A 288,358-nucleotide genomic window follows, 5' to 3' on the forward strand; every position below is an offset into this window, starting at 1 on the left:
ATATATATCCTATATTTTGTTAATGTTTTGGGCCTAAAAGCTTAGAAGAATCAGTTAAATTTATTTGAGGTTTTATTATAAATCCACTTTATGTACAAATAGGTTAGTCATGGTGGACCTAGAGTTTAATGTTGAATTATAACACTACGTGCCTCCATCGAACACAGGACCCCTTGCTTACAAGGCACCGAGATTGCCACCATCGGGGTGGCCCTACAGACATACTGTCTGGCTACCTTAGCTGAGACCATGGACGAAAGTGCGCATTCGTCAACTGGAAGTGTTCATTGGCAAAATAGAGGCACTTTGTTCATGAAGCGGGTTTCGTGAAAATCGTCAGCTGTTGAAAAAACAACGAAGTTTCAAACGTAGTAACATCGCCTCCAAAATACCTATAGATGTTTACGAATTATGTAAGGGTACAGAATGAAAAAAAAAAATAACCATCCATATACTATATAAGCAAACGGAACATATCAGGAAAGTATTAGTAGATAAACTTGTTTGAGCCCGAACCTGTGGCCGAGTGGTTAGCATATCGCGCTGCAACGCCAAGGGTCCCGGGTTCGAATCCCGGTCGGGCTTGGTTGTTTGTGAATGTCCATTCATCAATTTCGTCATTTCATCTCTCATCCCCATCTTCGCAAATTAGCCAAGAGGCACAAAACGCGAAGTAAAATAAACTAAATCAAATCAAATCAAACTTGTTTGTAAACATGGAACATTATTTTCGGTCATTCAATTTAATTGATATACTTATTAAATCGTATAATTAGCACAAATGTACACAGCAGTAATCAGAATAGTATTCAACAGTATTATTATGCAAACTATTATAAATACAGTAAAGAAAATGTAGTAACTGAATGGTTTGTGGTTTGTATTATATCAAGGGTGTTTTGTAGAGTGTGCAACAGGGACCAATACGTCTTTGTTTTCTTTGTTCCACTTCGAAACGGTTTGTTACGAATTGTAAGAGACATCACAAACACAACACGGAAAGCAGTAATAAACACAGCAAGCGAACCCTACAGAGCGACCACAAGGAAAAAAAACCTTGGACGAAAAGTCCCAGCGAAGCTTTCCCTTCTTCCGTTCAGCTCGTGCCATAAGGAAGCCTGGTCCACTCTCCCCCTTCCCTCCTCGCAGGAGTACGGTGCACAGGCTCTGCGGGTCTGCGCATGTTTTTTTGCCTGTGCTTTACTATAACAGGCAAGAGCCACAGGGTGGTGTTCTACCTGCTTCCCCTCTCGCGTTTGGAATCGTACTTTCCAGCTAGTTTCGTTTCCCTTGGCCGAACTGTACCAGTCAAATTATAATTTAGAACTCCAAGTTACTTGGTGACAAAAAAACTACACTAACCCCCACAAAAAATATCTGACTTCACAGAATATAATACTTTAACACGGAATTATCATTACCCGCAAACTATATGAGTGTTTCCAAAGATCTGCTGCATATACCCTTTCCCTCATAACAAAGATCAACTAAAAATTAAAATAAAGCAAGCGTTTCTCTATTTGCAGTCCGTCTTTGTTTACGTGTAACGCGAAAGGTTAAAGTTTTAGTGTTTGAAACCCAGAAAAGCATGTTTTTGCACTTGTCCTTTCTTGCATCATGATAAGATGTACAAATGCCTCAGCTCGATATAATTCAACTTCAGAGCTCTTCTGCTGCTTGCAGGAGTGGATGTTATCTGCTTCAGTAATCTACACTCCCTTGTTCCACCTGCCAGGCTGCTAGAGTAGTGCTTTCAATTATTTTGACTGGTATGTAATTTTCGCTGCTGGCTGCAAGCAATGTGTAACAAAATTATACCTCATGTGATATAACATGGCGATTATTATTATTATTATTATTATTAAAGATTAATTAGTGAAATAGTTTTCTCTTTCGCTAAAATTAACATAAAGAAGATAGCAAAGACTGAACTATGAATCAACAAAATTAATAACAGCGTTTGATTTTCTTTGACGATTTAGTTAGGAAACAGACCTGTGATCCAATATTTCGTTATTATATATTATATTATTCTTCTTTAAATCTTGCATCTACAAGGAAAATCAAACAAAGAAACATAAGGACGTCTTATTTGAAATTCGTAACCCCGTACCGTGAAACGAAAGGTTGGAGGTACTTCTAAATGCAACAGTTAACTTTAGTACTTGGTTCTTGGAGAGAACGTGCGTAATATAAATTTAGCGAATGGTTTGTCCAATGAATGATTAATAATTGCGACAGACAGGCGGAGCAAGGGGCGAAAATCCCGTGGATAGAACAAAATTACTATTTACATTGGGAAGCATCAATCGTGATATAGTTACCTAACAAGCACTGCATACCCAACCCAAATCTCGACAAATTAAAAGTAAAAGCGAGCAAATGTAGAAATATTATGCAACAGATATTGGTCCATCATTTCCAGCTGAATTGTATCCTTAAACATCTCTCACAAGTGACTTATCGAAAGTTTCATCTGCACATGATTTTGCCAAACACTACATCTCCAATTCTACCTCCCTCTACAGAGGTATACCATGTTAGATAACCGGTGGAGGCACATAGTGGTTCGGATGTCATTTTAAAGCTATAGGTCCTGTCCCATTTAACCGATCTGTGCAAAAAAGTGAACTTAAAACTATACATTAAAAAAACTCCAGAGATATTCCGATCTCCGCACGGACTGCTTAGCACAGAGTTTACGAAGCCAATGGTTACGGTTCGCATCTCCCCTTGGACGTGGGTGTGTTTTGTAAGTGTTTCTGCATCAATTTCCTAATTTCATCCTATCATCATTCATCCTCATTGTCGCGATTAGCCAAAGTGGTATAAAAGCGATGCTAAATAACAAAATCAAATCTTTGCAGACACACGCAAACAACATACATAAATAGAAGAAACTGAACAGGAGGAAATGTTTTGTCATTTCCTTTCACAAGTGTGTTTGTTTTACATTCAAGGGAACTTAAATAATGCTTTGCGATGGGCCAAAAATATGTAGATTCGTCACTGACAGTCATTTGTTTTCTCCTCTCTACTTCGCTTTTAGCCGAGTGCCGCCTTGTTGCCAGTTTCCTTCAGTGCTTCGTTGTCAAAAGCTTCAAAAACGATAAATATTACATCTCTACTTTCGATGTTTGAGTTACATGACAATACAAATGCTTAGCACTGAATAAAGGCGACGACCAACTGTTCAAGAATGCTGAACATTTTGACGACGCAGGGGCAGGATTACATTGTAAAGAGCTGCTTGCGTCACCCACGCTCCGACCGCTCCCTTACTATTGGGCTTATGCACGTTGTGGTTCGGATACCACGTTTAATTATAGGTCAGCACCGATTAGCCCATCTTTGCATAAAGTAGACTCAGAACTCAAGTTAGCGTGATCACAGGTTCCATTACCGAACATTTCGGTTTCTTGAAGGCAATTGGGGAGCTACGTGAAATAGAGGATAAAGATAACAGCGGCAAAGGGATTCGATGTGCTGACCACGTGTCAACTTATAAGAAAGCCACTTAACAGGCCTTTGTTATTCAAGGCCGTTTCGCCACGGAGTTTTTTCATCGTAACTGTTATGGAGATGATTAATTTTATATAAGATTGGCGAGAAAATATTAACAAACATGCTATTATCGTGTTTCACGCTAATCGGAGGTGAATTCTGTTACTGGGTGATAGATGGGTGTTATGATATGTCAGCTGTAAAGTTAAGAACAGTGGCGTATTTAGAAGGAGTTTTAGAGCTAAGTAGTCTTATTTTTGCTCAACTTTCCTTAAAATAAAATAAAAATAAAATTTAGGAAAATATGGCATGATCTAGGAGTGGTAAGGAATATCTGATAACCCCTTATGATTTGATTTGATTTGATTTGTTGTTTGAAGTCCACTTTATGCACAGTAAGGCTAATCGGTACTGGACCTACAGTTTAAAGTGGAATCCGAACCACTTGTGCTTCCACCGGGATTCGAACCCGGGACTCCTTTATAACCCCCTTATGTTCACATCCCTTTACTGCATTTGTGAGTACGCCACTGAAAGCGTGGGGAATACTGTTCGCAAATAAAATGGAGAGGGTTCCTTAGATAACGATAACAGAAGCGGGGTGTAATGCATGGCTTTCCTGCAAGATCCTAAATGTAAACCTCTCTTCCACGTCCTGGACTCAGGGAGGAAGGGGGGTTGCCATTAGGCTATCCTAGGCTATAACCAAGGGCCAGACAAAAATGCGATCCTGAAGGGGCACAAGTGAAAACCATGGCAAATTGAAACATGCCAAAACCTTTTACTTACTTATTTCTAGCAATTAAATAAGTTCTTTCACCATGGCCTATTTTCACCTAGATCATACAAACAGTACGTACATCTCTATTGTTCGAATATAAGTAATTGTTCCTCGAAAAAACAAATGTAAACATTTTGAATGCCAACAAATGAAAGTCAATTGGGGGGATATTTGTGACCAAAATCAACATCATTGTTTACCGGTTTACCGGTTCGCGTGCAGTGTGGCTACCATAATGTAGTGTTGATTCGTTTTCCTTTAGTGCGTGTGCGGTATTTGTGTTGTCTGGCGAAATATATATTGAAAGTGGCTGTTTCAAAGGAAAACGAAGTTTAATGAGTAATTTTTAATCAGATGTATCAATGTTTTGAACTTTACAAGTGTTATTAGTACAAAGCACGATGCAGTTAGTAAAAATGAAGTACCATGAGAACAAATTATTAATAAAAATGTCTACAGTTCCCAAATTAGAGGATAGTCCAAATTCTATATATCCCGCTCTGGATGGGCTACATTTTGCAGACAATCGGTGCTTTCGCGTCTAGACTCAGATTCACTCTGTTTGTTGCGTACTGCCCATACATTCTTGTTATTGCCCTCACATCAATTCCATCGTAATCTTAGCGATTGACCAAAAGAGACAAAAGCGAGAAGTAATATTAGTCGAATTAATCTCTATATAACAGCAGCAAATGGCTGTGTCTTCCTCAAATTGAGGATTCCTCTCGCAGGTATCCCATATAACATGAAGGTTAGGATGACTGATGAAACAGATTGTTGGAACAAAAAGAATTTCATGAACAGGTTTTCCAGGGTGCGAACCTAGGACACCGAGTATTGTTGCACGCTACGCTAACCATTCAGCCACAGAGCCGACCTGAAATACTTTGTGCTTGCGGGAGTAATTCTCGAGACGCACACGATATACGTAAGTGGCAAGATGAATAAGACTTGCATTGGCGCCTTCAGGTCTGCGCCGAGCATTCAATCATATCGGTATCAATACCTCAACTTGATGTGGTTTCAAGGTGAATAGTATGTATGCCCCCTATACTTTCGGTTGTTGTATTTCTGCCACCCAACTTACAGATATGTATGTGTAACACAGTGTTAATGACCAGGGACATATGAAAAATGGGATAACCGTTAAAATAAAATAAATTATAATTGCATGATTGTGGATTAAAGGTGTTGCTTTGTTAACTGACTTATGCAGTTATAACTATCGAAAATTAAATATTTGTGGTTAAACTCGCGTAAATCAATTGGTAAATAGTTTTACATTTTCCTACAAATGTCAAGTTAATGTACTTGAAGCTAATATATATTTTAAGTTTCAGACATCACAGAGGGCGAAGGGGTGGTTGTTGAAAGACTGCTGAATTCGCCGCATTGTTGCTTCAAGGGAAGGGGGGAAACTCGTTCAAAACGTAAATACTCTCATCTAAAACTAGAAATGCTAGTGGCAACAAAGAAAGAGAGGAGAATTGTTTTCAGCACTCTGTCCTCAATATTTCGCATGCATGTACTATATGAGAAGCAGCAACTTGGAACTTTCCTAAAGGATAAATGAAAAATATGTTGCTACCAGGGGCTTTAGTTTCTACACTAACTCCGTGCTATTAATTCGAGGAGACGGTTGTTTTCACATATTGACTCACATGCTAGTCATTTATGAAAATCCGCGCTTTTGGTAGATCATTCCCAATCAGTGACATGAATAGATATTGATACTTTTTAACATTAAAATTCAAGAAGAAATTTTTTAATGAATAATTTCCTCTTTTGTTGCAAATAATTGCAAAATTATCATCATAATAAATAGGGAACGAATTATTTCACGAGTGTTACGCACGTCATATATTATCATTCTCTAAACCTCAAGATAATATGTCAATATTGAATCTATGCTTTTTCTTGTTCACATCACAGCACCTCCAAATTAGCCGCGATTGAAACGTGTGTGAGGCCCTACACATCGTTTTATCTAGTCTAATAGATAGTCTTGTCATTGTTAAAAGACTAAACAAAATGCAGGACTACATTTAGAATATAATCATTATATTTGCACCTTCAATCACTGCCACAATCACTGTAGGTGCAATGTCAATAAAATGTTTGCAACACGCTCCGAAACGTTTGCCGTAATCATTGCAATGGGTGTGATTTCGCAATTGTCGGGGAAGTTGTTGGCTGAATATCATCCAATAGAAACAGCCGCTTAGGTTCTAATGGTGATCAAACGCCGAACCGCACCATTAAATGTGATACCGTTACCACTACGCCATTGGGGACAATTGCGATAGCAGAAAACATTCACACTTTTTCGCCATCTTTATTTGCAGTTGAAGTTAATAATTCAGCGAACTTGAATCATATTGGGACTACTGTATTCCCAACTAATTTCCCCTTGCACACGCCACTGTTGCTTGTGTATATAAGCGTTCACTCACTTACAAGCGAAACCGAAACTCGAGCTCTCAGCGAGACAATTCCAGGCGCCGTGAAACAGATAACGGTTAAGCCACTGACGTTCGTTGGAACATGCATTTCTACCGTCGTGACCTTTGAGCCACTGCTTTGGTTGCGATGAAGTATTTTGGCAGGTGTCCTATTTCGCTGCAGGATACATGCAAGGCTTAACAGAATAATGTTAATGATATGCATATGATATAAAATGGTGACTATTATTCGGAAATTAACACATGATTTCTCTTCTGTAGAATGTAAGAATTTTTTCTTCCGATAAAATTATCAACAATGAAATAAAATAGTAAAAAAACTTATTTAACCAGAAATCAACAAAGTGAATAACAACGTTTGCTTTGCTTTTGATATATTACCAAAGCAATTACCGACCTTTTTTTAATACTGCCGATTCTGTGCGTAAATGCAGTCAGTACCCCTTCCCCCAAAATGATATGTTTACTGTCTCTTTATATATCTATGGCTCTAATTGATTATTTATTTACCACGTAAGACAGATGAAACTGACGTAGGAATTCGAACCAAGAATTTATTGTGCTAATATAATGAGTTGACCGACATTTAACAATCGTGGCGTCCTTTAACTTTTCCAGGCAGTCATAGCCGAGATATATAAAACAACGTTTCGATTATAATTTTGTTGATTAAAGTTCGATAATTTTTCTTAATTAACGAAAACTCCTTGCTCATTTCCGAATAGCACCTTTCAGTAAACAAATTGATAGATTGATCGAGTTCGTGTTTTAAGTCCACTATACGTACAGTATGGTTAATCGGGACTAGACGTACAGTTTAAACTGGGATCCGAACCATTTTATGTCTCAAATGGTTATCGAACACGGGACTCCTTGATTACAAGGCGACGACGTTTACTACTACGCCAACAGGGAGTCCCAGTAACCAATATATATATACTTTTTTTGTCTATAAAACACCGGATATTAACACACTTTCAAACAACATCTTGTACATATGAAGGAAATTAAAATTGATATGTGAGGGCATAGGAGTGCGCACGGTGGTTGCCAGTGGTGCATAAACACCTCAAAATGCGTCCTCAAAAAATTAAGAATGTAGAAAGAACCATTATAATAATGAAAATAATGTCTCCCCTACTGTCTCGAGATTTGAATTTTAATGGTCGGATCTTTCTAAAGTTAAAGCCAGAAGAGTAAACGACTTTCAGCCAAAGCTGGAATCCGCCTAGAAAGATGACCCTTCGTTCGGGATTCACCAGTGATAAGAGGAAATCCTTGATTGCTTAACGAGTATCAAGCAAACTATTTTGCTAACTAATAATACAATGCCAACAATACCCACAATAATTTGCAAAATGATCTACGTAGTAGTTATGTTCCCGGATATGGGTCGATAAATCAATTGATTGGAAAAGATCGATGAAAGATCAATTGATGATAAAGGGCAGTGGACAAGCAAGCATTGTTTGTATTTTGGATGGAGGCCAGAAATGGGCGGGGTTTGAGATATGTGGATGTGTTTTGATTGGGTTTTGGGGTATGGGGAGATGGTGGCGTGGGATGGTGAGTGAGAGTGTTGTTTGATAAAGGTGAAAGGTTACAGATGAGCGGTTGGAATGACGAAATCAGGATGTGAGTGTGGGACTGTTGGGTGATATGGAAGTGGGGTAGAACAAAGGAGGTATTGTGGACGGTGTAAAGGTTGGAGATAAAGTTCGTTGTATGTTTCCGGGAGATGTTTTTGCGTGTTTATCGATAGTGGCGTCATTGTATGTGTGGTCGGTATAGGGTAACGACCGTATAGGGTAACGACCGATGGAGGGAGAAGTGAAAAAGGAAAAAGTTGTGGAGAAACAGGGAGTAAATAAAGTAAATAGAAAAAAAGTACAATTTGCGGAAGGGGTTAGTGTGTATAGTATTCCGGGGTGGGAAGAGGATAGGAGGGGTACGTGGGCGTTGGACGCTTTGCGCGAGAGGATGCGCAGAGAAAATAGGTGCGTGATAAGCAAGGAGGATGAGGTATATAAGGACGATTGATCTGTTTATGTTTACATCACAGTGAGCACCCTGTGTGACCATCGTCTTCTTCCAGAGATCCAGAGACTACCTTTCAGAGTCGATTTCGAAGTGATTTACCAGGTATATAACGGTATCCGGAGGTAAGTATAAAAATGGGTATAGTATCGTGGATGATGAAATTTATTGGAGGAATGATCGGGATGACTTCATCTCCTGATCGATCAGAGAAACCGGTAACTAGACAGAGTTCTCGTCCGTTACCGACTCCTCCACAATCACCACGATCATCGATACGGTCAGGAATGTTGTCGAAAAAAGAGACATATGTGAATGTCCCTAAATATTTTACGGAGAATGAATTTCGAAAGTTGTGGGAAGAAAAGAACGCTGCCCCACACGGGTATGAAAAAATTAGACGTTATAGAAAGAACAGTATCGATGATGCTGGTGAATTGTCGAGGAAGAGAAAACGTGATATGTATAATGTAAAGTGTAATCCTATGTATGGGTATACAGAGTGTTCTCCCGAAAAGACTGTGTATCAGACATATCCTGTAACAGTTAATAGATCAAAGAAATTTAAAAGTTGTAAATCGGAAATATTTGGACATCAGAATACAAAATTGATTATTTTTGACGCCCCTGTAAGGTTCAGAGAATCCTTTTTAATTACCGTCTACAATCAAAATTTAGTGTCTGAAACGTTTTTGGAAGTTGAAAATAACGGTTTTCCGATCAGTATGCGTTTTATTAATAATCGCAGAGCAGGTTTATGTGAGACACACTACCTGTTCGAAAGAGCACCTGTATACGGGCATTTGTCGTACGGTATATGGACGAGTCGTGTAGCTAGTGAAATAGCGACACACGGATACAATGCAGGACCTTTTATTTTAGTATCAGGGCTTTCCTCATTGGATTGTATCTGTATAGAAACAGAATCGGAATTAAATTCGGAGTATTTAGATACATCTGAGTTACATGCTCCTCCACGTTGCCGGGCAACAAAATATATCATGATGGCGAATGAAAGACTGAATTGCGCCCGTACCGATGTCGAATTGACACGGTACGAAAATTTGGAAAATCTGCTGAATAACGAAATTCCTCAATTATATAGGGTTGGCTGCCACGGTAAGTATATGATGGTAGATCATTGTGATGTTGCAACGTTAATGCAGATATTTCGGAGAGAGTACCGAGAATCTGTATTAACACTGGGGGAGATATTCCGGTGGTTTCGATACAGTGTGTCCCCTGAGGACCTGATAGGTGAAATATTAGGAGTAAAAGGCCCTACATTGGATCTGGAAGAATTATCGGATTATTGTTACAATCCATTACGACGAGATGATGTAAGAAATAAATATTTTTTTATTTCTAGCCTTCACAAAGTAGAAGAAAAATTCAACAGAACTTTGACCCCACCTCACCGTGAATTCCCTAACATCATCGAGGAGACCGATACATCAGAAGTGGAAGACGTGTAAAAATAAAAGGTGAGAAAAAATATTACCTATATTTATTGATAGATTATAAGTCGCCGTCCTCTTCATCCGTGATATCTATAATTGAAGGCGTAATAGGAGGAGACGGTGACGCCGCAGCAGGAGAAGGTGGCGTAACAGCAGGGGACGGTGGCGTAGCAACACGAGGGACCGGCACAACGGCGGGAGGAACAGGCACAGCAGGAGGGGGTGGCACAGCAGCAGGAGGAGGAGGTGGTGCAACAGCACCATTCCGGACGAGTTCCAGGAGAGGCTCCGGTACCAACCCGAAGAACTGAACGGCTCGTTCTTCGTGGATACGACGGAGCCTGAAAAAAAGAAGGGAGTTAGAATAATAATATTTCATATTCACACATAAATCGGAAATTGTATAGATAGGGGTGATGATGTAATAGATATAATTGAAAAAATATATTACCTTTCCTGGATCTCGCCGATCTCTGCCTCCAACTCTCTCCTAAACTCTTCCCGCCTGGCTATGAATCCGTTGTTCGCGGTAACGGCACGTTGGAGTGTTTCCACCAAACGGTGTCCGATACCCTCTAATTCAGCGCCTAAACGGTCACCAGTTGTCTGCGCCTCCATATCGACTCCTGCCACTCTATCGGTGTACCGGCGAAATGCCCTCTGCATGTTTTGGAGTTCTTCCTGCACATCGGCGTTAGCCATATACAGAAGGAAGGCCTCTAAAAGAGCCAACCCCCGATTGTTCTAAAACAAAAATGTATAACTGTAATCAAGGTGTACGTGCGATATATATCTAACATATTTTCTTTATATTTTCAGATATGGCATCCCTACCATTTGAATTCAATGTATTGCATGGGAATCTTAAAGATGCAGAACATTCCGGGGAACGAAGGAATCTGTGGAGCAAGGTCCAAGCTCGCCAAGTGGAGAGACAGATCGCATGCTACATAGATTTCTGCGAGGAGAACGGGTTAGCAGAGAACCTGATGAAAAACCTGGAGGAGGTCTGCCGTGATATGGAAGTCCAAATCGACACGCTCACTAAAATGTTTAGTTACATATCAGAAAAAAAGAACACGTCCCCAGTATTTGGGGATTTTTTGGAAAATGTAAAACAGGCACAGTATGTGCCATCTCATTTATCCCTTCGTGTATGTTTCGAAATGATGGAGGTTTTCAAAAATATTAGAAAACAAAAAACTGAGGAGACAAAAAAGAACGATGAAAAGGAGATGGAGAGTAAAATGTCAGAACTTCTAAAGAAAAGAAAATTGGACAAATAAATACTAACACCACTAATACACTAACACTTTTGTCCGATTTTCGTTTGTCTATACCCGAAAAATTAAATGAGAAAGTGTGTAGGTGATTTAGTAAATAAAATGTATATATTTTAAAATATAACTAGATGGATATGAAATGTTTGTAATAAAATATAATCAGAAAATATGTTATTTTTATATTAATATGAAATACCTGTATGTTAATTACGTTTTTCTCATAATACATTGGTGACATAGCTGTTTTATAATCAGAGTTCCGGATCTGCTATTCCATAAAAATGGTTCGAATCCGATTTTACTATGGTGACATGTCTCATAATTAAGGTCCCGGGTTCGACACCTGGTAAAAATACACAGTAATTCGAACTCTTGATTTTGATTGGTTGTTTAAAGTCCACTTTATGCACATTAAGGCTAATCGGAACTAGACCTACTGTTTAAAGTGGAATCCGAAATGTGTTTCCACCGGGAATCGAATCCGGGACCCTTAATTACAAAACAATGATGTTACCACTGTGTCATCAGAGAGGTCTAGCAATTCGAACCCCGGTGTAAACTGGAGGTCTAGTTGTGATTAGTCTCTTTACATAAAATAAGTTAGAAACAGACAAACATGCAAATTACTTACCAAGTTTCCGTTCTCCATTTCTGTTCTGCTACAGACGATAAATGTGAAGAAAGACTGCTATAAATATTCCATATATTGACGGTATAGTTTGATCCAAATTTTGTAACATCCTCCGTGTATCATTTAAAGGTTAGCGGTCAAATTATAATCGGGAATCAAGAAACATATTTTACAAGTTGTTTTGACATTCTAAAGGTTATAGAGGTCACGTAGCAATTAGTGGGAAACATATTTTACAAGCTGCTTTGACGTTCTCTGAAAGTATCTCTATGTATCATTCTAAAGGTTAGAGGTTACGTAGCAATTAACAGTCTCGAGAAGAATTTCACAGTGATTCTCTGTTACATTTGAGAGTATTGAGAAATAATGAAGGAGTCGATAAACTCTCGAGTCTTTTTCATTCCCCAGGTGTTTATAAATTCTGTGTTTCAATATCTCGGTAGACGTAATGTATAAAAGTTAAGGATGAAATTGTAATCAACAGTTTTGAGATGAGGTTAAAGGTTTACAAGAAGAATAAACCCTAAGGAGGTTATTTGCGGTCGATCTTTTACGAAACTACACAGAACAGACACTTTAAAAATATGGAACCGGGTTTTCTGTCAAATAATATTTATTGAAAACCTGGGCCGGCCCGGGGCCCTTAAAAATGATGAACAAGGTCTGGTAAAGTTATCACTGCATGTTAAAACCAGGGCCGGTCCGGACCTTTGGGAAATGGTGAATAGCCATCGTAACGTTATTTTTGTATGTATATCGAAAACCAGGACCGGTCCGGGCCCCCTAGGAAATGATGAATAACGATTGCTGAAAGTTATCACTGCATGTTAAACCAGGGCCGGTCCGGACCCTTGGGAAATGGTGAATAACCATCGTAACGTTATTTTTGTATGTATATCGAAAACCAGGGCCGGCCCGGGCCCCCTAGGAAATGATGAATAACGATTGCTGAAAGTTATCACTGCATGTTAAACCAGGGCCGGTCCGGACCCTTGGTAAATGGTGAATAACCATCGTAACGTTATTTCTGTATGTATATCGAAAACCAGGGCCGGCCCGGGCCCTAGGAAATGATGAATAACGATTGTTGAAGTTATCACTGCATGTTAAAACCAGGGCCGGTCCGGACCTTTGGGAAATGGTGAATAGCCATCGTAACGTTATTTTTGTATGTATATCGAAAACCAGGGCCGGCCCGGGCCCCCTAGGAAATGATGAATAACGATTGCTGAAAGTTATCACTGCATGTTAAACCAGGGCCTGTCCGGACCCTTGGGAAATGGTGAATAACCATCGTAACGTTATTTTTGTATGTATATCGAAAACCAGGGCCGGCCCGGGCCCCCTAGAAAATGATGAATAACGATTGCTGAAAGTTATCACTGCATGTTAAACCAGGGCCGGCCCGGGCCCTTTGGAAAATGGTGAATGACCTTTGACCCCGACCTTCATTTTTTTTTTGAACTTTTTTTTTTTTTTTTTTTTCCTTCCTTGAATTTTTGGCAAATTTCCCAATCGTTATATCTCCGTGCCTAATTGAGATAGAAGGATGATCGATAGGTCGTTGAACTCGGAATGAAATCCTCTTTCTATTGGAAAGGATTTCATCATTCTAGGATCAACAGTTTCCTATTTCCTTTATTACCAATCGAAGACTCCCCTTCCGACCACTCTACTAAAAGGTCTCGATGTGCAGTTTCCGAATCTGTAACGGTTTTCAGGCTAACTCAATCAGCAACACGACTATGTCCCTTTGAAATGTTTAGGTTTTCTGAAATTTTGCAAAGTTTTAGGTTATCAGGCAATTTGACCTCTACAATTGTTGTTCTATTTTATTAGAAATATCTTTTCATTATCGAAGACTTTAACCTTGTTTATAGATAAGAACCAGGAAACCGTTACACATTTCTAGAAAGTTTACAATACAACCAGGAAACCGTTAGATAAATCATTAAAACAAAAGGGGTCGTAGATACCGGAAAGATTGTTACTTATTTCCTGGAAACCTATAAATCAGACAGTAAAACCGTTAGAATCAGTATTGTGATGCTGAGGTATATAACATAGACACCCTCTTTCGTGAGTAGTTTCTGGAATACTATTATCCTCCTATTATGGACTTACAGTTATCTGCTGACGAATTGTTAGTGTTATATCGTAACGGGTATTACAAAACAGCTGACCAGTTACGAAAACTACTGGCGTACATTGCACAAAGGATAATTGAAGGAGAGACTGTCTCTTTAGTTGAAGAGTATGATCAATTACTACGGGCAGTAACAACAACAACAGCAACACCCGAACTTTTCGGAAAGGGAGTATCATCGCCACCGAATATTCACACATCCGATACTGCATCATCTCAAGGAACTTCAAGGAATGCCGTATCCAGACCAGACCCGGAACCTCTACCTGGACCGTCTTGGAGAGAGGACCCCTTACTGACAGTTGAACAGTCACCTCAGAATATTTCTGAATCACATAGAAGAGGTAAGAAAAGAAAACGTGATACAATACCTCGTGAACACATAGGAAATATATTGTTACACAATATTCAGGAACGTGAATACCCTAAATTTCGTTCCAAGGGACAACGTGTGGAATTCAGTTTCTCACATCCTCCAGAAAATGTTGACCCTCACAGTTGGATTCGTCAAGGTGTTGAAAACCTTCTCACCTATGTGAAAAAGAATGCTAAGGACGGAGATAAAATAGGTTTAACTCTATCTAACATATCCGACCCAAATGTAAAAGATATTTATATCGGATGGCATAGAAGTGATCAGTTACATAGTGATATGGTATGGACTGTTATGCATAAAATACTACAAAGTGCAAAAACATTTTCAAGTACAGACCGTCTAATTTTACGGGCTGACCGTGTTGATATACCTGTCGGAGGAGGAGGAGACGGTAAGCGTGCCTATTGTTTACCAAATTATATCCTAAGTACACTGAAGAGAAGTGTTGTCAGTGTACCAAATAGAAAAAAACCTCTTTGTTTAGCTGAAGCTCTGGTTATAGGGAAAGCCCATGTAGATAAAGATCCATCGTATACACAATATAAAAGAAATAGAAATCTTCTTAGACCTGTTTTTGAACTAATGCGAAAGGCAGGTGTAAATCTAACAGACAATACGTGTGTCGGAAGTGGAATTCCTGAACTCAAAAAAATTCAACAAGTTCTTACAGAATATAAAATCACTGTGTACAATAACCTTCGTGATGTTAAAGATATTCTTTTTGAAGGAGAGGTTGAGAATGTCTCCAAATACATATATCTTCTATACGACAGTACTCGGCAGCATTACGATGTTATTGTGAACCGTGTTGGAGCTTTTGCAGCAAAACAGGAATGCCAGGGATGTAACGAACTTATATTTTGTAAACCACATATTCATCAGTGCAAACAAATGTGTTCCATGTGCCGCGCAATCCCTCCATGCGTACCTGAAACAGGAGTTTATAAAACATGTCAAACATGTCACAGAATTTTCAAAAATGAGAAATGTTTTACAAATCATGTTTCTACACTATTTCGAAACGGTACAGTATGTAGTGAAATCCAACAGTGTCCTCGATGTTTTAGAATTGTTCTCACAAATAATTCGTATGAGAAAGTACATAGGTGTAACATGAAATACTGTACTGTCTGTAACTGTGTGAAACCTATAAATCATATGTGTTACATGTCCATTCCAAAAGCTAAACAGAATTCGAAATTTCTATTTGTGTTTTATGATTTCGAATGTTATACTGATATTCCGTACTGCGATAAAGAAAAAACTTTTCTTCATGTTCCGAATCTAATCGTGGTACAAACAGCCTGCCATGCGTGTCATAACGAAGAGGATTTAACAGTTTCGTATTCTGTCTGTGGTACAAGACAGTTTATATTCTGGGATGATCCTGTAGAAACATTTCTCTCCTATCTCGAACTGCAACATAAGTTTTCCAATATAACTATTTGTGCACACAATGCACGAGGTTATGATTGCACGTTTATATTGAGAAAAATGTTGGAAAAAGGGATGAAACCTCGTATAATCTTGGATGGAACCAAAATCATCAGTATGACGTACCAAAATCTCTACTTTATCGACAGTCTTAATTATGTTCAAACGAATCTTGCAGGGTTTTCAAAACTGTTCGGTCTTCCAGTGCAGAAAGGATATTATCCGCATTTGTGGAACACATACAAAAATCGAAATTACATAGGACCTACACCTCCTCCTTCTGCATACGGATATGAATATATGAAAACAATTGAAGATCAGACAAATTTCATGTCTTGGTATGATACTGAATGCAAAAAAAAATATGTCTTTCAACAACAAAACAGAACTACTCCAATATTGTATTAAAGATGTTACTTTGTTAAGACAAGGATGTCTGAAACTGAGACAGAATTTTCTGGATATATGTAAAATAGATATTTTTAGGAATTGTATCACTATAGCATCAGCGTGTTCATTAATTTACAGACAAATTTATGCCCGCTAACACTATAGGAATAATTCCTAAAGGAGGTTACCATCATGCAGATAAAATGTCAAAATTTGCGTTGAAATGGTTGACCTATGTTGAAGAACAAAATCACATAATACTTCTCCACGGCGGACGTACTCGTGAAAAATATGTTTTAGGAGGACGTTATAAAGTAGATGGATATCACGAGGAGACAAATACAGTGTACGAAGCGCTTGGTTGCTTCTGGCACGGCTGCAGACGATGCATATCAACAAACAGGGATATGTATCCTAAAGATATCACGGAAGATGAAAACACCCAGGAAAATGACGGTCAAACCAATAGTGACATGCTAAACACTGCAGCTTTTAGATACGAAACAACATGTCGTAAACTTGCAGCTTTACGTTCTGAAGGTTACCATGTTGTCACAATGTGGGAATGCGATTTTGAAAGAATATTAAAAACTGATCCTGAACTCGATAGACATCTATCTACACACCCTATTGTCTGCTGTATTCCTTTAAATCCGAGAGATGCCTTATATGGCGGAAGAGTTGAAACAGTCAGAACTTATTACAGAATCAAGGAAAATGAGAAATTACAATACAACGATTTTACAAGTTTGTACCCTTATGTGAACAAATATTGTACCTATCCTGTAAGCCATCCTACCATATTTTTAGGAAATTCTATTCCTCCAGTCGATGAAGTTTTAAACATGGAAGGACTTGTTAAATGTACAATTCTACCCCCTACAACCCTTCTCCACCCTGTTTTACCCTCCAAAATAAATGGAAAACTGATGTTTGTATTATGTAAAGAATGTGCTATCACACTAAAATGTGAAGGTATTTGTGAACATTCAGATAAACAGCGTGCACTTTCAGGAACTTGGGTTATCGCAGAAGTACGTAAAGCTTGCAGTTTAGGTTACAGGATATTGGAGATGTCGGAAGTGTGGAAATATGAAACATCTATGTACAATCCTGTTACACAAACTGGAGGACTGTTTGCTGAGTATGTCAACACATTTTTTAAAATAAAACAGGAAGCCAGTGGGTGGCCTACTTGGTGTCAAAACAGAATGGATAAAGAAAAATACCTACAGGACTATTTTGATAAAGAGGGGATTCTATTGGAGGAAGACAATATTGAGATCAATCCTGGAAAACGTACTTTGGCTAAACTTTGTCTTAATTCTTTATGGGGCAAATTTTGTCAACGAGATAACCTTTCCCAAACATCTATTATCAAGGAATCGAAAGATTTCCTCGATAAAATGACCGATCCTAATATAATTATCGGAGGAGTTATATTTATCAATCAGGATACTGTTATAGTAAACTGGAAATATGTTGAAGAGGCAATCACCCTGAACAGAAAAGTAAACGTTCCTATTGCAGCTTTTACGACATGTCATGCTCGTTTGAAACTGTTTGAACTTCTTGAAAAATTGGATGACAGGGTATGTTATTGTGACACAGATTCGGTGATTTACATAGATAGTCCTGAAATGGAATATCATCCCCGAACAGGTGATAAATTAGGGGATCTCACCGATGAATTAAGTGATTTCGGTCCCGATGCAATTTGTGAAGAGTTTGTCTCAACAGGACCAAAAAGTTACAGTATGAAAATTAAAAAACCTCTTTCTGAACCCCAATATATCTGTAAAGTTAAAGGGATCACTTTAAACACTTCCACATCAAAATTGGTCAACTTTGATACTATGTGTGATATGATGAACAATGAAAAATCTGACGTTACAGTAGAAAATATCTTTAGAATTAGAAGAACAAAACAGTTTCAAGTTATTAGTACAAATGAAAATAAATTGTTTCAGCCAGTATTAATGAAACGTTTTTTTGACCACCAACATTTATCATTTCCTTTCGGATACCGTACAGACTAGGTTATAAATATGTCTATAATCCTAATTTGTAATAGATATTGTAATAGGTTTTAACCTATAGGTCCAAAGTTTAAGTTTTTGTTTTAGTGTATTTAACATTGTATATTTGTATTATATAATGTTGTACAAAATAAATATAAAATGTAGTAATAGTCTGGTAAACTGTCATTTTCTTTCAAGTTCCTGGATACAAATCTGTAAAATTTTTGCTTAACATAAAATGTTTCCTAAACTTATCCATCCTTTTACGATGATGGTTTGTGGAGCATCAGGAAGTGGAAAAACCACTTTTGTAACAAAACTTGTTAATTCCATTTTTTCTTTTGTCGAAACACCTGTTAAAAAAATAGTATGGTGTTACGATCAGGAAAATAGTATCCCAAAAAATATCGGTAATGTGGAATATCATAAAGGAATTGTTAATTGGCAATCATGGAACGGAAAAACTTCCACACTTATAGTGCTAGATGATCTTATGATGGTTGCTGAAGGAGAAAAAGTTGCAGACCTTTTTACAAAAGGTAGTCACCACAAAAATATTTCAGTTGTTTTTATAACACAAAATCTTTTTCACCAAGGAAAAAATTGTAGAGATATTTCTTTGAACGTAAAACATTTTGTTATATTTAAAAATCCACGAGATATGAACCAATTTACTGTTTTTGCACGACAGCTTCAACCTCATCGCATGAAGGAACTTGAAAAAGTATATATAGATGCAACAATAGAACCTCACAGTTATTTGTATATTGATCTTTCCCAGTCAACACCGGATCCTTTACGTTATCAAACAGATATTTTTAATACAGATCATTCAACCATATATCTTCCTCAGGAATGCCTGAAACCTCGAGATGAAGAAAACGAGGAAGAGACGTACCAACTTACGTTCTAAACAGAATATTTCTTTTAAAACACATTCACCTTTTTTGCACATATTGAAAAATTCCCCAACAAAAGTTCGTAAAACATTATTGAAAAGTGCTCCAAAAAAAACAATCCGTTTTATCAGTGAATGTTGTCTGAATGTTTTAAAAGGTAATATAAAACTTCGACCGTCTGTAAAACATCGTCTAACACCTTACAAAACTGTTTTACGTAGACTTGTAAAACCTAAAGTAGATATCGAAAAACGAAGAAAAATTCTTGTTCAAAGAGGAGGGTTTCTACCCCTACTTTTAGGATCTCTACTATCTGGTCTTCTCGGAACTCTCATTCCACATTAATAATGACACCTGTTTACAAAAAAATGATTGTTCTTTCACCAGAACAATTGACACGTATTCGCGGTTCCGAACAGTCTATAAATCAAAAATTATCTGTTCTGGATAAAAAAATGAACGAAATTTTTAAAATGAAAAATATACCAGATGACCAAAAATGGCGTCTTTATAGAAAAGAATTGGATGAGTATTTATGGTTGAGTCGAAAATCGAAAGAACCATTAGAGATTCCTATTATCCAGGATAATGGTGATTCTAGTATTTCACCAGGATCAACATATTTTCCTCCAAACCTGGTAGAAACATTACCACGTAATACAAGACAGCAGTTAGAAAATATTATTGATGAGTATCAATCTACAGCCCAACGTCTAATCGAAAAAGATCAGGAAAAAACGCTTCCGGAACCGAGATCTTTAAATTTTTCATCGTCATCATCACCAACGGGGGTTCCTGGTCCGTCTCGTAAACGAAAACCTGCGAAAAAAAAGAAGAAAAATGTTGTCTTACGTGTTTCCAGAAAAACTTCACCATTTTTGAGAACACCTGATGCATACAAACTCGTTCCTTTAAGAAAAAGTCGTAGACAGAGAGACCAATCATGGGAATCCCTAAAGTAAAACATGATAAAATTCTTGCTAGAATATATTACGATCCTCAACACAGAGCCTCATTTTCATCTGTGGATCGTTTATGGAAAGCTGTACGAGATAGGAATATATCTCGTGATACAGTAAAAAATTGGTTAATGCACCAGGAAACATACACTCTCCACAAAAGTGCACGAAAAAGGTTTCCTCGAAACCATTACAATGTATGGAACATAGATATGCTCTGGGAAGCCGATCTTAACGATATGACATCGATACAAAAACATAACGACGGATTTAAATATCTCCTAACAGTGATCGATGTATTTTCAAAATATGCTTATGCATTACCCCTAAAAAATAAAACAAGTAATTCTGTAACCGAAGCTTTCAGAACCATTTTTGAACAAAGCAAAAGAAAACCTGCCACATTACAGACAGTTCAAGGAACAGAATTTACGAATTCTGTGTTCCAGAATTTTCTGAAAAATGAACAAGTAGACTTTTCGATCGCAATTAACCACCCTGTAAAAGCAAGTATAGTGGAACGTTTTAACCGAACGTTAAAAGAACAAATGTGGAAATATTTTACAGCAAAACAGACAAGACGTTACATAGATATTTTACCTCAACTTCTTGAAGGTTACAATACTGCGATCCATCGTTCCATAGGAATGGCACCTCAAGATGTAAACGAAACTAATGTTTACACAGTGTGGAAACATCTTAATAGACACAACAACCGTATCTCACACACAATTTCAGATCTGAAAGTTGGGGACATTGTGCGAATTTCTGTTGTTAAAGGACATTTCGAAAAAGGATACGAACAATCGTGGTCACGAGAACTTTTTAAGATTCATTCCGTCGTTCAACGGCAGCCGGTACCTGTTTACATATTGGACGACTTAAATGGTGAACCTGTAAAAGGAACATTTTACAAACAGGAGGTTCAGAAAGTATATTCGAATCCTGACGAAGAGTATAAAATTGATAAAATTTTAAAAACACGAGGTAAAGGTAAAAATTTAGAATACCTTGTTCGTTGGCTGGGTTATCCCTCCAGTTTTGATTCATGGATCAAGGCATCATCGCTAAAACCGATAGCAAACAACTAAACCTCAATATATATCGAAATATATCACCATTTCGAATCAGTGAGTTCTTCTTGTTCAGTCAGAATGGATGATAATTTCTATATCTACCTCCCATCGTCTTCATCAGAAAAATATTTTTCAAACAACACATTAACTCATTTTACTGTAAAATTGGCAAAACGTATCGATCTGCCTCCAGATTTGTGGGAAGTCGGTTTAGCAGAATTATGTCATTCAACTCTTTATGATAACGTTCTGGAAACAGATTCAGGACAACTAACATTTCCTGTTCGAACATATACAAATGTTGACGACTTGATTTCGTCGATCGTAACTTCCCTTCCCGATAATCGAGAAATACGAAAATCTGTGCTTTACAAATTCTGGCATCTTCTGGCTGACCCGCAATGGAGTTCATTCGAGTCATCTGTTTCTACAGATAACACACTATATATTAACGATCAACCGTTTTATTTTCCTGCAACTACTTATACAATAGATGATCTTATTTTTTTCCTGAAAACCAACCCTGCAAATGTAGCTATTCCTACTCATCTTCGATTCTATTTTAAAGCTGCCGTATATAAACACTTGTCCGAAACAGGAATGCTCGACCCTGAACCCGATGCCTCTGTAGACAATACAATAACACCGATAGATTTAACAGACGACTATGCTAAATTTCGATATGATATATTAAAATCTATCTACTCTTCGCACGTAATATCTAATAACGTTGTCGATAAAAATCCTTACATATTTGTATATTCAGATATTGTAAAACAACAGTTGGTTGGTGAAGAAATGATACGTCTTTTACGTCTTACTCGAAAACAATGTTCAGAAGTAGATACCACATGTACGATACCTGTAGCTCATCACACATTCAATCCGATTCACTATGTTTCTCTGGATAAAAGTTCTTTTGAAACAATAGAAATTACTTTGAACGATCAAAAAGGAAACTTTTTACGTTTAAGAAACGGTTCCGTTCCTACTATCGCTGTTTTACATTTTCGTAAAAAAACAAAATCCTTTTAAAAAACCGACATAACACTATTTTCTCAGTCTATATTGGTAAACGAATGAGTCATCATGAATTCGCAAGCAGAATATTACACAACCCAAATACATGGAGGAATCGGACCCATTTTTCGTTCTAACAGAATTCAGAAAGGAAGAGGATTAGGTTCTCTTTTTGCTGGACTTTTCAGAATGGTGAAACCTCTTCTCTGGAGTGGTGCAAGAGCTATCGGAAAAGAAGCTTTAAAAACTGGTGCTAATATTGTTACAGATATTGCAACAAGTCAGCAAACCCCGAAAACTATTGTTCGTCAGCGAATACGTGAAGCTGGTCAGAATCTTAAAACTAGAGCACAACAAAAAATCGATTCTCTGACAGGTTCGGGTATAAGAAGAAGAATTGCAAGAAAAAATACCCATTCGGTGTTAAAACGTTCAGGTACCCGTGCTAGAACCTCGAGAATCAAGAAAAAACGTACATCCGTAAAACGTCGAAAAACATCATCGAAATCTAGGAAAACACGTAAAAGAAAAATCAGACAAAATATCAAAGTCAGAGATATTTTTACATCATGATACAGAACAGCACCTGGGTAATTTCACAGTTCGACCTTTTTCAGAAAAAACATACTATTCCGTACAAACCTATTGCTTTCTTCGATAACCAGAATGTAACTTCGTTTCTCGAACCTGTCTATCTTCGCTTACAGCTGAAGATGATTAAACAAGATGGAAGTCGTATGAGAACTCTACCGTCCGATAAAAAATCGATTCTCTGACAGGTTCGGGTATAAGAAGAAGAATTACAAGAAAAAATACTCATTCGATGTTAAAACATTCAGGTACCCGTGTTAGAACCTCGAGGATCAGAAAAATCAAACAGACTATCAAAGTCAAAAATATTTTTACACAATGATGCAGGACAACACGTGTATGATTTCACAGTTCGATCTTTTTCGGAAAAAACCTATTCAACAAAATGTCGAAAAAACCTACACTGTTACCTACAAACCTATTGCATCCATCGATAACCAGAACGTGATACCATTTCTCATACCTGCAACAGCAACAGATTTTCTGGATCTTGCATCTGTTTATCTTCGTTTACAGGTGGAGATGGTCAAACAAGATGGGAGTCGTATGAGTGCTTTGCCGACCGATAATGCAACCACAAAAAATTGTGGGGTAGTAAATTATCTCCTCAATACTATATTTTCACAATGTAACGTTGCTATCAACGGTATATCTGTAACAAATGCTGACAACAATTATGCATACAAATCGATTTTTGAGGTACTTCTCAATTACGGTACTGATGCTGCAAATACACATCTTACTAATGCTTTATGGTACCTGGACACGCCTGGAAACCAAGATAAAATCACAACCAATAACGAAGGTTTCACCACCCGAAAAAATTTTTTCCAATACGTTCCGTCATCAGGAAATCCTATGGAAGTAACAGCCGATATGGAACTTATGGGAAAACTCCACATAGATTTTTTCAATCAGCCTAAATATCTACTCAATGGTGTGGAAGTACGTATCGAACTTATCAAGTCACGTGATGCTTTTTATATCTGGGGAGATCAAGATTCACCTAGCGTACAAATAAAAATTTTAAAAGCTGCTCTCGAAATAAATCACGTCATTCCTACTCCTAGCACTAGTTTGGCTATAGACAGAGCACTTTCTTACGCTCCTGCACATTATCCGTTCACAAGAAGTATTATCAAGGCATACTCTTACGTTGCAGGAACGCAGCAGATTTCTATCGACAATGCTTTTCAAGGTCCTTTTGCGAATGTTATTCTTTTTACTATGGTATCCACCGCCAGCTTTCTCGGAGACAGTAAAAAAAATCCGTTCGACTTTAGAAGTTTTAACCTATCTTCTTTCCATCTTGTAAAAAATGGAGAGCTCACACCTTCTGAACCTTTACGAATCAGTACAGGAGGAAATAGCGGTTTAGTAACACGTGCCTACCAAACTCTCTTTTCCGGCACAGGTATCCATCACAATAATTATGGACATCAGATAACAAGGAAGATGTTTGAAAACGGATCATTTTTTCTAATTTACGACATTACACCAGATTTTTCAGGAAACGATACACACATCAGTCTACAGGAACAAGGTACCTTAGGAGTAGAAATGCAGTTTTCTCCACAACTGTCGGAAAATGTTACCTGTCTTCTCTATGCTGAATTCGAAGTGGCCTTGGATGTGACAAAAGACAGAGGTGCTATCCTTCACTAATAAACCTAACAATTTTACTCTATAAATTTGGTGTATTCCTGTTTTCTGCCACAGAAACCTACCTGTATCGTAATAGAAAAAGACTATCGTGTTTGTGTACTTTATTATAAACGTATCCGACATGAACACATCACAGATCAGACATATTTTATCTCACAACTGTTCCACCAAAACAATTTTTTGTGGTGTTTACCCGAGAGATCTTCTGCCTCGAACGTTCTCCACCCCTGCTTTGATAATCGCAAACACGGATACTTCCGATTCCGAAGGAACACACTGGGTTGCTTTCTATTTCGACAAAAACAATAAGGCAGAATATTTTGATTCATACGGTTTCCACCCCTATTACCCAGAATTCATAACATTCTTGAACCGTCATTCCTCTATTTGGACTCACAATAATACCCCCTTACAAGGAATATTTGCTACAACTTGCGGACATTACTGTTGTGTATATGCTTATTATAAAGCACATCACGTCACAACCAGGGATTTCATCCGGATATTCCCACCAGGTGTCAGTAAAGATGAATATATTTTACACCGTTTTCGTCAGATCTTCAAATGTTTACCGCATTCAAAGTGTCCTAAAGGAGCACAAGTGTGTCGTTCCATCAAACCTGTTCGGGAGTGTATAAGGTGATTTCTATATAAAATATGTATGATGATTCTGCTCACTCTCAGTATCATCTTGACACCTTTAGTGAAAACATCATGGAACCGGTCAAAAATTCTACAATGGAAAAACATGATCAGCTTCTAGACCGTATTACTCATAAGGATGGTGTTTCTAGATGTAGAAAACGTAGACGTCTGCCCCCTACCAAAATTGAGATTCCTGTTATAAAAACTGAACCGATCGAGAGTGAACCGGATGTGACAAAGGATTGTGATTTCATGAAAATACGTCAAGAAAACAGTTCTTCCCAAAATAAAACCGAATGTTCGGAACTGCACAACATAGATGTCTGTTTGGATCTTTATCTTGCAAATATATACTTTCTGAACACAGAAAAAACCAAATATGTAGCAGTAGGATTCGAAAAACAGACACCTTTCAATCTGGTATGGGAGTTTTCGCAACAAGGAAGATTACCCGTACGAATTAATTCTTCACAGATTAGAGAATTGTGTGTTTTGAAATCTGATGTACTTAATTACATCGAAACAGGTCGACGATTTAATTATCTCGTCACAGGGAATGTTACTCTCAGTGCTGTAATTTTTTTCGGAAAACGTTGTATTTCCATGTATCAACATTCCTCACCGGATGCTTTTATTTTTACACCCCCGGAACTACATTTATTTTTTTGTGAACTTTTCACACCCTTAAGAAAATTAACGAACGAACGTTATCATAAATTACAGCCACATATACAGACTTTTGTGCATTGTATCGAAAAGAATATGTTTTCAGAAAGAAAAGAAGTACCGGAAAACCTGATAAGCCATTTTCACGTTCTCTGGTACAACGAATTGATGATTGAAATATATCTTCAACACAATGTTGGACATTCATTGATATTATAAATAATTTTATTATCCATTATGTATTTTTACTGTAAATGTATATCTTTATATGTATATTATTAAATTGTAAATAAAACATTTGAAAAAAGGTTAAACATTTTTTTATTTTTCTCTATTACAGTAGAAATGGTACATTTTCCAAACATTTTCAACTGCACAGGTTTTGTTCACATTTTTTGATTCACTATGTTCTCTACATTTCTTTTTCTCTACCGAAAGTTTCACACTCTCCAATTTTGGACACCCAAATTCTTCAATATTATCTACGGTTAACGTACTCATACGTTTTTCTCCGATACATTTTTCCAACCATTTAGTTTTTTCAGTACCTTTAACATACACATTTTCATTTACAAGTACAGAATATAAAAGATCTCCTAACTTCTCATACGGTACCCAACCATTTTCCCAGGAGAGTCCGTGTTTGTTTGCTCGGAGCCAATAATTCACACGACGATATTTTTCACTTAACAAATGTAGACCGTATGGAGGTTTTACTAAATAATCAAATGTACATTCAAAAGGAGACTTCAATATTCCGACTTCTTTCCACACAAATTCACCGTCTTTTCCTCGTAAACCTTGAACGTCCAAAAAACATACATCCATTGTTCAACAGGTAAAAACTGTCAATGTATTTTTAATAGATCCACGACATATAGCACACTTATCGAGTTGTGAGGCACAGGATCGACAACTGACAAAATGTCTGCACGGGAGAAACACTATATCGCAAACATTCAAAAAACAGATTTTACAAATCATTACAGAATCTGCATTTTTTTCAATAACTTTTTTGCAGAGTTTTCTCTATTAGCACAATATTTACATTCGACCTTATAATGTAGTAATGCAACACTTTGTATAAAACTACAATGGGGCACTGCTGCCAGATGTCTTATAACAGGACAATCTTCCGGTGTCCAATCACAAAATCCATAAAAACAATATGAACACAGTACTCTATCACCGTGGCCTGAATAGTAACATCCTGCAGTCACTAACTCTTCAGGTGTCTGTTGTAATCCTACAGGCCACTTTTCGTAAGTTTTGTATCGAGAATCGACTGATAGGTAGTTATTACAATGCCCCGAAAATCGGTAGCAGGGGTAACTGAACACTTTCATAAATCAGCCAAAGAAAAACAATCTGATACAGTAGGTGATGGGGTTCCAGGTATTGGTGATAACGGTACCGGCACAGTATCTTCTACATCACTATCGAACAGGGCTCTGGAAAAACCAAGACGATTCGAAGATACCACTGGAAAACAGGGATGTCCTTCTAATTTACGTAGTAGAGAACGGTTGCAGGTAGTACACCACAAAATAGTTTTGTTCACTAACACGGCAAGCCACTCTTTCACTCTTTGTTTTAAAGCTTCAGCAATCTCATCTTCATCCTTCCTCTGAATGAGTTCACACGAACATTTGTGACTGGGAAATCCTGTTCTCTCATCCGTAAACTTTTTTCTTTCCACTATCTCCTTCAACGTCTCGCAGGAATAATGGACTGCTTCTCCCGATCTATTGAACAGGTAACATCCGCACCATGGAGCTTCACGTAGTGCTACGTACATAAACGGGAACTGTTTCAACACTCGCTGTACAGCCTCACGATCGGTATCGATATCGCCGCAGGATTCTATGACTTCCCAAAACTCTTCGTAACTTATCTCGTAGAAATTCAAAGCTTTCTCCGGAAACGTTATGTAATACTCTGCCATTGTGACACACTCTCGTTCTTTTTATACCGTCTACATATATATACCCTTCTTCCTATTACGTCATTTTCCTTAAACATGTCCAAATAACAACGATCTTTGAATCAAATGAGTCAGCAACATTTTCCCGGCTTCTCAAAGACAGGTTGTTGACCTCTATAATGAATGCGTCATTAAATTCGAAAACCTAAATCAACCTCTGTACCGAAAAACAAACATAATAAAATAAAAAAAACAACAGTAAAACATTCCCCATCCGTTATCTATAATCTTTTAACCTCTATCTCAAACTCCACACATTTCTGGAACCCTGCCAAATAATAACAATGCCTGTTTGTTCACTCGAAAATGAACCCGAGCAAGAAATTTCCGGTCACGTGACTTTCACGTGATTTTGGCGGGAAATTCTCAGAATCGACCCGAATCAACAATTTCCTATCACGTGATTTTCACGTGATTCACACAACATTTTCTAAACCTCAACCTCTTATCTATAACCTTTCACCTTTCTCAGACAACATTTTAATCATCATTCATCCGGGGTCAAAAAACTCTTCAACCAATCAAAACTCAAAACACCTATGACGTCATCATCTCCTCATCCAAACAACCAATCAAATCTCTCACCCATATCTCAAACCCCGCCCATTTCTGGCCTCCATCCAAAATACAAACAATGCTTGCTTGTCCACTGCCCTTTATCATCAATTGATCTTTCATCGATCTTTTCCAATCAATTGATTTATCGACCCATATCCGGGAACATAACTACTTACGTAATCAGTGCGATGTTTGTAGTGGTGCAACACTCTACGTTAGAGAAAACAGGGTTTGAAGTAGAGTTCGATTGGTTTGAATTTTTTAACGTCGCATTTCTTCTACTTTTGGCTAATCACGAAGATGAACTTGAATGATAATAAGATCGGATGGATGAAGCAGTATCCGAATGAAGGGAGTGAACCGGGGATTCCCCCCTCTATTTTCCCCATGCCCTGCTCTACATTTACATTTTCATTCCCAACCATGGGAAGAAAATTTTCCCTTCTCAACGTGTACTTTGAATGGAATGACAGTCATTCACTGCTTGAGTCATAATTTCGAGCTTGCTCTTCAAGATGTTTTTAAGAAAGATAGCCATTGCACCCTAAATATTTTATGGATGCACTTTATTTTATGTTCAGTCAAAACAGAAAAAAATAAAGGATCTGTTCTAGAGTGGTCAAGCAGTAGAAACAACAATGATGGAAATTAACGAAATGTTTGACATTTCTTGGGTGCCATCAAATCAATCAGTTTGGGTAATAATAAATACTTATCTGGTTCTTGTACATTTCTCTTCGAATCGTGAACTCAGTGCAGCTATCAGTTGAAAGGAAATAGAAAGAGCCAAAGAATGCTGAAGAAAGTACCAACTTAGTTATTTGTAGTACAATTTTGACTTTCCCCTGTTTTATTAGATTTCCTCAAACAGTTTCCATTGCCTCTTCAGAGAAGAAGTGCACGTCAGGAACTGGCTTTGGCAATAACTTACTTTAGCGAAGTACAAACTTTTCAACCTCACAACAATTATAGTACTACAAGCAGTGGCGTGCCCAGGAGTTTACAAAAGGAGGGGTTACGTATACTTTGTCTTGGCAGTCTGCCCTCATTTTGTCATATTTTCCTACCTTTGACATTTTTCTTTTAGGAATGCTGGGCCAAACGGGGGGTTATAACCGCCACTAACCCCCCCTTGGGCACGCCACTGACTGCAAGTTTAATTTGTGGAAGCAAACGTTATATTTCTCCTTCCTTGATTCCTACTCTTCGCCGACCCTTCTCCAGACTTCCAGGAGCCATACACTGACACAGCTTTCAGAAGCATTCTTCCCAAACTTGTTTCTGTCCGACTCAAATGCTAAGGGGAACAAGGCATTGGATCGCATCGTTTCTCAACCTATGGGGCCCGACTCACAGCTGGGACCCGAGGGGGTGTTTGGTGGGTTGCGAAGTCGGACTTGAGAATTTATTTACTGTTTTACAAAACTATTACGTTTAAAATACTAATATATATTATTTCAATATTTTAACCCGTGTTGTACGTAGTGTAAGCTATACATTTCTGTTCATCGTAACCTAACCTCTGGAATTCAAGGCGCCTTGCTGTTGGACGCGCTCTTCTTTTCTCAGTTTATTGTTTCCTGCCCTTGCGCACAATTTGATGATGGAAATGGACAATTCCGTCTTTCATACAATACTGGTAAAATACCTTTAACCCAAATAACGTAGTTCAGTACACCATATTATTTGTTTATTTACCTAGTACCTACAGTACTGTGCGCCCATTTTACACCGATTACAAAAACGAAAACAAAGGAAGTTTGGCACAAAATATTTACACGTACATTGTTCTTTTACAAACACAGACGAAGCATAAGGTGAGGTCAGGGCTCGAAATGGACCGTAGCCGACCGGAACGGCTTCCGGTTCGTGATTATCTGGAACCGTTCAGTTCCGTCTCGTCAGTTCAGTTTCTTAGATATTTAGACATGGCTACTCTTTAAGCATTGAAAGCAAGTGATTCACCTTGAAGGACGATAATTTCGGAGTTAAGGATAACCATGTTCCAAAGCATTTTCTTCTTTGGTGAATAATATGAATAGCTGGTTTAAAGACTCAGGTATATTTTCGCATACAGTCCCATAAAACGCAAATACATGGTATTTAGATAATTGTGAAGGTGTGTGAGATGTCAGGCGAAAGGATGTGTGCGTCAGTAGTTAAAAATCTTCGCACCTACAAAGAAACTCCACAACACATTGCCACGTCACTCAAAGTTTATGTGAATTATATCAAAATTGTTCCAATATCTACAACTGCATGTGAACGCTGGTTTAGAGATGATATCTTTTCTTGGATCATAGAATAAGCTACATCGCTGTAAGTCAATTTCGATAATGTCCCCTTTTTTTTATCAGATATGAGCTCCAAATACGATTTTAAACCTTCGTTTTAAAAGTTATTCAAAGACAACAATGGTTATCGGGGATTATTTTAATGGAGGGTTTCCCGACTTTTCTGCTTTCATTTGTTTATTTTATAAAAATATCGGGGTTGTAGCCCATTTATGCCCCCTTCTTGAGGGTACGCCAGTGGCCTGAAGTGACTACACCAAACAACGGAAAAGCTTAGTCAGGCTGCAGCAGATCGGACCTTATCAAACTATCTCTCGAACACGAACTCGTTAAGCCTCTTGCAACGGTTATTCGATTCGGACAAGACGTCGCCACGGAATCACGATGCGTAGCTTACAGTGTTCTCTGTTCCACCCTTCTTTCTCCCTCTTCTATCTGTCCTTATATTTTTCCCCATGTGTTATATTATAGAATTAATAAATAGATGTGTAATTCCCATACATTTACAGCGTAATTGCTCTTACAATTTTGAGAAATCTTTACGTGATTCTGGGATTAGTCTTTCTGATTAGCCAAATTGGTTTCAAATTCACTTTATTCTCAAATGTCGGATTCAAATCACGGTTCAATGTGTCTCTCCAGGAATCGTACCTGGTACTCATTTTTAACAAGGCGTCGCGTCCTTCCCGACTGGAATTAAGTTATACTGTAATAATACATAACAACCTTTTTAACAGACCATCTATTCGTATCTCTGTCTAGTTGAAAGGATTTTGTAACGTAAAGGTAACTTCCCCGTGCATACTGCACCGTGCCTCATTCAGGGGAACTGGGTTAGGGTTCCACACATTCTCGATCTCGGCCATTTTGGAGGTGGTGTGATCAGCACCAGCGCCGCCTTTAACCTGTAGGTTTGCCTCCAGGTAGACACTGATTTGAAGCTGGATAGCCCCAGAGCCGCTTAATTCGGTGACGAGGCCGGAAAATAATCCTACTTTAGATCCCCCACACCGGGAATAAAACTCTTGTATCCCGTGTGGCAGTCAGACGCCAAACCGATTAGAGCCACTAATCGGGGTTAATTGGGACTTGATATAGAGTTGAAAATGGGTCCGAATCACTGTACCATAGACATTCAGGGCTCAGCATAAATCGTTTAACTTGGATACGATTTCAGATAGCATGGACGGAATCATTAGTGACTGGGAAGGATGTCACTTCAGTTTACCTTTCTACGTATTTCTTTAGGCCATGTTTGAGGCAACAGCCAACTGGTTCCATCAGCACTATGAGGTAGAGGTAAGGGACTCGAAAAAGCCTCTGACCAGTGGCGTCGATTAGGGGTGTAGTTGCCCCCACCCACTTTTTCCAACTTTTGTCCCCGCACTATGCTAAATCTTATGTACCAAGGGAAAGTAAATTGTTCTTGCCCGCACCCCTACTTTTTACACCTTGTCCCCTAATTTTGGAACCCAATCGCCGCCAATAGGCAGTCGCTTCGGTTGGTTGAGTGGTCGACTCGCGATTTCGAAATTGTAATTTAAATTGATTGATTGATTGATTGATTTAGTTTATTTTATTCCGCGTTTTGTGCCTCTTGGCTAATTTGCGAAGATGGGGATGAGTGATGAAATGATGAAATTGATGAATAGACATTCACAAACAACCAAGCCCGAATGGGATTCGAACCCGGAACCCTTGGCGTCGTAGCGCGATGTGCTAACCACTCGGCCACAGGGTCGGGCGAAATTGTAGTTTAAAGGTTCGAGTCTTGATCAGGACATGTTGGTTCATTTGTGAATGAACTTCATATAAAAATCATGCATCATTATCGATACATTTTATTTTTAATAGGTAGGAAATAAAAAAAATAGAAAATAATATTAAATATATAACACAACATTAATAGGGTGAAACCGTTAATTGAATTTGATATTCAAAAGTACGTAATAACCTACTCCTGCTGACGTCACACTTCAAATCGCCGAAACAAGTATAATGGACCCACCTGTATATTACTACCTAACGACGCGCTGGATTGAAAACAAAAGAACAGCGAGGGATCCACAACAACACGGCAACCGAAAAGGGAGTCCAAGTACAGATTGTATTTGCGTTTTTCTATTTTGGCGACACGTGAAAGTACGGAGGATTGGACATTCACAAATATCCATACCCAGGCCGGGATTCAAGCCCGGGTCCCCTGCCGTCGTAGCACGATGTTCTAACCACTCCGCCACGGGCGAGGTGGGGCTGCAACAAAATGAATATTACACGAAAGAAGTTTCAAATGTAAGTTGCAACGGCATATTATATAGGAAATATTTTGTAAAGTTTGAAGAATGCACAAAGTATGTTTCTAGTAAGCTAGGAAGAATAAAGGAATATGTGATATATTTTATTGTACACGAGTTACAACTGTCTGTCAGAACAAATACACTCGTATTTTACAATGACATGTTGACGGGAAGAGATTCCAAAGAAAAATGTAACTGAATCAACACAGAGACGCAGAGGACACATTGCTGCAATGTTACTACCTCATAACGTCACTCGAAGTTTCATAATCTTGTATATGAAAGGCTGAGAAGAGGTTGGTCTCAACCTTGCCTGCGCCGGCTCCGTGGCGGAGTGGTTAGCACATCACGCTACAACGCCAGGGTTCCCGGGTTCGAATCCTGGCCTGGGCATAGATATTTGTGAGTGTCCATTCATCAATTTCATCATATCATCACTCATCCCCATCTTCGCAAATTAGTCATAAGTGGCACAGGAAGCGAAGTAAAATAAATCAAATCATTCATTCATTCAACCTTGCCTGCTCCCTGCTGTTGCCTATCGCAAGGATGAAGTGTTTCGAGGCAACAAGGTGGTAAAAAGGGTTCTTTATTGTATCCCGCGTTTGAGACAGGGTATCGACATCCACACACGATATTTAAACGTGACTGTATGCTTGCTTTTGGCGCAGGTGGAACTAGTATTTCTTGTGCTTCACTGCAGGGAGAAATCCCGAAATAAGAAAGGAGCGGAGTCCGGTAAAAAAAAAAAAAAAAAAAAAATATATATATTCGCAAAAACGAAAGGCTAATTGTCTATGAACTTGGACGAAAAGAAGCACCAGCAGATTTCTTGGATGACGTGGTAGTAGAGGTCAGGTGACCAACAGTTATCGTGATTGGGTGGTTACAAAGGATGAGATTTAGAAAACGTTTTCTTCTTCGCTCCGCTCGCGAAACAAACATTTCTGTAAACTTCACATCAAGTTCATACTCTCTACTTCCAATTAAATATTTATTCAATTATGCACTATTCAATTAATATTGAATTTGTTTGAGATGAAAGATTCTATTGAAATTTCCATTAAGAGACACGATTTTATTCTTGTAAATTTACTGTACTGGATCTCTGAGAAATTAACACTATCAAAAGGTAAAGTGCTACCCTGTGCTTAACACCACGCCATGAAGGCGTATAGGGGGTGTGGGGGTAACGCCCCACACTTTCTTGATCCGGTCGTGAGTGGGGGTGATGTGATCAGCATCATGCCTCTGTCCCCTGTCATTCGACGCTGGGTGAACGCCGGGGCCGCTTCCAACGTTTATTTATTTATTTATTTCGTCTTCTTTTGCATGGCGAAGTTAAGGCTGTGGAGCCTTTTCTTCCACTTGACCATGTTTACAAAAAAATTGAATATGAAATAATTAAAATTTTGAAAAAAAAGGAAGAAAAAAAATATATAAAAAATTACAGAGAAATAGAAAATACAAAGAGAAATTACATATAAGAAAGGTAATCTAACCTATAGATACGGACACACACACTCACACACACACATACATATATATCTTTGCCCTTACACATTTACAAGCAAATACATAACACTACACTTACTTAAGCACAGTTCAATATTACACATACTTAAAACACAGTCCAATACGGTATACTTTGATGATAATTCATGTTAACTATTACTCTAATTCATTTTAGTGCCTTACGTCCTTCTATCATTCTCTGCACCCGCCATATTAATAGGGAAATCAAACATTTAATTTTCATTGTATAATATGTGTAACTTTAACAATTGTTTGAACGTCACAATTGAGGAAGAGACATGAATTTCAGGTGGCAACTTGTTCCAAAGGCCTGCTGAGGTAACAGTAAAAGAATTTGCATAAAAGTTGGATTTGTGGAGTGGAATGGACAGCAGAGACCTTTCGCGCGATCTGGTGTTGTGGCTGTGAAAGTCGGAAAGATGTTGAAATCGGTTATAGAGATATTGCGGGTCTTTTATTTGAAGGATTTTGTACAGTAAAATTAACTTATGAAAATTACGTTTATCGCTTAAGTTAAGCCACTCGACCTTCGCAAAGTACGATGTCAAATAGTCAATATTTTAGGTCGAAAACGAAACGAATGCAGGCATTTTGAATTCGCTGCAGTCGTTTAGCTTGCTCGTGATTGACATCCAAGAAAGCAATGTCGCAATAGACAACAATGGGAAATACAAGAGACTGGACCAGTTTAATTTTTATGCGTTCAGGGAGGAAGTTTTTGAGCCGATAGAGTGAATGCAATGCACCGAAAGCTCTTCTAGATACAGAGTTAACTTGCTCTGACCAGGTGAGATGTTGGTTGAGTATCACACCCAGATTCTTAACAGTAGTGGAGAAGGGCAGATGAATGTCATTTATGTTGAGTCTAGGGAGGCTAGATTTATCTATTTTGCTCAAAATTCTTGGGGAACCTACAAGAATACACTGGGTTTTAGTCGGGTTTAGATGTAAGCCATGGTGTGCAGACCAAGTACTTATTTGTTTAAGGTCATTGTTCACAATTTCTATTGCATGCAGTAATTCTTGCGGGGGGAAAGAGAAATATAACTGAAAATCGTCGGCATAGATATGATATATACAGCCGTTAAGCACAGTCGGGAGGTCGTTTATATACAGAGCAAATAAGAGGGGGCCGAGTACAGTGCCTTGAGGGACACCACATGGAATGTTTTTCCACGACGATTTTCCATATAGGTCAACGACACATTGTCGACGTTCTTGTAGATAGGAGCAGAACCAATTAACCGCGGAGTCGGAAAAATTGAAAATCGATGATAATTTAGCGAGTAGAATTTCATGATCAATTGTCTGAAAAGCTTTTCTAAAGTCTAGAAGTACCAGAATCGTAAGTGGTTTTTGTCCATGGCTGGCCTCATGTCATCGGTTACGTTGACAAGAGCCGTGTAAGTGCTGTGGTTACTTCGAAAGCCAGACTGAAGAGGATCTATTAAATTATTCCGCGTTAGAAAGTCCCGGGTTTGATCGCTGACGAGATGCTGTAGGGCTTTAGACAAGGCTGGGAGGATGCTGATTGGTCGGTAATCGTTGACGTTTATTATGTTGTTTGTTTTAGGTATAGGGCGTACCAGGGCGAGTTTCCAAGACGAGGGAAATGCGCCGGTAATTAAAGAAAAATTAAAAATATGAGTGATAGGAGCAAGTACGTGGTAGAGAATTTTTTTAATCATGAGGATAGAAATTTCATCTACTCCTACGGCCGATGACTTTATCTTCTGTAACGATTTTCTGACCTGTTCCGGCGAAAAATAAGAAAAACAAAATTTTGGAGCAGTTGTGGAGCGTGTTTCAATGTTACGAATCGTTTCGTGTTTCACATTATCATCGACGATCGGAAGATCACAAAAGTGATCGTTCAATACTTCCGGTGGAAATTTATTCACGGATTCGTGGATAGTTAGAAAAGTTCCCGGATTTGAACCGGCCGGGGATCGAACCCGCGACCTTGAGCGTGGTAGGCAGACGCGTTACCGACTGTGCCACCGCGGCCTTCTAAAATTAACATTATCGTCATTTTAAAAAGGAATGAAATAAGTGACCTTTTCCTTCGCTCTCTTTGTTGAAATATAGTATATTCGCAAAAGCCACGTGACGCGACCTCCTCCTCCCCCAAGCAAATAATTCCAACAGAGGTAAAATTTTAGTGAAGTGGGAAAGTGGTTTTCACATTGCGCTGCGATGCCAAGGATCCAGGGTTGGAATCCCACTCGGGCTTGGTTGTTTGTGAATGCCCATTCATCAATTTCATCATATCGTCACTCATCTCCATCTTCGCAAATTATCCAAGAGGCACAAAACGCGTAGTAAAATAAACTAAATCAATCAATCAATCAATCACATCGCGCTACGACGCCGGGGGTCCCGGGTTCTAATCCCGGCCTGGGCATTATGTTTGTGAATGTCCATTCATTAATTTCATCATGTCATCACTCATCTCCATCTTCGTAAAGTAGTCAAAAGTGGTACAAAAAACGAAGTAAAATAAAGCAAATCAGTCAATCAATCTATTGTAGTTGATTGAAGGATATCCTAAATCTGATCACGCCCAGGGCGCAAGGATCTTAACAGCTGTATTGTGACTGACATTTCAGAACGTTGAAAAAGGTGAAAACTTAGATTCAGCAATATTTTTTTAGGGTCGCTTCAGTAGATTATAGTGCACACTGAGAGAGTGTGCATGTATGTAGTCAGTGGCTTTGCAAAAGTTCTGCGGATACCGCCTTTGCGTAAGCATTTTCTTCCTTTCCTTAGGTGAAGACAATGCAATAATAGCTTAATGTAGCTTCGAGAGGAAAGAAACACGCGATAAGACAAGCTGCCTGTGTCGCTTGTCGCTCGCGTATTGCTCGAATTGGGCTTTTATAGTCCTGTAGTCTCAGTCCGTTGTTCGCAGTGAATGTTTAGCTTTAGAGAGATTTCACATTTTGTGACAAACGACAGACGACAAGCGACACGAGTCGCTTGGAAGCGAACCCCCAGTAATCAAGTGAACCTTTCCAACAGAAGCGACAGAACAAACTGCACGTGCCGCTTGAAGCTTGTGTGTCGCTCAAACTGGCCCGTTTTCTCAATACCGTCCATGGTGTCGCTTGTTGCTTACAGCTTCTGTGTGAATTCTCCGTATCACTTGTCGCCTGTCGCTTCCAGCTTCTCGCTTTGTAAGGGAAATTTCACACTGAAGCGACAAACGACACGTAACAGGCGACAAGCGATTAACCACTTTTGGTTAATCGCGGCGATGAGTGATGATCACATGAAATTGATGAAAGGGCAGTCACAAAGAATATCCATGCCACGACATTAGATTCTATCCTTTTACAATTTCTAGAAGACATATTTCATTTTTTCAAAAATAAAATATATCTGAGTTTCGGTTTTCTAAACACAAATCACTTCAGGTAGAATATTTCTGCAGTTTTCCCATAGTTTGTGGACAGTGAATTACGTGGGAAATGTTGATTTGAACAGAGTGTCCACACTCATCTTGCCTACGGTCCCATCAAATTTATCATTTCATCATTCATTTTTAATGTTGCGGTTACCATAAAGACGTAGAAAGCGACGTCAAATATCAACAGCTGCATCTTACATATACTAGACATATATAAGTTATTATGAACACGCCATTATAAATAACAAACATCTGTGGAAATTTGAACGTATGAAGGATAATAAGTGTTGATGGCGTAGCGAAATATTTCGTACGTAAAATTGCATTTATTTTCCCACAAGCAACTTTAGATTTCAATGTAGCGTGATTACTTTTTGATATTTGATACTTGATGATAGTCATGATTATTTTTGCTTGATTTGTATAACGCAATTTATTGTTATTACGTGCTGTAAACTTCTTCATATTATTGCCTAGGTCTTATTCCTTGCTTTTTGCCTAATTCCCTACTGTAAATGGTTGATAGAACCAAGATATGTACGATTAAAACTTAATACATTTCCCGTAAGTTTGCCTTGCTACGCGAGACCTGCACGCTTAACATAGCTCTTGGTCACGTCAGAGCTTGTAGCGGCTCCTGGCCAATGGGAGACCGCTGTGTATCGGAATGCTCTTTCTATAATACTCTATAATCCTTGGTCACAGTATTCCAGATCCATCTGGCAAGGCCGCGCCCAAAACTCGTTGTCTTTTGCCGAACTTTCTGTTTAAATGTGTGCATTCAAAGTAAAAATATAAAGAAACAACATACAAATACTTAAGCAGGGATATTAGCATTGATACTCGTATATGCGTATAATACATTTTCCTATATACAAGACAACAGAGAGAACAATGAATGTACCTTTGGTAATGGTCCCCACCAGGAAACTTTGGGGAAGGAAAAAACCTTGAGCTGAAGATAGCGATTTCTTTCCTTCATGACAGTGGCATAGCAGCCGCCCCCGCGATGGTGGTCTCTAAGCTCCTGAAATTTTATACAGTGTCGGTTGTTTTTTTTTTAAAAAAATACGAAATAGACAAAATGCACGTCAACAATGACAAAATTTGAACTCGAAATTCACTGATGTGGGCACTAAATAGACCCGATCAATGTTTCTCTTGTCGGTGAACGCCGCTCGGGATCAAGTGATGATAAAATTTGCTGACTGTACCAAACTTAACACTCCTAAGTAAATAGCAGGTATATATTTTTTACAATTATAATTCTAATACTGCCTACGTTGTTAGGTTAGGAGGGCAGGTTTAAGGCTCTTAGGCCTTAGCAGCCAATTTTCGCGACGTGTGCACGTTGCGTTACATTATCTTCTCCCATCTCTCTTATCACTACTGTGTGCCTGTTATTTGACATTCTGATATTGTGTTCGGTTTTCTTAGAGCTTTTCTTTCAATCCTCGTTTTTTGTTGCATACAACAATGTGCATAATATTCACAATGATGGACAACTTGCCTACTGCTGCATTTGGAAACTGGAAGTAACAAAATTAAAGTAATTGAATAAATCTAATTTTGTGTTGGTATAATTGTTAGTTATTTTCGCTTGTTGATCCCTAATCTTCGCGGAGTCTTGTCCAGCCTTCGAGGTGCCAAGCGTTCTTCTCATGCCTGCTTCCCTCTGAAGCTCAAATGCTATGGAAGAATAAAGCTTTGAATTCAAAGCATTTAGAAGGAAAACTTTTAATGTTAATTTTGCATTTAATTCTAATGATGTTAATACAAATAAATAAACTACATAAACATGTGTAGAATTATTTCAGATCAACAACTTACTGCTCAGGTAAAGAGCTAAATATTTGTTGCAAGTCCGCTTTTTAAACAGATAAACTAATCGGGACTGGATGGGATCCGGACTATGTGCCTCCACCTGACATCCAATACGGGACCACTTGCTTACAAAGCTTGATTATAAAGTGACAGCGTTCTTTGTCCACTATTAATATATGTACAGAAAAATGTCAGCACTGGGAAAAATACTATATTACTGGATTGTAAGAAGAAGTGTAAAATAATTGTAAAATTTAAGAGAAAAAGAAGTTACGAGGATTTACGAATAATACAGCTGTCCTAAATGTTGTTAATGTTTTGTGCTTAATAGGTTAGATGAATCAGGTGAGTTAAATTGATTTGAGCTTTATTTCAAACCCACTTTATATATAAATAGGCTAGTCATTGTGGACCTACAATTTAAAGTTAAATCATAACACTATGTGTCTCCATCGAACACAGGACCCTTGATTACAAAGTAAGGACGTTCCTCCTACACCATCGGTGAGGCCCTACAGATATAACAGCCAAATTATAATTCATAACTCCAAGTTACTTAGGGACAAAAAAATACTACACTAACACGAAAAATTACCTTACTTCACAGAATTTAATACTAGCATGTTCCTTTCTTTAACACGGAATTAGCATTAGTCGCAGCCAAAGATCTGCTGCTTATACGCTCTCCTCATAACAAACTTCAACAAAAAATTAAAACAGGAATGTTTCTCTTCGTCAAATACTGGACAGTCTGAAAAACAAAAATGCTAGATCTAGATTTTACTTCTAGTCCGTCTTTGTTTATGTGTAGAACGCAAGGGTAACGTTTCAGGGTTCGAATCCCAGAAAAGGATGCATTTGTACTTGTCTTTTTTTGCATCATGACAAGTCACTAACAGTTCTGGGTCGTAACGATTTCATTGACTTTCAGTTGGATAATTACAACCCACAAGAGCCAGTGACTGTACAAATGGCCCAGTTCGATATTTCAACGGCAGAGTGCTTCTACTGCTTGCACAAGTGAGTGTTATCTGCTGCAGTAATCGTCAAGTCTTTCCCCTTCTTCCACTCATCCGGCTGCCAGAGTAGTGCGTAAGAATTATTTTGACCGGTATCTAATTTTCGCTCCAGGCTACAAGCAAGGTCTAACAAAATAATTAGTCATGCGATATAACATGACGATTATTATTAGAGATTATTTATGAATTGCTCTTTTGCAAAGTGAAATAGTTTTCCCTTTCGCTAAAGTTAACAACAATGAGATAGCAAAGCAAAGAACTATGAATCAAAACAAAGACAATAGCTAACAGACAGCGTTTGCCTTTCTTTGACGCTTTACTTATGAAACTGGCCTGTGATCGAACATTTCGTTCCTAGTTTTTTTTTAAATTTATTATTATTTTCCAAATATTTTTATAAATGTTGTATTTATAAGGACAAGCAAACAAACAAATGTAAGAATGTCTTATTTGAAATTGTTAACCGCCTGAGCAAAAGGTTGAGGGAGTTTGAAATGCAAAAGTTAACTTTCGTACTTGGTTATTGGAGAGAACGTGCATAGTATTAATATAACGAATGGTTTGTCCAATGAATGTATAATACTTGTAATTGTGACAGACAGGCGGAGCAAAGGACGAAAATCCCGTGGATACAACAAAACCAGAACTGCATACCCAGCCCAAAACTTGACAAATTGAAATTAAAAGTGCGCAAATGTAGAAATATTATGAACCAGTTTTTGGTCCATCATTTCCAGCTGAATTGTATATTTAAACATCTGTCGTAAGTGACTTATGGAAAGTTTCATCTGCACATTATTTTGTAAAACTCCACCTTTACAATTCTACTTTCCTCTCGATAGGTATATACCATGTTCGATATCCGGTAAAGGGACATAGTGGTTCGGATTGTATTTTAAAACTGTAGGTCCAGTCCCGTTTAACCTATCTGTGCATAAAAGTGGACTTAAAAACTATACGTATACAGATATGCCTACCTCCGTACGGAGTGGTTAGGATAGTTTACGACTCCAATGGTAACGACATCTGTTTTCTTTGTGAGTGTTCCTGCATCAATTTCGTAATTTCATCCTATCATCACTCATCTTCATCGTTGCGATTAGCCTAAAGTGATAGCAAAGCGATGCAAAATAACAAAATCAAATCACACACAAACAACATACATACACTGAAGAAACTTAGTAGCAGTAAAAGTTTTGCATTTCAGTTCACAATTACGTGTGTTTTACATTGAAGGCACATTTAGTAATTTTTTGCGATGGATCCAAAATATGTCTGTTACTGACAGTCAATTGTTTTTTTCCTCCCTTCCGTATAGCCTTCACCCGAGTATCGAGACGTCGCCAGTTTCCATCAATGTTTCGTACACAAAGGCTTCAACAACGATAAATATCACATCTCTACTTTCGATGCGTAAGCTTCATGATTATACTGTTTAATACTGAATAAAGGTGACGACCATCTGTTGAAAAATGCTGAACATTTTGGCAACGCAGAGGCAGGATTACATGGTAAAGAGCTCATTGCGTCAAGCAGGCTCTGGCAATTCCCTTACAGTTGACAATTTTGCAACAGCGCCAGTGAATTTCTCATCTTGCTCAAACTCTAACATCAAAATCAAAATCATTATATCTACTTCTTTTAGGTGGAGTTCGACGTCTAATCATACATCGGATAATTCACTTCCTTTGCTGCTGATACGTTTTTGCCTTTCAAATAAATGCAGGATTGATTGATTTGGTGTTTTAAGTACACTTTATGCACAGTAAGGCAAATCGGGACTGGACCTAAAGTTTAAACCCGAAATACTGTGTGTCTCCATCCGATATCGAACTCGGGGCCCCTTGATTACAAGACGACCACTCTACCACTTCCCCATCTTAGAGACCCAAGTATATGCAGGAAAATCAGGCCTTCTGTAAGAAGCTAAGAGGATTAAAAACGTTTCTGTCCCTCGCCCTCCTGCAAGATATCGATAAGAAGTGCTTGCTTCTTTTTTTTCTTTTCGCCGAACTACATTGAGTTAAACATGTCAAATGCAGTACAAGAAGACCTGTGACCGGTGGTTGACTGCGGACGGAGTAGATAGTCAAAATGTTACAAATGGAACATTGGACCTATATTTCTACATTGAACTACATTACTCTTTCAATAAATATACTTTAATTTCTAACTTATCCAATTTATCTTCCAGCTGGACGCTCATTTCTTTCATGGTTCGTTTACTTTCCTCCACATTCTGATAGAACATGTCAAATTTTTTATTCTCCTCTTGCCTATCCTCTTCTCTAAATTTAAGCTGATCTTGCATATCCTCTTTTCTACTCTGCTTCATAAATAACAAAAGTGTCGTGACGCTAACGCTCTCTTTATTTTCGTCAGTTAATTTTTGAACAACCTGACATTTTCCTTTTCTGACAGTGCGCAGCATATCTTGCAAGAAAACATTCTATATGCAACTCAAATTTCGTAAATTCTTCTTCGCTCATTCCCGCGCAAGATTTATGGTACCACATAAAAAAAAACTACATTCTATTGCTCCCTCATAAGAAAGTCCATTACAGCAGCACTCAAGTATTTTATTCCAGCCTATTTCTGCTGCTTCGTACTGAGAAGGAGAGATCGACGTTGGAACCATGTTTGTACCACTGACCTACTTATCGCTAGCTCGCTAATCCCTTAATCCCGTACAGCTGCAACGAAAGAGCCTGCTCACCCGATCAAACTATACAGCTTTTTCTCTTCACTTTCTTACGTCGAACACAAATATTTTACACACAAATAATTCTATCTCAACTTATTATTAACATATATTCATATTTTCAGTAACTGATTGACGCATAATCGTAACGTAATTTCCTGAGAAATATGGTGCGAAAGGATGAATTCCCCCATTTATAAAAATTCGACTCTGTTGTTGAGTGCGTTGGGTGATCGTACACTCCGGGTTCGAGTCCCGTCAGCCTGGACGAAGCTGTTTGGCGAGTGTCGCTTCATCCATTTAACATAATCAAGATTCATCGTCGTGAATTGCCAAAAATGGAAGAAAAGCGACGTAAAATAAATAATAAATATCAAATACAAATGACTTCTAAAAACAGTGGCCTGGCCAACCACAAGGCTTCGTACTGTCCATAACTGCACAAATTAACCTAACAGTCCATAAACCCCCCCCCCCCCCAAGTCCCTTTTGAACAGGGAATCATTTCGTCGGCTTATACGTAACTGAACAAAATATAAGACATAAAAAATAACAAAGTAGGTTTCAGGGATGACCAGTGGCATAGCAGCAGCTCCCTCAATGCAGGGAAGGGGTAAGCTAGGGACCTGTCTATGCAGTAAAGTACAGCTCTTCCCTGTGCATTGCGCCATCACTGAATATCACGGTAGTGTGGACTGTGGAGTTATAGGGCATAATATGATAAGATGACCTGATTACTGCAACAATTCTATGCTGTCTCTCATCGCCCGAAAAATATACGCAGTGTTAGTGGTATACGTGACTTCGCACACACCGCACTGCGGGAGAAGGGGGCCCAAGCCTCAAGACTGCGTTCCGAGATCGGAAAGTGAAAGAAAGAAAATAATTATGATGATAAATTGAATTCAAGTTTCTCCGATTTGAAACACAATTTATTAAATACTTTTTAATTTTGCGTACGTGTTATGTGCCCATATTTCTATTATTCATTTAAATTATTAAACTAATTAATATGTTAATATCTGCTATTTATATATCAAGTTAAAACATCATGACACTTTTCTGAATGAGTTGAAAGGCGCTAAGACTTAGAATGTGCTAAGGTGACAGAGAACAGGCGATTGCTTTACAAGCCGTTAACATGTACTGTTCCCGAACAGCGATATCTCATTATATCTAATCATCACGATCTCTTGCACAAAAACTGCGTCATAAATGAAACAATAAAGAAAGATTCCGCCGAACTACCGTCCAATTAAAAATTATGGCTACTCGAGTTTGCTCTCGAATTAAAAATTAACCAGTTAACTTATTGAATTGTGAGTTAAGCTATAATAACTATTTTTTTAATTATGCCTTCAATTTCTTATCCTCGTGAGAACCAAATAAAATGACGCTTTTTTTTGGTGTTTTTCAAACTACGCTCTCTTTAAGATTCTGTAATTAAAAAACTTGTGGTCCAATCGTGAAGAAATTTAAATACGTAGCTCTACTGGTTAATTTTTTGATTGGAGCTCAAACTCGAGTCTCCATAGTGTTTAATCCGACTGTAGACAATAATTCGCTTTCAGGTCAATTGCCCTCAAGTAGTACCAACACAGAGAAAACAGGAATGGCATAGTCTCCCTCCTTTCCGTACATTCAAGCGACAACCCTGGAATCAGCCAAAAACTGCGTCACCCACTCCCTCCCCTTCTTTGACGTCCCCTAGCCCACAAGCAAGAAAAAACAGTGTCGGAGATCCAATTGCGTACATGGGCCAATGTTGAGGGTCTCAAAGAGTTACCAAAATTCTGGTTTGAAAGATTGCGTTAATACATGTTATACAAAGTTTAGCTAAATCTAAAGAATAGACTCGATAATATGGAGTCATGGACATCGTAATTCTACCTTCAAAATTTTATCATTCCACATCATTGTCTGGATTCATCCACGAAATAGATCGGTGACGTAAAATAAAAGAAAATAGAAATAGCTATATAGGAAACATTTCAATTGAATAGGTCGCAAATTCTTTCAAAATAATGTGACGTGTAGAAATGTTTATATTACAATCGAAGCAAGCAAGAAATATTTTTTTGCAAAATTTAGGGTAAAGCAGGCAATTTTGACCAAATATTTAGTCTAAAATTGCATACTACAGTAAAATGTTGTTAACCGTAAGAGGCTGCTGGTAGATCAGAATGCAATCTTGATTTATTTGGGGGAGGCAAATGGTATATCGCCAAATGCCGTGACGATATATCGCTGACACGATATATGTTCTAAAATATCGTGACTATATATTGCCCAACACTAATAAGAACTAATAACCTGGAAGTAAAATTGAAAGTTTAATTCAAATATCAACGAAAGAAGGCAAGGAGAGGAGATTTAAAATTGTAAACAGATTTAATAAAGGATTCAAAGGTTCGTAGGTAAGCGAAGATATGTGGCCCCCGAGAAAAGTGAGTTTACACTGGATATAAAGCAAAGCAAACAGCCCGACTATTTATTAAAGTTCTTGAAAGAAATGGGCCAGAGGAAAAAGGCCATCCCTTTGACTGGTCGCAAATCCGAGTTAACCAATTTTCAGGACCAAACTTGAAACCAAAGCTGAAGAAAAGAAAACAGACAGTTTCTGGATCAGCGCTTCTTTCAAATATTCATTGCCGGTAATTGCGAAGATGAGGGCGGATGGAAATACGATCAGATTGATGAAGTGACAATCAGAAACCTATATGGACGACACAACCCAGGCACCAGAGACTCGTTAGTCTGATAAATGCAGTTCAGGGTCAGACTCCAAGACACACATTTTGGCAAAGTACAAGATAATTTCGACTATATTCCTCTTATTCAATTTATTCGACATAGCATGCAGTTTTTCTTGCATAACAATTGTATTACTGAATTCTAATTAGATTTATTTATGTGTAAATATTAAGCGTACTACAAACTGCACGAGAAATTACGCTACTGGTTTTATATATAGCCTCATTAATCAGTTCCTCAGCGAGGGGGGGGGGTGCAAAACTGATATAGCAGTCACCGTAATCAAGATGTCTCGGACTCGATTTTCAGTGGCGGCACATATAAATAGTATAAATACCGTCACAATAATAGCAAAACCTGTGCTAAGGTGATTATGCATACCCATAAACCATAAGGTAAAATTTTTTCTGTGAAAGGGGGAAATGAACGTATGACAATTAAGGTAACATTGTCCAGATAGGCTACTGAAACACCCCTTAACACTCCCAAATAAATTAGTCTGCGCTTGCATATGTGTGTGAGGGGAAGGGATAGGAGAGCGTATAATTTTGAATTCTATTACCCACGTGTTTAAGTGACATTTCAGAAGCTGAATATCTTTTCCCCGGCATCATGAAACATGACCTTGACACTGCTTATCGTATCGTTAAATAAATAACGGAGAAAAGGATGGTAATTGGACATTATTGATTGTTCACTTTTCTTTTCTGTCACTCGTGACTAATCGCGAATATGAGGATGAGCTCTGTATTTCTCCCTATATTGAAGTCGCAATTAGTCATCATGCACAGTTTTTTGCTCCACAACTACGTAAGTTTGAATAGAAAAGAATAGTTACAAGGAACACAGACATTTGCTAGTAAAAAAAGCGTGATCTCGGCGCTTTACAAAAGTACGAAAAACATTTTTTCTTTGTAATTAACAAATCACCCAAATTTTTAACCGCTACGGCCACTAGGCCTAACTACAGTACAACAAAGCGTCTCAGGTTCAAATACAGTTTTTGCCTCGATCAATACTCTCATCACGGGAATTTTAATGTCCTTTCTACAACGATTCTTTTCTCAAAAACCACGACAGTGCAGTTATGCAACGTGCGTGTATAAATTTTAGCCACAGAAGATTCTACATGTGTAGGGGTTCGAGGAATAAAGAGTGTCTGCCAAATCGCAACCGTTACGGAGAAAGGGGGACGGGATGGATAAAGGCGCGTTTACACCGAATGTTACCTGCAAACGTTATCAACCTTTTGTTACCAACACGGTTAACAACAGATGTTGTCAAAATGTTGGTAACCATATCACTACTTTCACTTTACTTTTGTTAATAACTTTTGTTAACATTTTGGTTGCAAGATGCCGACCGTGGAGGACGTTGTACTCTCTGTGGCAGCATGTGTCATTTTGTCGAAACAGAGAAGACCGAAGATTCCGGGTGAGACCTTCACTGCGGACAGGAGCTAATTGTAGGGGAAGTGCCCTTTGATCTGTACCGACTTCTAGTGGATAACCACATTTCTGTTTCCAACACGGGAAATCTGTTGAGAACATGAGATGTTGATAAGAAATTCACAATCGTTTTTCGAAATATTAACGACATTTGCTGGTAACATGTGTGAGCAACCCCGGTGTAAACGCGGCTTAAGAGCATGGATAAATCCTGGAAAGTTTCGATACAAAGTTTGTTTTCCAACAGTTTTGTTATCCTGAATTGGTATTGAACTCCAGCTAGGATCGTAGCAGTTAGTTAACAAACTATTCCGTTCATCTTTTGAAACTTTTCAGGTACTACAAATCGACAAAAACACTCGAAATAGTCGATTACGTTACATTTACATGTAAATGTAATGTAATTGTTTGAGCAATATTAATTTGTTCGAGCAATAAAATATAAATAAGAATTAAAGAACTAAGAAGTATTCACAGTATTTATAACCTGACCAAAACAAATAATGGGCAGACTGAAATTCAAGATTACTCATTCTAAAATATCTCCATAATTGATTGATTGATTTTGTTTATTTTAATTCGCTTTTCTGCCACCTTTGGCTAATCGCGAAGATGAGGATGATATGATGAAATAACAAATGACACCAATGTCTAAACCAGGATTTAAACCCGAGACACCTGGCGCCGAAGCGAGCTGTGCTAACCACATCACCAAGGAGTGTTTCTTATATCATGCAATATCAACAATTTCAAGGGACACGTGATATAAGGGAAATCCACGAACGAACAAATGTAAGCATGATGTGTTTGCTGCCTCGTTTCAAACACGTAGACTGTAATGTTATTACAATTTATTTATTAGAAATAAAGTGAAATAGCGCTATTGCAAATCGAGTTCGTTATAAAAAGCAGGCTGAAAAGAAACAAAAATCTCCGGCAGATGGATATTCTTGAACCATTTCGGTTACTGAGTACGTTTAGTGATCAACACATGATCCCTCTCTACCGAATGTTCCGGACACGAGTTTCGACCTGGACAAAAATGTCACTGAAACTTATGTCCTCGTATTTACTATTTGCCCGAAAGTGTAGGAAAGTTACGTACAATGAGAATAATATAAATTCACACGAATTATTCCGGAAATTCATCTAGATGTCAGAATCTCGCTCGTTTGCTACAAAACGTTGTTTCCAGGGTGAACTAAAAGTTGACATTTTGTTGCCTTCCGAAAATATTACTCTTACATTTCAATGTTGATATCAAGTTGCTACAATGAATGATAAATATGTACAATTTATGACGTGTACTCAATGGTTTCCTTTTGTTTATTTTTTTCACGTTCCATGATAAGAATGCTAAGCAAAGACACAAAATGAGAAAACTAATTCGCACACATGAAAAGAGTGTAAATTACGATGATTTCTCCTGATGTACCAATATGAAACGATATCGTGAAGTGCAGAACAAACTAGTACAGGCAGTAAGTATGCACCGAACTCAATGTGATTCCTTTCAGTGAAATATTAATTTCTTCCTACAACTTCTTTAATAGAGCATTCAAGATTAACCAGTTTGAGTGGGGAGAAAGAGAGAGATAGAGAGAGAGAGAGAGAAAGAGAGAGAGAGGAGGGGGAGAGAAAGTTTTTAATTCGCATGTTCCTAGTATTGCAAATAATCCTTGGAATTTTCTTGATACCAATTTTTGAAACACATAATTTTTCTTACATGCATATCAGTTGTCGTTAAAATTTATAGGTTGCCACTGTTTTCTAAAATAAGCTAGGGGTCTTGGGTTCGAATACCGGCTTGGACATGTATGTTTGTGATTGTACATTCATCAATTTAATCATATCATCACTCATCACCATCTTCGTATATTAGCCAAAAGTGGCACAAACAGCTAAGTAAAATAAAGCAAATCAATCAAGCAATGAATCAATCAATCATTAAATGAAAAGAGCCTCGCAATTATTTTCTTATGAGACAAACACGATTAGCAATAACGCTATTACAGATAGGAATAATTTTCAAATAAATTGTAATAACCCGGGTTCGAGTCCTGGTCGAGCCTGCATTTTTCGCTGAAAATTTCTACATTTCAGTCTGCGTGTTCGAAACGAGGCAGCAAACACATCATGCTTACATTTGTTCGTTCGTGGATTTCCCCTATATCACGTGTCCCTTGCAATTGTTGATATTGCATGATGTACGAAACACTCCGTGGTGATGTGGTTAGCACAGCTCGCTACGCCGCCAGGTGTCTCGGGTTTAAATCCTGGTCTAGACATTGGTGTCATTTGTTATTTCATCATACCATCCTCATCTTCGCGATTAGCCAAAGGTGGCAGAAAAGCGAATTAAATAAACCAAATAAATCAATCAATTATGAAGATATTACAGAATGAGGAATCTTGAATTTCAGTCTGCCCATTATTTGTTTTGGTCAGTTTATAAATACTGTGAATCCTTCTTACAACATCGCAAGTATCATTAATGTTTTCGATTTTGCTCAGGCAAGACTCCCAAGTTGTTGTTTTTAAGTCGTCTCTCTTAACGAGGAACGCTAGTGGCAACCCTGCCACGCGCCCCTGCTAGTTATGTCAGAACAAGCGTTTGCTGTGTTGGGTTGCATACGTACAGGATAGACTTTAAGCGCTTATAGCACAGAAACTAAGCGCTTTCGAGGTAAACTTTATAGGGAAAAGTAACTTGTTTTTATGATATCTACCAGCTTCCAAGCGTTGATAAAATAGTTTTCGACACCCTGTATAGTAAACGTTCATGCAACTTCCCACTCTTTAAAATTATGCACTTTTTGCATGAGGTCCGCCATCATAAATTAGGAGGTAGGAAAAGAAACGGATGACACGCTCACTCAACAAGAGGCCTTGCATCAGTGGTGCTTTCAAATCTGGGCCGATTAACAATTACAAAAGTCGGAACGAGTTTACGCCATAGATTGAGCTGATGCACTCGTATCCGGACTGAGATTTTCTGTGTCTTCTACAGATGACTGCAGGCATAGCAGCTTCGTCGACGGACAATATTTTCCAAATAACTGCCCTAAATCAAGAAATGTTCCAAAATAGTGGGACATTAAGTGAGATATAATATGTGGCCCCTTACAACTACATCCATGCAACGCTGTAATGCACTTTACTTTACCCTTGCATGTTTTACATTCATATTATTTATTAGTATTTTTTGTGTTAAGAACTCTACACCTTTCCAACGACATTAAAGTCTAAAGTCTTAAAATACCACCATAAGATAGAGATTGTTCATTTTGTGCTCGTAGGCTTGTTTTGTTGCACTAAGTCGCTGTGTATTAGTAGCGACATGTTTTGTGCTGCCATTGGTTGGAAATGTTCCGTGTATACGTCGATCCAAACTGTTTCTTTCAAGGTTAGTTGGTAAAACTACACACAATAATAAAACTAGACCGTATGATCGCAATAATCGAGACAGTTAGCTTCTTGTGCTTTTGTAGTCAGGTCAGTTCGTTCTGCGAAGACGACACCATATACTTTTTATAAGTAGTGAATTGAAAATATTTCTTGTGACTAAGAAATGTCTCCCTCTGTTGCTAATATCGGACTCTTGAGATAACAGTGCAGAATAATGGCGTGTTCGCCTCTACCTCAGTTTGGTGAAGCCACTTGTTTTATTGCGACATGTTATGAGAGTTTCTTATTCGACATACCAACAAAATGTGACGCAACATCAGTTTAGGGTTGTACAGAAACGCTTCTGGGTAGTAATGATTCCATTGAAAGTCAATAGTGTTGCTACAACACAGAAGTGTCCGTGACTACAATATCATTATTTACCATAATATACTTCTCCCAACTCGGCCTCGAGAACATTGGTTCATTTCTTTTTCTTAATCGTGTTTTTTTTTTATCCTGCGTTTGAGACTGGGTAACGACATGAAGACATACGATATTTAAACTTCTTGACTGTATGCTTGCTTTTGGTGCAAGTGGAACTCGTTTGTTTGAGTTGGTGCTTTAAGTCCGCTTTATGCACAGTAAGGCTAATCGGGACTGGACCTACAGTTTAAAGTGGAATCCAAACCACGAAATGCCTCCACCAGGTATCGAACCCGGGACCCCTTGATTACAAGGCGACGAAGCAACCACTACGTCATTTTTTAAGGAATACCCCTAACCGGAAGTATCCCCCGTTTTTCAGTATATTTTCAAGATTTTCATTTCTTGGTTATTCTCTATTTTCTGTTTTTCTCATTTGGACAAACACAAATACCCGTGCCTTACCCGGGACTCGAACCCGGAACCCCTGGTGTCGTAGCGCGCCTTGCTAACCAGTCCGCCACGGAGGTCGACATGGCCATCGTGGAGGCCTTAGGTGGAACTCGTACCCCTCCTACTTGACTGCGAGAAGAACTACCGAAGTAAGAAAGGACCGGGCGTCCGGTAAAAAAGGCGCGAAAACGAAATGCTTGTGCTAGGACGCAAAGGAACACCTGCAGACTTCATGGGAGACGTGGAAGTAGAGGTCAGGGGATGAACAGTTACTGTGAATGGGTGGTTCCAGGGAATGAGATTTATAAAACGTTTTATTGTTCGCTCCATTCGCGAAACAAACATTTCTGTACGCTTCACATCAAGTTTATACGTCAATCATTCATTACGAGTATTACAATTATGCCCTATCTCAGGGGATCCCAAAGTTTGTAGTTTTCAAATTTTTCCGAGGCGCCCAAGTCAGAATGTAGGCATAGGCCTATCTAAAACTTGCAACGCTAAGTTAGTGTTGTTAGGTTGCTTGCCTTAAGTTAAAAAATAAGCACATATTTCAGAAACATTGTTTATGTAAAAAGCACTAAATAAGCAAATGTTTGGAATAATCATATCTAAAACCATCTGTAGACTAACAAGTAAGTGACATTTCAGTGAAAATATCGCACCCCTGGGCGCTGCGGAGCACACTTTGGGAATCACTGCCCTATTCAATATTGAATCAGTTTGTGAAGAAAGGTTTAATTAAAATGTCGATTAAGACTCACACCATTATATACTTAGATAGTTTTACTGTACTGGACTTCTGGTAAATTAAAACTTAATTCATTTTACAAAGAAATGAAATAAGTGACTTTTTCCTTTGCTCGTTTTGTTCAAATGTACAGTCTACATGGAACAGCCATCTGAAGCACCACCCTCCTCCACAAACTTAATAACTCCAACAGAAGTAATTTTTTTTCGACTATAGTCTCCAAATTCTGTTCTCACGCAGAGAGACAAAATCGTAACAATTCTATTGCGAGTGACCCTTCACAACGATGAAGAAAGTGAGATCCTAGTTCCAGCAAATAAATTGTTAGGGCCGCTTCGGTAGATTATAGTGCACGCTGAGTGTGCACAGAAAATAGAGTTTCATATATAATGAGTGGCTTCGCAAATGATCTGCGGAGACTGTATTTGTATAAGCATTCTCTTCCTTCCCTGAGGAGAATTGAATAAAACAATGGCTTGGTGTAGCTTTCAGAGGCGAGAGGCACGTGACACGCTTAACTTGCAAACCAGCATTCAGAAAGCGACAGGACAAGTTGCATGTGTCACTCTGATTCCGCAATTTTCTCAATACCGTGCTCTTGTTAGCTCATGTTGAATGTTTGAATTTAAACTAACTGTGGGAGTGTCGCTTGCCGCTTGTAGCTTCTGTGTGAATTCTCCGTGTCGCTTGTCGCCTGTCACTTGTCGTCTGTCGTTTGCAGCTTTTTTGCTTTGTAAGGGAGATTTCACACGAAAGCGACAACCAACACCTGTCCCTTGGAAGCGAACCAGCAGTAATGAATTGAACTTTTAGAACAGAAGCGACACGACAAGATGCAGGTGTCGCTTGTAGCTTGCGTGTCGCTCTGATTTGCCAGTTATGTTAATACTGTGCATCATGTCGCTTCGTACTTTTGTTCTCGCATGCACGGTGAATGTTTTGCCTTATATTGAATTTTCTAATGTCGCTTGTTGCTTTGGTATAAAATCTCCATGTCGCCAGTCGCCTGCCGTTTAAGCAGATTCCAGACCGAAGCGTAACGCGACAAGCGACAAGCCTCGGTAATCAATACTACGTTTCGAACTGATACAGCACGGTAAGCTGCAAATATTGCATGTCGCTTGGTTGTGTCACTCAAACTTGCTTTTTTATCAATGTTGTGCATCGTAACGCCTCCGCTTGTTGTCGTGCACGGGCGGTGAATGTTTTAGTCTACAAGACAAAAGGGACCCGTGTCTCTTATCGATGTGGAAGCACACTGTCGCTTGTCGCCTCCGTCAGAATTCTTCCCCTGACCCATTCAAGGAGACTTCAGATCGAAGCGACAAGTGGCAGGCGACAACCGACAGGCAACACTGGCATGGACGTCAGCAGATTTTTTCCAGGGAAGGGCAAGGAAGGTATTTTTTCCTGGGGGGGCAAATAAGCCACATTTTCTCCAATGTTCCCTCAAAAAACATTGCTTACATTTGAATTTATCATGTTCGTGCATTAATAAACACTTATTATTGTGGCTTAAATGAAATTATATGTGTGAAATATATAATTTGTTTGACTTTCATTTTCCAGGGGGGCACGGCCCCCCTTGCCCCTTTCCGGACACCCACGAACACTGGCGACTTCAATCTAAAGCAACAAATTCACCGCTCATGCTCAAAAAACCTAATGCATCGACCCGCAAGCGACATGTGTATCTTGCCCTGTCGCATCAATGCGAAAGGTCGAATTGATTATTGAGGGTTCAATTCCAAGCGATACGTATCTCTTGTCGCTTGTTACCTATTGTGTTTCGCTTGGTAGCGTTCCAATAAAGAGCTTCGTTTCACACCGTTGCCGCATGATAGGCCGCACAAGCCTTCTATGATTTCTGAAATCATCAAACAACACATAAAAGTATGGAAAGTAAAAATTAAGATTCAGCGATTAGGGTAAATGTGATTATTTTCTCAATTCCACAGTGGGGCAAAAACTCCTTAAGTACGGCACTGACTGCGCCGCAGTTAATCCCTTCCTAACTCCGCCGCTAGAGGAACTCTGCTTTCTCCCCTCCCCCTTTCTAATGCACTGCGACGAGACAGATACTTGCAAACTACGCGCTCTCAATTGACGCCGTAAAGCGCGTTTCACAACTATTGCCCAATTCGGTATGGTACGTAGCTGCTTACACACAGGAAGAAATCATGTGACCTACAAGAATTGTGATTGGTTGGACGGGTTTTGCAATATTGAATGGTACCCACAACGGATGCAATTGCATTAAAATTACAACACGTAAATCAGACAGGTGATATTGGTACCAGGTTCCAACAAGAATAGTAACCATTTTTTCGTCAGGAAAACTGAATAAATGATAATTTTCAAAAACCACGGTGGTATTTGTAGTCACATGCATGGTCTCGACATTTTAAAATGAATTTGATTATGCTAATTTATCAAATTATAGTGGTTCCAACAACATATGTACACTCACTCGGGCCTTATAAGCCCACGTTTACACGTATGTGTGTGTGTGTGTGTTTGTTTGTGTTTGTGTTTGTTTATATTTCGTAGTAGTTGTGGTGTGTGTGTTTTTATATTGTGTTATAGTTGTGATGTGTTTGTGTGTCTTGTGTAGTAGTTATGCTGTCTGATGTGTTTGTGTTCGTCTTGTGTAGTAATTGTGCTGTCTAATATGTTTGTGTTTGTCTTGTGTAGTAGTTCCTCCATTTATATAGGGGGTTAGGCGTAGAGTTGACAACTCTGCACTGTAAAATGACATGTCAAGAAACAGAAATATAAGGCCATGGATGTTCGCAAGGTAAAATATTCCGGAGGTAAAATAGTCCCCCGTTCGGATCTCCGGGTGGGGACTACTTTGGGAGGTCCCTGGACTAAGGATAAGATCTTCATTAGAAATAAGGATATTAAATTAGGCACCTGGAATGTTCTGAGCCTTTACCGGCCTGGGGCATTTCAGTGTACAGTTAATGAGATAGTGAAGTATAAATTAGATGTAGTAGCTGTCCAGGAAGTTAGGTGGTCAGGAGAAGGGAATTGTAAAACTAAAAATTATACTTGTTTCTATGGTGGTACTGAAAATCATAATTTTGGAACAGGCTTTTTCATAAATAATAGAATTATCTCGGCTCTTAAAACAGTAGAATTTATTAATGATAGGATATCATATGCTGTTTTACAGGGTAGGTGGTGTAAAATTATTTTAATAAACATACATGCACCAACGGAAGATAAAGATGATAATACTAAAGATGATTTTTATACAGAGTTAGAACAGGTCTTTGATAAATTTTCTCAGTATGATATGAAAATTGCGTTAGGTAACTGTAATGCACAGATTGGCAAAGAAGATACATTTAAACCAACGATTGGTAAAGAAAGTCTTCATGAATTAAGTAATGATAATGGTATAAGATTGATTACTTTTGCAACCTCAAAGAATTTAATTGTGAAAAGTACCACTTTTAAACCTAAAGATATCCATAAATATACCTGGTCTTCACCAGATGGTAAAACTCATAATCAGATAGATCATATTCTCATTGATAAGAGAAGGCATACTAGTATAATTGACGTTCGTACACATAGAGGTGCTGACTGTGCCAGTGACCATTATTTAGTAATTGTTAAATTAAGAGAAAGACTCTCAGCAACAAAATCTGAAAGTTATAAAATTTGATACAGGAAAGTTTGTTGATGAAAGAATTAAGAAAGATTACCAAATTAAACTGTCAAATAGATTTGATGTTTTGCAGGATTTTAATGATGATGAAAATATAAATGAAACAGACGTAAATAAGAATTGGGAGCACATACGTAATGCAATAGAATCAGCAGCTAAAGAAAGTATAGGATACCATAAACCAAGAAAAAGTAAGCCATGGTTTGATAATGAATGTCATAATCTAATAGAAATAAGAAATCAGGCTAGACTTAGGTGCTTAAATAACTCGGATGATACAAATCTAAGCAATTATAATAGAATAAAGCGAGAAGTTAACCGCACGTTTAGAAGTAAAAAAGAGATTACTTGAAAAGCAAAATTAAGGAAATTGAAACAAACAGCAAAAATAAAAATATCAGAGATTTATATAAAGGTGAAAATGAATTTAGAAAGGGGTGGCAACCTAAAGTAAACTTGATAAAAGATAAAGACGGTGATTTTCTAGCTGACCCAAGCGATATTCTAAATAGATGGAAGAACTACTTTAATGACCTTTTAAATGTCCATGTAGGAGATAAATCAGAAGTAAATGAAGTCCACACAGCAGAACCTTTTGTTCCAGAACCTAACTTGACGGAAGTTAAAGATGCTCTTAAAAGGCTAAAGAATAACAAATTACCTGGTATTAATTTAATACCAGCTGAGTTAACTAAATATGGTGGAAATTCATTAATATTTCAAATTCATAAATTAATTTGTTTAATATAGAATAAAGAAGAAATCCCTCAACAGTGGAAAGAATCCATAATTGTTCCTGTGTTTAAAAAAGTGATAAAATGAACTGCAGTAATTACCGTGGAATTTCTCTACTCTCAACAACATATAAAATATTGTCTAACATTCTTTTAACAAGACTAACCCCATATGCTAATGAAATTATAGGTGATTATCAATGTGGATTTAAACGTAACAGATCAACTACAGATCAAATTTTTCACATCAGACAGACACTTGAAAAAAAAGTGGGAATATAATCAAAATGTCCATCAGCTATTTATTGATTTCAAGAAAGCATATGATTCGGTCAAAAGAGATAAATTATATAATATATTAGTAGAGTTTGGAATACCTAAGAAGCTTGTTAGTATGATAAAAATATGCACCAGTGAAACAGAAAGTAAAATTCGTGTGGGTAATAATATGTCTGAGAAATGTACAATTCATGATGGGTTAAAACAAGGAGATGCATTATCTCCACTGGTCTTTAATTTTGCCTTAGAATATGCTGTAAGGAAGGTAAAAGAAACTAAAGAAGGACTAAAATTAAATGGTGTGACTCAGTTGCTAGCATATGCAGATGATGTAGACTTACTGGGGGATAATGTGAATACAATTAAGAATAATGCTAAAATATTTTTCAAAACTACTAAAGAGATAGGTTTGGAAGTTAACAAAGAGAAAACTAAATATATTGTTGTACGCCCGTTTTACCTGGGCTCTGAGAGGTCACAGGGAAGTTTCATTTAAACATTTAGGTAGAGCTTAATAATATCTGATGGCTGAACCTGCTCCGTTAGGAGGGTAGAGATATGGAAAGTTGGTGTAAAGGTTATTCACGCTTGTTCATACCTGGTAGATGTGTGTGATGTCTTGTCGTAATGCTTCTCGCAGACCGAATCGTGACAGTTCCAAGGTTCTATCCAGCGACCCTCAGTTCACCAAGCCAAGCGATTCCTTGCGCCTTGTAGCATGCTAGGCAGCGGTAACTCCGTGTTCCATCGTCGTAGTTAGCAGTGTAACGTGTTGTAAAGTAATCGGACTAGCTATCCATGTAGCGTCGATGAGTGTCAGAATCAAAAGCCAGCTAGCTCCGGGTAGGAGCTTGCTTTTATCATTCTAAACCTTTCAAACGCGGTAGATCCTGCTTAGATCCACGCGTTTGCCTTTCCAGTTCCTTGTTTTACGGAAGTTACAAGTTAGCGCATTCTTGGGATCACTCGCTGGTCGGACAAGTTGAGGAAATAAACAAGTGTGAATATTAACATGACGAGGTTTTCTCGGTTTAATATTCTCCATATCTCTACATTCCCCTTGTTGAAATAATCGAACCACTCTGTGATGGTCGACTACCTCGTCCGGAGTAGGTTATATTTAAAAATTATGATTTATTAACAAATCAAACTCGTAGATACCAATACAGTAAATCACTAGAAGAATCGCATCACCATAAAAAAAAATTGAAATCACCAGAATAGTCATATCATCAAAAATAATGTGGCACCAAACACCGTTGAGAAAAATATAAAAACACGTAGAGAAAAAAAATTAAATTGTAGGTCATAGCCTCATATATACTCAAAAAGTACGAGCACAAATAAGTAAGTCTTGAGGCATGGATAAAATTAATTACATAAGTGTGACACTGAACTAGTTTTGATTAAGTGATGACAGCACAATAATAAGAAAAAAAACACATGTCAGCATAGTGTGAAGAAACGCCGGGAACCGCACGCGGTTGTATTCATTGTTTGCTGAGTTCAAAGTACACTCGGCATAACATACACGATGCTGGGCGGAGCCTTGAAGTATGTTACCTAGGCAACGCTGTAAACTGCATGCCGCCATAGGCTGAACGTTTTGTGCAGCTGACGATAAAAAAAACACAAAAGAAAGAGACGTATCTCTAATCCAGTATGGGTAGCACCCATGGGCACAAACTTTGGCACTGTAATGGACATGCGTGTGCCTTACTTTTAGCCGATGGGAAATAACACATGCATCATATGACGTCAGGAAACAAGAGCAGAATGCAGTCAATGGGAGGAGCCTTGGCGATGTAGATCGCCGTGACGTCATGGGAGGGCAGTCGGGAAGTCAATTTTGCGATGGCGCTTCGGGGCAAGAAACGTCCTGGGTAAAGCGCTCTACATCTGGGTCGCGGCGCGGGAGATGGAAAAATCAGCCATGGGGTCCAGACGGGAACGGGTCCTTGTTGGTGCTGGAACTCCACAAGATCGTCGTCGGTCTCTGCGATGAGCCTAGGTCTGTCGCTCGATGGTACAAGCCGGTGGTCGTCATGGGTCCGGTAACATCCGTGGCGATGAGAAAATGAAACAAGCGCAAAACGGAAAAATTAGGAAAAAGCAAAAGGTAGTGGAGCAGAGTTACAATAAATGATGACGGGTTATAAAATCAATTGAAAAAGGACTTTCAGTTAAAACTGGTGAATTATTTTGGGGGGGAGGGGAGGTAATATCAAATTTGAATGATGGCGAAGGGGCGTTATTACTTATATGATGTAGAGTTTCTAAAGGGGAATAATTCCATGTTGTAAGGAAAGTTCGCCGGGTCGCAACGGGGGGGGGGGGGGGAGTTAGAATATTCGGCTTAGCCGGAATGAAATGAGAAAAGAAAGGAGAATTCAGCGATAATAGAACGAACTAAGTGATTACGAGACATTTCCTTCTGTAATATGTGTAGATGTCGTTTATGAAAACAATTGCAAGAATTTTACGTGTCTTGTGGACAAAGGTTTAAGCGCCTTCGATTCGCTGCTAATAAAAAAAAAATTGAAAAAGAAGTGAGAAAGAGTAAGTAATATATTTGTGTAATAGTTCATTGAAAAATAGAGTAGGTTTTAATTTCATGGGATATGAGCTATACCATGTTGTATGCTATCAATATCTGAACTATAAAATTAAAGGAGAGAGTGGGAACATTTGCCTATATTTATTATATGCTTTATTAACATATTTAGTGCATTGCAGCTTTCAAAGAAGCAGTTCGCGTTACACCTAAGCGTAAATAAAAAAAATTGCTATGGCCAAAAAGCCAATTGTTCAAGCAAGTTCTACGCAGTTCATTTGTTCTTTAAATCATTGATCTTGTTCTAACTTAGTTCATTCGTTCTTTATTTCTTTGTACTTTTTCTTCATTTGAGCGTATATGTACCAGCAAATGGGGAAAAAAAATATTTGCTAGTTAGAATCATAAACACACTAAGTACTTATTAGTCAAATCAGCTAAGTGATATGTTCTGACTATTACTATGCGTTGAATCGCAAATTATAAAATAACATTAAAATATCTGTAAAAAAAAAATAATTATTAGGCAAGAGATGTATTATAAATGTTCCGACGATTGAGATAGCATTCTGTAATCCTGATCTTGTTAAAAATAAAAATGAGTTCGTTCTAACGAAGAAATGCAGTGCGAGCACTGGAAGTGGAAAGAGGGGGGAGGGGAGTCGATGAGCGTGAAAAAATGCTGGATCAGGGGATGCTAGCATGTGCAATGTACGCAACGAGGAGCGAGGAGGCTAAAGCGAGTGACAACGGAGTGGCGTGTTAATGAATGTTAGTGGGGTTATCATGGTACTAGTCGTAGCGGGCTTTGAGTCTAGAAATAGTAATAGTGTCAGTCTTTTGTTTATTCCTGCCGGCGATGTAAGTTACTTCGTAGGAATTCTCATTAACTTTGCGAAGAATAGTTCCTTTATACTTATAAGAGGACGCAAAAGCTTTTGACACGCCTGGAGTTGGAGTGGCATCTAGAATCCATACATGTTGTCCTGGTGAGTACTGTATTTGCCTAGCAGTGCTGTCTGCGTACTTTTTCTGCTGTTCGTAACGCTTATGCAGGTTGTCATGTGCTGTCTTACGTATGGAGGTCAGGAGTTCAAGTCTCTGTGCGTTCGTGTGGGAAACATTGTCGGGGTTCGAAGGAAGGACAGCGTCAGCTAAGATCCTTGGGTTGTAGCCAAATAAAGTAAAATACGGGCTCTGGAAGGATCCAGAATGGATTTTAACGTTGTGGCTGAACGCTGCGCTAGCTAAATAGTCACACCATGAAGCTTTTTTCTCTAATACAAAAACTCTCATAACTTTCTTTAAGTAACTAAATGAACTTTCAACTAATCCATTCGTGAAATGGGCACAAGTATCTACATATTTTAGTTGTACGCCTGTAATATTAGCTAATTCTCGTAAGAGTAAACTTGAATTGGGTGTTGAACGATCTAAATAGATCGTTTCCGGGATGCCATGAACTAAAAAGACTTTCTCAACTAAAGCTGTTGCTATGTTTTGTGCATCGTGATTAGCCAAAGGAGCTGTAATTACATACCTTGTACAACTATCGACTACTGATAGGAAATATTTGTATTTGTGCGTTTTTGAAGAGACTAAAGGACCACATACGTCAATATGAATTCGTTGGAAAGGTATTTGGGCTGGTTGAAATGTTTGCAGCGTATGCGGTTTAGAACCTTGTGGTTTCTTTGAGATCTGACAAGGGATGCAATGTCGAACCTTATCGTACACAAATTTCTTCATATTGGGGAAAAAGTAACGCATAAGCATTAAATTATATGTCTTTTGTGCACCTTGGTGACTTCCATTCATTTTGTGTGCATGAATAAGGTCGAAAACTTGATTTCTTAATGCATGAGGAATACAAAGTCTATCCCTATTACCAGTTTTGATTTTATTAGTCCTGTATAAGACTCCATTTTTGAGTACATAAGAATACGAAAGCTTTTCTAGTTTAGGGTCACTAGCTTTGTCTTTGTTTTCTAATAAGTCAATAATGTATCTGAAATAGGGGTCTTTACGTTGTTCTGAACTAATATCAAAATCTGCTGCTTGTGCATGAAATACTTGATGAAAGAATAAGTCATCATCATCATCATCATCTTTCTTGTCAAGCGGTAAACTTGCACGGGAAAGTGCATCCGCAAGTTCATTTTTACTAGCGCTGACATGCCTTATTTCGAAATCAAAATTCTGAAAATAAAGGGCTCTTCTTCCTAAAATAGAACTATGGTGTTTAGTTGAACGAAGATAGGATAAGGCTTTGTTGTCTGTGAGAACCACAAAATGTTGATTCATAAGAAAAAATTTGAAAGTTTTCAATACATAATATGCACCTGCAATTTCGAGTGAAAATGTGTCAGCTCTTTTCTCTGTTTCTGTTAAGGCTCGTGAACAATAGGCACATGGTTGTAAATTTCCTTCGTCATCAGGCTGTAACAACGATCCTCCAACTCCTTCTCCGCTCGCATCAATGTATACATATGAGGGGCGTTTAGGGTCATAAGGGCGGAGGATAGGGGCGGACGTAATTATTTCTTTCAGTGTTTCGAAGCTCTTCTGGTGTTCATCAGTCCATTGAAACTTAACATTCTTTTTAAGAAGCTTGAATAAACATTCTGTTGGTCCTGCAAAACCTTGCACAAATCGTCGAATGAAATTTACAAGTCCTAGAAAACTACGAAGCTTGCGTTTGGTGGTAGGGGTGGGATATTCCAAAATAGCTTTAAGAATGTGTTCTGAAATCTTAACTCCCTTTTGAGATACCAAGTTACCAAGGACTTTTACTTCGGTAAAAGCTAGCCTACACTTAGAGGGTGATAATTTAAGGGAAACTGTTCGTAACTTTTGAAACACTCTGTCCAGTATGTTAAGCATGTGTGGGAGATTTGAACTGTAAATAATAATATCATCAGTGTAAACAGAAAGTTCTGAACTCTCTATTCCGCTAAGGGCAAGTTCGCTTACTCGGTTCATTACACCGGGGGATGTTTTCAATCCCTGGCATAACCTAGCATATCTAAAACTGCCAAGATTGTTAATAGAAAAGGCGGTAATGTCCTTAGAACGCTCTGTTAATGAAACCTGAAAGAATGCACTGGACATATCTAAAATTGAGTAATATTTCTTTCCAGCCATCTCTGTCATGATGGTTTTTATGTCTGGGGATTGTAAGGAAATCGGAGCTATTATCCTGTTTAGGTCGCGGAGGTCAGAGATAAAACGGTAAGTCCCATTGGGTTTCTTGACTAATAGGACTGGGTGTCGATAGGGACTCCCTTCACAGCGTTCTATAACACCTTGGTCTAGTAATTTCTGAACTTCCTGTTTCATGGGTTCTCGGTAATGAAAAGGAATAGGGTAGGTTTTGGCATACACTGGTGTGTCTTCTGTCAGTTTGATATCATATTCCAAAACATTGGTTTTAGTTAATTTATCCCCTGGCCAGAGAAAAATATCTGCATACGCGTATGCGAGCTTTAGGATTTTTTCTCTTTCTTCTCGGGGAATATCAGGGTTAACTGTGAGGAGGGACGGGTCAAATTTATTTTGACTTTCACTGATTTGTTGCTTTACTGTACTATTTTCATTACAAGAGTATGAAAATGCGACATCTTCGTTTTTATGTTCCCAAACGGAAGTAACGTCAGTTAAAATTTCACATGTCGATATTTCGCCTAATATTGTGTCACTTTCCAAAGTGATTGTGGTTTCCGTAGGGTTGTGTATGTGAATGACAGGTGACTGCGGGTTTACTGCAGCATTGGGAAGAACTACTGGATGCTGGCTCATAAGGGAAGCAGATGGTGTAAAAAGTACAGGCTTATGGGTATTAGGTGTCGTAGTGGTAATGTTCAAATTGATATAAGTCTTGGATCGTGGACTTAACTGAACTGTGTTTGAAAGGGTAGCTTTTCCCTCATACACATTTACATTTTCAATCTGGGTAAATATGTCATGTGACAGCTGGTGAGTCTTGTACTTTGATCTTAAAATACTATAATTTGGAGTACGTCCTAAATGACAAAGAGTTATTGTGTTGTTTTTCAACGACATTTCGCACCTCTGCGTTCGTAAAAAGTCATTTCCTAAAAGGGGAGTGACGTTAGTTGAATCTACTATTCTAAATGGGTGCGAATATTTACGCTTTCCAATTATGATAGGAAGAACTACAATTTCAGACACACTCAGTTTCGATCCGGACACACCTTGGATTGTGGATTGTACCTTGTATGTTTTTCTTTCAGAAGGGAGAAGGTGGGAAGGATAAATTGAGATTTGGGAACCCACGTCAATAAGTAAATCTACCTGTTTCCCTTGTATGCTACTATTAATAAAGTATCGGCCATTTCTCTCAATTATAGGAATTTTATCTAATCTGCTATTATCTTCGATTTCGTTCCTGCAAGTCGAAGACGATTTTAGTTTAAACCACTCTCTCGTTGTGGCTTGTAAAAGCAATTGTCGCTCTCGTGATTATAACGACCGCAAAACCTGCAGGCTGAGGTATTTGCATCGTCGCGATTAGCCTGATCTCGACGTTGAAACCTCTTGTTACTATTACCTCTGAACTGGCCCCGAGAGTTCGATCGAAAGTTACCTCTGTGATTAGCTCTAGAATTACCTCTGTAGGAAGAGTTAGTATTCCCCTTCTTGAAACCTCTGTTATGTGCGTTTTGATTAGCCATTTTCGCAAATTCCAGTACATTTGAGCAAAGATTGAAAAGAGAACTGGCGTTCATCTCTTCGGTTAAATGCAAAGCTAAGGTCGAGATTTGTGACGAAAGTTTGTTTATTTCGTCACCAGAGGCGGCATTTGAGCGTGTTTCTCTGTGGCTCCGGCTGGTGGCGCCGCGCAGCGGACACTATCAGAACTCGGTACATGATACATTCCTTGATACACTGTGTGGGAACTATTTACGGGAGCCGGATTGGACTGTAGACTTTGGACTTGATGAGTCGATGGTGGGAAAAAAGGAGATGGACACTGGTTGTATGGTACAAACTGTTGACTCGGGTTCAATGGATTAATGGGGAGGGGGGAGTAGACCTGTGCATGCGAACAGCTGTGAAGTGGTGACGGGGTGAATGTCTGGGGTAAGCTTGCCTGTGCAATTGCCTGATCTATTTCCAATTTCTCCTCCAACATACGTGAATTAATTAATGACTGCTGGCGTTCGAAATTCTGTAGATGGGCAATTAATTGTTCTGTTCTAGCAAAATGCTTGTTGGTTAAACAGCCAATGTACTTGGCTCGCAGTCTCGTGATGATGTAAGAGAGAGTTTGTTCTTCAGTGGCGTTCGGGAAGTATTGCTGGACTAATGCCTTTTTAGCAATAACATAGGTATGGATGGGTTCGGTTATCATTTGTTTTCTTTGGAGTATTATCTGTACGGGATCTGCTGACAGGTACGATCCCTTAAATAGCGTACTTAGCTCGTCTTTGATATGGGTATATGTCAAGTCTACAAAATTGGGTCGTTTCTGTATGTCATGAAAATAAGTTAAAGCGGTGTCAGTCAAAAATAAAGGTAACATCTCTTTACGCTTAACTTCCGTCCATCCTGCGGCGTGTGCTACATTTTGGAACTTGAGGAAAAATGAGTCAATGTGCTTAGGGTCATTTCCGCTAAATGCTGCCGGGTACAACGCAGTTGGGATTGGGGTGGCCATGTTTGTGGTGGAAATTTGTACAGCTACGTTACCAGAACTATTAACAGTGTTGAGGGAGTAGGAACGTCACCTGGGGTACTTGCTAAGGGCTGGGGTTGGTTTTTGTTGGATGTTTGTAGTCCAAGGATAAATTGAGGGTAATTTATATTAGCAGACCTTAACCGTGTTAGTGGAGGGGAGGGAATTGGGGTTAAAGGTCGTGAATTTATTGGATTTGCCGTGATTGCAGTTGCTAACTCTATGATTTGGTCGAGGAAGGAATCTAGGTGTTCGTGCAACGCTATCTGTGACGTATTCATAACGAAGGTTCGTCGTGCTGACCAAAGAACAAATGAAAGTATGGGTATACAGTTATTTATGTCATTAATATATCGCTGGTCAAATAAGTATAAGCAAGTGTTCTCATTCCTGTGTGAATGATGCGTGAATACATGTCATGCAGAAGAACTAGATTTTTGTTGAAAAAGGGGGGGGGCTCGGCATAAAAGAAAAAGAGGGGTTGTTTTCCATAGGGTAATACACAAAAATGTCACTGGGTCTGACGCATCTTAAGCGTACTGTGGGAGTATGAGTTGGAATTACTAAAAATTTACTTTAAAAATGCTCCCAAAGTGGGAGGGAGGGGGGAGGGAGAATAATTTAATGTAAAGCAATTCGTACAGGAGGGTACTTAATTGCAAAAAGGGCCTGAAGCAACTCCACCATGTTGTACGCCCGTTTTACCTGGGCTCTGAGAGGTCACAGGGAAGTTTCATTTAAACATTTAGGTAGAGCTCAATAATATCTGATGGCTGAACCTGCTCCGTTAGGAGGGTAGAGATATGGAAAGTTGTTGTAAAGGTTATTCACGCTTGTTCATACCTGGTAGATGTGTGTGATGTCTTGTCGTAATGCTTCTCGCAGACCGATTCGTGACAGTTCCAAGGTTCTATCCAGCGACCCTCAGTTCACCAAGCCAAGCGATCCCTTGCGCCTTGTAGCATGCTAGGCAGCGGTAACTCCGTGTTCCATCGTCGTAGTTAGCAGTGTAACGTGTTGTAAAGTAATCGGACTAGCTATCCATGTAGCGTCGATGAGTGTCAGAATCAAAAGCCAGCTAGCTCCGGGTAGGAGCTTGCTTTTATCATTCTAGGCGCCGAAAGGTTGTTAAACCTTTCAAACGCGGTAGATCCTGCTTAGATCCACGCGTTTGCCTTTCCAGTTCCTTGTTTTAAGAAAGTTACAAGTTAGCGCATTCTTGGGATCACTCGCTGGTCGGACAAGTTCAGGAAATAAACAAGTGTGAATATTAACATGACGAGGTTTTCTCGGTTTAATAGTCTCCATATCTCTACAACATGCTTACAGGCCGAAACCAAGTGTTAGGTAATAATCAAAATCTAATTATTGATAACAACTCGTTTGAATCAGTTTCCAAATTCAAATACTTAGGAGTAATATTAACAAATGAAAATTATATTAAAGAGGAAATAAAAAGTAGGCTTAATTCAGGAAATGCATGTTACTTCTCTCTTCATAAACTTTTGTCTTCTCGTTTAATATCTAAGAAATAAAAAGTTAAAATATACAAAACAGTAATTTTGCCTGTAGTATTATATGGGTGTGAAACTTGGTCCCTTACATTGAAAGAGGAACATAAATTGAGAGTATCTGAAAATAAAATCCTTAGAAAAATCTTTGGACCTAAAAGGGATGAGGAGACAGGTGAGTGGAGAAGATTACATAATTTAGAACTACATAATTTGTATTTATGTCCAGATATTATTAGAATAATTAAATCAAGAAGACTTAGATGGGCAGGCCATGTGGCACGAATGGGAGGGGAAAGATGAGTTTCCAGGATTCTTGTTGGGAAACCAGATGGTAAGAGACCTGTAGGAAGGCCAAGACGAAGATGGAGGGACAACGTTGAGATGGACCTAAAGGAAATCGGTAGGGATGGAAAAGAGTATATAGATCTTGCTCAAGATAGGGACAGATGGAAGGCCTGTGTTGCTGCAGCCATGAACCTTTGGGTTTAAGAAGGCTAGAGAGTTAGTTATTTAGTATACTCGGAGCTGTTAAATGTGATATAAATGTGATATTTACTAACAATAATGCAACGAACAAAATGGTATGTTGTTTATGTTATAAATGATATAATGTTGATTTCAAAAGACAAAAGAAGTAATTATTATTTTCACAAACCACTCACATAATTACTAGCCCGAGTAAACTCGGAGCAACAATTTTCTATTTCATTTGAAAATGTTCGTTTTACCAACGTTTAGGTGTTTTGCTACCTGTAGCATTTCACTTCAGACACTAGGTGCTGTGTGGTATACACGGAAACAGGGAACTACACACAAAGCCACATTACAGTCAGGACAGTAGAAGCGGGATTCCCTTCTGATTTTTTTGCCCCGGGCATCACGTACTCTTGAACACATATAACACTGCGTCGTAGGATTTGATTTCTTCGTAGTGGGTGGCAAATACTCGAGGAAATGACGACCTGAAAGTCGTAGTGGACTTGGATGTATGCTTGGTCGTCCAAATCTTGGTGACAGTGATGGTGTGTGGTTCTGCTTGATCAGGTCATTCACAAGTTCCAGACGGAATTACAGGTGTGTTTTTGTTCCACCACATTTTGTGTGCAAAACAAACGAGTTCCATATGGCCAGATCACGAAGGTGTAGGAAAATCTTCTTATAGTATTTTTTGCCACTCTTTCTGGGTGTTGCATAATCAGCAAGATGCTGATCTACCCTATCCAACCCACCCATAGTGTTATTATAGTCAATAACAACCCGAGGTCAATATTTTGCTTCTCCCCGCCTCTCTAATTTCACCATATCAACTGTGTGTACACACGACAATAGACCAACATTTTTTTTGTCGTTCCACTTCATAACTGTTACTTTACCCCTCCTGAAATCTATGATTCCTCCCTTTTCAACTCGTGTATCTTTCAGTTCCTTTGGTATGTCTTTTCTGTTTATATTTAGTGTACCATAGACGTCTGTCTTGTTTGATATAAGAATATCTGCCAGCTGGGGTGAATTGTAATAATTGTCTATTCTTACGCTGAATCACTGGTTTAGAAGAGGATGTAAGAGAAACATAACAACACTGGAAGACACCGGTAAATCTTTGTATTCTTCCATGAAGTGTGTATCTTTCCCAGTGTAAACAATTATATCCCAAACATAGCCACTTTTTGATTCACAAAGCATATACGACTTTATCCCAAACCTCGCTCTTTTTAGTGGTATGTACTAAATCCAACCCAACCTTCCCTTGAACATAAGAAGACTTTCGTCTCTTTCTGGTGTAACAAGTGTTTGAAATTTCTGCAGCAGATGTTCAATAACGGGCCATATTTTATTTAGCTTTGGATTTGGATGGGTTGCTGCATCATAGGTTTGATTGTTTGAAAAATAAAGGTACCTTTTGATCTCAAGGAAACGACGGTAGCTCATTGTTTGTGAAAAAAGGAGTTAGCAACAATGGATTTTTGTCCAATAAAACTGTAGGTCGGGTTTCTTTACAATGCTTTGTAGTATTGTAAGAGTAAGGAAAATTCGCATTTCGTTCACACTTACTTGATTCCAAGTTGCATTCTCTTCTTGCACTGTAAATGTGTTCGTTTCATTCACTATTAGAGTCACAATATCATTATTAATGTACTGTTCGAAAAATTGTATCAAGCCCTTACTTTCGTCTACATCATACTTGGCACTTGGTTGAGCAGAAAACGGAAAGCGTGATGGAGCTGGTGCTGGAGATTCAGGATCAAGTTCTTGCCACACTCGCACAGACGTCAAACTAACATCAGAATGCGAACGTTCGATTGAAATATCATCACAGTAGTTAGCGTTGTTTCACTGCCACTAGCACTTACACTGCACTCTGATGCACTTATGTCTGTGCTTATATCACTCATTTTTCTGCCAAAAGGACGAGAAAGTTCCAACCGAATCAACGCTTCCGAACAATGCGTTCTTGCAAGCAACCGAATGTCACGCAATGCAGAAAAGCTGTTGTCTTTCCTTACTTGTTGGCACCTCAAGGCAGGCACAAAAATTAGTGCACGCTCGAGACATCTGTTGGCCGGACTTGCAACTAACTCCACCTACCCAATTCATCATGAAAGTTCCGCCCGACTTAGCACGGGTCGGTAAAAAAATTACATTCAAACTCCTCAGGTTTCCGAGATAACTCGGAATAATATTTTGCCGGAAGAGTACCACATCCGAGATAATTCGGGTTAGTAAGGCAAGTGGTTAAAAAACCTTGCCATAGATGTCTCGATAGATTGCAAAGTTGACAAAACATTTCTGAAACCCCAAACTAAACTTTCTGGGAAGGAACATCACGTTCCATTGTATACCGCAATGGGCTTTCCAATTTACGGTGTCTAAGCACTACATCATGTCCATCAAGGGGACCATAAGATATTAAAAGCACTTTGGCTATCTTGTCATTACCCTAACTAACTGATTCCCTAAACATTACTTCTAAGTGTTTCTTCAAATCACTAATCTGTTATTTATGATCAATTTTAAACTGCTCTACAACCCTATGTACTCCTATTACTTCATTGTCCAATTTGCCACACAGCATCTCATATTTCCATTATACAGACCCAGCCCTAGACATGCATTCTATAAGGTATTTTTACAGGCACAACCGAAACTCCTGACCCTTTTGTTTGAGAACAGAGATGCTGTCACTTGTACTACTTTTAATTTCCAACAACTCCCCCTTAAGCTCTAGACAGTATTTATCCAGACTAACACTAAGAGCTTGGAGTTCATTTCTAAGCTCATCTGTTTTACACAACTTTTCTCTTTCCTATCCTTAAGTTCATCAAGCCTCCTGTTAGTTTTTTCATTACTTTCCTTAATTTCTATCCTAATTCCTTCCTTAATTTAATCAAGCCTACTGCTACTTTTTTCATTACTTTCCTTAATTTCCTTATCGTTTTTTCATTACTTTCCCTCATGAAGGTTAAAGGGCGTCCAGTGTGATTTGATCCTTTTCTGTACCCATTTTATCGTAACTAAGGGAATATTTGAAAATTATTTTTTTTCCAAATTTTTCAATCATTTTTTTTTAAGTCGTAAGACTATGAAAACTCAAACGTGAGTCTCATAATCTACTTTAACGATGGGCCGCTAAGTGAAGCGAGGTGCCTAACTCTCATGTCACCCAAAAACCCACATCTCAAACCTCAAATCCAACTTAAGTCCAACTTTTCTTAAAAACAAACATTCAAATTGGAAATCGTGTGACAACCATCCGCCAGCGAGAGATGCGCCGTTTGTAGTTTCATAATGCAGACGACTTATCGAATCTTGATCATTAAAGCCAAAGATTTAACCGAATTTACTGTACTCAAGAAAATTACAATTATAAAAATTTAAGGTTCAAACCCTCTATTTTGAATACACCTTGTACGATTTATTCATTAAGACACCAATGATTGCAGCTGAGAATTTCAGCTACACATGGAAGGAACCTGCAATCGGTGGAATCAGAATTCAAGCCCAAGAATCTGCCAACAATTTTCAAGACCCCTTGTATCGCACTAATAGGTAACGCGATATGAGTTTATATTGACAATCACCTATCCTATATATAGATGACAGATGTGATGTTACTTGCACTATACATAATTTCAACACCCCCTTTTATTTTTCGTCACTTGTCAAACCGAAACGCATGGGGTGAGGAGAGGAATTCAAGACTCCTACTGATGCAATGTAACATATCTCATGATACCTTCCCCAGGAATTACAAAAATATACCTCACTTCCAAGCATACACTCGGCTAGCCATCAGCTGAAAAATAGAGAAGACGATTATGCAAGTCAGTACAGAACTACTTTATATACAAATAAGTAGTCAAAGTGAAGAATATAGAGTTTTAATACTTACGGTTTTTATTACAAGTGAAAACAAGAAAATATGACACAACCTTGATAGACGGGTACCAATCGACTTCATTCTTAATCTTTTCTCACTTTTACTAACGTAGGTATGTAATAGTGCACGTATGACACAAATGGATTGATTGCTAATAAACAGCCTTTTTTGTGAATTACAAATGACAAATTCTTTACAATACAGCCTCTCCTGGCCTGTATTCAATATGTTAACGCTTTGAAATTTCTACGAAATAAAATAGCCCTTTGTGAATTACAAATGACAAATTTCTGTACAATACACCCTCTCCTGGCCTGTATTCAATACGTGAACGATTTGAAATTTCTATTTTGGTATGTGTCGCGATTACTTCATCCGGCCACTTCAGAAATAGTTATTTGACAATTCACTTCTTTACATCAAAGTCTGAACACCTGGTATGCTCGATACAACATAACAAGACGTGTATTATATTTAAATGAAACTATCAACCATCAAAGAGAAATTCACGACAAACTACTTGCGATGTGACCACAAGGTCGACTCAAATGTACTCAAGAAAGAATCATGTGATCTCCATTTGCATCGTGTAGAGTGCACTTGAACTCAAGATGAATGTTAAGTTTGCGACATACTAATTCCACACTGATCAATTAATATACGAAAACCTTACATTCTCTTACGAATATATGTGTGTGTGTGTGTGTGTGTGTGTGTATATATATATATATATATATATATATATATATATATATATACATATATATGTATATGTATGTGTGTGTGTATATATATATATATATATATATATATATAGCGTTGTGTGTTCTCAGTTTCACTGGAAACTACTCCACGTAGCTTGTTTCGGTCACAAGGGTAAATTTACATCTTACCTTGCGCGGCCATATCTACTGTATTCTGTTACGTCGCAATCTACTCTCTTCTTCCTAACAGCTAGAAACTCGCTAAACGTAATGTACGGCCCATTCCATTCTGACGGGCGTTAACTACGTTTCGGCTGACATATCCTTTTCCACATACCTTCCGCGACACATGTAGCATCTTTTTCTCAGAACTTGGACGAATTGATTATTCAGTTACACTTCAATCTGTGCTAAGGATCTGTCGTCACATTAGGTATAACAATGACGAGATTAATTACTCAAAACCATAAAAAAGAAATCGGGAAACATGGGATTAAATTTTTATAAACTTACGCCGAACTCATTTTTTCACATTTCTCCCGCATTCCGCAGGCTACGGTGCATGAAATGAAAAAAAACAGAACAGCTTCATATTCGTACAACGAAGAGAGATTTTAGTCCTACTTTTCAGAAATTTTAAATGCGACTTTGAACCAGAACAATTAAATATTCAAGCCTGTGAAAATTTTTGAAAAATAACTTTCATTGTTATTTCGGATCAAGGCTTTCAAATAATACTTTAATTTTTGGCTATTCACAATATTATATTGAACTAATAAATATACTTTGTCCGAATCCTTATACCTTACATGAAAGCACATGACAAACCTTAGGATCATAAAGGGAGTAGTTTTTCACTGTCTATATTGTCCAAACTGATATTATTTTGCAAGAGAAAATATATGTAATAAAAAGAAATCTTCAAGAGCTAGCAGATAGAATAAACATAGGAGAGGAGGGGGCAAGCTTTATTTACAACAAGGCTCCCACTCTCGTCATAGTCCATGCTTTTACAGATAACACAAAAAAACCGTGACAATTATTTTCTTTCAGATTTTCTTTAATTCACAATACGAAAACTAATGTTAGCACTTCATGGAAAAATGTTCTCGTCTTTACATCGCAACGACGAGGATAAATAATGATGGTCAAAACCAATTTTTCTTCATTTTTTTTAGATGCCGAAATCAACTTTTTTTCTCTCCTATCACAATAGATAACTCTTTATTTATCACACATTCCATTCATCCATGTTAATTAAATATGAATATGATGTTTTTCGATAGGTTCCGTTTTTTCCAATACATGTCATGTGAATTCATGGCAGAGACCCATGTTCGTCATCAACACGTCGAAAAGAAAACATGTGGTACTCGACGATAGAAGAAACATGAAGATCATGTGCGAATTTCACGATCCAATCGCGGACGACACTTTTTTCAGCGTAATCCTGGTGGCAGAGAAGTCGTTCGTTCAAGATGCAAGATCAATAGGATCACGGAATAGTTTTGAAAAAAAAGATGAAGAAGAAGAAGCTTCAAATTACAATCTAAAGTAACAAAGTTTCCATTTCATTCACCGATGTCAAGTTTTTGCACAAATTGGATAAGATTCAAGTACCATTTTTGGCACCATGAAAACACTGATACTACTTGTGAATATATATAACTTTCTTTCCTTTTTCAGGTGCTGAAAATTCCACTCCTATCACACTAGGAAAAATAATAATTCCATTCATCCATGTTAACTAACCAAAAATATGTTATTTTTTTATTTGGTTCTATTTTCTCTCCACATTGTCATAACCCGTAACAAAAGAAACAACATCAATCACATTAAAGTCGATAACTACACACATATACGTTGCACACACACGGAGGTCCTATGTAGGGAGTCATGTGTGTTTACGAAAAAAAATAACCCGTGAAACTCTACAGAGGCATGGCTTATATGGCCTCTGCCAATATAATTGTGTTGGGCACGACACATCCCTGGCGGGGTAATAACAAAAAAATAATAATTAACACACGTTATAGAGTTTGCCTTTATCATTTTACCCCGTGGAAGATAGCAAGAGATGTGAAAAAAATGTTGACAGTGTTTTTAGGTTAGCTTAATCCGTGAAATATTACGCCGAAGGTCCCTCGAGGATTTAAATAATAATAAAAAAAAACACATCGTGGAAGATTACTCTGAGGTCCTCTTCTTACTTGTGAGAAGATTTTTACTTATGATTACTTAGAGGTTAAACATAACATGAAAAATAAAAACAAATACATCGTAGATGATTACTCGAAGGCCTTCGACGTACAAACATAACATGAAAAATAAGAAACACATCGTAGAAATTACTCTGAAGGCTCTTCTTACTTATGATGAGATTCTTACTTATGATGGTGTTGAAAATAGTAAGATACACTACTACACTACTTGTTGCCGGAGCCTCTACTGTGCATTTTTTCTCCTTTTAACTTAGCTTAGCCCATAATAGGTTGCAAAATCAAAAGTACGTGAAAGTATGTTGTCAGCTCCTACCGTTTCACATATCATAAAAGTAGGTGAAAGGATGTGTATGATTTCTAACTTGTGAAGATCCTTAAAATAGAAAGCGAATAGGTTAAGTTATATCACATAAGATCGTAAAAAGTCATAAAAAAGTATGCAAAAATAACCCTTGTAGGTTAACTTAGCCCGTAAAATGTCGTAAAAACAAAAGTAGCGATGCATTTCGACCACGAAAATTGAAAACGACCAAAAGGATGGAAAACGCCCAAAAAACAAAATGGGCTGGGAAATACCGATATACACTACTCACAATATACACCAACATTGAGTTGGTAGAATTATTATCACCTTATGCAATTTCTGTTCCAATGCTCTTTATCTATTTTTAATTATTTCTTGAGGGATAATTTCTGATCCTGCAGCTTTATTTTTTTAAAATTTGTTTTATGTGGCTGTTCATTCCACGATGGAAGATGATGTTCTTGTTGATTACTGTCATCCTCTTTTATTGGGGACTGCATACTTGTTCTTACGTTTTTCATATGAATATTTTTGAAGTAAGTTCTACTTTTATTTAGGACTTCAGCTTTCTCTGAGATGGTGTAACCTTCTGTATTTTAACAAATTTTTGGCGATATTGTTTCCTGTTGTTTAAAAGATTTCATTTTTTTGAAAAATTAACTTGTATCATTCCTCTTATAATGTATTTCAATTTGTCTATTTTTATTATTCAACCATTTATTTTTCATATATCTACACATTTTATTAGCTTCTTTCCTTCCTATATTATACGATTTTTGGCTGGCCCTGGTTACTGTTTTAATAGATATATTTCTTGATTTGTTAATATTTTGGAAAACCTTCGGCAATCTTCAACCCAACATTCATTTTTTGGGACATTTCTTTATTCTTGTGTAACTTCTATAGTTACTTCATTTATCGCAGTTTGTATATTACCCCATTCCACTTTACCATCTTTCCTTTCCTGGCGATAATTTAATTTCTCATGTAATGTTGCAAGGTATTTTATCATTTTACTCCGCTTCTGAAGGTTGATTTATCTCATTTGCTATTATGCGAGGATGATATATTATAGATTGCAGGGTTAGCCTCTTTAAGGATTACTCGCACCAATATATGATAAAAGTCAATATTTGGGCCTTCTAAAAACGTTACATCTTTAATCAGATATTTCTGCTGCTGTTAATCAACACATGGACTCTCTGATAAATAGTGATAAACATGATATCCACGTTCCTTTGTGTATTCGTTTATGCTGGAATGAAATACTCATTTCTATCAGGTTATTTGCAGCTGCAAATTCACACAAGATTTCTCTAATCTTACTTGTTTCATCATGTAATGTGTGTCGACCAGATATTTTACTGTATATTTGTTATTTCTCAAACTCAGCATTAGTCACCTAATGTATGTAATCATTACATCACTTCTTGGAACATAATCTACCAGATTTTTTTATATTTTCATAAATGTTTTATTTATTTCTTCATCTTTATCTTGAGTTGGAGCGTATGTGTTGATTAGGGTTATAGTATTATACCTACCCTTAATTCTTAGTTTACGTAATCTTTCATTCTAAGGAAAAAATCTATTTATGTGGTTAAGGATTATTTTTTATGCAATAAAATCTATACCAGCCTCTCCTTTTTATCTTTTGCACCACTACAGAATACTTTGTTTTCGTTTTTATTTAATATACCATTTCCACTACATCTAGGTTCTTGCAAAGCTACTATGCTAAATTGTGTTTTCTTTATTTGCTCACAAAATTCCTGCATCTTTTCTATCTACACGAGTGTCGTTACATTCCCCTATTTACAACATATTCTTATTCCTTTTCACATGCTTTATTCGGCATTCATAAATCTGTCCAGCTTTTCTTTGGTTGAAAACTCATAGTTGGCGATATTTTATTGTGCTAGGGTGCTGGTCTCACAACAAGCCCCTATACATTATTCTTCTATTTTGGTTTAGAATTTAACAAAAACGCAAGAAGTCATTAAAAAGTCAGATATTGTCAAATATTAACGTTTAAAAGAACCCCTTTTCCAATGCAAAAAAATGGTCTAATGTATTGGCTCTCGATGTGTTCTACTAAATTGAAGGTAATTGCCTGGTAAACTCACAAAAAATTGTATCTGTGTAATTTTCAAATGTAATATATTGTACTGGATATACCTACAAATACATAATTGAAATTATATTTCAAAGCTGATTGTCAATTTTCAAATACTACTAAAAGATACTTGACATTCAAATATCTTCAAATAACAACACATTTCACAAACCATATTCTCTTGCCAACTCAAGGCTTCAGCTATTCCCTGCTTGCCCATCTTACCATATTTTATTATATATCAAACATAATATTTTTTTCTTCAATTTAGTTGTTTCAAAAACGTTAGTTCCAAACGTTTGGGATGTAATGCAAATTCATTAATAGGTGCGGAATAACGTATAGCACATGCCATTATGTCACCAAGTAGTTAAAGTCCATTTTTGGTGTACATATATGACTCAAGCTTTCAACACATCATGTTGCTTCTTCAGGGTTAAGACACAGATAGTCAAAGTTTAAAACAAGGGAAAGTATGTTAGCTTAAAAAGGTTAAAATTGAAATTAAAATGCAATGCAAAGTGCCATGTCACAGCCTCGTACTATAATCTCTTGCTGGCAAATGATTCTTATATTAAACTTGGCTGCTTGGCTGAGAGAAAGTAAAGATTGTGGTACTTCTCTTAGAATGTCGGTATTGTAATGAACTACTAACAAAAAATACAGTGATTCTGCAATTCATAAGAAACAAGTTACAAAAATAAACAAATGTCGAAAATACATGCTTTTCTCTTCACAATGGTTTTGATATAAAACTTCAAAACACACCGTTTCCAGTTATTGATAACAAAGCAGTTCTCTTTCACATTTTGGTGCTCTTAAAATATATGTAGCATGTATTTTAGTCCATCAAGCTCCAATATCATTTATCTATTAAGATGAACAATGATTTCTCCTTTCAAGTGGTATACAATAATTTTGTACAAAGCATTTTAAAAATTGTTATTTTTTTGTGAAAGATATGGACTTCATAGCCATGATTTAACACGTCGATTATACATTAAAGTGCCTCTGTGCAAAGGCAGTGCAATATGGTAAAACGTATAAATCATGTGGGATGTTGATATGTGATGCAAAATCATATTCGAACTCTTAGTATTTTAACCGGATCACTTTGGCTTTCTTCTAGCATGTTACATCTAGTTTAATTGCTAGAAATACTTTGCGAAATAAGTTTTTTGCTTTAGCGAGCGATGTCCACTCATTTGCGTATTACAGTTCTAGAGGTAGGTCATTTGGGTGTGCAAATGTGTGTATATTACCAGTCAGTAAACTAAACTACTGCCTGTCAATTCTAAGTACCTTAGAACATTGGTTCAATATACATGGTGTCCATAAAGTCTGTCCATAAAGACTCACCCCAACCTGGGTATTGTGTGAACGGCAGTAAATAGGATGAAATGGCGAAACACGTATTCCATGATGTTCAGGGGGAAACATTTTAAAGCCAACCATTCACTACCTCCCCCCCCCCAAGCGGGTAGGTTGGAGTCGACTCATTTTTTTTAAAACAGCAAGGGCGTGGAAGAATATGTCGTTTGAAAGGTCTCGTAATATTTACAATAATACAGCAAATCAGGGGGCCTCTACGTAGCTCCAATTGACAATGGCGGGAAATTAAATGTGGAACATGACCAGCATTGGACAGGACTCCAACTCCTACAGTAGTAATCCTAGACAACAGTGGGAGCTGAAAAAATGTTCCTACTCTGTAGCATGATTCGCAGATATCCTAGCAGTGTCTACAAATTCTTACGCCTCACAAGAAGTGGAAAGGGTCCGTACACAAAACCGCATATCTTCGCACCCCTGAGATTGGTACCACGAGGACAAGGACTGACATGTAGAATCGCAACTCAAGTCAAATGGTGAAGGAAGCAAGTAGTTACATGGACATTGTCAACTGAAGGCATATGGAGGGGGCTTTAGAAGATGTTACAACACCTACACCTCTAAAAGTCAAATTAAGCTTACCTACTATTTACAGAATATGTTCGAAATTAACCCCATTCACTTCTTGGCAGTAGAACAGACGAGTTTGAAATGCAGTCGCAATTTGCTGAAAGTGTCTGCTGAAATGTCTCCACAGGCTGCTATTATTATTTGTTGCAGATCAGCAATACTACTAGGTTCTTATTTGTACACAACAGATTTAATGTCTCCCAAAAGGAAGAAATCCTTCGGAGTGAAATCAGGCGATCTCGCAGGCCATTCGATGGTACCACGACGGCCTATCAACCTTCTTGGATAATGTTCGTTCAAGTACTCACGTAAATTCCGGCTAGTGTGCAGGACATCCATCTTGCTGAAAAACTATATTGTCCGCATCAAATTCAGGCAGATCGCTGACATGGACTGTGTTTTCTACAAGGTCCGTTGCCAAGGGATCCCCTGCGTCACGTAGAATTTGCAGGTACAGATTATCGTTTAAATTGCCATTAAGAAATAGGGGTCCAATTCTGTGGTTTCCTAATATACCTGGCCACACATTAACTTTCTCAGGTCTTTGCGTATGGTGTTCCCTCACAACATGGGGATTAACATCTGCCCATGCTCGAACATTGTGTTTATTAACACAGCCATTTAGGAAAATAGAACTTTCGTCACTGAAACAGATGTTGTGTAAGAAGTTCTCGTTGTTAGCAATCCTGTCGCACATAATTTCAAAAACTCAGTTTGTCTATCGAAATCATCATCTGCTAGTTCTTGCTTTATCTGCATTGTGTAAGGACGAATTTTGTGTAATTTTAAAACCTTTCTGATAGATACAGTAACGAGGCCTATAACTTCCAACACTGCTGCCTCATCGATGTGAGGTCGTCCTGGAAGTCGTCCGTTATTGACGCTTTGCGTTTCACGGAATTTTTTCACAAGGTCTGAAACATACTTATTGTCAATATTAGGGAGTTCGAAATATTTTTTTTAAATCGTCTAGCAGGGGCACTGCAGTTTCTGCCACATTTAACGAAAAAAATATAATTTCCACTTTGTCTACGCCAGAACGCTCCCATCCGGCCCCATTCATTTTTTATCGTCGTTGCACTTTAACCACCAATACACACACACAAGCAGAACCACAGTAAAGCAAAATACAGGAAACACGTGTGTACGACACTACAACTCTTCTAGGTCCAGTATTTCAAAGTCACTTCGAACTTTTGCGATCCGGTCTGTTTGCTTACGAGAACACAAGCAGAACGGTCCTGTTGAATATTTATCGCGGTAGTAACGCTGATAACTTGGCCTGGCTCGATACTCCGTCTGCATTCTCCTTCAAACACTTGAATGGGCCTCATTTTGAACATATATTCTGTAAATAGTAGTTTAGCTGAATTTGACTTTTAGTGGTGAACGTGTTGTAACATCTTGCAAACACCCCGCCCCATTTGCTTTCAATTGACATTGTACATGTAACTACGTGCCTCCTTCACCATTTGACTTGAGTTGATATTGTGCATGTCGGTAGCAATTTCAGGGTCTGCGATGATATGCGGTTTTGTGTACGGACGCTTGCCATCTCTTGGGAAGGGGGTGAACGTATTTGTAGATACTGCTAGGATATCTCCGAATCATGCTACAGTGTAGGAACATTTTTCCAGCTCCCACTGTTGTCTAGGATTACTACTGTAGGAGTTGGAGTCCTGTCCAATGCTGGTCATGTTCCACATTTGATTTCACTTCATTGTCAATTGGATCAAGGTAGAAACCCCGGATTTGCTGTATTATTGTTGTTATGATGAGACCTTTCAAACGACGTATTTCCACCCCCTTGCTATTTTTTGAAAAATGAGCCGACTCCAGCCCACTCCCTTGTGGTGGCCCGGGTAGGGAGTGGTTGGCCTCAAAACGTTTCCCCCCGAACATCATGAAATACGTGCTTTGCCATTTCTTCCTATTTACAGCACTTCTCACAATACCCAGGGTGGGGTCAAGCTCGTACACCAGAAGAGCTTTCAAACTAGTAACACCGAAGACGTGACCAAATTTATGTTGCTAAATTCGAAACTTAATGTCCATCTAACATGCGTACAAGTTTCTTTTTAAAATCTTAAGGTATACAATAATAACAAAACCATGCAAGAAAAATTTAGTTCCAAGCAGCTTGTTTTGCCTTGGCTCTGTAAGTTGTTCCGTTGCAGAATGGTGTCCTCCTTTCATCCACAAGGTTGCATACAATTCACCACGACATCTTTGATGGCTAGACCATTAATGAATAAGATTGATTTTTCAATTGTGTTGATAACATGGTTCGGAAATGTTATAGCCTACTATATGCATTCAATTACAATTTCTCTGGTAGAGGATAAATTCTTCTCTGTCAGGGATAAGAATAATTTTCTTTTGCAGAGAATAAAATGTTATGTGGGGGAAATTCTCGGCACCCTCCGTTAACTAGCACACTAGCTAGAAATGAAGGTACAATGATTATAAGTATGATGTGATTACTTTAGCATGAGTTACTCCAAGGTATATACGTAGTTTCATGTTATTGTAGGAAATATTGTAGCAATTCAGATGCAATTCAGGCATTTTCGGAGTCTGGAATATATTCTGCGTGCGTCCACTATAAAAATAAAGTTTTAGTTATATATATTTTGCGATTTTTATTAATGGTAAAGGTTCGTCTTAATTTATACAATGACTGTAAATTTCTCACATTAACCCTCGGATGCATGTGTGGGGTCATTTTCACCCCACTGTCTGTTTATTTCCTGGTATTATAATAAAATCTTAATAAAAGATTCTGATTTTCTGTGACATCTTACCATGCTACTTCAGCTGTAGTAACATGTATAAATAAATTCCTTACAATTTATTTTAAATTATATCTTCAAAGTTTTTTTAACAATACCCCTCCTTTCCATGTGTGGGGTCATTTTGACCCCAGCCTGAAAAAAGCAGGAAAACATTCATAAAGGGAAATTGATCCTAATTATGCCAAAATTAACAGCAATCATCTCAAGGTCAACCACCCACCCTGCCATGACTCACTGCAAAGTGCGCATGCGCAGATGTATTTGGAGCGGATCGAGGAGAAACAAGCCACCAGTAATTGTATAACGAGGCGCCGAGTGAGTTGGTCGGTATTTCTACAGTTCGTTGTTTAGATTTCATTGTTGCGTACGAAGAGTTGCCGACAGCGTTTGGTAGTTCGTCGCATTGTGGTTGTGACCAGGTACTTTCTTAGTGCTGTTTTGTACCACTCTAAAAGCGTCTGTGTATTACATTGAAAGTGACACTGACAGTAATGACCACAAGAGGATTAACTCTGAATAAAATTCACGAGCTGCTAGAAGAAGACGATGAAGGTGTTGCCAGTTACACGGACAGCTTTGACGAAGAGTATGGTGTTACAGAAGAGGAAGAATTTCCGAAAGAGTGCAGTGATGTTGAAACAGACATGAGCAGTGAAGACCGTGAAGAGGATGATGCAACAGATGACCAAGAACATTTCGGCATGATCTCAAAGAATAGAATTCAGTGGAAAAGCAAGCCGTCAAGCTCTTATCAGACTGCTTCACACAACATCATACAAGAACCAGCAGGTCTGCCGCGGTCTGTGGTCTTGACGTAATCAAAAAAAGCTTCGACATGTTCATTTCCTCAAACATTTTGGAGGAAATTGTACAGTTCACGAATTTAGAGCGAAGAAGAGTCGCAGTGAAATCTGGTAAAGAGTGGACTGATCTAACATTGGAAGAGCTTCAGGCTTTCATTGTCATCCTCCTTATCGCGGGGACTGAGAGAAGTTGGGATGTTCCTGTTCGTGAGCTTTTTCTCAACAAATTCTCCAACCCGAAGGACAAAGCAACCTTTGGAGTAAATTGTTTCGAAGACATCAGAAGACTGCTCCGATTTGATGACAAACGTACTCGCGCTGCACACCTGGAGACTGATCACATGGCTGCATTTCGATATATCTGGACACTTTTTATAGAAAACTGTCGGATAATCATGGTACTCGGCGCCTTTCTTACGATTGATGAACAGTTAGTGCCTTTCCGTGGGAGATGCAAGTTCGTGCAATACATGCCAAGTAAGCCGGACAAATAAGGCATCAAGATCTTCTGGTTGTGCGATGCTGATAACTTCTACGCCAAAGACGGTCTAATCTACTTGGGACGACAGCCAGGAGAACCAGTTCAAAAGAACCTCGCCAGCAACGTGAAGAAACTGTGCTACACACTGCGGAACTCTGGAAGAAATATCGCAACTCACCAATTTGTTGGGACAGAAAAGAAAAACAAACGTTAAATCCTACCTGCACTTACCAATATCAAGACAAGACAGCCTTACTCATCACAATTCGCCTTCCATGAAAATGAGACCCTGGTAAGCTACGTGCCGAAGAAAATGCCATGCATCATGACATACACATTGATGATGATGATTCTAAGGAAAAGCCAGAAATCATAAAATTTTACAACCAAACAAAGAGTGGAGTGGACGCCATGGACAAACTGGTTCAAACATACACCTGCAGAAGACAGACACGTCGATGGCTAATGGCCCTCTTCTATAATGTAATCAATACTCAATGCATACACATGCTACTTGTCACAGCATTCTGATTACCATTCGGCGTCAGTCACAGACGCCGTATGTTCCTTATAGAGTTGGCGAATGAGTTGATTCTTCCTAACATGTGGGGGAGGTGCCAAAGCTTGAACTTGAAGAAACCAGTAACCGAGGCAATGAAACTTTGAGGCGTAGTAAGGCACGCACAGAGACTGGAGGATAGATCTTCAAAGAAGAGAGTAAGATGCAAGGTCTGCACAAGACATGAGGACAGGGAGACGACGGGACGTGTCAGAAGATGTGGGAAACCTGTGTGCAAGATCCACAGCATTGTGATTGTGGTGTGCTCAAGATGCAGGTGCGGTGTATTTAATTGCCATGAGAGGCACATTTATATTTTTATTTCTTTATTTTTTTATTTCTTTTATTTTATTTGATCTAGAAAAAAGAATATTTTGTGCTGTATTCTGTTATCTCTAAAATACTGTTTCTCGGGTCAACAGAAATTCTGATAATTGCGAGCAAAGTGTAACTGCCATTAACATTTAGAACAGTGAATTGTCACTACATCGTTAATTTGTTTTGGGGGGGAGGGAAATAATAATAATAAAAGGGTAATTGTTTCCTATGGTATATTCAGATAAATTACTGATCAAGAAACCATAATAGCTGAACTATTTATTCCGTCGTACTTATTTCAATGCATAATTGCATTGGGGTCAAATTGATCCCACATATGTAAAGTTGTAAAACAAAGAGTGACATGCATCCGAGGGTTAAAACAAAACCACACAAATTCGATATTTGATAGGCCGTTAAACATTTTTTAATATAATGCAATTTCAAGAAAAGGGATGCAGTAATATTTAAGTATTGTTGTCGATTTTGTACTCCTCGAACCACTTCGGATATTTCCTAGTAGGAAGGAATGCTGTTAAATGTATTGTTATTTCCGATTAAGTATATATTTTTTTATATTCCCACTTGGAAGATTTTATCATGCGATACTCCTTAGTTCTCTTATTTCGTTATCCTATTATTGTGCAAAATATCCACCTAAAGACTCTTCCATATAACATTTTAAGTTCTGAAGAATTTTCATACACTATGATAAATGGTAATTATAGAATACGGATTACATCTCCACTATTGCCTTTATTCAGAATGATTAGAAATGATTCCATTAATATCACAAGATTTTAGTTTCGTTTCATTCATGCTGATTGGACACTTGCTTCATAATTATATATCATTCTGTTTTGTTCTTTCAGATGATTTCCCAGATTGTGATCTCGCGGGTTTAAAATGTTTGGCTGGATATTCAAGTAAGTTGGTCTTTCATAAATAAGACGTACTTTAGTGAAAATATTTGATAAAGAAAGCTTGGTTTGTAATTTTAACATACGTCTGTTGTAGTTCATATGTAGTACATACCACAAAAATATTTTCATGGCTCTTACAGGAAGAAAATATACGTACATGGATTGCCATTTAAGTTAATAAAGCTAAATATCTCACACGCGATAACAAAGAATAGTTTCAAACAAAAGTTAAATAACATTAAATGAGTTAGCGAATTGTATTATTTATTTTTTAGTAGGCGAACATTTTTAACGTCATTTGAAGGACACCTAATTTAAAATATAAAACTATATTATTTTTTTAAAGAACTTTGGAACATATACTATTCTCCTCAGTAAGTAATTGCACTAATATTTTACAAATATAAAATTATAACACAAAGATATAGTTTTTTCAGCATCGATTTTTTTAAAAAAATAGACAATATAGTGAGGTTCTCTCCGATTGTTTTCTCGTAGTTTACTCGGTCGCCTTCTAAGAAAACGTTTCTGGTTTGGTGGCACACTTTGAAGTCGTTCTGGTTCACTTTAAGCTTTAGGTGCAGTCCTCATAAGCTCATAAAGCAAAATATTTACGTAAAAACTGTTTAATTCAAAGAGTTTTACACATTTACTAAACACACATCATTCACGTCCACGTGAACAATAGAACGACAGCTATACTTAGAGAGGGATTGCGCAGGGAGGGGTACCTGTGATTGTATGATGGAGTTAAGTCACCTGGTTGAAACACTATGAATATTTTCTTAAATAATGCACATGATGCAGAGGAAGAACGGTTTGCTGCAACCATCCATCGTCCTTTTTATTTGTAGCCGTCTGTGATTCCAAGTAGTTTAAACTACAAATTTTACACCTCCACCCCCAATATCTCAATTTCAAATTATGATCTTACAACCAAACACCATTGGCCATTGGTCTACAACACCATAACCCCCAAAACAGATCCTTTCCAGCCGTGACAACAAAGCTAACTAGTCATTTTAGAAAACCTTGAGGTTAATTTATATCATTTTCATGTTTTTGACTCTCGATGTTCTAGGCGTGTCCATACAAGTTTTATTTAATTTTACGCATGGCTGAGTGGTGACGGCTCGATGGAACGGACGAAGGAGAAAAATACATGAACGCACGAACACGCACACACACACACACACACACACACACACACACACACACACACACATACATACGTGTAGACTTGGTCTTGTAAGGACCGAGTGAGTGTACATATGCTGTTGGAACCACTATAATTTGATAAATTAGCATATTCACGTTCATCATAAGATGTCGAGAACATGAATATGATTACAAATACCACTGTGGTTTTTGAAAATTTTCATTAATGCAGTTTTCCTCACGAAAAAATAGTTACTATTCTTGTTGGAACCTGGTACTAATATCACCTTACTAATTTACGTGTTGTAATTTTAATATATTTGCATCCTTTGTGGGTACGAATCAGCATTGCACAACTCGTCCAACCAATCACAATTCTTGTAGGTCACATTGTTTCTTCCTGTGTGTAAGCAGCTATGTGCCAAACCGAATTGGGTAAAATGTTGTGAAATGCGCTTGAGGGCGTCAAATGAGAGCGCGTAGCTTGCACGTCTCTGTGCAGCGAATTAGGAGGGGGGAGAGTATTTCTCGCATTGGAGTTAAGGAAGGTATTAACTGCTGTGCAGTCAGGGCGTATTTAAGGGGTTTTACCCCAACTGTGGAATTGAGGGGAAAATACACATTTGCCTTAATTGCTGACTTTTAAATATTACTTTGCATACTTTCTTGTTTTATATGACGATTTCACAAATCAAAACTTGTGCGGTCTATCATGTTGCAACGATGGGAAGCGTAGTTCGCTTCCAAGCGACACGCAATAGGCAATAAGGCGTCAAGCGATACATGTCGTTTGGAAGTAATCAGTAATCAATTCACCCTTTCGAACCGAAGAGACACGACACGCCGCACGTGTCGCTTGTCGGTTACGTGTCGCACGGAATGGTCCATTTTATAAATATCATGCATTGTGCATCTTCGTTATGTTGTTTCCGCATGAGCGGTGAATGTTTACTTTAGATTGAAGGGTCTCGTGTTGCTTGTCGATTGTTGCCTACCGCTTGTCACTTAGATCTGAAATTTTCTTCAAGGGGTTAGAGGGAAATTCTGACGGAATATACAAGCGACACTGGGGTTTCACATCGACATGAGACAACGGTTACTTTAGCTTTTCGCTCTAAAACATTCACTGCATGCACAAACAACAGACGGAGGCGTGATGATGCACAAAATAGCGAATTAGAGTGACACACATGCGACAAGCGATATTCGCAGCTTGTCGTTCCGCATAAATTCGAAACGTTGCCTTGATTACTGAGGCGACAGGCGTTACGCTTATCACGTTGCTTTTCGGTCTACCGAAGCGACAAGCAACAGTAGCTAGTCCAATCTGAAGCAAAACATTCACAGCGCTTTCGCGAAGAAGAGCACAAGGCAAGATGGTGCATGGTTTTGACAAAACTCTAAAGTCGGAGCGACACGCAAGCTACAAGTGACACGTGCAGCTTGTCGTGTCGCTTTTGTTCAAAAGGTTCAATTCATTATTACTGAGGGTTTAATTACAAGTGACATGAATCGCTTGTTGCCTGTTACGTATCGTTTGTGGCTTCAGTGTGAAATTTCCCTTACAAAGCCAGAAGCTGGAAGCGGCAGGCGACAAGCGATGCGGGAAATTCACACAGGAGCTACAAGCTACAAGCGACACGACGCACAGTAATGAGAAAACGGGCAAGTTAGAGCGACACAAAAGGTCCAAGCGACATGTGCAGTTTGATCTGTCACTTCTGTTGGAAAGGTTCACTTGATTACTGGAGGTTCGTTTCCAAGCGACTCGTGTCGTTTGTCGTTTGTCGTTTGTCGTCTGTCGTTTGTCGCAAGGTGTGAAATCTGTCTAAAGTAAAACATTCACTGCGAACAACGGACTGAGACAACATGATGATAAAATCTCAATTCGAGCAATACGCGATCGACAAGCGACACGGGCTGGTTGTCTTGTCGCGTGCCTCTTCCCTCTCGAAGCTACATTAATCCTAGAACACTATTACAGTGTAACTCGCGCTACGTAAATTTTACGTACATGAAGGAATCGATTTTTAACACAACCTCTACATCATGAAAACGAGATGACGATTGTTAATGAATATTATTTTCTTTATTTTCTTTATACTAACTTTACTTAGTCGCGTCCTCTTCTACCTGCCGGTGTCGAGGGGTTACAGAGAGTTCTCCAGACGTTTCTGTCCATCGCCTTTTCCTGTGCCTCTTTCCATCTTATGCTTCGTTTCTCCAAAATCTCTTTGACACTCATATTCCATGTCTTTCTTGGTCTTCCTTTTGGTCTTGTTCCTTGTGGACGTGCTTCCCATATCTGCTTTGGCAGTCTCGTCTCACTCATTCTGCTCAAATGGCCGAACCATCGGAGTTGATTACGTTCAACTGTTTCTTGTAGTGGCTGAGCATTTAAAGATTGCCGGATGGTTTGATTCCTTATCCGATCTTTCCTGGTTTTCTCACTTATTCTTCGAAGGTACCTCATTTCCATTGTTTGTACACTTTGCAGGTGTTTTCCAGTCATTGTCCAATTTTCACTGCTATATGTAAGTGTTGGTATATAAATTGTTTTATATACAGTAAATTTTGTTTGAGTAGATATTTCTTTTTTGCCTATAAATCCTCGGTTTATCATTTGATATAGCTTTCCTGTCTTCATGATTCTATCTCTTATTTCTTCCTCTTCTTTTCCTTGACTCTTTATAATTACTCCAAGATACTTGAAATTTGTTACTTGTTCTAAAGGTTTGTTATTCAGTTTTATATTATGGTTTGTCTTTTCTCAACTAATTATCATTGTTTTAGTTTTCTCCGTATTTATTTCCATATTCTTTTTCTTTAATTCTTCATTAAGAATATTTAGGTTATATTGTAAACTAGCCTGTGTATTAGCTATTAGTATAATATCGTCAGCTTTATGAGCTCTGTTAGTTTAATTGATTTCATATTCTAGTATCCTAAATGAAATTGTTTCATTCTTATATGGCATTCCTTTATTACTTCATCTAATAGGATTATAAATAGATATGGTGATAGTATATCTCTCTGTTTAACTCCTGTTGTTATTTCGAATTCCTCTGACTGGTGGTTTCTCGTCCTCACGTAGCATCTGCATCCTTTGTACCAACTTTGGATTGCTTTTATTAGGTTTTTATCCACTCCTTTCTTCTCTAAAGATTTCCATATCTCATTCCAAGGAACTCTATCAAAAGCCTTTTGTAGATCTATAAAACATACATGTGCCTTTTTATTGTATTCTATTGTCTTGTCTGTTATTTGTTTGAGGGTGAAAATATGGTCTTGTACACTTCTTGCTGGTCTAAAGCCTGCTTGACTTTCTTCCAATTGCTCTTCGACATATTTTCTGTGTCTGTTCTCTAGAATTCTTGAATATATCTTCCCTGGCACACTGAGCAATGAGATTCCCCGATGGTTTCTGCATTATCTATTATCCCCTTTCTTGAAGATTGGGATTATTACTGATATCTCCTATTCCTTCGGTACAGTTTTCTTTTTCCATATAGCATTCAATAGGTTCAAAACAGTTGCTCTCCAGCATTTCCCATGTATTTAAGCATTTCTGGTGTTAAACCATCATGTCCACTAGCCTTACCTAACTTCATTTTCTTTAATGCTGCTTTTAATTCTTCTACTTCGATATCATTTATTTCCTCTTCTTCATCCTCCATTTCTGTATCTTCTGTTCATTCGTTTCCTGTTTGAACCTCCGTCCTGTTAGTTTGTGTTTCATCCTTCAGCAATTCTTCGAAGTATTCCTTCCATATTTGCATGATTTCTTCTGGTTTTGTTCTTAGTTTACCATCTTTTCCTTTTATGTATTTTAATGGGCATTCTTTATCTTTTCTCATAGTCTTTAAAACTTTGTAGAATAGTTTTTGATTTTCTCGGCTGTTCTCTTCCATACTTTCCCCAAATTTTCTCCATGAGTTCCTTTTAGCCTCTAACACTTTCTTTTTGACTATATCCCTTTGCTTCCTATACTCTTCGAAGCTTTCTAAATCATTAATTGATAGGTACTTTTTCCGCAGTATTTTCTTGTGCGTGACTTCTTCTTTCAGCTCATCTGTCCACCATGCCGTTCTTTTCATTTTGTTTCCAATGTATGTTGTCCCGCAGCTTTCCTCTGCAGACTGTATCAAAATCTTATTAAATTCATCCCACAATTTATCTACATCTCTTTCTTCCTTTTAATGTTTCTCTTGTATCTTTGCTTAGTTGCTGATATTTTTCTTTAACTTTTGTATCTTTTAATTTATATGCCGTTATTCTTATTTTATTTTGTTTTTCCTGTCTTCTTTTTTGTTTACTTTTAGCACTCTACTTCTTTGTACTACTCTTTCCATTATTAATAGTTTATGGTCACTCCCAATTTCCGCCCCTCTTTTGACTCTGGCATCTCTTATCTTTCTCATCGTTTTTCCCTCTACTATGAAATAGTCAATTATAGATTTTTCCCTTCTTGTTGGTTCTTCCCTAGTGTATTTATGGATTTCTTTATGTGGGAATTTAGTATTTACCACTACCATGTCATTTGTTACACATAATTCTAAGATTCGTGTACCTTTATCATTTAATGTCTCTTCTCCATGTTGTCCTATTACTTGTCTCCATTCTTCCTTATTGTTTCCTACTCTTCCATTTAGATCTCCTACTATGAATACTTCTTCCTTTCTTTCATCTATGATTTTCTGTAGTGAATCATAGAACATGTTTTTATTATCTACTGTATCATCTTCATTTGGACCATAAACTATTATCATTGCTATATTTTCTTCTTCTTCTTTAATGTTTACAATCATTATTCTCTCACTTATGAACCCCCAATCTATTATATTGTTTTTCTTTTCTTCGTGGATCAGAAGAGCAACCCCTCCTCTAGATCTTTCCATTCTCGGTACTCCACTATATATCAGTACATATCCGTCATCTAACTCAATTTCTCCATTTCCTTTTTTCTTGGTTTCAGTTAGGGCTAAATATTTTACTTTGGTGTTCTTCATTTCTTTTACTATTTCAACTTCTTTTCCATTAAGGCCTCTGATGTTCCAAGTTCCAAAAGTCATATACCTTAGTCCTCGCCAATTATCTTTCCTATTGATCCGTCCGGCCAACTCTCTGTCTTTTCTTTTTATCATCTTTATTTAAGAAGTGTAGGGATTGGCCTGCAGCTTCCTAGCATAGTGAAGGGGCTGCCTTCTTGTTACTGCTATGCCAGCAATGGGGTTTGGATGTTTCTCCCCTTTTTCTTTTGTGGTCTCTATGCTCCAACCTCCACTTCCTAGGAGGACCTGGGATTTTCTGATAGGGGTTTACTCCCCTTAGAAGGATCGGCTTTTCTATGCCTAAGAGTTCCTTCCACCCTTTGGTTTTCTGTTGGGGTGATCTTCCCCTAACCTTTAGAGATCCCTCTCCTCCCTTCAAGCCAGTAGGGGCAGTGCTTACTTAATGGCGGCATTTTCTCGCCATGTCGTAGTGCTGTTATGGGGCTTTTCTGGGATTTTATGAGGATGATCTTGCCATAATCCTTCCTCCCCAGACCTCAAATCCACTACCGCCTCGGTCCGGGACTGCTTATTTGGTATTTCCTTATTCGCAGCTAACCACCATATCTGATGGCCGTTCGCTATCCGCCACCTGCGACCCGCCCTGATGCTCGCCCTGGGTTATTTTCTTTATATTGGAGTTATATTGTTCATTTCAAAATGTATAAACATGGTTTTATTAAACACAGAATATTTTAAGAGAATGTCTTGATTGGAACGCCCCTACGTAGATTATGAATAAATCACCACAGAACACGACATTTCCAGATTTCATAGCTGCCAACACTTAATCCCTGCAACTGTTGAGGATATGAAAGGGAGAAATTTTGTGCGTGTGATCATGCAAACCAAGATGAGTTTATTTCCTTTATCTAAAGAAATATGTAATTTTGCAAGCCCGAATCAGATCACTACGGTGTCTACTGTTCAATATCATATTTACACAGATCATAGCACCTCCGCCACTTATATTTTGTCGATCATTTCTAAACATGATGAAATGTTTGTCGAACGGAAATTCAGTGTCATCTAAAGTGTCATTTAGCCAGATTTCGTTAAACACTAATCAGTCATATTCAGTTAACTCACTTAAATTAATAGCACTATCAGAGAGTTTGTTTTTATGCTCTGTATGTTCTGATAATAAACACAGAAAGCTGTTTCATTCTGTGTCGAAGGGCCAGGGTTCAAGTGTATGTCGCCGCACATGAGCGCGAGGCTGAGCAGATGAAAGTGACGATGGGAGACGGTTTGTTACCTCGTGGTTGGTTCCTTTGGGTCGGTGGCCGCGCCATGGTTGCAGATAGTCCAGGAACAATGCTAGCTGGAGGAAATATATAGCCCCTATCTCCAAGATTTAATCCATCAAGTCGAGCGTCAAAACTCAAAACTGACCCACTAGAATACAGTTCTCCACATATACGGCGTTCATGCACGGAAATATATATTAAAAAAAACAGTAGAACAATAACACCTTTCGCGGAGAGAAAAAAACATGTTTCGGCTACGTCCCGCCATCTTGTCTGACAGAAGAAAGATGAAATATTCAGAAAATTATCAAATTAAGTTTGTTGAATTACGCAAAAAAATAAAAAAGTATGATAAATATAGCATATAAAATATATGTATCAGAAATAGAGAAATATTTAATAAGCAACACCAAATTTCTTTGGAATTTTGTAATAAACAAGAAGAAAACAAAGAGGAAACTTGTTCATATTATGTATAAGGGTTATAGATTCGAAAGGAAAGTAGGGTATCATATACGTAACAGCTATTTCTACAGACTTAATCTCAGTTGAATCATGTTATAACAATTGTTTGTGGATTTTATGGCGTTAGACGACGTTTCAGTACAATTTTCACCGCAACCCGGTTTTTTCCACCTCGTAAATTGCAGATATGCTACGATCTTACGTTGTAAAACTTAACCTATTTACTTTTTTACGACCTCTTACGGGCTAAATTAACCTACAAGGGTTGTTTATTATTATTTTTTCTTGTTATATCATTTTTACCTTACGACCTTTTACGATCTTACGTGATATAACTTAACCTATTCAGTATTTTTACGGCCTTTCACGAGTATATATATATATATCCTTTTTGTTTACAATCCTTTACGGACATATCCAACCTTCATTAGAATCGGCTGACCTATAAGTATGCATGTCTTTTCTAATTCAGAAGAACAGATTTTGACCAAGTGTAACCGTTTTCAAGATACGTTCACTTCCTGACGACATTTTGAATTTCTTTCAGCCAGTGAGGGCAGAGGTCATCGAGACGATCCTAACGCAAAACACACATGTTCATACGATCATCCTCTCGAAAGTTACGAACGATCGAATAAAAAAATCGGCAATTGGCCGACCCCTTGACCACAGGACCACTGGTCATCAATAAACAGGGTTTATAACGTGGGGATTTTTCGAGTTACCGCTTTCGATATACCTTATGAATTTCCGAAATGTTTTCGGAAGGGTCATGGAATTTTGATAGGCAACGACAGAGCAAAACTCGGATGTTGGAATTTTGATAGGCGACGACAGAACAAAAACTCGGATTTTGTAATATTCTGAAGACTTTTTTTCAGTACGTCAACATTTTTTTCTTAAATATTTTAGTATTTTGAATTTTGACAATTTTGAACAATTTTTCATGATTTCCATATTGAATATATTTGTTCTTAATTTTCTAACTTCTTGGCGTTAGAGCTGCTCCGTGACCCTCTCATTTTTGACATCTTTATAGCAAACGGGTATGAATTAGTGTACAAAATATTTTTTTAAGTCTAAGTCTGTTATTAGTGAAGGTGGTGGCTGTCGACTTGTTAATCACTCGTCTATATACTTAAAAATTACGTTTATTCTAATTGTTATAGTCCAGTGACAAAGTTGAAAGCAAAAGTAGGATACAGAGAGTTTCGAGCATGGATGTTATACATACACCTTCCAATCCTCATTTTCACATTCAGCCAATGAAAGAAAGGTAACATAAAAAAAAGAAAAACACTTTACACTACACAGGCGTGACTTTCTTCAAAAGTCGCATTATAGAATTGTCCATAGATGTTAAAATATTTATGAATTAAGTAATGATAATGGTATAAGATTAATTACTTTTCCAACCTCAAATAATTTATTTGTGAAAAGTACCATTTTCTTCTGGCCATCTCCAGATAATCAGATATATCATATTCTCATTGATAAGTGAAGGCATACTAGTTTACTTGACGTTCGCTTACATAGAGGTGCTGACTATGCAAGTGATCATTATTTGGTAATTGCTAAATTAAGAGAAAGACTCATAAACAACAAAATCTAAAGGTTCAAAAATATAATACAGGAAAACTTGTTAATGGAAGAATTAAGAAAAATTACCAAATGAAACTGTCAAATAGATTTGATGCAGGATTTAAATGAAGATGAAAATATAAATGAAACAGACGAAAATAAGAATTGGGAGCACATACGTAATGCAGTAGAATAAGCAGCTACAGAAAGTAGAGGATACTATTAACCAAGTGATAAGAAATCAGGCTAGACTTAGGTGGTTAAATAACTCTGATGATACAAATCTAAGGAATTATAATAGAATAAAACGAGAAGTTAACCGCACATTTAGAAGTAAAAATGAGCAAGATTAACGAAATTGAAACAATCAGCAAAAAACAAAAATATCAGAGAATTTTACAAAAATGTAAATGAATTTAGAAAGTGGTAGCAAACTAATGTAAAGATGATAAAATGTAATAACGGTGATTTGCTGACTGATCCCAGCCATAATTTAAATAGGTGGAAGAACTACTTTAATGACCTCTTAAATGTTCATGTTGGAGATAAATCAGAAGTAAATGAAGTCCACACAACAGAACCTTTATATCCAGAACCTAACTTGACTGAAGTTAAAGATGCTATTAAAAGGCTAAAGAATAACAAAGCACCTGGCATTTATTTAATACTAGCTGAGTTAATTAAATAAGGTGGAAAATCGTTAATATGTTAAATACATAATTTAATTTGTTTAATATGGAATATAGAAGAAATCTCTCTACAGTGGAAAGAATCCTTAATTGTTCCTGTGTTTAAGAAAGGTGATACAATAATTGCCGGGTAATTCCTCTACTCTTCAGCAACATATAAAATATTATCTAACATTATTTTACAAGACTAACCCCATATGCTAATGAAATTGTAGGTGATTATCAGTGTCGATTTAAACGTAACAGATCAACTGCAGATCATTTTTTTCTCATCAGACAGACATTTGAGAAGAAGTGGTAATATAATCAGAGTGTCCATCAGCTATTCATTGATTTCAAAAAGTATATGATTCGGTCAAAATTGATAAATTATATAATATATTAGTCGAGTTTGGAATACCTATAAATATTGTTAATATGATAAAAGTATGAACCAGTGAAACAGAAAGTAAAATTCGTGTAGGTGTTAATATGCCTGACAAAATGTACAATTCATGATTGATTAAAAGAAGGATAAAAGATGCATTATATCCATTGCTTTTTAATTTTGCCTTAGAATATGCTGTAAGGAAGGTAAAAGAAACTAATGAAGTACTAAAATTAAAAGATGTGATTCAGCTGTTAGCATATGCAGATGATGTACGTAGACTTACTAGGGAATGATGTAAATATAATTAAGAATAGTGCTTAAATATTTCCAAAAGCAGCTAAAGAGATAGGTTTGGAAGTTAGCAAAGAGTAAGCTAAAAATAAATGCTTACAGGCCGAAACCAAGTGATAACAACTCGTTTGAACCAGTTTCCAAATTCAAATACATTGGAGTAATAATTACAAATGAAAATGTTATTTAACGTTATATCGTTTACCGGAACTTTGAAACGTTTTGTTTAGAACGATGGAACATACTGTAATCCTCATCTCCACTATTAGTCAAACTTGACACGAAAATCGGTAAAATAAGTGAGAACGAAAAAAAAAATAGAATCATCCGCATCGTGTTCTTTAACCGACCTGTCCCCGGAATGCTACATAAAATTTTCAAAAATTTTATCGGATGAAGATGACAACACTCTTTGAATGATCGACATTGCTGAAATTTCTCCGGCGTTCTGTAGATATTCACGAAAAGTTTCATTTATAAAATTGTAAGGAGATTAATTGATAATCCAGAAATCCCGATTGTGATAACGGGAAAGATGATCGCGATTCTCGACGAATATGATAAGACGAAGAAGAATATTAGGAAATTAATTGATGAAGGTATCATGGGAACAAGATAAATATGATCTGATTTAATAATATTATAGCACTAAGTGCCTTGTATTCTTTTTTCGTTCGTAACAAAGTTAACAAATTAGATAGAGGATAGCAATCCAATTACGGATTTTGTCATTTGACATCCTTAACGAAGCATGTTCTAAAAAATAAAATTATTGGAAATTTCCAGTGCGATATACAATATGTTCGTCTCATTTCGTAAGTCATCTTTATAGCCACGATGAACTTAGGATGCAGAAAGTGTATACTGGTTGTTTCCAGCACATCTTGTTGGTTGTTTTATATTTTCTTGGTCGAAATGCATCGCTACTTTTGTTCTTACGACCTTTTACGGGCTAAGTTAACCTACAAGGGTTATTTTTGCATATGTTTTTCTTCCTATGACTTTTTACGATGCTATGTGATATAATTTAACCTATTTGCTTTTTTTACGATCCTTCACAAGTTAGAAAACATACACATCTTTTGACCTACTTTTGAAGTAGGTGAAACGCTAGGAGCTGGCAACATACATTGACCTACTTTTGATCTTACAACCTTTTTCGGGCTAAGCTCAGCTAAAAGGAGAAAAAAGGGCACGGTAGACTCCGGCAACAAGTAGTGTAGTAGTGTATATTAATATCTTTAACGCCATCATAAGTAAGAATGTCATCATAAATAAGAAGAATCCTCAGAGTAATCTTCTACGATGTATTTTTTTGATTTTTCATGTTATGTTTAAACCTCGAAATAATCATAAATTTGGTGGACCAAACAACCCTCCCCCTTGAACATTGGAACCCCAAATTTCGTACACGTACTCTACATCCTCGAAATCTCGACGTTTTTGCATTTTTTTTAACGCGGGACTGTTAAAAATTTCAGAGGTCTCCGGGATACAGTCGCGTTTTTTGAATTTCGCGGAATTTTTGAAAGGCGATGACAAAGCCATCTATGAGCAACACTTGAATGTTGGAATTTTCTGTCAACTTTCTCAAAACGTGGACTGTTTATTCCTTTCCTTAGTGAACGGGTTAGGTGAATTCCAACGACGACAACATGAACTTAGTGTATTTCACTAAAATATGTCTTTAACTATTGTCATTTAGGAACAGCCATCTCCTTGTGGTAAGTTTCGTACTAGCCAATTTGAAAATTGAGTCAAATATAACAATGGAAGTGGCGACTGAAAGTTCGGAAAAAATAAAAATAGGTACAGGTTTCACCTTTCTGGTTAGAATTGGTTGGTTTAACTTTCCAAGGCGTATTTTGCATGTTTTAAAAAATATATAAACACGTTGAATTATTTTGCATGATCGGATTTTACTGGATGCTCCCGAGAAATTCTATATAAATAATATACCTGAAAATTATATCGCATTTGGCACCATAGCCCTTTAACATGTTTTAAAGCTATATTCAAAAAATTATTTCAATTTTAAAGGAGTCTCCTAATTTTTTCAATCACAATGCATGTTTTTTTAAAAAATATTAACTCTTTGATTTTTTTATTTTATGTCCCCTAGAAATTCTATATAAATAACAAACCTGAAAATTCTATCGTATTTGCGACCATTGTCCTTTAACTTGTTTTCGACAAATTATTTAAAGTTTAAAGGTGTTTCCTAGTGATTTCGACCAGATTGAATTGTGACTTGATCTAGCGTTTCGTGTTGTCCCCAAGAAAATCTATATAAATAACATACCTACAAATTTCACCGTGGTTTACTTGATTTTTATTCTTGTTCATTTTCTGCGAAATATCATGCTAGCACGAAAAAGTTTGACAAGTGTCAAGCTAGTGTCGATAATTCTCGTTGGGCCCGACATCAACGTAAATGCGCACCGGAAAAAAATGTTAATTTCTAAGCCCCGTCTTCAATGCGGAAAGAAAATTAGAATTAACAACCTAAACAGAAACGTTAAGATTTGCAAAACGTCAATTCTCGAAGCAGCAACGACTAGTTCTGAAAAGATAAAGTGACAATCCTGTAACTGAGTCACCCAAAGCAGAACAGAGTAAGAAGTTGCCGTTTGAATTCAAACTATGTCGATCTGCTTTAGGTGCACAGCTCAAAGACTTCAATTTCAGATCAGAGGCATGGTCTGACATCAGTGGCGCCTTGGGTGAAATGAAATCTTCTGTAGTTGACTTTCTGAAAAACGAACTCGGAAATTGTCCGATTAGATTTTATCTCATTCTATCTTCTGTGTATCGGAATTCCGATGTTGAGAGAGACACATTCCATCATTTCTCGAAAACCCAAACTCTGTATTTGTCCGATATTAGTAATTTAAGCGTCATTTACAATCGTCTAATTGACGAAATGGTTACAAAGCACGAAGAGTTCGAGGCTAATGGTTCAGGTTGGACGTTGTGCGGAGTTCATCATGATTTAGAGTTGAAAGTGAGTCATTTCACGCCTCTTTCGAGAACCTCTCACGAATTACAGACGAAACTTAATCAATTTGTTCACAATTCAGCATCTAGTTACATTCTCGTTCCACAGGACATGCAAAAGAGAAACGCCGTGTTGAATATTCAAAACAATGACGATAAATGCTTTCTCTGGTGCGTCTTGGCCTCTTTGCATTCGATTAATTGGACATTACAAGCAATATGCAGATGAGCTTCAATATACCATAGGGGGTATCGAGTATGCAGTTGCTCTTAAAGATATATCAAGATTCGAAACTCGTGCACGAGATGCAGAAAGCAATCTGTTAGATATCAATGTGTATTCATTTACATCACTTATGCATGTCGTACATACCGTCAGTATAAGCAATGTTGATGATGACAATGCTCGCGTAAATAAATCTCCTTCTCTTTTCCGACGAAAATGTCCATCACTACTGCCTCATTCGTGCACGTTCACGATTGGTCAAAAATCAAACAACCAAGCATGCAAGGAAACATCGAAGTTTGTCCAATATACTTAACCACTTTCGACGATCGTGTTCAACTTAACCATCGAAAATACGCCTGACGTCAAATTGCTGCTCAAAAACTTGGCGGACACAAAATCTATTGTGGTAAGAATAAACCTGTGCTAATGTTGATGCCAAAAGCAAAAGAGATCGAAGATTTAAGGATGCACATGGCCTTGCTTGAACATCTGGCTATCATCATCGCAGATTTCGAAGCTTTCCTCAAACCACTCTCCTTTTGCTAACCCGATCCCGACATTTCCTCCACCACACCTTACCAATTACATGAAGCAAATAGTTTCGGTTACGTTGTCGTACGGGAGGATAGAATAGATGAGCCTTACGTATACCGCGGACCAGACGCAATCGAACATTTCCTGCAAAAGATGATCGAAGTGGTTAAACAAATTGGCAGCATCTTGCAAATATCGAAATCGATGCTTGCATTATCTACTAATGAACTTCAAAATTATAATAACACTGATCTTCACAGATGAGAACCGCAAAGTATTTCACCATTCGCATACAGACGGCCGTTTCATCATTGGAATCTGTAACACATGCAACCTTAAAATCCAAAGACCGATGTTTTTCCCAATATTGTTTCATAATGTATCCAATTACGACTTCCATTGTATATTTAGAAATATTGGATATTATACACAAAAAATAGATATTCTTGCTCAAAATGAAGAACGTTACATCTGTATAAGTAAGAAAGTTAAGATTCCATGAAAAAACAAACCATAGAGATGAGGTTTCTAGATTCGTACAGATTTCTCTCTCTCAGCTTGGACGCTCTCGCGGGTAAACTTTCAGACGAATAATTCAAAATAACTAGAGCTAGTTTTCTCAACTTATATATAGAACTTATTAGACGCAAAGGCATTTACCCATACGAATATGTAACCGATGAATCTAAATTTAATGACAACACTCTCCCTCCTCAAAGAAAATTTTACAGTCCACTCAAAGGTTCAGATATTACTGATGAAGAAAACGAGCTCGCGAAAATAATGTGGAATGAATTGAAATGCAATACTCTTGTGGATTATCACGACGCATAGTAGAAATTAGACGTAACTCTACTCGCAGATGTTTTTCAAGTATTCAGGAAAACGTCAGCGAATTTTTATCAATTAGACCCTGCACATTTTTATTGCCCCCCTGGTCTGGCGTGGTCGGCCATGTTACTCCACACCAAGATGAAGCTGGAACTTCTTTCCGACGTGGATATGTTAATCTTCATAGAGAGAGGGATACTTTGTGGAATGGTGCAATGTTACAAGACACAATCCAAACCCAATAACATTCATATGGCTGAGGATCAAGACGATCCAAACCGATCCTAAAGTTACATATATATATTTACGTTGATGTAAACAATCTCTATGGGCATTTCATGATGGAGAAACTACCTTATGGTAGTTTCCAGTGGGCTGATCCTGCCTCGGTAGATGCTGTCGATATCGACGATAGGGAATATGGTTTGTTCGCAGAGGTGGATCTAGAATTCCCCTACCACCTGCACGACTTGTTTTCGGATTTACCTCTGACACCCGAAATAAAATGTCCACCCGAATCAAAAGAAAATAATCTTCTAATGACTCTTGAATCTTAAAAAAGATTCATCGTCCATTACAAGAATTTGAGATTTTTAATTCGAAAAGGGGTTCGTATAGGGCAATTTCGAAGAGTTCTAAAGATTGAACATTCTCCGTGGTTGCGTCCGTATATCAACGTTAACACTAAACATCGCAAGGCCGCCACTTCAGATTTACACAAAGATTTCTTCAAGCTGAAGAATAACGAGGTGTATGGAAAAACAATGGAGAATGTTAGAAAGCATATAGACATAAAATTTATTTCAGTTATAAATTAATATAGAAAGTTGGTGGCCAATCCTAGATTCAAATCACGAAAAATTTACAACGAGAATCTAGAACTTTGTAATCTCTAAATAAAATTAATGAAATTTAGAAAAATATATTTACGTTGGAGCTACGGTTTTAGATTTGTCGAAACTTCACATGTTCGAATTTTATTATGAAGTACTCACAACCAACAAGCTGAGAAAATTGGCCCTGGATCCCCACGACGACAAGAGATGCATCCTCGAGTGTCGGATTCATACATTGCATTAGGGTCACTATCGTTTGAAGATGACAAGAAATGTATCGAACGTCCATAATGAAACAAAAATAGAAATGCTTACAAAAATAAGTAAAAAAACATGCCCTGGAACTTGTTCGGTTTCAGAAAGCAAATCATCAATGAAACTGCATAACTTAGCATCAATAATATCTTACCTTCAATATTATCTAAAGTCGTATCCGATTATAAATACAACCTCGAATACACTGGCTTGATCCCTTCCCAACCTCCGTCAAGTTTGCTGTCAGTTTCTAACGTCTCTCTCCACGTCTCCAGAAGAAGTACAATGCATCCTATCTTCAATGCTTCAAAATCGCGCCAATGGTCTTGATAAAATCCTTTCCATTTTACTAAAAAACGCCGCTTCTTCTCTCGCTATTCCCTTCTTTATTTTATTAAAGAGATGCTTCAATGAGGGTACATTTCTAGATTCATGGAAGAATGCTAACGTGGTAACATTATATAAATCTGGAGACAAGTGTGCTATTTCTTCTTTAAGGCCTATTTACCATCATTCATCACTTTCTATCGCCTGTGAAAAGATAATAATAAAGGACCGAATCTATAAATTTACCTCTACGTATATATATACAGCACAGCACGGCTTCTTGCCAGGCAGCTCCTGCTTAACCAACTTAAGCATTTTATTATCTGACGCTATCAACGCTATATCTGAAAACTATCAACTGGATGTAATATATCTGGATTTTTCGAAAGCTTTTGACTCTATAAACCACAATTTTCTGCTTCATAAATTATCCCACAGTTTTAGTATTCATGGAAATTTTCTCTCTCTGCTCAAGCACTACCTCCAAAACAAACAACAAAAAGTTGTTCTTTCTGGAATGTCATCTTATCAAGATGTATAGTCTGGTGTACCTCAAAGCAGTGTTCTTGGACCTCTTTTCATCCTGTACCTTCATGATCTTATAGAATATCTTTCCGATTCATGCAAAAAACCTTCTCTTGTTCGCTACAATTGCAAAATATGTAGTAAAATCTCCAATTTCAGTGACATGACACTTGTGTAAAAGAATTGAGATTCTCTAATAAAGTGGTGTGAATTATGGAACTTAAAACTCAACCCTCAAAAATGTACCATGATGACCTTCTCCTTAAAGAAAATCAAATTTAATACTAAATGTTAAAAATACTATATCAAAGAGTTACTGCACAAGAGGAACTGGGAGTCATATTTGACGAGAAACGTTCCTTTTCTGAGCACATCTCTACAGTTACAAGGGGTTCAATGTGTATGCTGGGTTTTCTCTATCTTTTCACAGAAATAAACAACTTGACTGCCCTCAGCACCTTTTACAAATATTTTGTGTGACCTAAAATTGAATACTCTTCTCCGATCGGGTCTATGGAATGCCCCTCAAATTTAGATAGACTTAATTCCGTCTTAAATTTCGTCCTGGAAATTGTTCGACACCAAATTCCGTCCACAAAACACTTGCAAAAGTTCATCCTCTTGCAAATGTTATATATCCAAAATCCTCAAGAGAGGCAAAGACTGGCTGACCATATATTTCTACATAAAGTAGTGAACGGCAACATCAGAAGTGCACGCCTTCTTCAGGAAATTCACTTTCGTGTGCCTGCCTGCTCAACAAAAAACATTCAAATTTTTGCTTCTCAGAAGCCGAGACTGCGCTCTCTGTTCCACAGACTACCAGTAAAAATAATAATCTAGGAAGCCAAATATACATTTTTGAAAATCTGGACAGTTGTAGAAGAAGTAAACTAAAAGTATGTATGTCTCTTAACCACATGTAATTTTATCTATATTATTATCTTTGGCTTTATGTTCTATACAATCGTTCCATTGTAAAATGGCTAACGCTGTATTTGGAATCTTCTATTAAATAAATAAATAAATAAATAAATAACCATAATGCCTAACTATATTTTTTGACACGAAATACACAAGGATTAATATCTTACTGTTTTTAATGTGCTTGCTAGAGATAAACTTTTATTCAAAATACCAGCGAAGGGCCACCTTCGAAACATACAATCACGTTAGTCATTCTATTGAAGCGAAATCTTGCACCCAATGTCTAGGAAGGATATAGTAAACGAGTTCCACAAACCAGCGCGTCGCAATTACAAACGTTTTTCGGTGGTGACAAATGCATAGACGATTTGTGGAAATGTGTTCCCGTAGAAATAAGCAACGATAATTTGAAGAATTTACGTAAAATCAACAAGGGAAACAGGCACCTCCTCACCGTCATAGACACATTTTCAAAATTCGCATGGGCTTTACCTCTAACAACCTAAACGGGAACATGTGTAGTTGATGCATTGAAAATAATTTTCGATTGAAGTGGCAGACGACCTCGATTCCTTCAAAGGCACAACGGGAAATAATTCTACAACCCCGATCGTCAAGAAATTTGTTAACGATCAAAACCTTCATCATTATTCGACCTTCAGTCACATAAAAGCCAGCATAGTGGAAAGTTCCAACCGAACCTTCAAAACGCGCTAGTGGAAACGGTTCACGCTTCAGGGAAATTTCAAATGGATCGACATGCAGAAACTCGTAAGCGATTAAAATCACACAGTTCAAAGCACGATACGAATGAAACCCGTCGACGTTATTAAATCTGACGAACGACGTTTAATTGCTACGGTTTATTGTCGAAAGTACCGTACCACGACCAAGAAAGCTAAACACGAAGTAGGAGATCAGCTTAGGATCAGCAAATTCAAATGTCCGTTCGAGAATGGATTCACAAAAAATTGAAGCACAGAACTTTTTTTTACCGTATTTCGAGTGCTACCTGGAAACCGTAACACGTATATAATAAAAGATAGTTGCGATGACATTGTGAAAGGAAGGTTTTACGAAGAGGAACTCTCCAAAATTAAATACTCCGACACGTATCTCATCGAGAAAGTATTGCGCAGAAAAATAACAAACTGTTGATAAAATGGCTGGGACATTCGGAAAAGAGTTGGATCAATGCAAACGAAATGATATTGTGACGACGTGGAACGCAGTGATGCGTCTACCAGATATTAAATGTCAAAGTAAAAAAAAGGAACGGCGAGTTGTTACCCGATAACATTCGTTGTCCAATAGTAGGTCCTTCTCATTGTGGAAAAACCACGTTACTGGTGGACAATTTTCTTCTCGCACCGAATTGGTTAGATTGGAAGAACATACACCTGTACGTCTTCTCCAAAAGTTTGAAAAAACCGAAATATGAGCAACTCATTAATTTGTACTAGAGACTAGACATATCTATCTTCGAATCGGTAATAAAACCACCCGACTGCTGTCACGAAAATTCTGTCGTGGTCTTCGGCGATGTAATTTTAGAAAATAAGAATTAAATTCGCAACATTTTCACTCAAGGTCGTCACAGGAGAATGAATTGATTTTATCTAGCTCAAACGTTTCCCAATATTCCAAACCAGTTAATACGCGACAACGCTAATCTTATTTGTTTGTTTCCCCAAGATCACACTAATGTCAATCATGTCTACGATGACTACGTGGGAGGAGATTTAAACTGCAACGAATTTTCAAAATTCAGCTCTTCTTGTTGGAACAGTCACAATTTCGGATTCGCTACAATCGACATGACTCGAAATTCCAGCGATGGGAAGTAAAGGAACAAAATCAACGAAATTGCGAATGTTGAAACGTCACACGACATTTAAAATAACCCCATATCAAAAGAAAATGACAAAACCAATAATCGAAGACAATCTGAAATTGCGCAATTACCTTTTGAAACGTTTCAATGGTTGGAAATCCGATAATCATGGATTCTACGGAGAGAAGAAACGAAATGGCCAATCTATCATCGACGTCATAAGTGGTCTCGGTAAGGAGATTAAAAATGTCACGAAACAGAAGAAGGATCTCATGACGGAACTCGTACATCTTGCCGCTCGAAATTATGAAGATTTTCCTCCAAAGCCTTTCTCTAGCATTCACACTCCTCTCGAACTCAGGCAACGGCCGAAACGTCAAGCCATAGGAAGCACTTCATTATCTTCGTATGGGATGGTGTTGGGTCCGTAGGCTAGAGATTAAATGAGGACCGCGAAATTGGACAAGGACGGGGTGTTCGGATTGTACCGGAGCATGTAAACTAACGAAGGATTCATTTGGAAAAATGGAAAATAGAAAGTCACATTTGAAGGAGACTACGTAAAAATTAATTTAGGTGAAAAATATAGTTGGTCCAGGTACCCAGGTACGGTTGGACTTTAGGAACTCATCACAAAAAAATTATCCGAAAGATTACACGGACGAAGATTATCAATGTTACACGGACATGCGGACATTTTAATATTGTCGGATGTTATGTATCAAAACATCGACGCCACTGAGAAATCTGGCAAATCCAGCAGAGGAGAAAAATACAGAAATCTCAACAAACCTATTTGGAACGTTATAAAAAGTGGAAGCGGCGTCAAACGCTACAACATCCTACCGACGGAAATTATGTGGATTGACGAAGTTAGGAAACTCGTGGATCGTTTACTTCCCATAGGAGGCGAAAAAATGCAGGTAATCGTAACCTTAACAACGAGTGAATCCGGGAGTGAATCCGTTGGACGCCACATGCAAAGATCACGACATCGGTGTTTGGTGTTGTTTTTTTAAGTCCACTTTATGCGCAATTAGGCTAAGATCACGACATTGCTTACAACACTCAAACAAATCTAGATGCACGTCACGAAGAAGATAGAAAATTGGAACATGCAGCATTCGGGAGATTCAGCAGCAGGGACGGTTCTCTGGGTGAACGGGTTGCAGCTTTAGACACGACCATCGCCATGAACACAAAACGAAAATGGGGATGAAGGCTATAAATAACACCCCTAAAAAATGACACAACTTCCTTCCATACTGTTGTATAACACATTTACATTCTTTTTCGATAAAGTTACAGGAACATCGAATTGTTAAAAATAAAGCACGAATTTCATCAAGAGTACAAAATGGTTCTCATGGACCACCTTCGGAAAATACGCGGCACAAAAAACTCGACGCCTTTTTTCGGGCTGCAGGGAAAACAATTGGACGATAGAATGAACGAGCTTCACAAGGCCAGACAAGGAATGAGACGATACACCGGCGATTGTAATAGGTCCAACATAGAAACAGGTAGCATCTTCGCACACCTCATCGCGTTGTCACAAGCACGAACTTTCCTCTTCGACTCCCACGATATATAAATAACCGATTGTCAAAAATAAAATAAAAATTATCACTTGAAACTAGTGAGACAAATAAAAGTTTTCCCGGAATATATATATATATATATAAATGACCGATTGTCAAAAATAAAATAAAAAATATCACGTGATATGAATGAGACAAAGAAAAAGTTTTCAGAGAGTATATATATATATAAATAACATAGCGTCATCATGAAGCCCAAGGGTGTAGTTTACCTAGTACCGTAATCGAATCTCAAAAATCTGGGTGCCCTTGACGGTTTACTCACCAAGAAACAAAGCCAAAAGAAACGTTCTTGCTTGTCCAAAGGGCACGGAATGAAAATGTTGCTCAGCACTCTTCAATTAAAAAGATTTCAGCGTTCGAGAAAAAAAAAACACACACACACACGGGAGGTTTCAAATTCAGAATTCCAGTAATTCTAGCGGCTTTGGGTGCCATAGGTAGTTTGGCAGGTGGTAGCGCAGCCATAGCAAAAATCGTAATCTGCTGGAAAAAGAACAAGGCGGAATTGGAAGAACAGAAACGTCACAACCTGGAAATGGAGATGAAAGGTAATGGTGTCAAGAAGAAAGTTTTGAACAATTTTAAACAAGAAAATACAAAACCAATAAATTAAATATTTGGTATAACTACTATTTTTACTAGCCCACGTTTGATTCCACTTAACTGAAACCTTCCAAAACATTCGTGACGAGTCCCAGGTGTTCGGGGAAAATTGACCTAATCACACCCCATTGCTTCGGGCGGGTATCGCGTCCAGGAAGGCAGGCTGTTGAACACAAGGTAACTCAATCTAGGTCGCAGCAGGAAGTGTTTCTTCCGACTCGCGGTACAAGGAAATCTGCCCCAAAAACTCACCAGGTGGCAACAGGGTCAATCCCGAGCAAACCTCTGAGAGCAGAGTATTTATTTGCACTGAAATAATAGCAAGGCAATGGGCTTATTTCCTTTCAACATACAGAGTTGAGCAAAGAATGTGGTGAAACGGGATAAATATATAGTTTACAGTCCCATTTTACCACAGTGGTTAGGATGTAGTTGTTGCTCATGCAGAACCTCCAACACGATACTTCGAGAAACACACAATGCACGCGCAATTGTTTGCGTACTTGTTGACGGGTTCAGTTCAATGTGGTGCAGTACAGCCTCTACCAATTCGGGCGTTCGGCGTCTCATTGGAGCACCACAGTCCTTCTTGTCGGCAGTGAATGTACTTCGGTCTCGGACCGTTGCGTATGCTGTCAAAATGGTATGCGATGGGGTGGCACGTTGTGGATAACGCTCTTAATACAGCCGACGAATAACTCTTCAATTCCCTTTCGCTGCATCATACACAAGGATCATGTCCCTGATGATCGTTTACTCAACCATGTTAATCAGAGATTCACAGCCACGTGAATAAGGCTCGAAGCACGATACCGCTGCAGGGTAGACGTCACGTGCCATCAGGTGACTTTCTGACGTTATGTACTGCCTATCAGGATGTATACCAACACAGGAACATCCGACACATTGTCTTGGATATATCACGGAAATGGTACGTTTCCGGACATGGGTTCCTACTTCACATATTGTCTGCTCAGCAACAGAAACTATACGTTTCAGATTAAATCAATAGGCATGGCTTCCACAGGTAGTTGTAAGAGCTCGCCTGATTCCTTCTCCTGAAGCATTGCATTACACCTGGCACCAGGTATTACACTGCGTATAATGCTTACTTTGGAGTGCCGATGGGCGACCAGGACGAATCGTGGGCTCCACAGGTCATCTCGGGTTCCTGTAAATCACCTTTAGAAGGATAGCTGCGCAGATGACGGAAAGCATGCCTCTTGCAGTTCCCAGAATTCGAAGTTAGCCAAACAACCACCATGACAATTGCTACTTTTGCATGGTAGATTTGTCATCGTTGAAGTATCGAAAACATAAAAATAGAATCCAGTATCCAGATATCCCATCGTCAATTGTTCCTATGCCACATGGCCCTGATTTGCATTTTCCGGAACAACCTGCTCTTACACAGAAGACTCTGCATCACTAATGCGGCATGTACCTGTGTCCGACAGTGACACTGACAGTGACTATGATGATTATTCCAAGAAACCTTATTTTCCAACTCTGGAACTCGATGACATGATTCGTGATCTGGACTGACCAAAATCGAAAGCAGAGATCCTTGCATGTCGACTCCAAGAGTGGAATTTAGTGGATAGCAGCTGCAAGATCACAAAATATTGGAAACGGGACGCGACATTCGCATACTGCAATGAGATCAGTAGCCTGTTTGATGAAATTGGAATATCGCACAATTCCGCTAAGTGGCGTCTTCTCATAGATAGCTAAATTAGCAGTATGAAAGCCGTGTTGCTGCATAATGGCAACAAATTTCTCTCTCTTCCTGTTTTCTACTCTGTTCTATTAAAAAAGAACTACGGCAATGTTAAACAGCTGCTGGAAAAGAGCAAGTACGATCGCTATGAGTGGGATATTTGTGGTGATTTCAAGATGCAAGGGTTTTTACTCACAAAGAATCTATCAGGCCTCCCCGATGTCGCAGTGGTAGCGTCTTCGCTTTGTAATGAAGGTGTCCTGGGTTCGATACCCGGTGGAGACACATTGGTTCGGATCCCACTTTAAACCGTAGGTCCAGTCTCGATTAGCCTTACTGCGCATAAAGTGGACTTAAAACACCAACTCCAATCAAACCAAACAAATTATATATGCTTCCTCTGTGTGTTGAACAGTCGCGCAACTGGGCAACACTATATCCAATGACAGTGGCCTTTGCGGAACGAATTTGTTCCAGAACAACAGATGTCCTATATGAATCTCTTGTTGATTGGAAGAGAGATCATACTGCCTCGTCTCCAAATTAAATTGCGAAAAGCTAAACAGTTTGTGAAAGCCTTGGATGAACAATCAAGTGCTTTGCAATATATACGCTCCATGTTTCCACGTTTATTTGACGCAAAGGTATTTGGTGGGGTTCACTGGGCCTCAGATCAGACAGATGTTGCAATACACAGAGTTTGAAAAGAAAATTATATCTGTAGAAAAAAGTGCCTGGCGACCATTTCGTGATGTTGTAATCAATCCTTACCCTCCCTCAACGAGTCACAGTAACTTACCACCGAGGCACAATAGAAGATATCCCTCTACGTACCAGGCTAGAGGTGAGCAAACCCTGTGACAAAAGAGATTTCACCAAAAATAACGGTCAAGTAAGTACCGGCAACTCCAAATGTATTTCAACAGATCTTGACACTTCGTTGTTTCAATTATGTTTCCGAAAGGTTAGGGGTCTCAGAACCAAAACAAGATAAATCAAACGTCAAGAGTGAATTAATAGGTTCGCCGTGTTTACATCCGAATATAGACTGCATTTTGATTAAACTATGGTTAAACGGATTATGGACTGTTAATATTTGCGTTGTTACATATCACCTTGTAGTAACAAAGACACATACATTTTATTATTTAGGTTCATAGAAATGCACTGTCAACCTGGTGACGCTAAACTTCTGATAAATGGGGACTTTAATCTGACTGATATTACTGGTAGCAATTACAATCCAACTAGTTCATCGGCAGCAACTTATTTCGATTTAAACAGCATTATTAATTTATAAATACTGCAAAGCTTGAACGACATTAAAAATTGAGTAGTAGGACAATGGGGAAGCTGGATCATTAGGAAGAATTGGGGTACCCTACAGGTGCTTTCACCGCGAAGGTACCTGATATTTTTAAAAACGAGTCGTAGCCTTTTACGCTGTATATTTTAAGGGTACCTTCACCGGAAAGCACCTATAGTTTATAGTTAATCCACCAGAGGATAAATAAGGTAAAAATCATATTCCTCCTAATAAATAGTATATTATTTTATTATTAAAAAGTGGATAAACTTCGAACAAAAAAGATGTAATATTATATCCAATTCATCCCCCAATAAAATACAAATAACTGCCCCTATTTTCAAATTAAGGGGGATAATAACAACAAAAACAGAAGGAAAAACTAATCATATTAACCCAGAACCACCTACAACAGATAACAATAATAAGCCCAATATGCCCTTAAATATACCCCACCCCCCATCATCAGAAAAGAATTGAAATGATGTACCTCTATAAGATTTACCAGCTAAATAATAATTTAATCGAAAACTATAAGCTATGGTTATACCCGTAGAAATTCATAATAAAACAAATATTACTAAACTAAAAGAAGATATACTTAATATTTCCAAAATTAAATCCTTAGAATAGAATCCAGCCAAAAATGGTATTCCACATAGAGCAAGACTAGAAACTATTATACAAGAAATAGTCATTGGTATTTTATTAATTAATCCCCCCATACAACGGATATCCTGAACATCCCCTATAATATGAATTACTACACCAGCACATAAAAACAATAAAGACTTAAATATAGCGTGTGTCAACAAGTGAAAAAATGATAACTCCTTTAATCCCATAGATAATGTTAATATTATTAACCCAAGTTGTCTTAATGTAGATAAAGCAATAATTTTCCTTAAATCATATTCAAAATTAGCACCAACCCCTGCTATAAATATAGTTAGCCCAGATAATAATAAAAGTACCCTACCAAAAACAGTATATATCAATATATCTCCAAAACGAATTAATAAATAAACCCCAGCAGTAACCAAAGTAGAAGAATGAACTAATGCAGAAACTGGGGTTGGTGCAGCTATAGCCGCCGGCAACCACGCAGAAAACGGAATTTGTGCACTCTTTGTTATTACAGCAATAATAATAAATCTAGTAATTAATATTATATCAAAATCAGAAACTAATCATAAATAACAAATTTAATTTCATCTACCATAGTTTAATATTCAAGCAATAGATAATAAAATAAATACATCACCAATTCGGTTGGACAGAGCAGTTAATATCCCAGCAGAATAGGAACGAACATTCTGATAATAAATTACTAGACAGTAAGAAACTAATCCTAGCCCATCCCATCCTAAAATAATTCTAATAATATTAGGAGAAATAATTAAAAACATTATAGATCCAACAAATAATAAGACTAAAATAATAAATCGATTTATATTATAGTCTCCCTCCATATAAGAACCTCTATAATTAATAACCATAGAAGAGATATATATAACTAAGCCTATAAAAATTAAAGATATTCAATCGAATAATATTGTTATAATAATGCTAGAACTATTCAAATTAACAATATTTCACTCATTAAAAATCGTAATATCCTTAATTAAAAATATTATCCCTAATAACAATAAAATTATTCTACTAATCAATAAAATAATTGATACTATACTTGTAATAAAAAAATTAAAAACCATTGATTTAAGAACTTTTAGTTACCACTAAGGCCACAACTTACTATTCTATTTAAACTACTTAAATACTTTAAATTCAATGAAATATTGGAGAACAAAAAATAAAAATTTAATGGAAATAAATGACAAAATAATAATAAATATTCACGAATATTACTTCTTCAACAAGAAAATACACCTGAATAATATATTCCATGCTGAGTATAAGAATATAAATATAAAGTATAACCAGCACTTAAAAAAGAAAGTAATGCAACACCCACAAAACTAAAATAAGATCACCCAATAATTCTATTTAATAAACTAATTTCACCCAGCAAGTTAATAGAAGGAGGGGCAGCCATATTAGTAATTCTTAATATAAATCATCACAAAGATAATCTAGGAATATAATTAATTATTCCCCTATTAATTAGTATACTACGACTACCTAATCGTTCATAAGTAATATTTACTAGACAAAATATCCCAGAAGAACAAAGGCCATGTGCTACTATTAAAGTAAGACCACCATTTATCCCTCATGCTCCTATAGTTATAATCCCTATTAAAACAAGTCCTATGTGTGCTACAGATGAATACGCAACCAAGGCCCTTAAATCAATTTGACGTATACAAACAAGACTAATTATTCAAATTCCAACAATTCTAATACCAAATCAAAAAATATTATATTTAATAGCTAATCTCTCGATACAAGAAATAATTCGCAAAATCCCATATCCCCCAAGCTTTAATAAAATTCCTGCCAAAATTATAGACCCACTAACTGGAGCCTCAACATGAGCCCTAGGTAATCACAAATGAACCAAAAACATAGGTATTTTTACTAAAAAAGCAAACACCATTCTAACATATCAAACAAAATAATTTATATTAATATTGATATATCTAAATATATATATATATAGACCACCCACCTTATAATTTATCATAAAAATACCAACCAAAAGAGGTAAAGAAGCAAGTAATGTATAAAAAAGTAAGTATACCCCCGCTTGTACTCGCTCTGGTTGATACCCTCACCCTAAAATTAAAAATAAAGTAGGTACTAATGATCCCTCAAAAACAAATAAAATAAAAAAAAAATATTCTTATAAAAGTTAATATTAATAATAATAATAAAATAATTAACAAAAACATAAATCAACAAGGATAAAAATGAATAGATATAATACTATTTCTAGCCACTATTATTAAAAAATAATTCAAATACTAAGCAAAATTAAAGAATAAGACATTACATCTAATCCAATAAAATAACCAGCCCCCCACACTCCAATACCAAATCACACTATTAATAAAAACAAAAAACAACCAAAAACAATAGAAATTTGAACCACCATTCATAAAGAACTATTAAATCTCAAAAGGATTAAAAATATAAAATAAAAAATATATTTTAACATTTTAACAATACAAAAGAATTAAAGTAATAATTACCGTGAGTACGTGTAACTGATACTATAACAGATAAACCAAGAGCCCCCTCACATACACAAAATGAAATAAATAATAAACAAAAATAAGCTTCTTCCTGATTATTAATAAAATAATAAGTTATATATACATATAAGGATAATACAATAAATTCAAGTCTTAATAGAGTTACTAATAAATGCCTACGTTGAGAAATAAAACACAAAAATCTAATAAATAAAATAATTAATATAAATAATATGCTTAACATAAGTTTTTATAGTTTAATAAAAACAATGGTCTTGTAAATCATAAATGAATTAATAAATCTAAAAACATCAAGGAAGATATAATTATATCATCATTAGCTCCCAAAGCCAATATTTTTATTAAACTACTCCTTGATATTAAAATACAATTAATACTAATTACCATTATATTATTATTAGCACTAATAATATTATATATAAAACATCCGCTATCTATAGGGGTTATACTAATTATACAAACTATTACTGCATGCCTAACAATATCAACATTCCTAAAATCCACATGACTTTCCTATGTATTATTTCTAGTATTTTAGGAGGAATATTAGTCCTATTTATTTATACAACAAGACTTACACCAAATGAAATATTCAAAATAAGCATAAAAATATTGGTTTTGGGTATAACCCTAATATTATTATGTTTATTTATATTAATAATGATAGATCCATTATTAGCCCCCTCAATATTACAAAATATGGATACCTATACAACCTGAAGAAATACCACCCCCCTGCCAGGAATAAAATTATATAACGAATCCATTATAATAATAACTACTATAACAGTAGTATATTTATTTATTACATTAATTGCAATTGTAAAAATTACTAGACTTTCACATGGTCCTCTAAAAATAATTAAATAATTACAAATGACAAAGCCAGCACGGATTTATCACCCCCTACTTAAACTAGCAAATAATGCATTAGTGGACTTACCAGCCCCACTAAATATTTCATATTGATGGAATTTTGGCTCACTTATAGGAATGTGTCTCTCAATCCAAATCTTAACAGGTCTTTTTTTAGCAATACATTATATTTCAAGAACAGATTTAGCCTTTTCTAGAGTAATACACATCTGCCGAGATGTAAACTATGGATGAATATTACGAACTATTCATGCTAATGGAGCCTCCATATTCTTTATTTGTATATATATACATGTTGGACGAGGGATATATTATGGATCCTACTTATATTTTCACACATGATCTATTGGAGTTATAATTATATTAGCAACAATAGCAACAGCATTTGTTGGGTATGTACTACCATGAGGTCAAATATCATTTTGAGGTGATACAGTAATTACTAACTTACTCTCGGCAATTCCATATTTAGGAACTATATTAGTTCAATGAATTTGAGGTGGATTTGCAGTAGATAGTGCCACACTGACTCGATTCTTCGCCTTCCATTTTTTATTACCATTTATTTTAATAGCAATATCCATAGTTCATTTACTTTTTTGCATCAAACCGGATCTAATAATCCACTATCTATTAATAGCAACATGGATAAAATTCCATTCCATCCATACTTCTCCATAAAGGACATATTAGGGTTTATACTTATAATTTTAAGATTAATACAACTCTCATTAATATTTCCAACAACCCTAGGAGACCCTGAAAATTTTACCCCTGTAAATCCGCTAGTAACCCCTGTACACATTCAGCCAGAATGATACTTTCTATTTGCATATGCCATTCTACGATCCATTCCAAATAAACTTGGAGGAGCAGTAGCACTAGTATTATCTATTATAATTTTATTTATTATACCAATACATCATAAAAGAAATTTTCGTTGACTACAATTTTACCCTTTAAATCAAGTACTATTTTGATTAATATTTGCAACCTTTATTTTATTAACCTGAATCGGAGCCCGACCTGTAGAAACTCCGTATATTACTACTGGGCAAGTATTAACAATTATATATTTTATATACTTCATTATATCCCGGGCAACCCTACTACTATGAGATAAAATTTTAAAAAAATGACTTCTTGACTGAAATTTTAAGTGTATGTCTTGAAAACATAAAATAGAATGTAAATATTCTAGAAGTCTTCACATTCTAATTATTATGCAACTAAATATAAGTTGATACAATCAAGCCCCTAAAACCAACAAAAAAAAAATAATTCAAAGAAACTGGAAGAAAACTCCTTCAAGCTAAATATATAAGTTTATCATAACGAAATCGTGGTAGTGTACCTCGAACTCAAATATAAATAAATCCTAAAAAATAACCCTTAAATAAAAAAGGTAAGAAAAATGGTACCCCCCAATAATAAAATTCTAAATAAAACACTTATAAATAAAATACTAGCATATTCAGATATAAAAATTAAAGCAAACCTCCCAGCACTATACTCAATATTAAACCCAGAAACAAGTTCAGACTCCCCCTCAGCAAAATCAAAAGGAGTTCGGTTAGTTTCAGCTAAACCAGAACTCAATCAGGCTAACGCCAATGGTATAGCAATAAAGATAAATCATAAATAATCCTGAAAGATACTGAATAAAAGTAAATTATAACTACCAATTAAAAAAATAAAAGATAATAAAATTAATACTAGTCTAACCTCATAAGAAATAGTTTGAGCAACTGCTCGAAGCCCACCAAGTAACGCGTAATTAGAATTAGATGATCACCCAGCAGATATTACTCTATATACTCCTATTCTCATACAACATAAAAAAAGAAAAACACCCCCAAATAAAAATTAAATAATAAGGTATGATACGGAAAAACAACCCAAGCAACCAAAGATAAGAATAAACTAAAATCTGGAGATATATAATATGGGTAATAATTTCTCAAAGTAGGTAATGTTTGCTCCCTAGTAAATAATTTAACTGCATCAGCAAAAGGCTGAAAAATACCACAAATTCCAACCCGATTAGGTCCCCTACGAATTTGAATATAGCCTAATACCCTACGCTCAAATAAAGTAAAAAAAGCAACTCTAATTAAAACACACACAACTAAAATAATAAAAGAAATAACTCCAATAAATAAATCTAGTATCATCTACTATAAAAAAAATTTATCTTCATTATTGAATTCTAAATTCAATGCACTTCTCTGCCATAATAGTAATTATTATTAATCAATATCAAATATATAATACAAGTATTTGGTCATTTCGTACTAAAACACTTTTAATATTAAGAGATAGAAACCAACCTGGCTCACGCCGGTTTGAACTCAGATCATGTAAGAAATTAAAGGTCGAACAGACCATCAAATTTGAAATGCTACACCCAAATGATATCTTAATCCAACATCGAGGTCGCAACCCCTCCTGTCGATAGGATCTCTCAAGAAAGATTACGCTGTTATCCCTAAGGTAACTTATTCTTTAAATCACTAAAAATGGATCCCAAATAACAAAAATTATTGAATATTAAATAAAAAAGAGCTAATTATTATCTTCCCATCACCCCAACGAAATATTATTTAGTAATGTATATAATCATACTGCTAATCAAAACATCATTAAAATAATATAAAGATCTATAGGGTCTTATCGTCCCCTTAAAAAAATAAAGCCTTTTCACTTTAAAGTAAAATTATACATTAATTAACTAAAGAGAGTCTATTCCTCGTCCAACCATTCATTCTAGCCCCCAATTAAAAGACTAATGATTATGCTACCTTCGCACGGTCAAAATACCGCGGCCATTAAACAAGTGTCATTGGGCAGGTTATACTTCATATAAAAATCATGAAAAGATGTTTTTGATAAACAGGCGAGAATAAATTTTGCCTAATTCCTTTAATTAATTAAATAAATATACTAATAGAATCATAATTTCAAAATAAAACCAATTAAAACATATAATTAAGTAAGAAAGTAAAACCAAACTAAATTTTTAATAAAATTTCAAATAAATTATAACAAAATTACAAAAATTAGCAATCTCCAAACCAATAAATATAATAGTTTATTATAAAGTTATAACCAACATATTAACCAGAAGCACATCCCCCTAGTCATAACTAAGCATTAATATTATAGTATATATTAATATAAAAAATATTAAAATGTAAAGCTATATTAAATATAATTCCCTAATAACTAGATATAAGGTAAGTCGAATAACATTTTATTACAAGTAGTAATTTTAACAGAAAAATATAACACTTTTACCTTAAAATCAATTCTACTAGCTCCTCACCCTTCGAGAAAATAGAATATTCAATTAAAATTTAATCCTCCCTGATACAAAAGGTACGATTATTAACATCTCCTATAATAAAAATTAATATTTCATATATTTAATAAATCCCAACACTGTACTAATAATCTATAACAAACTAATTCATATGTACTAAACATATAACCAACCACAATAAAATTCATTTTCATATATAAACAATTTATAAACAAAATTCAAATAGTAATAAAATTTCTATCAAGATATATCGAATTGCACGACTAACTACTCAATGTAAATGAATATTCTAACTAACAGAAATATTTTGATACTATTCAAACTAGGCACACCTTCCGGTACGCCTACTATGTTACGACTTATCTCACCTATATAAATGAGAGCGACGGGCGATGTGTGCATGCCCTAGAGCTAATAAACCAAAATGTTTTTCTAAAACAAAATTACAATTAAATCCAATTTCAAATATAATTACAATACATTATCCAAATCAACATAATGTAACCCATCTCCACCCACTAATAAGCTGCACCTTGACCTGAAATATATTCTAATAGAAAAAAATATATATATATTTAAATATTCAAACTACGGCGGTATACAAACTGATATTTTACAATAATAGGTCAAATAAAACGCGGAACATCGATTACGGGACAGGTTCCTCTAAATAGGATAAAGCACCGCCAAATTCTTTGAGTTTCAAGATCATAACTAATACTACTCAAACCAAATTCACAATGATAATAATAGGGTATCTAATCCTAGTTTAATATATCACCTTTATAGAATTAATAAAAGTAAAGAACAAATTATATTAAAAATTTCACCTAATAAATAAAATATAAACAACCAAAATTCAATTATTACTACAATTAAGCCAACAACCCTCCACTTATGTCCCCACGTCTAACCGCGGCAGCTGGCACGAATTTAGCCGGACAAAATAAATATTAAAACTCAAAATCCTGTAATCTAATTTACATTAAAATTAAACAAACCCAAACACTGCGAACTAAATCAAAACACACCATTTCAACCCATAAAAAATTGACGGAAGTTTTCCCTCTCTTTAACAAATACATATGTAAAATTTAACTAGGGAGATCTAAGCTAGAATAAAACTTTAATTTTAAAATATAAAGAGAGGTTCCTTATTATTACATATTATGTATTATATTAAATTAAATTATAATTAGAAATTATCTCACGAAAACTTCCTCCCTTTTTATTTTTACTCACTTTCCCGTACTATATAGAACACAATTTTTTTCCCTCAAAATTGTGTTCTATATAGATATATTAACTTCTTTTTTCTCTAGACTCAATAAGTGTTAAAATGACATGTTAATTAAGTCAATTACTTTAAGTTAGACTACAAAGACTTAAAAAAAATTAGATAAAATTAAAATCAATTCTGAAGTATTTTATATTATTTAATAAATGGGTTCTACTTATTGATCATAAGAATAAAAATCTAATAAATAATATTATTAGCCCACTATTATAATTTATTTATAAATAAGATGTCTGAAAAAGGATTACCATGATAGGGTAAAGTATACATGAAAATTAACATGTTCTTATTAAATTCATTTTTAATAAAAATTCATTTTTATAACTGAAAGAATTAAACTTTCTCCAATGGTATCAAACCCCATAGTGCATCATACACCAAAATATAATAAAAAGGTAAGCTAATTAAGCTAGAGGGCTCATACCCCACATATGAAGGTCTATAATTAATCCTTCCCTTTTTAATGCTCACAACCCCCAAAAAAATTATATTCCTATTGACCCTCACAATAGGAACCCTTCTTTCTATTTCTTCCACCTCATGGTATGGAGCCTGAATAGGCTTAGAAATAAATTTAATATATTTTATTCCATTAATTTCCACGCCAAATAATCAACGAAATACAGAAGCATCACTTAAATACTTCCTAATTCAAGCATTAGCATCATCAATAATTTTGGCCGCAGCATTAATTATAATTGATGCTGCAAATTTCAATATACAAACCCAACTTCTAATTATAGCTTTATTAATAAAAATAGGAGCTGCTCCATTTCACATTTGAATACCAGAAGTTATAGAAGGAATAACATGAATTAACTGTTTAGTAATAACAACTATTCAAAAAATTGCTCCATCAACATTACTTAGATATGTAATTGACAATTTAAATATAATTCTAATTTTAACAATTAGAACATCAGCAATTATTGGGGCAATTGGAGGATTAAATCAAACCTCATTACGAAAAATTATAGCCTTTTCATGAATTAACCACATATCATGAATTATCCTAAGAATAACATCAGAAGATAACACCTGATTAGCATATTTACTACTATACATCCTTATAACCACCTCTACCATTATACTATTTTCAATAAACAAAACATACTACATCCATCAACTGTTTATATTGAAACTTCCACCCATCAAAAAAATGTCTTTATTCATGTCAATACTATCTCTTGGTGGCCTACCACCACTACTAGGGTTTTTACCAAAATGACTTGTTATTATTCAAACAACCAACCTTAAACAATTAATTATAATTATAATTATAATTAGTATATCACTATTAACCCTATACTATTACTTACGAACCTCACTTACATCAATTTTAATAAATTATAAAACTAATATATGAAACATTATTAACAACAAACCATTAAATTTAAAAGAACAAGTATTATCGGTAGTTACAATTTTTCTCGCAGTGTGTGGACTACCTATAATTCAACCAATTTATATATCTTTATAAGATCTTTATAAGGTCTTAAGTTAATTTTAAACTAATGACCTTCAAAGTCATAAATAAAGGGTATTCTTTTAGGCCTTAATACATATAATGTATCACCCTGAAATTGCAGTTCAAAATTATTATTCTTAACTATAAAGCCAAAATTTAATGAGAGAGTAAAACTCATAAATAAATTTACACTTTATCACCTATATAACTTCAGTCATCTCATTCTTGCAACGATGATTATTTTCTACTAACCATAAAGATATTGGTACAATATATTTAATTTTCGGAGTATGATCAGGAATAGTTGGAACATCATTAAGTATCTTAATCCGCATAGAATTAGGCCAACCAGGAAGTTTAATTGGAGATGATCAAATCTACAATGTAATTGTAACTGCACATGCATTTATTATAATTTTTTCATAGTAATACCTATTATAATTGGGGGATTTGGAAACTGATTAGTACCTTTAATAATTGGAGCCCCAGACATAGCCTTCCCACGATTAAATAATATAAGATTTTTACTACTACCCCCGTCATTAACTCTACTATTATCAGGAAGAATTGTAGAAAGTGGTGCAGGAACTGGTTGAACAGTGTATCCTCCCCTATCTGCAGGAATTGCACATGCTGGAGCTTCTGTTGATTTATCAATTTTTTCATTACATTTAGCAGGAGTATCCTCTATTCTCGGGGCAGTAAACTTTATTACAACAGTAATTAATATACGAACTATAGGAATATCTATAGAACGAGTACCATTATTTGTATGATCAGTAGTAATTACTGCAGTTCTACTATTATTATCACTACCAGTTCTAGCAGGAGCAATTACTATATTATTAACAGATCGAAACTTAAATACCTCATTTTTGATCCATCTGGTGGTGGAGATCCAATCTTATATCAACATCTATTCTGATTTTTTGGACACCCAGAAGTATATATCCTAATTCTACCAGGATTTGGAATAATTTCACATATTGTAACTCAAGAAAGAGGTAAAAAAGAAACATTTGGAGTTCTTGGAATAATTTATGCAATAATAGCAATTGGATTCCTAGGATTTATTGTATGGGCACATCATATATTTACTGTAGGAATAGATGTTGATACACGAGCATATTTTACTGCAGCTACAATAATTATTGCTGTACCAACAGGAATTAAGGTATTTAGATGAATTGCAACATTACATGGGACACAAATTAATTACTCCCCATCAATATTATGAGCATTGGGATTTATTTTTTTATTTACAATAGGAGGATTAACAGGAGTAGTATTAGCAAATTCATCACTAGATATTGTACTACATGATACATACTATGTTGTAGCACATTTTCACTATGTACTGTCTATAGGAGCAGTATATGCTATTATAGCAGGACTAGTACATTGATTTCCGCTATTTACAGGAGTAATAATAAATCCAGATTGATTAAAAATTCAATTCATCTCAATATTTATTGGAGTCAACCTAACATTCTTTCCACAACATTTTCTAGGATTAAGAGGAATACCACGACGATATTCGGATTATCCAGATGCATATATAATATGAAATATTGTTTCAAGATTAGGATCAATCTTATCATTTACAGCAGTAATTATTATAATTTTTATTACCTGAGAAGGTATAACAAGCGCCCGACCAACATTATTTAATCTACAACAAGCATCATCAATTGAATGATATCAAATATCACCTCCTTCTGAACATACATATTCAGAACTTCCAATACTACTTACTAACAACTAATCTTTAAGGTGGCAGAGAAGTGCATTGAACTTAAGCTTCAAATATAAGGGATACCCTTACTTAAAAGTGGCAACCTGAAATCAAATAGGACTACAAGATAGATCCTCCCCATTAATAGAACAAATAATATTTTTCCATGACCACACAATATTAATTTTAATTATAATTACAGTATTAGTAGGATATTTAATAGCATCATTATTTAATAACAAATTAACAAATCGAATACTTTTAGAAGGACAAATATTAGAAACAATATGAACAATTATACCAGCAATTACCCTAATTTTTATTGCCCTACCCTCTTTACGTTTATTATATTTATTAGATGAAATTAATCAACCTTCATTAACGCTTAAAACTATTGGGCATCAATGACACTGAAGTTATGAGTACTCCGATTTTATAAAGGCAGAATTTGATTCATATATGTCCTCAACAAATGAAATATCTTTAAACTCGTTTCGATTATTAGATGTAGACAATCGAACAGTATTACCAATTAATATAGATATTCGAGTATTAACTACATCCGCAGATGTATTGCATTCATGGGCCATGCCATCCATAGGAATTAAAATAGATGCCACTCCAGGGCGACTTAACCAGGCAGGGGTAAATATTAGTCGAATTGGACTATTTTTTGGACAGTGTTCAGAAATTTGTGGGTCTAATCATAGATTTATACCGATTATTGTTGAAACTACAACTCACAAATCTTTTATTAGTTGATTAATAAAAATTATACAAGAATCATTAGATGACTGAAAAGTAAGTAATGGTCTCTTAAACCACAAAATAGTAATATAACAACTACTTCTAATGAAAAGAGTTAGTTAATATATAATAACATAGGAATGTCAAACCTAAATTATCCTTGTAGACACTTTTTTATCCCACAAATATACCCATTAAACTGAATTATTCTATTCACAATATTTATATTAATTTATTTTTTATTTTTAATTATCAACTATTATAACTATAATAAATTATTAAATAATAATAATTTTAAAATAGAAAATAAGCAAAAAATTAAATACTGAAAATGATAACAAGATTATTTTCATCATTCGACCCAACATCATCAGTTATAAGTATATCACTAAATTGACTAAGAACATTCTTGGGATTATTAATAATTCCAGTCCCATTTTGGTTAATACAATCACGAACCTCTATATTATATAATATAATAATAGTAAAATTACATGAAGAATTTAAAACATTTTTAGGAATAATAAGTCACCAAGGAAGAACTCTAATATTTATTAGTATATTTTCAATAATCTTATTTAATAATTCAATAGGATTATTACCCTATGTATTTACTAGATCAAGCCACTTAGTCTTTACCCTAACCCTAGCCCTACCAATATGATTATCATTTATGCTATTCGGGTGAATTAATAATACAAAACATATATTAGTACACCTAGTACCGGAAGGTGTGCCAGCACTATTAATACCAATTATAGTAGGGATTGAAATAATTAGAAACCTAATTCGTCCAATAACTCTTTCAGTACGATTAGCAGCCAACATAATAGTTGGCCATTTAATAATATCAATAATTGGAAATGCAGGGACAATATTAGAAATTATCGGGATTTCAATACTAATTTTAGCACAAGTTATATTAATTATTATAGAAGCAGCCGTAGCATTTATTCAGTCTTATGTATTTGCCTTATTAATTGCTATTTATTCTAGAGAATCAAAATAACTAATGTCAGCAAATCAAAATCACCCATATCACTTAGTAGATCAAAGCCCATGACCAGCAACAGGAGCCCTTAGAGCAATAATATTAACAACAGGGATAATTAGATGATTTCACCAACAAAATATAGTACTATTATTAATAGGGATAACAACAATACTCCTTACAATAATTCAATGATGACGAGATATTTCACGAGAAGGAACATATCAAGGATTACATACAAATCAAGTTATAATAGGCCTACGCTGAGGTATAATTTTATTTATTATTTCAGAAGTACTATTTTTCGTATCATTCTTTTGAGCATTTTTCCATAGAAGCTTGTCTCCAACAATTGAACTAGGAATACTATGACCACCAAAGGGGATTACCCCATTTAATCCAATACAAGTACCTTTATTAAATACAGCAATTCTGCTAGCCTCAGGAGTAACAGTAACATGAGCCCATCATAGACTATTAGAAAAAAACCATTCACATACAATGCAAGCACTTATATTAACACTAATATTAGGAGTATATTTTACTATTCTTCAAGCATATGAATACTATGAATCCCCGTTTACTATTGCTGATGCAGTCTATGGATCAACATTCTTTATAGCAACAGGATTTCACGGACTACATGTTATTATTGGGTCAACATTCCTAGGAGTATGCTTAGCTCGACACATCTCATGCCATTTTTCACCAACACATCACTTCGGGTTTGAGGCAGCAGCATGATATTGACATTTTGTAGATGTAGTATGACTATTCCTTTATATTTCAATTTATTGATGAGGTAGATAATTTACTTAGTATATTTAAAGTACACTTAACTTCCAATTAAAAAGATTATAATAAAATAAAGTAAATAATTAGTATAATCATAAGTACTTCATTATTAATTATAATAATCACATCAATTGTAATAATATTATCCACACTATTATCAAAAAAAATAATTACAGACCGAGAAAAAAGATCACCATTTGAATGTGGATTTGACCCAAAATCCTCAGCACGAATTCCATTCTCTATAAATTTTTTCTAATTGCAGTAATTTTTCTAATTTTTGATGTAGAAATTGTATTACTATTACCAATAACAGTTATTATTACTAATTCAAAGTTAATATATTGTCTATGTGTTAGACTCCTATTCCTATTAATTTTACTTTTAGGTTTGTATCATAAATGAACCCAAGGATCACTAGAATGAGCATGCTAGAGTAATAGTTAATAATAACATTTGAGTTGCATTCAAAAGGTATTGAATTATTCAATTTACTTTACTAAGCAAGAAGCAAAAGCAATCAGCTTCGACCTGAATAAATTGGTATATATTACCCTTGCTTACTTGACTGAAGCCAAAGAAAGGCGGCATATTAATGTTAATAATAAAATTAGGATTACTCCTCAGTTAAGGGGTATCTTATTAAGTGGGGGCTGCTAACTTCCATCTTTAGTGGTGAAATTCCATTAATACTCTTCACATTATTTCTTTAGTATAAAATTACATTATCTTTTCATGATAAAGCTGGACTTTAAATAAGTAAAAGAAATGTTTACAGAATTATTTTATTCCTCCTAATAACTTCAATATTATGCTTTATTATAAGCTATATAAACACCCATAAATTATTAATAAAATTACTATTAAAAATGAAAATATAAAATAAATATTAAAATAGTTAGAATGTATTAGTTGAATATTTAAAGAACCACTCCTTATATATTTATATACTCCCTGCCCCCCCATAAGTTCACTTCATCCATAATCAATAGCCTTAATATATAGCTCCCCAGTAATAAATGAACTACCAATTAATCCACCAGAGGATAAATAAGGTAAAAATCATATTCCTCCTAATAAATAGTATATTATTTTATTATTAAAAAATGGATAAACTTCGAACAAAAAAGATGTAATATTATATCCAATTCATCCCCCAATAAAATACAAATAACTGCCCCTATTTTCAAATTAAGGGGGATAATAACAACAAAAACAGAAGGAAAAACTAATCATATTAACCCAGAACCACCTACAACAGATAACAATAATAAGCCCAATATGCCCTTAAATATACCCCACCCCCCATCATCAGAAAAGAATTGAAATGATGTACCTCTATAAGATTTACCAGCTAAATAATAATTTAATCGAAAACTATAAGCTATGGTTATACCCGTAGAAATTCATAATAAAACAAATATTACTAAACTAAAAGAAGATATACTTAATATTTCCAAAATTAAATCCTTAGAATAGAATCCAGCCAAAAATGGTATTCCACATAGAGCAAGACTAGAAACTATTATACAAGAAATAGTCATTGGTATTTTATTAATTAATCCCCCCATACAACGGATATCCTGAACATCCCCTATAATATGAATTACTACACCAGCACATAAAAACAATAAAGACTTAAATATAGCGTGTGTCAACAAGTGAAAAAATGATAACTCCTTTAATCCCATAGATAATGTTAATATTATTAACCCAAGTTGTCTTAATGTAGATAAAGCAATAATTTTCCTTAAATCATATTCAAAATTAGCACCAACCCCAGCTATAAATATAGTTAGCCCAGATAATAATAAAAGTACCCTACCAAAAACAGTATATATCAATATATCTCCAAAACGAATTAATAAATAAACCCCAGCAGTAACCAAAGTAGAAGAATGAACTAATGCAGAAACTGGGGTTGGTGCAGCTATAGCCGCCGGCAACCACGCAGAAAACGGAATTTGTGCACTCTTTGTTATTACAGCAATAATAATAAATCTAGTAATTAATATTATATCAAAATCAGAAACTAATCATAAATAACAAATATAATTTCATCTACCATAGTTTAATATTCAAGCAAAAGATAATAAAATAAATACATCACCAATTCGGTTGGACAGAGCAGTTAATATCCCAGCAGAATAGGAACGAACATTCTGTTAATAAATTACTAGACAGTAAGAAACTAATCCTAGCCCATCCCATCCTAAAATAATTCTAATAATATTAGGAGAAATAATTAAAAACATTATAGATCCAACAAATAATAAGACTAAAATAATAAATCGATTTATATTATAGTCTCCCTCCATATAAGAACCTCTATAATTAATAACCATAGAAGAGATATATATAACTAAGCCTATAAAAATTAAAGATATTCAATCGAATAATATTGTTATAATAATGCTAGAACTATTCAAATTAACAATATTTCACTCATTAAAAATCGTAATATCCTTAATTAAAAATATTATCCCTAATAACAATAAAATTATTCTACTAATCAATAAAATAATTGATACTATACTTGTAATAAAAAAATTAAAAACCATTGATTTAAGAACTTTTAGTTACCACTAAGTCCACAACTTACTATTCTATTTAAACTACTTAAATACTTTAAATTCAATGAAATATTGGAGAACAAAAAATAAAAATTTAATGGAAATAAATGACAAAATAATAATAAATATTCACGAATATTACTTCTTCAACAAGAAAATACACCAGAATAATATATTCCATGCTGAGTATAAGAATATAAATATAAAGTATAACCAGCACTTAAAAAAGAAAGTAATGCAACACCCACAAAACTAAAATAAGATCACCCAATAATTCTATTTAATAAACTAATTTCACCCAGCAAGTTAATAGAAGGAGGGGCAGCCATATTAGTAATTCTTAATATAAATAATCACAAAGATAATCTAGGAATATAATTAATTATTCCCCTATTAATTAGTATACTACGACTACCTAATCGTTCATAAGTAATATTTACTAGACAAAATATCCCAGAAGAACAAAGGCCATGTGCTACTATTAAAGTAAGACCACCATTTATCCCTCATGCTCCTATAGTTATAATCCCTATTAAAACAAGTCCTATGTGTGCTACAGATGAATACCCAACCAAGGCCCTTAAATCAATTTGACGTATACAAACAAGACTAATTATTCAAATTCCAACAATTCTAATACCAAATCAAAAAAAATATTATATTTAATAGCTAATCTCTCGATACAAGAAATAATTCGCAAAATCCCATATCCCCCAAGCTTTAATAAAATTCCTGCCAAAATTATAGACCCACTAACTGGAGCCTCAACATGAGCCCTAGGTAATCACAAATGAACCAAAAACATAGGTATTTTTACTAAAAAAGCAAACACCATTCTAACATATCAAACAAAATAATTTATATTAATATTGATATATCTAAATATATATATATATATAGACCACCCACCTTATAATTTAACATAAAAATACCAACCAAAAGAGGTAAAGAAGCAAGTAATGTATAAAAAAGTAAGTATACCCCCGCTTGTACTCGCTCTGGTTGATACCCTCACCCTAAAATTAAAAATAAAGTAGGTACTAATGATCCCTCAAAAAACAAATAAAATAAAAAAAAATATTCTTATAAAAGTTAATATTAATAATAATAATAAAATAATTAACAAAAACATAAATCTACAAGGATAAAAATGAATAGATATAATACTATTTCTAGCCACTATTATTAAAAAAATAATTCAAATACTAAGCAAAATTAAAGAATAAGACATTACATCTAATCCAATAAAATAACCAGCCCCCCACACTCCAATACCAAATCACACTATTAATAAAAACAAAAAACAACCAAAAACAATAGAAATTTGAACCACCATTCATAAAGAACTATTAAATCTCAAAAGGATTAAAAATATAAAATAAAAAATATATTTTAACATTTTAACAATACAAAAGAATTAAAGTAATCATTACCGTGAGTACGTGTAACAGATACTATAACAGATAAACCAAGAGCACCCTCACATACACAAAATGAAATAAATAATAAACAAAAATAAGCTTCTTCCTGATTATTAATAAAATAATAAGTTATATATAAATATAAGGATAATACAATAAATTCAAGTCTTAATAGAGTTACTAATAAATGCCTACGTTGAGAAATAAAACATAAAAATCTAATAAATAAAATAATTAATATAAATAATATGCTTAACATAAGTTTTTATAGTTTAATAAAAACAATGGTCTTGTAAATCATAAATGAATTAATAATTCTAAAAACATCAAGGAAGATATAATTATATCATCATTAGCTCCCAAAGCCAATATTTTTATTAAACTACTCCTTGATATTAAAATACAATTAATACTAATTACCATTATATTATTATTAGCACTAATAATATTATATATAAAACATCCGCTATCTATAGGGGTTATACTAATTATACAAACTATTACTGCATGCCTAACAATATCAACATTCCTAAAATCCACATGACTTTCCTATGTATTATTTCTAGTATTTTAGGAGGAATATTAGTCCTATTTATTTATACAACAAGACTTACACCAAATGAAATATTCAAAATAAGCATAAAAATATTGGTTTTGGGTATAACCCTAATATTATTATGTTTATTTATATTAATAATGATAGATCCATTATTAGCCCCCTCAATATTACAAAATATGGATACCTATACAACCTGAAGAAATACCACCCCCCTGCCAGGAATAAAATTATATAACGAATCCATTATAATAATAACTACTATAACAGTAGTATATTTATTTATTACATTAATTGCAATTGTAAAAATTACTAGACTTTCACATGGTCCTCTAAAAATAATTAAATAATTACAAATGACAAAGCCAGCACGGATTTATCACCCCCTACTTAAACTAGCAAATAATGCATTAGTGGACTTACCAGCCCCACTAAATATTTCATATTGATGGAATTTTGGCTCACTTATAGGAATGTGTCTCTCAATCCAAATCTTAACAGGTCTTTTTTTAGCAATACATTATATTTCAAGAACAGATTTAGCCTTTTCTAGAGTAATACACATCTGCCGAGATGTAAACTATGGATGAATATTACGAACTATTCATGCTAATGGAGCCTCCATATTCTTTATTTGTATATATATACATGTTGGACGAGGGATATATTATGGATCCTACTTATATTTTCACACATGATCTATTGGAGTTATAATTATATTAGCAACAATAGCAACAGCATTTGTTGGGTATGTACTACCATGAGGTCAAATATCATTTTGAGGTGCTACAGTAATGACTAACTTACTCTCGGCAATTCCATATTTAGGAACTATATTAGTTCAATGAATTTGAGGTGGATTTGCAGTAGATAGTGCCACACTGACTCGATTCTTCGCCTTCCATTTTTATTACCATTTATTTTAATAGCAATATCCATAGTTCATTTACTTTTTTGCATCAAACCGGATCTAATAATCCACTATCTATTAATAGCAACATGGATAAAATTCCATTCCATCCATACTTCTCCATAAAGGACATATTAGGGTTTATACTTATAATTTTAAGATTAATACAACTCTCATTAATATTTCCAACAACCCTAGAAGACCCTGAAAATTTTACCCCTGCAAATCCGCTAGTAACCCCTGTACACATTCAGCCAGAATGATACTTTCTATTTGCATATGCCATTCTACGATCCATTCCAAATAAACTTGGAGGAGTAGTAGCACTAGTATTATCTATTATAATTTTATTTATTATACCAATACATCATAAAAGAAATTTTCGTTGACTACAATTTTACCCTTTAAATCAAGTACTATTTTGATTAATATTTGCAACCTTTATTTTATTAACCTGAATCGGAGCCTGACCTGTAGAAACTCCGTATATTACTACTGGGCAAGTATTAACAATTATATATTTTATATACTTCATTATATCCCCGGCAACCCTACTACTATGAGATAAAATTTTAAAAAAATGACTTCTTGACTGAAATTTTAAGTGTATGTCTTGAAAACATAAAATAGAATGTAAATATTCTAGAAGTCTTCACATTCTAATTATTATGCAACTAAATATAAGTTGATACAATCAAGCCCCTAAAACCAACAAAAAAAAAATAATTCAAAGAAACTGGAAGAAAACTCCTTCAAGCTAAATATATAAGTTTATCATAACGAAATCGTGGTAGTGTACCTCGAACTCAAATATAAATAAATCCTAAAAAAAATAACCCTTAAATAAAAAAGTAAGAAAAATGGTACCCCCCCAATAATAAAAGTAGTAGTATTTACAATATTATAAACCCCACTTACAAGTGTAGAAAAGAAGAGGTTATTTGATTGAACAACCCGATTTGCTCACACTTAAAACAATGCTAAGAGGGGCTTATACCTCAATTCTTCAAGTGTGATATGCTCTGAATTTTTAAGAATTTTGAATTCTAGTGTAGAAAAGAAGAACCCCCCTCAGACAGATTTGCCTATACTTAAAACAATGCTAAGAGGGGCTTATACCCCAATTCTTCAAGTGTGATATGCTCTGAATTTTAAGAATTCTGAATTCTAGTGTAGAAAAGAAGAATTTTTAACAGCCTGATTTGCCTATACTTAAAACTAAGCTAAGTTCCTATAAGATTTTATTGTTTATAGTGTGTTTTTCTGTCAAAATCCCAGGAATCTTGAATTCTAGTCTAGAAATAATAAGCCCCCACCCCCCTCAGATTGATTCTGCCATGTGTACAAAGGCTGAATCTCTCAGTTTGTTGTCTATAAGCTTGTCAAAAATATGGCCCTCTTGATATTGTATTGGCTATACTTGAGATTAAGCGAAAAATATTTATATTCTCATGCAAGCAAAACTTCCCGATCAATACAATAGGACAAGAGCGGGCATGCATAATTAATTGCTTGCATGTTCTTTCTAATCTTTTGATCAGTCCCATGTCTCGGCCAGCAATAAATCATGCAGGCCTGGGAGATTCATATGCGTGCATGCATGAGATAAAATCTACATTGTGCCCTTTCAGGGAAAATTCCCCCCCCCCGTACATGCCTTCATGTTATTGACTCCAAGGGAAATTCTTATTACTGAGAATATTGGCCTCTTGCGTGTTGTCAGACAAGCCTGAGCACAATTCTAGGCTTGTCTTGTTGTGTTAATATAAACCAGAGCGGGACTTACAGAGAATATTCCTTGCACAATTTCAAAGTCCAACTTTGAATTGTATTTAGCTGATATATAGCTCATAACTCCTGGGTTCTGATATTCAATATGTATTGCATGTGGACATAGTCCCATGGCTTATATGTTTTATAATCAAGGCTTTTGGGTTTAAGACCCCCCCATGGAGAAGTGTTAACATTGTTGCCTTGTAAACAAGAGCCCTGGGTTTGAGTTCTGGTAAAAAGTGAGGCATTACCTGATGGCAAAGTGTTAATATTGTTGCCTTGATTTTGTTTTGGCTACACTTAAAAACTAAGGCAAAAGCTCTTATGAGGATTTTGCTTACACAATAATATAATGTAATATATGCTTAAATACTTGTTGCTGTTATGTTAATATGTTACCTGGAATATGCTCAATATTTTAATTGGACACCAGCCTCAACTCATATATCTAATACTAAGACAATGTACAATGTAATACGCAGAAATTTTTCTAGAATTGCTCAGTGACTCTCTCATTTCTTACATCATAAACATATGATTTTTCACCTATGAGAATAACACTACATATGGTGTCATCAGGTAATGCCTCATGGAATTCACAGATAATTTTTATGTTTGTCCTGTCATTAACCACAACTTGTTTTCTTTTTGAAGTGTTGATGACAAACATGGGTCTCTGTGCTTTGAATTCATCTGGTGTGTAATACATGTCAGTATTGCCAGTAGTAACCCTTTTGTATGATGTAAATGCTTCATATAATTTAAGGAAATCACCCTTGGACATGTCTAAATTATAATTTTCTCTAGGGAATACCTCATTTCTGCCATTTTTAAGATATATGTTCTTGATGTTGCAGTTATCAAATTTACTTGAATTTTTTTCCTGATTATTGTGTCTTCCAGTCTGAAACAGTACCACCACAAAATCAGGCATGTCATATTGTATACTGGAGAATGAATTTGTAGCATCAAACTCATAATAAGTACCAGTTGCGGGCTTATGTACACATTGATATGTATAAAATTGTAGAGGAATCTGTGGATTTTTTATTATATCAGCTTTGTATTTAAGGGCATAACTGGCTTCATATTCAACAACTGGGATTCTTAGCCCCATAGTCTGAATAATACACTTGCCCTCATCAGGTAGGGTATTGGGCAGAGCTTCCCCTGTAGAGTTTATTGCACTGTACCTCATCAAAGCATTATTATCATTGGCAGCTCTTCTAAATGTGATTCTTAAACCACCGTTCCACATAATATCTTTGTAATCTGAGAAGAATCCTGGCAACAGGCGCATAGGGAACAGCACTGTGTGGCTCTTGGATATAATTTTTTCACCAGCCTCAAATCCTCCTATTTTGTAGTAAGAAGCCTCGGTTTTGGATAATTTTAGTGTGGCCAAAGCTGTGGAGGTAATGCCGGGATAATCCACTCTGTTTATAACAACACCATGCTTTCTGATCTCAATTTCAGAGAACAGATGCGGCACAAAATTGTCTACCAATCTTATATTTGAATTTGCCGGATAATCTGTTCCATCGAGCTTTACAACATCAAATTTGATGTATAGATCTGCTCTGTGGGGGTGTATAAAGCCATCCCCTACATCAAGATCAACCTCAATCTCTGTGTTGGGTTGATTTAAATTTGCAAATGTCCTCCTGTTTGGGGGGAATGATTGTAGCTCATAACTCTCAATATTTTCCATTTTTTGTATGTATTTTTATTTAAATATTAATTTCTATGATTGCAGTTGTTGTGGCTCCCGCAAAATCAACTAATTCTTCTTTTTCATTAGTAACCATCAACTCAATGTAATCTATTCTATTATGACACACAGGAAAATATAATGTTGGGGATGGAGTGTAGATGATTGGCTCCATAAATTCAGAATTAGGTTTGAATGTTGCAATGATGCCAGTTTGTTTGTGAGTGCCTATGCCAATCGATTTGGTGATCATACCCTCAGCCACATTACAGTGAATATTCAGAGTCTCTATTGATAAGAATTTAGGTATATTAATAGCAGTGTGTTTGATGGCTGGTTCAAGTTTTGTGTTGTTCTCAAAGCCTAACAGCTCTCCTATAGTACCCAGATCCACTGTTTCTGTAGCAGATACAATCTCTACTCTGTGAGTGACAGAATTTTGAGTTAATACTATACCTCTGGGTAATTGAGCATTTAGAGTGGACAGATTATATTGCCCTGGAGTGATGACAATTTTTTGATCCCCTACTGCAATTTTGTTGTTGTGGTGTGTAATATTAGGGATCAAGTACATGCCATAAAATGCTCTGAGAGCTATTGTTTTGGGATACACTATATCATCATGTAATTTGAGTTTCAATATTGAATTTTGGCTGGTGAGATGGAATACCCCCATGATGTTTTAAATACCACAAGGCTTTTTGAAAATTTTCAATTGATGGTTTATTTATTTGAGACAGATATCTGAGAACAGATAAACACAAATGCCAACAATTAACATCTTTGAAATTTTGAACACGGGCATTATTGTAATAAAGATTAGCTGATTTTAGATATTTTATTAAATTTTCAGGTGGAACACCTCCAAATGAATCAAACACAAATGCTTCATTGTTTAAATATTTAAGATAGCAAATCCAGTGAGTGCCCTGATTATTGTACTTATCCAAATTAACAATGCCACACTCTTTGTTGAGTGGTTGCTCTGGCAAAGAATCAGACATGTACACACCTCTAAAATTTTTGATGCCCAGTGGCTTGATTAAAGCTTCAATATCTTGCTTTGTAAGCGACTCTTGTTTTTTTTAAACTTATTCATGGCTCTCTTAACACCTTTGCCTTGTTTCTCCATGGCCAGGTTATGGCGCTTCAATTCATCTAATTCTGCCCTATTTTTCTTGGCATCTATTACTGTTTTTGTTATGGCAGCTGATCCACCAGCCAAGCTCCCAACAGCCCCAAGTGCTGCTAAGATGGCCGGGATAGTAAATATGAAACCCCCCACATGTGATTTTTTTCTAGATTGTTGTAATTTTTTTAATTGGGGGGTACTAAGCAACAATTTCATACCATGGCCCTTGGCAATACAATAGCTTTTTTTCTTGCGCTGCTTTTTGGTTAAAAGACTATCAATAGTTTTAAGAGATTTAAGACCTGCATAAGGTATTTGATACATAACACCCTTGGCCTTCATTCTAGGTTTATTATATACATATTCACAGCCCCCACCCCAGTTTTTGTTTGGTGTTCATAGCTATGGTGGTTCCCAATGCTGCTATTTTTTCACTTAAAGAAGCATCTTTGCTTACAAATCTACCAAATGCAGCCTCTTCTAATTTCTTGTCTGCAACATGTCTCTTGTCAAGATCAGAATGTGTGTTGTATGCTATGTCATGGTCTCTACAAGCAGCATCTAGGGGATTAACACCAGGATCCCCTCTGTTTAATCTATGGTCCAATTTTGTGCGTGGGCCACAATACTGATAGCCTGGAATGTGTAGTTCAAATGGCAGCTTGTTTATAATGTCATTAACCAACCCCCGGCCCTCAGAAATATTCCAAAATTTAGGTGGTAGAGTATTAATAATTTTTATAAGATATCCAATCCCCTTAGTGTCATTCACTATAAAATTAGACAATTTTGTGCTTATCATGTCCATAATTCCAAACTTTTCATTGTAAAAATTGTGGTTGCCAGCATTTTCGTCCCCAGCTATCACCAATAACCTATCTACAAGTTTCCTGACATCATCAACCCACACAAATTCTTTAGGCAGGGTGTTGTATTGTTTGATTCCACTGCCTGTCTTAATTTGTGACCATATGGGCTTGATTAAATTGTTGTATTTTGCTCCACTGCTACACTTGACTCTTTTTTGTGTGGGATCATTGTTCTGGTATAGAGCATCTGATTTTATTAATATTTCTTTGTAATGTTCATAATCTTGATCTGTATAGCTGCCAGGCCTTTTCCTAGTCATCAGTTCCCACAATCCAGGTGTGCCAAGATACTTAACAAAACCACCTCTTTGTCCAAGATTAGATTCTGAATATACAATTATATCATCTCCCATAAATGTTACTCTGAAATTGCCAATTCTATGTATGATGCTACCATCATGCTCTGTGTCAGCATATAAGCCAAAGACCTCATATTTGTTGACTTTAGTTGTGCTTAAATATTTTTGAGCAAGAAGACCCAATTCAATAGGATCCTGAGTAGCTTCAATTCTTCGAGGAACAATAGGACTAGGTGTATGAATACTGGAAAGTGGGGTGATTGGATAATCTAATATGTTCCTTGCAGCTACAGGTACAAGCTCTGTGATCAAAATTTGATTTTGCTCTGTAACAGTTTTGATATTTTTACCTAATTCACAAATAGCATCATTAATAGGCTGTTCTGTTTGTTTGTGTTGTTCATAAATTCCTCGGTTCTGTGATTTCCATCCCTTAAATCTTTTTACAAGATAATCTCTTAATTTAAGATCATCAATGATTGGCCTTTTCATGGTTATTTATATATGTTTCAATGTCTAGAAAATTGTTGATTTCATTTCTGTATTTGCCACTATTGGGTTTTATTGTCATATCAATTGTGACAAACCCATAACTGTCCTGGTTCCAGCACCAACTGCAAAACTTGGAAAAATCATTGTAGCTCAAGTCCCCACCTACATATTCATCATGTATGTGTTTGAGGTTGGTATGATCTTGATGAAACACACATATAAAATTGCTGTTGTCTCGGATCAGCTGCTTCGGAATTTTAGAAAAAGTCTGTGCCAGGTAGAAGCAATCAATATTTTTGTGTCGGCCCTGTGTAAAGAAATTTCTAACCTTGTTTTGATTATCCAGTATAATGTCATCAAACACAACAACAGAATTATCGAGACATTCATGAAGTGGCTTAACATCTGATTCAAAAGTGGCTATATCCAATCCATCATATAGCTTCATCAGCTGCTGATATTTTAATTGTTCCAAGCTCTTAGAAAAAACATACAAGTGCCTGTTTTTCCAGTCTAACCAGTTGGGTGCCAATAAAAAATTATCAATCATTAGTGTAGTTTTACCACAAGCCGATGGCCCAACAATAAGACATCTAATATTTTCAGGCAGCAACTTGCCATTTCTCTTAATATGCTGTTCAGGTTCTGGCAGCCTTTTTATAACATCCCAGGTGCTCATATTATTATTTTGTTTGCATCGATCCAGCTGTGTTCTGGAAGTCCTAGCCATTTGACAAATAACTTGTTGCCTTTTCTGCGGATGATTTTTTCTATGAGATATGTGTCAGGCTGTTTAGTTTTGGTGAGTTCTTCTTCATAGAACCTGCCTTTGAGAATTTCTCCTCGGTGGTCTTTTATTATATATGTGTTAAGGGTCCCAGGTTTAATTTGAACCACTGTAAATAATTCAGTGCTCCAGTTTCTTGTAAAGCCTCTTTTGAATAAGTGCCTATAGTTGCTGATTCTTACTTGATCACCCACCCTGTATTTGGCCTTTCTTGTTGTTGGCTGGTATCTAGGATAATAAACAGTCCTGATCAATTTTTGCTCATCAGATGAAGTTACTTCAGAGGGTTTCATGTTGATTGTGGAATGGACCGAGTTGTTATATTTATGTAGAAGTTCTGGAAGAATATTAATCCATTTATAATTACCTTGGAGTGTAAATTGTTTATACATAAGATTTTTTAGGGTTTTGTTGAATCTCTCTACAATTGAGGCCTTGAGATCACTGTAACTCGAATAATGTTTTAATGACTGGCTTTTAATAAATTGTTGGAACACAGAATTATAAAATTCTTTGCCATTATCTGTTTGCAAATAGCGCGGTGATCTTCCACTCTGATTGATGATTGTCCTGATGGCTTCTGTAACACATTTTCCAGTCTTGGATTTGAGTGGCACAGCCCAGGCAAATTTTGAAAATGTGTCTATTAAAGTGAGTAGATACTTGTAGCCCTTGTTGATTTTGTCTAAGTTTTTCAGCTGCCCACTTGCCATTTCAATCAAGTCGCTCTGCCATAAATCATCTATGCCTTTTGTGACTACTGGCAGTCTCTTATAATTATGTCTGGCTTGTCTGTGTAATTCATCAACAATAATTTCTCTAGACATAATATGAAAACAAGAATATTGCAACTATGGGGTGTTCAGCAGCTGATACTACAGGATTTTCTAAATATAATTTGTCTCCATATTTGTATATTAAATTCCAGAGATCCATCATCTTCAGCATACGATGTTTCTAATGTATTGGGATCTGTAAAATCCTCTAACTCTACACTGGTGATTTTTGGTTTGTTGTCAGCATTTGTTATTGATAAGGTGGGGTAGTGGTGTGCCTGTGGTTGTAGCCAACATTTGATCTTGATTGGTCTCAATGTGCCACCAACAAAAAACTGGTAATAAAATTGTGCAGGGGACAGCATATATATTTTGCCACCTGGTGTAAATGGAGAATCATATTCTTTGTTGGGGATGCTGTACAATTCAAGAATTACTGTATGTTTTGGATTCTCGATTATGCCTGTTATTTCCTTTTCTGCTGTAAGCAATCTGCTTGTTACAGATTCAATGTGCTCATTGATGGTCCTAACAACATCATCATGGCCTGGCTTGATCTTTATGTCCACAACAAGTTTTTTGTATTGTTGCACAATCTCTTGAAGCTGGGTGGCAAAAACAGACAGAGCATTTGCTTGATTGGATTCCATGGTTCCTAGCTGTTGCTTGATATTAGCTACAATTTGTTGCAAATTTTCAACAACTGCCAATTTTGAATTTTGAGCAGTAAGATCATGGACCTGTCTTCTGATATCCTCAAACAGGGCATGCAGATCATTAATATGTTGATTGGTTGGTAGAGTGGCCACTGTCTGAGTGAGTTGTTTGATCTCTGTCTAGATATTCTTGATATCTTCTGATTTCAATATGCGATTCACTGCCCTCTTAATATTTTTAAGTTCCTGTGATGTAGGCAGATTTGATACAGTATTCCGCAAAGATTCAAGTGCCAATTTCACATTATTTAATTCAGAAGCATAAGCCACATTTTGCATAGCATTTTGGAGCAGGGCTATATCTGCCTGAGTGGGTGTTGATTGTTGTAAAATTTCAAGTTTTGTTTGGATATCATCAATCAAGTGATGAAAATGAGATAGTTCAGATTCAGTGTTGAGGTTTTCAAGCTTTGTGATTTGTTGCTGGACACTGGCAAGGGTGTCTACAATACCAGGCAAGCGGGAATCCAGAGATTCTTGTACATTTGTCAAATCACTTTGCACTGATGCTATTGTACCCTCAAGATGGGTTATGGTACTTTGAATTTTTCCAAAATCTTCATATGTTTCAAGTTGCAGCTTAATATTTGCAACACTCCGTGTTATTGCACTCAAAGCATCAGAAGATGGCAAGTTGTTCATAAAATTTTCAAGTGTCTCAATTTTTTCTTTAACCTCGGCTATGGCATTGTTCAAGGGGTCCAGATTAGGTATCTGGAGTGACTGAATCTGTTCCTTTAGAGTGGAAATCACTAGATCAAAATCTTCTTGTGATGTGATCAATCAGTACGTTACCTACAGTGGATGAGCAAGTCTTATTGTTAAATACTTTTATCCTCCAATTGTACAATAAACATGCTCCAGTCAGGAAGAAGCGTGTTTCGCGTCCCCCTGCTCCCTGGCTGACGGACGAGTTGCACCAGCTTATGGCGATGCGTGACAAAGCTTACACCAAATATAGGAAGGCGATCAAGGTCGGTGATTATAACACATCCATCTTTGAAAATTACAGAATTCTGGGGAACCGTTGCACCCAGGAAGTACGAAAATCAAAGCGTCGATTCGCGTCTGAACTACTAACATACGAAAGCAAACCTGACGTCCTCTGGAAAAAATTGAAAATACTGGGAGTTGGGAAACGGAGAAACCACGAATCCATTAATAAATTTCCACCGGAAGTATTGAACGATCACTTTTGTGATCTTTCGATCGTCGATGATAATGTGAAACACGAAACGATTCGTAACATTGAAACACGCTCCACAACTGCTCCAAAATTTTGTTTTTCTTATTTTTCGCCGGAACAGGTCAGAAAATCGTTACAGAAGATAAAGTCATCGGCCGTAGGAGTAGATGAAATTTCTATCCTCATGATTAAAAAAATTCTCTACCACGTACTTGCTCCTATCACTCATATTTTTAATTTTTCTTTAATTACCGGCGCATTTCCCTCGTCTTGGAAACTCGCCCTGGTACGCCCTATACCTAAAACAAACAACATAATAAACGTCAACGATTACCGACCAATCAGCATCCTCCCAGCCTTGTCTAAAGCCCTAGAGCATCTCGTCAGCGATCAAACCCGGGACTTTCTAACGCGAAATAATTTAATAGATGCTCTTCAGTCTGACTTTCGAAGTAACCACAGCACTTGCACGGCTCTTGTCAACGTAACCGATGACATGAGGCTAGCCATGGACAATAAACAACTTACGATTCTGGTACTTCTAGACTTTACAAAAGCTTTTCAGACAATTGATCATGAAATTCTACTCGCTAAATTATCATCGATTTTCAATTTTTCCGACTCCGCGGTTAATTGGTTCTGCTCCTATCTACAAGAACGTCGACAATGTGTCGTTGACCTATATGGAAAATCGTCGTGGAAAAACATTCCATGTGGTGTCCCTCAAGGCACTGTACTCGGCCCCCTCTTATTTGCTCTGTATATAAACGACCTCCTGACGGTGCTTAACTGCTGTAAATACCATATCTATGCCGACGATTTTCAGTTATATTTCTCTTTCCCCCCGCAAGAAATACTGCATGCAATAGAAATTGTGAACAATGACCTTAAACAAATAAGTACTTGGTCTGCACACCATGGCTTACATCTAAACCCGACTAAAACCCAGTGTATTCTTGTAGGTTCCCCTAGAATTTTGAGCAAAATAGATAAATCTAGCCTCCCTAGACTCAACGTAAATGACATTCATCTGCCCTTCTCCACTACTGTTAAGAATCTGGGTGTGATACTCAACCAACATCTCACCTGGGCAGAGCAAGTTAACTCTGTATCTAGAAGAGCTTTCGGTGCATTGCATTCACTCTATCGGCTCAAAAACTTCCTCCCTGAACGCATAAAAATTAAACTGGTCCATTCTCTTGTATTTCCCATTGTTGACTAATGCGACATTGCTTTCTTCGATGTCAATCACGAGCAAGCTAAACGTTAATTTTACTGTACAAAATCCATCAAATAAAAGACCCGCAATATCTCTATAACCGATTTCAACATCTTTCCGACTTTCACAGCCACAACACCAGATCGCGCGAAAGGTCTCTGCTGTCCATTCCACTCCACAAATCCAACTTTTATGCAAATTCTTTTACTGTTACCTCAGCAGGCCTTTGGAACAAGTTGCCACCTGAAATTCATGTCTCTTCCTCAATTGTGACGTTCAAACAATTGTTAAAGTTACACATATTATACAATGAAAATTAAATGTTTGATTTCCCTATTAATATGGCGGGTGCAGAGAATGATAGAAGGACGTAAGGCACTAAAATGAATTAGAGTAATAGTTAAGATGAATTATCGTCAAAGTATACCGTATTGGACTGTGTTTTAAGTATGTGTAATATTGGACTGTGCTTAAGTAAGTGTAGTGTTATGTATTTGTACTTGTGTAAGGCAAAGATATATATGTATGTGTGTGTGTGAGTGTGTGTGTCCGTATCTATAGGTTAGATTGCCTTTCTTATATGTAATTTCTCTTTGTATTTTTTATTTCTCTGTAATTTTTTATATATTTTTTTTCTTCCATTTTTTTCAAAATTTTAATTATTTCATATTCAATTTTTTTGTAAACATGGTCAAGTGGAAGAAAAGGCTCCACAGCCTTAACTTCGCCATGTAAAAGAAGACGAAATAAATAAATAAATAAATAAATAAATTATGCTTTTCACAATTGTTTGGAGCTTTGTCTGGACATTATTTATCTGCTCTTCCAATTGCTGTTTCAATTGCTCCGAGTTGGTGGCCTGGGTCTTAAATTTGGCTTGAAGAGCTGCTACAGCCTCTTCTAAACTTTGAAAATTATCTAATGTGGCCAAATCAGTATATTTCTTAAGCAGCACTTTGAGTTCAGAATCAATTTTAATAAGAGGGTATATGCATTGTGATTGCAAATTTGTAATTTCTAATTGAAGACTGGCATTAAGTGTGGTTTGTAAAGCTTGTAAATCACTTCTTAATTTCTTGACTCTGACATCAAGCATCAGAATCTCATCACTGTGATCTTCATGTCTTGTATGGCCAAATATATCATTAGGCATTTTTGTTTTAGTGGTTATTTATTATTGAATATCTGATTCTTAATTCTATAAAAAAAGGTATAAGCTTGTCATATGATCCAGGGACCTCAATATATAAGCAGTCACCAGCAGAAACAGTATATACAGTGCCAGAAATCATGTTTGAGTGCTTAATTCTATAAATATTTCTCCCCACTGAAATCTTGACATCACCCTCAGGGGTTGTAATAAATTGCAATTGCCCACCTACAGGTAATTGGTAATGATTTAAATTATTGTTAAATATGTACAATATTTTACTTGTTTCATCATCAACATCTGTAAGTATGCTGTTCAGATGAATAATTATCAAGCCACTTAGTTTAGATATTATATCAGAAGAGGGTTGTGGTGTTGGCAGGTCCATAATAGCCTGTTTTTTGAACCCAAATAAGTTCATAGGCATGTTTATTTATTTCAAATCATGCTCTGTAATTGGGCATTGATTGCCATTTTTCAAATCACAATGCCCCCATGGTAGAGTATGTATGCCACATGATAAAATGCATCTCTTATCATCATGTGGGTCCAGAGCCACTTTTCTTACAATATTTGTAGTCAATAAGTGATCCACACTCTGAATTCTATTTTCTGATGTTCTGATTGTGCTACATGATTTGAGACAATTTTTGTAATCCTCAAATTCAAGCTCTTTGTCAACAGTTACTCTACCAATGCCCTTGGCCTTTTTGGCAACAGCACGACTACATGTTTCAAAACTGTACATCTTGGCCCTTAACCCAGCAAATGCCACAATAACATCACCAAGTGTCTCATCTTTTAACTTGCCAGGCACCTTTTTGTTGTGGGGTTGAATCTTTGTATGTTCACTGGTATCAAAATATTTAAACAATTCAGGCTGTGTTATATCTTGATAAACATCGTCTGTTTGAATATCAAGAACAAAACTATCTGTGTCCATGTACATCAATTTTACACAATTACCATAAAAATATTTCAACACATCATAATACAATTTTAACATATGTAATTTGGCCAATTCCAATATCACAGCCCCTACATAAATAGGCTTATCAAATTTAATATTTGTTTTTTTCATGTTGAAAAGTGCCATATTTTCATCATAAATTCTTCTATAATTGAAATTAGGCTTTGCAATCAATTTTTTGCTCCGGCTGGGGTCAGTAATTATTTTAACATCAATATGTTTTCTGACATTTTCAATTGTTTTGCCATACACTGAATTGACCATCAATTTAAACAAAGTTTTATCAAATTGGCTCATTGCAGAAGTTCGAAGCTCTGTGTTTGTATCAATATATGGCTTCAACCATCTTGAGTGCCTGAACCTCAAAACTTTTCCAACTTTGCTCACTTGAACACCATGTTGCATCAGGAACTGGAGGTTTTTGTAATATATGACATAATTCTGTTTCGGCTCTAGAGTCATCATCAATTTCTTCTGTTTAGAGCCAGGTGAACACTTAACCTCTTGAATTGGGGGCAGATCAGAAAATGTGTTGTGTAAATTATCTGGAATTGTCAGATCAACCTCTAAGAAGAGGCCATAGTCACTGTCATCAAAATCCTTAAGATCTTCAATATTGAAATCTTCAACCCATTCAAGCCCAGAATATGGCAATTTATCCATCATGGCATAACCATACAGGCTGTTTGCATCTACATACAGTATATAATTTGATGGCAGTGCTGGATCATAATCAGGAATATATTTGTTATTTGCTCTGGCATATCTCTGAGAACATTGCACCATGCCTCCTCTTATACATTGTTCCATAAACAGATACATATCTTGATCCTGGATCAGATCCAATTGCATTTTAGTGTTTAAAAACATTGCAGACCATGCTAGGCCCGGAGCACTGTAAAAATACATTGGATCCAGCTTATAATTTTGCATGGAAGATTTTCTGAATGCCTGCAGTATATCAGCTAAGAGGGTCACATCAAGTTTTAAATATGCCCTGTGATAATCACCAAATGTCTTGCATTTTAAATTGTTCCACATCAACTGGGCATGGTGATAATCTTCATCAGTGATTCCAGATCCTCTGATTTTGCTGTAAAACTCTTGTTGTGGTGGCAGAGAACACTCATCAAATTTAGAAAAATCTGTAACATAATCATATGGATATACACCCTTCCGCCTAAATAATTTCAGGTCCTGATTTGGAAACAAAGCACATGTGATTTTGAATTGATCATCAGATAATTGAGTGGCCAGTGTAGCCAGGCTAGCCGATAAAATCCTGTATGAATCAAGAAATCTTAAGTGAATAGAAACACCATTAACTTTAATTATTTTGCTAATAGCTATATATTTCTCATCATTTTCTGCTAAAATATTTAAATTCTGCTTGTTAAACCCCTCGTACCTGAACAAATGATGAAAATCATAATTGGATGCACCATGGCAAAATATGGGGACAAATTTTGGTCTCTGGATCTGGATATTGCAGCTATTACACAGGGCCATTAAAAATTTATCATCTGTATGGGAATGGTGATGTACCTTGATATTTGTATCTGAAAATTCAGAATCACATACCGGGCATTTTTCTGCATTGTTGAAATCTTCATTCTGTTTCTCTGTTAAAGGCAACATGGGTTTTGATTTTAATAAGACATTAGATGCTATGTCATGGCACTCATTTTCTATTCTATGTGCAAATTCTTTGATGGCATCTGCTCCCATGCATAAATATTCTTTACTAACAAACCCATCTGTACAACCACATAATAAAAGCTGGAAGGTTCATGTAATTGATATGATGTAATTGAAGATTCCTCAGGGTCTGGGCTGCAGAATGCAAGGGGTTTGAGGTTTGATTCAAAATCACAGACTATATATGCTGGGTGTTCCAACAAGGCTTCAAACTTTTTGAATTTGGCATTTTCACTTGGCTTAGGCATAAGCATATGAACAGGTTTATGATTCCCACAGTATTTCAGATGCTCAATTAACTTGTTTTTAGCAATTTCTGCATTCACTTCCCGAACCCCATTCACCATTTTTTGACCATCAAATACAGTTAAACATCATCTGCACAACTTGAATATTGTATTGGATTTGTCTAGTTGTTTTCTGACTAAAGCTTCAAGATTATGAATCAGAGTGTAATGATATGTATCATCCCCTTTAATTAAGAGCAGATCAATCGGAACAGTAGAATCATCATCAAATGTACTGATTGTGAGAGGTGCTGTCAAGCAATTGCCACGGCCAGTAGAACAAATAAATACATTAATAGATAATTGTTTTCCATTGATATTCCTGGCCTTTTTTTCAAATTTATCAATATTCTGAACAGACATTGGATATTCTAAACCCTCCATTGCTTCATCAAAATCATGCTCATATTGTTTATAATAAGTTATTCTTTCAGGATGCCTTAAAACTGGATACAAAGCAGCTAAAATACACCACAAAAAGCATTTCTCATCATTATTTTCTATATTAACCACTGCTCTTTTGTTTTTAATATTGGCAGGTTATGGCAAATATGTAGATCCTTGTAATGGGTTGAATTCAGAAATATTAACATATAACTTGTGTGGAGATCCGCATAGGCTCCATCCAGACTCTTTTGCTGCAAATTCAGAGTGTTTAATATTCAATTGATCTATCAAACTGCTTATTATTTTGTCTGAATTTGCATTTGTATATACCGGTACAGTTTCTGCTGTGTGGGGCTGCGTAAATTTTGTGCCATTTGGTTTCTTATATTGTGCAAACAATTTGAGGGACAGCTTATAAGAGCCATTTTGTGCATTTAGAATTGCCTGCACATCAGGATTTACACTGTTCAAAAAATTATTAATACCACATCTTGGCTCTGATACAAACCGATAATCTCTTAATTGGCCATTAAAACTGCTATGGATGGGTGGTGCATAGCGTGGCTGCTTTGCTGCTCTAGCATTAACAGGTGCTTCATGCTTCCTCTTCAGACCAGATGTAGATGGTTGTGGTTGCAATGTTGATGACTGTACATAAGAATTACACTTGTGCCATTTGTAATATGCCTTGCTTAATATTTTATGGCATCTTGGACACATTTTTGTGGTTTTTCTGCATTTCTTATAGTCACAAATATGCCGGTGCCTAGACCAATTAGAACTAGATATATTTTTATTACACTGATTGCAATATTTTTGTTTTGGTATTTTTGTTGTTTATTTATATAAAATTTCTTGGTCCAAAAAAAAACAGAACTATGCCAAAACAATAACTAGGCTCTGGTGATCCCCAATATAAAATAATTTTGCTTTTTTATGCTGTTGTATAACACTTTTTACCAGGTTTCAGATCTGGGAGCTATCAATTATATATCAACTAACAATAATTATTCTCTAAATCTCACGTATGGAGATATTATTTTGCCACATGTATTTCAATCTTACACATTTTGTCAGGACTCAAACCCGAGCCTCTTGTTTACAAAGAAACCATATTAACACTTTGCCATCAGGGGAGGCTTCACATTTTATCAGGATTCAAACCCTAGCCTCTTGCTTACAAGACAATAAAAACAATGGGTCTATGCACCATACTCTACTGGGTCTCAGAACCCAGGAGCTATGAGCTTTATATCAATATACACATGGCAGAATCAATCTGAGGGGGGCTTATTATTTCTAGACTAGAATTCAAGATTCCTGGGATTTTGACAGAAAAACACACTATAAACAATAAAATCTTATAGGAACTTAACTTAGTTTTAAGTATAGGCAAATCAGGCTGTTAAAAATTCTTCTTTTCTACACTAGAATTCAGAATTCTTAAAATTCAGAGCATATCACACTTGAAGAATTGGGGTATAAGCCCCTCTTAGCATTGTTTTAAGTATAGGCAAATCTGTCTGAGGGGGGTTCTTCTTTTCTACACTAGAATTCAAAATTCTTAAAAATTCAGAGCATATCACACTTGAAGAATTGAGGTATAAGCCCCTCTTAGCATTGTTTTAAGTGTGAGCAAATCGGGTTGTTCAATCAAATAACCTCTTCTTTTCTACACTTGTAAGTGGGGTTTATAATATTGTAAATACTACTACTGGTAGTAGCGAACCGTAGCCTTTTACGCTGTATATTTTAAGGTACCTTCACGGAAAAACGCCTATAGAGCAGTACCTTCACGGATAACCCAGTACCTTCACGGAAAAGCACCTATACGGTAGTAGCGAACCGTAGCCTTTTACGCTGTATATTTTAAGGTACCTTCACGGGAAAGCACCTATAGAGCAGTACCTTCAAGGTTTACTAAGTACCTTCACGGGAAAGCACCTATAGAGCAGTACCATCACGGATAACCCAGTACCTTCACGGGAAAGCACCTATAGAGCAGTACCTTCACGGTTAACCCAGTACCTTCACGGGAAAGCACCTATAGAGCATTACATTCACGCTTAACCCAGTAGCTTCACGGGAAAGCACCTATAGAGCAGTACCTTCACGGTTAACCCAGTACCTTCACGGGAAAGCACCTATAGAGCAGTACCTTCACGGTTAACCCAGTACCTTCACGGGAAAGGACGTATAGAGCAGTACCTTCACTGTTAACCCAGTACCTTCACGGGAAAGAAACTATAGGGCAGTACCTTCACGGTTAACCCAGTACCTTCACGGGAAAGCACCTATTGAGCAGTACCTTCACGGTTAACCCAGTACCTTCATGGGAAAGCACCTATAGAGCAGTACCTTCACGGTTAACCCAGTACCTTCACGGGAAAGCACCTATAGAGCAGTACTTTCACGGTTAACCCAGTACCTTCACGGGAAAGCACCTTTGGAGCAGTACCTTCACGGTTAACCCAGTACCTTCACGGGAAAGCACCTATAGAGCAGTACCTTCACGGTTAACCCAGTACCTTCACGGGAAAGCACCTATAGAGCAGTACCTTCACGTTTAACCCAGTACCTTCACGGGAAAGCATCTATAGAGCAGTACCTTCCCGGTTAACCCAGTATCTTCACGGGAAAGCACCTATAGAACAGTACCTTCACGTTATTTTCCAAACAGCCCAAAATAATAACCCCCTTTCACGTTTTTTTCCAAACCTAACGCAGGTAACTGTCAGCGTTGCCAACTCTGTGTAGCCGTTTACGCTGTATATTATAAAAGTTCACTGTGTACGTTAACCTTACTGTCAGCGTTGCCAACTCTGCCATAAAAATTTCACCACAATATTTTATGAGTTAAACTAACCTAGTGAGTTGACAACATTTATTCTATCATGCACGAACTAACCTAAACTCTCCCAATGGTGAATGGCTCTGATCGGTCAAGTCACCCCCTCCGAACATTTCATGGCGTCTTTTGTGATCAGTTTTGTGCGCGTGAGCCTCGAAGTCTTTTGTGAGTCCGTATATTTCATATTTTTATGCTGTACGACACAAAAGTGAAAATAAAATTTCAATATTGTTTCTAGCGATGATAAGCGGCACTTTTGACTCTTTAACCGAGAAAAAAAAACGCTTTTTTGCTTGGTGTTACTGTTGTTTGAATCGCAAGCTAAATTTAACTAACAAATCAAAACAAGCGCTCTTCAGGGGGAGGAAGTATGCTTTCGAAAACAAAGAAACAATACAAATTCCAGCATTTCCTCTACCGATGATCATCTTTTCGCCGTTCGGGCGGCTCTGTTCTGGTTAATTACGCAAGGGAAAAAAGGGAGTTGGCTTCGAAAGAAAATCTTTACCAGTAAAAACATCTGCGACACCTTTTCTCGATGCAAGAAGAGGAAAAATTAATAAAATTGTCTGAGCAGTGGGAAAGAAAGAAATGCTCTATAACATGCCAACCAACGTGTTCGGCTACAACAGGAGGAAACCTGGCGCCACACTTCCCAAGTACGTCAAGATATCCAGCGAAGAGGTCGTCAAAGCTCGAGACATGCTTGACGATGCCTTGCTTGCTTTCCGAACCGATCTGTTGGCAGTTACAATCGTCCACTTGAACGGTATTGTGAAGCAGTTCGAAGAGAACACTGGCAAGTTCTTCTTCATCTTCAACAACAATATAATCTTCTACGAACTCTCGCTAGGTGGCGGAAGTCTCCGGATTCTGAACTTTCATCCCCTGAGCGGTGTCGCGATAAGTCTGCATCAGGGGAGAGTTTTTTCAGGATCAAGCACAACAACATGAAATTCGGAGTCTCGTACGACAACGTTTCCGTCGGAGATCGTCTGTAGGCCGAATCTATCGAGACGAATATGGAGCATCCGATACCTCTTCTTTTGGAGTTGGTGCTCTCCTATCCCGTAGCCAGTGTCAGTCGTCTATCGTAAGCAAGCAAGTAAGCAAAGAAAAAAAATGCAAGAAAGCAATGAAGATAATAGATCGTGCTCCATATTTTTGCATCGGAGCCTCTGTTGTCTATAAGCCTCCATTGTCATGAGAGCAGCTATCGTGAACGAACTGCACAATCCTGCCCGCAGGAATTATCCTCGACTGCCCGTGATCGCCAAAGGGATAGACGACCTCTGGCAGGCCGACCTCGTGGAGATGAGCACGGGCAATCTCAAGGGGCTTCACAAGATCAACAAGGGGTTCAGATACCTCCTCACCGTGATCGACACTTTAAGCAAGTACGCTTGGGCGATACCCGTTAAAGACAAGACCGGGGTCGAGGTCTGCAAAGCTTTCGCTTCTGTTCTCAAACAGAGATCCCCTTGTTTCCTGCAGACCGATCGAGGCAGGGAATTCTACAACTCTGCCTTCGGGAGGATGCTCAAGGAAAACGATATTCTTCACTATTCAACCTACAGCGAGCTGAAAGCAAGCATCGTGGAGCGATTCAACAGCACCCTCAAGGGGCTCATGTGGAAACGGTTCACCCTCCGCGGGAACTACAAGTGGGTGGATCTGGTGCCCGAACTGGTGGAGGAATACAACAACCGAATTCACAGGACGATCGCTATGAAACCCTTGGAAGTGACCAAGCGAAACGAAAGGTGCCTGCTCTCCGAAGTGTACTGTAAACGAAACACTGGCGAAAAAATCAAGAACCCAAAGTATAAAATAGGAGACAAGGTGAGAGTGAGCAAGTTCAAGCGCCCCGGAGTGTTCGACAAAGGTTTCACTCGAAACTGGTCTACAGAAATTTTCACCGCGACCGATGTTCTCCTGCCTTCATCACCTCCCTACATCCCCACCTACAAGCTGAAGAGCACCGCGGACTGTGAGAACATCGAGGGTCGATTCTACGAGCAGGAACTCTCCGCCACTAGGTTCCCGGACGCTTACCTTGTGGAGAACGTGCTCCCACGCAGCAAGGGCAAACTTTACGTCAAGTGGTTCGGTCTTCCCTCTTCGCAGAATTCTTGGACTGATGCCATCGATATCGTATGAGCTGGGCCAAGATGCTCCCGGACGTTGGCGAAGGTAAAGGAAGAAAGAAAAGTGGCGAATTGCTCCCCGAAAGTATCAGATGCCTCATCGTGGGGCCCTCGGGTTGTGGCAAAACCACATTGATGGTAGACAATTTCATCCTGGCTCCTCACTGGCTCGGTTGGGAGAGCAGACACCTGTACGTCTTTTCCAAGAGCCTCGAGCAATCGAAATACCTGCAGCTGATTGCAATCTACGACGATCTGGAAATAGCCACCTTTGCCTCGCAGACGGTGGTTGTCTTCGAAGACGTCATCCTCGAGAATCTGGAAGAGGTTCGCAACTACTTCACTCGAGGCCGCCACAAGGGCATGGAGTGCTTTTACTTGGCTCAGACCTTCTCGAAGATCCCCATGAAGCTGATCAGGGACAACGCCAACTTCATTTGCGTGTTTCGGCAGGATGCCACCAACCTCAAGCACGTGTACGATGAGTTCGTCGGAGGGGATATGACGTAAGAATCGTTTCGCCACCTCTGCGCGCATTGCTGGAATGCTGACGACTACGGCTTTCCCAGGATAGACATGATTCGCAAACCGAACCAGGGGAAGTATCGTAACAAGATCAACGAGTTTATCGTGATAAAGAATGTAATATAATAGTACGATGCGAACAAAAGGAAAAAATGAATACATCACGATCTGCTAATGTAATCAATCTTCCTGTGGAGCTGCTCTATCAGATCTTCAAGATTGTGTCGGGTAAAGAAGAAGATAACATCCACAGAATAATTGATATCGCAGATAGTTCGCCAGCGTTCGCCGTGCCGTGCCAGATGATAATGAAGGATCACATATTTAAAATCACGTTGAAAAAGATCGTGAATACCGAAGATCCGCACGCAATAACAGACGAAATGGAAGACATGCTTGATGGATATCATAAGCAGAGTGTTAGAAAATTTTCAGATGCATGGTACGAGATGAACAACGAAAAAGATAAGATTATCAACAATATCATTTCATTGACATCTCTGTCTTGTTTCTTCCGTCGAAATAAAATAACAAAATTGTAAGAAAACAGATAGGCCCAAAACTTCATTTTGCAATGTCCAAAAGGAAAGCCGAAGAAAACATCAAGTTGACCGAGTACCTTGCTAAACGATTCAAAGGGTGGAAGGAAGAGAACCGTAGATATTATGAACAGAAGAAGCGACAGGAGCAACCGCTCAGCGATGCGATCGGTGACCTGGGCAAAGAAATCAAAGATGTTGCCGAACATAACAAGGACTTGATCACAGAGTTTGTGCCGGTGGCAGTTCGCAACATTACGGACTATCCTCCCACTCCTCCTTCTCCCACCACAACTCTCCAACACTTCCAACTGCCGTCGCTTCCCGCTAGGTTTCCGTCGCCCAGCAGCAGCAGCAGTTCGTCTTCCGTCGAAGGAATACGATTAGGACCGACCGCAGCCAAATATCTGAGCACCAAAGGCGATGACAGAGACGAAGTTTTCGGTTTGTATCCATCACCCAACCCTTCTGGGAGCGTCGTGTGGAAGATAGGCAGTTGGCACGTGACGTTCGACAAGGACGATATCATCATCTACAACGAGAGCCGAGCGGGACATAGAGGTTTCTTCAAGAAGTACGCAGGCACGCCGGAACTATGGGTACTGATCACTAGAAAACGCCCCGACGCCAACGTGTATTCCCAAGAGGATTAAGATAATTACAAGGAAATTCTCAAGATGACCGATGCTTTGTATCAGAACAACGACCCATCTCAGAACAGGGTCAAGTCGAGTAGCAGCGAGAAGTACAGGAACATCATCAAACCGTTTTGGAACGAAATCAAGCAGCAACCTGGCACCACTCGCCTACCTACGGGCAGCGGTATCAAGCGCTACTCCAATTTGTCCGTGGAATTTGTGTGGCTGGACGACGTTCGTAAACTCGTGGACCGGCTGCTGGTCATCGCCGGAGAAGAAAGGGCCGGAAACCGAAACTTTCATAACGAAAAGTTTGGCATCTTGGACATGATCGTTTCCAAACTAAGCCGCTTCATCGTCAACGAACCGAAAGGCATCGGGTATCTGATCAACATCATCAACATCTTGCCCCCGCGATTCTGGAAGCTGGCGGAAGGGAAGGGACTCATCAACGACATCATCAACAAATTGCCTTTCGAGATGCATATTCCCGGCTACCAATACTGCGGTCCCGGCACTAAATTGGACGCGCGACTGGATCGCGGTGATCCGGGGGTTAATCCCTTGGACGCTGCCTGCAAAGACCATGATATTGTGTACCGGGACAACAGGGATCTCGCAGCAAGGCACGATGCCGACATGCAGTTGGAACACCAGGCTTTCCGGAGGGTAGCCAGCAGAGACGCCGGCATAGGTGAAAGACTGGCCGCTCTAGGAACGACAATGGCAATGCACACGAAAAGAAAACTCGGTTGGGGTTTGTAACAAATTTGTATTTATTTCATTTCAATAAAAAATATCAAAACTGTTCAATGATTCTCTCGTTCTTTACATCGTAAACAAACTTTTTCCCTGTAATCAGGATCACGCTGCATACTGTATTGTCTAGGATCGCCTCTTGGATATCCACGACAACCTTGATGCTCGTGCGATCGCTGATCACCACCTGTTTGCGTTTCGATGTGTTGATCACGTACATCGGACGTTTCTGGATAAACTCCGCTGGCGTGTAGTACATTACGGTTCAAGCAATCATCTTCCGCGAGGTTGTAGTTCTCTCTGGGGAAAATCTCGTTACGTCCGTTCTTAAGGTAAATGTTTCTAACTTTGCAGTAGTCGAACATACTCGAATCCGCATTCTGACTGCCGTCGCGACCGGTTTGAAACACAACCACCACGAAGTCGGCATGTCGTACTGGATGCTGTTGAACTGTGTCGTCACGTCGAACTCGAAGTATCGCCCGGACACTGTCCTCTGCAAGAATTGGTACATCTGAAACTCGAGCGGGATGTTCGGGTTCTTCAGGATTTCTCCTTTGATCTTCGTGGCGTGGTTAGCTTCGTATTTAATGATCGGCATGCGAAGTTCCATGGATTTTATCACGCACTTAATCTCGGACGGGAGGCTCGCATCGTCCACGACGCCCCCAGCCGTCGCGGATTTCCATCGCGGAAACAAGTTGTTGTCGTTGGACGCTCTCTTGAAAGTGATCCTCAGACCGCCCTTCCACATGATTTCCTTGTAGTCGGAGAAGAATCCATAGAGGAGTCGCAGAGGGAATAGCACGCTGCTGAGTTTACAGGGTAATTTGTTGTCGGTTTCGAAACCCGCCGCTCTGTAGTACGAACTCTCTGGCTTCGAGAGCGTCATGGTCGCCACGATGGTCGAAGTTAGTCCGGGGTTATCCATCCTGTCGATGACTGTGCCATGCTTTCTCACTTCCACCTGGGAGAAGAGGTGAGGGACGAAATTGTCTATCAGCCTGATGTTGGCTCCTGCGGGGTAAGCTGCATTTTCGTTCCTGGCGACAATTTCGAATCTGATGTAGGGTCAGCGCGATGAGGATGCACAAACCCGTCAAAAATGTCCACATCAAATTCGATGTTCTTGTTCGGTTCGTTGAGGTTTCCAAACGTCCTTCTATTGGGAGGGAAGGACTGCAGTTCGTAACTTTCTACGTGATCCATCGTGTGCTTTCGATTAACCGTCTATTTTATTACAGGATAGCCAGTACGGCGGTGCTCATGCTCATCCTCCAATTCGCTTTTCTCGTTCGTTATAGTCAGTTCTACTTCACTGAACTTGTCGAGCTGGATGGGAAAAAAGATCGGTTTGACTGGTTCGTAAAGAATCGGCTCCAGGAATTCCGAATTGGGCTTGAACGTCGCAATTATACCGGTTTCCTTGTGTGTTTGGTCCAGATTTGCGTCCGTCGATACAACCATGCCCTGAGCCAGGTTGCAATGTACGTTCAAAGTTTCTATGGACAGGAATTTGGGAATAGAGGACCCGACGTGCTTGATTCCCGGCGACAACCTGCTGTTGTTAGGGAAACCCAAGAGCTCCCCGATGGATCCGAGGTTTATTTCTTCTGTGGCGGACGTGATCTCCACGCGATGAGTGACCGAACTCTCGGACAGGATGACGTTCGAAGGCAATTGGGCTTGCAGGGTAGTCAGGTTATATTGTCCAAGCGAAACGGTGATCTTCTTGCTTCCCACGCGGAGGGTGTTGTTGTATTCGGTGACGTTGCGAATCAAGTACATGTTGTAGAAAGCCACGAACCCCAACGACTCTTGTTGCAGAGTGCTCCTGATTACATCGTAATGGAGTTTCAGTTTGAGGATTGAAGTCTCGCTGGACAAATGAAAGACTAGCATTTTTCTTTTATCGCTATTGTTTTATCAACTCCGTTGCTCTCTGAAACATTTCCAACGATGTCGAGTCGCCGCTGCCGGTTAGTTGCGAAAGAATGACCAGCATTACAACGCAGATATGACCACAGACCACTTCGTCGAAGCCCTGCATCCTTTCATCGTTCTAAAATATTTCGGACGTCGATTTCAGGTAGTTCACAAGCGCGAGAAGCGGAACGCCACCGAAAGAATCAAAAACGAAAGCGCTTCCATCCTCAGCAATCCAATAACATACACAGTGGGTTTCCGGGTTGAGAGAATTATCCAAGTTGACCACTCCGCTTTCGCCGCCACTTCGGGGTCCGTTAGCAAGCAATGTATCGGACATGAACACACCTCTGAAGTTTATAACGTTGAACAATTCGGCTAGAGACTCAATATCTTCGTTTGAAAGGGGCACTTTTTTTTAAGGTTGAATTTCTTCAACGCTGCTGCGGTGGTTTGCTTCTTCGTTCTTCTTCTCTTCAATCCGGAACCAGTAGCGTTCATCTTGTTTTCCACGGCGAGGTTGTGTCTTTTTTGCTCTTCGAGCTCTTTTGTTTTCTTCTTGGTATCGATCACGGTTTTCGCGATCGCGGCACTGCCACCTGCGAGACTTCCCACGGCTCCGAGAGCAGCGAAGATCGCGGGAATGCTGAAAATGAAACCTCCCTGCTTTCTTGACCTAGACTTTTGCAACTTGCTTAGCTCTGGCCTGCTGAGAAGGAGCTTCATCCCATGCCCCTTCTATAAACATTTGTTTTTCTTCTCGCGTTGCCTCTTCGTGAGTATATAATCAATGCCCGAAACCTTTTTGAGTTCCGAGCAAGGAATTTGATAAGCCACTCCTTTCGGACGCATTGCGAAGAACTCCTATTTTATTATGTCTCATTATTTACTATTGACTTACTGCTATCCGTGAACTGCATTCTGATTCAGCTGCTGCCTTCTTTTCTCTCTGTGCCAACCCCAAGACCAACATTGGGATAGTGTAGGAAAGACCAATAAATGGATATAAAAGGTTTTGGTGATACGAAAGGGAAGACACTGCCGTTTATTCCAGCAAAAAAAATAGATGAATGTCGGAAATGAAGTGAATGAAAAAGTATTTTGTGTTTGTATGTGCGAAGTGGATTCGTTATATACAGTATTAGAATTAGTCTAATTAGAGTTATTGCATGATTTGTACTTCTCTCCGATTGGTGAATAGCCCCATGGATCGGTGTGAATACCACAGTTCAAAATTTTTCTCTTGTCGTCCTCTGCATCCAACGCCACTTTGTTCAGATTCACGGTCTTCCCATCATGGTCTATGCTCTGGAACCTCCTCTCTTCCCGCAGGATGGGGAGTTTCTTCTTCAGGCATTCGATGTAATCCTCGACGTTTAACTTCCCCTGAACAGTGCTTTTCCCAACTCCCTTGGACTTCTGGATGGTGGCGACGGTCGTTCTGATACAATACGATTTAGCCCTGAGTCCCACGAACTCTCTGATGATCTCACCGTTCATTTCGTCCTTCATCAATCCGGGAACTTTCTTGTTTCTTGGCAAAATGTTGTAGGGGTTCGGCTGTGGATAGCCCGAAGTGTCTAAATGGTCCTTCAATTAGGATACCATGCCCCTGTACGGATCTTCCTTCATCACATAAACGAAACTGTCAGTATCCATGTAAGCGATCTGGATTTGATTTTTGTATCGTGGCTTCATGATGTTGTTGTGGAACTCGTACATTTGCAGTTTCGACAGTTCAAGAATTGCAGCCCCCACGTACGTCGGTTTGTTGAACGTAATGCAGGATTTGTCAAGATGAAGCAACGTCAGGTTCTCGGTGAAAATTTTCCTGCTCTTGAAGCGTGGGTTGGCAACCCACTTCATGCATTTTTTTCGTCCGAAACTATCTTGACGTGCTTGTATTTCCTTAGATTCTCCATTGTTTTTCCGTAGATGGCGTTGTTCATAAGTTTATACATATCCTTATCCAGGTGAGATGTCGCCACCTGCCGTTTCTGGGTGTTCATGTTGATGTATGGTTCCAGCCATTTGCCCTGCGTGAATTTCAAAACTCTGTGCATTTTAGTTAAAACAAGGCCCTACTGGAGATAGAGTTTCAGCAGTTTGCAGTGCACTACGTAATGATCCTTCCTCTCCAATGTCAGAAGCAGTTTTGTTTGGTTGGACCGAGGAGGACATTTAAGCTCAGGCGCCAGAGGAAAATCCGAATGGAGCTAGTGCAATTCTGAAGGATACTCCAAGTCTACCTCCGCGAAGTATCCTGTCGATCCTTCAAAATTATCCTCTTGAAGCAGATGTTTCAGTCCTTCTTCGGTGATGTGCGACCACTCGAAATTAGACTGTGGCAGCTTCTGCGTCATCGCATAACCATACAGGATGTTGGCGTCCAAGTATATTATGTAGCTGGACGCCTGATTGGGATCGTACTCGACTCCCATGTACTTGTTGTTTGCTTTCGCATGTCTTAAACAACATTGCACGATGCCGCCCCTGATACATTTCTCGATGAAAAGCTGCATGTCGCATTGATCTTCCGCGAAAAGTTGCAATCGGATGCTACTGTAATACAGCATGGCATTCCAGGTGAATCCCGGAAGACTCACGAAGTGCGCAGGGTCGACTTTGTAATCACGAATAGCGGTTTGACGAAACGCTTGGAGCACGTCGAATAGGAGAAGTACGTCCAGCTTCAAGTATCGATCGTGGAAATCACCCAGCGAGCAGCATCGAAACTCGTTCCACATGCGTTTGGCGTGCGCGTAGTCTTCGTCGGAACACACGGAGTCCCTCAAGGTTGAATTGAAAGCGTCTTTCGACGGAAGATCCGTCTCGTTGAACTTTTCGGGCCTGTCGACGTACTCATATGGGTACACTCCTTTCCTTCAAATAGCGTCCAAGGACACATCTGGGAAATTATCTCTGGTAACTTCCGGCACGTCCAACATGGCGACGCATTTTTCAAGGCTAGCCTGGAGAAAGCGGTAAGAATCGATGAATCTAAGTTCAATTCTTCTGTATTTTGGCTTCTTGCCAGCAGCGCACAACGTGCACTCATCGTCGCAGGGGATCATTTTGCTCATCTTAGAATCATAGCCCGGTGGAATATTCACCCACTTGCTGATAGTAATTTATTTCTCATCGTTCTCGGCAATCACACGGATGGATTTTTTGTCATAGCCCAGCTCTTTGACGAAATGGTGAAGATCATAATTGCTGAGCCCGTGTAAAAATACCGGCACAAACTTGGCAGTTTGAAGCTTGAAATTGCATATATGACATAACGGACGGATGTACTGGCCCGTTACGTGATTGTGGTGTGCCACTTTTATCACACAATCATCAAATTTGGACCCGCAATTTGCACAATGTGTTGCACAAACAAACCTGAATTCTTCGTCTTCGGTAAGATCATTCATGTGTTTAGTCCTGAACAAAACATCACCCCATTCCTCCACTTCCTTGACTAGGAATTCCAGGAAGCGTTTTCCAGCGTCGGGTCCCCAGTAAAGAATCGGTTCCTTGCTATCTTCGTCCGCTCCTGCCATCCAGTGCACGTAGTATGCGAAACTGCAAGGTATGTGCTCGTGGTAGGCAGTAGTTGATGATTTCGGCGGATCGGGGTCGCAGATCGCCATGGGCTTCAAGAATGCCTCGAAGTCCGCAACGATGACAACGGGAACCTCCAGCTGGGACTTGTACTTTCTGAAGAAATTAAAACCACCAGGGAACACGCACCTGGATGGTTGATGCTGAAGGCATTCTCTAAGGTGCTCCTGCAGCCTCTCCTTGGCGGTTCTTAAACCTAGATTGCTGAAAAATCGATAACAGATTTCGATTTGCTGTTTATGTTTCGTTATCCCGCTTCTGACTAGCTTCGAAAGATCACGGATAAGACAATAATGATGGTGTTTCACATTTTTTATCAACAACATGAGCACTACATTCACCTCATCACCTACAATTTTGCTGTTTCGAAGCGGAAAAATATCTACTTTTTTGTTGCTGATTGTATATCCGTACACATTTACACCGATTGGAATCTCGTTTTTTGGTTGATAGGCTTTTTCGAATTTTTCGATTTTTGCCAGCTGCACAGGAAATGTAACGTCTTCGAAATATTCATCCAATTCATTCTCGTACTGGCTGTAACTTCCAACGCGCACAGAGTTTTTTGTTTTATGATGAAAATAGGCCACAAGACACCATTTGAAACACTGGTTGTCGTTGTTTTCAATGTTAAGAACGGCTTTCTTGTTTTCGATCATCTGCGGGAGCTTCACGTAAGTCGATCCCGAAAGAGGCTTGTATTTGCTTATGTTGATGTTGATTATGTGTGTCGTGTTGCAAACACTCAAACCCTATCCTTTGCCTTGAAACTCTTCCTGCTTCCGGACGATCTCATTCACTAGCTTGTCGTAAAGTTCGCTTATCACCTCCCTATCACTTTCCAGCAGAAGTTGTTGCTTTGTTCTACTGGAGAACACGTGAGTTTGTTCCGACGAATGCTTCTGGAACAATGAATCCAAAACCATGTCGAATTTGAAGGGGCCCTTGTCGAGAGTGGAAACCAAAATCTTAACCACTTCTGCGTTCTTCTCCTCCAGGAAAATTTCGGCACTACAGGGCAAACCCCTATTCTCACTGCTGAGGCTGTAATTTGCCAACATATTCCTAAAGGCCGTTCTCTTCGGCTTAATGCATTCTGGGTCGCGTGCTTCAGCCGATTCTATGATCTTCGTTCTCTTTCCATGGCTCAACTGGTCATCGTTTGAAGACTGCTTTCGCTTTACCCTACTCTTCTGATTGACGGCCAAATTTTCTGTAGTTATCACTTTCCTGGATGTTGGGGAAGGTTTGGTGATACTGGCGGGTTCTTTCGACGAACCAGGCCGTTGAATACATCTTTGCTTATACCGACTTAGGTTGGACTTGGTTTGCGGGATATTACAGAAGGGGCAGGGAACTTGGGGTTGTTTCGTCTTCGGAACTGACTACGCAGTGGATGTGTCTTGTGGCTGCGACATTTTTCTGCAACAGAGAAAGCAAACTTTTCAGGGATAAGCAATAGACTATTATATACACATTGAGGTCATTGATTTGATTCAAATCTGTAAGTAAACAGTAAGACGCATCAAGATGCCGAACAATATCTTCGGTCACTCCAGAGGCGACACGGATACCGAGCCACCCGACAACACTGAAATTCTAAAACTCGACCAACGAGTGAAGAAACTTCGCAGCGATCTGCTGACTCTCCAGAACACACTGTCCTCGAGCCTACAAGATGAGATCGCAAGTCTGCAGAAAACATTAGTGGATCCGATCCTGAAGATCGAAGCGGAATTCAAATCACTGTTCGCCAATTATGCTGATTTAGCATCTTTGAAAAATTTGAGCGGTATTCAGGAAACAGTGAACAACCTGCGAGAGGAATTATCTAACGTACAAAAATCCAGAGACATTATTCAACTAAAAACTAAGTTTCAAGAACAGGAAACAACCATCCAAGCTAGCTTGAGCGAACTTCAAAATGTTATTTCTAACATTAAGATCCAACTTGAAACCAACCCGGCACTCGAAGACATACTTCTGATCAATCGAGCAGTGGCCGATCTACGAAACGAACTCGGTAGTTTTCGGGATGAGATCCCGTCTCTGATATCCTTCGCAGAACTTGTAAACTCGGTGAAAAACATCAGGGAGAAACTTCAAACCGTCGAAGAAGCCATTGCCAACTTTCCTTCGTCCGAGGAACTGAAAATTATAGCAAAGTCTGTGGCCAACATCAAACTGCAACTAGAGACGTACGAGGATTTCGGTAAAATCCAAGGCACCGTAAGCCACATCGAGGACACTTTGTCGACCATGAGAACTGATCTATCGACCGTGCAGGAAGCTTTGGAATCGAAATTGCCAAGCATAACGGAAACCCTGACCACCGTTGAACAGCAAATTGCCAAGCTGGAAAGCCTTAACACTGAAACCGAACTTTCACACTTCCATCACCTGATCGACGACATACAAAGCAAGTTGTAAACACTGCAGCAATGAACCCCTACACAGGACGACATGACCCGACTCCGGGATGCGCTGGGTACGGTAGCCAACGCGAGTGAGCTGGACACCGTGAGAAAAGCTTTGACCGCGCTGCAGAATACAGTAGCCAACTTACCAACATCACAGGAAATGAAAGCCGTGAAGAGGGCAGTGAATCGTTTGCTCAAATCCGAGGACGTGAAAAACATTCAGATTGAAATCGTGCAAATTCGAGACACCATCGCCACGATGCCCACCAACCAGAACTTCAACGAGCTGCACACTCTGTTCGCAGAAATCAGAAATCAGGTTCAAGACCTCGCGACACAAAACTCCAAACTGAGGCTCGTCGAAAGCTTGCAACAGATCATCGCAAACGTGAAACTTCGAATCGACGACGTGGAGACCGGTCAAGAGTCTGCTTTGGCTGATTTTGCCGACAAGCTTCGCGAACTGAACGAACACTTCAAGCAACTTCGCGTGGAAATCAAGATCAAACCTTCTTACGACAGCATCGTCAACCTCTTCAGCGAACACCTGGAGCCCGTACAGAACAAACTGGACGACGTGCAGGAGGAACTGCGAGCCAACGTCGGCAGTCTGAACGTTAGCCTCGAAAACTTAAAATCGACAGTCGTCCTAGAGATATTCAGCATCCCAAATCGAGAATTTCCGTCCCCTTTCAATCCACGAAGCAAACTCTACATGCTCACTCCTGTCAAAGCATACCATCGATTTTACCTCAGGGGAAAACTTCAGTTTGTCAAGGTAACTTACTGGTCGCTACTGCGAGCCCTTCACTATCCGACTATGACTGTGACGAATATAGGGGACGAAGCTAAAGTCCGTAATGATGATCTGGTTGATTTCACACATCCCGAAAGTGGAGAGACTGCACATGCAGAGGATGCTTCGCAAATCATAGACATTCAAGTCGGTGATAAACTGTATGTAGAGAACCCCACGGTCTCACCAGCACAAAATCCCATCGTCATCGTGTTCCTTTTCTCACACGACGTTCAGTAGAAGCAACTAAAATTTTGTTATGTAAACTTATTAAAGATTAAACGAGACTTTCCTGATTAGCACAAAAATACACTGATATTGTGTGATCACGAGACAATTCGAGTTAATAATATGCAATGTAAAAGTAAATTCCAAGTTAACTCGGGTTAATAAAGCAAGTAAAAACATAATTGCTGTACTTACCTCTGTTGAAGTAAAGCTGTTCTTTCTCCTTCTTGCGAAAGTTTTCATGCAATTCAACACACCGTGCACCACAAGCACATATAGATCTCAGTCACTAGAGTTAATACAGCAAAAATGTCACTAAAAATTCACGGCAGGAATGCTGTTAATATAGTCACTCGGTCATCTTCTCGCTAAGCACTGCGAAAAGTCGAGGCGATGTATGGCGTGGTAGGAAACAATATCGATCCGTCTAGGAGTTGACCTACATACATCGTAAGTAATGTAAATAGCATTAGCGACGACTCCTATACAGATATTTTTACTGGTAAAGATTTTCTCTCGAAGCCAACGCCCTTTTTTCCCTTCCGTAATTAACCAGAACAGAGCCGCCCGAACGACGAAAGGAGGCTTATCGGTAGAGGAAATGCTAGAATTTGTATTGTTTCTTTGTTTTCGTAAGCATACTTCCTCCCCCTGAAGAGCGCTCCTTTTGATTTGTTAGTTAAATTTAGCTTGCGGCTCAAACAACAGTAACACGAAGCAAAAAAAGCGTTTCTTTTCTCGGTTAAAGAGCCAAAAGTGCCACTTATCATCGCTAGAAACAATATTGAAATTTTATTTTCACTTTTGTGTTGTACAGCATAAAAATATGAAATATACGGACTCACAAAAGACTTCGAGGCTTACGCGCACAAAATTGATCACAAAAGACGCCATGAAATGTTCGGAGGAGGCACGCTGTCTGAGGTGACCTGACCAATCAGAGCCATTCACCATTGGGAGAGGTTAGGTTAGTTCGTGCATGATAGAATAAATGTTGCCAACTCACTAGGTTAGTTTAACTCGTAAAATATTGTGGTGAAATGTTGATGGCAGAGTTGCCAACGCTGACAGTGAGGTTAACGTACATCGTGAACGACCTTAAAATATACAGCGTAAACAACATGTTGTCAACTCACTAGGTTAGTTTAACTCGTAAAATATTGTGATGAAATTTTCATGGCAGAGTTGGCAACGCTGACAGTAAGGTTAACGTACACCGTGAACTCTTGTAATATACAGCGTAAAAGGCTACGCAGAGTTGGCAACGCTGACAGTTACCTGCGTTAGGTTTGGAAAAAACGGTGAAAGGTGTTATTATTTGGGTTTTTTGGAAAATAACCGTAAAGGTACTGCTCTATAGGTGCTTTCCCGTGAAGGTACTGGGTTAACAGTGAAGGTACTGCTCTATAGATGCTTTCCCGTGAAGGTACTGGGTTAACCGTGAAGGTACTGCTCTATAGGTGCTTTCCCGTGAAGGTACTGGGTTAGCCGTGAAGGTACTGCTCTATAGGTGTTTTCCCGTGAAGGTACTGGGTTATCCGTGAAGGTACTGTCATATAGGTGCTTTCCCGTGAAGGTACCTTAAAATATACAACGTAAAAGGCTACGGTTCGCTACTGCAATATCGGTGCTTTCCCGTAAAGGTACTGGGTTAACCGTGAAGGTACTGCACTCAAGGCGCTTTCCCGTGAAAATACTGGGTTAACCGTGAAGGTACTGCTCTATAGATGCTTTCCCGTGAAGGTACTGGGTTAACCGTGAAGGTACTGCGCTAAAGGTGCTTTCCCGTGAAAGTACTGGGTTAACCGTGAAGGTACTGTCATATAGGTGCTTTCCCGTGAAGGTACCTTAAAATATACAACGTAAAAGGCTACGGTTCGCTACTACTTTATAGGTGCTTTCCAGTAAAGGTACTGGGTTAACCGTGAAGGTACTGTTCTATAGGCGCTTTCCCGTGAAGGTACTGGGTTAACCGTGAAGGTACTGCTCTATAGGTGCTTTCCCGTGAAGGTACTGGGTTAACCGTGAAGGTACTGCTCTATAGGTGCTTTCACGTGAAGGTACCTTAAAATATACAACGTAAAAGGCTACGGTTCGCTACTACCCTATAGGTGCTTTCCCGTAAAGGTACTGGGTTAACCGTGAAGGTACTGCTCTATAGGCGCTTTCCCGTGAAGGTACTGGGTTAACCGAGAAGGTACTGCTCTATAGGTGCTTTCCCGTGAAGGTACTGGGTTAACCGTGAAGGTACTGTCATATAGGTGCTTTCCCGTGAAGGTACTTTAAAATATACAACGTAAAAGGCTACGGTTCGCTACTACCCTATAGGTGCTTTCCCGTAAAAGTACTGGGTTAACCGTGAAGGTACTGCTCTATAGGCGCTTTCCCGTGAAGGTACTGGGTTAACCGAGAAGGTACTGCTCTATAGGTGCTTTCCCGTGAAGGTACTGGGTTAACCGTGAAGGTATTGCTCTATAGGTGCTTTCCCGTGAAGGTACCTTAAAATATACAACGTAAAAGGCTACGGTTCGCTACTACCTTATAGGTGCTTTCCAGTAAAGGTACTGGGTTAACCGTGAAGGTACTGCTCTATAGGCGCTTTCCCGTGAAGGTACTGGGTTAACCGTGAAGGTACTGCTCTATAGGTGCTTTCCCGTGAAGGTACTGGGTTAACAGTGAAGGTACTGCTCTATAGCTGCTTTCCCGTGAAGGTACCTTAAAATATACAACGTAAAAGGCTACGGTTCGCTACTACTTTATAGGTGCTTTCCAGTAAAGGTACTGGGTTAACCGTGAAGGTACTGTTCTATAGGCGCTTTCCCGTGAAGGTACTGGGTTAACCGTGAAGGTACTGCTCTATAGGTGCTTTCCCGTGAAGGTACTGGGTTAAACGTGAAGGTACTGCTCTATAGGTGCTTTCACGTGAAGGTACCTTAAAATATACAACGTAAAAGGCTACGGTTCGCTACTACCCTATAGGTGCTTTCCCGTAAAGGTACTGGGTTAACCGTGAAGGTACTGCTCTATAGGCGCTTTCCCGTGAAGGTACTGGGTTAACCGAGAAGGTACTGCTCTATAGGTGCTTTCCCGTGAAGGTACTGGGTTAACCGTGAAGGTACTGTCATATAGGTGCTTTCCCGTGAAGGTACTTTAAAATATACAACGTAAAAGGAGTCGTCTAGGAGTTGACCTACATACATCGTAAGTAATGTAAATAGCATTAGCGACGACTCCTATACAGATATTTTTACTGGTAAAGATTTTCTCTCGAAGCCAACGCCCTTTTTTCCCTTCCGTAATTAACCAGAACAGAGCCGCCCGAACGACGAAAGGAGGCTTATCGGTAGAGGAAATGCTAGAATTTGTATTGTTTCTTTGTTTTCGTAAGCATACTTCCTCCCCCTGAAGAGCGCTCCTTTTGATTTGTTAGTTAAATTTAGCTTGCGGCTCAAACAACAGTAACACGAAGCAAAAAAAGCGTTTCTTTTCTCGGTTAAAGAGCCAAAAGTGCCACTTATCATCGCTAGAAACAATATTGAAATTTTATTTTCACTTTTGTGTTGTACAGCATAAAAATATGAAATATACGGACTCACAAAAGACTTCGAGGCTTACGCGCACAAAATTGATCACAAAAGACGCCATGAAATGTTCGGAGGAGGCACGCTGTCTGAGGTGACCTGACCAATCAGAGCCATTCACCATTGGGAGAGGTTAGGTTAGTTCGTGCATGATAGAATAAATGTTGCCAACTCACTAGGTTAGTTTAACTCGTAAAATATTGTGGTGAAATGTTGATGGCAGAGTTGCCAACGCTGACAGTGAGGTTAACGTACATCGTGAACGACCTTAAAATATACAGCGTAAACAACATGTTGTCAACTCACTAGGTTAGTTTAACTCGTAAAATATTGTGATGAAATTTTCATGGCAGAGTTGGCAACGCTGACAGTAAGGTTAACGTACACCGTGAACTCTTGTAATATACAGCGTAAAAGGCTACGCAGAGTTGGCAACGCTGACAGTTACCTGCGTTAGGTTTGGAAAAAACGGTGAAAGGTGTTATTATTTGGGTTTTTTGGAAAATAACCGTAAAGGTACTGCTCTATAGGTGCTTTCCCGTGAAGGTACTGGGTTAACAGTGAAGGTACTGCTCTATAGATGCTTTCCCGTGAAGGTACTGGGTTAACCGTGAAGGTACTGCTCTATAGGTGCTTTCCCGTGAAGGTACTGGGTTAGCCGTGAAGGTACTGCTCTATAGGTGTTTTCCCGTGAAGGTACTGGGTTATCCGTGAAGGTACTGTCATATAGGTGCTTTCCCGTGAAGGTACCTTAAAATATACAACGTAAAAGGCTACGGTTCGCTACTGCAATATCGGTGCTTTCCCGTAAAGGTACTGGGTTAACCGTGAAGGTACTGCACTCAAGGCGCTTTCCCGTGAAAATACTGGGTTAACCGTGAAGGTACTGCTCTATAGATGCTTTCCCGTGAAGGTACTGGGTTAACCGTGAAGGTACTGCGCTAAAGGTGCTTTCCCGTGAAAGTACTGGGTTAACCGTGAAGGTACTGTCATATAGGTGCTTTCCCGTGAAGGTACCTTAAAATATACAACGTAAAAGGCTACGGTTCGCTACTACTTTATAGGTGCTTTCCAGTAAAGGTACTGGGTTAACCGTGAAGGTACTGTTCTATAGGCGCTTTCCCGTGAAGGTACTGGGTTAACCGTGAAGGTACTGCTCTATAGGTGCTTTCCCGTGAAGGTACTGGGTTAACCGTGAAGGTACTGCTCTATAGGTGCTTTCACGTGAAGGTACCTTAAAATATACAACGTAAAAGGCTACGGTTCGCTACTACCCTATAGGTGCTTTCCCGTAAAGGTACTGGGTTAACCGTGAAGGTACTGCTCTATAGGCGCTTTCCCGTGAAGGTACTGGGTTAACCGAGAAGGTACTGCTCTATAGGTGCTTTCCCGTGAAGGTACTGGGTTAACCGTGAAGGTACTGTCATATAGGTGCTTTCCCGTGAAGGTACTTTAAAATATACAACGTAAAAGGCTACGGTTCGCTACTACCCTATAGGTGCTTTCCCGTAAAAGTACTGGGTTAACCGTGAAGGTACTGCTCTATAGGCGCTTTCCCGTGAAGGTACTGGGTTAACCGAGAAGGTACTGCTCTATAGGTGCTTTCCCGTGAAGGTACTGGGTTAACCGTGAAGGTATTGCTCTATAGGTGCTTTCCCGTGAAGGTACCTTAAAATATACAACGTAAAAGGCTACGGTTCGCTACTACCTTATAGGTGCTTTCCAGTAAAGGTACTGGGTTAACCGTGAAGGTACTGCTCTATAGGCGCTTTCCCGTGAAGGTACTGGGTTAACCGTGAAGGTACTGCTCTATAGGTGCTTTCCCGTGAAGGTACTGGGTTAACAGTGAAGGTACTGCTCTATAGCTGCTTTCCCGTGAAGGTACCTTAAAATATACAACGTAAAAGGCTACGGTTCGCTACTACTTTATAGGTGCTTTCCAGTAAAGGTACTGGGTTAACCGTGAAGGTACTGTTCTATAGGCGCTTTCCCGTGAAGGTACTGGGTTAACCGTGAAGGTACTGCTCTATAGGTGCTTTCCCGTGAAGGTACTGGGTTAAACGTGAAGGTACTGCTCTATAGGTGCTTTCACGTGAAGGTACCTTAAAATATACAACGTAAAAGGCTACGGTTCGCTACTACCCTATAGGTGCTTTCCCGTAAAGGTACTGGGTTAACCGTGAAGGTACTGCTCTATAGGCGCTTTCCCGTGAAGGTACTGGGTTAACCGAGAAGGTACTGCTCTATAGGTGCTTTCCCGTGAAGGTACTGGGTTAACCGTGAAGGTACTGTCATATAGGTGCTTTCCCGTGAAGGTACTTTAAAATATACAACGTAAAAGGAGTCGTCTAGGAGTTGACCTACATACATCGTAAGTAATGTAAATAGCATTAGCGACGACTCCTATACAGATATTTTTACTGGTAAAGATTTTCTCTCGAAGCCAACGCCCTTTTTTCCCTTCCGTAATTAACCAGAACAGAGCCGCCCGAACGACGAAAGGAGGCTTATCGGTAGAGGAAATGCTAGAATTTGTATTGTTTCTTTGTTTTCGTAAGCATACTTCCTCCCCCTGAAGAGCGCTCCTTTTGATTTGTTAGTTAAATTTAGCTTGCGGCTCAAACAACAGTAACACGAAGCAAAAAAAGCGTTTCTTTTCTCGGTTAAAGAGCCAAAAGTGCCACTTATCATCGCTAGAAACAATATTGAAATTTTATTTTCACTTTTGTGTTGTACAGCATAAAAATATGAAATATACGGACTCACAAAAGACTTCGAGGCTTACGCGCACAAAATTGATCACAAAAGACGCCATGAAATGTTCGGAGGAGGCACGCTGTCTGAGGTGACCTGACCAATCAGAGCCATTCACCATTGGGAGAGGTTAGGTTAGTTCGTGCATGATAGAATAAATGTTGCCAACTCACTAGGTTAGTTTAACTCGTAAAATATTGTGGTGAAATGTTGATGGCAGAGTTGCCAACGCTGACAGTGAGGTTAACGTACATCGTGAACGACCTTAAAATATACAGCGTAAACAACATGTTTTCAACTCACTAGGTTAGTTTAACTCGTAAAATATTGTGATGAAATTTTCATGGCAGAGTTGGCAACGCTGACAGTAAGGTTAACGTACACCGTGAACTCTTGTAATATACAGCGTAAAAGGCTACGCAGAGTTGGCAACGCTGACAGTTACCTGCGTTAGGTTTGGAAAAAACGGTGAAAGGTGTTATTATTTGGGTTTTTTGGAAAATAACCGTAAAGGTACTGCTCTATAGGTGCTTTCCCGTGAAGGTACTGGGTTAACAGTGAAGGTACTGCTCTATAGATGCTTTCCCGTGAAGGTACTGGGTTAACCGTGAAGGTACTGCTCTATAGGTGCTTTCCCGTGAAGGTACTGGGTTAGCCGTGAAGGTACTGCTCTATAGGTGTTTTCCCGTGAAGGTACTGGGTTATCCGTGAAGGTACTGTCATATAGGTGCTTTCCCGTGAAGGTACCTTAAAATATACAACGTAAAAGGCTACGGTTCGCTACTGCAATATCGGTGCTTTCCCGTAAAGGTACTGGGTTAACCGTGAAGGTACTGCACTCAAGGCGCTTTCCCGTGAAAATACTGGGTTAACCGTGAAGGTACTGCTCTATAGATGCTTTCCCGTGAAGGTACTGGGTTAACCGTGAAGGTACTGCGCTAAAGGTGCTTTCCCGTGAAAGTACTGGGTTAACCGTGAAGGTACTGTCATATAGGTGCTTTCCCGTGAAGGTACCTTAAAATATACAACGTAAAAGGCTACGGTTCGCTACTACTTTATAGGTGCTTTCCAGTAAAGGTACTGGGTTAACCGTGAAGGTACTGTTCTATAGGCGCTTTCCCGTGAAGGTACTGGGTTAACCGTGAAGGTACTGCTCTATAGGTGCTTTCCCGTGAAGGTACTGGGTTAACCGTGAAGGTACTGCTCTATAGGTGCTTTCACGTGAAGGTACCTTAAAATATACAACGTAAAAGGCTACGGTTCGCTACTACCCTATAGGTGCTTTCCCGTAAAGGTACTGGGTTAACCGTGAAGGTACTGCTCTATAGGCGCTTTCCCGTGAAGGTACTGGGTTAACCGAGAAGGTACTGCTCTATAGGTGCTTTCCCGTGAAGGTACTGGGTTAACCGTGAAGGTACTGTCATATAGGTGCTTTCCCGTGAAGGTACTTTAAAATATACAACGTAAAAGGCTACGGTTCGCTACTACCCTATAGGAGCTTTCCCGTAAAAGTACTGGGTTAACCGTGAAGGTACTGCTCTATAGGCGCTTTCCCGTGAAGGTACTGGGTTAACCGAGAAGGTACTGCTCTATAGGTGCTTTCCCGTGAAGGTACTGGGTTAACCGTGAAGGTATTGCTCTATAGGTGCTTTCCCGTGAAGGTACCTTAAAATATACAACGTAAAAGGCTACGGTTCGCTACTACCTTATAGGTGCTTTCCAGTAAAGGTACTGGGTTAACCGTGAAGGTACTGCTCTATAGGCGCTTTCCCGTGAAGGTACTGGGTTAACCGTGAAGGTACTGCTCTATAGGTGCTTTCCCGTGAAGGTACTGGGTTAACAGTGAAGGTACTGCTCTATAGCTGCTTTCCCGTGAAGGTACCTTAAAATATACAACGTAAAAGGCTACGGTTCGCTACTACTTTATAGGTGCTTTCCAGTAAAGGTACTGGGTTAACCGTGAAGGTACTGTTCTATAGGCGCTTTCCCGTGAAGGTACTGGGTTAACCGTGAAGGTACTGCTCTATAGGTGCTTTCCCGTGAAGGTACTGGGTTAACCGTGAAGGTACTGCTCTATAGGTGCTTTCACGTGAAGGTACCTTAAAATATACAACGTAAAAGGCTACGGTTCGCTACTACCCTATAGGTGCTTTCCCGTAAAGGTACTGGGTTAACCGTGAAGGTACTGCTCTATAGGCGCTTTCCCGTGAAGGTACTGGGTTAACCGAGAAGGTACTGCTCTATAGGTGCTTTCCCGTGAAGGTACTGGGTTAACCGTGAAGGTACTGTCATATAGGTGCTTTCCCGTGAAGGTACTTTAAAATATACAACGTAAAAGGCTACGGTTCGCTACTACCCTATAGGTGCTTTCCCGTAAAAGTACTGGGTTAACCGTGAAGGTACTGCTCTATAGGCGCTTTCCCGTGAAGGTACTGGGTTAACCGAGAAGGTACTGCTCTATAGGTGCTTTCCCGTGAAGGTACTGGGTTAACCGTGAAGGTATTGCTCTATAGGTGCTTTCCCGTGAAGGTACCTTAAAATATACAACGTAAAAGGCTACGGTTCGCTACTACCTTATAGGTGCTTTCCAGTAAAGGTACTGGGTTAACCGTGAAGGTACTGCTCTATAGGCGCTTTCCCGTGAAGGTACTGGGTTAACCGTGAAGGTACTGCTCTATAGGTGCTTTCCCGTGAAGGTACTGGGTTAACCGTGAAGGTACTGCTCTATAGCTGCTTTCCCGTGAAGGTACCTTAAAATATACAACGTAAAAGGCTACGGTTCGCTACTACCCTATAGGTGCTTTTCCGTAAAGGTACTGGGTTAACCGTCAAGGTACTGCTCTATAGGCGCTTTCCCGTGAAGGTACTGGGTTAACCTTAAAAGTACTGCTCTATAGGTGCTGTCCCGTGAAGGTACTGGGTTAACCGTGAAGGTACTGTCATATAGGTGCTTTCCCGTGAAGGTACTTTAAAATATACAACGTAAAAGGCTACGGTTCGCTACTACCCTATAGGTGCTTTCCCGTAAAAGTACTGGGTTAACCGTGAAGGTACTGCTCTATAGGCGCTTTCCCGTGAAGGTACTGGGTTAACCGAGAAGGTACTGCTCTATAGGTGCTTTCCCGTGAAGGTACTGGGTTAACCGTGAAGGTATTGCTCTATAGGTGCTTTCCCGTGAAGGTACCTTAAAATATACAACGTAAAAGGCTACGGTTCGCTACTACCCTATAGGTGCTTTCCCGTAAAGGTACTGGGTTAACCGTTAAGGTACTGCGCTATAGGCGCTTTCCCGTGAAGGTACTGGGTTAACCGTGAAGGTACTGCTCTGTAGGTGCTTTCCCGTGAAGGTACTGGGTTAACCTTGAAGCTACTGCTCTTTAGGTGCTTTCCCGTGAAGGTACCTTAAAATATACAAAGTAAAAGGCTACGGTTCGCTACTACCCTATAGGTGCTTTCCCGTAAAGGTACTGGGTTAACCGTGAAGGTACTGCTCTATAGGCACTTTCCCGTGAAGGTGCTGGGTTAACCGTGAAGGTACTGCTCTATAGGTGCTTTCCCGTGAAGGTACTGCTCTATAGGTGCTATCCCTTGAAGGTACTGGGTTAGCCGTGAAGGTACTGCTCTATAGGTCCTTTCCCGTCAAGGTACCTTCAAATATACAGCGTAAAAGGCTACGGTACGCTACTACCCTATAGGTGCTTTCCCGTGAAGGTACTGGGTTAACCGAGAAGGTACTGCTCTATAGGTGCTTTCCCGTGAAGGTACTGGGTTAACCGTGAAGGTACTGCTCTATAGGCGCTTTCCCGTGAAGGTACCTTAAAATATACAGCGTAAAAGCTACGGTTCGCTACTACCCTATAGGTGCTTTCCCGTGAAGGTACTGGGTTAACCGTGAAGGTACTGCTCTATAGGTGCTTTCCCGTGAAGGTACTGGGTTAACCGTAAGGTACTGCTCTATAGGCGCTTTCCCGTGAAGGTACCTTAAAATATACAGCGTAAAAGGCTACGGTTCGCTACTACCCCATAGGTGCTTTCCGGTGAATGTACCCTTAAAATATACAGCGTAAAAGGCTACGACTCGTTTAAAAAAATGTCAAGTACTTTCGCGGTGAAAGCACCTAGAGGGTACACCAATTCTTCCGGATGATCCAGCTTCCCCATTTTCCTACTACTAAATTGAAATGGAAAAACTAGATTTGATTTTGATAAATAGGCAGGGAATAACAGTAACATGAAACACACAGTCACTAGTTCCTGAAGACACACCCCATCCCTCGCTGCTAGTAGATGTTAATCATGTCAAAGAAACCCGCGATAAAACTTGCCATATGCTACATTACAACTTTAGTAAGGCCGACTTTCCATCCATCTATCACAAGTATGCTTAACACGAATTGGGATATATTGAATACAAAGAATGACTTTGATCAAGCTACAAACGTGTGTTATGAAATTTATTACAGTTTAAGAATTTAAAGAGTCCTATCGAGATTTCTTAGATTTTATATTACAAATTTGAGGAAGTTTACCCTTCTTTTGAACACTACGACGAACTAATATATGAATGTCGGTATACAAAGCTGTGCCACAGAAGAACGTTACATGAAATAGTATTCTTGTGGAAATTTTCTAAGTCACGAAATACATGCAGAACATCTACTCTGCCAGATTAATTTTCGAATCCTGTCGTCGAAAACTACACTAAAAATGAAGTTTGTCTTATAAAGAAGGCTAGATCTGATATTAAAACGAAATCTCCATTGTTCAGAATGTTCATCAGTTACTATAACTTGCTAATCAAGAATAACACCATTCACATCTTTTCTATGAACCTAAATTACTTCAGTAAAGCCACTTTGTACACAATGGTTTAAGCATAAACACATAAGTTCGTATTGAAATTGTGTGATACAGTCTATATATATATATATATATATATATATATATATATATTGTAGAGATATGGAGATTACGAATACGAGAACACCTCGTCAAGAGAATATTCACGCTTGTTTATTTCCTGGAATTGTCCGACCAGCGGGCGATCCCAAGAATGCGCTAACTTTGTAACTTCCGTTAAAACAATGACTGAAAGGTAAACGTGTGGATCTAAACAAGATCTAGCGTGTTCGAAAGGTTTAACAACCTTTCGAAGCCTAAGATTATAAAAGGGAGCTCACTCCCGGAGCTCGCTCTCATATGGATTATAACGCTCATTTGGATTACTTTTATCATCGAACGCTCATTTGACGCTCGACTTTGACTCTCATTCGACGCTCATTCTGGAACATGAGTCTCTGATTACACTTTACTCTACAACACATTACAAAACGACGACGACAGAACACGAAGTTACGGCTGGCTAGCATGCAGCGAGTCGCGCGGGAACGCTCGGATTTGTGAGCCAAGGGTCGCAGGATAGAACCTTGGCATCAGTCACCATTCGGTCTGCAAGAAGCATCTGGACAAGAACATCACTCACCTACCAGGTATGAACAAGCGTAAATAACCTTTAAATTCAACCTTCCATATCTCTTCCCTCTTAATCGGAGCAGGTTCAGCTAACAGGTATAATTAAGCTCTACCTAAAATGTATAATTGAAACATCCCTGTGACCTCAGATCCCAGGTAAGACGGGATTACAACAATATATATATATATATATATATACACACACATATTTTTAATATATTTATATATGTATAATTTCTATCCCTATATTACAGAAATATATGTAATTGTGTTGACAATGAATCCTTCATATGGGCTTTGTAATAAGATAGCCTACGTACCTTTTGAGTTCAATAAATAAGTAAATATCTTCGTAAGGAACAACAAAAGCCCCATTTACAGTGAACTGATCCAGAATTTGCTGGATACGATTCATACCTCAAGTTGCAGAATTACCTGCAGGCAACTTTGAATTTTTATTATACCAAATTTGGACAATGTGAATGAAGAACTAGGAGAACGATTCCATCAAGATATGCAGATCATGGAATCGCCGTTTCGAGGCAGATGGGACACAGCCATGATGGGGAACTATATGTGGGGCTTGATGAGGGATAGTCCCCAGCAACACAAAAGGAAAATACAATCACATCTGCATTTCTAACATATTATTCTAAGATACTTGATTGCCAAGTCAGTGTTGTGGTAACTAACTGTATATTATATTCTATCAGACAATATCCAGATTACATGGATTGATCATTGTTATTATCTTATTGGACACTTTCTTTGCGATATTACATATGTTATATATGCAAATTACTCAAACGTACTTGGTTAATTTTCCATGCCATATGACGGAAATTGATTTTTTTTTAAATCAGTGGGTGTGAATTATAAAAGAAACATAAGAAGACTTGGAGAACAAGAAGTTCCCGAAAATTTGTTGCCCAGTGTAATCATACCCAAACTATGCACGACCGAGTATTGATATTTCGTGACATTCTTTCTATTGTGCTTCTCTGTAACATAGTTAAAAAAAATATTGATTTTTTAAAGAATTTTTGTACCTTGCGAGAAAAGAAAAGCTTTGAATCCCAACCGGGTCCATTGGTACCGTGTATATATTTCGTGCAGAATATGCAATGCCATAAACTCTAGTTCAATTTATGCTTGCGCAGAGCACTTGTAGATATTTTACTAAAATTACAATTTGACTATTAGTAATTTTGGAGTGATTTATATACATTTTATACGTAAACGTCACGGGATACTTTGTGCTATTCATTCCAAAGGCACATGCCAGATAACTAATAAGTAGGGACGTGAAGATTTTGTTCTAACGACAACACCTAAAAGTTGAGAAAAGCAAAATAAAGCGTTTAAAATGTATTTGGATAGGTTAAGGAAGCAAGTTTTTGATGTTTCGGAATCGCGAAATAACGCGAAATACGCAATTTTTCAGAATAACACCGAATTTGCGCTTTAACGCAAAAAATCGCGGCGAAATATGAACTAAACACTGGGTTTAAAATTTCTTCTATTAAAAAACCCTACCAGAACCGCTATGAGAATTGTCTATTTCTAGTCTAGCTAGTGAATGTTTGATTCAAAAGAGTTTATCATGCTTAATGTATGTACACAAAACGGTATTTTCAGTTCTGAAAGAGATTTTTTGGCATTGTTAGGGAAATTTCAGTCAGTCAGAATAACTGAAGGTGCATGGTTTGTGTAGTGTCTTTTCCATTTTTCCCTTCTGTGATGTAATTCGCAGCATCCAAAAGCCAGCAGTGAATGACTTTATGCTTCAGATAACTTACTAACTCCCTAGCCTTCTTAAACCCGAAGGTTCATGGCTGCAGCAAAACAGGCCATCCATTTTTCCCTATCTTGAGCAAGATCTATATACTCTTTTCCATCCCTACCGATTTCCCTTAGGTCCATCTCAACGTTGTCCCTCCATCTTCGTCTTGGCCTTCCGACAGGTCTCTTACCATTAGGTTTTCCAACAAGAATCCTGTAAACTCCTCTTTCCTCTCCCATTCGTGCCACATGGCCTGCCCACCTAAGTCTTCTTGATTTAATTATTCTAATAATATCTGGACATGAATACAAATTATGTAGTTCTAAATTATGTAACTTTCTCCACTCACCAGTCTCCTCATCCCTTTTAGGTCCAAATATTTTCCTAAGGATCTTATTTTCAAATACTCTCAATTTATGTTCCTCTTTCAATGTAAGGGACCAAGTTTCACATCCATATAATACTATTGGCAAAATTACTGTTTTGTATATTTTAACTTTTAGTTTCTTAGATATTAAACGAAAAGACAAAAGTTTATGAAGAGAGAAGTAACATGCATTTCCTGAATTAAGCCTACTTTTTATTTCCTCTTTAATATAATTTTCATTTGTTAATATTACTCCTAAATATTTGAATTTGGAAACTGGTTCAAACGAGTTGTTATCAATAATTAGATTTTGATTATTACCTAACACTTGGTTTCGGCCTGTAAGCATATATTTAGTTTTCTCTTTGTTAACTTCCAAACCTATGTCTTTAGCAGTTTTGAAAAATATTTTAGCATTATTCTTAATTGTATTCACATCATCCCCCAGTAAGTCTACATCATCTGCATATGCTAACAACTGAGTCACACCATTTAATTTTAGTCCTTCTTTAGTTTCTTTTACCTTCCTAACAGCATATTCTAAGGCAAAATTAAAGACCAGTGGAGATAATGCATCTCCTTGTTTTAACCCATCATGAATTGTAAATTTGTCAGACATATTAATACCCACACGAATTTTACTTTCTGTTTCACTGGTGCATATTTTTATCATACTATCAAGCTTTTTAGGTATTCCAAACTCTACTAATATATTATATAATTTATCTCTTTTGACCGAATCATATGCTTTTTTGAAATCAATGAATAGCTGATGGACATTTTGATTATAATCCCACTTTTTTTCAAGTGTCTGTCTGATGTGAAAAATTTGATCTGTAGTTGATCTGTTACGTTTAAATCCACATTGATAATCACCTATAATTTCATTAGCATATGGGGTTAGTCTTGTTAAAAGAATGTTAGATAATATTTTATATGTTGTTGAGAGTAGAGAAATTCCACGGTAATTATTGCAGTTCATTTTATCACCTTTTTTAAACACAGGAGCAATTATGGATTCTTTCCACTGTTGAGGGATTACTTCTTTATTCCATATTAAACAAATTAATTTATGAATTTGACATATTAACGAATTTCCACCATATTTAATTAACTCAGCTGGTATTAAATCAATGCCAGGTGCTTTGTTATTCTTTAGCCTTTTAATAGCATCTTTAACTTCAGTTAAGTTAGGTTCTGGTACTAAAGGTTCTGCTGTGTGTACTTCATTTACTTCTGATTTATCTCCTACATGGACATTTAAAAGGTCATTAAAGTAGTTCTTCCATCTATTTAGAATATCGCTTGGGTCAGCTAGAAAATCACCGTCTTTATCTTTTATCAAGTTTACTTTAGGTTGCCACCCCTTGCTTGAGATAGAAAAAACATTATTTTGTAATCGCAGAATTTCAAAGAAACATGGGAGCGGAAGAATTCATTGATTAAGAGCAATGGAAGTGAGACGCTGTTTCAAGTCCACTTTATGAAAATAAAGGCTAATCGGGACTTGCTCCACAGTTTGTTGAATTCGAACCACTGTGGTGCCTCTTCCTGGTATTGATCCCTGGACAGTTTATTAGAAGGCGGCAACACAACCACTACGCCGTCGGGGAGGCCCCAGAACAAAAGTAATGTGAATGTAACAAACCGGCAACTTTCTGTCGTGGAAGGATTTGAGAAGCTTAAAAGAATGAAAGGAGACAAGGTGTACATCACACTTCGAACTGTGGAAGCTTTTGTTAAAGCGTTAATTTCATTAGAGTGAATGAAAATAAACTTATCTTTCTTTTTAGTTTTTTTATATATAGGAAGTGTGGCGAGTGAATACTGTGAACATTTACTAAACACCATCTGTTCGTGAAATATCATCAACGTTATTGTAAATTGAAAAGTGAATTTAAGAAAACAATTTGTGAAAATTTTATTCTGTGAAAGTGAAAGCTTTGAAATATGATTGTGTTCATAGATTTGTGTGATATCCTTAAATAAACATTTCATATTGATTAGCCGATGAGATGAAATATTTTTCCAAATGCAAGAAATTTCGTAATATTTCCAAAGGTAAGCCATCGATGTATTTATGTTTGACATTAAAACTAAAATTTGCCGTAATTTTCCAAAACTTAAGAAATATGATAATCTTATGCATAGAAGAAACCGTAAAATCGGATGTAAAAATAACACCGATTTCCAATAAATAAAACCGAATTTATCTTTAAATCGCGAAAAATAACATCGAATTGCAGTAAAAGATAATAACGAAATTTAGGGAAAAATAAAACGAAAACTTCAATAAATACGAATAAAATGTCGGACCTCCCATCGCTAACAGTTGGGCTGATATGTTCGTAGGTTAACATAGTAAAAAAAAATTTTTTGACAAAATTCGATTTTACTATTCAATATAGTTGCCTTTGAGGGCGATACAACGATTATAGCGGTCATACAATTTTTCGATGCCATTTTAATAGTACGATTTCTCTTTAGCCTCAAAATAGGCCTCAGTTTCGGCGATTACCTCTTCATCAGTGCTAAATTTCTTTCCAGCGAGCATTCTTTTAAGGTCTGCAAACAGGAAAAAGTCACTGGGGGCCAGATCTGGAGAATATGGTGGATGGGGAAGCAATTTGTAGTCTAATTCATATAATTTTGCCATCGTTTTAATTGATTTGTGACACGGTGCATTGTCTTGATGAAACAGCACTTTTTTCTTCTTCAAATGGGGCCGTTTTTTTGTGATTTCATCCTTTAAACGCTCCAACAACGCTATGTAATAATCTCAGCTATCTCGATCAACTTCACTTTACGATCATTTAAAATTATTTTGTGGACTTTTTTGATGTTTTCGTCGGTAACAACCTCTTTGGGGCGTCCACTGCGTGCATCGTCTTCCATGCTCATTTCGCCTCGTTTAAATTTAGCAAACCACTTCTCAACGGTTGATTTTCCTGGTGCAGAGTCCGAATAATGTTTATCAAGCCAAGCCTTGGCTTCAACAGTATTTTTTTTCGCCAAAAAGCAATGCTTTATTAACACACGAAATTCTTTTTTATCCATTTTTTCACAATAACAAAAGCTGCTTCACTCACAATGCTATATCTCACGAACTAATTATCCGGCAGCTGTGAAATTTATACACGTATCTTTTGAAGGTTAGTACTAAGTAAAAATCACATGGATGTAATTCTAGTAACGCCATCTATGAGTCAGCCTACGAACTTTGCTCTTCTGGACAGACTTCCCACTAAGTTCTGGTACACCTCTGCTGCTGGATTTCCCATTTGTGCTGCAGACTCGTGAAAATTTCATGGGTCTGTCACGCAACGAGCTATCCAATTCATCCCAAAATATTTTCTATGGGGTTCAAGTCGAGGTTTTGAGCGGACGTCCAATGCACATTCACCTGATCGTCCTCTAACCACCATGCAATTGACCCTCCTTTGTACCTGACCGGTACTATAAGGCAGGGAGTCGTAACGTACCCAATTTGCGTTATACGGTACGTTCCATTTTGTAGGAGGAAGAGTATGGTTCAACTGCTGGTACCCATGTAACGTAACGAAATGCAATATCTTATAGAGTGACGTTACAAGGAACGTAACAAAATGTATTATGGTAGATATTAACGTTATAAAGGAACGGAACGAAATGAGCACATTGGAACATAACGTAATATGCAATATGGTATATACTACCGTTACAAGGATACAAGGAACGTAGTAACGAAATGCATTGTGGTATATACTAGCGTTACAAAAAAACGTAACGAAATGCAACATGGTAGTAAATAACGGTACATAGGAACGTAATGAATGCAATCCTCCGTAACGGAACGAAGTGAAAGGCAATATGGTTAATTAACGTTACATAGGAATGTAACAAAATGTAAACCACTGTAGCGGAACGGAACAAAATGCAGTTGGGTACATACCATCTGCATAAGGAACGTAAATAAATTCAGTATGGTAGATGTTAACGTTACAAGGAAAGAACAATTCACAAATGTTTGCTAGTAACGTTATAGGTGCGTGACAAATATAATCTATTAAACATCAAGGAAGAAAAAGGAATAGCCCAAATCTCTTGCCATTCATTGGAACATTGCGAAAAATAACTCAGTATATTGTGTGGGATTAATGTTTCGTTAAAAATATGGTTGTTTGTAAATTAATGAATTTCCACCAGGGTTGTTAAAGGATCAGGAATTTTAAATCAATTCAATTCAGGTTCAGCAGGGAATATTAGCAAGCATAAATGGATCTGGACCGTAAAGAGCCTTTTTATGTTTAAGGTATTTAAATAAGTTCCAGGAACCTTTTTTCTGGATCAATTGAAATACGGCACAGGGTCCTTCGTTCCGGATCAATTTAAAGACGGTCTAAGTTCCATATTTGAAATGAAACAATACGCAACTTGGACCGAATTTACACTGTGATAGAACAGGTTCCGGTCTTGTTGCGGAACCCAATAGAACCCATTAGAATTTATGGGTTCGTGGACGTTTAACAATCCTGATTTGAAAATTACATTTTTGGCTCGAAATTGAATAAAGCTTCCAACTAGTGTAGAAATGAGTAGTCATAGACTACTCTTGAGGAATCTTATCGCCGGATTAAACGATATTATGCTCTTGAAGAAAATGAAGTATTACGAAGCCGATGAAAGTTCACAAAGCAACAACGGCGGAAGAAGGTGCAGTGGCGCAACCACAGGGGGCAGGGGAGATTAGCCCTCAAACTTGTACGGAAATCAATTCTAGGAGGTAAGGAAGGCAAACATTGGACTATAGAAAGAAAGGTTGCAGAATCTAAGAGTAGCAAGACAAAGGGATACTGAAGATGGATTTAGTTTTCACGTCTGTCGTGCACTATTTCTTCCAGACGGTCAAGAGCACCTGCAAGGAGGCACAGAGGGGCAATTGCCCCCTCTTGATTTCTATCTTTATACAAATATAAATAAAGTTATATAAACTTGGACAGTTGCTGCTGCTTACGGTGTACGTTTTGCCCGTGTAAGGTAATAAATAGATGTATTATTAATTTTTGAAACCCCACCGTTCATTTATAAACACACTGTATATGAGTCATTGTGAATTCGAGTCAATTAAAACATTTTGCGTTGTTGGGAGATTATATATTAGGATAAAATTTGGACATAATGAATCTAAGTAGAGAAAATGCAACTTGTATATCAAAATTGCCATGTCCAACTAATCTCCGAAAGTAGTGTTTAGCACGTCACATTTCAAGTATATTGTAATAATCTTCAATTAGGCCAAACGTTAACGAACAAAACAACATTTATTTAACTTATAACTTCATGTTATATAAACTACATGAAATACATTTAACAAAGACAAAAGACAAAATACAATCTCTCTCCAATTCGACTTGTTCACAGTATCTCTTCTAAAATTTTTATCTTTTTCTTAACTTCCATCATATATGATTGATTGATTTGAGTCCACTTTATGCACAGTTAGGCTAATCAGGACTGGACCTACAGTTTAAAGTGAAATCCCAATCACTTGTGCCTCCACCGGGTATCGAACCCGGGACCCCTTCATTACAAGGCGATGACGCTACCTTGCGCCATCGGGGAGGCCATTTCAAGTATAGTCCATGATTGTATCTAGTAGTATATGAACGAGATGTGTCCCTCCATTCAAACAATACGTGGCTTGTCCCTATAAGTGTGTCACTTATAAATTAAGTTTCCGAAAGCAGGTATTATGCATGGACAGAACAAAATATACTCGTGAGAAATTACAAAAATTATAAGTAAGTTCGTGGCGGGAGTCATTGACGGTTTTCCCCACAACCTATCCGCTTTAGGTTCCGGGTTCGAGTCCTGGTCTGTAAATATCTTTTTTAGGTGTCTCTTCATTAATTTAATCTAATTATCATCCATCTTCATAGTTTCGATTAATTATAAAAGTCACATAAAAGCGAAGCAAAATAAGAACAAATAAAAATAATTGCAAAATGATTACAATGTCAGAAGTACGTTTGAAAAATAAAATGCGGACAGAAGATTCATTTTCAAACAGGTATTTGGGTAGAATTGTGTAGACAGACAGCATGCTCCCGAAAGTTGCCAATCCACGTGTGGCATGACCTTCGATACTGGGGTTGTGCTTTTTCAGGAAAGTTTGCTCGACGCTCCTCAAGCGTCTTATCAAGAATGCCTCGGTGTTTGCAGCATTACCAACTTATTTTCCGTCGGGAAAATCTTTTTTCTCCTATTTAATCTGCGGTTGACTCTACAATACAGCATATTAATCAAGATACAACAACTGAATTAAGGCGAAGTAGGTTAGAAACCCTGCGTGCTCAAGAGCAGCTTCGATAAGGCACCTGAATTGTTTCGAGCTGAACCAGGAAATGGGCGATGTTTATTCCCCAAGGCCATTCTGTAAAACTAATGCCACAAGAAGTTTTCTGTGTGGATTTGTGAGCATGAAATTGTAGGTTAATGATAGTACTACAAGACGTCAAGTGGATTTATTTTTCTGTTTCGTTATTTTATATAGCTTTCCTACCTATATAGTTTGAATAACTAATTAATCATTTCATAAGCAGACAAACACGAAGAAGCCGATCCCGTGGCAAATTGGTTAGCGTAATAAACTGCGAAGTCTAATGTCGGATTAGATTGATTGATTTAGTTTATTTTACTTCGCGTTTTGTGCCTCTAGGCTAATTTGCGAAGATGGGGATGAGTGATGAAATGATGAAATTGATGAATGGACATTCACAAACAACCAAGCCCGACCGGGATTCGAACCCGGGAGATGTCGGATTAGAGCCTGGACTAGAAAATATGGATGGGTTGGGTCATTGTCTTTATACCACTTTCATCACCTATCACATCCTTTATCATCGCGATTAACCGAAAGTGGTAGACGCGAAATAAAAATAGAACCTTTGCATGGAAGTCCGAAAGAGAGGCAAGGGGGGGGGGGTGCACGACCCACCTGGAAAATGAAAGTCAACCAAAAATTATATATATATCTCACACAATTCCATTTCAGCTGCAATAATATATGTTAATTATTGCATGAACATAACTAGCTAACTAACTAACTCTCTAGCCTTCTTAAACCCGAAGGTTCATGGCTGCAGAACACAGGCCTTCCATCTGTCCCTATCCTGAGCAAGATCTATATACTCTTTTCCATCCCTACCGATTTCCTTTAGGTCTATCTCAACGTTGTCCCTCCATCTTCGTCTTAACCTTCCTAAAGGTCTCTTACCATCAGGTTTCCCAACAAGAATCCTATAAACTCCTCTTTCCTCTCCCATTCGTGCCACATGGCCTACCCACCTAAGTCTTCTTGATTTAATTATTCTAATTATCTCCTCATCCCTTTTAGGTCCAAATATTTTCCTAAGGATCTTATTTTCAAATAAGATGAATATGATAACTTCAAATTAAAGCAATGTTTTTTGAGGAGACAACACTGTTATGCACCTTGTTTGCCTCCCTCCCCCCGGAAAAACTACCTTGCTTGCGCCTCTTTGGAAAAAATCCTGCAGACGTTCATGAACCTTTAGTATCGACTTCGGAGTATAAAGCATTGATTCTTCAATGTATAGAGCGGCAATATACCGCGACAGCCTCTTACAGAGTATTTGCCAGGAAATATCAACACGAGAACAGGGATAGGAATTCCTCTTATTTTAGATTTTCTCAAACTAATTTCAAGTATCTGGTGAAAATTCTTTCTATTTAGTATGCAAATAAAGGTTTTAAATTTGAATGGGCGTATTAATTTTCTGGGTTTTTCCTAGAGACGATATGAAGCACTGCGGATACGAAGGGCGAACTCAACAAAGTGCATTGTGAGGGAAATGCGTTTCAAGTTGTCAGGCACAATTCGAGCTCCACAAAAACTTGGTAACTGTAGATCGGAATGTTTCATGCGTGATTTTCAAAGATTTTATGGAGTTTGCACTGTGCCTGGCAACTTGAAACGCATTTCCATCACAATGCACTTTGTTGAGTTCGCCCTTCGTATCCGCAATGCCTCATATTTTCAATTACTTTGAAGCATTTTGGACCATTTTTTATTTTTATAAGCAACTGCATTAATTGATAGAATGATCTTAAACATGAAACTAATTGTTTTTTCCAATGATTGACTGTTTTCTTTGCCTTTCATTACGATAGGTCACTCAGCCGCTATCTTTGTTGTGAGCCTAGATTAAGTGTGATTGGAGCTTATCCTATATGCTCTCTTCATACAACATGGCTGTCGGCTACATGTTTGACATCTTAACACAACTTCTTTGAAACATCGCTCATGAAATGTATTTCACCTATCGTCCTACGGGAATCAGAGGAACGTAACTACAAAAATTCTGTCTTCAGTTTTGTTAAAAAAAAAATCCTCTGAAGAGTATTTGGAGAAAATCGACATTTTCCACTTCTAATTCTTATCTGTAAGGCGGAGTCACGTTTAAGAGTCATATTCCTAAGAATACATTATTTCCTCTCCTATTAATTTGATAAATTAGAGTTAAGTCGCTCTGGTTCTCACACACGCTATCAGCCCCTATTTTCCAAAATTTGGCACGTTAGGTATTACGCCAGATGTGTCATTGGGTATGATGCATTTTTGTTATATGCCTGTGGAGATTCGAACAGTGTTCTCGGCTTGCGAGCCAGGTTATATCGGCGTCAGCGTCCAACGTTTGGAGCGCATACATTGCTCTAAGCAGGATGCTCTCTACCTTATGATGGGACACTTTTTTACCCATGAAAGTTATTGTCCGTGGCCTGCAAGCAAAGTTCTTGCAACAAACTGCCTCGAGAGAATTATGCGTAGGCTATGTGTGACTTTTCTGTTTCTCAGACCACGTGTGACTACCTACAAATTATGTGAAACAATAACATAAACAACTTCCCATGTGAGTATGAGAAAACACTTGCATTCTAGCCGGGTTCGATTCCTGGTGGAGGCACAGTGATTCGAATTCCACTTTAAACTGTAGGCCCACTCCCAATTAGCCTATCTGTGCATACAAGTGAACTTAAAACAAGACAAACTTTCATTCTAACCTCAGTCACTTATGGGAGCTGCTTAGAAGTAGTAGTGTTGACTGCCATGACTAAAATTTCTGGATCCAAGTTCACTTCCTCTCAACGATTTTATTTGTTGTTTTAAGTCCCCTTTATGCACAGTAAGGCTAATCGGGACTGGACCTACAATTTAAAGTGGGATCCGAACCACTTGTGCCTCCACCGGGTATCGAACCCGGGACCCCTCTCTCGACGATTTGACTGAGTCTGCACTCCTGCGCTACACTCCGCTGTCTATGCAATGTAGTTTTAAAAGTTGTTAACTGAGGTATCCTAGTCACTAATTCCACCGTGCCACCGGTTAGTCAAGGTATGACTCATCATCAGCCAGGCTCGGGCGAAATGCAACTCATTAAACCGTCGCGGACGAACTGTGGCATTTTTCTAGGAATTTCGCTTTCGGACCAAACGCTACTGAACGTACAGCAGTCCCAGTGCCTGCTCCAAGTTGCACAGCTGCTTTCGGAGCCCTTGGTTTTGGAAGGGGATGGGGGTGAGGAAAGGGTCTTTATTTTTCATACTGAAGCTCGTTCATTTCGTTCTCCTATTTCTCTTGGTTGAATTTTCTGAGATACGGAATCTACCTCATTTTCCTTTTCATTTTGTTTTATTGCGTCACCCACGGTACTCTTACATGTACTTAACATTTTTAATTTCCCTGTACCTGCACCCTTTGGTTAGGTAAAAATAAATAGCTGCAGTTCGTCAAATGTTGTATTTTTGTTTTTGTTACCCATTTTTCTCGTACTTCAGTCAGGGGCAATGGAGCTACTGGTAACAGACGTAGTTAGGAAATAGCATGAATTGTTTCTTCCCCGCACTGTAGTTGACCGATAAAAGAACTATGTAAAGTCTCGTTTCTATTACCACAAATTTTACCGCGCAACATGACACGCGGCATGAGACGCTGCATGTGCCAAGCATTTGTTGAAATGGAAACTGTCTGCAACATGCCGCGGCGCAAGTGCCGGGGACAAAATTGCCCCAAACGATTAAGACGCACAACGTGCGCGGCGGACAATGGAAACAGCCTGCAGCAAGTTCCTGGGGCATACGAACTAGAGTAGGAACAGACGACGCGACTACAATCTGTGGTCCAACAAAATTTAATAACAATGCAAAATCACTTGCAGTCATTCTTACAAAGTTTTCGTATCCACTTTGAAGACGTAAGTCTCTCATCAACGAGTTAATTTTTTGCTAGAAAACTTCTAATCCACCATCTAGGTTGTTTTCGCCTCTTTTTTTAGAAATTCATGATACGCGCCTGCCATAACCACAAAACCCGCCATAGCTTTATTGTTCATCTTTACCCAAGTTAAATCACCACCAAATTATTACAATACAAGAGAAGGAACACTGACTACTCTAAAGCACTGCACAACGCTACACTGCGATCCTGCACTCCAGTGTTGTTGCGGACGTATTTTGAAGAAGTAGTTTTGAATTGGAAGCAGTACGAGTACACTAAATGACGCGCAACATGCGCCGGCACATGTTGCACGTCATGAGTCTGGAACTTGTCTGAATGGAAACGTAGCTTAACAGAAACAGAAGGCTTTCACGATTTGTCTGAATATTAAAGTGATCTCTTCTTTCACACCAAAACATAAATAACTATTCTCAGATTTGAAAACGTAACAGGGGTGTAAGGGGTGACCTTCCACGTATTACACCCAATCGTCAACTTCATTCCACGTAGTACACCCTGGACTGCTCTTTGCAGACTAACGAGACTCTGGCGACTGACCCTATGGCCAGTATAATTCTGTGTGTTCTGTTTTTTGTCATGTGTGCTGAGTGCCCCTTTAGAGCCTCAGCTTTTTACCTAAGTCAGAATATTTTAATATTTCAGTTATTCGATATTACAGTTACGTTATTTGTTATGGTAAGGGGCTGGACCCCGTATAACGTGGCGGTTGCAAAATAGCCTAAGTGCTGACGCACCCAAAATTAAAAAAGAAAAAAATGTAACAGGGAATATAGCTTTAATAAATGCCTATAAATATTTCACTATCGTTTATATTTATGTACATGTTGTTAATTTCGAAATATTGTGAAGAAATGCAGCAAAATGCTACATATTCGATTACTAATTTGAGCCACTATACATGTTATGTTTTTATTTCATGAACAATGCGACACCACAGGTCCCGAGTTCAGATCCCAGCCTGTGTATTGTTTTCATTATTTTCTTCGTGATGTCCTTTCATCAATTTTGTCATTGCATCACCCATCCTCGTCTTCGCGATTAGCCAAAAGTGGCAGAAAACCAAAGTTAAATATAACAAATCAAATCAAACATTACTTGCAAGACAAGAATGGATAGGTTATTTTGAAGCTTCTGTTATTAAAAGCAAATTGTGTGTAGCTTTCCTAGACAGAAGTTTCAAACACAGAAAGTGATTGATTGGATAAGGGCTGTGGATTCCTACTCGAGCAGAAAATATATATGTTTCAATTTATTACTTACAACAATAGCAAACTGGTTTCCCGCTAAATCAAAGAAAACTTGCATTCACAGTTACAAATTGACGTGTTGAATGACCTTAACTACAGATTTCTCTCACTCCAATTCTGATTAATCGAACAGCACACCACAACGTGGGTCATTAAATATTTCCAACTTACTCTCGAGTTCCTCAACTAAAAATAAATTGACTGCGAGACAAAAACTCCTCTCCGATAACACATTATATGCAGAGTATACGTAAGTTGAAATTCCATCATAATAATTTGAATTCTTCAAGTAGTAGCTACAAATATAATTTTTCATGCATATTTTCTTAGCAGAATATGAAGTTTCTCACTTCAGATGGATAACATATACACAGTATTTCACAAGCGTTTTTAGTTCGAGCTAGTCGTAGGCCTAATATGAATATAAACGTGACTTCATTACTTAGTTTAAAAAAGTGCCAGGCAATCAAAATTCGAGGGTATGCCTGAAATTATTTGTAGTATCTCATGTGTCAAGGGGGCTTTATAAGTAGTAGTAGTAGAAACTTAATTATACTGCATGTTGCAACTGAAACCGTAGCCTCGAAGACCGAAGTCGTTGAGTGGTCCACTCATACACTCGGTACCAAACATTCCAAGTTCGAGTAGACACCTGGGCATGGCTGTTTTTTTTTTGTAAGCATCCCTTCATAGATTTAATATGATCATCATTCATCTTCATCGTCGCGATTATCTACAAGTGGCAGAAAAGCGATATAAAACAAGAATAATACAAAAGTATAACAAACAAAAGAGGATAAAAGGATGAACTGAGTTAATGATAGGAAGTTTTATGAAATTACTGTTTCTTGAAGAATCCTGTCCTTTGTTACGATTGTATTTCTCAGTCACACGTTGCTCAATGTTCACGTCGACTGTCGTCCTTACGTACTTGAAAATTACTTTCATGTCTGCCTATGCTCTTCTTTCAAACGTAGTAGGTGGGCGCTCTGTCTGTTTCTACACCAAAAAAGTTTAATGAACCTCCTGTCCAAGAAGACAAGAATTACTGAAAGTAATTTTCAAAATTGTAAGCGGATGAGGGCCCTTGTAAATGATAAAATATACTGTCCTTTTATTCGCTTAGTTTTGAGAATCACTTCCCATACAATTCTTGCCTTCTTGAGAGTCCAATGGCCCTGTCTAGCCACAAACCAGTTGCACAAACGCGGTTTCGTTTGTTTCGTACAACAATTCCATCTAACGTTTCGTTTCTACGTAGTTTCTACTTGCTAAAAGTGCCTTTCATATCGCCCCAGGGCGTTGTCTACTCGGCTGCTTCGTGACCGAAGGTCACGTGTACAAAGTTTGAGGATTCACATTTTCCGATTTTGCGTGGTGCTGCTGCTGCTACGAGCGAACACAAGTGAAAAAACCTTGGACGAAAAGTCCGCGCACAGCTCTTCTACTCTTCAGCTCGGCCCATAAGGAAGAACGGTCAACTCTCCCCCTCCCCTCCACGTGGTAGTACAGTGCACAGGAGTTGCGGGTCTGCACAGGTTTCTTTCCTTGTGGTTCAGTTCGTCTTATCAAGGTCGTGCAGCAAATAATTATTTTTCGTCTTCCGATAGGAAAAAGCTTGCCTCTCGCTTACGTGGATGAACGCGTAGCACAGATGATTCCTTGGTTGGTCCTTTATGTTTCGTCCTTCAGCAATTTAATCTAAGCATGAATCATTCTCATCGCCAAACATACTGTATTTTTTAATTGATGTAACACATGTAAACTGAAAGAGAGAGACAGAGAGAGAGAGAGAGAGAGAGAGAGAGAAAGATATACATAAACGTTTTCTTACAACAAACGTTTGTTTTCTATCGTATAAAGTGAACGCACATGTTAAAATTCATCTTGCATACATAATCAAATTAGAACAAATCCACGTAAAGTGATTTAGTATGCAGAAAATAAATATATTTGTGATAAATACATAGTTAATCAGTAAATTCCAATAACCAGAACTTCTGTCACGCTGAATCTTGTTTACGGATGTTTTCAAACGTTTTGTTTTACAATTTCATTTTTTCACTGACATCCAAAACGAAAATACGTATTATAACTTAATGACTTTCAAAATGTCAAATGCTGTAATGTTAGTATGCTGCCGATCATAATTGTGAGGCTTCTTCGAAAACGCCTTCGATAACGGTATTTACTATTCGTAACGGATATGTGTATCACTTTTTTGAAACAGACTTTTGTGAAGGGAAAGAACTGTAACGTTACAAAAGTAACGAGCACAATTATACGAGAGACCTATGTTATTCTCTCCGGAACACGGCATCGGACACGTTATTGCACATCGGAACGTCTGTATGATACCAGCTATAAATAACGTTGTTGCTTTGAAGCAAAGAGTGTAACGTTTTTACAGTCGTGACCTCAATTAAGTTACTGGTTAATTGTAACGTTACTATCACTTTCCACACACACTAAAGTTACTAGTCAATCGTGACGAACTTGTTTCTTACCCTGTAACGTTACTGGTTGCCGGCAATGGATGGAACGTTAAAGCGTCACCTAACGACCTACTGATTTACAGATCAGTTATGGTTCGGTACCGTTATGCACACCTGTAACGTAATGTTCATATACCTGAGGTAACGTTTCTGTTCACGAAAAAAGTTATTCAGTTTCTGGTTGTAACGTAACGGAAACCGTAATTGAAAATACCGTTCCATTTCGTTACGTTACGACTCCCTGCTATAAGGTATAAAGTGTTCCCTGGAGTTCCAGGGTTAAACAGACTCATCCCCTCCAATTTCGAAATAAATTTAGATCAATATGGTATTTATAACATATTCATTATTTATTCTTCTTATTACTGAAAGTCGAGCATAATATTTTACGCAAATTAAAAGAATCATTCTTCTACCTATCTCTGCCAATATCTTTCTGTTCCTCTCTTTCTTTCCTCCCCCCTTACCCCCCGCAAACATGCATTAAAATAAATATCTTGTTTGGCTTGTATGAGTTGAAATATAAAATTCAATACTAAAAAAATACGATTATGTTTCTACTTTCCGTCACCACTCTACTTCTCCACACATACAAGAAGAAAAATTGAAATGTAAGCAGCAAAATGAGACAACATTGCTGAATTTTTGTATTGCCTCTGAAACAGTCCTTTAACGCCCAAATTTTTTTCTCAGATTTTTCTGTTAGAAAAGTTTGCATTTCGTCACCTAAGCAGGAATGTTATTATGAGAGAACGTTTTCCGTTCATGTCATAGTTTGTTCGTAAAAGCATTTTTTTGGCTAATCCCCATTTCGGGATCATGGGCAATAGCATGTAAATTAGTAACACATTTCTATTTCCATTTACACAACTAATTCCAGATCTCTTCTTGCGTTTATCATAGATGTATATCAATGTTCAGTGGAAGCGATTGGTGGGCGAGGTGGCACTTGCCCCTACAACTTTTTGTCACTTCCCCCCCCCCACTATGCTAAACATTATTTACCAAGGGAAAGTAAACTGTCCTTGCCCCTCCCAGTTTTTGAACCAAATTGTCGCCACTGACAATAATAAACAAGGCACATGTATAATTATGACCACGTAGTAATGTTATTGTATTTACAGACAGTGGCGATATTAGGGAGTACCTGGGGCCCCCAAATTGTCGCCTCTTTTGGCCCACACTATGCTAAACTTTATCTACAAACGGAAATATACTCTCTTTGCGCCCCAGTTTTGCAATTTGACCACAGTTTTGCATTTTTTTAAACCTAATCGCCGCCACTGTAATTACAGAAGTGTTTATTTGTTCCACACGTTAAACCAGTCAACATGCTAAGTTTTCGACTGAAATATTTATTTGTGGCACACTTTGAAATAGCCGACTTGCAAACCTACATTGCATTTCTTGCACTCTTCGCCAACGTTTTTCTTGCAAACTCCACATTATTTTCCTTTCCCTCTTCAGTCCTTTGTAAGAAGTGTCCCAATTGATCTTTTCGAATATTCTGCAGAACACATTTTGTTCCTTTAAGATAATATGGATTACCTGGGATTTTGATGTCAGTTAAAGAGGTCGGCTGATGATATTCTCAAGTAATCATCCAACAGAAGGTGATAAGTGGCATTTTGTCTAAATATCTATTGACCACAGGTATGTCAATTTCATTTGTTATCGAAGTAGATTACCACTTTTCCCCTCAAACTCTTGTACGATATTTCTGAATAGACCAATCAAGCATGTCGACTCCACCCATATTGTTGTTATATATAAAAATTGCTATTGGTTGGGAAATACCCAGATACATCTTTTCAGGCTTTGACCATTTTTTTCATTTGCGGGAATGAAAGCAGTGTCTGATAATTTCACATCACTCTCACTATGTTGTTGCCTTTCCATGTGACAGAGAGGACATCATTGCTAAGGTAAGATTTAAAGTCATGTGTACAACAAAGTTCTTCCTTCATTTTTTTGTTGTTTTTTTTAATTGGCAACTTTATTTATTTATTTTATTTATTGCGTCTTGTTTATCATGGCGAAGTTAAGGCTTTGTAGCCTTTTCTACCACTTAACCATGTTTACAACAACATTTAAACCATTACATAGAAAGGTAAATTTTAAAATATAAAAAGAGAAATATAAAATTACAAAGAAAAAATTACAGAAAAAAATGATAAGAAAAAAAATACATACGGGAATAAAAACCTAACCTATACTCACGAGCATACAACAAAACACACACATACACACACACACACACAATCAGATATTCATGACAGTAGTCAGGGATTTGAAATATTAAGGTGAATAAGGATTTTCAGTGTTGTTCTGCGCTTAACTGTATGCAATTTATCACTAAAATATAATGTGCTAACTATTTGTGCCCAATAAAAATGTTTTAATTGCGTCTTAAAGACATATACTGAAGATGAGTTTCGGATTTCGAGGGACAGTGAGTTCCAAAGACGAGAAGTAGAAACGGTGAAAGATTTTGAATAAAAATTTGAGTTATGAAGGGGGATGAGTAGTTGAGTTTTCCCTCGCGATCTGGTGTCAAGGCTGTGTGATTCGGAAAGCATTTAGAATCTGCTCGAGAGATAAGCCGGTTCCTTTGAACTGATTGCCCTATAGAGAAGGGTGAGGTTGTGTACCTTTCGCCGATCAATTAATTTGAGCCAATTTAGCTTTGTAAAGAAAACGGATAAATGGTCCCCATATTTCAGATCGAAAATAAAGCGGACGCGGGTGTTTTGTACTCGTTGAAGACGTTGAGCGAGATCATCTGGTAATTCGGAATAGACAGAATCGCAGTAATCGAAATGTGGAAAAACAAGTGCTTGCACCAGTTTGATTTTGATGCTAACGGGTAGAAAATGTTTAAGCCGAAAAAGAGCGTGTAATGCAGCGAAGGCTCTTTTACTAGTGAAATTTACGTGATCTGACCATGAGAGATGCTGATTAAACATTACGCCCAGATTTTTGGCTGTTTTACTTAATTTAATAGCTTTCCCTAAGACCATTATGGGCGGGAGGGAAGAAATTTCAAATGCAGAAAGCACTTTTTGTGAACCTATAATATTCCATACCATACTCCTTTGATTCATGTGAACAGTTGCTGTAGCACATATTCCCATTTGTTTCAGTTGAAATAATGTTCTCATCTTCCAGAGAAATTTGCGCAATATCTATTATGCCACTATGTTCTTTATCTGAATCACTGCCAATAAGACAAAAGTCGGGGTCAAATGATCTAAAATTTGATACAAGATCAGACACGTGGATCAGATCATTGTAGCGTCTATCACGACCCAGCCGAGAAACACCATTTTATTGCATTTGTTGCGAATTTCTAATGATATCTCTGTAGCAAGCGAAAGGGAAAAAGTCTCTGCTTAAGTAGTGACGAAAGACGGCTTCATCAATGAATATATGAGAGGGATTGGGGTTGCATGGAGGAGAGGAAAGCACTTGCAGTAACTAGCCTTCGCAGCAGCGTGTACTGCCTTGTCCTGCCCACTAAGATTCTTTCCTCTTCTCGGCCTCGTTACAGAAATATGCGGGACAGAGTATAGCTGATTTTATGAAAGACTCCATTATGCTTACTGTAGGGAGGAATGTTTATGTTGCTAGGTAGTTTTTCTTGATTGAAATAAAATACCAAGCTGGAAATTTAAGTCCACAGAAAAGTTATTATTTTTACATTACAATGCCCATGATCCCCATGATCTGGGGATCATGACAAAACATGCTGTAAAACAAAATGAAATCTCATATATATGAAGATCTTGATGAAAGTGATGTATAGAAAATATAAGCATGCTATGTTAAAAAACATCAAACTCAAAAACTTTATACAACTATATTTAAAAATCACTTTTAAATGGGAAAAAAATGTTTGTTGAAAATGTTGCATTTTTGAACACAATTGTGTCAAAAAATATATTTAAAATTTCTGTTAACTGTTTTTTTGTTTTGTCATGCAAGAATAACCTTCAATAATATGTTTGTGTATGCAGAAGGAAACAAATGTCAATATGTTATTCTCAGTGAAGCAATATATGTCTGATCCCCAAATGGGGATCATGGACGTTAATGGGCATTTTGACATTGTTGACCTGATTGCATGTAATTTTACTTTTTTAAAGATATACATTTACAGTTAACATGATGATTATGGTGAACCCAAAATTTTAGAATGTTACGATGGTAAAAAAATGCTACAACACATCCTTATTATAGGCAGGCGTTCCTCAGAGCATAATGGTATAGTATCGACGTCTTGTGAACTATAATTGCGACAATTTATTACCAATTTGAATCAATTTGGAGCAATTAAAGCAACAATACAAATTTTTGCACATTCTAAATGCATATTTGCGTTACTGAAACAATATTTAACAAATGGGAATGTTATCTGGTGTTTGAAAATCCTGCATTGGTTTAACTTTCTGTGACCAAGACAGTGAGTCACGCCTCCTGCTACTCCGAAGTGAACTTCACTCTGATTGGAGGATCGTATAATCGTATATTTCAAAACACTTCCTTGTCCCAGAGTTGCAAACATAATTTGAAATAACATTGGACTTAGACAAATTCCATTCAACATTATTTTCTAACAGAACTGTATATTGGTACCAGCTTACAGCAATTTTTTTCTCCAAATGTCACAAGACCTTTTTAAATTAAGAATACCCGGTACGTATTTGTCAGAATATATTTTGTTTTTTTCAAAGTTAGTTTACGCTTTGTAAACTGGGGTTGACATTCTGAACTTTAGTGTTCATATTTGTTAATTACGTTCACATAATGGAAAAGCTTTTTTTCCTTTCAGGTGACGGGATTTCTCTTGCATGTTGAGCGTTCAATAGTTTAGATTTAATATACGTGGTTATTTCATAATGCTTGCAAAAAGTACCCAATTCCCCAGGAAAGATATTCATAAAGGCACCTGGAGAGCTCCCGGCGGAACATACGCAAACCAGATAGATCATGATCTGGTGAACAGCAGATATGCCTCATCTGTTATAGATGTTTAAACACGCAGAGGGGCCAATTGTGACAGTGATCACTTCCTAGTCAAATCTATATTGCGGCAACGATTGTCTAATATAGGCAAAATCAAGGGAAAAAGGAAAACTGGTTGGGATATAGAAAAGTTAAAGAAAGACAGCGATAAGAGAGCTTTTCAGGAACAAATACACCAACAATTAAGTGATGAGAATGAAAATAATAGCATTGAGGAAATTTGGAATGATGTGAAGAAAACTCTGACTGAAACATCAGAAGAGATATTAGGGCAAAGGAAGAGATCTAACTGAAAAGATTGGTATGATGAAGAGTGTAGAGTACTAGTAGGGAAGAAAAATGAGCTACGGAAAAAGATGATTCAAAGAGCATCGATGAATGCATATAAAGATGCTAGGAAGGAAGCGACTAAAATCTGTAGGAAGAAAAAGACATATTGGATGGAGGAGCGAGTAAGGAAAATAGAGGAACATCAGACAGAGGGTAATATAAGACAAATGTACAAAGCTGTTAGAAATCTTAGTACTGTATATCCACCAAGGTTAAACGTATGTAAAGACAAAAATGGGAAGCTTATTACGGATCAAGCCAAAGGTCTGGAAAGATGGTCAGAATATTTTCAGGAGCTCTATAAATCTAAATTTAATATAACAGATAATGCAGATGAAGACCAAACCCAAGTTACAGAATGTGAGGTACAAAGACCATCGTATGAAGAAGTAAAGTGTGCAATATCAAAATTAAATAATAATAAAGCACCTGGAGAAGAATTGCTCCCTGCGGAGATATTTAAAAAGGGTGGAGAAACACTTTGGAAGAGAGTTCATGAGCTAGTTTGCATGACATGGGATCAAGAGAAAATACCATGTAGTTGGAAATATGGAGTTATCTTCCCCATCCATAAAAAGGGTGATAAAAGTAATTGTGGCAACTACAGGGGAATAACAATATTAAATATTGGATACAAAATATTTTCCAATATCCTATATATGAGAGCATCTAAACAGGCAGAAGAAATCCTAGGGGAATTTCAAGGTGGATTCCGTCCAAATAGATCTACCATAGATCACATCTTTACTATATCTCAAGTTATGGAAAAATTCTATGAGCAAAATATAGATATACACTTTTTATTTATAGACTATCAACGAGCATTTGATATCTTACACGGAGCTGGGATCATGAAAGTATTCAAGAAAGTAGGATTTCCAGATAAATTAATAAGATTGATAAAGGTAACCTTGGAAAATACAACAGCGGGAGTCATGGTGCAGGGAGAAGTCTCACAAACCATTAACATAGAAACAGGAGTGAGACAAGGGGATGCTCTGTCCACCCTAATTTTCATTATTGTACTACATGATATTATCAGTCCACTGCAAAAAAGGTGGAGTATATTCTACAAAACAACACAGATACTTGCTTATGCTGACGATATTGTGATAATATCAAGGACAGGACACTTGCAGATCTTAAAAGCACTGTTTTAAAGATAGATAGTAAATCCAGAGAAATAGGACTATTCATTAATGAAACTAAAACAAGATATATATATGAGAATGTCCAGATCGCCAGCCAGACGAAACTCTCTGGCTTTGAATGTAGGTACATATCACTTTGAAGGAGTGCCCACTTTTACTTACCTTGGAGCTCTTCTACATAACAACATAGAAGAAGAAGAGATTGTTAACCAAAGGATACAGGCTGGAAATAGACAGTATTATGCACATATGGAATTATTTAAGTCAAAAGACCTCTCTAGGAACACAAAATTAAGACTATATAGGACACTTAATATACCAGTTATAGCATACGGTGCAGAATCTTGGAAACTTACATCTAAAGCAGGAAGCAAGGTAATGTGTTTTGAAAGGAAGATATTACGTAAGATCTTTGTCCCCGTTAGGAATGAAGATGGATCCTATAGAATTGGGAATAATATGGAGTTAGAAGGATTGATTCAATATGAACATGTGGTGAGATATATAATATCTCAACGCTTAAGATGGGCGGGACATCTGATGAGAATGGAAGAGGATAGGCTACCACGCCTGGTATTCAATCAGAAATTGTGGGGAACAAAGCCAAAAGGAAGACCGAGGGGAAGATGGATCGATGCGGTTGAGGAAGATTTGAGAAGGATGAACATACGCAATTGGAAAAATGTAGCTCAAGATAGAACGAGGTGGAGGAAGATTGTTTGGGATGCCAGAGCCCACCAAGGGCTGTAGAGCAAAAGAAAAGGAAGAAGAAGGTTATTTCATAATATAAGTTTATGTTAACTGTTGATGGCATTATTGAGTTAGGAGTTGGATGTGATATGTAATAGTGTTGGAGTAAAAGTCAATTCTAAATTACCAGTAGCAACCTGCATTGAAGCAATCTTTTGAAAATTTGCATTTGTGCATAAATATAAATATGCTGTTTTTACGTGTGGTCAGCAACTTGTTTTGGACCATTCTGTTATAGTAGTAATAATAATAATAAAAAAATAATAAATTTGCATTTGTGCATGAAAATAAATATGCTGTTTTTAGGGGTGGTCAGCAACTTGTTTTGGACCATTCTGTTATAGTAATAATAACAATAATAATTATAATAATAATAATTATTATTATTATCATCATCATTACTATTATTATGAAGACATTCGTTAATTATGTTCACATCATGGAAAAGCTTTTTTTTCCTTTCAGATGACGGGATTTCTATTGTGCATGTTGAGCGTTCAATAGTTCAGATTTAATATACGTCGTTATTTCATAATATAATTTTATGTTAACTGTTGATGGCATTATTGACTTAGTAGTTGGATGTGATATCTAGTAGTGTTGGAGTAAACGTCAATTCTAAATTACCAGTAGCAACCTGCATTGAATCAATCTTTTGAAAATTTGCATTTGTGCATGAAAATGAATATGCTGTTTTTAGGGGTGGTCATAAACTTGTTTTGGGCCATTGTGTTATAGTAATAATCATAATAATAATTATTATTATTGTTATTATCATCATCATCATCATTACTATTTATTAAGAAATTTGTTATTGTGGCACTTCACGTCCACCAATTGTATGCATACTCACTATTAATAACACTTGTTAAACTTTAAAATATAGATACATATAATTAAAAATTATTTATTAAACTTTGATAACCAATACACGTAGATTTAACAAAAGAGAAGACTAACTGAAAACTCTTTTATGGCAGCAATGTGATGAATGTGAGACCAAAAGTCATTTTTTTTCAAGATGTCATCATTCTCTGTGAAGGATACCAAAGTAGAAAGTCTGTTATCCGACGCTGAATTTCGGAAGACAGTTTTAATTATTTTCACAACACCGAACTACCTCTCTCAATTGGCAAATTTGATGGTAAAATACTCACAAATATTATAGGTGCGATGCAAAAATTTGTGAAAAGCACTTTTATATGTTTGATGTAAGAATATATTTTAACGTATAGTACAAAATGCCATTATTTCATCATTTCAGATATCCTGAAACAACAAAATTATCTTTTCAACGAAACTGTTCCAGGATTCGAGTGCTTTTGCTACCCTAACTGCCACCTATTGAATTTCCACTTTAAATATAGTAAGCAGTAAGTAAGCAAACATATATTAGTACTATACAGTCGTTAGGACTATGACAACCAAGCTATAATTGTGATTGTGGTTACTGAAATATTTCAATAAGTGAGCAAGTTGCATGTCTGTTCTAAACACCATCTTGTTTCATTAGGGCATGAGATGATGTTTCTTGAAGTTTCAAGATCAATACACGAAACACTGGAATTTTTTTCATTTTTCTCCATGACAATACAATCTGTGGAAATTATCAATTTATTTGCTTACTATTTAGTATAATTTCAAAAATACGTGTATCATTGTGTTAGCTTCAAGTTTAAATGACAAGAACGTGGATTATCATTTCCACTTTAAGTGTTATCTTCAAGCATTTATATAAAACGTATTGAAACATGTTTACTGACTGGGAGATTAAGGCGGCCAAGGAAGTGGTGCTGATCAAATCACACCCACCATCGTCCTAGTCCAAGAAAGTGTGCGGCCCTAACTAAACATCGCCTATATTCCTTCACAGCGTAATGTAAAGCACAGGGGAGGACTTTACTTATTGACTTTATCTATCCTCGAGATGATCAATGAATCTTGAAAATGTTAAAGACAATTATAATTTCTAATTTATTAAAAGTTATGCAATTCTTAGATTAGCTAAATCTGTGTTGAATCATTCCTTAGGGCGATTCTCGTTGTGAAGCACCCAACATTCGTATAAGGTTAAATGTTTCGGGTGTTTTGGTTAATTGATATTGCACTGATCTTTCATATTCAGTATTTTAATATTTGATAGTTGCTTTTCATATGCCAGGACAGGAAATCCTATCGCATATTAACAAAGTAAAATTATTTTTTTTTAAAAAAAAACACCTTGTGATGCACGTGACTCAGAAATACACGTGAGAAACACATAGTTATTTTTAATTGATATTTTTTGTGATTTGAAGAAGTTTCAGTGTACGATATTTAGACACAGTTTCCTATAGACTACTCGTACAATATGCAATGAATAAAATTTTTATATTGAAGAAAAACATATGTAATATTTTTTTCTCGAGTCATGCAAAAGATTAGGTATTTTACTACTATCTGTTATTTAATTCTGCATAATGCAATTTCAGAAAACAGTGTAGGACGAAATTCCTGTATCCTGTACTCTGAAGCAGATACAGTTATGACCTCCTCACGTATTTTACCTCTATACGAGGCACCTTACGTGCGAACGTCTTACCACGCAATGGATAGTTAGTTATATTAGGCCCCAATATTCCTTGAGCTATAAAACTACGTACTTAGTAATAAGAGCAATAGACCTTATCAAATAATTATAAATTATAAGAAAAGCTATCTTTTCATTCTTTAGCTTTATTACAATCAACGTATTAACAGTAAATGGAAGACATAATAACAACAATTCTAATATCAGTAACGTATATATACATATCCAGAACCTTCATTAATTAGCACCTAGATTTAGTGTTTCCCCCCACGTGTGTTAAGATTGAACAATATTACTTCTTGAATTAATACCCGTACTGATATCGGGCATACAAATCTATGAAAGTTTAGTGTTAAAAAAATAATCATAAACTCCCTATTTCAATTATGTTATTATTAGCCCTAATGGCCGATAATCTGATTAAAGCGGATTACGTTATTCATCAATTCATGGTTTATTAGAAATACTTAACTGCAGTGGAACTTTCCCCCAGTGTATGTGTGTAGCTTCGCTATTCGAGACCAAGTGGGCGAGCGATTCTCATGGTTCGGACACGAGGCCTCGAGATTACGTAGCGTGACGTCATAGCATGTGATGTAGCGTTGCCCAATCGTACAGCTATGAAATGGAGGTGGTGATAAAGTGTAACATTATTCACAGCTGCTTCAACATTACCGGGGATGTTAGATATATCTTTCATGCTTAAATACAAAATTCAGGTGGGGAATACTGTTGCTTGCTTTGTTGGTGCTCTGTATGAAGCAGTTGATCCAAAATAAGAGACCGTTTGCAATATTGATGAAATTTATTGTCGAATGGGCAACTTCAAAATTCGAAAGCAGATATATGGTTTGTTTTTGCAAGAACTTTGTTCTAATACAGAAAAAAATCTGGAAATTTTTTGCAACTTCACATGAAAAAGGAGTAGTGGAATGAATTATCGGACATGCAAAATCACTTGTCCGTACTTATGTAATGCACAAATATAAATCTGAGCCAAATGTACACATTGCTTCAGATTTTTCATTAGTAGTTAAAAATCTCTAGCGAAAAACTAAATGAAGTAACAATTTCACGAGAGAGAAGTTGGGATGATGCTCAGACAATTACATAATCAAATTAGTAAAACCTTAGTGACAATGAAGTTCGACCAGTCACAAATATAGGAGTGCGTTGTGAAAGAAGGAGAACACATGCATATGCTGAACATATTTTATTCAGCAGGCTACATGGAACAAAGGAAAACATAAATTTCCGCTGCAACGCAGCAATGTATGGTGTCCACACAAAATAAAACATTTTCGTCCATCTACACGTGACATTGAAGTTCGACCACTGTTAGAGGGGATCCTGTTTACCATGGTGTGACGCCGCCCCGTCGGCGAATAACTGTAGCAATGCGTCGGGGCATGCTGCGGACGAGTCGTTCAAGGTATTCCACATCGATGCGGTGCCATTCCTCCTGCAGGCAGGCGATAAGAGCAGCCACTGTCGTGGGTCCCCTCTGTTGCACACGTCGCTTAAGAACACGCCACACATTCTCAATGGGCGAGAGGTCGGGACTCGATGGTGGCCATGGCAGAGTTCTCACGTGATGGCGAGTCAACCATTCTCTTGTCAGCCGCGCTGTATGAGGCCTGGCATTGTCGTGTTGAAAGATGAGACGCCGCCTGTGGAACAGGTGCCTTCGCACTGTGTGAAGATGCCGCTCCAGTATGCGTGTATAGGCGTGTGCATTTACAATGCCCTCACAGACGTGTAGTGGGCCAACCCCAGATGCCGTCATGCATCCCCATACCATCACTGACGCAGGTTTATGTACCCGACGTGCATAACATTTTGTTTGATTCTGTTCCTCCTTCCGACAAATGACTGTTTTCCATATTTTCCCGTACACAACATTGGAAATGGATTCGTCCGTCCACAAAACCCTGTTCCACTGCCGAAATGTCCATCCCCCACTGATATTCTTTACAATTTACTTCGTAAATAATCCCTTCGTCTTCCTCTTATCTGTTTTCCTTTTTATTGTCTGCATTGTTCGCTATTCTTAAGATGCTACTCCTTAAGAGCAACTGGACGATTTAGTAGCAGAACATCAAATAGAAGTATTAAACGAACCTAACAATCTGCCATCCTATGTTGGTATGGCAGGAGCGAAGTATATTATAAATGTCAAGATGGTTAATGCAAAGGCATACGGAAAGGTCGAAAACTAGAAGGTACGAGACGGGCAGATATCAAGCGACAATAATGTAATAACATTTGAGTTAAATAACTCTCGACGACGGTTAGAGAATAACAACTGTAATCCATCTAAGGCAGCAGAGTACTGTGGTCTTGCAAACCTTAATTGGTTCACATTGATAAGGGAATTTCGAATTCAGACTACAGTCGTTAGAAAGGACTCTGTGGATGTGAAAGCTCAAGATCTAACAGCTCTACAACAAGCAATTAATAGGTCTTCGCCCAATAGAAAGGTGCCTGCAAGAAATTCATACAGACCCTTGTCAAATGCTCTCACGAGACTTAGGACCCAAACTAGAAAAGCGAGAAAGAAATATAAGAAAGCTAGAATTGAAGCATTAAGAGAGATTTACTTGATTATATACAGAAGGTTGAAAGCACAATACTATTAACAACTGAATAAGACAAGTAAATCATGGGACATCTTTGTGAGCAAACAACTAGTAGCAAAGACGTATGGGGACTTTGTTATAAACTAGCAGCACATAAAATCAATAATCCTCTAACCGTAACCACCCTAATAAAAGACGACGGTAACCTAACCAATACGTGGTCCGATACAGCAGCTTTGCTACTAGAAAAAATGCTGTCCGATGATGATCCACAGCAGGATACAGAAAGTAACAAAGATTTAAGACAAAATGACATAGTAGAAGAAGCCAGGAGAATACCGGTAGTTCCTTTTGCGGAAGAAGTAATTGGAGCCATAAATGAACTTAAAAACAAAAAAGTACCAGGACCAGATGGAAACAGAGCAGAAGTTATTCAACAAATTTGCAATGGAATTGTGGAATTTTTAACTTATTTATTTAATGAATGCCTTATACAAGGCAGAGTCCCTAGGTGCTAGAAAGAGGGCAATATAGTCATAAAGCAAGAGGACAAAGACAGAAACCCAAACTTACCGAACTCATACAGACCAATTTGTTTATTAAATATACGGGAAACTACAAGATAAATTACTGCTGAACAGACTGAAAGATGTAAGAGTGATGCATAGAATTAGCGATGAATAATATGGATTCTTAAGAGGGAGGGGAATGGAGGATGAGAAGAATAGACTGTCGAAGGTTGTCAGGGACTCGGTGTCTAAGTATGTGGTTTGGCTTCCTGGTAGACATAGACGGGGCCTCTGATAATCTCTGGTCGCCATATTTTTTCAAAATTATAAGATAAATGGGTTGTCCTAGGTACTTATATCAGTCAGTTGGAGATTACTTTGTAGACAAATGGGTTAGACTGTAATGCCCGGGTAATGAAATAAGGAAGAAAATTACTAAGGGACCAGAATTCTGGAGTATTTGCATCGAGCTCTGTCTAATAACATTAGTAAATCTCCCTGAACTGAGAGAGACAATTGCGTATGCAGATGACCTAATCTTGGTAATAGACGCTAACAGTAAACAAGTACCGGAATCACGATACAATGAAGTGTTAAAACATGTGTAAATTTGGTGTAATTTTTCCAAGATGATTATTGCTCTGAATAAAAGTCAATATCTACTAATGAAAGGTTTTCTAAGTACAGTGCCAACAATCAAACTTGATAAGAAAATAATGAGACGAGTGGAACATTCCAGATATCTAGGAGTGACCATATCAAGAAATATGAAGTACAACCAACACATTGAGTTAATCTGCAATAAAGCAGAAAAAGTCATGAATAAAATTATATCATGGGAGCAAACAATTATCCAAATACGAACATATCATAAGAGTATCCTAAATGCATTAATAACCTACGGAGCTAATCACAGCTACGAATGTGTGGCACAAGTAAAAGTTACTCAAAAACTTCGATCATCACAAAGAAAGATACTTCTAAGAATGACAGGTTCATTTGGAACAACTCCGACCTTGGCTCTCCTGCTAAAGTTGGTGTATGGCAAATGGATTTACAGATCCTGTTGCGTGCTGCAATATATTGGTAAAAGAAAGGAGAAATTGAGACGGTGGAGGGGATTGTAAAATCAGAAGTGCAATATCCACATGATATTTATGAAGCACTTCTCAATAGGTGGCAAGGGGAGAGGGACCGGGCTCAACAAGGAAGAAGGGTGTATGAATTACTTCCTAACATAAGAGAAAGATTTGGAATGACGTATCTAAACCCACCAAGAGAAATGATCCACTTTCTGTCGGGAGATGGGCCGTACGGTCAGTTTCGACAGTTTCGTATCGACATATTCTTCTAGTACATGACTAATATTTAATAAATTGAAATACACTTGTAATATAAATAACAAATAATTAAATTTAGCTGAGATGTAAGGTAATAGCTATTTTAGAAGGTTATGTTTTTATTCGGTGTATGTAAGAAGGTAATAGTGTGGAATGCATACAGGACACCATCAACAATATATCTGATTGTATTGCCTGCATTGTTCTTGCAAGTTCTGTGTATTTATATTTAAAATTATATTTATGTGTGTGCATGTTATGTATATTATATAAAGTTAACCGACAAGCGTAATAGCTGTTGGGTATGTAACCAGCAATTCCCTTATCAGAATGTATTCATTAAAATCAAATAAAACGAAACAATCCATTAGGACAATAATAAACAAATTGAGGAATGACGGCCTGGCATATAGTTAAAAAAGCAAGAAGCCATACGTGGCACCATTTTGTGCAGGTCGAAGACGGACATAAATAAAAGAAATGTCAAAGTGAAATTAGCTATTTTAACCATTCACTTCAGTTAATCCATTTACATGTTTAACATTCACCTGAAAATCCTGTAGTACCTCGTGAAATGAGGATAACGAGGCTAAGAGTGAGGTCATTCATAACAGAGAAAAATTTTCAAAAGTGTTAAAAACCTGGCCCATGAGGGGGTTGTTTGTCGGCTTAACGACGCCTATATGGGTTGCGGATAAGGGAATGCGTTCCAGATATGGAAGGTACGAGAGATATCTGGAGCGGACCAAAACTAGCACAATTTCAAAGGCTAAGGAACAAAACCCTGACAGAGCCTGGGAGCTGTGAGAGGCAATCCTTTACCAGATTGGGCGTTGAATACGTATCAAACCGTAGGCGTGACTTGAACTCAGGACCGCCGCCGTCATAAATTGATAGACAAATCTCTTCGCCAAGGGGTTCGGCGGAAGCGTTAGAAGTAGCTTCCTAAAAGCATAATACACAAGCGACCTTCAGTGGATCTGAAAACTCCGCTAACACAGAAATCCTAAGAAAATCGTCCAAATAACGCAACGTCAGCTTTATGGAAGACAACACATTTAACAACAAAACGGTACCCAACGGCTTTAATGATAGGAAATTTGAATCTCCCTTAAATAGATCGAGAGACGATTTCTCTTTCCAGTTGTATTCAGAAAGTTATCGTGTGAACAGTAGCCTCCCCGTGGAGCAGTGGTAACGTCTTCGCCTTGTAATCAAGGGGTCCTGGGTTCGAAACCCGGTGGAGGCTCAAAGTGGTTCGGATCCCACGTTAAACTGTATTTCCAGTCCCGATTAACCTTACTGTGCATAAAGTGGACTTAAAAAGCAAACCAAGAAATCAACATTACCTGTGAACAGTTTCTATCTCGAAATAATAATCTTATTATCGATAGATACTTAAGGGAGTTACCACGGGAGTTGCACATCCGAAGGAAGTTTATATTTACGAGCGAGACTTGTCTACTCAATCAACGAGACGATCATGTCTAGAAGACACCAGAGGTAAACGAACATTCCATTATTTCTTTTCTAGTGTTCACATGACCCCGCCAGACCAGTCAACCGAAGTGTTAAATCGAATGTTTGTGGTATCCTTATTTCACAAAGGCCTTTGCATTTTTAAGTGGTACCTTTGTTTCTCAAGGGTGTTACCCCAAGCCATAACCTTACATCTCCCGCAAGCAAGTAGCTTTAGGCTGGCATAGCCTAGGTTCGATCCCAAAACCCTAGGGGATTATACGAAATAATAGAAGGAGAGAATATACTAACATGAAACGAATAATGGAGCAATATAAGATCGAAAATATTGCACTGCAGGGAAGAGGGAGACATTAAAATATTATATAGTAGACAAGGTAAAAATACCTTTGGAACTGGTTTTTTAGTGACATAAAGGAAAAAGAAACTGATTGTTATAGATTTTTAACCAATCAGTAAACGTATATGCAAATTATCACTAAAAGCAAAACTTTAAAATATCACACTTATTAGAGCCCAACACATATATTTCTGCCGTGCTATGCGCGACACAACTCCAGAAGCAGTGTTGCTAATGGAGCAGATATAAAAATTGCTGCAGTGCGCCGATACACAGCTTTTACGTACAACAAGAAAATTTGTAAATTCAAGTCTATCTAACGTTGAGTTTTAAACGTCATGCATTATTCCAGGACTAGGGTTAATATGTACTAACAAGTGGCTTTGTATGTAGCTACATACATATGGAAGATAAATCGCAAAACATAAACTAACACATACGTTAAATTACCAAAAATGCTGCAAAGAAGACTTCTTCATAGTGATTCCTTATTTGAGTGATTTCAAACAAAATAAACACTTTAATATTTTCATTGCATCAATGCACTGGTGGCGTTCTAACTGTTCACTCCCAAAATCCGTCTACACTGGTACGGAACTGCAACGACGAATAATACACTACCAACACTACCACTGCTTCCAGAACTAACAACATACGAACGTGTAAAACCGTGACAAATGGACCAGAACACTGCCGGCTTCCACAACAATAACAAGTACATATACTGCCACCAGACGATAAGCTGCACTGCTTTTTTTTCTATTTTTTCTATGAACTTGTTACCCATCATAGCATGGCAATTGTAACACAGAAAACAATATGCATCGCATTAAGAAGCAAAAATGACAGCCTCCTCTATGCAATTTCTACAAGAACAAGTGCCGGAGCCAAGAATTGAAATTCTCATGGAGCCACATCATTTATTTATCTTGAACAGTTCCAAAATTATGAAATATGAACAATTTGTAAATTTCCCGAGCTTGGCTATGCAAGGTTTCTGATTTCCACTTTGACAGAACTGGAGGCATTATGGAATTTGACGTTCATTAACAAACACACACTTTTACATACACACACGCTATACACGCACACAACGTCAAACCGGTCAAATACTTAGTATAAAATAAAAATATGGTGCTTCAAATCCAACAAAACTCACCGTAACTTTAACTGCCTTTCTCCTTCTGTGACAGAAATAGTGTTTCATTACTACAGTTGGCAATACTAGTTACTAGCTAGCCAATAAACATGGTCTGCATAAAAGAAGGAACCAGTTCGTCATGCTATATTGCCACGTAACCGTCCCTGCCGAACTGTGTGAACCGCGAGCTGGAGCACTCTTCAATTGTTTTCAATGATGTTTTCGCGAGTGTGTCCAGGAATGGAATTACAATATCGCAACAATGGCGAAGGTTGGCGAGCAGCGTAGAAGACATGATGCTAAGAGAGAGGGAGGCGAAACGAAAATTGGTATGTGCACAACGGCTAAGATAAGTGTGTTGCACTCTACTGTACATACACCAACTGAGGAAGCAGAAGAAAAGAACAAATACTACATTGATGAGCAGTTGGAAAGTATAAACATATATAAACTGCCAAAACATGATGTTATAATAATTTTAGATTTCAACACCAAGATATGAAGAAATGGTGTATATAAACAAGTTATTGGGAAGCATAGATTACACGTAAACTGTAATGAAAATGAATGGAGAAAAACTAGTAAATTTTGCTACAAAAATTTATGATTGTGAGTAGCATAACATTCCCATATAAGGACATACATAACGCAGTATGTCAGTCTCCAGATTTTATGACAGACAATCAGATAGAACATATATTAATATACAGAAGACATTGGACTGACATATTAGACGTACAGAGCTATAGAGGTGCAGATGTAGGCTCTGGTCATTACCTAGTAAGTATCAAATATATACAACTGATATCAAACAGAAAGACAGAACAAGGGATTAGACAAACTGAATATAATGTGAAACTTGATAAAAAATCTAGAGTGAGAAAGGGAATATCAAACCAGATTTGATCAAAGTTTTAAAAATATTTAAAATTCCATAACAACAGAAGGATAATGGAAAAGAATAAAGGAAAACATTCATAAAACAACAGAAAAGACAATAAGATTGGAAAATTAAAATAAAAGAAAGGAATGGTTTGACATGAGTTTCCAGAAAGTATTAGATTAAAGAATCTTGGCTAGAAATAAAGTTCTCCAAAGGAAGACCAGAGCAAGTGTAGAGAATTAATAGTGAAAGGAGGGGAAGCCAAAACAGAATGAAGAAGGAAAACACGGCAGTGGCAGAAAGAAATCCTAGTAGAACTAAAGGAACTACATAATAACAAAGAAATAAGAAATATGTTTCAAAGATTAGCCAACTATAAGAATGGATTTCACCCACGAACAAATTTCTGCAAAAATCGAAAAGGAAATCTTATTGGAGATATAAAAAAAAAATAAGTAAATTGTAAGAATATTTTATAGATGTATTAGGTTTCGATGAAAATGGGATACCAAAACTACGAAAATCTCAACAATGGAATGAAGGACAAGACTTGCCTGAGCTCAGAGATAATACAAGAACCATACAAAGCTTTAGTAATAACAATTCACCTGGAGAAAATCTTATTGCTGCTGTAATACTCAAATATGAAGTACCAGAACGAAGGAAACAAATTTTTGAGCTTTCTAAATAGATCTGGAAAGAATCTGAAATACCAAACAGTAGCAATAATATGTGCGACACACAAAAAGAATGACAAGACATAAGAATTGTAGGTGAGCATCTCTCCTTAATGTCACATACAAAATATATGCAAAAAATCTGGCAAGAAAACTAGAACCATAGGTATAAGCACTAGCAGGGGACTACCAGTACGGATCTGGAAATAACAGATGAACAAGACCAAACCTTTGGATTAAGAATAATACTAGAGAAAAGATTTGAACACAATATTAACATGCATGAATTTTATGTTGACTTTCAACATTCATTTGACTGTATACAAAGAGACGAACTCTATAGGATAATGAGAGAGATAGATATCCCAGTAAAAACAGCATAATTCACGAAAATGACCTTAAGAAATTCGAAATGCAAAATTTAAAAACGAAACCAACTATCTCCTTAATTTAATTGATTAATTGGTGTTTTAAATCAACTTTATGAACAGTATAGCTAATTGGGATTTTACCTACAGTTTAAAGTGGGATCCGTACCACAATGTTCCTCCACCGGTTATCGAACCCGGGACCCCTTGATTGCAAGGCGATAACGCTACGAAACTATCTGAAGAAATTCAAATTTGCAAATGGACAACTACAAAGGGGTAGCCTCTTCACATTGCTGTTTACCATAAGTTTGGAACATGTGATTTGAAAGATTTAATAAAATCTGGAGGAACCATCTTAGATAGGACAATAGGATACCTTGTATTTGCGGACAAGGTTTACTTACTAAGCAGAACACGAAGATCACTAATAGCTGCCCTGAAACAATTACAGCAAGGTAGACACGAGATTGGACTGGAAATAAACCAGGATAAGACAAAGTTAATGATTACAATAAAAAATATCAAGTAATGATTTCGAAACATACAGTGAAAAGTTTGAGAGAGTTGAAAATTTCAAATATCTTGGTTCTACAATAACAGAAAATAATATCATTGGCGGAGAGGTAAAAGCAGAAAAAAAAACCATCAGGCAACAGATGCTATCATGCATTTGGAAATATTTTAAAATACTCACAAGTGAATCAAAAGCTAAAACTACGACTGTATATAACTATAATGAGACCAATAGTGGTGAATGGGTCCGAAACCTGGTATCTGACAAGAAAGTAAAAATAAAGGCTAGATATATATGGAAGAGGAAGGTTTTACGTAAAATATGTGCACGGAGAATTAGGACAACCTAAGAACTTGCAACAATTACCAGAATAGAAGAACAACATATGGGGAAGAAGAGCCAAAAGCGTTAGCTTTCAGGTGCACCTAGAAAGAATGCAACCAGACAGAGCAGTATAATATAAAATCTACCAAGGGAAAGAAGAAGGCAAGACGGGTGTTGGCAGACCCAGGTAGAGATGGCTTGACCAGGCAGAAGAAGACATCAAATGAATTGGCGTAAGAAGATGGAGAACTAGAGCAAAGTACTGAGATGAGTGGGCAGCTATTAACCTGGAGGCCAAGCCCCTGATTGAGATGTAGAGCCGTGGAATTTGTGAGTACGTTCAAACCCTGGAACGCTAGGAAAATTAAAAGACCTCTCTTTGTAAGAATTTATAGCCGAATATACTTTCGTTTCTTTCCTCTTTTGGGGGTAATGTAAAAGTAGAAACAGTAATTTCTTTGAAGAATTTTAATGAACTAGATTTATTTGATTGACTTGCAAAGTTGAAGTATAATATTTATTGGTCTGCAAGTTAAATCATAATACATAATCCAGTAATGTGCAGATGTTTCAAAATACTTACAAAGTTAAAAAAATTGAGTTTGCACAATGTGTGTGAACACTCATCTATCACCGAACACACACGTTAGATATTGCATGCTTTTTATTTGTTTGCCTTTTTAGAAAATAAATCTTGAAGACTTAAGAGGGCAGGCCATGTGGCTGGATTTGGAAATGAAGCAAGAATATACAGCACTGAAACATGCATTTTTGAACAAAATAGTAACATGAAATTTATACGTCAGTATGGCATTTCATCTTTTGTTTAGCTGCTATAAAGCCAGGAAGTACTACTTCCGCTCTCCAAAGTCTACCTGTTGTTAATTTTGTCATGCAACTGAATGCTCGCCAGCAAACAGAGAGCAGAATCACAGTTTCGAGATGTAAAGAAAAATTATTTTATTTACTCCAGAAAGCTAATTTTTAGATTTTCTTTCACTCGATAAGAGGAACAGCACAGTCGATTTTCATACAAAAATTAATCTCTACAACACAATATGTATATCCACAATAAATAGCAAAATATTTAATAATTATTTATTTAATATCAAAATTTGCATGGTACAGAAATATGTTGATAGAAGCATTGCTAGCTGTAGGGTTAGTTGGCCTCCTTCCCTTTCACAAATTAAAAGTTACATTTTTATCATGTACAGCTCTCTGTGTGTGTGTGGCGTTACCCCCACACCCCCTATACGCCTTCATGGCGTGGTGCTAAGCACAGGGGAGAACTTTACCTTTTTTACCTTTTTTTCTCTGTGTGTGAGGAAGAATATTCCCAGAATACCCAATATGACTTAAGGTTTGGTTAACATGCAATAGATCGTGGTCAATATTGGTAATCGCTATTGAAATATTATATTAGGCAACAGCATGCCAGCCGCACATTGCACAGGAGTCCTAGAGAAGAGAAAAAGGTAGGGGCATCTACACTGCACCACTGTTGTCAGTTTTGTTTGATACATATGTATTAGATCATAGTCAGTGTTGCTAACTCCTAATTGTAGGTTAGCTTTGCCTTTGAAATATCATATAGTAGAATTTTAGTGAGGTGAGTTAGCAACACTGACGAGCACCAATTGATTACGCCTTACATGCATCTTATCGTAAGGCAGGAGCCCCACGAGCCCTAAATGATGTTGCACAATCGGCCTTTTTGGAATACTATCAGCGAATCACGAATCAATTATTGCTTTATAATTATTTAATAACCTATCGAATAATGTGAGCGATTCGAAACTTATACGTTGAATTTTCGTATGGACCAGATAAAAAAAAATATGTAGTTAGACATTGACGTTGATCTGAGTAGTATACCTTGATTGTTTCTCCGGCATCTTTTGGGTCGTTTTCAATCATTTTGGTCTTTTTGCATCGATGCTTTTGTTTTTACTACCTTTTACGGGCTAAGTTAACCTACAAGGGTTGTTTTTGTCTACGTATTTTTATGACCTTTTATGATCTTATGTGATATAAATTAACCTATTCGCTTTATTTCACAAAGTTTGAAAACATACACATACTTTGACCTACCTTTGTAGTAGGTGAAACGGTAGGAGTTGGAAAAACTCTTGTACCTACTTTTGATTTTACGACCTTTCAAGGGCTAAACTAACCTAAAAGGAGAAAAAATGCACGGACAATTCTTTTTAAGCTATTTTTTGACTTTATGCAAATTGTCACCATGTTTCTTCGTACTCTTAACACGCCTTTTCACCTACTTTTGTTTTTAACCACCTTTTACCGTGACATGCTAACCTCTAACATCACACCACACCTCCACGGTGAAAAATGATAAAGGCAAACTCTATAAGGAGTCTTAAAGAATTCATTTAGTAGAGGTAAATAGCCGGTTCTGTGCCCTCTTTTTGGGCACCTTGGGCTCGCAGTTTTGCTAACCCACCCCACGAATATTTCATCATATAATATTTTACAGCAGACGCTAATTTATAAATAGGAGTTGGCAACACTGACTAGTACCAAGAAATTTGTATCACAATTTTTTTTTTAAAATTTTGCTATATGATATTTCACAGGCGAGGCTAACCTACAAATAGGAGTTGACAGCGCTGACTACGGTTTATGCTGTAATATTTTGTAGCCTTCTAAGATGATAAGTATGCAGTAAGATGGAGAGTTGGTGACAAATGACTACGATCTAACACATGCTAACTGGCAATAGTGGTGGTGCAGTGTGTTGATTCTCTTGTTAACCGCCCCTTTTCTGTCTTTTCAAGCATACTGATCTATTGATGCTAACCAACTTGTAACGCCACGGACGGAAACATGCATACCTCTGTCCCCCACATGTATATAATGCGATTTGGAGGAAGAGGGGGGTCAATTTTAACCTTACAGCTTAATTAATCTGCATGCATGCTTAATGTTTGACTTCCTTTTTTTCTAGTTCGACATGAGATACACACAATTTTACTTTTTGAAGTACAGTTAATATTTGTGATTAAAAGTGAGCAAATTGAAAGTGTGATGTATCGTGAATTAAACTAACATCACTCACCCACCCACATGTAGCCTTACAGAGTAAAGCAGATGTGACTCAAAGGCAGAAAATGGTGCATAGCTCTGATTGGTTGTGACAGGTCCATGCAAGTATATATCGTGAACTAAACTAACTTCTCCCACTCACTCACACACACACACCATGCCTTACAGAGTAAGGCAGCTATATAACTTGTAGGGGCTGACGGTTGCCAACACACAAGATCTATTGCAAACTAAATTAACCTACGACATAAGTCATTGACACACACACACACCAAGTCTTCCAGATAGGCTATAAGCAATTGTTTTTATATTTTATGACGGGAAAAAATTAACCTACAGCTAGCAACACTGTTTGAGCTGTTTTCGACGAGCAGTGTTACCAAACTTACACTTTGGAAATATTTGTTTCTATAGGCTAAACTAATGCTCTACAGCTAGAAGCTTGAAACATATACACAAAACACCCTAGCAGAGTATGTAAAAATATTACCTAGTACGGTTTTCCACGGGTTAAGCTGTGGCATAGAACTAGCGATCGACACGATCACCTGACGAAAATATGATACACAGACAGAGAGAGTGAGACAGCTTATATGTAGTTTTTTCTACACATGTACTGGGTTTAAAAGGTAACTTGCAACAACTGTTTCACTCACCTCACCTCCTATCAATATCGCCTAATATACAATAAAATAACCACAGGTTTTTGATACTTTGGTGCCAGAACATGGTGGTTTTAGACTGTAAATTCAGCCCGATTATTCTATTTGTGAAAAAAAGAAAAATGATGCCTGCATTTGGAATATTTAATTCTTCTTTCTTGGCTTACGGTATTCCGCCTGCCCCAGTAACCTTGCGTTCAATTCACGAAGCTATGACGTGTATTTCCTGTTTCGCAAATATACGAGAACCTTTCACAAGTGTTTTAATGTTTTATCAGATAATTTATTGCAAGAGTGAGTTGATGTATATAAATCTAGTCTTGGAAACGGACATGAATATAATGTCAAAATTACTGCATAACTTAAAACATTGATAAAATTGACATTTATTGCACTGCGCTTTCTAGCAAATGTTTTATTGTTTGTAAATGTGGAATGCAAAAAAAAAAGCTCAGTCCCCTGCCCCTCAGAGATTTGAGCGGATAATTTTTATTTCGATTTCAATACTTTTGCTAGTCACAATTCACCTGCTATGTAGAAGGACACTTTAGGATGGCTAAAAGCGAGGGAAGGAGAGAAATGTTACCTTTGACCCCTTTGCCTGTGTTCGATGAAATAGTTTTACATGCAGCGAGGCTGAAAACAATTTCGAAAGCAGTCTCAAGCATATTCGCGTTCAGCCAACAAGGAAAAAAAAACAAAAAAAAAACATTACACATGGAGGCCGCAACAGCCATAGTACGGTGTTATCCATGGATGTTAAAATTTTGGGTTTTTCTGAATAGACATACATATCAGTTTTGCAGTCTCCAGATGGGGACCGGAGCTTTCGTTTTTTTTTTTTGACAAGAGCGTTCAGATCAATGCATGGACTAAAACTTTTGTTCACATCAAAATAAAAGAAAGAATTTTACTCCACTGCTCACTTGTTCAATTTTTTTTGTATTGAAAAGAATGAGGCGCCGTGTCTCATTGTATAGTCTTCCAACAGCAACACTTCGCGAGGCGTAAATTTCTACTTCTGCATGTATGCAAAATATAGTTAACTTCTGTTGTCAAGCGAATGGAGATAAAAAAAGAAGAAGCATGGATGAAAGGAAAAGAGTTTCCATGCGTTTTGCAGTGCCGGCCGTTTGGCGCGAACCTACAAACCACACTACAAATTGCTACTTCTGCTAAGTAAAGAATTAAACAAAAAGAAGAAGAGCATCATCATACAGTATTCCAATATACCAAGTGCGATGCGACCAGTTCCTCGTGGAGTTTGTCTTCCAGTGCCAGAACCTCCAATAGCCACAACAATAAACTTTTCTAGTGACAGTGGAGATGAAGACCAGTCAGATACATGCCATCCTTCCACATCTAACGAATAACCTTTACACCAACATCATCTATTAAAATGCACAAAATGACGTTTAGTGAACTCGGTGATCTTCTTACAGACTTGGACCTTCCAAAACATAAAGCCGATGTATTAGCTTCTCATTTAATGGAGTGGAATCTTCTGGAAGATAAAGCTCGGGTATGTACTTTTCGCCAACGTCAAAAGCTACTCGAAAGGTTTTTCAACACAACAAACAAAATGACATACTGTACGGATGTTGAAGGTTTGATGCAAGAACTCAATATCTTATACAAAGAGGACGATTGGAGACTTTTCATAGATGTTCGAAAACTAGTTTGCAAGCCGTGCTATTACATAATGGCAATGTGCTTCCTTCAATCCCAGTGGCATATGCAGACCTAGCAAAGGAAAGTTACATGATAATGAGAAGTATTTTAAACAGCAAGGACTATGATAGGTGGCCGCGGTGGCTCAGTCGGTAACGCGTCTGACTATAAAGGTAAAGGTCCCGGTTTCGATCCCCGGCCGGTTCAAATCCGGGAACTTTTCTAACGATGGAAGCGACCCCGGCGCCCACCCAGCGTCGAATAACATGGGTACCTGGGGGAAACCCTGGGGGATAAAGGCGGTCAGGGGCGTGATGCTGATCACATCACCCCACTCACGACCGGATCAAGAAAGTGTGGGGCGTTACCCCCACACCCCCTATACGCCTTCATGGCGTGGTACTATGCACAGGGAATCACTTTACCTCTTTTACCTTTTTTAGGACTATGATAAGCATCAATGGCTCATATGTACTGATTTAAAAGTCATCGGTATGCTTATGGGCCTACAAGGTGGGTACACTAAGTACCGTTGCTATATTTTGAGTGGGACAGTCGCGCTAAGGATTTACTTTACAAACAGAAGGACTGGCCACGACGAAAAGCTTTATTGCCTGGCAAGAAAAAAAATGTCTCATGGGAGCCACTTGTAATTCCCAGTAAAGTCCTGGTACCACCACTACATGTGAATCTAGGATTGATGAAGTCATTTGTAAAAAGCAGTGAATAAGAGCAACGAACGAGCATTTGGATACTTGCGTGTAAAATTCCCTGGATTGAGTGCTGAGAAGATCAAGCAGGGAGTATTCATTGGTCCACAAATACGTAAGGTCCTTGGAGACCAGCAATTCGAGTGTATTCTCAGTCCTGATGAGCTAAACGGGTGGCAATGCTTTCGAAAATGCAAAAAGATGTGATATATGAAATTAGCAAGCTTGTCATTCAAAAATTTTGGATAGAATATGAAAAATATATGTATCAGTATTTCAGTAGCAATATAATCTTCAACACCCTGTATCTTAAAAAATAGAGCCATTCGAGAAAAACGAACTCCATATTTGTGATCAGTGCATCGAATTAACCTAAAAACCACTGTCAATTGTTTTATAATTAAATGTGTGTTAGGCAGTGCTACGCTTGTTAGACTATGGCCCATTATAATATGTGAAGAACATAAAAGTTTCAATAACTTCCAAACCTGAGCTAATCTAGATTTTTAATTGTCATTTTCGTGGCTCAGTCGGTAACGCGTCTGACTACCATGCTAAAGGTCCCGGGTTCGATCCCCGGCCGGTTCAAATCCGGGAACTTTTCTAACGATAGAAGCGGCCCCGGCGCCCACCCAGCGTCGAATAACATGGGTACCTGGGGGAAACCCTGGGGGGTAAAGGCGGTCAGGGGAGTGATGCTGATGACATCACCCCCACTCACGACCGGATCAAGAAAGTGTGGGGCGTTACCCCCACACCCCCTATACGCCTTCATGGCGTGGTGCTATGCACAGGGGAGCACTTTACCTTTTTTTACCTTTAGCACACTCAATTCCATATAAATCAGATATTTTGGCCTCTGTAAAAAAAAGTTAAAGTAATAAGAAAAGAAGAAAATAAATGTTGCGGCAGATATGGAGCCTCAACTCAAACACAAAAATGATCAGACAGGATGTCAACAATGCGTTCATAACTAACATGTGAGTATTCAAAATTCAAATAGTGCTGAGAGAAACAACCAAGTAACTAACTCTCTAAGCTTTTTAAACCCGAAGAGGACAAATACAAGCCCATCCCGATCTGAGAAAGATTATCTATATTCCATCCTAACCGATTTTGCTTTTAGGTCCACACAACCCCTCATGGTATACTAACCTTTTTTTTTTCGAGCTCCCACTGCCCATCCTCCTGATGGTGGAGGAAGCGAATCTATTTATCCTTGCCAAGTTGGACATAAAAGAGCATGATGTGTGGGAGACTATAATTTATACATGTGGTTGCTTGGCTCACTTTCTTGATGCTTACAGAGGATGACAATATACCCAAGGATGCCATAGCTCGTGCGATTGAGGCATTTTCTTATGCACATATTTTGATGAGTGTAAAGAGTTAAGTAAATCACAAGGGACTGAGGCATGGTTCGAATCTCTCGGTCTATCGGTCAAGGCATGGATACAGACCGGCACGATGTTTTGTGTGTGGACATAATTGATAATGTAAAAATGCCCTTCACTTCGATAGCATAGTGGTAATGTTGTTCTTGCCTTGTTTCCATCGATAACATAGTGGTTACACAAAAAAAAAACACTGTCCCATATTAAGAAGTTCTTCTCGAAATTATTCAACCACTCTCTCTCTCCCTTCTCCTCCTATCTTCGTAACCAGAAAAGGGTTTCTCAAACGTTTAGACGACTACAAAGACGTTGAAATCTATGAAGTAATGATGAAACATTGTTGCATTGTAATCAAATGAATTCGTTGAATATGCAGAACAGTTCTCTCTAACGTAATTGAACATTGAAAAATAACGCGAAGATGTTCGAGACTGGTTTCGAAATTTTTTTCAGCCTCGCTGCATGTAAAACTATTTCATCACACAGGCAAAGGGTAAAAGGTAACGTTCCTCTCCTTCCCTCGCTTTTAGCCATCCTACAGTGTCTTTCTAGATAGCAGGTGAATCGTGACTAGCAAAAGTATTGAAATCGAAATAAAAATTATCCCTTATGGTCTTCCTTCCTCCTTTGCTTGCACGCTCGCTGATATAGAAATAAGCGAAAACACACCACCATGCTTAAGAAAAAAGAAACATCCATTCATTGCCAGATTGTGCAACTGTATAGGTCGAGGTACATAATCCTTGTCCATCTCATGCCAAGGACTGCATATTTTGTGTACAGTTTATAGTGGCATCATATTCCTTCACCAGATATCAAACTTGAGTGACTTGCAAGACAGCACAAGTTATAACTCATTACTAGGTCTCTTTTTTTAAATAATAATCGTCTGTCCATATGACAATACTTGCTGCCAATGGTGAAATTTGTATGCTGTTTAACTTAACAGTATTCGAATCTCTGAGGGGCCGGGGACTGAGCTTTTTTGCATTCCACATTTACAAACAATAATACCTTTGCTAGAAATCGCAGTGCAATAAATGTCCTTTTTATCAATGTTTTAAGTTATGCAATAATTTTGACATTATATTCATGCCCGTTTCCAAGACTAGATTTATATACATCAACTCACTCTTGCAATAAATTATCTGATGCAACATTAAAACACTTGTGAAAGGTTCTCATAAGTTCGCGAAACAAGGAATACACGTCATAGCTTCCGTGAATTGAACGCAAGGTTACTGGCGCACGCGAAATACCGTAAGCCAAGAAAGAAGAATTAAATATTCCAAATGGAGGCATCATTTTTCTTTTTTTTTTTCACAAATAGAATAATCGGGCTGAATTTACAGTTTAAAACCACCATGTTCTGGAACCAAAGTATCAAAAACCTGTGGATATTTTATTATATGTTAGGCGATATTGATAGGAGGTGAGGTGAGTGAAACAGTTGTTGCAAGTTACCTTTTAAACCCAGAACATGTGCAGGAAAAACTACATATAAGCTGTCTCACTCTCTCTGTCTGTGTATCTTATTTTCGTCAGGTGGTCGTGTCGATCGCTAGTTGTATGCCACAGCTTAACCCGTGAAAAACCGTACTAAGTAATATTTTTACATGAGGGAAGTTAGCGTACTCTGCTATTGAGTCTTGTGTGTATATGTTTCAAGCTTCTAGCTGTAGAGCATTAGTTTAGCCTATAGAAACAAATATTTCCAAAGTGTAAGTTTGGTAACACTGCTCGTGGAAATCAGCTCAAACAGTGTTCCTAGCTGTAGGTTAATTTTTTCCCGTCATAAAATATAAAAACAATTGCTTATAGCCTATGTCGAAGGCTTGGTGTGTGTGTGTGTCCATGGCTTACGTCGTAGGTTAATTTAGTTTGCAATAGATCTTGTGTGTTGGCAACCGTCAGCCCCTACAAGTTATATAGCTGCCTTACTCTGTAAGGCATGGTGTGTGTGTGTGGGTGAGTGGGAGAAGTTAGTTTAGTTCACGATATATACTTGCATGGACCTGTCACAACCAATCAGAGCTATGCACCATTTTCTGCCTTTGAGTCACATCTGCTTTACTCTGTAAGGCTACATGTGGGTGGGTGAGTGATGTTAGTTTAATTCACGATACATCACACTTTCAATTTGCTCACTTTTAATCACAAATATTAACTGTACTTCAAAAAGTAAAATTGTGTGTATCTCATGTCGAACTAGAAAAAAAAGGAAGTCAAACATTAAGCATGCATGCAGATTAATTAAGCTGTAAGGTTAAAATTGACCTCCCTCTTCCTCCAAATCGCATTATATACATGTGGGGGACAGAGGTATGCATGTTTCCGTCCGTGGCATTACAAGAGAAGAGCCTGCTTGAAGTTTTTTTTGGTTAGCATGCAATAGATCAGTATGCTTGAAAAGACAGAAAAGGGGGGGGGTTAACAAGAGAATCAACACTGCACCCCCAAAATTGCCAGTTAGAATGTGTTAGATCGTAGTCATTTGTCACCAACTCTCCATCTTACTGCATACTTATCATCTTAGAAGGCTACAAAATATTACAGCATAGATCGTATTCAGCGCTGTCAAGTCCTATTTGTAGGTTAGCTTCGCGTGTGAAATATCATATGATGAAATTTTCCTGGGGTGGGTTAGCAACACTGTGAGCCCAAGTTGCCCAAAAAGAGGGCGCAGAACCGGCTATTTACCTCTTCTTCTTTATTTGTTAAGAAAATCCCTGGCCCCCAATTTTTTAATTATTTTTTACGATCTTTTATGAGATTAGCTAACCTACATGTTAATGAAAAAAAGAGAAAAAAGAAAAATTTTGACCAAACTGTTACCGTCCGAGATGCTGTGGAAATTATGAAGGGACGCAAGAAGGGATAATTCTTTCAAAAACTACCACTAAAACCCCTTTACCTTTTTTTACCACCTCGAATTTAAAGTACAAGTCCGATCTGTGAGAATGAACGAATCCGTCCCCTACGTCCACGTCTAACTCGATCTTCCGGTTCGGTTTTTTGATATTGACAAACGTGCGACGGTTGGGAGGGGAAAATTTTAATTCGTAACTTTCGATTTGCTCCATGGTGGTTACTTATTATATGTTGATCTCGACGATGGCCGTTGAAGTTGCTCCGGCAAAATTCACAATTTCTCCTTTCTCGTTGGTCACCACCAATTCAATCTGGTCGATTCGATTGCGACATACCGGAAAGTATATCGGCGAAGAAGGCGTGAACGTAATCGGTTCCATGAATTCCAAATTTAGTTTGAAAGTCGCTACGATTCCCATTTTCTTGTGACTGGCAAAATTGTCTGCTTTGTGATCATTCCTTCCGCCACATTGCAGTGCACGTTCAGAGTCTCGATGGCCAGGAATTTTGGAACGTTTGCGCCGAAATGCTTGGTTCGAGGTTCGAGTTCTCCTTTTGTACCCAGGTCCACGGTTTCCGTTGCGGACACAAACTCGACTCTGTTTGTCACGGAATTTCGAGAGAGAAGCACTCCTCTCGGTAATTCGGCTCGCAATATGGACAAATTGTATGCTGATTTTTTTTCTTTTCCGACCTTGATGGTGATGTGTTCGTTTACGTTTGGAATTAGGTACATGATGTAGAATGCACGAAGAGCTATGGGTTTAGGATAGACGATATCATCGTGCAACGTGAGTTTCAAGACCGAAGTTTCAATAGTCAGATGGAAGACTCCCATGATGATGATGATTCAGGTTCCACAATTGTTTTTGGAAATCTCGAATCGATTGGTTATTTATTAGAGACAGAAAGGCTAGCATGGAAACACAGAAATGACCGCAGTTTACTTCCTGGAAACCTTGGATTATCTCGTCTTAGTAGTATAGTTTTGAAGCTTTGAGATATTTCACTAAACCCGACGGTGGAATACCTCCGAAAGAATCGAAAACGAAAGCGTTGTTGTATTTTGAATTTTTGAGATATCATTTCAATTGCGTGCCTGGATTTTCGTAATTGTCCAATTTGACTACTCCATACTGTTTTTCTTACTGCCGAGGGTAAAGAATCTGACATGAAAACTCCTCTGAAGTATTTGATTCCCAACGGTTCGATCAGAGATTCAATGTCGCTGTTGCTGAGCGGTTCATCTCTATATTAAACATGCTCAAGACGCCTTTACCTTTTTTCTCCATCTCCAGGTTGTGACGTCTCTGTTCTTCGAATTCCAATTTGCTATTTTTCGAGTCGATTACGTTTTTTTCTATGGTCGCGCTACCACCTGCCAAACTTTCCACGGCTCCCAAAGTTGCTAAAAGTGATGGAATGCTGAATATGAAACCTTCCGTCTGTGCCTTTTTTCCTTGAAGGCTGCAATCTTTTCAAATGAGGAGTGCTAAGCAACAAGTTCATTCGGTGAGCCTTGGACACGCAATAACGTTTCTTTCTCGGTCTTTCTTCGTGAGTAACCCGTCAAAGGCACTCAGCGCGCTATGTCTGTGAATTATTCACGTCATGTGTTTTCTTTGGTAATCGGTTATTTATATATGTATTCTGGGAATTTTTCTTGTCTCACTCAGTGCGATGATGTAATATTGCTAGGTCTGTGAATAATTCATTTCATAGGTTTTTTTTTTTTAATTTTTGACAATCGGTTACAATTGGTTACATATCAAATGCGTGCCTGGATTTTCGTAATTGTCCAATTTGACTACTCCATACTGCTTTTCTTACTGCCGAGGGTAAAGAATCTGACATGAAAACTTATCTGAAGTATTTGATTCCCAACGGTTCGATCAGAGATTCAATGTCGCGGTTACTGAGCGGTTCATCTCTATATTAAACATGCTCAAGACGCCTTTACCTTTTTTCTCCATCTCCAGGTTGTGACGTCTCTGTTCTTCGAATTCCAATTTGTTATTTTTTGAGTCGATTACGGTTTTTTCTATGGTCGCGCTACCACCTGCCAAACTTTCCACGGCTCCCAAAGTTGCTAAAAGTGCTGGAATGCTGAATATGAAACCTTCCGTCTGTGCCTTTTTTCCTTGAACGCTGCAATCTTTTCAAATGAGGAGTGCTGAGCAACAAGTTCATTCGGTGAGCCTTGGACAAGCAATAACGTTTCTTTTCTCGTTCTTTCTTCGTGAGTAACCCGTCAAAGGCAATCAGCGCTCTATGTCTGTGAATTATTCACGTCATGTGTTTTCTTTGGTAATCGGTTATTTATATATGTATTCTGGGAATTTTTCTTGTCTCACTCAGTGCAATGATGTAATATTGCTAGGTCTGTGAATAATTCATTTGATAGTTTTTTTTTTTTTGACAATCGGTTACTTATATATATTTTCTGGAAAAACTTTTTTGTCTCATTCTTTTCACGTGATATTTTTTTTTTGACAATCGGTTATTTATATATCGTGGGTGTCGAAGAAGATAGTTCGCGCTTCGCAAAATGAAACAATGTGACTGTTGATGCTGTCTGTTTCCGCCTTTTACTCGTACCAATCGTCTGTGTATCGTCTCATTCTGACACGGTGGTGCCAGATTCAACTATAGCATATTAATATCCATAAGAATAGATTTATCTCAATACCAATTGAGAATGAGTAACATGAGACTGTATATCGGTATACACGTGATACCTCCCAGGGCACGGGAAAACATTAAGATTTGCAGTAAATTAACAAACTCAGGACTTACGTGTTAACATCTAGGTTCAGAATATATTTATCTTGATTATGCAATTAAGAACAACATTTTACATCATAACGAAATGCACTAAAAATCATAGTAACAGCAGCACAAAAATTATCACATGAACTTCCATTAATCTCGTAACTTCTATTCCCCCGCAACAAGATTCATGTCTATCAGGCGGGATGGTATACTTCAGCAGTCTGTTCATACGTCCAGGAAGGACATGTCAATCGCCCCCTCCATTGAGAAACAAAATCGACGACGACTCGTGGAAGCACTCACAGTCTAGGAGATTTTGGATTCAACCTTCTAAAAGTAATTTTCTCATGTCTGGAGAAAAATTAAAAATCTTCAGATTGTCGAAATTTACCTTGCACACTTCCTTACGAGTTTTTGTGTCCAATAACACTGCCGTGTTGAATTTCACTTGGGTAGCTATGAACGGTCCTGTCCACAAATGAAACAACTTGGAAATGGTTCGGTTAACAGCTGAACTTGGACGATGACTTCTTAGCAGCACCAGGTCATTATCCTTCAACTGCAAAGCATGGCACTTCTGTTTCAGTTTCCGCCTCTGCACAGAATATCGTTCCCTTAACTGCACTTGAACAACCTTACTCTGCCAGTCTTTCTCACCTTCTTCGGATTCGGGCTGGAAATTTAGTACAATCTTGGATAGAACTGCACGTACAAAACAATTTGTAATTGTTATCAACCAATGAGGCAATGTTGAAGAGCCTTTTGAACAATATCAGGTATACACATTGGCAATACACGTGAAGAAAACGTAAGAATTTCTGCAACTCAACAGGATAAAGTCCTCGACTCACTGGAATGTCACTGGACAGATGAATGTTACAAACTAAGTTCTTGTCAGTGCCAGGCCTCTCTGAAAACACCTTACTATGTGCAATAAATATCTCGAACAATTCGGCTCTTTGTTCCTTACCCAATAATTCACTGGAGTCAATCTTCTCCCTCATATCCTCTAGCGGTGTAGCCCATTTATCGTAGCTAGCTTCAATCCTCCGGACGCTCATTTGCTTATCAACGGAATCATCATCATCATATAGCTTTTGCTCAATTGGTTCTCCATCCACCATTAGATACAACTTATTATGCTTGAGATTGATCTCGGCTTCATATTTCTGCAGGAACGAATAACCCAATAATAAGTCTGAAGGAAAATCCTTCACAACAAAAATTTCTAAAGGTATGGTGCTCTCAGCAATTTCCAGCACGATTCTGCGCTTTCCCACAACTCGAGTTCGACTTTTTCCAGCGAAATCAATAAGTCGTACCTCTGGAGTAGCTTGTAACATGGCCCCTGGCAAATTTTGCTTTATTTTCTTCCAAATCTCGAGAATCAGAACAGATATTTCAGCTGCAGTGTCTATACAAGTGATATCAACATTTGCTACACGTGCCTTGAACTCAGGCGCTCTTCCAAAGTTTTTAGGCTGACTAGCCTGACACAAATTGTAAAGAAACTCAATCTCTTCATGATTAATAACAAACACCAGCTTCAGATCATTACTTACAGACTGGGAATTATTTTCTGCAGGCCCCAGTTCTATCCGAGACCGCCCGACATCAAAAGGGGACGTTTCTATTCCAGGCGTGGGGTAAAATCCCGCACCTGGTCGAGATTTGCTCCATTCTCCCAGCAAAAATTTCTGGTCAGCTCAACGCTCTGTTGCTGCTCGTTACTAGGGTACGACACTGCAGCATCTGTTTATAAGCCACTGCTCGCCGCTTGGAATCGTGGAGAGCTACGACCTTCCCTCAAAGGTTCACTGTGCTCCGGTGAAGATACACGGTTCTCATTTCGTGGTCTCTCACAAGGTTGGTATCTGGGAGCAGCATACTCACGTCTCTGCCTATTTTGGCTTTGTTGACGATAACGATTGCCGTTTCTATATGGACCTGCAGGGCGATTTTCACGGTAATTATTCTGCCTCTGGACCATACGAACCCTCGAGTTTCTGTTTGCCGAGTTGCCTGGAATATCTCTGTTGTTCTGGTGAGTAGGATTCTCCTTCCTCCACGCAGTTCGCCAAGCATCCTGCTCTTCCGCTTGCTCGTATCTCTTAACAAAATCTGCAAGCAAATCAACAGTTACGGGAGCGTGGGCCATACACAATTGCTTCACTCTAAAAGGCAATTGGCCGATTATGAGGTTTACCACCTCCTGCTCTGTGTAGTGGCTACTCAGGTTTCTGTAAGCAGAGTATACAGACAAAACATATTCTTCCAAACTATTGTTATTGTTTTTATTGTACCGTTTGGCCCTAACAGATGCCAACTCCCTTTCGTTTGCCTCTGAAGACGCAAAACGCCTCTTAAAAGCCCTACGGAAATCTGAATATGTGTGGAAATCATTCTTATGAGAGTAGAACAAATGATAAGCGATGCCCGTTAGCAAACGAGGAATAATCTCCAGCCTGTATCTATGCGGGATCTGAAGGATCTCAAGGTTGGTATCTAATTCTTTGAGATAAATCTCAGCCGAAGTGGCTATACTATTTCCGTCGAATTTCCGCATGGAATTCAGGTCAGCCATCCGGGGAGTCATCCCACCATGCGTAGCATTGGTTCGAGATTTTCTTTCTTTTCTCTTTTCCGATAAAGTCGACTCGCTGCCTGAAGAACTGGAAACGATCTCTCTGTGGCGTCTTTTTTTTAAATGTGTACGGTTTCGTTGCCCCGAAGAGACCTCAGAACGACTAGGAGACAGTAACCTTCGAAAAGGCGCGCCCAGCTGGTCCACCCGCGGTAACTCTGGTTCACCGGTGAGTGGCAACTTGGTTAAAGTGGTTGAAATTTGAGTCACTTCGTCACAAAGAATACGCATGTCTGAAGAAAGCTTCCCTTGTTTGGATTCCATATCATTTTTCCACTCTTCAGCATTCTCTCTACGACCCTCTGTGCCTTTAAGTTTTTCCGCCACAGTCTCTTCAACTCGCAAATTCAGGTTTTCTCTCAGCTGATATGCCATATTGGTCACCTGGTTGTCCAACTCTCTGGACATTTCTTCTCTGAAACCGCTCTGCGTTTCACTGATTTCCTTTCGGAACTCCTCCTTGGTCTGCTCAGCTTCTTCCCTCAACAGAACAACTGTTTCATCGAGTTTAGATTCCAGCTGCTGAGAATTTGACTGACATGCCTGACGTAAGCTCATCATCTCAATTTCAAGGCTTTCCTTCAATTTTCTGCTGTCCCTCAGACATTTGCAGAGTCAGTTGTTCGATCCTCCGTCCCATCTCTGAATTGGACACAGCGAGTTGTGAACAACTATGGGCCAGTTTCTCCTCCATCCTTGCTTCTAGCCGGCACTCAAGAGTTCTACTACTTTCTTCTAGTCTTAGTTGTAAACTGTGCTCCAAGATATTCATATTTTCCTGAAGTTTATCCTCTAACCACCTAGAGTTCTCATGTAACTTAGCCTCCAAGCTATCAGAATGTTCCCGCATTCTAGATTCTAGATTATTAGCATTTTCCGTAATCCTTTCCTGGATTCTAAGTTCTAGATTACTAGAATTTTCAGTAATTCTTTCCTGGATTCTAAGTTCTAGATTACTAGAATTTTCAGTAATTCTTTCCTGTATTCCAAGTTCTAGATTACTAGTATTTTCAGTAATCCTTTCCTGGATTCTAAGTTCTAGATTACTAGCATTTTCTTCCATTTTAGCTTCCAGATTGCTGGAATTTGCTCCAGCATTCGCTGCAATGACGCGAGCAAATCAGTAGTAACAGGAACAACAGGAACTGCAAGTTTTTCTTTGCATGCGAGACATGTTAATTCACAAGGAGAATTACTTTCCTTTGGTGACTTTAGCTTTGCACAATTCAAATGAAAAGTATTGTGACACTCAGTGCAAACAAACGTATCATCAAGCCTTGATGTAGTCTCACAGCAAAACACATGAACTGTGCTTTCGTCAACATTTAACGCTTTGCTTCCACTTCTTAATATTTTCTTTTCCATTGTTGCGCATCAAAAGTTCTGAGTCAACTGCAAATCTAAAACACGTTACCACAGATTAACGTAACTAATGCACAATGTGTTCGTGGCCCCACGTTCTGTGCGCCAAATTATGGACACGGTCGTGCCAGATTCAACTATAGCATATTAATATCCATAAGAATAGATTTATCTCAATACCAATTGAGAATGAGTAACATGAGACTGTATATCGGTATACACGTGATACCTCCCAGGGAACGGGAAAACATTAAGATTTGCAGTAAATTTACAAACTCAGGACTTACGTGTTAACATCTAGGTTCAGAATATATTTATCTTCATTATGCAATTAAGAACAACAAACAACAAACGAAATGCACTAAAAATCATAGTAACAGCAGCACAAAAATTATCACATGAACTTCCATTAATCTCGTAACTTCTATTCCCCGCAACAAGATTCATATCTATCAGGCGGGATGGTATACTTCAGCAGTCTGTTCATACGTCCAGGAAGGACATGTCAATTCTTTGCCTTGCCTCGTAAAGCTCGTCCAATCTGTTGTCCAACTTTTCCTCTGCTGTCTGAAATTGATGTCGAGATCTTGCAAGCTTTTCATGTCGCATATTTTCCGAAGGTGGTCATCGAAAACAATCTTTCACGGTTATCGAAATTCCGACGTTATTTTCGCCAAGTTGACAATTTTTGAGTCATCTTCGTCACCTCCGTCGAACGCGATTGTAAATATTTGATGCAACAGTTGGAGGAATTTGTGTTATTTGAGGCTGCGTCTTTTTTTATGTGGAGTTATTTATAGACACCATCCCAATTTTCGTTTCGTGTTCATGGCGAAAATCGTTCCCAAAGCTACAACCCGTTCTTCCAGAGAAACGTCCCTGCTTATGAATCTCCCGAATGCTGCATGTTCCATTTTCTATCTGCTGCTTCGTGACGTGCATCTATATTTTTTTCTGTGTTTTAAGCGATGTCGTGATCTTTGCATGCGGCGTCCAACGGATTTAATCCCCTGTCTCCTTTTTCCAATCTTTGCTCGAGTTTGGTACCCGGTCCGCAGTACTGGTAACCTGGGATGTGCATTTTGTAATTTGTTTATGATGTCGTTCACGAGACATTTGCCTTCTGACACGTTCCAAAATTTCGGTGGAAGTGTGTTGATTATTTTGATCAGGTATCCTTTTCCTACACTATCGTTCACGGTGAAGTTGGAGAGTTTGGTGATGATCATGTCCACAATTCCTATCCTCTCGTTGTGAAATTTACGTTTCCTTGCCTTCTATGACAAGTTAACGATCCACGAGTTTCCTAACGTCGTCAAATCATACGAATTCCTTCGGTAAATTGTTGTAGTGTTTGATTCCGTTTCCACTTTTTATATCGTTCCAAATAGGCTTGATGACATACTTGTAATTTTCTCCGCTGCTGGATTCGACTCGTTTCTGAGTGGCGTCGTTGTTTTGGTACAGAGCATCCGACAATATTAAAATGTCCGTGTAACTTTGAAAATCTTCGTCCGTGTAATCTTTCGGATATTTTTGGTGATTAGTCCCAAAATCCAATCGTACCTAGGTACCTGCACAACTATCTTTTTCGCCTAATTAATTTTTTCGTCGTCTCCTTCGAACGTGATTTTGATTTTCCAATTTTCCAAATCACTCCTTTGTTACTTTCCATGCTCTGGAACAATCCGAACACCTCGTCTTTGTCGAATTTCACGGTACTCATAAAATCTCACGCCAACGGACCCAACTCAATGTTATCTGAAGAAGATGAAGTGCTTCCTATGGCTTGACGTTTCGGCGGTTGCCTGAGTTCGATAGCAGTGTGAATGCTAGAGAGACGTGTCGGAGGATAATCTTCGTAATCTCGGGGGGCAAGAAGTACGAGTTGCGTTATGACACCTTTGTTCTGTTCCGTGATATTTTTAATATCACCACCGATTCCGCTTATGGCGTCGGTGATGGGTTGACCTTCGCGCTTGTTCTCTTCGTAGAATTAACGATTCTCGGATTTCCAAACTTTGAATAGTCTTGCAAGGTAATCGCGCAATTTAAAGTTGTCTTCGATTTTTCGTTCTGTCTTTTTTATATGGTGTTATTTTCTGTATTTTCCGTCTCCGGGTTTTCGAGTCATGTCTACCGTCGCGAATCCGAAATTGTCACCTTTCCAACAAGAAGGGCAGAACTTCGCAAATTCGTTGTAGTTTAAATCTCCTCCTATGTAGTCATCGTAGACATGTTTGAGATTGGTGTGATCTTCAGGAAATAAAAAAATGAAATTAACGTTGTCGAGTAGTAACTGCTTTGGAATTTTAAAAAAATTGAGCTTACGAATTTCATTTTGATTTTCAAAAATTACGTCGTCGAAGACCAGGACAGATTTTTCGTGATAGCTGTCGAGTGGTTTTATTTTCGATTCGAAGATTTCTATTTTCAGTCCCTCGTAAAAATTAATCAGTTGCTGGTATTACGGTTGTTCCAAACTTTTGGAGAACACGTACAGATGAATGTTTTTCCAATCTAACCAATTCAGTGCGAGGAGAAAATTGTCCACCAGTAACGTGGTTTTTCCACAATCGGAAAGACCTACGATTAGACAACGAATGTTATCGGGTAGCAGCTCGCAGTTCTTTTTTTAGTTTGACATTTAAAATCTTACTGACCCTTCGCCACGTTCCACTTTGTCACAAGATCACTTCGATTGCATTGATCCAACTCTTCTCCGGAAGTCCCAGCCATCTTACAAACCTTTTGTTATCTTTCCTGGGTAATAATTTATCGATGAGACACGTGTCGATGTTTTTAATTTTTAGAGAGTTCCTCTTCGTAAAACCTTCCTTTCAGAATTTCATCCGCGTCTATCCTTTATTATATACGTGTTACAGTTTCAGGGTAGAACTTGAGCTACGGTGAAAAGATCTGTGCTCCATTTTTTTGTGAATTCCTTCTCGAACGTTCGTTTGAATTTGCTGATCCTCTACTAGTCTCCTACTTCGTATTTAGCTTTCTTGGTCGTGGGACGGTATTTTGGACAGTAACAAGTAGAAATTTAATGCCGCTCGTCATATTTTAACGTCGTCGGATTTCATGTGTATCGTGCTGTGAACCGTGTTAATGTAATCGTCAACGAGTTTCTGTAGGATGTCGACTCATTTGTAATTTCCCTAAAGCGTGAACCGTTTGCACATGCGCGTTTTCAAGGTTCGGTTGAAACGTTCAATTGAAGGTCCAATAATGAAGAATGTTTTGATGTTTAACGAATTGCATATTGCCACAAATCTTCTATGCCTTTTGTCACCACCGATAAACGATTTTAGTTGCGTAGCGATGGTTTGTGCAAGTCGTTCACTATATCCTTCCTATCCATTGAGAGCGAGATTTTGCTTGAAGAGAATGACTAACGTGATTGGATGTTTTGAAGATGGCATTTCGCTGGTATTTTGAATAAAAAGTTTATCTTCAGCGACCACATCAAAAACAGTAAGATATTCATCCTTGTATATTTCATATACACAATGAGTTTCATCCTAGTACGCTAAACTGATATTTCCTGCCTTCTGGACTCCGAGCTTGCTTATTAATGTCATCGAAGGAACGGCGATCTGTCTTCTATGAGCCCAGTATGAAATTTCGTTTATTTTTATGGTACCATTGCATTGGTTTCCAGAACACCAACGTGTTCTCTGACTCTGATTACAATTTTCTGAAGATTTTCCAACAAATGCAATTTGGAACTTTTCGCGGTAAAATCGATTATTATGTTTCTCATCTCGGTCAACTGAGTATGCAGATCGATCACACTCTGCGATGTCGGTAACGTGAACACCATGTCGCGAAGCGAGGAAATCTCGTCCCGAAATGTTCCGTATTCGTCACTTCCGTTTCTATCTGTGTGCAATATTTCTTTTAAGGGCGTGAAGTTCTTGCGAGTTAGGAAGACCACTTACCGTGATTTCGAGTGCTTTTATACTTTCAACGTCACTAGATTCGGAAAATGTCGACACCGCCGTTTTCAACTTCTGCAAATCTTCTTTCTAGGGGGAACACTCGTCTGTAAAGTTTCGAGATCATGCTGTATGTTGTCCAAGACATGATGAAAATGATTGAGATTAGATTGGACGTTCAAATTTTTCAAGTAATCAATCTTCTGCTTTATAGTAGAAAACGTGTCTTGAATGCTGATCGTCTTATTTTGGAAGCTCTCTATGAGAGCGTGGATATTTTTAATTTTTTTGTTAATAAACTCCAAAGACGCCTGGAGCGTACTGATCGTAGTTTGAATGTGTTCAAAATATTGGTACGCCTCTATCTGAATCTTGATGTTCGCCAAGCTAATTACGATATCTTGCTATTCGTCGGAGGAAAGTATATTTGTAATGGTGTCTTCCAAAATCTGCAATTTACTCTCTATTTCTTCGAGTGTGCTACGATTTTTTTCCGTTTCAAGATTCTCTTTGATGGAATCACTTTCGATAGTGGAAAATTCATCACGTAAGTTGGAGATGGGGTTATGTAACTGTTCGACGTCGAAATCATCTTTGATGTCGCCTATTAAGTTTTGAAGTTGGGAAAAATGTCTTTCTACATCCGAAGTTCGCTCTTCAGGTTCAAGTTTCAATTTTGTTTGATGCTGCAGCAAATTGACCAAGTCGTTCTGAAGCGAACTGACGCTCACCTGTATATCTTGCACGTTGCCGACCGACGGTACGTGAACATATTTTTTTAACAAAGAATTCAGTTCAGAATCTATTTTGAGAAAGGGGCTCAAGCAATGAGACTGAAGACTTTGTTATTTCCAACTGTAGACTGGTGTTGAGTGTAATTGCAAAGCTACAAGATCGCTCCTTAACTTTTAACCCTGACATCCAGCATAATAATTTCGCTGACATGATCAACGTTCTTCGTGTGTCAAAAATATCGTTAGGCATTATGGTTATTTATTTATTTATTATCGGATACGTGATTCTTAATTCCACAAAGAGAAGAATGAGTATGTCGTATTCTCCCAGAAGATGGACATACAGGGTAACGTCAGTGGAAATGTCGTAAGTTGTGACAACATCCATCTTATCGTGCTTGATTCGGTAAATGTTCCTACCGGAGGAAACCCTGATTTCACCCACATTCTCCGGATTCACGAATATCCGAAATTTCCCGCCGACCGGAATCTTGTAGAAATATAAGTTGTTGTTGAAGACGTAAAATGTTGTATCACTTCCCCGTCGTTTTTCCTCCAAATGCTCTTCAGGTGAATGATCAACAGACCGTTGAGTTTAGATAACATTGAAGGCAAGAGATTATTGAAGCTAGGTGATGCAGTTTCAATGATGATTTGCTTTCTGAAACCGATCAAGTTCATAGGCATGGATATTTATTTATCTTTGTTTGTAAAAATTGGTTTATTGACATTCGATACATTTCTTATCATCTCTCAATCGATAATGATCATAATTCAATGTATGAATCCCACACTCGAGAATGTACTCTTGTCGTCGTGAGGATCTAGGCCACTTTTCGCCCCTTGTTGGTTGTGAGTACGTGATCCAGGCTTTGGATCCTTTTCTCGGCTCTCAGTATCGGCAACAATGCGTTAAAACACTCGACGTAATCCTGGAAAATGAGTTTGTTTTATACCGTGTTTTTACTGACACCTTTGACCTTCTTGGTGACGGCACCTTCTGTTCGAATCGCGTACCTCTGGGATCGCAAACCGGCAAACTCGAGAATTATATCACCATTTTCCTCATCTTCGTTTTCCAAGTACTTTTTTTATTACGAGATATAATGTTGTACCTGTTTAGTTGAGAATATGCAGATGTATCGAAATTATATAACATGTCAGGATGTTTCAGGTCATCGTATAAGTTCGATGATTGCATGGAATATTTAAAACTGTCCGTGTCTGTGTACAAAAGTGATATTTTATCATTGAAGAATGATTTAATTACGTCATAATAAAATTCGAACATATGAAGTTTCGAAAATCTAAAACCGTAGCTCCAACGTAGATCGGTTTTCTGAATTTAGTTAATTTTATTTCGAGATTAAAAAGTACCAGATTCTAGTTGTAAGTTTTTTGCGACTTGAATCTAGGACCGGCCACCCACTTTCTACATTGATTTTTTATCCGATATCAATTTTACGTCTATATGCTTTCTAACATTGTCCATCGTTTTTCCATACACATCGTTGTTCAATAATTTAATTTTTTTTTGTCTAAATCTGAAGTGTTTTGTGTTGGTCTCGATGTACGTTCCAATCACTCGGAGTGTTTAAACTGGAGTATTCTTCTCACATTTACTACCAAAACTCCCTTTCCAATCAAAAACCACAGACTATTTTAATACCCGATGTATCTCTCTTTAGATTCAAGAGACATCAGAAACTTCTTTTCATTTCATTCGGGTGGACATTTGATTTCGAGTGGTTGTGGAAAATCCGAAAACATGTCAGTAGAGATATTGGATCCGTTCTAAGCCGTACTTGCTACGAGACCTATTATTTTTATTAATTTAAGCACAATGGAAAACCTATTTTGATGAGGTTTTTGTCGATTTTATACTATTGCAACTCTGTGATTTTTCATCTCGTAGTTCGTACGAATGTCATACTTTCTTACGAGTTAAAATACACTTACACCCATCTACACCCACACACACCCACGCCCACCTACACCTATTTACTTTCTGTCCACTTCCGGTCAACTTCTATTATATCATATTGCGCAATAAGTTATTAGGCTACATTGCGATGGCTCGTAAGGGTAAATTATTGCATCATGTTTCGCAACAAGTTATTACGCAATATTATGATGACCCCGTATTTGACGTGTTGTTTTCTGATTGGTTGGATTATGACGTAATTCGTTGATGTGGTGTCTTCTGATTGGCGCACTGTTTCGGATATTTTTAACGCGGTCCGCGCTTAGGTTACTTAAAGGGTTTTGTATTACAGATCAGTAAGTATCGTGAGAGTGTTTGAAGAGTGCGGACGTGATGTTGTAGTGCTCCTCTATACATTTTTTCATGTGCTAAGCACAGGGTGATATTTTCTTATTATATGTGCTTATTAATTTTTATACTTAGTACAAATATATATTTTATATATAAAAAAATAGCTAATAGAAAATAAAACGTCATAATATTTATGGGTTTAAAAAGGAACAACATAATCAGCCTGTAGAGAGAATTCCAGTAAACATGGATGTCTTGAGAGAAATTTATCATGAATTGAAAGGGTTACTTCTGGTTCACTTGAATAGTATTTGGTCTCATGTTGACGAGGATACTGGAAAGCACTTATTTGTATTTAATAATAACTTATCATCATATAAGTTATCTGTTAGTGGGAAAATTAGTAGTGTAAAATACAATAATATAAACTCGATAAAGTATGAGCCCCCCTCAGGCAGATTTGGCTACACTTAAAACTAGCTCAACATGCTCATATGAGCTTTTTGCTCAAGTGTGGCACCCTGTCTAATCCAAGATTTTTGTAAAAATGAATTCGGGAATTTCCTGTGAAAGTATGACCCCCCTCAGATTGATTTGGCTACACTTAAAAAAGCTGCATCTGCCAGATTGTTGTCCATAAGCTTGTCAAAAATATGCCCCTCTTGATATTGTTTTGGCTACACCTAAAACTAAGCCAAAAAGCCACCCACACCCACCCATATTTACTTCCGGTCCACTTCCGGTTTAAGTTCAATTGGATACCAGGTTCAATTTGTTTATCAAATATTAAAACAATGTAATATGCAGAGGCTTTCTAGAATTGCTCTGTGACTCTCTCATTTTTTACATCATAAATATATGATTTTTCACCTATAAGAATAACACTACATATGGTGTCATCAGGAAGTGTATCATGGAATTCACAGATAATTTTAATGTTTGTCCTGTCATTAACCACAACTTGTTTCCTTTTTGAAGTGTTGATGACAAACATGGGTCTCTGTGCTTTGAATTCATCTGGTGTGTAATACATGTCAGTATTGCCAGTAGTGACCCTTTTGTATGCTGTAAATGCTTCATATAATTTAAGAAAATCATCCTTGGACATGTCTAAATTATAATTTTCTCTGGGGAACACCTCATTTCTGCCATTTTTAAGATATATGTTCTTGATGTTGCAGTTATCAAATTTACTTGAATTTTTTTCCTGGTTATTGTGTCTTCAAGTCTGAAACAGTACCACCACAAAATCTCGCATGTCATATTTTATACTGGAGAATGAGTTTGTAGCATCAAATTCATAATAGGTACCAGTGGCAGGCTTCTGCACACATTGATATGTATAAAATTGTAAAGGCACCTGTGGATTTTTTAGTATATCTGCTTTGTATTTAAGAGCATAACTGGCTTCATATTCAACAACCGGGATTCTTAGCTCCATAGTCTGAATAAGGCATTTGCCCTCATCAGGTAGGGTATTAGGTAGAGCTTCCCCTGTAGAGTTTAATGTACTGTACCTCATCAAAGCATCATTATCATTAGCAGCTCTTCTAAATGTGATTCTCAAACCACCCTTCCACATAATGTCTTTGTAATCTGAGAAAAATCCAGGTAACAGGCGCATAGGGAACAACACTGTGTGGTTCTTAGATAATATCTTATCACCAGCCTCAAATCCACCTATTTTGTAGTAAGAAGCCTCGGTTTTGGGTAATTTTAGTGTGGCCAAAGCTGTAGAGGTAATGCCAGGGTAATCTACTCTGTTTATAAAAAACACCATGTTTTCTGATCTCAATTTCAGAGAACAGATGTGGCACAAAATTGTATACCAATCTTATATTTGAATTTGCCGGATAATCTGTACCATCGAGCTTTACAACATCAAACTTGATATATAGATCTGCTCAGTGAGGGTGTATAAAGCCATCCCCTACATCGAGATCAACCTCAATCTCTGTGTTGGGTTGATTTAAATTTGCAAAGGTCCTCCTGTTTGGGGGGAATGATTGTAGCTCATAACTCTCAATATTTTCCATTTTTTTGTATGTATTTTTATTTAAATATTAATCTCTATGATTGCAGTTGTTGTGGCTCCAGCAAAATCAACTAATTCTTCTTTTTCATTAGTGAACATCAACTCAATGTAATCTATTCTATTATGGCACACAGGAAAATATAATGTTGGTGATGGAGTGTAAATGATGGGCTCCATAAATTCAGAGTTAGGTTTGAATGTTGCAATGATGCCAGTTTGTTTGTGAGTGCCTATGCCATTTGATTTGGTGATCATACCCTCGGCCACATTACAGTGAATATTTAGAGTCTCTATGGCTAAGAATTTAGGTATATTAATAGTAGTGTGTTTGATGGCTGGTTCAAGTTTTGTGTTGTTCTCAAAGCCTAACAGCTCTCCTATAGTACCCAGATCCACTGTTTCTGATGCAGATGCAATCTCTACTCTGTGAGTGACAGAATTTTGAGTTAACACTACACCTCTGGGTAACTGAGGATTTAGAGTAGACAGATTATACTGCCCTGGAGTGATGACAATTTTTTGATCCCCAACTGCAATCTTGTTGTTGTGGTGTGTAATATTAGAGATCAAGTACATGCCATAAAATGCTCTGAGAGCTATTGTTTTGGGATACACTATATCATCATGTAATCTAAGTTTCAATATTGAATTTTGGCTGGTGAGATGGAATACCCCCATGATGTTTCAGATACCACATGGCTTTTTGAAAATCTTCAATTGATGGTTTATTTATTTGAGACATATATCTAAGAACAGATAAAAACAAATGTCCACAATTAACATCTTTGAAATTTTGAACACGGGCATTATTGTAATAAAGATTAGTTGATTTTAGATATTTTACTAAATTTTCAGGTGGAATACCTCCAAATGAATCAAACACAAATGCCTCATCTTTTAAATATTTAAGATAACAGATCCAGTGAGTGCCCTGATTTTTGTACTTATCCAAATTAATTATGCCACACTCTTTGTTGAGTGGTTGTTCTGGTAAAGAATCAGACATGTACACACCTCTAAAATGTTTGATGCCCAGTGGCTTGATTAAAGCTTCAATATCTTGGTTTGTAAGCGGCTCTTGTTTTTTTAAACTTATTCATGGCTCTCTTAACACCTTTGCCTTGTTTCTCCATGGCCAGATTATGGCGCTTCAATTCATCTAATTCTGCCTTATTCTTCTTGGCATCTATTACTGTTTTTGCTATGGCAGCTGATCCCCCAGCCAAGCTCCCAACAGCCCAGAGTGTTGCTAAGATGGCCGGGATAGTAAATATGAAGCCACCCACATGTGATTTTTTTTCTAGATTGCTGTAATTTTTTTAATTGGGGGGTACTAAGCAACAATTTCATACCATGGCCCTTGGCAAGACAATAATTTTTTTTCTTGCGCTGCTTTTTGGTTAAAAGACTATCAATAGTTTTAAGAGATTTAAGACCTGCATAAGGTATCTGATACATAACACCCTTGGCCTTCATCCTAGGTTTATTACATATATATTCACAGCCCCCACCCCAGTTTTTGTTTGGTGTTCATAGCTATGGTGGTGGGCAATGCTGCTATTTTTTCACTTAAAGAAGCATCTTTGCTTACAAATCTACCAAATGCAGCCTCTTCTAATTTCTTGTCTGCAACATGTCTCTTGTCAAGATCAGAATGTGTGTTGTATGCTATGTCATGGTCTCTACAAGCAGCCTCTAGAGGATTAACACCAGGATCCCCTCTGTTTAGTCTATGGTCCAATTTTGTACCGGGACCACAATATTGATAGCCTGGATGTGTAGTTCAAATGGCATCTTGTTTATGATGTCATTAACCAGCCCCCGACCCTCAGAGATATTCCAAAATTTAGGTGGTAGAGTATTAATAATTTTTATAAGATATCCAATCCCCTTAGTGTCATTCACTATACAAATTGACGATTTGGTGCTTATCATGTCCATAATTCCAACCTTTTCATTGTAAAAATTGTGGTTGCCATTTTCCTCCCCAGCTATCACCAGCAACCTATCTACAAGCTTCCTGACATCATCAACCCACACAAATTCTTTAGGCAGGGTGTTGTATTGTTTGATTCCACTACCTGTCTTGCTCTGTGACCATATGGGCTTGATTAAGTTGTTGTATTTTGCTCCACTGCTAGACTTGACTCCTTTTTGTGTGGGATCATTGTTCTGGTATAGAGCATCTGATTTTATTAATATTTCTTTGTAATGCTCATAATCTTGATCTGTATAGCTGCCAGGTCTCTTCCTAGTCATCAGTTCCCACAATCCAGGTGTGCCAGGATATTTAACAAAACCACCTTTTTCTCCAAGATGAGATTCTGAATATACAATCCGATCATCTCCCATAAATGTTATTCTGAAATTGGCAATTCTATGTATGATGCTACCATCACGCTCTGTGTCAGCATATAAGCCAAAGACCTCATCTTTGTTGTCTTTAGGTGTGCTTAAATATTTTTGAGCAAGAAGACCCAATTCAATAGGATCCAGAGTAGCTTCAATTCTTCGAGGACCAACAGGACTAGGTGTATGAATACTAGAAAGTGGGGTGATTGGATAATCTAATATGTTCCTAGCAGCTACAGGTACAAGTTCTGTGATCAAATTTTGATTTTGCTCTGTAACAGTTTTGATATTTTTACCTAATTCACTAATAGCATCAATAATAGGCTGTTCTGTTTGCTTGTGTTGTTCATAGATTCCTCGGTTCTGTGATTTCCATCCCTTAAATCTTTTTACAAGATAATCTCTTAATTTAAGATCATCAATGATTGCCCTTTTCATGGTTATTTATATATGTTTCAATGTCTAGAAAATTGTTGATTTTATTTCTGTATTTGCCACTATTGGGTTTCCTTGTCATATCAATTGTGACAAACCCATAACTGTCCTGGTTCCAGCACCTACTGCAAAATTTGGAAAAATCATTGTAGCTCAAGTCCCTACCTACATGTTCATCATGTATGTGTTTGAGGTTGGTATGATCTTGATGGAACACACATATAAAATTGCTGTTTTCTCGGTTCAGCTGCTTTGGAATTTTAGAAAAAGTCTGTGCCAGGTAGAAGCAATAAATGTTTTTGTGTCGGCTCTGTGTAAAGAAATTTCTAACCTTGTTTTGATTATCCAGTATAATGTCATCAAACACAACAACAGAGTTATCAAGACATTCATGTAGTGGCTTAACATCTGATTCAAAAGTGGCAATATCCAGTCCATCATATAGCTCCATCAGCTGCTGATATTTTAATTGTTCCAAGCTCTTAGAGAAAACATACAAGTGCCTGTTTTTCCAGTTTAACCAGTTGGGTGCCAATAAAAAATTATCAATCATTAGTGTAGTTTTACCACAAGCCGATGGCCCAACAATAAGACATCTAATATTATCAGCAGCATTCCATTTCTCTTATTCTGCTGTTCAGGCTCTGGCAGCCCCTTTATAACATCCCAGGTGTTCATAGTATCACCTTGTCTGCCTCGATCCAGCTGTGTTCTGGAAGTCCTAGCCATTTGACAAGTATCTTGTTGCCTTTTCTACGGATGATTTTTTCTGAGATATGTGTCAGGCTGCTTAGTTTTGCTGAGTTCTTCTTCATAGAATCTGCCTTTGAGAATTTCTCCTCGGTGATCTTTTATTATATATGTGTTAAGGGTCCCAGGTTTAACTTGAACCACTGTAAATAATTCAGTGCTCCAGTTTCTTGTAAAGCCTCTTTTGAATAAGTGCTTATATTTGCTGATTCTTACTTGATCACCCACCTTGTATTTGGCTTTTCTTTTTGTTGGCTGGTATCTAGGATAATAAACAGTCCTGATCAATTTTTGCTCATCAGATGAAGTTACTTCAGAATGTTTCATGTTGATTGTGGAATGGACCGAGTTGTTATATTTATGTAGAAGTTCTGGAAGAATATTAAGCCATTTATAATTACCTTGGAGTGTAAATTGTTTATACATATGATTTTTTAGGGTTTTGTTGAATCTCTCTACAATTGAGGCCTTAAGATCACTGTAACTCGAGTAATGTTGTATTGACTGGCTTTTAATAAATTGTTGGAACACAGAATTATAGAATTCTTTGCCATTATCTGTTTGCAAATAGCGCGGTGATCTTCCACTCTGATTGATGATTGTCCTGAAGGCTTCTGTAACACATTTTCCAGTCTTGGATTTGAGTGGCACAGCCCAGGCAAATTTTGAAAATGTATCTATGACAGTGAGTAGATACTTGTAGCCCTTGTTGATTTTGTCTAAGTTTTTCAGCTGTCCACTTGCCATTTCAACCAAGTCACACTGCCATAAACCATATATGCCTTTTGTAACCACTGGCAGTCTCTTATAATTATGTCTGGCTTGTCTGTGTAATTCATCAACAATAATTTGTCTAGACAAAGTATGTAAACAAGAATATTGCAACTTTGGGGGTTCAGCAGCTGATACTACAGAATTTTCTAAATACAGTTTGTCTCCTATTTGTATATTAAATTCCAGAGAGCCATCATCTTCAGCATAAAATGTTTCTAATGTATTGGGGTCTGTAAAATCCTCTAACTCTACACTGGTGATTTTTGGTTTGTTATCAGCATTTGTTATTGATAAGGTGGGGTAGTGATGTGCCTGTGGTTGTAGCCAATATTTGATCTTGATTGGTCTAAGTGTGCCCCCAACAAAAAATTGGTAATAAAATTGTGCAGGGGAATGCATATATATTTTGCCACCTGGTGTAAATGGTGAATCATATTCTTTGTTGGGGATACTGTACAATTCAAGAATTACTGTATGTTTAGGATTCTCAATTATGCCAGTTATTTATTTTTCTGCTGTAAGCAATCTACTTGTTACAGATTCAAGGTGCTCATTGATAGTCCTAACAACATCATCATGGCCTGGTTTGGTCTTTATGTCCACAACAAGTGTTTTGTATTGTTGCACAATTTCTTGAAGCTGGGTTCATGGTTTGGGTTCCATGGTCCCTAGCTGTTGCTTGATATTAGCTACAATTTGCTGTAAATTTTCATCAACTGCCAATTTTGAATTTTGAGCAGTAAGATCATGGACTTGTCTTCTGATATCCTCAAACAGGGCATGCAGTTCATTAATATGTTGATTAGTTGGTAGAGTGGCCACTGTCTGAGTAAGTTGTTTGATCTCTGTTTGGATATTCTTGATATCTTCTGATTTCAATATGCGATTCACAGCTCTCTTAATATTTTTAAGTTCCTGTGATTTAGGCAGATTTGATACAGTATTCTGCAAAGATTCAAGTGCCAATTTCACATCATTTAATTCAGAAGCATCAACCACACCACGCATAGCATCTTGGAGCAGGGCTATATCTGCCTGAGTAGGTGTTATTGTTGTAAAATTTCAAGTTTTGTTTGGATATCATCGATCAAGTGATGAAAATGAGATAGCTCAGATTCAGTGTTGAGGTTTTCAAGTTTTGTGATCTGTTGCTGGACACTGACAAGGGTATCTACAATACCAGGCAGGCGGGATTCTAGAGATTCTTGTACATTTGTCAAATCACTTTGCACTGGTATCAAAATATTCAAGCAATGCAGGCTGTGACATATCTTGATAAACATCTTCTGTCTGAATATCAAGAATAAAACTATCTGTGTCCATGTACATCAGTTTAACACAATCCTTATAAAAAGGCTTCAACACATCATAATACAATTTTAACATATGTAATTTGGCCAATTCCAATATCACAGCCCCTACATAAATAGGCTTATCAAACTTAATCTTTGTTTTTTTCATGTTGAAGAGTGCCATATTTTCATCATAAATTCTTCTATAATTGAAATTAGGCTTTGCTATAAATTTTTTGCTCAGGCTGGGGTCAGTAATTATTTTAACATCAGTATGTTTTCTGACATTTTCTATGGTTTTGCCATACACTGAATTGACCATCAATTTAAACAAGGTCTTATCAAATTGGCTCATTGCAGATGTTCGAAGCTCTGTGTTTGTATCAATATATGGCTTCAACCATCTTGAGTGCCTGAACCTTAAGACTTTGCCAACTTTGGTCACTTGAACACCATGATTCATTAGGAACTGGAGGTTTTTGTAATATATGACATAACCCTGTTTTGGCTTCTTCTGTTTAGAGCCAGGTGAACACTTAACCTCAGGAATTGGAGGCAGATCAGAAAATGTGTTGTGTAAATCATCAGGAATTGTCAGATCAACTTCTAAGAACAGGCCGTAGTTACTGTCATCAAAATCCTTAAGATCTTCAATATTGAAATCTTCAACCCACTCAAGCCCTGCATATGGCAGTTTATCCATCATAGCATAACCATACAGGCTGTTGGCATCTACATACAGTATATAATGTAATGGCAGTGCTGGATCATAATCAGGAATATATTTATTAGCTCTGGCATATCTCTGAGAACATTGCACCATGCCCCCTCTTATACATTGCTCCATAAAAAGATACATATCTTGATCTTGGATCAGATCCAATTGCATTTTCGTGTTTAAAAACATTGCAGACCATGCTAGGCCTGGTGCACTGTAAAAATACATTGGATCCAACTTATAATTTTCCATGGAAGATTTTCTGAATGCCTGAAGTATATCAGCTAAGAGAGTGACATCAAGTTTTAAATATGCCTTGTGATAATCACCAAATGTCTGGCATTTTAAATTGTTCCACATCAACTGGGCATGGTGATAATCATCATCAGTGATTCCAGATCCTCTGAGTTTGCTGTAGAACTGTTGTTTTGGTGGCAGAGAACACTCATCAAATTTAGAAAAACCTGTAACATAATCATATGGATATACACCCTTCCGCCTAATTAATTTCATGTCCTGATTTGGAAACAAAGCACATGTGATTTTGAATTGATCATCAGATAATTGACTGGCCAGTGTAGCCAGGCTAGCAGACAGAATTCTGTAGGAATCAAGAAATCTTAAGTGAATGGGAACACCATTAACTTTAATTATCTTGCTAATGGCAATATATTTCTCATTATTTTCTGCTAAAATATTTAAATTCTGCTTGTCAAACCCCTCGTACCTGATCAGATGATGAAAATCATAATTAGATGCACCATGGCAAAATATGGGGACAAATTTTGGTCTCTGGATCTTAATATTACAGCTATTACACAGGGCCATTTTGAATTTACCATCTGTATGAGAATGGTGTTTCACCTTGATATTTGTATCTGAAAATTCAGAATCACATACCGGGCATTTTTCTGCATTGTTGAAATCTTCAATCTGTTTCTCTGTTAAAGGCAACATGGGTTTTGATTTTAATAAGATATTAGATGCTATGTCATGGCACTAATTTTATATTCTATGTGCAAATTCTTTGATGGCATCTGTTCCCATGTATAAATATTCTTTACTAACCACACCATCCTGTACAACAACATAATAAAAACTAGAAGGTTCATGTAACTGGTAACATGTAATTGAAGATTCATCAGGATCTGGGCTGCAGAATGCAAGGGGTTTGAGGTTTGATTCAAAATCACAGACTATATATGCTGGGTGTTCCAACAAGGCTTCAATTTTTTTTTAAATTTGGCATTTTCACTTGGATTAGGCATTACAATATGAACAGGTTTATGGTTGCCACAGTACTTCAGATGCTCAATTAACTTGTTTTTAGCAATTTCTGTATTCACTTCACGAACCCCATTTATTATTTTTTGACCATCAAATACAGTTAAACATCTTCTACACAACTTGAATTTTGTCTTAGATTTGTCTAGTTGTGTTCTAACTAAAGCTTCAAGATTATGTATCAGAGTATAATGGTGTGTGCCATCCTCTTCAATTAAGAGCAGATCAATCGGAACAGTAGAATCATCATCAAGTGTACTGATTCTGAGAGGTGCTATCAAGCAATTGCCACGGCCAGTAGAACAAATAAAAACATTAATACATAATTGTTTACCATTGATATCCCTGGCCTTTTTTTCAAATTTATATATATTCTGAACAGACATTGGATATTCTAAGCCCTCCATTGCATCATCAAAATCATTTTCATGTTGTTTACAATAAGTTATTCTCTGAGGATTCCTTAAAACTGGATACAAAGCAGCTAAAATACACCACAGAAAGTATTTCTCATCATTATTTTCTATGTTAACCACGGCTCTTTTGTTTTTAATATTGGCAGGTAATGGCAGATATGTAGATCCTTGTAATGGGCTGAATTCAGAAATATTAACATAGAGCTTGTGTGGAGATCCGCATAGGCTCCATCCTGACTCTTTTGCTGCAAATTCAGAGTGTTTAATATTCAATTGATCTATCAAACTGCTTATTATTTTGTCTAAATTTGCATTTGAATATACAGCTACAGTTTCTGTTATGTGGGGCTGTGTAAATTTTGTGCCATTTGGCTTCTTATATTGTGTAAACAATTTGAGGGACAGCTTATAAGAGCCATTTTGTGCATTTAGAATTGCCTGCAGATCAGGATTTATACTGTTCAAAAAATTCTTAATGTCACATCTTGGCTCTGATACAAAACGGTGATCCCTAAGTTGGCCATTAAAACTGCTATGGATGGGTTCATAGCGTGGCTGCTTTGCCGGTCTAGCATTAACAGGTATTTCAAGCTCCCTTTTCAGACCAGATGTAGATGATTGTGGGTGTAATATTGATGACTGTGCAGAAAAAGTAACCTGATGTTTATATGTGAAATATTCCATGCTATATTTTCTATGGCATTTTTGGGCATATTTTTGTGGGAGTTCTGCATTTGTCTGGATTAGAAATCTTTTGATGCTTAGCCCAATTGGGGCTGGATATATTCTTATTGCATTGATTATAATATTTTTGATTTGGCATTTTTCTTGTTGGTTTACTATATAAAATTTCTTGGGGTTCAAATCAAAATTCTATGCTTAATAAAAAATATCAGTTGGGTTCAGCAGTGTGCTTTGTATATTTAGTGTATATACTTAGTGTCTTAATATTTTTGGCTTTGATATTTTTGTTTTTCGTTTATTATATAAAATTTCTTGGGATTCAAATTAAAATTATATGCTTAATAAAAAATATCAGTTGGGTTCAGTGCAGACAAAAAAACTGCATAGCTCTATGTCAATTAGTTCTTGAGATATTAATTATTTTGTATTTAGGAACCACTTTGGCCCATCTTTGGCCCCCCTGCCAAAAATTGGCTCTTACTGTACCAGTGTATACTGTCCCTATGATCTTACTTGGGTTATTCTACCAGACTGTATGCTTCAAGTCTCCTACAATCTGATAGAGCCTGTTCAGTTTCTGCCCCCCACTTGTGGGTTCCACTGCCGATCCAGCAATGGTAACAAACAGCACTGTTCTCTGGCTTATATATATTTATAGAGCCAATAGAAATCTTGCTTACTTAAACCAATCAGAAAACACCACATCATCACATTATGTCATAACCAACTAATCAGAAAACAACACATGCCTAATATTTTATTGCATAATATTGCACAACATGATGCAATAGAAGTGGACCGGAAGTAAATATGTATGGATGTGGGTGGGTGTGGGTGGGTGTGGGTGGGTGAGCATCATGGCTTAGTTTTAAGTGCTGTGTTCAAAATAAAAATATAGTGGCTGGTAGCTGTATACAAGCCAGCAGAATGCCCTTCTTGTTGTATCCAAGCCCTATTATAATTTTTGTTTCTACATTCTGTCACTAGTTTTCATCCTAGGACAGTTATATTTATGGGGGTGACTCTGCATGGCCCCCAGAGCAACATACTGAAATTTTAAAAAAATCAATAATGTTATTTCTGAATTATTCACTAGTTTTGATCCTAAACCAGTTATATTTCTGGGGGTGACTCTGCATGCCCTCCAGAGCAACATACACAAATTTTGAAAAAATCGATAATTTTTTGAATTTTGATTATCTCTGGAACCATGAATGCTAGAGACATGGGGCTTGGTGATTTCTCATGGGCATTTCAAGATGCAACTTTCTGATCTCTATAAATTTTTCAAAATATCTTGTTGTTCTCTAGATCTTGAATAACTTGCCTATTTTTTAAGATAGAAGCATGGGGGTTGCATATTTGAAATCTGGAGGCTGTTTAGAAGTTTTGTTAAAAAATCGATATTTTTTTGAATTTGTAATTTTTCAAAAACTATCAGTGCTGGAGACTTAAAATTTTGCAGGCATATTTTAGGCATGATTCTCTACATTTTTTGTCTCTATAATGTTCCTGATATATGCAATATTTAAGCTGTAAATCTCTGATTTGTTTCTGTTCTATAAATAGAATTTTCTGAAAAGTGCAATATTTACAAAATTGTTAATATTTTGAAATCTATGCATGCTCAGACACTCTAGCAGTCAGGTATAGGCTTGTTAGGTCCCACTGAGCAACATACTGAAATTTTGGAAAAAAACAATAATTTTGATTATCTCTGGAACCATGAATGCTAGAGACATGGGGCTTGTTGCTTTAACATGGGCATGCCGAGATGCAACTTTTTGATCTCTATAATTTTTCAAAAATCTCTTGCCTTTCTCTAGATCTTGAATAACTTGCCTATTTTTCAAGATAGGAGCATGGGGGTTGCATATTTGAAATCTGGGGGCTGTTTAGAAGTTTTGTTAAAAAATTGATATTTTTTTGAATTTGTGATTTTTTCAAAAACGATCAGTGCTGGAGACTTAACGTTTTGTAGGCATATTCTAGGCATGATTCTCTACATTTTTTTCTCTATAATTTTCCTGATATATGCAATATTTAAGCTGTAAATGCATAATTTTTAAAAATAGAATTTTTTGAAAAGTGCAATATTAACAGAATTGTTAATATTTTGAAATCTATACATGCTAGGGCACTATAGCAGTCACTATACTTAAGATATCATAAGATATCATACAATATCAAGAGGGGCATATTTTTGACAAGCTTATGGACAACAATCTGGCAGATGCAGCTTTTGTAAGTGTAGCCAAATCAATCTCAGGGGGGTCATACTTTCACGGGAAATTCCCGAAGGCATTTTTACAAAAATCTTGGATTAGACAGGGTGCCACACTTGAGCAAAAAGCTCATATGGACATGTTGAGCTAGTTTTAAGTGTAGCCAAATCTGCCTGAGGGGGGCTCATACTTTATCGAGTTTATATTATTGTATTTTACACTACTAAAATTCAAAAAAATATTTCTCCACCGAATGCGGCAGTTTTGCACATAGGTCGAAATTTGTATAGAATTAAACATAGTACATTACTTCATGATACGTCTTATGATGTGGTAGCTGGTAAATGTTTGTATGCTGAGATAATTGGAGAGTATGATCAATTGATTCCTCTGATTATCGAAATAAGAATAATCTATCCTCTTATTAATATATAAAATACCTAAAAACAAAAAAAACATGGATATATTTGGTAATAGAAGGCGACAGGAGATTCCAGATAATTCCAGCGAGATTGCTAGTTTATATATATATTTTCTACGTCTATAGAAACTGAAATCAAATTGAATCATATTACAGAATTCGCTAAAGCTAAATATTCAAGCAGAGATTACAAATCTTCAAACTCAAGTGATTGATCCTATAGTAAATATTGATGGAGAACTCAAAACTTTGCTTGAGAAATATACTAATTTAGCTTCAATAGATAATCTTCATAACTTAGAAGAGAATATTGCCAACTTGAAAAAAGAACTTTATAAATTTAGACAAATCCAGAGAACGAATACCGAACAGCTGAAACAGCAATTAAATGACCAGGCAAGTAGTATTCGTACCTAACTGCAAACCATCATCCAGAATATCAAAACTCAAGAAGAATATGAGCAGGTAAATGCTAGTATTGCTAAATTGAAAGAACAGTTTCAATGTTTCGAAGTTAGTACATTGCAAAGTATGAAATCTGAATTACAGACAGATTACATACAGCTATAACAGAAGTTCAATCGAAACTACAGACATCGGAAGATTTTATCAATAATTTACCATCATCTCCTAAATTAAATGCTATTGCTCGTAGCGTTGCCGGCATCAAACTACAGTTGGAGACTTATGAAGATTTTGTGAAGATACAAGGTACCATAGCTCATATAGAAGATACTATGGCAACTATGAGAAATGAGCTAACAAGTGTACAGGAAACTCTGGAATCGAAACAACCCGGCATTACTGATAATCTAGGTATAGTTCAACAGCAAGTTACTAAGCTTGAAAGCTTGAATACTGAATCAGAATTATCGCATTTCCATCATCTTATTGAAGACATTCAGAGTAAATTAGAGACACTGCAACAGTCTGCACCTACGCAGGATGACATAATACAGCTGCAAGAAATTTTGAAAAATGCAGCTGATGCAACAGATCTCGATGCTATAAAATTAGCTCTTACCACACTTCAGAATACTGTAGCTGTTTTGCCTACTTCTCAGGAAATCAGAGCTATGAGGAGAGCACTACATAGAATTTTAAAATCTGGGGATATCAAAGACATTCAAGCAGAAATTGCGCAAATCAGATAAACTGTTGTTAGTCTCCCCAACAATCAAATAATTAACGAACTACATGCATTATTTCCAGAAATCAGAAGTCAAGTACACGACCTGGCTAACCAGAGTTCTAAATTGAAACATGTAGAAAATTTACAGGAGATTATTTCTAATATTACGTTTCAAATTACTACTCTCGAAGCAAGTCAAGGATCTGCTTTATCAGGTTTTGCTACTCAACTTCACGATCTCAAAGAGGAATATAAACAACTGTATGTTGATGTAAAAATCAAACCTAGCTACGATGAGTTGGTTCGTACTATCAACGAACACTTGCAACCGGTATTAAGCAGACTAGATGACGTAGATACTCGTCAATTTTATTCCATGGAAATTGTTAGGTTACAAAGTGTTCCAAATGCTCGAGAGTACTGGACGTACGCCAATGCTGGCAACGTTTACAAATTATATCCGTACACTTAGGTACATGAATCTTTTGTTGATGGTAGTTTACGATTTCTTAAGTTTACTTTTCTAAAACATGGAAAACATATTGAAGTTACTCAGTTTACTATACTGTGAAAAGATGGTATACACAATTCAGTTCAAATACATATTGCATACTGGGATGAGTCTAACAATAAATGTAAAGTACATGACGACGAACAATTATCAGTTTTTGATATTGAAATTGGTGACAAGGTAGTATTTGACATAAAGCGGTTATACCCTGAAGACAACCTATTTTATGCAATATTCTCACTTCGAACACGATGTCAAGACAAGATATAGTTCATGAATTACACAAACCAGCCCGTCGCAATTAAAAGCGATTAAGTGTAGTAACGAAATGTATAAATGATTTGTTTCAGGCTGATCTGGTCGAGATGGCCCCTCCAAGGGGGACTTTAAAAAATTTGGATAAGATAAATCATGGTTACAAATATATGCTGACAGTTATTGATACTTTTAGCAAATATACATGGGCTGTTCCCCTAAAATCCAAGGCTGGTACTTGTGTTACCGAGGCTTTTAAGTCGATATTTAGTGAGGGAAGGATACCAAAATATTTAAAGACAGAGAGAGGGAAAGAATTTTACAATTCTACAATTGCTAAATTAATGCAACAACATAATATTACACATTATTCTACATACTGAGATCTGAAAGCTAGTATAGTGGAACGATTCAACAGGACATTAAATAATCGCATGTGGAGACAATTCACTCTAAAAGGCAATTATAAGTGGGTGCAAATTTTACCCGAGCTAGTTCATGATTACAACAATACAGTTCACAGTACTATTCTCATGAAACCTGCTGGGATAACTAAATCTGATGAGCAATGTTTGATTTCCACTGTTTATTGTAAAATGTGTAAATACACTACCAAGACGCCAAAGTTTAAAATAGGGGATCAGGTAAGGGTCAGGAAATATAAATAGTTATTCGAGAAGGGTTTTACTAAAAATTAGAGTACGGAGTTATTCTCAGTCTTTCAAGTTTTACCAGGGAATAGAAATACATATACAATAAAAAATAATCATTACAAAATATTGAAAGCGAGATTCTATGAAGAGGAACTTAGTAAAACAAGATATCGAGATACATATCTAATCAAGAAAATATTGAAGAAGGAAAATAATAAATTGTATGTGAAATGGTTAGGTCTGACAGACAAAAGTTGGATAAAAGCAAACCAGGTGATTCTTTGACACCAACATGGAATGTGGTACAGCGTTTACCAGATGTATTGGAAACTAATAAAAAATGGATAGTTGTTACCTGATAACATAAGATGCCTCATTGCAGGCCCATCAGGTTGTGGAAAAACCACTTTGCTGTTTGATAATTTCTTTCTTGCCCCCAATTGGCTAGATTAGAAAAATATACACTTGTATATGTTTTCTAAAAGTTTAGGGCAACCGAAATACCAACAACTCATGAAGCTGTACGAGGGACTGGGCATAGCTACATTTGCGTCAACAATAAAACCTCTTGACCAATGTTTGAAAAATTATTTTGTGGTATCCGATGATGTTATTGTGGAAAATCAGAATTAAATTAGAAATTCTTTTACACAGGGTCGTCACAAAGAAATAGACTGTTTTTTTTAGCTCAAACTTATTATAAAATTCTAAAACAATTACTACGAGATAATACAAACTTCATCTGTTTGTTTCGTCAAGATCATACTAATTTAAAACATGTATACGATCATTATGTGGGAGGAGACTTAAATTACACCCAATTTTCAAAATTCTGTTCATCTTGTTGGAACAGCGACGATTTTGGATTTGTTACTATCGTCATGACTCGGAAACCTAACAATGGTAAGTTTAGAAATAAAATCAATGATTTTTTTAAACGTTGAAACGATATAAAATAACCATTAATAAAAAATAAAAAATACGTATGACGAAACATAAAATAGATGATAATTCGAAATTATGAGAGTACTTGTCCAAACGTTTCAAAGGCTGGAAATCAGAGAATCGAGATTTTTACGATCAACACAAGCGTGAAGACCAACCTATTATCGATGCAATCAGAGGTCTTGGTAAAGAGATTAAGAGTGTTACAGAACAAAATAAAAACCTCATCAATGAATTGGTACGTCTTACTGCTAAAAATTATGCATATTTCCCTCCTACGACATTATCTAGTATCCACACACCCCTGGTACTTAAGGAACAACCTGCTAAAGCAGCTATAGAAGAATCAGAAAAAATCGAGTTGGGTCCCCTGGCAAGCGATTATTTGAGTACTGGAAAATTCGAAAAAGATGAAGTATTTCGTTTGTATCCAAATATGGAGGGTAATGAAGGTGTAGTATGGAAAATTGGCAAGTCTAAAGTTACATTCGAAGGGGACAAAATAAAAATTAATTTGGATGGGAGAAACAGCTGGATGGGAGAAACAGATATCCTGGTACCGTAGGGCTATGGGAGCTCATTACCAAAAAAAAATAAAAAATTACAAAAGATGATTATCAAAGTTACTCTGAACTTTTGACACTCTCTGATGCTTTGTACCAAAATAACGATGCCAGTCAAAAGCGTGTGAAATCGAGCAGCGGGGATAAATACAAGAATCTGATTAAACCTATCTGGAATCAACTAAAAACCGGTAGTGGTATAAAACAATACAATACTCTACCTAAGGAATTTGTGTGGGTAAACGATGTAAGAAAACTTATAGATAGCTTGCTGATTATAGCAGGAGAGAAAAATGCTGAGAACAATAATTTCCATAATCAGAAAATGGGTATTGTAAACATGATTAGTGACAAATTAGCTAATTTTATTTAAACGATCCTAAAGGTATAGGATACTTAAATAAAATTTTCAATACTTTACCTCCTAAATTCTGGAATATATCAGAGGATCGAGGTTTAGTAAATGATATTAATAATAATCTTCCTTTCGAGTTACACGTACCTGGTTACCAATATTGTGGTCCTGGTAGAAAACTTGAGAAACGAAGAGAAAGAGGGGACAGGGGTATTAATCCTCTGGATGCAGCTTGTAAAGAGCATGATATTGCATACAACACACACAAAGATCTGAATGATCGTCATGTGGCTGATCAAAAACTGGAAGAGGCAGCTTTTGGAAGATAAACAAGCAGAGATGCATAATTAGGTAAAAAAAATAAAAGCGTTGGGTACAACTATTGCTATGAATACAAAACAAAATTAAGGTTGGGTTTGTAATATAAATACCCTGAATAATAATAATAATAATAATAATAATAATAATAATAATAAAACAACTTGAAACCAAAAGGAGTTGTATACCAAATACCATATCACGATCTTAAACATTTAAAACTTAATTCGATTTTAACTAAAAAACAACAAGTGGAGGGTAAATTGTTTGAATCTGACCTTACAATTCGGTTCCAATCTTTGCAATATGACATGTCAGAGTTTGTAGCTGTGCTGTTTCAAACAGGGAGAGATGACAATCAGTAAAAATATAGCAGCCAGTTTGATAATTGTAAAGTTAAAAATGTGTATCTAAAGAATGGCAGAAATGAAGTATTTCCTCGTCAAAATTACAATTAAATATTACAGAACACGATTATTTAAAATTAAATGAAGCTTATAGTGCATTTAAAAAAGCAACTGAAAGTAACATAGATATGTATTATAATTCAAATGAGTTCATATTTCACAGACCAATGCTTTTAATCAATGCATCGAAAGAAAATTGGTAGTTATAAATGATCGAACTAATAGAATTGATATGTGAATTTCATGTAACTCTACCGGAAAATACTACATGTAGTGTTATTTTAATTGTGGAGAAATCCTATATTTATGATGTAAAAAATGAAAGAGTGATAGAAAAATTTTAATACCAGAGAATACTATATTAAAAATTAGAGTACGTGTAGGATTTTTTTTTGTCATTTTCAAAATTTTGGTTTGATATTAGGTTTATTATTTTTCACATGTGTTGAGTGCAATTATTATTAACTTCTAAACTAAAGTGCCCCCAAGGCAAAGTATGGATTCCACACTCGAGAATACATCTCTTGGCGTCGTGTGGATCCAGGGCTACTTATTTTATTTTATTCGTTGTAATCTCATGGTTTGAGTTTATATTCTATTATCCTCTCGAAGTATCCTCGACTGTGAAGAAAGGCAATAAATATAATCCTGGAATGTTAGTTTGTTTTCCACGGTATCTTTGCTCGTTTCTTTTGCTTTCTTTGGGACGCTGCTTTCTGTTCTGAATGTATACATCTTCGAACGGAAACCAGCAAACTCAACAATAATATCACCGTTACATTCATCTTTGAACTTACCGAGAACCTTTTTGTTGTGGGAAGGAATTCCAAATCTGTTGGGTTGAGGATAAGAAGAAGTGTCGAAATACCCAAGCATGGAAGGATGTTTAAGATCTTCGTAGAGGTTAGGTGTTTGTATGTTATAAATAAAACTATTGGTGTCTATGTACAAAATTGACAGCTTATCATTATAGAAGGTTTTCATAATATTATAATGAAATTCGAACATGTACAGTTTTGACAAGTCGAGAACTGTTGCACCAACGTAAATAGGTTTTCTGAATTTTATCAATTTTATATCTAGATTAAAAAGTGTTAAATTCTCGTTGTAACTTTTTCGCGATTTGAATCTAGGATCACATACTAATTTTCTACATTTATTGTTATCAGAAACCAATTTTATGTCTACATGCTTTCTGACGTTCTCCATCGTTTTTCCATAAACGGCATTATTCATTAATTTATAAAGATCTTTATCTAATTCTGAAATGGCAGCTGTTCTGTGTCTCGTGTTGGTCTCAATATAAGATTTTAACCATGGAGAGTGTTTGAACTTGAGATTTCTACTCACATTTACTACCTGAACACCCTTCCCAATCAAAAACTGGAGATTCTTGTAGTGGACGACATATCTCTCTTTTCTCTCCAGAGTTAACATAAGCTTGTTTTGATTAGAATCAGGTGGACATTTAATTTTGGGAGCTGGAGGTAAATTGGAAAAAATATCATGCAAATTATTTGGAAATTCAATGTCCACCTCAATGAAAAGACCAAATTCACGATCGTCGAAATGATTAATATCAATTGAAATAGCATCTATCCACTCGAATCCTCCGTATGGAAGTTTTTGTATCATTGCGAATCCGTAGAGATTGTTTACGTCAGCGTAAAATCTGTAATTTTATGGTGGATTTGCATCGTATTGATTCCCAGACATGTGAATATGTCTTTGCATGTCTCTGCGAGCATTGCACCATCCCCCCACGTATCCCTCTTTCTATAAAAAGTAAAATGTCCACATCCGATATCAATTCCAACTTGATCCTAGTCTGGAGCAACATAGCAGACCACACCAAACCAGGAAGACTGTAGAAGTATGCTGGATCTAATTTATATATATTTATTGATGTTTTTCTAAACACTTGGAAAACATCAGCAAGTATTGTTACGACTAATTTGAGATATGCATCGTGATAATCACCGAGAGTATTGCATCTCAATTCCTTCCATATTTATTTCGCATGTTCGTGTTCTTCATTCGTAATTCCGGTTTTGTTCAGTTGACTGAAAAATTATTTTTGAGGTGGGAGAGTGTCATCGTCAAATTTAGATTAATCGGTTACATATTCGTAAGGATATATGCCATTACGTTTAACCAGTTCTACGTGTATGTTGGGAAAACTAGATTTTGTAAGTTTAAATTGTTCTTCAGTAAGTTTACTCGCTAAAGCATCGAGACTTGCCGATAGGAATCTAAAAGAATCTAGAAACCTCATCTCTATGATCTCATTCGTTCCTGGAATCTTAACTTTCTTACTTATAGAAATATAACGTTCTTCGTTTTGAGCAAGAATATCTATTTTTTGCATATCGTATCCAAGATTTCTAATTAGAAAATGTAAGTCGTAATTGGATCCATTGTGAAAAAATATTGGTACGAATTTAGGCTTCTGGATCTTGAGGTTGCAGGTGTTAGAGATTCCACAAATGTACTTTCCGGTGACATGGTTTGTGTGAAATACTTTCCGTTTCTCATCCGTGAAATGTTGATCACACACTGGACACGTTTAAATGTTATGGTAAGATTGAAGTTCATCGCTAGATAATGGAAGCATTGATTTCGATTGACATAAGAAGCTGCCAATTTTCTCAACCTCCTCCACCATCTTTTTAAAAAAGAGTTCAATGACATTTGGTCCGCGATATATATATATATATATATATGGTTTATCTATCCTATCCTGTCAAACAGCAACATAACCAAAACTATTTGGATCATAAAACTGGTACGGTGTTGTGGAAGAAAATTCGGGATCTGAATGGCAATAGGACAATGGTTTGACAAAAGCCTCAAAGTCTGCAATGATGATGGCCGGATGTTTTAACAAGGCCTTGTGCATTTTAAATTCTTCGAATTCATTTGCTTTATGCATCAAGATGCGAGCCGGTCTGTTGACTCCACAGTAGAGTTTATGTTCAGCAAGATTTGTTTGGTAATTTCTTGATTTTTGAAATGTTGGTAATTACGTCAATCACGATCGTCGAATACGGTTAAACACCTTGGGCAAACTTCGAAAGTGCTTCACGCTTGGTTGTTTGGCTTCTGACCAAGCGGAGGAGTCAACGAATTAGCGTGTAATGATGAACATCATCGTCAGCAATAAGAAGCAGATTGATTTCCATGGCTTCGTCATCAACAATATTGGTTATCCTAACAGGATGGACAAAATGCTTAACTGAAGCATACGAATATACATTTGTAGCTAATCGTTTTCCGTCTTCATTTCGTGCAATGTTTTCAAATTTTGTTATATCAGAAATAACAACAGGGTATTAGATGCCTGTCATAGCATATTCAATCTCATCGATATATTTATTATAGTGACTAACCCGATATGGATGATCTATCCAATGAACCGGGTGAAGCGCTGCTAAAATGCACCACATAAAACACTTATTGTCGATGTTATGAATGTTCAGCACGGCTTTTTTATGCTGAATTTCTACCGGAAGTGGAAAGTAGCTCGAAGCAGAAAATGTGTAAATTTGTTTACATAAGCGATTAATCTGTGAGGACTTCCGCATAGAGACCAACCTGATCCCTTAGCCACGAATTCATCATGTTTCCTAATCAATTCACTAGTAAGATTAGAATAAAAAACATTCAAACTATCAATGTTTGCCAAATAAAGAACTTGTTTCTTTTCTGAAAAAAAAAAAAACATTTCTTGTATCATCACTTTTCTCATATTTACAGATTAGATCAACATATACTTTTATAGAGTTGTTTCCCAGTTTATTTTTCAAAATATTTATGATAGATATTTTAATTTCACTCAAAAAACTAGAAATATCACTGCCTGGTTTCGAAGTAAAAAGAAAATCCTGGAGTTGGTTGTTGAATGCAGATCTAATCGGCTTTTGGTCATTAGACATCCTAATTTGTTTGGAAGTAGAAGATTCAGCTTCAAGATGATCAATTTTTCTTTTCAAAGTTCCATGTCCGGTTGATGCTTTGCCAATTTTCATGTGTTTACTTAAATTAGCAATGCTAATTATTTTTCCACATTGAGTACAAGGCTTAGTAGGTAACGAACGATTTACTGTGGAACCTGTTTCGCTACATCTTGCTCTATGTTTGCTAATATTAGTTTTGGAGATGAATTTCCCACAAATAACACATTCGGTGAAATTACTAGATGATATTTTTTTTAATATGCTTCAAGTAAATAACAATAAGACGCACAATCAAGTCAAAATTCAATAAGATTCTTTTAAACTTACGATAATTGATAGAATGTAACTTAAAAACGGCAATAGTTATAATTATAATAATATTTTTTCAGTTCTGGTATTTATATATAAATTTTCTCCGGAAAAAATACAAAATTCAATACATATTCAAATTCATACAAATTCAATCTGTGTGAAAAACAACTTCAACCACCTTCAAAATAAAATAATTGTAGCTATTACGATAAAATTTTCGGCTATGTTATTTATACAGAATTTCCGGAGACAACAAGTAACATCTGATCACACCAAAACTCAATCTGATTGAAATTACTATGAAAAAAAATCATTTGATACACTTTTTAAACTTAAAATAATAAATAATATGTAGCTTTAAAATAAATTAAATACTTAACTTTTAACAAAACAATTATTAGGAGCACTGCAACAACACGTCCGCACACTTCAAACACTCTCACGATACTGACTGATCTGTAATATAAAATCCTTTATGTAACCTAAGCGCGGACCGCGTTGAAAACATCCGAAACAGTGAGCCAATCAGAAAACACCACATCATCGCATTACGTCATAACCCAACCAATCAGAAAACAACACGTCAAATACGGGATCATCATAATATTGCGTAATAACTTGTTGCGAAACATGATGCAATAATTTACCCTTACGAGCCTTCGCAATGTAACGTAATAACTTGTTGCGCAACATGATTTAATAGAAGTAGACCGGAAGTAAATAGGTGTAGGTGGGTGTGGGTGTGGATGAGTGTAGGTGGGTGTAGGTGTACTTTAACTCGTAAGAAATTATGACATTCGTACGAAGTACGAGATGAAAAATCACAGAGTTGCAATAGTATAAAATCGACAAAAACATCATCAAAATAGGTTTCATATTGTGCTTAAATTAATAAAAATAATTGGCCTCGTACCAAGTATGGCTTAGAACCGATCCAGTACCTCTACTCATGTCGTGAAATTGTCTGGAAACATGAGGTCCACCTCTGCGCAGAAACCACATCCCCTATCGTCGAGATCATAAATTTCAATTGAAGTGGGATCAACCCACTCGAATCCTCCGTAGTGAAGTTTCTGTATCAAAGCAAATCCATACAGATTGTTTACATCCAGATAAATAATATCACTTGATGGTTTATTCGAGTTATATTGATTATTGGCAATATGAATGTTTTTTAATTTTGCATGTCTTTGCGAACATTCAACCATTCCACCACGTATCACCCTCTCGATAAAAAGTAAGATGTCCACGTCGGAAATAAGTTCCAGCTTGATTTTTTTGGAACAACGTTGCCGAGCACGCCAAACCAGGAAGGCTGTAAAAATGTGCAGGGTATAATTTATAAATATTCGCTGACGTTTTCCTGAATGACTGAAAAAACATCTGCGAGTATTGTTACGTCTAATTTAAAGTATGCATCGTGATAATCCCCGAGAGTATTGCATTTCAATTTATCCCACATTAATTTTGCATTCTCGTATTCTTCGTCCGTAATATCTGAACTTTTGAGTCGACTGTAAAACTTTGACTTTGGCGGGAGTGTGTTGTCATTAAATTTAGATTCATCGGTTACATATTGGTATGAATAAATGCCTTTACATCTAATAAGTTTCAATACCTACGTTGGGAAAAGTAGCTATAGTTATTGTGAATTGTTCGTCTGAGAATTTACTCGCTGGAGCGTCCAAGCCGGCAAAGAGAAATCCGTATGAATCTAGAAACCTCATTTCTATTGTTTTGTTTTGTTCCTGGAATCTTAACTTCCTTACTTATAGAGATGTAACGTTTTTCATTTTGAGCTGGAATACCTAATTGTGTGTATCATATCCAAGATTTCCTAATTAAAGAATGGAAGTAGTAATTGGATCCATTATGAAACAATATTGGGACAAACATCGGTCTTTGGATTTCAAGGTTGCATGTGTTACAGATTCCACTGATGAACCGACTATCTGAATGCGAATGGTGAAATACTATTCGGTTCTCATCTGTGAAGTTTTGATCACACACTGGACACACATCAGTGTTATTAGTAGATAACGGAAGCATCGATTTCGATATTTGCAAGAAACTGCCAATTTTCCCAACCTCTTCGACCATCTTTTCCAGGAAACCTTTTTCAGCATCTACTCCGCGGTATTCATAAGGCTCATCTATTCTATCCTGCAATACGACAATGCAACCGAAACTATTTACTTCATGTAATTGGTAAGGTGTGGTGGAGAAAATTTCGTAATCCGGATCGCAATGGGAGAGTTCTTTGAGGAAAGCTTCGAAATCGGTGATGATGATGGCCTGATGTTCAAGCAAGGCCCTGTTCATCGTGAATACTTCTACCTCTTTCGGTTTTGGCATCAACATTCGAACGGGTTTATTCTCACCGCAACATATTTTTCGGCAAGTTTTTCAATAGCATTTTGACGTCCGGTGTATTTTCGGTAGTTGAGTTGTTTTCGATCGTCGAACGTGGTTAAGCACCTTCGACAAACTTCTATGTGGTTTGCATACTTGGTTGTTTGACTTCTGATCAACCGGGGAAGTGAACGAATGAGGCAGTGATGACAATGCCAGTTGGAAACGAGAAGAAAGTTTATTAAGCGAACATTGTCATCATCAACATTGCTTATCCTGACGGGATGTACGACATTCTTAATTCATGTGTAAGAATACACATTAATGACTAACCGATTTACTTCAACGTCTCGCTGTCGGTTTTCGAACTCCGATATATCAGAAATAACAACCGGGTATTTGATACTAGACATTACACTTTCAAACTGATCTACATATTTCTTGTAACGCCTCTGGATTATTTAACAGATGAATCGAATGCAGACTCGCCAAAACGCACTAGAGAAAGCATTTATCGTTATTGTTTTGGATATTCAACACGGATTTCTTATTTTGAATGTCCGGTTGAAGGAGAATATATCTACGTGCCGAGAGGTGATCGAATTGATTCAATTTCGTACGTAATTCTTGAGGGGTTCTAGAAAGATGCGTGAATATGTTTAAATGAGCGATTAATGTGTAGGACTACCGCACAATGTCCACCCTGACCCTCTACCATCGAAATCGTCATATTTCTTAACCAGTCCGTTGGAAAGATTAGTATAAAAGTCGTCCGAATTATCGATGTCCGCCACATGAAGAACTTGTTTTCTTCGTTTTGTTATAAAAAATATTCGTTGTGCCATCGGGTTTCTCGTATTCAGAAAATATATCAACAAATACTTTAATGGATTTTTTGTTAATTTATCTTTCAGAATGTTTACTATACGTAGATGTTTTCGTTTCGCTCACGAAACTTAAAATGCCAGAGCCTGCTTCCGACGTGAAAGAGAAATCCTTGAGCTGGCCGTTAAATGCAGACCTAATTGGTTTATGTTCGTTTGTTAACATTACTTGCTTTGACTTGGGCGCATCAGTATAAGGATTGTCACTTTTTCTTTCAAAACTAGTTGACTAGTTGTCGCTGATTCGGGAATTGAAGATTTGCAAATCTTTACCTGTCTTTTAAGTGGTTAAGGCTAATTTTCTTTCCGCATTGAGGACAAGCTTTGGTGGGCAACAATTCTTTTCCGGTGCGCAATTACGTTGAGGTCTGTCCCAACGAGAACTGTCGACAATAGCTTAACACAAATGTTTCGCGCCGGTATGATATTTCGCAGAAAATCAACGAGATTAAAAATCAAGTAAACAACGGTGGATTTTTTGCAGGTATGTTATTTTATAGAGATTTTCCTGGGCACAACAAGTAAAACCCGATCTTGTATAATATTCAAAAACTATGAAACATCTTCTAAAAATACTCTTTAAACCAGAAATAATTTGTTGAAAATAGTTAAAGGACTATGGTCGCAATTACGATAGAATTTTCATGTATGTTATTTATAAGAGACTTTCCTGCGGACAACAAGTAAAATCCGATCATGTAAAAATTCAACGTGTTTATATTTTTTAAAAAATGCAAATTACGCCTTCGAAAATTTCAACCAACCAATTCTATTTAGATTGGAGAAACCTGGACCTATTGTCATTTTTCCGAATATTAGTTAAAGACATGTTTTAGTGAAATACGCTAAGTTTGTGTTGTCGTCGTAGAAAGTCACCTAACCCATTACACTATGAAAAGAGAAAGAAAAAGTCGACGTCCTGAAAAAGTTGACAGAAAATTCCAACATTAGAGTTTTGTTCATAGATTGCCCTCTAGCCGTCTATCAAAAAATCCTCAAAATTTAAAAAAGACGACCGGATCTCGGAAATCCCCCTTCCTCGTCGAATTTTTTGGTGGTACCTCTGATTTTTTTCTAAGCCCCCACCACGTTGAAAAAAAAACTAAAATTGCGAAACACGGCGAGAGACAGGACGAAAAATCTACCCGTTGTCGATTTCGATGATGTAGAGTACGTTTACAAAATTTTGTGGGGGACCTGAGATCAATAGGGAATTGTTCGTAATTTTCGAAGGTATGATCTTTTTCTTTTTTGAATTAGTATGTAGGTTAGTTTATCCCATTAAATATAGTAAAAAAATGAAAAAAAAATCTTTGGGGTGCAGGGATTTTCATAACAAGTATAGAATTCTTTAACACGCATTATAGAGTTTGTATTCATCATTTCACACCGTGGAGGTATGATGTGATATTAGAGGTTACCATAGCACGTAAAAAGGTCGTAAGAAAAAAAAGTAGGTCAAAAGGCGCGTTAAGAGTACGAAGAAACATGGTGAAAATTTGCAAGGGGTCAGAAAACATCTTAGAAAGTGTTTCCCGTGCATTTTTCTCCATTTAAGTTATTTTGGACCGTAAAAGGTCGTAAAATCAAAAGTAGGTCAAAGGGTGTTTCCAGCTCCTACCGTTTCACATACTACAAAACTAGGTCTAAGTATGTGTATGTTTTCTAACTCGTGAACGAAAGCGAGTGGATTAAGTTATGTCCCATAAGATTGTAAAAAGTCAAAAAAAATACGTAGACAAAACAATCCTTGCAACAATGCATTTCGACGAAGAAAATGGAAAACGACCAAAAAGATGCCACAGAAACACTCAATATACACTACTGATCTGTTTGTCCCTGAAATCATGGATAAAACGGATCACTAACGGTGCAATATTGATCAGTGTAATAATTAAATATAACAACGTAAAAGGACTCCATAACATAATTGTAAAGCAAGTGTTGGATTAAAGTGGTAGAACCTAACATTTGCCACAAACAAATTGTTCTCTCTCACCAGGATTTACACAGCGCAAGTGATACAATTTTCCGCAGGACTGACACTGAATCCAGTTACAATCTGTGTGTTAAAACTTCTTGGGTCATCATATGAAATGTGACAAAATCTGCAAAAATTGCTAGCAAGATATGCACTATATATTAGATTTATTCTTGTCTTGCCTTCGGAATTTCCTGCTTTCTTCTTAGCTTTGGATGTAGATGTCATTATGCGTTTTGTTTTGTAGCTATATATTACTGCAATGTGAATGTGTTGTGGCGAAGTGACGTGCAATGGTGGTGGGCTTGCTGCCCCTCTCCACGCTTTGTTGATAATCCTTGAACAAAAACTTAGTAATTGTACTAGTATGATGTTGGTGTATCCACTTCGTCGCATACTGGTGATAATATGATATCGGTTGTTTTAAAGAAACGACATCAAGATGTTGCAATGTGCGGTTGGTTTGAGAATGAAGGAATAACATTTCAATGTTATTCTCTTCGCATACATCTGCAAATTTGAAAGCGTCGCGTTAGAAAAGATATTGTAAAATAACACTACCTTAAACGCTCTAAAAGAGGAAGATGCGTTTGGACCCGTTTTGTGTGATCCGTAATGCTCCAATTTGCTTATTTTCAAATATTCAAATGAAATAAGAACAATTTGAATTAGCCATATCAAATAATAATACAATACAATGACACATCCTACCTTTCTACATGTGAAATAATGGAATACTTGCAACACTACATTCTAAAATGAAATGTTACAAAATGTCACAGAACTTTTACAATTTCTACTTTTTCGAAATACTTGAACAACATGCTTAGCAACAATCCCTTCTCACAAACGTGCGCAAACTCCCAGAGTGAACAAAGGTAGTTCGCGTGTAAGAATAAAGATGGCAGTGTGATCTGCTGTTTTTTTGCACGTTCTTAACTGCAACAGTATTAGAGTTATGTTCCAATAACCTTAGAATCATCCGAAATGCTCTGGTCTACTGTACTTTTAAACGTTGTTAACATTTTGTATGCCATCTCTTGCTTTACCTGACAAACGCTTAAGATGGCATGTTATTTCAATTTTGAATTGACAGTTATGGTTATGTTGCATTTGATTTTGGTTTCTTGGAGTGCAAAAAGCTATGAAATACATGGTAGATCTTGAAGATCCTCGCAGTCCATCCAAATGATCCAGTACTGGATGATTGAATAAAAAATATCTAGAGCTCTGAAGAAAAGAGAAAGGCAATAACAGAGTTCAAATATTTTGTGCTACAATTTCTTACTTTCAAAAATCTATAGCTCTGATATAACGGTTCTTCTCTTCTAAAATATCCTTTTCTTAATGGCAAATTTGATTTTATACTAAATTTCAGCTATTTGCATTTGAAATAGTAAAACGAAACATGCAAGATGTAACACGGAGCTTGCAATATACTACAAACACTTCTCTACCCTATATTTCTATGTTTTTAGCTGTGTCATTCAATTAATTGAAACTTTCTGCAAAGGCCAAATATTTCCTGAAGTCATAGAACTACGAGGCGCGTTTCAAAAGAATGGGCAAATTATTTGTAAAGTATGACTGACAAAAGTTATCGAGTCTAACTCCATAACATTAACTGCATTATTGGCGACCCATAAATATCATTTTTCGGTAATCAAATTTTGGTTTTCTTGTGTGTTAGGGCTTATTTAAATGGCTGTATAATTGCACAATCCCGCCAGTTGAGAAGAATAGTCTGCTATTCGATGTATTAATGCCAAAAGTCATAATGCCTCCAGAATTCACCAATGATTTTCAGAAGAAGTAGTCTGAATGTGGTGTTCGCACCCACGAAAGAAGAAAATGTTCAAGCAAACATTATTTGAACGAACTAGGATGTGGTGGATTTCATGGTCATGGGGGAAAACAATAACTTTGCATAACCCTTGTAGGGATTACAATTTTTTTAATGCTTGTCAGACAACAATTCAATATTATCATTATTATTGTTACTATTATTATTATTATTCTTAATTTGACACTTTGATATGGAGTATCCGAACTGCCTTTTCTTTCGAATTGGACAGGAGAAACTAAGTGGCTCCTCTTTTCGTGGCTGATAAGCTTCCCAGCAAGAGCTCCAGTCTGTTTACAATGTTGCTCTTATTTATCAAATAATAAATATGATGGCACATTCAAACATTTCCGTTTCGAGTTTATACTTTTATTCCTATTGCACAATTGTTGTTCCTTTACATTTCAGGGTGGAAACCGAAGGCAACCGGGACGTACATGTAGAACTTGTGCACATTAAGCAGACTTCATACAGATCGGAATCACTGGTCGAATTCAAGGACATGTTCGGTATGTAGCCTTACTTCTTTTCTTCCCGTTAGTAGCAATTATTGAACATATTAACAATTTACATTTAATATGTTGAACGAAGGAGTGGCTTGAACAGGTAGATAATATACATTTTTTTTAATACGATGCTATTAAGAAACTGTATTTTCAAATAGCAAACAACACGTTGATATTCTGGTTATGAAGCAATAAAGGCAAACTTGCATGTGAAAATTCTAAAGTTGTGGTACACTATCAGTTAAGTTACATACAGAAAACGTGACAAAGCGGTAGTGTCCATAAGTAATAAGAAATTCTAGTATTACCATCTTAGCATCTATATGTATATTTCGTGTGCTTAATAACTATTTTGCAAATAATGGAACAGTAAATATTTTTCTTAGAGGAAAAAGTTTGGGTAATTTTAAGATTCGCATAATTCCTTCTATGTAAGTTAAATAAAATAAATTCGTTTGTCTAGCGCTACATACATACATACATACAATGTTACAAATTTGTATGTGGATTTATGTACTTTCTCTCTCTCTCTCTCTCTCTCTCTCTCTCTCTCTCTCTTTCTCTCTCTTTCTCTCTCTCTCTCTCTTTCTTTCTTTCTCTCTTTCTACATTTTTGCCACTGATTCAGTACTTCAAGTGTATAAATGTATGAAATCCATATTAATATTAGTAATTGTAATGCAATCAATGTATGCAATAATGTATTATACCAAGATAGAATTAAGTTGCTCATAAATCTACATAGTCTGAGCTATCAAAAGTAGGCATAATACATACTTTAACCAATGCAAATTGCTTTTAATAGCTGTCAGAATTCAAGAAGAATTTGGTATAGCAAATGACTCTGATCCTTCCACGTGGCATCGGTATGTTTCCAACTATCGAAATAACTATCCCAAAATGTTTCCTTGTTCTCTTTGTCGAAGATACCTAAATTTCAAATTCAAGTTCTGAAATGGGTATATTCCTAAAACAATTCGTCGTGCATTGTGCAAATTTAAATATACGTATGTCTGAATAGAAACATATACATACGAGGTGTGGCTAGAAAGAAACCGGATTGATGTTGCTGTCGACAAACGGCAAGCACGTCAAGGTCAAACGGTGCATGAGTGTATAACGTGATATCTTGCCTATTAACTGTGTGATATCCCAGGGTGCGCGGCGCTCAGTTCCGCTGTAGCTTGTGGACGAAGTGAACCGTACATCTGTGCTCCGTCGGAAAAAAAGTAAAGTGTGAAAGTGGAACAGCGTATCAATGTGAAGTTCTATATGAAACTCGGAAAATCCACCACAGAGACTTACGGTTTGTTGAAGGAAGTGTACGGACATGAATGTTTATCCCGCACACAAGTGTTTCAGTGGTTTCAAAGGTGTAAAGGTGGACGAGAAGTGATCGCGGGCGGCTCGCGTTATAGACGGCCTTGCACGTAAAAAACTGAATCCAACATTGCAAATGTCGGTGAATTGATTCGAATTGGATACCCAAAGGTCGAACTGTCAACCAATATTATTTCATTACGGTGCTGACGAGCCTTCGTTGTGGAAAAGGAAGTCATGGAATCTTCATGAGGACAATACTCCTGTCCACACGGCATTGTCAGTCAAAGCATTTTTGGCCAAGTGTGGAATCCCAGTGTTAGAACATCCATCCTATTCGCCGGATCTTGCTCCGTGCGACTTTTTTATTTTTTTTATTCGCAAAGGTCAAATCAGCACTGAAAGGAACCAGATTTACGACCGTAGAATCTGTGAAAACAAAAGCGACGGAGGTCATGAACATGGTTTCAGAAACTGATTTCCAGCACTGCTTACAGCAATGGAAGATTCGTATGGAGCGGTGTATCGATAGTGCAGGGGAGTACTTTGAAGGGGATAATGTTCGTATTGTACAAAATAACCAATAAAGGATTTTGTAGCAACGGTCCGGTTTTTTTTATAGCCGCACCTCGTAGATAGTAGAAATAATTTGTTTTTTTTTAATTTGCAACTTTTATTCGCCTTAGCCAGGTTTCAACGAGGGGGTGAATAACACTAAATTTTGGGGTTGCATAATTTGCATAAGGATTCCTATAAATACATATTTTTTTCTGATTGTCAGATAGTAGAAGACTTTGACACCTCCATTTGATAAATCGTTAGTATGATATAAGTGTGATTTCGATATACCAATCTCCATGCTTGTACACAATTACCCTTTCCATTAATATTTAATGTTTTGCATTTCCTTTACAACCCTTTCCCTCACAAATAAAAGTGAAAAAGTTCAAAGACATATATAATTTTTTTTAAAGTACCTTTATGAATATCTAACATTTTGTGAATTTAAGGTGAATGTAGTACCAGAATTTCAAGTCATATTCTCGAATAATTTCTTTCAAATTAGGTGAATACACAATATTTGGAGCAGATTATCTGATTGGATTATGTCTATTAAAGGGTTGGTATAATAGGGGAAGGTATTGGTGTAAGTAATATTTGAAATATCGGAAGCATAAAGTTAAATCAAGCCCAAAATATGTCAGGAGTTATGAAGCAACTAAGAAACAATCCAACTTGCTTTCTTTTACTGAATTTCTTAGTTGTAAATTCTCAACCTGTTTACATTGTTTATGACAGAAAAATCTTACATTTTTAGATGTTTGTTTAGAGCAGTGTCTTCCCTGAAATTCTTTTATTGCCCATTTTAGTTTGAAATGTTACATGAAAATGACAACGTTGAGATGGACCTAAGGGAAATCGGTAGGGATATAGGGAAAGATGGAAGGCCTGTGTTGCTGCAGCGATGAACCTTCGGGTTTAAGAAGGCTAGGGAGTTAGTTAGTAGTTATATGAAAATACACGAACGTGATGGCTTAAATTTAATAATAAAGTGTGTTTAGTTTTCTGATAGCTATGATTGAATTATTTCAGAATGTAACCAGACTCAGACGAATATATATTTCTGCCTTCATGGGAAATGATAGTCGAATATACTACAGTAAAAATGTGCTACGATTTCCAGTTAAAGGTTTATATTTTGAGTTGTAGCCACGCAAAGGTACAGAATAAAACGATATGCGGTCATACGGCTTTCAAGGATTGTGCACTATATAATGAATTTTCAAAATATGTGGGAACTACAATTAATAATTATGAAAATATTAATGTCTTTAAAATGTTTCATTTGATATGCAGCTCTCTGTCTTTATTTTTCTCTCTCTCGCTCTCTCTCTCTCTCCCCCTCTCTCTCATTCACTTCCGGAGCAATGTTGTACTAATTATTATACTAATAAATATACATGCTTCTCACTCTAGAAATCACACCAGAGTTGCTCCACACTTATCCCTCTCTCGAGCAGATCGTCACGTTTTAATGAAATCTTCCTCAATTCTCAATCATTGTAAGTTTATATACTTGTGCAAGATTGCAGTACCAATTGAACGGATACGAATATGCAACAAATGCCAGCCTATTTATAGAGGAACTTTGTGCAATTTTTAAATTATTACAATATATGTCAAATAACTGCAAATAGTGATTGTGAGAAGATTTTGTATAGGAAGGATTAAAAATAAGTGTTTCGATGATTTAAATTTCAGTTGACGACTGAAAGCACAAGAGGATAATAATATACAATCTGAAAATTAACATTATTCATATTTTACTCACTGTGTGTGACGTTACGATCTGCTCCTTAATAGGCCTATGTTCATTATATCCGAATATTGTATATATCTTAGTAAAGTAAATATCTAAAGATTTATCTTGAATATGTTGAAGAAAAGTATGCAAAATTATTAAATACGGTCCTGAACTCTAAGATACCATTGCAGTTATAATGTAACATATATGTACACACACACACACACTCAAACACACACACATACGTGTAAACGTGGTCTTATAATGCCCGAGTGAGTGTACATATGTTGTTCGAACCACTATAATTGGATAAATTAGCATTATCAAATTCATTTTAAAATGTCGAGACCATGCATGTGATTACAAATACCACCGTGGTTTTTGAAATTTTCATTTATGCAGTTTTCCTCACGAAAAAATGATTATTATTCTTGTTGGAACCTGGTGTCAATATCACCTGTCTAATTTACGTGTTGTAATTTTAATACAATTGCGTCCGTTGTGGGTACCAATCAATATTGCACAAACCGTCCAACCAATCACAATTCTTGTAGGTCCCATGATTTCTTCCTGTGTGTAAGCTGCTACGTGCCATACCGAATTGGGCAAATAGTTGTGAAATGCGCTTTACGGCGTCAATTGAATTTGAATTTGAATTTGAATTTAAAATTTTGGGAGCGTCAGCACTTAGGCTATTTTGCTCCTGTGCACATTATACGGGGACCAGCCCCTTACCATTACAAATAACAACTCTAACGTTGCGTAACTAAAAAATTTAAAATGTTCTGACTTCTCTTAAAAGCTGAGGCTGTAAAGGGGCACTCAGCACACATAAGAACAAAAGAACAGGACAATACAAACAAAATTATACTGGCCATGGGGCCAGTCGCCAGAGCCTCGTTAGTCTTAAGTCCAGGGTGCACTAACGTGGAAGTGAGGTTGACATTTGGGTGTACTACGTGGAAGATCACCCCTTACACCCCTCGGCGTCAATTGAGAGCGCGTAGCTTGCACGTACCTGTCTCGGCGCAGAGCATTCGGAAGGGGGGGGGGAGGAAAAGAAGAGTTCCTCTAGCGGCGGAGTTGAAGAATGGATTAATTAACTGCTGCGCATTCAGTGGCGTACTTAAGGAGTTTTGCCCCACTGTGGAATTGAGAAAATAATCACATTTACCCTAATCGCTGACTCTTAATTTTTAATTTGCATACTTGTTTGTGTTGTTTGAAGATTTCAGAAATCAATGGAGGCTTGTGCGGCCTATCATGCCGCAACTGTGTGAAACAAAGCTCTTTATTGGCAAGCTACCAAGCGAAATGCAATAGGTAACAAGCGACAAGAGATACGTATCGCTTGGAAGTGAACCCTCATTAATCAATTCGACCTTTCGCATCGATGCGACAGGGCAAGCTGCACATGACTCTTGCGGGTCGATGCATTAGGTTTTTCGCTCATGAGCGGTGAATTTCTTACTTTAGATTGAAGTCGCCAGTGTTCATCGGCGTCTGAAGGGGGTGCAAGGGGGACGTGCCCCCTGCAAAATGAAAGTCAACTAAAAATTATATATTTCACACATATGATTTCATTTCAGCCACAATAAAATGTGTTAATTAATGCACGAACATGATAAATTCAAATTTAAGCAATGTTTATTGAGGTAACATTGGGGAAATTGTGGCTTATTTGCCCCCCTGGAAAAAAATACCTTCCTTGCTCCTCCCTGGTAAAAATCCTGAAGACGTCCATGCCAGTGTTGCCTGTCGATTGTCGCCTGCCACTTGTCGCTTCGATCTGAAGTCTCCTTGAAAGGGTCAGGGGAAGAATTTTGACGGAGCCGACAGTGTGCTTCCACATCGACTAGAGACACGGGTTCGTTGTGTCTTGTAGACCAAAACATTCATCGCTGCCCGTGCACGACAACAAGCGGAGGCGTTACGATGCACAACATTGATAAAATAGCCAGTTTGAGTGACGCAACCAAGCGACATGCAATATTTGCAGCTTACCGTGCTGTATCAGTTCGAAACGTTGCATTGATTACCGAGGCTTGTTGCTTGTCGCATTACGCTTTGGTCTGGAAGCTGCTTAAACGGCATAAACGGCAGGCGACTGGCGACATGGAGATTTTATACCAAAGCGACAAGCGACATTAGACCATTCAAAATAAGGCAAAACATTCACCGCGCATGCGCGAACAAAAGTACGAAGCGGCATGATGCACGGTATTAACAAAACTGGCAATCGGAGACACACAAACTTCAAGCGACACCTGCATCTTGTCGTGTCGCTTTTGTTCCAAAGGTTCAATTCATTACTGCGGGTTCGCGTCCAAGGGACACGTGGTGGTTGTCGCTTTCGTGTGAAATCTCCCTTACAAAGTCAAAAATCTGCAAACGACAGACGACAAGTGACAGACGACAAGCGAAACAGAGAATTCACACAGAAGCTGCAAGCTGCAAGCGACACTAGCACAGTTAGTTTAAATTCAAACATTCACAGCGCATGAGCTAACAAGAGTACGAGGTGACAGGATGCACGGTATTGAGAAAACTGCCCAGTCAGAGCGACACGTGCAGCTTGTCCTGTCTCTTTGATACGAAAGGTTGCATTTATTTCTGAATACTGGTTTCCAAGTTAAGCGTGTCGAGTGCCGGTTGTTTTATTGAATTCTTCTTAGGAAAGGAAGAGGATGCTTTTACATATAGAGTTTCCCACAGATCATTTGCGAAGCCACTCATTATATTTGAAACTCTATTTTCTGTGCACACTTAGCGTGCACTATAATCTACTAAAGCGGCCATAACAAATTATTCGCTGTAACTAGGATCTCACTTTTTTCAACGTTGTGAAGGGTCACTCGTAATAGAATTGTTACGATTTTATCAATGGGTGAGAACAGAATTTGGAGACTATACTCAACAAAAAATTTACTTCTGGTGGAGTTATTAGATTTGAAAAAAACGAGCAAAGGAAAAATTCGCTTACTTAATTTCTTTGTCATATGAATTAAGTGTTAATTTACCAGAAGTCCAGTACAGTAAAACTATCCAAGTATATAATGGTGTGCGTCTTAATAGACATTGTATTTAAACCTTTCTTCACAAACTGATTCAATATTAATTGAATAGTGCAGTGCTTCCCGAAATGTGCGCCGTGACACCCTGGGGCGCTACAAAATGTTCTGATATTTTCACTGAAATGCCACTTACTTGTTAGTCTACAGATGGTTTTAGATATGATTGTTCCAAACATGTGCTTATTTAGTACATTTTACATAAACAATGTTTCTGAATTTGAAATAGACATGTGCTTATTTTTTAACTTAAGGCAAGCAACATAACAACACTAACTTAGCGTTGCCAGTTTTAGATAGGCCTATGCCTACATTTGATTTGGACTCCGCGGAAAACTTTTGAAACTACAAGTTTGGGATCCCCTGAAATAGGGCGTAATTCTAATAATGAATGATTGACGTATAAACTTGATGTGAAGCGTGTTTGTTTCGCGAATGGAGCGAAAAATAAAACGTTTTATAAATCTCATTCCTTGCAACCACCCAATCACAGTAACTGTTCATCCCCTGACCTCTACTTCCACGTCTCCCATGAAGTCTGCTGGTGTTTCTTTGCACCTGGACCACAAGCATTTCGTTCCATTGCCTTTTTTACCGTATACCCGGTTCTTTCATACTTCGGTAGTTCTTCTCGCAGTCAAGTAGGAGGGGTACGAGTTCCACCTAAGGCCTCCCCGATGGAGCTGTCGACTTCCGTGGCGGAGTTAGCACAGCGCGCTACTACGCCACAGGTTCAGGGTTCGAGTCCCGGTTAAGGCATGGGTATTTGTGTTTGTCCAAATGAGAAAAACTGAAAATTGAGATTAACCGAGAAATGAAAATCTTGAGAACAAAGTGAAAAACTTTCGCTTAGGGGTATTCCTTTAAACAAAATGGCGTAGTAGTAGCTTCGTCGCCTTGTAATCAAGGGATCCGATACCCGGTTGAGGTACTTAGTGGTTAGGATTCCACTTTACACTGTAGGTCCAGTCCCGATTAGCCTTACTGTGCATAAAGCGGATTTAAAACATCAACTCAAACAAACGAGTTCCACCTGCACCAAGAGCAAGCATACAGTCAAGAAGTTTAAATATCGTTTGTCTTCATGTCGATAAAAATAACCATTTTTACCACCTTGCTACCTCGATATCACCAACACTTCACCCCTGCAATACGCAACCACGATTAAGAAAGAGAAATGAACCAACGTTCTCGAGGCAGAGTTGGGAGATGTATATTATTGGTAAATAAGCATATCGTATAGTCACGGACACTTCTGTGTTTTATTAACATTATTGACGTTCAATGGGATCATTACTACCACGACTGTACAACCGTAAATTGATGTTGCGTTATATTTTCTTGCAATGTCGGCTGAAATAACTCTCATAACATGTCGCAATAAAACAAGTGGCTACACCAAAGTGAGGTAGAGGCGCACACACCATTATTCTGCACTGTCATCTCAAGAATCCGATATTAGGAACAGAGGGAGACATTTCTTAATCACAAGAAATGCTTTTAATTCACTACTTATAAAAAGTATATGGTGTCGTCTTGGCAGAACGAACTGACCTGACTACAAAAGCACAAGAAGCTAACTGTCTCGATTATTGCGATCATACGGTCTAGTTTTATTATTGTGTGTAGTTTAATCAACTAACCTTGAAATAAACAGTTAGCATCGACGTACACACGAAACATTTCCAACCATTCACAGCACAAAACATGTCGCTACTAATACACAGAGCATAAAATGAACAATCTCTATTTTATTGTGGTATTTTAAGACTTTAGATTTCAATGTCGTTGGAGGGAAAATGGATTGTGTTCCTAAGCATTTGCCGTGTTTCAGGATATCTTTTACGCGAAATGAAGCATTACAGCCGTAATCCATCGTTAACAAAAAATACATTGCATCAGATTTCCTCACTTTGTCCTACATTGCGCAAATCTTTGTAACATTTAATTACATCGATGAAACTTTTATTTCTGTTATTTATTTTTCTAAATAAGCATTCAAACCAGAGACCTAAACGAATACGTACTAGTGGGCATGTTAGAGATTTATCCTATAAAAAATATTCTTCGTAATAATGGAGTTAGTTAGTTAACACGAACATTTTTCTTGCGCTTTGTCTGATACGGTGCACAGTTCACTTTTCCCTTCAACGGTTTCTCGTGAGCAGACCTGTCATAAAAAAACTGCAAATGGCTAAATATTGATTCATAGTATTCAATTAATTAATAATAAAATCCTAGGTAGGTCACCCCGTGATACTCAGACATCATACCACGTTCATTATTGCACTTCAGAAATTGCATTATAATATTAATTGTCAGAAAGGTGTAGAATATTTATTGATGATATGAATGTCAATCATGTAAAGGTAAAATAAAATTTATTAAATCGTTGCACGAATGTAGCTGTTAGAGCCCACACTTCCTATCTCACTTAATACCCACTATTTTGGACAATTACTTGATTTAGGAATATTTGAAAAATAATGGCCAACGACGAAGCTGCTATGCCTGCAGTCGTTTGTAGAAACCACAGAAAATCTCAGTCCGGATACGAGTGCATCTGCTTAATCTATGGCGTAAACTTGATCTGACTTTTGTAATTGTTATTCGGCCCAGATTTGAATGCACCACTAATGCAAGGCCTCTTGTTGAGTGAGCGTGTCATCCGTTTCTGTTCCTCAAATCCTAACTTATGTTGTCCGGATCTCACCTCACGTAAAAGTGTATCATTTTAAAGAGTGGGAAGTTGCATGAACGTTTACTATACCGTAGCTAAGAAATGCTGATTACAATGACAGAAATATATTAATGGTTGTAACAAAGATATCATTGATAAATTACATCATCTTGTAACTTGTATATCTAGAAAAGTATTACAAGAAAGTTTGAACATTGTAATTTTTGACTTCATTGAAACGTGATGAACAATGTTGGAAGATTTTTATTAGATTCTTGTGTGTACAGTCCAAAATACAATTAACACCTGTTATTGCAAAATATTCTGGCTGCGAATATGAGAGTTATTGAAAGGTTCCAAATATAGCTATTTCGTTCTTTGATTTATTGGGCTGCTTTAAATAGAATTCGTGAAGGCAACGAGAGCAAGTGAAATATTCATTCGAGAATTAGACTGCAACAATCACTAGCAGAGTTGTATGTTTCCATTCGAATCGTGCCCGCGACAAAAGCCAGTTCCGAGCGACCCAGCTGTCCGCTGGCGCCAAAGTGTTGGGAATCGTCTCAAGCAGACCTTCAGTGAGCACAAGGCAATGAATTCGGTTTCTAACTGACACGTATACATACAAGACCAGGGACGTGACCGGGGATGGAGGATTGGGACAAAATATACTTTGTTCAATTTGGACCAAATTGTCTGTTTTTTACCATGTATTTAGTAACAATTGATTTGCTCGCTCACACTCTAAACATTTCTTTCTATGACCCGAAACTCAAGATTATGATTATTACTTCAAAATTGGCACTCAGTTTTCCAAGAAATATATTTACTAAACATTTGTTGCTCACCCCGACACGCACTGCGAACCGTTCTTAATAGTAACATCCATCTCATTCTTATTTAGAGAATAAAGGCGACTTAAATGAATTTTGTCAGTTTTTAATTCTTTCCCAATGCGCAACACCTCTCCCATTTAGAATTTTGTTTCGCTTTGCTCGAAATACAATTGCTTTATGACGCTCATGCACACTTTGCCCTCTTAAAAAAAATATTTATTGTGTATGAATGAAAATCTCCTAAGATGAGATACAAAGGACGTCAAATTCTATTCTCGAACCGGCCATATAAAACTGTCAAATTATGATTCATTTTTCATTTCTGTGTAAATATTTAAACAAAAGGTATAGTAATTTAAACGTCAAACAACAAAATTGTTATGTACTACTTATACTACTAATAATGGTGCACTTTAATTGAGAAATGTTTTTTTCTTGTAGCATATTTCTTCCTTTCCCTAGAAAGGCACAGAATGTCTGAAAGTGACTTTGTCCCAACTTGGATACATTTCTGAGGACGGCCTTGAACTTGTTTTCATGTTAGTGTTGTTATGATTTAGGTTTCAGTATTCCAATCAATATTCTACACCTTCCCTACTTCTCAGTTCTTTCGCATACTGTGTGCAAACGGGCACTCGAATTTCAAGCAAATTCTAATAAGTATGAGCAAGATAAAGCTTGTGTGGAATCACGTAACAACGGATTAGGAAAGGCAGAACTGGTCTTCGATTGGCACCGGGTATAGAGGCTATTACAAAATTGTTAATTTGACTTCACGTAATGGAAGTTTTTAGTTTTTCAATGCAACGCAGGTGCTCTGCATAGCCATGGAAGCCAACAGCCTTTTGAGGACCAAAGTCTATCAATGGGTTCTTCGTTGAGCGCATTGAGTCCCATCGCCGCTGTTATAAGACTTTCTCAATAGGAGCCAGATCGTCCTTATTAAGTTTTCCGAATTATATGCATTCTGTTGCGTCATCACCCAAATTTTGGAGCTCTGACCTGAGTTCGAACCCGGGACCGTGGATAATACGCGCGAGACCTTTCGTGGTAAGAGCATGATAATGACAATGGAATGAGAACCCCGAAGCTAGATATTTTGGCACCCTAGTAGGAAGACGACCATAATATTTGGCCAAAAACGGGACATCCAAAGGAGATCAGTTTATCTCCTCCCCTCCTGAAAAATCAGTTAGGCCTAATTATAAAATGATAGTTATAATTAAAGTATCGTTATTATTATTTTATTATTTAAAATATGATCTCTCGTTCTTATAATCTCGGTGTGACTTTGCCTACACGGTATTTCTGGTTCCTTCTAATCAACTTTTCATGTTAGCCCTACGCTAAAGTTGAGGAGTGCAAGAAGTATTTATCAGAACAATCAATCTTCTTGAGAGCAGCTTTATTTTTCAACAACCGTTTATAAATCTCCTTGAAAACCTTACCCCACACATCTGACGCGAGATTTGCCATTTGAGTTTCTGGTTTGTGTCTTGTCCAAAGTCCCTATTGAAACTGGATGTACGCTTCTTGGGCATGCTTATGCACTGCTCTACAAATAACGGAACACACGCAAAACAATTCAACTTTTCTGGCATGAAATGTCTCAACTTTATACTTGGTTTTCAAGCTAACACCTAGACTTTTATAAAACGGGACAAATAGTGTTTTTAAATAATATCGAAGGGACGACCGGGACACGCCTCTCAAACGGAACGTAAGGTTACCCTATATAAATGACAACATCACTAAGGAACTAATGAGTGAACTGTTGAAAAGAAGAGCGTGTCAAACAGCACGCTGCATTAAAATCGAGAGGTTAGGTTACGATGAAATGTTGCACGCAGAATGAAGCAACAACTGTCTACAATTTATCACCACCGAAACTTAAGTCTTGATGGTTATTTATATCTTGAGGGTAACAGCTTCAATGACGTCAGCGTACATTTAATGACGACTTACTACGAAGTCAACGGATGTGAACTCGATTTACTTGTCGCCCGGCGTCCAAAGTTCCGAATTCTGGACTGGGCATGGATGAGAGTGTCACTTCATCAACTTCATCCTCATTGTCGCGATTAGTCAAAAGTTGCCGAAAAGTGAAGTAAAATAATAAAAATGAATAAAAGTTGAGTCAGGTCTAACGACCTGAGCGTTTCAGTGTGTCTTGAATCCATGCATCATTGAACAATTCCATTAAGAGGCAGATCTTTAAAGTAATCACCTAGGATCTTTCAGAAGTCCAATACCTGTTCAGGATAAGAAGACCGTTCTAAATCATACTTTGAATGGAAAGCCACAACAGTAACAATCCTTCTCATATGCGTCCTCACGGAGGGCAAGGGAGACATTACAATATGTGTGTATTGTCCATCATGAGAAAAAATCAAATAAGCACAAGAAGAACAATACAATTCACTAAAACCCCAAAAAAAATGAAAAATGGAAAAAAAAAAACAATTTCGTTGTTGGTCGACACGTGAGAGTCAAGTTAACATAGACAATGTGTTTACAGGATAACGGCACACCTCCTAATGACGAAAGGAAATGCTCCACCCCAGAGGCGGCGATTGGGTTCCAAAACCGTGGGGGCAAAGAGAGTATTTCATTTTGAAGATATGGTTTAGCACAGTGCTAGGGCAAAAGTGACGAAAAACAGGGAACTCGCCCCCCAAATGCCACCAATGCTCCACCATATTCTAACCCCCCTCCGGCCCGTGACAAAACGAAAGACTTTCGAATTTTACAACAGATATATAAGCACATAAGTTTCAATGTTAGAGCAAGTAGACCGACGCCGGGTTAACAAACAGGAAGCAATTGTTAATGTTTTTGGTGGCTCCGTCACTCGGCCCTTGCATACGCGGACTATGCATTCGGTGATTTATTTACATACCGTAACAATCCCTAAGATTGTATGTTTATTTTATTAAGTGTCCCTGAACGCTTCATGTTGACCAGGGCATTCACTTGTTTTTCTCAGCTTTCTCAAGCCTCTTAGGCATGTTTACTATGCATTGTGTTGTGCCATGCAAACCTCCTGAGCATTCAGGAAACAGGTAATACTTCTGGTTATGGTGTCAGCGGTTTGCATGGTAGCAATTATTATAATCACACGATTCGGCGATTCGGCATCGAGGAAGATCTCGATGGCCAGGGAATATAGAGGTGAGACAAGCTGGGAAGTGACTGGACTTTTGGAATTGAGTTGGTAGAGAGAGGTGGTCAGCAAGGCAGGAGGTCGATAGTGGAAGCACGCTTTGGTCAGCATAAGAGAGAAGCTTACAGAGGACTTCGCTATTTTCATTCAGCTAAAGACTTCAGATAGACAGGTAATTATCCTACACCCAGCCATGATACAGGTTCAACGGTTCGCAAAACCCAGCGAGTGACCATTGTCTTTTCAGTAGTTTAATTCCTTTGTGTAATTTGTACCTTTCGCTTGCCAGGCGATAACTCGTCATGCTAATGACGAGTGGTCTCATCAAGAGGATGAATGATGAGTAGTTTACATCACCCCATCAATTAACTGGTTAACCTTCTAGGTGCTCAGTAGTGCAGGTGCACCGGTTCTGCATCATCTTGTGAGGAGCTGAAGTGAGGAGCATGCCTTAATGGATTTCTCTCGTAAGGCATGAGCTCTATTTGATGGCGCAGTGTTGCTAGCTCCTCACTCGAAAAAATCACCAAGGTTTTTGGGGTAACCTAACCTAAAACAAGGAGCTGGCAACCTTTTTCTCGCAGTGTTGCCAGCTTCTCACTTGAAAAAATCACCAAGGTTTTTTGGGTAACCTAACCTAAAGCAAGGAGCAGGCAACTTTTTTCTCGCAGTGTTGGCAACACTACACCCGAAAGTAAAGCTCGGTGGGGCTTGCTTTGATGGTTTGCTCTTGTAAGGCATAAACCCCCCCCCTATTTTCGGACACAGTATTACCAACATCTTACTCGAAAAAATCACCAAGGTTTTTGGTCTAACCTAGCCTCAAGCAAGAAGCTGGCAACTTTGCTTGAGGCTTGTTTTACAGTGCATAAAGCAAGGTTGCCAACCTACTGGTACTTTTGCCATAGCTTTTTACAAAAAAGAGAGAGAGGGGAGAGAGGGAGGGAAGAGTTAAACAGCCGACAACCCACCTACAGTTTTTTTTGTCTAACCTAGCCTAAAGCAAGGGGCTGGCAACTTTGCTTGAGGTTTGCTTTACAGTGCATAAAGCAATTTTTGCCAACCTACATATACTAAACAAAGAGAGCCGGCCGTAAAAGAGAAAGATGGATGGGTGGGAACACTGCACGGGTTCAACGTCATCAAATAAAAATCGCCTTAATGGTTTTTTCTTGTAAGGCATGATTTCTATTTTCTCGCAGTGTTCCCAACTCCTACCTATATTTTTTTTACTTGGCAAGGGCTAGAGAGAGAGAAAAACCTATAGCTGGGAACAGTAATGAGCGAAGGCGCCATATCGTAATTTTCCAACTCCCGGGGGCCAATGTTTGTATATCGCGACCTTTGTAAACCTCTCTCTCTCTCGGGGGGACGATGTGCCGCGCACACACACACACATACATGCACACACACGCGCGCGCGCGGGGGCCAAAATTTTTGAATTTACGGTTGGAAAAATGTTTTTCTATGACATGTTTTCGTTCGAGGCAAATTCGTAGGTAGATATTGTTAAATAAATATTAATATTGTAAATATATATATATACTTATTGTATTTAGTTTTTCGGTATCGAAAAGCGACTGTCATATTGTATTTGAAAAAATATTACGCTTTTGCCTGTGGATATCTAGAAAAACGACAATTTTGTTCCCTCTCTCTGCATATACTATGAACGTTGGCACAATGACACAAATTCAACAAATGCGTAGTCAACCGTACATCTCTTTTTTTTCCTGACAATTTCGCTATCTGACTAGGGCGGAAATGGGTTTTCCGGTGACAGAAAATATGTTGCTCCGTTTCTATACAAATAACCAGAAATCACCACATGCATTTCGCAACTATGCTTGGCGGCAGAGAAAAAATACAATTCCATGTACACAACCAACTCGCTCTTGCAATATATTATCTGATGCGACATTGTGAAAGGTTCTCGTATGTTCGCGAAACAGGAAATACACGTCCGGTTTAAATCCAATTTCAATGAGCATCTATTGAAGATAGATTCAAAACAGTATTCAACCGGTGAAATGAAAACACGAAGTAGCGTCTGCTCTCGTGGGTGCAGAGGCGAGGTCAAGAGCTACGAAATAAATAACCGGAACTGTATTTTTTCTCTGCCGCCAAGCATAGTTGCGAAATAATGTGGCTGAAATGTAGAGAAGAGAAGAGAAAGGGGGAGAATGTTCTAGAGAATTTGGTTCTTGGATTTCTATTGGTCCACGTTGCGTTGGCTAACATATCATTTTTGACGTTATTAGAAAACCGTATAAAACTTAAAGCGCTGGTGTAGAAAGTTGTGTTTTATTTTCAGCGTTAGTGAAGAGCATTTCTGCAGAATTTCTAAAAGTAAGTAACTTTGTTTCTTAGCTTGCATAAGTTGGTTTTGATTTATAAGTATGGCAATGCTTTTGTGGAAGAAAATATACTCACAAAACATGCAAAAAGAGAGAGAATATAGAAGGTATTTCATGTCTTTCTCTGCTTTTATATATTTGAAGCATGCATCTTGGTAGCTAGAATATCTTTTTTCTTCCGTGTGCCGCTGTTGGTAGGTAGGAAATATGTGTGCGGGGCATATTTCAAAAAAATAAATGTGTTAAATTGTTAGAAAAAGACAGAAAAAATAGAAAAGAGTTGCGTGTTTTTGATATCTAGTGGAAGTACTGATTAATTAATTGAGTTGGAGTTTTTTTTAAGCCCACTTTATGCACAGTAAGGCTAATCGGGACTGGACCTATAGTTTCAAGAACCACTTGTACGGGTATCGAACCCTTGAATACAAGCCTACCGCTGCGCCATCGCAAAGGCTAGTGGAAGTACATAGTTATTCGAATCTTATTTATTTAAAATATTTAGTTTTTTTTTTATGCACGCTTATTGATTTTAAACCTAAAATTAAATAAAATCCGGCAATTATATCCAATTATACTTATGGCTACAACGAGCATTGAGATTTTTTTTGCTACGTAAACAAAATGGCTGACATGCCAAATATGAATAGGCTATATAGATTTGAGAGAGAGATGGATAAAAAAAAGTTAATTAAAATTTAATTTCATGATTGCAACACGGAACTTAATGATTGATTTAGTTTATTTTATTTTACGTTTTGTACCTCTTGGCTAATTTGCGAAGATTGGGGATGAGTGATGAAATGGACATTCACAAACAACCAAGCCCGACCAGGATTCGAACCTGGGACCCTTGGCGTCGCAGCGCGATGTGCTAACCACTCGGCCACAGGGTCGGGCAAGTGTTGGTATATACATAGACCAAAGTTACATGGTTCTAGGCCCCATAGGAGCCGAAAAAATCAATGTCTTGGAAAATGTCTTAAGACAAATATCTCAATCTTTAAGAAAGTCGACTTCCGGTATCTCAAGATGTTACTTCCGGTCTGTCAAGAAAATTTTCTTAAGACAAAAATCTTAAGACGTTTTCCAAGACATTGATTTTCTCGGCTCCTAATTGAGCTAGGATGATGATTTTAGGTTTGTTGGATAGGATTCGACGAGAACTATTCGACTAGCAAATAAAATCGTTTCTACCCCCTCAAGTTTCGGAAATACAGACAATTTTTTATTTTTTTTGAGAAACTTGATTTGCCGGCTTAGTTTTTGCCCTAATTCGAAAATTTTAATAGCATTCGATACAAAATTAGAAGTACTCTACAACTTATTGGAGGGATGATGACTACTGCCTGCTGTTTTCGAGTTATTTTGGATTAAAATTTCAAGATGTAATTTCTAAGATGTTTTGTAATTCATCAACTATGGGTTGTAGGAAAACGATTCTTGCTCTATCTGCTATCGCTCGGCGAATACTATAAACATAAATAATGCTTATGGTTTGATTTTTAAAAATGGCGAGCGGAAAATAACCATGTTTTCTGAAATTATGATTTATACTTCATACGCCAAGAGGGCTGAGGGTTAGAAAAAAAAGATTGTTTGGTAGAATTATGCACACATAATATTTTTGTGTTTTCTATACACAAGCTTAATTATTTTTTTTCAATTATTTACAGGATTCATTAAGAAGCAAGAAGTAGCATAAATAACACACTCCCATCAAACCCAACACCATTGTGAATTATTGCACAGTATTTATTTTGTGGCACTCCACTATATATATATATAATAACATACCCACAAATATTTTCAACAAGATGCAATCTGAGAAAAGTTGCCCTGTGTGCAAGATAACCATATCAAGCCAAAATTTTGCAAGACATTGTCGTACCTGCGCACCTGGTAAGCGTGTAACCGCTAAAAAATCATGTCCCAGGTGCGGTATACCTATTACCATTAATAATTTGAAGAGGCATATAACATTATGCAAAGTTGTCGTCGGAGCACCTGTTCCCCAACCGTCGACCAGTTCGACCAAGAGGAAAGCGGAAGCCGACTCGCCACCATCCGCCAAACGCGTCAAGCCTGTGGCGAAAGCAAACCAGACTGCTTTCGAGCGGTTGTTAGAGGACTTTGTCCTCACTTCGGAGGGCTCATGCGATGTGCGTAGCTTTTTGGAGAACGTGCAAGCCAAAATTATTTCCATCCTCGGCGATGCACTGGCTACGTACTCCACCAAATTCTACGCATCGCTACGTTGCCAGTACAAGAAGCCGTCCGATGAAATTTACAGCTTCTGCCACAACACCAAGGCGAAGACGCTGCATCTGGCGGATGTCGACAACCTCGAGGTCATCTACAACCAGTTTACCGATGAGCTGGTGGCAAAACAAGAAGAACATCAAGCTAAAGGCTCGGGGGGTTCGCTGTGTGGCGAGCCTCACGAACTGTGCGTCAAACTTTGTAAGTTCGTGCCTCTCTCCGCCTCCAGCTACGTCCCCTTACCACCTACTATTGCGGCAAAGAAGGCCGTCCTGAACATCCAAAATGAAGATAACAAGTGCTTCGTATGGTCGGTGCTTGCAGCATTACACCCTGTCGACCGGAAAAACAATCCACACCGAGTTAACAACTACCGACCCTACGAGGCAGAGCTGGAAGTTGCGATGGCTGGGATCGACTATCCCGTAGAGGTCCCGGACATTCGAAAGTTTGAGGCTCGTACGCGGTTGGCCATCAACGTTTACGGTCTCACTGACGAAAATGCGGTGTACCCCATCCGGGTGAGCGACGTAAAGGATGATGGTGCGCAGGAAATTCACCTTCTGCTCATCAAGGACGAGACCCATCACCACTACACCCTTATCCGTTCCCTCTCTAGACTTGTTTCGAGCCAACGGAGCAGTGATAGTCACCACGTCGAGGTGTGTCGCAGGTGCTTGTCTACTTTTGACAATCAAAAACAGCAGGATTATCAGCGCATCAGAGGTCCCAACATCGCTGCAGAGAAGCTCGCTCGCCACAAGATCTACTGCAATGCCAACGAGCCGGGTGTGGCAGTCTTGCCCAAACCTGGCACTGTGGAGCGTTTCCACATGCACGGTGCCATGGTAGAACATCCCGCTATCATCATCGCGGATTTCGAGGCCTTCCTCAAACCCCTGTCCACTTGCGATCCCGATCCCGAAGTTTCCTCCACCACCCCTTACCAACTCCACGAGGCCTCGAGTTATGCCTACGTTGTGGTGCGACGAGACCAGCACATCGCCCCCGAGCCCTACGTGTATCGCGGTCCCGACGCAGCCAAACACTTCCTCGAGAGGATGGTTGTCGAGGCCAACGAGATAGGGAAGATACTGTTGGCTCCCAAGTCTATGCTCCCACTGTCCCCCGACGATCAACGTAGACACGACGAGGCCATCGCTTGCCCTGTCTGCGACAAGGAGTACACTGCCAACAACCGTAAAGTCCAACACCACGATCACTTTAACGGTAGGTATGTTGGTCCATGGTGCAACGGATGCAACCTCATGGCCCGGGACCCGCGCTTCATCCCTGTGTTTTTTCATAATGGCTCGGGATACGACTTCCACCACCTCGTCAAGCATCTTGGGTACGACGACATGCGAATCAACGTCCTGGCGCAGAACGAGGAGCGTTACATTAGCTTGAGCAAGTGGGTGCGAATCTCAGGATAACACTCTACCGTCGAGCTTCGCTTCCTCGACTCCCTGAGGTTCCTCCCGGCCAGCCTCGATGCTCTCGCAGGGAAGCTTAGCGACGGGCAAATGCTCATCACCTCCGGAAATTTTCCGAACTTGGACGCAGGTCTCTTCAGGCGTAAGGGTGTCTACCCCTACGAATACGTCACAGACCCTACCAAGTTCGCAGAGACGTCGCTACCTCCTCGAGCAAACTTCTATAGCAAGCTGCGAGGCTCGAACATCACCGACGAGGAATATCACCACGCCCAGTCCATGTGGCGCGAGCTGGGCTGTCGAACTCTCGGGGACTACCACGACGCCTACCTCAGACTTGATGTGACACTCCTCGCCGACGTGTTCCAGACGTTCCGTGCGACTGCGAAGACCATCTACCAGCTGGACCCTGCATACTTCTACAGTCTCCCCGGACTGGCATGGTCGGCCATGTTTCTGGTGACGAAGATCGAGCTGGAGCTTCTTTCGGACGTGGACATGATGCTGTTTGTAGAACGCGCCGTGCGGGGTGGAATGGTCCAGGTGTCGCAGCGACACTCGCGCGCCAACAATCACCACATGTCCACCGGTTACGACCCCTCACAACCGTCCAGCTACATCATGTACACGGACGTCAATAACCTCTACGGACACTCCATGATGCAGTCACTCCCCTTTAGAGGCTTCGAGTGGGCTGACCCTTCCAACTTCGACATCGAAAACTTCGACGATTCGGAACATGGGTTCTTCGCCGAGGTGGACCTTGAGTTCTCCGAGAAGCTGCAGGATTTGTTCTGTGATCTTCCCCCTGCACCCGAGTTCAAGTGTCCACCCGATTCCAACCAGAAGAAGCTCGTCATGGACTTCGAGTCCAAAGAGCGTTATGTCCTACACTACCAGAATCTCCGGTGGTTGATGCAGCGAGGGGTCGCGGTCCACGCAGTTCACCACATCCTCAAGTTCGAGCATTCTCCATGGTTGAAGCCATACATCGAGCTCAACACCGAACATCGCACAGTCGCCACTTCTGATTTCGATCGCGATTTCTTCAAGTTAATGAATAATGCGGTGTTTGGCAAAACTATGGAGAATGTACGGAATCGCATGGACATAAAATTGGTAACGAGCAAAGCACAATGTCGCAGGCTCGTAGCAAACCCATTATTTAAATCGAGGACCATTTATAACGAGCAGCTTGCTCTGGTGCATATGAGGAAGAGTGAGGTGAGGCTCGACAAGCCAATTTATGTTGGTGCCTCAGTATTAGACCTGAGCAAGCTGCACATGTTCGAGACGTACTACGACATATTACGTCCACATTATAGCCACAACATCTCGCTTCTCTACACGGACACGGACAGCTTGGTGTACCACGTCCACTCAGCCGATGCATACAGGGATATAGTCACGGCACCAGCTTTGGTTAACCTCTTCGACACCTCGGGCTATCCCCAGCCGAACCAGTACGGCATCCTGCCCCGAAACAAAAAAGTACCTGGCAAACTCAAAGACGAGAAGGACGGTGATGTAATTCTCGAGTTTGCAGGTCTTCGCGCCAAGGCCTATGCCATCAAAGCCGAGGGCAGCGTTACCAAGAAGGCCAAGGGTGTCGGCAGACAGGTGGTTCGGGAGCATCTCACATTCGAGGACTTTGTCGATTGCCTCAAGACCAGGTCGTCGGTTCTAAGAGAAGAACAGCGCATCCAGAGCGTCGACCATGTGTTGACCACAAACAAAGTTAGAAAAATTGCCCTGGATCCCAACGACGACAAGAGGTGCGTTCTCGAGTGTGGTATTCACACATTGCCGTGGGGGCACTATCGCTTAGCAGAAAGCAAAACCTGCAACATATGTCCATCTTCAACAGAAGATTCATAAAAAACAAAACAAAACAAAAAAAAAATCATGTTGTTAGTTATTACAAAAAAAAACATTGACTGTCATTACAAGAAACTTTGACCGTATTCTTAAATAACCAGCATGCCTATGAATTTGTTCGGTTTCAAAAAACAGATCATTATGGAAACCATACCAGATCATGAAGTCTTACCTTCCGTGTTACCTAAACTCAACGGTCTGTTGATCATTCACCTCAACAGCATTTGGACGAAATTGAATGACGATGTGGGCAAGATGTTTTATGTTTTTAATAACAATTTACATTTCTACGAAATTCCGATCGACGGGAAACTTCAAATCACCGTGAATCCGGAAAACGCAGGCGAAATAAAAATTTCTACCGGCAAGAACATTTTTCGAATCAAGCACGACAAGATGCTTTCTAACATTACGTACGATGTGTCTGCAGGAGATTATCTTTACATGGAACTCCTCGGAGATTACGACAAACTCATTCCTCTCTTCGTAGAATTACGAATCGTCTATCCTATTATAAATAACCGTTAACCAAAATGCCTAACGACATTTTCGGCAACACCAAGCGTGTGGACCACGCAGAAGAGATTCTCATGTTGGACATTCGAGTTAAGAAGTTGAGGACCGATTTGATCGCTTTGCAGGAAACCTTAAACAAAAGTTTAGAGTCGGAAATCGCTACGCTCCAAACGCAATGTCTCGACCCCATTCTGAAAATCGATTCCGAACTGAAAACGCTGATAAAAAATTATGTCGACGTGCCTTCTTACGACAACGTTCAAAATATACAGTTGAGCGTGGATTCGCTTCAAAATGATTTGGCCAAATTACAGCAATTTCAATCGAAAAATGAAGATTTGGAAAAACTGAAACTCGAAATCGAAGAACGAACTTCCGCAATAGAAAAGAATTTCTCCGAACTTCAAACCGTGGTGAACGATATAGACGCAGAACGCTTGCACGTCGTCGTTTCCAAATTACAAGAAGAATTCACCGGCACGTTGGAAGAAATTAAATCCAAGTTGCAGACTTTAGAAGATACAATGACGAACCTACCATCGTCGGACGAACTGCAGGTCATCGGTAAAAGCGTCGCGAACATAAAAATTCAATTGGAGGCCTATCAAGATTTCGAACACATTCAAACCACCATCGCTACGCTTCAGGCGTCCTTGGAATTGATCAACGAAGAAATTAAAAATATTCACGCCGAAGCGAGAGCGTTGACGAGCATTCAAGACACGTTGAGCACGGTTCAGCATAAAATCGAATATTTAGAAAATTTAAACGTCGAAACGAATCTTGCTCATTTTCATCACGTACTGGACAACATACAGGGTGACTTGGAATCGTTACGGACGAGCGTACCTTCGAGCGAAGATTTGGAAAAATTGAAAACGGCGGTGACGGCACTATCCGAATCGAGCGACATCAAAAGTTCGTTGAGCGATCTCGAGAGTAAAGTGGCCAATCTCCCCACCTCCAAAGAATTACATGCTTTGAAAAGAAACATATCTCGAATGCTGAAACGACTAGAAACGGAAACGGCGAACGTGGAAGAGATTCGAGACGAAATTAGTTCGCTGGTGTCGACGCTGCCCACTTCGCAGAGCGTCGCCGATCTTCACACGCAGTTTACAGAGATGCGAAGCATCGTGAACGATCTTACCGAGAAGAGCTCGAAATTGAATCAAGTCGAGAACCTTCAGAACATCGTCGTCAACATTAGAGATCAAGTCGGAGTGCTGGAATCCACACAGGAATCGACGCTGGCTTCTTTCGGCGCCAAGTTGCAAGAACTCAACGAAAACTACAAGCAGTTGAACGTGGAAGTGAAAATCAAACCGTCGTTTTCTGCCGTAACGGATACCATAGTCGAGCATTTGCTGCCCATCGAAAATAAACTCGGACAAGTTCACAGTAATCTGCTCGGCGTCGACACTAAATTCACTAAACTGCATTTTCTGCAAGCCATCGAAATCAACAGCGTACCCAATTAACAGAGAATCTCCACGTTCGTCGAAGGTAACAAACTGTACATGTTGCATCCTTATCATCCGTACTACAAGTTTCTCCTCGATGGCACGATTCAGATAAACGAATTTTCGTACTGGTATCACGGTAGAAAAGCTAGCGTTCCTACCATGACTTTAATATCGAATCGTGGTGTCCAGAAAGCAGGAAACATTCCTCTGGCACGTTGGAACGAAACGCGCAACATATATGAAATACACGAAGACGAAGATCTCACCGTTTTCGACGTGAGTGCCGGCGATAAGCTGATCATTCAAAACACGAGCGAAGTGCCACCCTCTTTGAATCCCATCACGCTTGTGCTTCTCTTGAAACGTAATCTCTAAAAAAATGTCTAGGCAAGCCATCGTCGAAGAATTGCATAAACCTGCACGCCGTAACTACGAACGTTTGGCTGTGGTAACCAAGGGCATCGACGACCTCTGGCAAAGTGACCTCGTGGAGATGAGTAGCGGCAATTTGAAAAACGTGCAAAAATTGAACAAGGGCAACAAGTACCTTCTCACCGTCATAGACACGTTTTCGAAA

At 37.7% G+C, this 288,358-nt stretch overlaps 2 pseudogenes; both read left to right on the forward strand.

The window, feature by feature from the left end:
- Positions 1 to 14,272: 14,272 nt before the first annotated feature.
- LOC145992347 (cytochrome c oxidase subunit 1-like) lies at positions 14,273 to 122,200 on the forward strand (annotated as a pseudogene).
- A 63-nt stretch (positions 122,201 to 122,263) lies between these two features.
- Positions 122,264 to 122,932, forward strand: LOC145992348 (cytochrome c oxidase subunit 2 pseudogene; annotated as a pseudogene).
- Positions 122,933 to 288,358: the final 165,426 nt, after the last annotated feature.

This window comes from Lepisma saccharinum, chromosome 9, assembly GCF_977018435.1.
Source record: "Lepisma saccharinum chromosome 9, izLepSacc3.1, whole genome shotgun sequence".
NCBI lineage: Eukaryota > Metazoa > Arthropoda > Insecta > Zygentoma > Lepismatidae > Lepisma > Lepisma saccharinum.